The sequence below is a fragment of the Sus scrofa genome, chromosome X, assembly GCF_000003025.6.
Source record: "Sus scrofa isolate TJ Tabasco breed Duroc chromosome X, Sscrofa11.1, whole genome shotgun sequence".
NCBI lineage: Eukaryota > Metazoa > Chordata > Mammalia > Artiodactyla > Suidae > Sus > Sus scrofa.
In genome coordinates, this window is record NC_010461.5 from 11891010 (window position 1) to 12179367 (window position 288358).

The window sequence follows — 288358 nt, forward strand, 5'->3', positions numbered from 1 at the left end:
CTATTAGTATGACAAATATTCCTGTACCAGGACCAGTGAACTCTAAAAAGGCTATCAGCCAGTTCCCCCACCTCCACCCTGAGGACCAGCCCCAGCCCAGCCCAGACCCAGCCTCAGGGATCCAAGTGCAAATCTCTTGGTGGTTATTGAGGGTAAGCGAAGAAGCAGGGGGAGGGATTGTAGAAGTGGAAAGCCAGATCTCGTATAGTTTTGTCCAGAATTCCCTAGAGTAGCTCCATCTAAATGGCAATCAGGAAGCCAAAGCCACTAACCAAAATGTGGTTTGAGTTGGTTTTAGGGCAGATCCAGAAATCCAGTATGAGCCAAGAATTTTGCTCACAGTCATGCTTCTCTTTGAGGGATAATCCCTTTAATGTGTCAAGCACATGGTATTTTTTTTTTCAAACTGTTTTCATTTATGGCGTGAAATTAGCAACTCTGAGATACAGGGAGATGGGATTATCACTCACGCGTTTAGCAGGAGAGGCGAGCTGAGGCGCCGAGGGGTTGCTGGGCCTCATAATGCAAATAAGTAGCAGAGCCTGTCCTTCAGCTCAGGTCTTTTCTCCTTGTCCTGCATTCAGCCTCTCTTTTTACCAGTCACGATGAGCCAAGTGATGCCTTGAATGGTGCAGTGTCCCTTGGAGCATCTGCTGCCCCCGCTCCCAAGGGAACCTAACCAAATACTACTGAGGAGGAGAGAGCGGTAGAAACAAACGTTATGAAGGGAGAAAGAAGCAAGAAACTGAATACATTTAAGAAACTAAGTTACCCATGAGCCCTTTCAGAAGCCTGAGAAGCAAATAGTAAAATGAGAAGGAAGAAGGCCCCTGACATCAAGGTCATAAAGGGAGGACGAGAGGAAGAGTGATAGCAGAGAAGGGATGGGGCCAAGGCCGGTAACTGAAGAGATGACGGTGATGGCCCAGCTGTGGGGACTGGTCCCAGGCCAGCTCAAGATCAGCTGTGTCCCCAAGGCAGGGTCTGAGAACTAAGGCCAGGAAGGGAGCAGAGGGCCCAGAGTCACAGGCCACAGAGAGCTTCAGCAAAGGAGGGGAGAATTCAGGAAGTGCTTAGGAACCCTGGGAGAAGAAGGCCAGGCGTTCAGGCCAGGATCCAACAGTTCTTCCCTGCAGATTTGGGAGAAACAAAACTATTTTTTGCTGTATTTGTTTGCCATCATCTTTCTTCTTCTTCTTATCCCACTCTACATGGTCTGGCCTGAGAAACTTAGGTTACACAAGTTGGATCAGTTTCCAGTCATAAGGCGGTCACAGTGTAGTGGGGAGATAACAACGAACACAAATTTTTTTTCTTAAAGTAGAGTTGATTTACCATGTTGTGCCAATTTCTTTTGCACAGCAAAGTGACCCAGTCATATATATATATATTTCCTTCCTTATAGTATCTTCCATCGTGGTCTATCCCAAGAGATGGGATAGAGTTCCTTGCGCTGTACAGCAGGACCTCATTGCTTATTCATTCTAAATATAATAGCTTACATCTACCAACTCCAAACTCCCAGTCCATCCCGCTCCCTCCTTCCTCCCCCACTGGCAACCACAAGTCCGTTCCTTATATGTGTTTCCACATATAAGGAATACAAGTATTTACAAAAGTGTGATAAATGCTGCAATAGACTGTATATCTATCTATCATCTATCTATGCAAGATGCTGGGGAAGGCAACAATTTTTAAGTTATTTGCTGAATAACTTAGTTCTGCTAAATCCCCTCCATTATACCAAACTTTTCAGTAAAAGTTTGGGGGGAAAAGCAAAGAAAGAAGGCTTGTGCTCCCTTCCTGGGTAGCTGTTGGACAAAAAGAAGATCACATGACCCCCAGAACTGAGACGTGAATGAGAATGACAACTGAGTAAGCGCAGAAACGTGGAGCTGGAGGTGGCCAGAAGACATACACCCGCAAAGATGGCAGGGGTACCAGGGAGCTCTTTTCCACCCTGGGACGAGGGCCAAATCAAGTTCAGTTGGGCACCAAATCAAGGTAAACTGAATCTCAAAGGAAAGACTGAAGTCCAGCTGACTCTTGAGTCACACACAACCTCGTTTAGAATCCTAAACCTTCTGAGAGCTATTCCTTCAGTTTCCCAAAATGGGTGTCTAGTTTTATTTTGCTCCTGTCTCTCTCACACCTCCCACTTCTGACTTCCTTTCTCCCTTTTAAACATTTGTTTTTCGTTAATGTAAAATTTAAAGCAGTAGCATATTAAGTAATACAAAATTCTCTGGCTTGAATAATGTGTTTATTTTCTTTTAAATATGCTTAAATATGAAACAACAGACAGTAGTTTGGTAAACTCAAAACTACAAGCTGGACAGTAATCAGATAATCAGTGCTGATCGTACAAATCAAAATCTGCATAAGAAAGAATCAGAATAACTCACAAGAGAGTTGTGATTAGCCAAGGACTCGGCGACTATGCAAATTACCTCATCTGCTCTGAATAATGAATCACATGACACCTGTCATTCCGTGAGGATCCGACTTTTTCATTCACCAAAAAAAAGTGGGGGAGGGGTGGGTAACGCAGATTCCTTCTCCATTCCTTGGTGCACAGGGCATCATTAGTTACAAGACATCTGTCAGCGAGCTGGGGAACCCTCAGCTGGTGTTTAATGGAAGGTCAGTCTGGATTCACCAGGGGACTATGTAAAATGGATTTTTTTTCTAACACCTGGAACAGTGACAGCAACTTGGCAAAACAGCATGCTGTTTAAAATGACAGGGTTGGGGAAATGGAGATCAAGGCTGAATCAAGGATTTTCTTGATCGTGGCGCCCATGGGTGGCCCTTTTCTCCTTTGGAAAGCGGCAGTGCTTTGGGCATGCTGGTTTTCCGTTCGTACAGGTTCTGGTGTGAAAGGGGCATCTGTCTTCACAGCTGTTACAGAAGAGAATAAACAGGAGAATTCAGATACAAGAACTAAATTCAAAGGAAAAATTCTGTTCAAATTTGATTACCTTTTCAAAGGACATTTTCCAGATATGCATTTAAAATGTCAATATAAAACCATGAACGGTTAGCCCACATCGTTTCAAAATCTACTAAAGCACAACTGCCAACTTCTAAGTGCTCTAGTCATCAGCAAATTTCTTGCTATATAAATCCAGTGACATCTCCTTCCTCAAATAAAAAAGTAAACATATGTGGATATATATTGAGAGAGAGATTGAGCCAAAGAGTTTGCTGATCTGAAATAATAATGACTTAAATTTCATTAATTTTAGTGTTTGCTTAAGATCCATAAGCCAACAGTAGCAGGCAGGATTTCCTTGATTTCACAATTAGTCTTCATTCTATATACCTATTTCTTAGTTGCCAAACCTCTGTTTTACTTTCAAAAAGAGGGCCTGGCACTGAAAACAAAACTGTCTTAATAAGGAGTCTCACTGAATCTAAATGGCTTTTACACTAAATGTCAATGGGTTAACTTAAGGTGAAAGTGCCAAAGCCATCCACCTGCAGGTGTCTGGGTGAAATATCTTGTGCTTCTGACAGCAGCTCTCCACAGTCTCTCTGCATTCAATGCAGCTGCAGTTTTCTGGGTGCTGGATGAAATCTCTGGGACATGGCATTTTACAGACACACTCGCAACGATCTTCATCAAACTTCATGTGCGGCCCACAGAGAGCCAGTTCCTGGAGATGAGCATGATCTACACCGAAAGATAAAAGCATTGGTTGAACAGCTATTCCAGAGAGAACATGACCACCAAAGCTGGTTATATACTTTACATCATTCTAAAGTAACTTGGATTCACCTAATCTCCTTTCTTGTAGATTTCCACCCCTAATATTTTTACAGAGTGAAGGAGCTTCACCTTTGATTTCATAATACTAACACAGGATTCATGTGCTGTCTTAAGTTTGTGATAAAAATGGTATAAGCTGAATATTTTTGATAAGATTTTTTTAGAGATTTCCAGGTTGGTGACTTGTTCCAAAAAAGCAAACTTTCACAACCAAGTATTAGTCATAAAATAGAGGCTAAGGATTATAAGTCTAGTCCTTTCCAGTTTTTCTAGATGAAGATTAAAAGGAGAGAAGAACAGAAACACTAGTCTTATAGAAATATACCTCAGATCTTTCAGACTATGGGTAGTAACAGTGATGTATTCCCTCACCACAGACCACAACACAAATATAAAAGATACAACAGTGACAATGAACTTTGAGTACACAGATATCTATTGGAAGATATGATCAGCTGAGAGAGGAGGATCTGAGAGGTTTCTGACACAATTAGCTGAAAGATACTTCTAGAAAATGTACAAAATGGTTATTGGATAACTACTACTCCATATTCAGTTCTGACCATAAAATTGAAATCTATTTCAAAAAAAAAAAAAAAAAAAAACAGAAGAAAGGGAAACTTTGGAAGAACCTGACAATGTCACCTTAGCGTTCTTGAAAGGCCTGGAGGAAAGTTAAGCATTTTAGTTTCTTCCTCAAACCTGCTTCTCTCCCACTTTGCCTCATTTAGTGAATGGTGCCATCACTCTTGACTCATCTGCCATATTGAATCTAATGACCACGTTCACCTAGTTCTGCCTCAATTCACTCAGTACGGGCTGTCACTCACTTCACCACCACAAGTTTTACCCTTTCAATCTGTTCTCCACAATATCAAATGTAAATCTAATCATGCCATTCTATGGCTCTGATTATCTTACAATGTTCTCCTCTCTTTCACAATAAAAGCCAATTTCTCACCAGGACATAAGAGATCCTCCATGAACTGGACCCTATTAACCTCCCAGACTCTTCTTCTGTCTCTCTCTCTCTCTCTCTCTCATGTATCCTATGCTCATCCATACAAATTATAATACTTTTTGTTCCTATGATATGTCAAGGTCTCTCAAACCCATGCCTTTGGTCTTGTCTTTCCCCCTGAGAGATTTCTCCATTTCAAGTCAGTTAAGTGCTCTTACCCTGTGCATATTTCCATCCTATACTTTCTTGCACTGTTTACATTTGTCTGTTTGTGTTTCCTCCATTAATTAAAAAATCCTGAAGGTTATAGGGATTAGGTCTCATCGTTCTGGCATAAAATAGGCACTTAAAAAACATTTGTTGAGTTTATTTGCTGTCATAAAAGGGTCCTGAAGCAGGCCAATATATGGAGACTCTGAAGAATCCCATCCAGTATTCCAAGACATTGGGTTAAATCATATGGTCTTGCCAATGTCTGGCGATTGATGATACATCAACATGGCAATCTCATGTCATCAAATCTGTCTTAACAGCTCTGTGGTTGATGATCTTCGAGGGATCAGGTAGCATGGGTCCTGGAAGGCTAGATGTGGGGACAATCCATTCTGAATTGTGTGAAGAGGAAAAAGGTAAGCTTTGTAAGCCATGTGCCAGCGAAGCAGATGTCACTTTGGGGCAAGTTGAGACTAGATAGAAGCTCTTAAAAGATTTACATGGATCACTAGGTGGCAGTAGATATTCGCTTGGAACACTCCAGGCCAGCCCGAGTCCATTCTTGGGGAAACAGTCTACCAAGTGCTCGCTGCACTTCAGCAAGGTAGTTGGCAAAGGTTGACCTCAATCCTTATAGACAAGTTAAAAGTAACAGAGAATGGATGTAGGAGGGCTGAGGGAAGAAGGAGCTAGCTAAGGGTGATACCGGAAGTATTGTATATCAACATGTTAGATCCTCAGCCTTTGTTCTACTTATCATTTTTATCAATAAACTCATGGCATTTTTACAAGTGAACTCTTGATTTTGTAGGTATCTTGAGGAATTTAAAATGCGGAGTCAGGATTCCTCAATATTTTTTCTTTTTTTGTTTTTTGTTTTTTTTTTTTAACAGTTTAGAGCAATGATCTGAACTTAACAAGATGAAACTAAATTGGACTTGGATTCACTAACCCACATGTGCCCATTCAGGGAAGTCATTGCAGAAAGGGCAGTTGGCTTAATAGCGATATGTTGGCAGGGGTTGCTCAGTGAACAGTAAGTTCAGTATATGTCATCAGTTTGATGGGGCCACTGGAGAAGTGACTATGAACTTGGCCCTCATTAACTGAATTGTGGGACATGAAAATTAGAAGTGATTGTGATCCAGACTATTCCATACCTCTTATTTCCATCATTGCCACAACTTCCCTAAAAGTCCCCTTCCTCCTTGCCTGCTCCAGGCCAACCTATCTTCTTGTACACTGTCGCTGGGTTGATTTTGTGAAAGTTCTAATTGGTGCCGTCTCTCTCTGCTTGAACCAGTTAAGTTGTGTTTAGTATCACATCCAAGCTCTGGGACAAGGTTCACAAGGTCCCTGTGAACTGCTCTGCTTCCTCTCTCACATCCACCCAGCCCCCTTCCTTTATGTCCCCACCATGCTGACCATCACCCAGGGCCCTGACATGCTATAGTCTCTCACTTCCGGCCCTGAGTGCTCATTTTTCCCTGGCTCAGAGCACTCTTCTCTTTCTTCACTACTTTTCCTACCCTCAACACACTTGTGCACTGGTTAAGTCCCTCCCCAGGAATTATCTTCAGCAGGAGGAAGCTGCCTCACCCAAGGTTAGATCTCCTCCCACAGGCAGCCCATATCCAGTGACCAGTCCAAGGGCTGTCCCTACTTCAGCTCCATAGGCTTGGCTAGTACCTCTCAGCACCTGCAACACAGTTCAACTTCTCCTTCTGCCCAGTCCTGCTTCCCTCTCACTTTTTAATGTACTCCTTCATGCAAACCTCTGGAGCACAAACCTCTCCCAGGAGCTGTGTACCAATGAAACCTTGACTAGAACAGCCTCTAAGCTCTCTATGTACACAGCCTTCCACAATCACTCTCTAACACACTTTCAAAATGGGTCGCATGGAGAAAGAACTAGATTGGTTTTACATGGCTCTACAGGCTAAACCTGAATGAATGAGTTGATGCTCTAGAGCTAGGCTGTCCAACATGGAAGCTCCAGGCCACGTTGAGCACAAAATGGCAAATCTGAATTGAGATATACTGTAAGTGTAAAATATACACTGTATTTCAAAGACTTAGCACAAAGAATGAAGGCTAGATCACTGATAAATTTTATACTGCTTTCACAGTTTTTATATTTTGGATTAAGTAAAATACATTAAAATTAATTTCATCTGTTTCTCTTGACCTTTTTAAGGTGAATACTATAAAATGTAAGTTACATATGTGACTCTCACTGTAGCTGGACAGTACTGGGGGGGGGGAAGGAGGAAGGAAGACATATATTGGGGTTCAATATAGTTTACTAGCAACAAGAATGTGCCCAGTGCAACTGAGCCACCTCAGTGGGTTTGGCATTTCCCCATGACTGATATATTTTCTAGCAGAAGATGGCTGAAGGCTTGGTGGGAAGGATGTATGTGACATTTAAGAACTGAATGGGCATTTAACTACATGAACTTTAAGATTCCTTCAAACCCTGGGTTGAGTGTTAGTGGAAACACTTAGAACTTGAGAGGCAGAAACACAGGAAATAGGTTGTTAATTACAGTTTCTAGGACAGATTCCTTTGAGTTTAATCCTCACTAGCCCTGCTTGTTGACCATAGTTGCAAACAAGCAAGGTTCAAATTGCCTGAGTCCTTGCTATCTTTTCAGTGGAATCGTCAAGTTCTCTTGGGAGTAAATAAAAAGTGTGTTCAATTTTCAGCCAGATGTTCATGACCAAAACATCAGAGCATTACGACTTCTGTGCAGTGACAAAAGCCTAGTTTATCTGGTTCCCAACGTCCCCTTAGCCCAACATCTGTGTTTTCTTTTTACTTTGCCCTAGTTTCATAAGTTTTCTCTTATTCACCATTTGATCAAATTATTGGCATGTTTTCACATAACACTGTGAAAAGAAACCAAGTCCAAAATTACCTTATGTTCTTGTGAGACTTCTCTACAAATAAATTAGTAAAATGTGGTTGGCTTGTGTTAAATTCTGAAATGGCTTTCATTAAAGGTTGTACCTGTCAAAATCAGTGCTTTGGGATGTTCTAATGCCTTTGGGCTTTCCTTTAAGATCAAAGAGCAGACCTGGATTGTAAGAATCAATATTGTCAAAATGACCATGCTACCCAAGGCTATCTAACAGGTTCAGTGCAATCCCTATCAAATTACCAATGGCATTCTACATAGAACTAGAACAGAATTTTTTACATTCACATGTAAACAAAAAAGACTACACATAGCAAAGCAATCTTGAGAAAGAAAAGTGGAGCTGGAGGAATCAGGCTCCCTGACTTCAGAGTATACTACAAAGTTATAGTCATCAAAACTGTATGGTACTGGTGCAAAAACGGAAATATAGATCAGTGAGACAGGATAGAAAGCCCAGAAATAAACACAAGGACCTATGGTCAATTAATCTATGACAAAGGAGGCAAGAATGTAAAATGGAGAAAAGATCATATCTTCAATAAGTACTACTGGAAAAACTGGACAGCTATATGTAAAAGAATGAACTAGAACATTCTCTTATACCGTACACAAAAATATAAATTCAAAATGGATTAAAGAACTAAACATAAGGCCAGATACTATAAAACTCTTTGAGGAAAACACAGGCAGAATGCTTTTTTGACATAAATCACAGCAATACTTTTGGATCCACCTCTTAGAGTAATGAAAATAAAAACAAAAATAAACAAATGGGACTGAATTAAACTTAAAGCTTTTACACAGCAAAGGAAACCATAAAAAAAGACAACCCACAGAATGGGAGAAAATCTTTGCAAATGAAGCTACTGACAAGGGATTAATCTCTAAAATATACAAATATCTCATATAGCTTTATATTTTAAAAAATCCAATCAAAAAATGGTCAGAAGATCTAAACAGACATTTCTCCAAAGAGATAGCCAAAAAGCACATGAAAAGATGCTCAACATCACTAATTATTAGAGAAAAACAGATCAAAACTACAATGAGGTGTTACCTGATACCAGTCAGAATGAACATCACCAAAAAGTCTACTGGAGTTCCCATTTGGGTGCAATGGAAATGAATCCGACTAGTATCCATGAGGAAGTGGGTTCAATCTCTGGCTTAGCTCAGTGGGTTGGGGATCTGGCATTGCCATGAGCTGTGGTATAGGTTGCAGACACAGCATGGATCCCACATTGCTGTGGCTGTGGTGCAAGCTGGCAGCTGTAGCTCCAATTCGACCCCTAGCCTAGGAATTGCCATATACCATGGGTGTGGCCCTAAAAAGACCAAAAAAAAAAAGTCTACAAATAATAAATACTGGAGAAGGTGCAAAGAAAAGGGACCCCTTCTACACTGCTGGTGGGAATGTAAATTGATGCAACCACAATGGAAAACAGTAGGAAGCTTCCTTAAAACAACTAAATACAGAACTACCATGTAATCCAGCAATCCCAATCCTGGGCTCATATCTGGAGAAAATCACAATTCGAAAAGACACATGCACCCAGTGTTCATTGTAGCAGTATTTACAAGAGCCAAGACATGGAAGCAATCTAAATGTCCATGAACAAGAATGGATAAAGAAGATGTGGTGCATATATACAGTGGAATACTACCCAGTCACAAAAAAAGAATGAAATAATGCCATTTGGAGCAACATGGAGGGACGTAGAGATTATCATAATAAGTAAAGTAAGTCAGACAGAGAAAGACAAACATCATAGAAGATCACAAACATGGAATACAATAAAAATGATACAAAAGAATTTACTCGCAAAACAGAAACAGACTCAAAGATTTCAAAACTTATGGTTACCAAAGGGGAAACATTGGGAGAACAGATAAATTAAGAGTTTGGGATTGACATATACACACTACTATATACAAAATAGATAAGTAACAAGGACCTGCTGTATAGCACAGGGAAATTTACTCAATACTGTGTAATAAAAAAAAGGAATGGATATATGTATATATATAACTGATTCATTTTGCTGTACACTTGCAACTAATACAACAATGGAAGTCAACTATACTCCAATAAAATTTTTAAAAGCGATTGAGTAGAATGACGCACTGGTCTTGACTTGCTATATAATTATAGCACCAAGGGCTCTGGAATCTCACTGCTTCTATCACTCTTAGCTGTGCAACCTTGTGAAAACTGCTAGACATCTTAGTGTGTCCATTTTGTACTTGTAAAAAAAGGGGGAGGGGATACTAATCATACATCATAGGATTATCGGGAGGATTAAGTGAACTGATAGATGTAAAAGGCTTACAAGATTTCTTGGTCAATGAATATTAGTTGCTAATGCTGTTATTTTTTTACATTTATTTTTATCAGGGTATAGTTTATTTACAGTGTTGAGTCAATTTCTGCTGTATAGCATAGTGACCCGTTCCTACACATATATATTCTTTTCCTCATATTATCTTCCATCATGTTCTATCCCAAGAGACTGGATATACTCCCCTGCGCTATACAGTAGGACCTCATTGCTTATCCATCCTAAATGTAATAGTTTGCAGCTACTAACCCCAAACTCCCCGCCCATCCCACTCCCTCCTCCCTCTCCCTTGGCAACCACAAGTTTGCTCTCTATGTCTGTGAGTCTGTTTCTATTTTGTGGATAGGTTCATTTCTGCCATATTTGCTGTTATTTTTTTATTATCATTATGATTTCACTACTGCCATCATTACCTTCCATTCCAGCAAGGGGATTCTCCTCCTGTAAAACACATTTACATTTGTTGCTATCCCAGAGCATGTCAATAGGACAGAGTTTCTTGGAATGAGAACATCTAGGAAAAGAAAACAATAAATCAGATTTTAAAGCTTTCAAGGGTAATGATACCTTTGGAACACTTTTTTTAAATGATGAATACATTTCTGAGTGGAGAACAGTTAAGGAGCTTAATTCATACTTATGAATTGCATGTTATTAGACTGTAATTCTGTAATTACAAATAGTCTCAGTGGAAACCTTTGGAAACTTAAAACTGCAATTTTGGAAAGTGATAATCTCTTTAAGAGGACTGGTGTTAAAGCTATGCAAATTAGCTGTCAAAAGAGCTTATTTACCAAAAGGAAACAGTGTTCTAACACAGCTCCTAAGCATTATCTTCTTTAAGATGGAGATAAGAACGTTGGCTAGGACAGCAGAGGCAGGCTGAGGATAAATGTTCCTTTGACATGAGCTTTCTTTTCTGTTTGACTAACGTAAAACCACCAGCTCACTCTTTCACTCACTATTAACAAAGGGCGTTTCCTCCTTTCCTTTTGCAAGATCTAAGATCTTGCAAGATCTTACTTTCTATTTTTATTTAGTGATTGCACTTCGCCCTTTATTTGTTTCTCTATATTAACCCCCCCATAAACGGTTCTCACTGTTGATTTCCGAACACTTCAGGGCGTCATGATTTGTCTCATAAAGAACTACAAAATGCTCAAAAGAAAAACTCCGAGTCAAATTAATTTTAAGTCATTTTCATTTAAAGTAAGACCTCCCATTTGGTAATCATAGGAGGAGGGGTTAAAAAAATGCCCAAATCAGATGCTGATAGCTCTGCCACTCCCCAGTGACTCCAGCAACCATTCCCCTCTGCCTTCCCCAAATTTGGGGACTTTAATATACAAACAGCCTGAAATGAGTTTTACCTAATGCTTGTTCTGGAATGAGGGACCATATGCCAAATTTGAGACTGGAGTTTAACAACTGCATTGGGCTATGTGTATTAAGAAGGAAGGTGCCCACGAGTTGACATGCTGAGTTCATAAGTGCTGAGTTTTTTGGGGTTTTTTTGGCCCTATTGCAATACACCTGTCACACCTAATAAAACATATATTTGCCAAACAGTTATTACCCTTCGATCTGGGTTAGAAGCTAAAAGATGAAACGCTGGAAGAGAGAGTGATGACTCCGTGACTAATGAAGTCTTCTCCACACACAGCTTTAGCGAAGGCAAGAACAAGCATGATGAAGTATAGAAAAGGCTCACCCATCTTCTTCTGGGATCTGGATGGATCTTCTGATAATCGAGTAGGGATGATGAGGAGCTGTTGGCAAGCACTTACAACCTGTATGGTTGGCAACTTTAACAGGCACTAATTCAGGTACAGATGTCAAAGGCACTGATATCTCAAAGAGCTATAGCAGAGAGAGAGAGAGAACTGTCATGCATATACATATATTTTAAATTTCTACAGTGTATACATTTGCCCTTGTCCCTTACAGTAGTGACTTTAGCAAAGTTGTCCATTAAGAAGAGAATTAATAAGGATTGGGGCTGGCATGATGGAAAGAAGGCTGGGCTAACAGTCAGAGGACCAGAGTCTCAGTCAAGTTTATCGAGTATTTAAATTTGGTCAGATCTCTTAACTTCTTGGTGTCCCTAGCAGCCTTGTAAAATTGTCCTTTGCAAAGTGTAAGCTTGTAAAGGTGGTCCCTGCTCCTGCTTTAAGTCTGAGTGTAAGTTGTAAGGATTAAATGAAATTATAGCTATGAAGTTTCTTTGAGACCCTGGTGGACAGATGATTGTTCAAAGCTATTTACTTACCCATTCGCATACCATCTCCATTGAAGGGATAGAGTTTCCTATCTTTTGACCTTGGCCTTGGCCGTGTGATGCTTTGGTCGACAGGACATTAGCAGGCATGCCACAAGCACACACGTGAACTGTGCGTGCCTTCTGGGGCTTGTTTTCTCATGTGTTTGCTGTAGCCATGGAAAGATCGTACTCTGGGAGGTCTGCTGGTCTAGGGGGTGAGAGACACAGCACCAGACCTGGACTCGACCTGCAGCTTGTGTCAAGCCCAACTGAGCCCACTCTAAACGAACTGAATCTGCTACATGAATGTGGATAAATCCTTGCTGTCTGAAGCCACAATGTATCAGGCTGTTACTAGGCAGCATTACAGAGCAATAGCTGACTGATACAAGATCATCATGCCCAAACCAATGATTATGGGTAACGTGAATATCTTTCTATGGTTCCATATGTCAATCTTTTTATATTACTTCATTTACCCTTACAACAACATTATAGGGTGTTTTTAAATTACCTGCCCCCCTACCTCTATAGGTGAAGAAACAGATGTACAGAAAGTTTATATAACTTGCCTAAGGCAGGAGTTCCCGTCATGACTCAGCAAAAAGGAATCCGACTAGGAACCATGAGGTCGTGGGTTCGATCCCTGGTCTTGCTCAGTGCGTTAAGGATCCGGCGTTGCCATGAGCTGTGGTGATGCAGGTTGCAGACGTGGCTCGGATCTCGCGTTGCTGTGGCTGTGGTTGTGCTGTAGGCCCACAGCTGTAGCTCCAGTTCAACCCCTAGCCTGGGAACCTCCATACACTGCAGGTGCAGCCCTAAAAAGCAAAAACAAACAAACAAACAAAAACCAAACAAACTTGCCTAAGGCATATAACTATGGATTGGAAGAGTGGGGATTTGAACCCAATCAGTCCACTCTAGAGCCAGAAATATTTTGTTTGTTTTTGTTTTTTAGGGCTGCAGCCACGGCATACGGAGGTTCTCAGGCTAGGGGTCGAATTGGAGCTACAGCTGCCAGCCCACGTCACAGCCACAGCAACTCAGGATTCGAGCCACATCTTCGACCTACACCACAGCTCAAGGCAACGCCAGATCCATAACCCACTGAGCAAGGCCAGGGATTTGAACCTGTGTCCTCAAGGATCCTAATCGGGTTTGTTAACTGCTGAGCCAAGAAGGGAACTCCCAGAGAGAATATTCTTAATAATATGCTTTACTACTTTGGGGAATGAAATTGCTGTGACCAGAAGAAGATGGTATCTTGGCTAGTTAAATTTAGAAAAATATCAATTTCTTTCTTTCTAGAGTGGTTCCCTGATGGGTGGATAAATGTGAACTTGATTTTAATGTTCTGTCCATTCGATCACTATTCCATGTAGTCCTTCTACTACACAGAGTATTCATTGATTCGCTTAATTTCTAAGAGGTATTTCACTGAACAGTCCGTAACTTTGGGATGAGAGATAGTTTCTTTTTTTAAATGACTGAAATGTTCAAATATGCCCATTTGGAAGGAAAAACTGCTGCACACTTACACTTAAGCACATTCTTAAAAACTACTCATTTGTTGAGTACAGCAGTCAAAATAAAGTACTCAATTATCTAGTAATTGGAAACAATCCATTTAAGTTATGTTTATCCTGACCTTTCAATGTGTAATAGAACTTCCATGAGTCCAAGACAGTGTTTTTAGAATGTTTATTTTGCATGAACTTCATCGTCTTGCGAAATTTTTCAGCTATACTCTAGGGTATAACACGGTCGTGAACTAAAGCCTCTTACGTTATGCAAGCTCTGTTTCTATTGACAGTTGATGCGTGGTCATATTTATGTCGTTTTTTGTCCCCCAGATTGCCAAAAGGTAGAGGTCAGAATTTTTACAGTTCCAAGAGTCTCTTTCAAAAATTAGAAAAATAAACTACAGTTTAAGGGAATTTCTAGAGGTGGGGGGAAATTAAGGATACGTTAACCTAGTACGAAACATAGCAGCATTCCATCTTACCATTCAATTACGATAATTACCTAACGTGGGTATATCCAGTGCCTAAGTAATTTTATTGTAAGACTTCCTTGCATAATCATGAGACTAGATTGTGTAGGCAAATACAGACAATTAAATGAATATATCAACATGCATGAGAAATTTGCAACACAGAACCAAAAGGAATGTAGTTTGACTTACAGCTTTTTAATGCCTTTTCCTAAGTTTGTTATCACTGCTCTACACTGTGGCATTTATAATATTTTACAACAGTATGGTAGCGATAGAGAGAAGAGCTTATCTACTGAGCGAAAGGGGTTTTATAAGATGGAGAGGGAAGCATTATTCCTCTCGTGGGGACTGTAGGATGTTTTTCAAAGGTCTTTTATGCTAGATAGTCTCCAATTGCCCCTCCTGAGATCCCATCCTCTCTCCTTCCCTCCCCAAAGGGCTGTGTCCCACGACCCTGACCTTCATGGACCAGATCTATAGTCGCTCTTGCCTCGCCCACCCCCTTACTCCTTCTCCTCGGCCGGGTTAAAGGTTGGCAGTGGCTGCCACTCCTCCAGCCAGCCCAGCAGCCCTCTTCCCCACCTCCTTCTTGGGTTCCCCTAACCGCTCCATCCTCTTGCCTCTTCAGTCTAAGGGTGGGAACAGCTCCCCCTTCCGGCCAGCTCTGAGCACTTCACCAGCCCATCTGCCCGGACTCTGCTCACACCCTTCATGACACTCTTTTCAATCACTCCATTCGAACAACACAGAACCTAATGAGTCCATGAGTTAGAGCGGTTGTCTTTGGTCCTTTTAATGTCTGTTCTAGAAACTTCCACGTGATTTTTTGACCTTATATCATCAGAGAGACGGTAACTGACAAGGGATCAGACTCTGGAGTGACCCGGCTTTGAATCCCAGCTCTGCCACAAGTCCCCTCTCTGCGCCTCCATCTATCAGGGAAGACGATCAGCTACCCTTTTGGCTGGTTTCATGGGTTAAAGGCAATGACGCACATCAAGCATGGAGACAGCGCTGGGCAACAAGCTGAGCCGGAGCTGTCAGTGCGATCAGCGGCAGGGCTGATGTCCTCATACCTGTTTGGAAACATAGGAGGTGCTGGTGTTCACACACACAAGACTCTCTTCATTGCAGCAGCCGCCACACCGGAACACGTTCACGCAGGGAGGCTTGAAGAATGTGTCGGTGCTCCTGCCCACCTCGCTGGCCACCTCCACGCACGTCTCTCGAGGGCTGCACTGCGTCCTCTGCCATTCCTCATCTATAACTGCAGAGAGGAGCTCAGTGGGCCGGCAGAACCAACGGCCCTGACAGGCCCACGTGGGCCAGGGCGACACGGAACACCTTCTCATGTTTATCTCACTAGATGGGGGATTGGGGTCAGCCATTCAACCACATATTGTCTTCAGAACAATCCCGACCCAAATCTGTGTTCTTTTCTATTGATATGATACCTGCATAGACTAGAATTTTACTTTCCATTGGTGATGATCACCATGTCCTGTATAGAACTACATCGGTTGGAGATGATCTATGCACCTCAAGGTTCACTGCAGCTCATTTCACAATAGCCAAGACATGGAAGCCACCTAAATGTCTATCAGCAGGTGAAGAGATAAAGAAGATGTAGTGTATACATACAATGGAATATTACTCAGCCATAAACAGAATGAAATATTGTCATTTGTAGCAACACGGAAGGACCTAGAGATTACCATAATAAGCCAGACAAATATCATATGATATGACTTATCGGTGGAGTCTAATAAAAAAATGATACAAATGAACCTATTTACAAAACAGAAACAGACTCAAAGATTTTGCAATCAAACTTATGGTTTCCAAAGGGGAAACGTGGGAGTGGGGGGAGGGATACATTAGGCGGTGGGTCAGGAGTGACATATACACACTACTTTATATAAAATAGATAAGTAAAAGGACCTACTGTATAGCACAGGGAAATCTACTCAATACTGTGTGGTAACCTGTATGGGAAAATAATGTGAATAGGACTATGAATATGTATCTGTATAACTGAATCTCTTTGCTGTACACCTGAAACTAACACACTTTAAATCAACTACACTCAAAATTTTTAAAAATAACCACATCAGGTACATGCAGAGAGGCTGCCTAATAAGGAAGTAAATGGATGCACGTAAAGCAATAACATGTAAGCACTATTTACTAAGCAATTGACATAGCATTTCTTCTTGAAGCCAGCTGCAGGTAGGTTTCAGCACCATCAAGAAATCCGTTTCTGTTGGTTCCTTAAGTACCTACTGTAGGATTCAAACCTGGCAAATACATAAACGAAAATTTAAGTGGAACTAATCTTTCCTCGAGTCAGAATTTTCTCATTTGCAAATGCCTGATACCGATGTTTCTACAAAATGATGAAAGAAGGGGTTCATTTTGATGAAAGGAGCAATATTCTGGCCATTCTAGCTAACTTGTGAGAAACAAGAAAAAGAAGCCTCTGGGAATAAAAACAAGATTATATGCAATCTTGTTAAAATAGCACTTGCTTTTCTCTCATAGTTTATTGTTTTAATTAGATTTTTTTTGTGTGTGTGTCTCTTCTGGGACCGCTCCCACGGCATATGGAGATTCCCAGGCTAGGGGTCAAATTGGAGCTGTAGCCGCTGGCCTACGCCACAGCCACAGCAACGCAGGATCCGAGCTGCATTTGCGACCTACACCACAGTTCACAGCAACGCCGGATCTTTAACCCACTGAGCAAGGTCAGGGATCGAACCCGAAACCTCCTGGTTTCCAGTCGGCTTCGTTAACTACTGAGCCACGACGGGAACTCCTTAATTAGATCTTGATACTTTGATACTTAACAGTTGCACAGCCTTTCTGTGGATATTTTTGAGAAATGATTCAATTTTATGATAAAGACAACATTTCAAAGACTTAGTTTGCCATGGAATTGGAGACTTGATTATACGTGGGGCAGGGGTGGTGAAATTCCTTGGTGGTTGGCTGCTTCTAAACTGACCCTCTGTGTTGGCTGCCTCCTGGTGTTCACACCCTTGTGTAATCCCCTCCTCTCTGTGTGGGCTCGACCTAGTGACCTGATTCTTAGGAAGAGAATACAGCAAGAGTGATGGGATGTGACTTCCATGACTAGGTTAAGAGAGACTGTGATTTCCATCTTGCTAACAGTCTCCATCTGTTGCTGGCACCCTCTCTTGCCTCCTCGGCTTGCAAGCTTTGATGCTGCGAGCTGCCACGTTGGAAAGGCCCACATGGTAGGGAACTGAGGGTGGCCTCTATCCAACTGCCAGTGAGGAGCTGGGACCCTCAGTCCAACAGCCTGTGAACTGAATCCTGCTGACAACCTGTGAGTAAACTTGGAAGCACATCTGGCCCCAACTGAACCTTGAGATGATGCCTTCAGCCCTAGCTGATACTTTGCAGCCTCTGGAGAGACTCTGAAAGAAGGACATCAATTAAGGTCACACCTGCATTTCTGACCCAGGAGACCGTGAGATAAAAAGCGCTGTCTGGGGGAGTTCCCATTGTGGCGCAGCATTAGTGAACCCAACTAGTATCCGTGGGGAGGAAGGCTCAATCCCTGGCTTTGTTCGGCAGGTCAAAGGATCTGGTGTTGCCATGAGCTGTGGGTTAAGCTATGGATGGATCTGGTGTTGCCATGGCTGTGGTATAGGCTGACAGCTGTAGCTCTGATTCGACCGCTAGCCTGGGAACTTCCATATGCCATGGGGGTGGCCCTAAAAAGAAAAAAAAAAAACCACTATATGGGAGTTCCTGCTGTGGCACAGTGGGTTAAGAATCTGACTGCAGTGGCTTGGGTGGCTGCGGAGGCTGCGGGTTCAATCCCTGGCCCTGCGCAGTGGGTTAAAGGATCTGGCATTGATGTAGCTGTGGCACAAGCCACAGCTGAAGCTCGGGCTCAATCCCTAGCCCGGGAACTTCCATATGCCTCAGGTATGGCCATAAAAACAAACAAACAAACAAACAACACTGCTGTCTGAAGCAGCTAAGTTTTGGGGTAATGTGTTAAACCACAATAGATAACCTCCTCTCCATTTTTCGCCCGTCTTGAAAAATATGTAATTGGTTTCTGCCAAGATTCTGAATTCCTGTGTATATATAAACACATTTCCACTAGAAAAGACAGAACATTTTTCTGAAGTGTACAGATAAAATATCATTGTTGCCAAGGGGGAGGGGGAGGGCGTGGGATGGACCGGGAATCTGGGGTTCATAGATGCACACTATTGCAGGTGGAATGGATGAGCAATGAGATCCCGCTGTATAGCACTGGGAACTCTATCTAGTCAGTTATGATGGAGCAGGATGGAGGATAATGGGAGAAAAAGAATGTATATATGTATGTGTGACTGGGTCCCTTTGCTGTACAGCAGAAAATTTACAAAGCACTGTAAACCAACTACAGTGGAAGAAATAAAAATCATTATAAATGAAAAAAAATACTATTGTTACAGAGCTGATGTTAGTCTAAATTATTCCCTTAGAACATCTTTTCCACAGTCTTCTTCCTTCCCCCCTGCAAATCTCAAATTTCTTCATATATAGCTTCACTGATCACTGAAAACACAAAATATAAGATGGTTGGCCAGCTGAAAAGCCCTGCATACATTTTACAATTTACCAAAACTTTTTTTTCATATTAAAATCTTCCATCCTAAGAAACTCCTTACAACCTCTGATTATAAAAAATTGGAAAAAAAATCTGATGATGAGTATTTATTTAAAGACCCTGAAGGTTGTAAACATGAGAGAGAAATTACCCAAGTGGGTGTTAATAGGAGTATTCCTGAGTTCACTATATTAATCATAAATCCTGAAAAAAAAGTAATCAACTCAGAAAAACATTTCCTGTTTAAAATTCTACTTAAATGTTGCTTTCCCTTTGTTTTTTAATAAAACTAAGGTTTGAAAAATTGGAGTAGTAAGATTTTTATTTATTTATTTATTTTTTGGTCTTTTTCTAGGGCCGCTCCCACGGCATATGGAGGTCCCCAAGGCTAGGGGTCGAATCGGAGCTGTAGCCACTACACCACTGCCACAGCAACGCGGGATCCGAGCCGCGTCTGCAACCTACACCACAGGTCACAGCAATGCTGGATCCTTAACCCAATGCTGGATCCTTAACCCACTGAGCAAGTCCAGGGATCAAACCCGCAACCTCATGGTTCCTAGTCAGATTCGTTAACCACTGCGCCACGATAGGAACTCCTGGAGCAGTAAGATTTTAAGCAACACTGTAGCGAACAATGACCCAGGCCACTGATTAAACGCTTCCTAACTCTACTTTCTTTCCTTCTGCCCAGCAGGACTGCCCCGTCTCAGGGAATTACCATGAAATCCATGCGGGAGAGTTGATAACAAATTATAATTGGGATGGCACTGTCACCAAGCAGGTCCCTGTGGGACTCCTTGGCACAAAAGCCTAGGTTCCCCATTGCTTTTTAGGAAAGAGGCCTCTTTGAGTTTCCCTGAGTTCAAACAGCTGCTAATCAGGGAAGGGAGGGGATGCAGAGACCAGGGAGGAGCCGGCAAGAGATAATGGGGCAGCCCCTTGGGGCAGGGTCCTGGTTCCTCCTCAAGGAATATAGATACCACTATCTTTGAGTCTTTCTGCAGAACTAAACCCCCAATACATGGAAGATGTTAATGAAGCATTCTTCATTCCGGAAAGAAGACTGACAGACCACTAAACACCAGCTTTGAAAGCCAGTGCAAGCTTGCCTCTACCCTGATCCTTATCTGGGGCCCCCATTTTCCCCTCCCTAACTATAAAACCACCGCCCAAACTCTCCCAATGGGGGGGGGGGCACAGTCTTTAGGGCATCCGCCTGCTGCGACCCCTCTGCTTGGCAAAGCAATAAAGCTATCTTTTTCCTCCTTCACCCAAAACTCTGTCTCCACGTTTCTACTGGGCACTGGCGGACAGAAGCCGAGTTTTGGCAACAACGCCCCAATTTGATTATTGGCTGCTTCTAACTTAGTAAATAGCTTTAAACGTTTTTCCAGGTAATTAGGGTGGCAAATTCCACATTATTCATGGGTTTTGTTGTTACTGTTATTGTTTGGTTGCACCTGCAACCTGTGGAAGTTCCCAGACCCCCTGAACTCGCACCACAGCAGTGACAATGCCAGATCCTTAACCTGCTAGGCCACCAGGGAACTCTGATACTATTTACGTTTAAAAAAATAATTTTTAAAACTTTATGATTACCTCCTTAGAAAATGTCAATGTCAACATCACTGATTGATTTCTTTTTTTATCACCTTGTCTTGGTTTTCTGGTAATATATCTCCTTGTCCACAGAGTATGTCCAGGCTTGCCTTACACCTTCAGACAGGCCAGATGAGGTCTGATTCCTTCACTACCACGAAGGCCATGCTAACTCACCATATAGAAACAACTAGAGCTTCAAACCTCTGGCTAAACTGTGTTCTATGCCATGGTTGCGACCATCTCAAATCATTTAGTTGGACACATGCACACCAAACACCTTCATATGCGTGCCCCAGTGCTGCCGAGGGATTTAGCCCACACACCCTTCCCCGCGACAACAGAGCCTGTGCAGCAACTTCACCCTTTTACAAACGGAGGAAAATGGGAGGTCCCACTGTGGCACAGTGGAAACGTATCCAACTAGGAACCATGAAGTTGCAGGTTCGATCCCTGGCCTCACTCAGTGGGTTAAGGAACTGGCGTTGCAGTGAGCTGTGATGTAGGTCGCAGACTCAGCTTGGATCCCACATGGCTGTGGTGCAGGCTGGTGGCCGTAGCTCCAATGGGACCCCTAGCCTGGGAACCTCCATAGGCCTCGTGTGTGGCCCTAAAAAGCAAAAAAAAAAAAAAAAAAAAGGAAGAAAATGAAGATACCACTATAGAGAACGAAAAGAATGATTTTGGCTCAGCAGTCAATTTGAATTATGCAGTAGAAATAATCCGATACCAGGCAATCATATGTTAATTAAATATAAAATGCTAGATCATCAACACAATGGTAGCTTCTTATGCTGTTTTGATATGTAATCAAAAAAGCTAAATGCTGCAGAGTTCCCTGGTGGTCTAGTGGTTAAGAATCAGCGCTTTCACCACTGAGATGAACTGAGATCCCACATCAAGCCAAGTGCTGTGGCCAAAAAAAAAAAAAAAAAAAAAAAAACCCAATCAACCAAACAAAAAAAAGCTAAATGCCTAACTGGAGGCCACACAACCATATTTGGTAAGCATTTCATTCATTATGGCATAGAACACATCGATAATGCTTATCTTATAAAGAACTTCCAAAACAAACGACTAGGGAATAGTCATTCCTTTTATTTCAAATCATGGTATTTTCAAATCCAGAGTAGAGATTCTTTTGTCCAAAGAATTTCCCCCTCCATTACGCTCCTAGTAATACCAGTATGCATTATTCCGACTCTGCTTCTAACTTCTACTTTTCATTTTTACTTAAAAAAAAAAAATCTCAAGATTTTGAAGACAAAAAAGCTATACCTAATCTTTGGGTTTTTATCCATGTATGTATGGCCATACAATACTCCTTGTTAATGAATATTCTGATTGATTGATCGATTAATTGATTGGTGCCTGAGAGGTGAGGAAGTTCCTGGGGCCAGGGATCCAGGGATCGAACTTGCACCACAGCAGAGACCCAAGCCGCAGCAGCGACAATGCTGGATCCTTAATCACTAGACCTCCAGAGGACTCCCAGGCTGTTTTATTTTTTAAGTAAACTCAATTACTTTTTTTCTATTAAGAACAATCTGGGAGCTCCCACTGTGGTACAGCAGAGACGAATCCAATTAGAATTCACGAGGATGCAGGTTGGATCCCTGGCCTTGCTTAGTGGATGAGGGATTCGGCTTTGCCCCGAGCTGTGGTGTAGGTCGCAGATGCGGCTCTTATCCCACGTTGCTGTGGCTGTGGTATAGGCCGGCAGGTGTAGCTCTGATTCAACCCCTAGACTGTGAACCTCCATATGCCGTGGGTTTGGCCCTAAAAAGACAAAATCAATCATTTTGATTTTATTTCTTTGTGGCGTAAACACAGGAAACCAGGATGCTCCAGCAACACCAAAGCTATGAAATCAACGACCCCCTTTTCTTCTCCCTGACGAGTGCCCGTCCTACTCAAACTTTTAGAAGAAGCTGGTGCATTTGGTACGGACAAAGGGCAAGGATTGGCCTCCACACATACACACCTACCTTTCAGTGTCTCTATGTCATAGAAAGTGGCCGCAAACCTGGTGGCGCGGTGGGATGCTGAGCGAGAGTCTGCACTCGCCAGACTTTTGACCTTCAGTCGGCATCTCCACAGCTTCCAGTCCTCGAAGTGTGTGATCTGCAGCAGCTCCTCCAAACCCGAAGCCGCCCTAATCTGCTGCTCAGATCGTTCCAACATCGACCGCGATGCCCGCTTAAAGCCAAACAGAAATCCTGGTTTAAAAGCAAGTTACTCAAAAGAAGAGAATGTATATAGGTGTGTAAGCTACTTTCCTGTACAAAGGAAATTAGTACAACATTGCAAATCAACTATATTGTAATACAATATATATTAAAATTTTTTTAATTTAAAAAAGCAAGTTACTTAAGTTCTAGTTTGTCTTAATAATGTGCATTGCTAATGCTTACGACCGTAAGTAGAGCTAAAAAGAAATTAGATGATTCACATGGACATGGGTACCCAGGAAAAATAACATCCAGTGTTTTTTTTTTTTTTTTTAGTGGCTGAACCCAGGGCATATGGAGGTGCCCCGGCCAGGGACTGAATCTGAGCCACAGCTGTGACCTATGCCACAGCTGCAGCAATGCCAGATCCTTTAACCCAGGTGCCGGGCCAGGGATCAAGCCTGCACTTCTGCAACGACCCAAGCCACTGCAATTGGGTTTTTAACCCACTGTGCCACAGTGGGAACTCCTGAATGGCGAACTTTTAAATGATCCGTCCACATCCTAACCCCCAGAACCTGTAAATACAACGTTCTTTGGGAAAAGGATCTTTGCAGCTGTCATGAAGTTAACATCTTGAGATGAGGTCATCCTGGGTTACCTAAGTGGGTCTTAAATACAAAGACAAGCATCCTTATAAAAGATAGAAGAAGGGAAGACAGACACAGAGGAGAAGGATTTGTGAAGATGGAGATGGAGACTAAAATAATGCAGCCACAAGCCAGGGTCACCTGAAGCCACCAGAAGGTGGAAGACAAAGGAATGATTTGTTTCAAGAGCCGCTTGTGGGCAGATGGCTCTGCTGACACTTTGATTTTACAAGTGGATTCCAGAACTATGAGAAAATAAACTTCTGTTGTCTTATCCCACAGCAACAATTTCTGCTGGTAATTCAGTATGTCAGCCACTGGAAATTAATATAGATGTTTAAATCATACTATTTTGTGACAGGAGCCAATGACAATTGTTTCCATCTGTTATTTATTTGAGACACTGACCCACAAAGTCTTGGGGACCCTACCTACAGTCACACAGATTTTAAAACCCTGATAACCTGAACTTGCTGACTTTCAACCCTCTGAACTTTTTCTTTTTAAGCCAGTTTACTGTTTCAAAGACATGACTTTTTTTCCTGAGAAAATATACTTCTAGAGGTTTTTTTGTTTTTTGTTTTTTTCTATTTGCCTTTTTTTTTTTTTGGCCAGGGCATGTAGCTGCTTGATGTAGGATCTCAGCTCCCAGACCAGAGATTGAACTTGGGCCCCAGGGGTGAAAGTGCTAAATCCTAACTACTAGACCCCCAGGGAACGCCCCATTTCTAGAGTTTATGTTGAAAATTTGCTTTCCACACAGTGGCACAAACTGTACTGGCTGATATGCCACATGGATTTATGAGAAAAAAAATACCTGGCCATAAAAGATTTTCAGTATGTAGCCAAACTCTTCGAAATTAGGGGCTTGGTTATATAATGACATATGCATACTATGAATACTATGTGATCATCAAAACCAACAATATAGGTGTATATTGGGACAGAATGAATTGAGCTCCTCCCTGGAATATGCTGGAGAAATGAAAAGGTATGGCTAGGGACCTGGATTTTCTCCTGCTGGGCCTGCGGATACTGGGTTTAGGTTTTGCTGTGTGGTTTGCATCTGCGCACTGAGGATGGTTTTTTAGAGCTGGGGTGAGGGAGGGGAGGGAGGGAAGGGTCGGTATGGCTGCAGGATGGTGCTGGGAGAGGAAGGTGGAGGGAGAGGTGAAAGTCAGCTGCCTGCTATGGGGGAGGGGCAGTAGGGTCAAACAAGCTGAGCCTGGGACTTGCAGGAAGCTTGGACGTCCTCCTCCGCTGCCCCTCAAAAACTTTAGTTAAATCTGCATCAATCATCAGCGATTTGGAAGTGGGATTTTTTTTTTTTTAAGATATGATGATGGATACTGGGAGTTGTCCAGAAGTGGATGCTCAGAAAAGCAACTGTGGCCCTAGCCATGTGTGATAGCTATGCTACCTCTTAAAAATTATTTGTGTGTAATGTACATCATATATACATACATATAGGTAACCACTGTTTAAGCGTATGTACCAAATTTATATATATATATATGTAATATCTGGAGGAATATACAAACAATGGTTAATTCTCTAGATCAAGGGTTGTCATACTAAAGGCCCCTTGACCTAACTCAGTCTGCTGCCTGCCTGTTTTTTGCTTTTTTTTTTTTTTTTTTTTTTTTGCTTTTTAGGTCTGCAACCCCGGCATGTGGAAGTTCCCAGGCTAGTGGTTGAATCAGAGCTGCAGCTGCCGGCCTACACCACAGCCACAGCAACATAGGACTGAGCCGCGTCTTCAACCTACACCACAGCTCATGGCAATGCCGGATCCCTGACCCACTGAGCAAGGCCAGGGACCAAACCCACATCCTCATGGATGCTAGTTGGATTTGCTTCTGCTGTGCCACAGTGGGAACTCTGTGGCTGTCTGTTTTTATAAATTTTTATTGGAACACAGCCATGTCCATTCATTTACATATCGTCTATGACTGCCTTTATTCTATAATGGGAGAGTTGAGAAAATGCAATAGACACACCAGTTTCAATCTGAGGCCACTCATCTTTTTTTTTCTTTTCAAAAAAATTCTTTCTCAGTCACTGCAGTTTTCATTATTCCATGTATATATTGTTTCTATTCTTCCTGTCGAAGAGTTATATATATATTGGAGCCTTTTCATGATCTTACATGTGCTTTCCATATTTTTCCCCCTCCATCTGTTTTTAATGTGTGACAGATAAATTAATTGGTTCCTCTTCTCAATCACCATTTCTTCAGTTGTGTGAGTCTAGAGTTTAAGTTTTTAATTTTGGTTACCATATTTCTAATTTCAAATATGTCTGCTTCATTATCCTTCCCATCTGCTTTTTGTTTCATTTCCTCATTTTTCTTTCTTTTTTTTTTTTTTTTTTGGTCTTTTGAGGGCTGCATATGCTGGTTCCCAGGCGAGGGGTCGAATTAGAGCTGTAGTCACCAGCCTACGCCACAGCCACAGCAATACCAGATCCGAGCCGAGTCTGCGACCTACACCACAGCTCACGGCAACGTCAGATCCTTAACCCACTGAGCGAGGCCAGGGATTGAACCTGCGTCCTCATGGTTACTAGTCAGATTCATTTCTGCTGAGCCACAACAGGAACTCCTCATTTCTCATTTTTATTTTGTGCATATGATTCCTTTATCTCTTTAAAGGTCCTAAATACATGTCAGCATTTCTTCAAGTTGCTTTATATTTTAACTTCATATATATGATTTGTTTCCTGATTATTCTTTTTATTGGTTTTCTCAGTAATAACTGCCTCTATGTGCTTTCAAGTTTTGGTTAGTAGTTTTACCTTCATCAAGCAATTCATTTTTCTTTCTCACCATTTGAAGGTTTCTGGTTGCCCCCCCTGACTCCCAGGGCCCTGAATCCAGAATCCTGTTGAATATTTATGACTCAAGGATCAGCTTAGCTCAAGTCCTGGTTGCAAGGAAGTATCTGCCTTCTCCTCTGGCCCTAGGTAAGCAGTTTCATAGAAGACACAGCCCCGGCTCTTTCATGGCTCTGATGTGTTGCATTCACTGTGCTCATTACCCACGGGAGCTGAACTCTTGGTGGCCTCTACCTTCCAGACTCAATGTCCATCCGTTCTGCAACTTCAGCTTTGCAGGTTTTTTAAAAAATGTTTTTTGACATCTCACTGACATATAATGTGGTATAAGTCTAAGGTAGACAACATGTTCATTTCTCTCTCTTTTTTTTTTTGCCTTTTCTGGGGCTGCTCCCGCGGCATATGGAGGTTCCCAGGCTAGGGGTCAAATCGGAGCTGTAGCGACCAGCCTACACCAGAGCCACAGCAACGCAGGATCCGAGCCGCGTCTGCAACCTACACCACAGCTCACGGCAACGCCGGATCCTTAACCCACTGAGCAAGGCCAGGGATCGAACCCGCAACCTCATGGTTCCTAGTCGGATTCGTTAACCACTGCACCACGACGGGAACTCCAACATGTTCATTTCTTCAGCTTCATGTTTTTGGTAGCATTTCTGCAAATGTTTGCCATCTACAGATGTTTCCCACCCTTTGATCACTTTTCCATTTTATCCATCATTACGGACTATAAACCATTTCAAGATGTGAATTTAGAAGGTCATCTTGCTTGGAAGTCCGGCTGCGGTGGGGGGTGGGGTGTGTGTGCGTGTGTATGTTTTTAAGAAAGGTGGGAAAATCTTGAACGTGTTTACGAGCTGAAGGAAAGAACCATCAGAGAGGAACAAGTGGAACAGATGCAGGAGAGAAGGCAGGGACTGAGAGGGGTTGGGGTGATGTAAGTTTGAATCAAGGTAATTTTCCAGGAACACCAAGCACAGGAAGCTTGAAGAACATAGACAAGGTTTGTGGAACAGGCATCCAATTTAAGGATCATGCCACAGCTGCTTTGCCTAAGAAATCTGGGGCTGAAATGGAATAATTACCAATCTCTCTAGCAATGCTGACATTCAGTGATGCACCATCAAGGCTCATTTTTCAATCATTTCTCTTTTCATGATTATTCATGAATAATCTCTTCCAGTTGGATGGTATAACTACTTCCTAGTCAATCTGCTCTTCGGAATAAAATTTTGTTACAACACTGTTTCCCCATGAAAATAATGAAAACAATCAAATAACTTTTGGCAACATTTTAAAAATTGTACTTGACCGAGAGGATTTTTATTTACTGAGGCAAATTTCATTCAGTACCCTCTATAACTACAGAATGATAAGGCTTCCTAGCTCTTACAGGTTTCAATTCAATCTCAGAAATGATTTTAAACTATCCAACCATGAGAGCTCAGGAGGAAATATTCAAACCCATGGATTGAATTAAAGCCACTGAACGGCTCATATGACTTACCTCATCATACAAAATGAAGTGTTTACTCAAGTGCGAGTTATTTAAACATACTTAAAGCATCATAATTTAAAATCTAGTTTGAAACAACTGAGAAATTGCTGATACTTATTTTGCCTTTACAAGTGGAGGTACTGAAAATTCAGAATAGACAGAAACCTGACAACTAATTCATTAAGGGGGGGGCGGGATATGCTTATACATTTATAAAGGATCAAGAATGGGTGTTTATTTCCAAGAGACTTTCTGCACTGGTTGATTCTTGTATAATTAATTTTATCTTATCTGCTTGGGCAAGACAAACATTAAAATTAAAAAGCATAACTATAGCCCCCCCATACATATTTAAACCGTTGATTTCAATGGTTTTAACCACCAAACATTTGCCAAGTCAGTGGCTCATAATTTCTTCGTAGTTTCTAATAGAAATGCTAATCAAAACTAAAATAATTAGAAAGCAGTCAGCAAGAGGAAGGAAGGGGAGCAGGGCTTAGATCTCTGCTTTTTGTTTCAGCAACATCTTTTCGTGTGCCTGTGGTTATTAATCCAAGACTGTTAGCAACTGCACTCCTAAATAACAAATCACTCTCTGCTGTCCTGGCTATACCACAAGCCAGTTTCTAAATTGTGAGGCTTAAGGTCTTTTTAACAAGATTTTACCATTGTTTAAATGGATCCTGCTTTCTCCGGTACAATATGAAAGATAGCCACTTCTCCTTTTGTTCATTTCTAGGTTCACACGGGGAGAACTCCGTAGCTCAAGCCCAGGCAGTAATCTAGGCCAAGTGTGACTAAGATGGCAGGCGAGATATTTGGACAAGTATGGTGGCTGGGTTTGTAGGAGGAATTTGGAAGAGGCCACATCATGGGGAAATCAAAGACTCCTCACAATCTGAACTCTCAACTTCCATGCCCTCTTCCTCCAAAAAATATCTAGTCAAGTAACACATTCAAAGAATGAACCAAAGGCATCATTTGGAAATATCAAGGAGCTCTAGTGAAAAAAAAAACAAACAGACAACAGCAGGAGGTTCACTTTGGTGGGGCACAGAGCAGGTCTGAGAGTGAGAGAGCTGGCAAACAAAATTAGAAAGAGAGGCTGGTGCAATGAGGTACCACTTCACATTCACTGGGATGGCCGTAGTCAGGAAGACATCAAATGTGGGGTATGCCGAGCAATGGGGACCCTTATCCATTGTGGATGGGATTGTAAAATGGTGCTGTCACTTTGGACAAGGGTTTGGCAGATCCTTAAAAAGTTCCATATAATCTCACCATATGACCAACCAATTCCACTTCCAGTAATTACTCAAGAGATAGAAAACTGATTGATTATTGGGTGCCTGGGGCTGAGAGGGAGAATGAGGGTTAAATTGTAAAAGGACACAAGGATCTTGGATCATGGCTGCACCACTGAGTAAGTCTGCTAAACATCACCGACTTACCTAAAACAGGTGAATGGGTAACTTTTATAACATGTAACTTGTATATCGATACAGTTGTTTCAAACCAAAAGAGGAAGGATTGGAAGCTTAAAGGCCAGGTTACTTGTCTCCAGTTCAGGAGACAATGGAAAACATTGGCGAGTGCAAGAGTGGAATACCACTGGGCACCCATTTCATTGGTTTGCTCTTCTGTTCATTCCTTCTGGCTTTGGCCTTAGTCCATGCGGTTCCCTCTGCTAGGAAAACCCTCCACTCTGTCTACCTAAACCTTTTGCAGCCAGGTATTACCCTCTAAGGGAAACCTCCCCCACAACTCCCACCCCTGCCAATTCCAGTTCCTCAGGCACACGTGGATTCCTAGCACCCCATCCTCCTTCTCCCCAGGACTTAACACCACTGACACCAATGAGTTATTGACGTCATCATTTGCTTAATGCTTGTCTTTCCCAATGGGTCGCAAGGGCCACTGGAGACGTAATAATACATCTTATTTATGTAGCAACAGAAAGAGCTATAAATTAGGACTTTGGGATCAACACATACACACTACTAGATATAAAATAATCAACAAGGACCTACTGTATAGCACAGGGAACTCTACTCAATATTTTGTAATAATGATAAGGGAAAAGAATCTGAAAAAGATTATCTAGCTACGTATCTCTCTACATAGATATATACACTCACACACATATATGAGTCCCTGTGCTGTACACCTGAAACTAATGCATTACTATAATAAAATCAACTACAATAAAAAGAGTTAAGAGCTAAATCTTTATTAAATGTCTGAATAAATAAACTGATTCATCAGATGGAACGGAAAATTTAATCCTGAGCTTATGCATTTATTCAAACTGCATCACTTATTTTTCAAGGATCTTCCTTCTGAGCGACCGCCTTCCAGATCCAAATCAAATGCTTCTTCTTTCACCAAGCTTTCTACGATGTCCCTAACTTAGACTTTATTTTTAAGGAGCACATTGCATTTCTTTTACTAGACAGTGAACTCCTTAAAGGTAGAATATGTGTCAGGTTCATCTTGTTACATAATAAGCACTTAATCCATACCTTATGAAGGGTTTTTTTTTTTTTTTTGGCTTTTTAGGGCTCCACCCACGGCATATGCAGGTTCCCAGGCTAGGGGGTCTAATCGGAGCTGTTGCTGCCGGCCTACACCACAGCCACAGCAACTCGGGATCCTAGCCGCATCTGCGACCTACATCACAGCTCAGGGCACCGCCAGATCCTTAACCCACCAAGCAAGACCAGGGATCGAACTTGTGTCCTCATGGGTACTAGGCGGGTTCATTACAGCTGAGCCACTATGGGAACTCCTAGGACGGTGCCTTTCTAACAAGCGCCCAGGTGAGGGTGATCCTGTTGCTTGGTGGACCACACTTTAAGAAGTAAGGGTTTGTAGCAGAGCTTCTCAATCTTGGCTTCACCTTGAACCTGCCTGGGAAGAAGCCTCAAATAAACACTGATGCTTGGAACCCACCCTCAGAGATTCTCAGTTTACGGGTCTGGGCTACACCTCTGTCATCAGGATTGTTAAACACTTCTCAAGCGGTTGCTAGTTTTAGGGGATAATGGGGGAGAGATATACAGGAATTCTCTATGCTACCTTTGCTAATTTTCTGTAAATCTAAAATTACTTCAAGATAAAAAGTATCTTTTGGGCTTCCTGTTGTGGCTCAGTGGATTCAGAACCCGACTAGTATTCACGAGGTTGTGGGTTCAATCCCTGACCTCACTCAGTGGGTTAAAGGATCCAGCATTGCCACGAGTGGTGGCTCAGACACCATGTTGCTGTGGCTGTGGTGTAGGCTGGCAGCTGTAGCTCTGATTTGACCCCTAGCCTGGGAACTTTCCTATGCTGCAGGTGCGGCCCTAAAAAGATAAAAACTTAAAAAAAAAAAAAAGATAAAAAGTGTCTTTAAAAAGAATCTTCCCAAGCAATTTTCATGAGAAACACTGGTCTTGGGGGTGGTGCAGGCTGCTTTAAGTTCAAAGACCTGGGTGTACAAAGCCACCGAGTAGGGAATACATGGAATATGCATGCTGAGAAATAGTCTTATTCTTTAAACTCCTTGAGTTATATCTTGGATTCAAAACATTTGGATGAATATCATGCTGAACTAGATTTTTTTTTAGGGCCACACCACGGCATATGGATGTTCCCAGGCTAAGGGGCGAATCAGAGCTGCAGCTGCTGGCCGACACCACAGCCCACAGCAACGCCAGATCCTTAACCCACTGAGCAAGGCCAGGAATCGTATCCACATCCTCGAGGAGACTATGTCACGTTCTTAACCCACTGAGCCACAACTGGAACTCCTAAATTTTTTTTAGTATAGTTGATTTACAATGTTCTGTCAATTTCTGCTGTACAGCAAAATGACCCAGTTATACATACATATACATTCCTTTTCTCACATTATCTTCTATCATGTTCTATCACAAGTGATTGGATAGAGTTCCCTGTGCTGTACAGCAGGACCTCACTGCCTATCTATTTTAAAGGTAACAGTTTGCATGTACTAACCCCAAACTTCCAGTTCATCCCACCGCCTCAGATTCAAGACCAACATTGCTGTTCTGCAGGCTAAAGAGCACGAGGAACTCAGCTGCCTTATGTGAAGGCATCCTAGGTGACAGGAAAAAAACAACAACAACAAAAAACAACAACTGCTGCTCAGTTCTCAAGAAGCCAAAGCAACCCATCTGTCCAAAACAGAATTAAAAAGAACAGGTACTGCGTTCACTTACTGCAATTCAACATAGAACAAAAAATTCTAATCCTTTCACACGGCGGTCTAGAAAATATCTGAAGGAGAATAGAGATAAGACCATCAACACAGTGCCAAGGACAAGGAGCGTGGCTCCGGGGTACACAGCGGTTTCAGCCTGGCTCTGAGCTGTCAGAGCTGCAGCGAGGAATTTCTGAGTGGGGACCCTGACTACTTTCCTCAAAGAGTTGCAAGAAGCATTTCTGGGGCCATTCCAGTCCCAGGCTCTGAAGGATCCTCCTGGTGTAGATATGAAAAAGGAGACCAGCTTTGCAACATTCCCCACCAAACCTCGCGAGAACTGTGGGTCTAAGACTATGTTTCCAAGCCTTTTCGAAACTGTCGGTGCGATTTGGTCGGACTGCGTTGGCGAGTTGTCTTCAGGAAGGTTAGTGATAAGGGGGTGGGGCCAAGAGAATTTGCATATTTGGAAGAGCCAGAAGCTGCGGAGGAAACACAATTCACGCAGCTTTCCCTAGATTTGTTTCGGGATTTACAAGGGTTGCCTGGGGGGCCCAGTCCTCTTGTCACTGGGAACCAGTCAGTGATTTCCCCTGGCAGTGCATCTGGGGAGGTGGATCAGGTTGCAAAACAGAGGATCCCATCCTCCCCCACCTCTTAGCAACTTCTGTTTCACTGGAAGAGCACTTTGCATGTCATCTTTAGTTTGATGTTTAAAGGCTGAACCAAAAGCACCAAATGTTTCCTGGTGTGGGGGCCGAGCTGCACGGTCACGTTTTCAGCTGTACACAGATATTGCTGCCCCGCCCCTCCCTCTCCCTTTTGCACACTCCCGCCTGTCAAGGAAACCACCTCGGCCATGTTATAGACTCATGAAGCCCAACTGAACTTTTGTGACTTGGCCTCCTGAAACTCTGGTGGAAATTACATTTCTGCCTGATACCAAAAACCACTCTGTGGTCCAGACAGATGGCTGATGGGAGCGTGGAGGGCATGGATTAGAATTATTCAAAACTGGCTTTGAGTGGTAGAACATTCTGGAAAATGTGTTGGTGGTTTCTTATGACGTTCAACAGACATTCACCATACCACCCAGCAGTCCTACTCCTGGGAATTAAACCTTGAGCGGCGAGGACTTGGGTTCACCCAAAAACCCTGACATGAATGTTTATACTAGCTTTCTTCGCAATAGCTAAAAAACTGACAGCAACTTTTATGTCATTCAATCTGAGTGACTGGTTAGGCAAACCAGGCTACATCCATCTCATGGAATACCACTCAACCAGGAAAAAGAATGGACGGCTGGTAGGCACAGCAACTTGGGTGGTTCTCAAAGACACTGGGAATGAAAGAAGCCAGTCTCACTGTATGATTCCATCCATAACAGTCTCAAAAAACCAGAACGATAGTGTTGGAGAACAGCAGAGGTTGGGAAGAAGTGTGACTATAGAAGGGGAGCATAAGTGAATTTTCTGTGTATCCTGATTATGGCGGTGGTTACACAAATTTGTGTTAAAATTCATAGAACTGCACATCAGAAGGGAAAAATGTTGGCATTCTCTTGTGGCACGGCGGCTTAAGGATTTGGCGTTGTCACTGCAGTGGCTTGGGTCACTGCTGGGGCGTGGGTTCAATCCCTGGCCCGGGAACTTCTGCATGCTGTGGGTGCAGCCAATAAAAAAGAAGGGGAAAAATGTTAATTTTATTAATCTAAAAAAATAAAGTAAGCTCGTTTGAATCCAGGCACTGCTCCTTTTTAGCTCTCTGACTCAGGGTCAATTATCTGATTTCCTCAAGCCATAGTTTCCTCATTTAAGAAGGCAACGCTAATAACACTCACCTCACCAAGGTGAGGTGGAGGTGGCCCAAAGTCATGCGTGGGAAAGGGGCAGATACAGAGGAAGCACTCAATCATGTTCATTTCCTCTCTTCCCTCTCTCAGGGGTGGGGCATCTGGTCCTCTGTTGGGGTGTAGAGGTGTCTTATGGCCTTTGATTTCCTTTAGCAACCAGAGAAGAGAGTTTGCAAAGAACAAGATGCGGCAACTTCAACCATAGTAAATACAAATTAAAAAGAGAAAAACTTATCCAGGGGAAATCAAGGACAAACTTTTTTTTAAACATCCCTTGGAGGTATTTTCAGATGAAAGGTCAATTTTAAAGCACCTGCCCAGGCTTTACATATGTCTCTGAATGGGTGAAGAAAAAAAAAAAAAACCACTTTTAAAACTTTGTGTTTTGTCGTTAGGGTCCAGCCTTCCCCAGAGGCAGATGGTACCTAATAGGATGGGCCATGCCAACTGAGAGTAGGGAGGAGAATGCCTGTTTGCTGATAATGACCTACGGCGGGGCAGTGAGGGCCTGGTGCTGCAGCTCTGAAATCCAGAAACCTGGCCATTTGGGGGCCCCCATGAGACCGGTGGCTCTTTTACTCATGCAGTTATACATTTAAACGCATATATATGAGAAATCCAGGGTGTTTAATTGAACTTAGACAAAGGAAAGGAACTACAGATGCAGAGGAAATGTGTGTGTGTGTGTGTGTGTGCATTTGTGTGAGTGTGTGTGTATAGCTGTCTGGGTACCGTAGGGGATACTAGCGCACTAAGAGGCCTGGGAGCTCCACATCCTCCAAGTTAATAAATACCCTGGGTGAGTGTTTCCCCAGTCAAACTGTCTAGCATGCGGGAGATATCTATGCCCCCCTGTACATGTTTTAAATCCGTGCTCTCATCAAATGCTTCTGCTCCCATTTGATGCATCTCTGCTTAGTGAATATGGGGGGAAGATGAGTGTGGGATGGGCTTGAGTGGCAAAACTCTAAAAGGATGCTCTGGATAACCCCAAAGGGATACATTCTTAAGGTCTGTTACAGTCTCTTTATCAGTGATCTCGAAGATCAAGGTCCCAATGCCCAAGGAAACAACCCAAAGCCTTTATGGTAATTAGGTGATTGTTAAAAACAATTTCACTGCCTGCATCTGCCCAAGAGAGGAGTATATTTCTCAGCCACACTGATGTTGGGCCACATGACATACTTTGACCAATGGGATGTTACAAGACTTGGTGTCAGCACAGTACTGAAATGTACTGACGACTACACAGTTCTCCTAGGTTTCCACCATCATCCTCTTTTTTTTTTTTTTTTGTCTTTTTAGGGCTATACCCACAGCATATGGAGGTTCCCAGGCTAGGGGTGGAATCGGAGCTGTAGCCACCGGCCAATGCCAGAGCCACAGCAACGCAGAATCTGAGCAGCATCTGTGACCTACACCCCAGCTCATGGCAACAACAGATCCTTAACCCACGAGCAAAGCCAGGGCTTGAACCTGTGTCCTCATGGATGCTAGTCAGGTTCGTCAACTGCTGAGTCATGAAGGGAACTCCCTTTTTTTTTTTTTAAACAAGGCAGCCCTGCCATGCCACTGGCAGTGAACCTGGGATGCTCCTTTTCACTTTTCTCCTAAAGATGCAGTGGTCCTGTGTGAGCATCCACTGCTCTCCTCTCCTCTTCCTCATCTACAACCTCTGCACTGAGATGCCTGATGATCCCCGGTCCAGCTGTGACAGTATTGTCACGACCCAAGCAAAGGCTTTTACTTTTTGATCTATTCTTGTCAGAGAGTCTCTTATTTAGGCTGAACTCAGGGTGTTCCTTCAATCAAAATCACAGTCTTCCCCAACCCTCTCCAGAATGGAACAGTTAACAACAAAATCTTTGCCACAGCAATATTTGACAAGCATCATTTTCTTTCTCCAGAAATGATTTTAGGCAAACTTAGATTTCAAGCAAACAATATTTTTCTCAGAGATATGAGTGCTGTAATTATTTGGATGACAATGAATGACAAAAAGAGACTCATAAGCATTTACATTATTACTTAAAGTTTCAGGCATTACATGCATCCTTCTCACAGGCCAAGTTGAGCTCCTTGGCTGCCGGTTAAGACATGCAAATAACTAAGACATCTTTTTTAAATAAAAATGTCATTTCCACTCCTGTGCTTGGCACATGGTGGACATTCCAGGAATGTTCACTGAACCGAATGTCCAGCTCTCCTTTTTGCAGGAAAAAGGAGCCTTCTGAGCAGCAGAAATGAACCTGAGTGTCCTCTTTCAGTGATTCCACCCCAGTGTCCAACCACAGTCACATCCCATCTCAAGGGCAGGTTCAGAGAGATTTAGAAGTGACCAAAGTTGTATGTATTAGTCATCAATACAATTCACCAAATAGTTCCAGCTTTCTACCCTCTCGGCACATGGAAGGATTGCACTTCTGAGCCCCTGGTAGATGGCTGCAACAGGGGGTCAAGAGGCTGTGACTGGAAGTGATGGGTGTCACTTCCAAGCCAAAGCATTTAACTGCCAGGGTGAGAGTGTCCAGGGCTTTCCTTTCCTCTGTCATGGTGATTAATGGCATTCATGATGGGGATGCTCAGCCAACTTCACCCGGATGTGAACTTGACTCTGGACAAACCACGATGGTCACATGGTACAAGCAATATCTACACCTATGCTATTTATGAGCCACCAAGATTTGGGGGTTGTTTGTTATGGAAGCAGATGCTGGTCTAGCCTGACTAATCAAGTATCTGACCAGAGTTCTTTGCCATAATTTACTTCCTCACAAAGCACCTGGTGTAGGATGAAAACACAGCCCTGTGCCATGATATCAAAGATAAAGGAAATCATTAGTTGTCCAAATTTTATCCAGATCTACTGGGTAGCCAAGAGGCTACTTTACCTTGTCTATTTCTGTGACCACCAAGCTAGAAAAATGGGCTAAGGTGACTTGCTTCTATAACTGACTCTTTGAAGTAAACACCTTCTAGGACAGCTTATGGCTGAGAAAACACTGGAGGATTCTTTGATACCTCCACCCAAATCATCTCAAATCCCCACAGGAAGACCAGCACAGGGTGAATATACTACTTTATTAAAAATGCTTTCAAATAAAAAATGAAATCAGGCAAGCCATGATCAGAGTAGATGCTGGAGATTATTTGATGTAGTCATTCATAACCTGAGTATCCCAAATCCTAGAAGCCCCGTTCATCAGTCAGTAACAAGTACATTTTTAGTATCCACTCTATTACGCCCTTGCACTAGGTGACTGGGACACTGAAAGCGAGACAATGCAAAGTTCCTGTTCTAAACTCATTCTAGTGGAGGGTGACAAAACAATAAACCTATACACAAGAAAAAAAAAATGTCAGGCACTGATACATCCTATCAAGAGGATAAAATAGGGTAATGACATAGATCAGGGTTGGCCAACTATGATCTGTGGGCCAAATCCAGTCTGCAGCCTTTTTCCATGGCTGATGAGTCAAAAGTGCCTTCTTGCAATTTTAAATGACTGCAATACATGGAAAGACTATTTCATGACGCATGAAGAGGATACACAGTGCACATTTCAGTGTCTGTGGAGTTTTGTTGGAACACAGCGCCAGTCTACATGACCAGTCCTGGCTACTTCCCCAACTTCAAAAACTGCAGCTTTGGTTTCTACTCTCCCTACTCCAGTCCCACCAGCCCCCTGGCTAATATCCAAACACCCATGTCTCCTTCCTGCCCTCTCAGCCACGCACAAAGTTGCCTCTGCCTCCCTCACTATCCTCTAGGGCTCTGTATAAATGAAACAGAATCAGAGAAGTCTTCCCCCACGCATCCCTCTGTGTTTCTTCCCCCTCTTGATTTACTTTATGGCACTTATCACCCCTGACACGTTCTAGATCTGTGAATTGCCTGCCTTACTTGCTGCACTTGGAATATAAGTTGAGAGTTGAAACACTGCCTTACTTCCTGTTGCATTTGACATAGTAGGTGCTCAATAAATGAGCAAATGAGTTGTTGGATATTGGAAAGTTCTAAGGCAAGACAAGGGGGAGGCTTTAGGAGTAGAATATCACAATCAGTCAAGATGTTGATCATGCGGTGGGGCCTCAGAGTGTCTGCGCTTTATATCATCCTAGTATCTTGGTAGAGATGATAAGATCTAGAGGCAAGACAGAAAAGGGGACCCCCCCCCTCCAGCATAAAAGCACCCTAAAGACAAATGTCTCACCTCCCCTTATTTCAATCACATTCTTGACCATGTACAGTATCCTGCCCTCTCTGCTAATCTCAAATGGTGGGAGAGGGCTAAGCTTCGAAATGTGCTCAGAAACAATTTTACTGTCAATTGTGTCCCTCTTTCTCTAGTACCTCTAGCCCATTTTGATCACCATAAATATGCCTGGGAGTTCCATTCTCCCGGTTCTACATGGAAGCATCCAGATATCTAAATACTAGACTTTTATTCCATAAATTATCTTTATTAAGCCTGTCCCAAGAGGGGTTCTTTAATGAAACTCACTCAACATTCAGCTTTAATGCGATTTCTTCCTAAAGCTTGTAAGGGTCTAAAGTAAAGGTTAATTCACAAGTCCAAATCAGGATTTCTACATTAAAAATAAGTCATATAAGAAAATACTATAGTCAAGATACAAGATACAGGGTGTTTGTATCCTGAAGAAAAATAATAGGCTAGAGTGACAGAAAGGCTTCAACCACCAGTTAAGTGACTGACTTGGAGAGATCTGTGCATAGAAGTATGTAATTCAACACATTCACCTATAAAGTCATAAATGGCATAGAAATTAGTGGAAAACATTTTAAATGTCTTTTGTGTCAAGGACCGTGCCTGATAGGAAAGCAGACAAGAGCTCGTTGGACCATCTGACTAGCAAAGAAGTCAACGGACTTCCCTGTGCACAACCTGAGGGAGGGCAGTGGGGGCTGGACTGCTTCCTGCAGGTAAATATGGAAGGTGCACCTCAGTCCTTGTTATTCAATTTCCTTTAGAAACAATTTCAGGAGAAGGCAAGAGACACAAAGGTTATGAAGTCTTGTGAGCCATGTGGCTTCTCCTGAAAGTTAGAGGTGTCCCACATTCCTGGGGATCTTGGACTTATTCAAGTCTTAGGCAGACTCTGAATGACTCCAACACCCAGCAGTATTCCTCCACCAGTGAAGTTAAGAAAGAGGGAGTAAAAGGTAGGGTTGGGCAAACCTACCATGACCCAGAATAATTCCTTCATTACTCTACTGATACGTCTCCATGAGTGACTTTGAAAAGATTTATGGTGGATGGCTTCCCCTAGTGACCTAAGGGGGTGCCAAGATTTCTGGTGACAAGAAATGCTGATCAAATAAACCAGAAATAGGACTGGCTACAAGGTCAATGTGAATGATAGGATAGTGACATTGCAGGTATTTCTTTACCATATGCTCAGAGTATCTACGCTATTGTATTCAGGGCTGTCACATACAGATGTGAGTGTATGTGGATGGAGCGTCCTAGAATTGTGCAGCGCACACCCTGTGCAACTGTATATGACCACCCCTGTGTATACAAAAGCTGGAGAAAGCAGACACAGAAATAAATCTCATATCTAGTGAGACAGGAATAGGCACTGGGTTAACCTTCCTTCTAGAGGAAAACATGTTCTGTTTAGATGGAAAAACTTAGCAGCAAAACAATATATACAGTAGATATGAGTTGAGATTTTCAAAATAGAGTTATCTCAGTTTACAAATTCCATGCACAACTGACCCCAAACAGCTGCCCTAAGTACAAATGGCGAGACTAATAAAATGAGGATGGCCTACACTCAAATGGCATTTTGTGCAACTGTCCAGGGTATTGGTAGCCATTTGCATGGTTACTGCAGAACATACATTCACAGATTTGCACAGCTGTACTAGAGGCAACGCTAATCCAAGCTAAGCAAGCAGGAGAATGTCCAAGGCTAGAAAGTGAGGGCTGTGGGGGAAGGGTAACCTAGGGAGAGAAATGGCATCGTTGTCCTTTCCAGAAAAGTGGTGGTTAGAAGAACACGCTCATGGACATACCACTGAGGAGGACCCTGGACACGTCTGCTCATAATTGAAACATTTTTATCTCAAAAAGCACAAAACAAATTCATGGCCCAGTGGCCAAGCCATGACCGCCTTGAATATGCATTCATACTAAATTTTAATTTAAACAAGAGCATTAAGAAACATAGTGCTTCTTGAATTTTCTCTTAAGAGGAAGTTCCTGGGGGAAAAGAAAAAGTACAATAACCAACGTGATCTACCTCCTTATCCCTTACCTGGACCCACTTACATCTACGCCTGAACTTCCGATTAACTGTAGGCACGCCTTTCCTTTACATCAGAAAGAGTTAATTTAGCTACGAGTTGGGTGAGTAAGCTGAGCTCAGTGTATGGAGCTTCCCTTTTTATGTATGTATGTATGTATTTTTGTCTCTTTGCCATTTTCTTGGGTCGCTCCTGTGGCATATGGAGGTTCCCAGGCTAGGGGTCAAATCGGAGCTGTAGCCACCAGCCTACGCCAGAGCCACAGCAACGCGGGATCCGAGCCACATCTGTACCCTACACCACAGCTCACGGCAACACTGGATCTTCAACCCACTGAGCAAGGCCAGGGATCGAACCCGCAACCTCATGGTTCCTAGTTGGATTCGTTAACCACTGAGCCATGATGGGAACTTCCGGAGCTTCCCTTTTTAAAAGGATTTCTGACATGCATGAAAAACATGGCCAACAGTATCACTAAGCATATAATGCTGCATCTTCCATGTGTAAAGACACATTTTTTCTGTTACACGCAAATTCAAGTGCTTTCCGCCAATGCTCCATTAGATAAGCTTATGTATTCTCAGTAAATCTGAAGCATTTAAAACTTCACTGTGTCCAAAACAAGTAGAGAATTCTTGGTGTGTTCACTCTTTAAAAGAGGTGAACAACCTAAAGAATATTATTGCTTTCCAACAATTCAAAGTCGCCTCTTGTGTCATCAAAGACACTGATGTTTCATAGTAAAACAGAAACATTTTAAAACTCCATGCAATAGAAGAAAGGCAGGGCAGGTGGCGGTGGATTCCTGAGTTTTGCCGACTTAAACAAAAAAAAAAAAGCTGGACAGTCTAAAAAGCCTTACCAACTTCAAATATGTCTCATTTGTTTCTCCTGTCCCCTAGGCGCTTTTAAAAATGGGACTCCCTTTACCTGCAATCTGACATTGAGATCCCACACCCAGGCTGCTGGCAATGAAGTGCAGCTGAATGATTGTGACTCTGGCGTGTACATTTGGAATTTGCAAAGTCAGAAAGGTAGAGATGGCTGGACAAGACGACTCCCTGCCCCTAACACAGAATTCAACCTTCACAAAAATATGGTAGATCTGTTTCGGGGCTGCATGTATATGCGTGCTTTATATATAACAAGAGTTGAAACGTTTTCATCCCCAAGGATCACTTTTCCCCCGTTGGGGGTAATATCACCCCGCTGAAAATGCATGTCCTGACAACAGCTGCAAAAACTCAAGTCCACATTTGTCCATGGCCAGAAATTCCTAAATCAGTCATGACTTAGCACCACTTCCGTCGAAACAATTATATCTGAATCATTTTCAAAATAAAAAGCTGGAAAAAAAATATCATCTGTGAAATACACGCCACTGGGCGAAACAGTGCTCAGTCAGTAACATCCCAGTTAATTTTTTTTTTTTTTACATTACTCTCGATTCATTGGGCTCTATGTGATGCTTGCCCGGAAATGCAGAGATGCGGTTATGGTTGAATTTTACACACGTTTCAAAAAGCAAAGGACCAAAACAACTTCCGAGAAAAGTTTTCCAGGTGGTGGCCAGGGGTAATTTGGAAAACTAGATAGAAAACATCTGTAGAAAGCATGGTCGTTTTTGATTTCCAGGAGAAATTAAATAAACTAATTATTGCTACTTGCAGATGACATGAAAATAAACAGCTCACAAAGCATCTGTGTCATAAAAACAAATAAGGGCTTCATTAGAAAATCACTGCGCTATCTGTACATAGAGTTGAGGGAAAACTTTCCTATCTGAAAAGATTCCAAAATGCCCATTTATGTCCTAGGACATCTTCAAAAGCACCCCCGACCCCGTCACTTTGAAACACTCCTGGCAAGACTCTTAGTAAGCCTAAGGAACAGAATACTCATTAACAAGTGCAGGATACATCCTGTCCACTACTAGGAGAGCTCTGCATTTTCATATTGTCTCGAAAGAAAGAACATCCTTTGTAAAAGGCAACTAAAAAAAAAATCTGCATCACATTAAAAGTTGAGCTCACCTACCTTCACTGGTCCACGTTCATAACTGAAGCCCTGCACCAGATGCAGAGAAGACATCATAAAAATATTCACCACTGCCCACTGTCTGTACATTTTGAATATTTCAATATCCACTGATCACCAAGCAGTTGACATCAGGCAGCTAGAGCAAACTGTTTCCAAAGGCATTCTCCAGCAGGAAAGTTCGAAACCCCAAGAGTTCACAGGGAAAAACAAATAATCAGTTGTCATCAAAATCCAATGAAACTACTTCAATTAGTCAAGGTACGTTTGTTTTTGCAATCTTATGGGGGTGGGGGGAGAGAGAGATGAAAAAAGCTGTAAATGTTCTCCTGCTCCAAGAATAATCAGGAGGTGGACATGTCTTCCGACTTGAAATGAGAAAGCATTCTTAATCCATCTCATATCCAGCAAAATTTTTAAAAAGTCTCTCCACCCAATGCCTCAGGTTTGAGTCGCTTTGTAGGGAGGTGGCGCGGCCACCAATGTCTGCAGATGCAGAAGGCTGGGACCCGATTGTGGAATCCAGCTTTTTTTCACAACCCTCGTGGAAGCTTGCAGGAGCATGTGTCTTAAATCTGACACAGATTTTGGCAGAGAAAGCTGACAAGTCTTGGCCCTACTCCTGTTGCGTCCCTACCAATAGGAGGGCAGTTTTAAAAACTGAACTGCTCAGAACTGCTGTTACTTTAAGGCAGATAACTTGTAACGTGAAACCCAGAGGCATGGAATTGGCATCGCTCAGGAAGGGACCTCGGATGCCCACACATCTACTATCAGGGACACGCAGAAAGTAATCGAGCATGCTTTAAAAAACACCAGGCACAAAGATAACCAAATATCCCACATGCATTTGAAAAAGCAAAAATACACAAAATGATTTCTTTAAACAGAAGCTTAGTAATTTAGGTTGAAATGAAGAACGCTGATTTTTAAAGAAGCAACAATTAGGTTTATTTGCTTGTGCCAGGAAATAGCTCACATACATTGCTATAGAAATCATATCATCACTTTAGAGTGAAATTCTTGAGAAGCACTGGCGAAGCCAGCTTTGAAAATTGGACGTGTCGAATGGGTGGATGCCACAAATGGCAAAATTCTAGAAGGCAGCCAGACCTGCCCTCGTGCTTGTCACTGGTTTCCAATCTTTGATTTCCAGGTTTTGGCTCTTTCAAAGCCATTTTTCGCATTTCTGAAATCAAGAATGGCCTGAGAAATCTCTTCATCTGTGTTCATCACAAATGGACCTGGAGCAGAAAGAGACATTCAGAAAGTTCTGGGTGAGGAGAATGTTTTTTGTTTTGTTTTGTTTTCTACCACTAAAATGGTATGTATTTTTGCAGTTCTTAATTCGAAACAAACTCTGGCATATCTGCACAGCAAAAGGTTATTTTCGCAGCATCCGATCCCCAAGGACTGTAACACAAGTTTCTTGACTAGGATTGTGTATGATTATAAAGACCAAATGTCAGCCAAACGAATGCAATTATATCTCATTCATGCATTGCCGGCTGTCAGCAGCAGTGGCAATCTCTTTATTCAAAACGTTCTTAGGTTTCATTCAATTACAACCATTTTTGTACTTGTTAGTTCTTTTATCTTCTCTTTTTGTTGTTGTCGAGGGATAACTGATATACAGCACTATATTCGTTTCAGGTGTACAACGTAATGATTCAATACTGGTATAAACTGGGAAATGACCACCACAATAAGTCTGGTTAACATCTGTCACCATACATGGTTAGAGAATTTTTTTCCTTGCCATGAGAACGTTTACGATTCACTGTAGTTGCCCGGTGCTTAGCATTGGCTGCCGTCGAGAATTGAACCGATCTCATGAAAAACAATTGGCGAATCTCGTCTCCACAGGATATGAGGCTGTGTCCTGACAGGAGAGGTCTAAGTCATTTATGAAAATTAGCAGTCCCTCATTGACAACAAACAGGAGATGATAAAAAATTCAAGTTAGAAAAGCATCACCTTTGGGATTCTCTAGGGGTCATCACGCATCTCCTGGAGAGGGCCAGATGCTCCATATTTTACACTCTGTGGCGCAGAGTATCTGTCTCAACGACTCAGCTCTTCCGGTGAAGCACAAAAGCAGCCACAGATAATACAAAAGTGAAGACGGATGGCTGTGTTTGAATAAAACTTTATTTACAGAAACATGCAGTGGGCACGAGTGGCCCATGAATCACAGGCTGTCTAATTCCTAGGTTTGAACTTGGCTTTTGCTAAAAGTGTAGAAGGCCTCCCATAATTGACCAGGAAGCAAGACGTCTCTCTCTTCCCCCATCTTCACATGTGTAGGAGCAAAGGGGTACTGTCACTCCCAGCTGTTGGACCAACAAGGCCAGCTCATATATGCCACTGACAGTGTCTTGAAAGCAGGTGACAGACTTGACCATTTTGGTATATGTCCCCATCCCCACCCCCCATCTTCAGAGGGTCCCTTGGGCACCTTATGGAAATGCCTCTTCTAAGGGGCTGTCTCTGAGAGCCCTACATTAAAATATAACTGTAACACTTAGAGGGAATGACACAACCGTCTTAACTCCTGATAGCCTATCAGCACAGACTTGGCGCTCCCTTTAGTTCAGCACTTGAGAAGGAACAGCCAGGATAACGTGCTGTGAGGATGCTCAGGCCTTTGGGGAGACCGCAGGGAAGAGGACGGCGACAGAAAGGGAAACAGGCGGCAGGCATCTAAATCCACTCATTCATTCAATTACCTATCTATCACGTATTTAGTGTCTGCCTATCAAATGACCAACATGGTGCCAGGAGCTAGAGACATGAAGATGAAAGACAAATGAGTGACACTCTGTCCCTTCGAGGGCCTCAGATCTATCACACCAACGGATACAAAAGCAAATTATTACAAAACAGAGGGGTGCACGGAGTGACCCAAGTATGGAAAAATCCAAAGCATCGGCACAGAAAGGGGAGAAAGAAGGGCCCAGGACAGGACTTCCAAAGGCAGTGATGTCCAAACAGGCAGACATGAAGAAAGGCATTTTTGCGATCAGCAGCTGGAAGAAGTGAGGGTGGGGACGCCGTGCTGGAAGGAAGGATGGAAGGGGGAAAAGAAGCTGGAGGCGGGTGGATTTTATATGTAGGAAGAGGCAGAGCCCTCTGGGGTTGGCAGGCTATCTCTGGGGAGAAGACTGGACATGATTCTGCGGGTGACTGGGAATCACTGACAGGTTAGGCAGAGAGTCAAGTGATCTGATCTGCAGTTTGTAAAGACTCTAGCATCAGAGAGTTCCCATTGTGGCTCAGCGGTAATAAATCTGACTAGCATCCATGAGGACGTTAGTTCGATCCCTGGCCTCCATCAGCGGGTTAAGGATCCGCTGCTGCTGTGAGCTGTGGTGTAGGTTGCTGATGCGACTCAGATCCCACCTTGCTGTGGCTGTGGTGTAGGCCAGCAGCTACCGCTCTGATTCAACCCCTAGCCTGGGAACTTCTATATGCTGTGGGTGTGGCCCTAAAGAGACCAAAAAAAAAAAAAAAAAAGTTAACAAAACAAAATAAATAAAATGAACCATCAGAATGCCTTGCCTCTCAGTCACTGAGATTTCAGAGGCCATCTCTATCTTGTCTGGTTAATCCAGGTGTGTATGTACAAGCATAGCCAGTGGCCCCGAGTTCCAAGCCTCTGGGAGCAGATTCACGGGAGACAAATGGAGGGTGGGTGGCTTCAGGCAGTCCCACCCCTTCGGACTGTGGCCTATGGCACTGGGACTTTCAGTTTTCATTACTGGTGCAGGGGACATCACTTTAACTTAAAAGATTTTGATCCTATGGATCCTTTTCCCACCTAAATTCTAGGTGCTGTCAATAAAGACGTTGAGGCCATTCAATTTGACTACAGGCTTCTTCCAGAAGAACAAACTGTTTCAGGACTGTTCAATCAAGAACGTGAAAACCGGAGTTCCCGTCGTGGCGCAGTGGTTAACGAATCCAACTAGGAACCATGAGGTTGCGGGTTCGATCCCTGCCCTTGCTCAGTGGGTTAACGATCCGGCGTTGCCGTGAACTGTGGTGTAGGTCGCAGATGTGGCTCGGATCCCGCGTTGCTGTGGCTCTGGCGTAGGCCGGTGGCTGCAGCTCCGATTCGACCCCTAGCCTGGGAACCTCCATATGCTGCGGGAGCGGCCCAAAGAAACAGCAAAAAGACAAAAAAAAAAAAAAAAAAGAACGTGAAGAACGTGAAAACCAGGAACCTTTGGAGCAGCGTCCAAATCAGAAGCCTGCAAAATGGAGGTCAAACGCTCCAGGCTGGGGGAGGAGAACTAACCCTTAATTTAGTAATAGAACAAAAAAGAGGAATGTTTTAAAAATAATCGGTGTCCCTTAAATTTATGATCACCTGGGGTTTTTTGTTCTGAAGTCACTGTGTATACAACTTTCTGCAAGGTAGTGAAATGGGATTTTAAGGAATGTTCACAACATAAGGCATATGTCCAGGTATCAATAATTACATATGTGCACATCACTATGCTTTGTAGCATTTATCTAAGTAATAGGCTGGGTTCTAGGTGCTTTTAGATAGTCCTCATTTAATCAAACAACAACACTTTGAGCAAGTCAAGACGAAGAACTGAAGTGACTCTGATGAGTACTTATTCTAGGATTTTCTGCCTCGAAGGTACAGTCCTGTTTCTACTACACCCCAGTTACTTCTAGTTGTGTGTCTTGTTTTGTTGAAGTATAGTTGATTTGCGATTTTGTGTTCATTTCGGTTGTAGAGGAAATGACTCAGTGATACACACACATACACACACACACACACACACATATATTCTTTTTCATATTTTTTTCCATTACAGTTTACTACAGGATACTGAATATAGTTCCCTGCACTATACCATAGTGTTTATCACGTTTTTTTTTTTTTTGCTTTTTAGGGCTGCACCCACCGCATGTGGAGGTTCCCAGGCTAGGGGTCGAAGTATAGCTATAGCTGCCTGTCTACACCACAGCCACAGCAACACAGGACTCGAGCCACATCTGCAACCTATGCCACAGCTCATGGCAATGCCAGATCCTCAACCCACTGAGCGAGGCCAGGGATCAAACCTGCAACCTCACGGTTCCTCGTCGGATTCGTTTCCACTGCGCCACGACGGGCACTACCACCATACTGTTTATCTATTTTATATCTCCATTTGTTTTTAAATAAACTAAGAGTAACTCAGATATTTTAGAAACCTCCAAAGACATATTCCTAAGATGTTATTTTTCACTCAACACACAATCAATGCGAGGACAGTATTGAAATCACAGTTATTTTTGGTGAAGATAAAAATGACAGTCAAGTTCCCAGGAGACCACAAAATCTTTTTTTAAGGTGAAATTCCCTAGGACAAAACACACACATGTAGACACAAAAAATCCACTGTTTTTGGTCTCCCCACAGGCCCAACCTTAATGTGCTACACATGATAGGCAGGTACTCAAATGTTTCTTTAAAAGAAAAAATAAACATAGAAATGAACATCAAGTATATATTTTCCACTGACATTGGAGAAATGAAACAAAATCCTCACATCTGTAGATGGAGAGAGAGGACAAAAGCCCAGCTCTTCTTCCCACTGACACCATATATGTACACTCCTTTCCAAGACAAGGAAAAGCAACCAAGAAAATCACCATCATCTGGGGCTTACCATGTTGGACAACTGGTTCTTTTAATGGCTCTCCGGCAATCAGGACGAAGTGGCTTCTCTCAGGGTCCTAAAGTCAAGGAAGAAAACATCAGACAATGAACATGCTTATTTTTCAAAGTCTGATTAGGAATGATTTGACGTTGACATTCTGGTCAAATGAATGACTTGAATCCTTAATGATTTTAGTTCTTAATTTTAAATTCCAGAAACATTTTTCAATTCCAGAAATATTTTTCTGTGCAACATGCATGTGACAGAAGTGCTTATTCTTTAAGATGTTTGGTAGCAATCATTATTCAAGAATACATCCTGACCGGAGTTCCCATCATGGCGAAGCGGAAATGAATCCGACTAGGAACCACTACGTTTCGGGTCCGATCCCTGGCCTCACTCAGTGGGTTAAGGATCCGGCGTTGCCGTGAGCTGTGGTGTAGGTTGCAGACGCAGCTCAGATCCTGTGTTGCTGTGGCTCTGGCGTAGGCTGGTGGCTATGGCTCCGATTAGACCCCTAGCCTGGGAACCTCCATATGCTGCGGGTATGGCCCTAAAAAGACCAAAGACAAAAAAAAAAAAAAAAAAAAAAAAAGAAGAAGAATACCTCCTGACCATCAAAATAATAGCTTTCTCCAAGGAGAATTTAAATTAAGATTTTAATTAGAAACATCTTTAAGACAAACTATGTAAGTGCTTGGCTTGTTATAGGCCTTATAATTTCCTACCAAAAATTTAATTTTTAAAAGGGAAGATTATTTCTGCAAATCCAAAAGTAAGATTTTATTACTTTTGACATTTATTACCATTAATGTAAAATAGGCCCCAGAAATATTACGTTAAACGGAATCAAATAAAAACATCCACGGGACAGCTGCTCAGACAGATTTCTCTCCAAAAGAATCCTACTGTGCTGAAGTCTCTAGTTTTTGTTTAGAATTAGGATTAGGTTTTTTTCTCTGAAACAGAAAAAAAAAAATACTAACTGTAAAAATCCAGTGCTAGTGTAGCTGCAAGGAAAGATACACTTTTCTATACATCATTTGGGGGATTTAAAATTGGTACAGTGGCGTTCCCACTGCGGCACAACAGGTTTGGTGGCGACTCCGCAGTACCAGGACACAGCAGGTTCCATCCCTGCCCGGCACAGAGGTTACGGATCTGGCGTTGCCACAGCTGTAGCTTAGATTGCAACTGCAGCTCGGATCTGATCCCTGGCCCGGGAACTCCACATGCCACAGGGCAGCCAAAAAAGAAAAAAAGAAAATTGGTGCTGTAATCCTTCCGGGGAGCACCGTGACAATACAACTTCAAGCTCCCATGACCGCTATTGTCCTGTGACCCAGTAACGCCCGAGAAACGAGCCGAAGAACCTCCCAGCACTCTTGCGAGACATCATAACTGTTTTACGTCCCTAGATGCCAGGTGGTTTGTGATGAACAGATAACTGAACATTATGTATTTCTTTTGAGGTGTCTGTGAGGTGTCTCTGTGGCTTATCCGATTTCAGATAAAACAGTAACTAGGTCATAATGATTAGGCACTTGTTTTCCTTGCTTTTTAGAGCAGAATAAAAACAAAATAAAAAGAGACGTCATTAACTCCATAGGAGATTCGACCTTAGCACAGATCCCTACTCAGTCCCCACTTATTCTCACATTACACAAGATGTTAATAATTAAGCTTGACAGTTACCAGACCCCTGAGATTCAAAGCTACAAGACAGGAAAGCAGTACTAGATAGTAATACAAGAAAATGGTCGGCTGAACATCAATGATGGAAATTCAAAACAAACAAAGCAAACTGTGAACAACAGGCGCAGTGGAAATGAACCCAACTAGGAACCATGAGGTTGCGGGTTTGATCCCTGCCTCGCACAGTGGGTTAAAGATCCAGTGTTGCTGTGAGCTGTGGTGTAGGCCGGCAGCCTTAGCTCTGATTAGACCCCGAACCTGGGAACCTCCATATGCTGCGGGTGCGGCCCTAAAAAGACAAAAGACAAAAAAAAAAAAAAAGAAAGAAAAGAAAAACAGGTACAGAAGCTTAAAAATTAGTCTAGGACCACTTGCTGTAGAAGCTAGCAAGCCCAGAAGACGGCATCATACTAATTTATAGCTCAGGACAGTAATTCACTTACATGCTAATGACCCAATGTTATGAATTAGCTAAATTGTGTATAATAATACACAATAGCCCACAAGAAAGGGAGAGGTTTCTACTTGAAATTTTGTATTCAATATCATGTTTAAGAGCCTAAAAATTCAACTTGAAAAAAACCCACAGTTAACAGAAAAGATTTATGCTCTAAGGGCTTGGAGGGGAGAGACTGCAGTGGGAGTTATATGACATATTAAAGAAAAGTATCTTGGAAAAATAGTTGCGATCACTGGCACTACATCATTTCCAATTTAATCTCAGAGAAGACATTCCTAAAACGTGCTGTGAGGCGCTTGTTCCTTTGGGGGGCTACACACTGGAGTTCTAGGGTCAGGACGCAGACGAGAAAGGGTCAGGGTTCACGAGAGAAGAGGAGAGGCTGACCTTGGGTCGTGGGTGTGCCAACTCCTTGGAATGCAAGTTTCCTAATTAATTAAGAAGGCGCATCTTTGGTGAGTGACAAACGTGTCCTCCATCTTAACACAGTTTGGAATAGGAATCGAGTGTCGAAAGTTTTGCCCCTTTTTGCTATGACTCAAAGCAAATGATGACTTTCATTTATAATGCAGCCAGCAGGATGAAAGGACACTTGCATTTGGTCTGAAATGAAAAATGATTCAACTGCTGGGTGCTGAGTGGTTCAGGAGTTTGGCTTTCCACTTGAGAAAGCGGGAGGCTGGTCCGAGCTTCTCTGAATGACTTCTTCGTAGAATTAACCTCTGAGGGGCCTGATCTCCTCTAACCTAAGCCAGATGTTTGGGGTCTTTTTCTTTTGTCTTAAATGAGCCGTTTTTCTTCCCTAAACTAGCCTTCTTTGGTGAAAGCTGATAATCTTTCTGGATAGTCAGCAGAGCGCTGTTGGGGCCCAATGGCCCAATTGCTGCTACGCTGGAAAGTCCTCGTCTACGGCGACCTTGGGTACAGTGTCAAATGATGAAATTCAGGCCAAAGCAGAGAGAGGGATTGACCTGTTTAAGATCATAAGGCCCTGTGTGGATCTCAGTCAGTGCCCTGTTGCAGTTTGATAAAAACAATGAAAAGGCCTCCCTACAAAGGTGACAGAAGCCCACTTAATGCCTCATGTATAACTGTCCCAACTAAAACTCATGGTGTTTGGGGGCCCAGATCATGTCTTTCACTTTGGCACGCCTTCTCGAAGTTCCTAGTTCAGAGCCAGGCCTTTCTCGGTTGACTTAATAGTTTACTTGCATAAACTGCTCTTTGTTATTCCCTAAGTTTTACTGCCAAGACATGTCTTGAGTCTCACTGATACCAACATCAAATGATCGAAGCCCAGATGAAGGCCCCAGGAATCACTTAAGGTGTGGGTAACTTCTACACTGTGGGGATGTACTCAGTTTGCTTGATTGATTAGAAATATAAAGCTCGTGATGGCAGCAGGACTCAGAATGAATCTCGGGGCAGGCTGCTGCTTCAGCGACATTTATTATAGTGAAATATTACCCCAAAATATCACCAGAAAGAACATGAGCTTTAACAGGACTGAACTGCAGACAAGTGTTCATCGTTTATCCTTCTTAGGCCAACTGAAAGATAAAAACAATGAACTGTTACCAGTTTTTGAAAATTGATGGTTTATTATGAATTTTTACACATAAGCCAAGAGTTATCTCTAGCTTTAGCAGTGTTTTATCTATCTTTCGATTTTTATTTTAATCAAATGTTAATCTGTGTTACTGTAATAAATTCCCCAGGAATAGTGCCAGTGGAAGAGCGTCATTACTTTCAAGTTTGGTTCTGATGGCAGCCAATGAGGAACTGAGTGTCTCCCTCGGCAAACTACAAGCACGTTTGCTAATCCATGAGGCTGAAGACCTTCTCAACAGGACACTAGTATAAGCATGAGATTAAAGCTGAGATTAAGCCTTCATAGCAAGCCTATGAGCTTCTGATCATGGAGCCATCCTGGCAACCAGGGTACCGTGAGCCCAAGTGGCACAGGGAGCCCTAATGCTTGAACCAGAGACAGTTGCAGGATGACCATTGCAGTCCAGGCTTAAATGGCCACAGCAGCCTGGTGTTGGTCCCAATCTCTAAGAACTCTGAAAAAGTTAAGCCCACTTTAGAAGCCTTTGTTGGGGTTTGGGCGTCCTCTAAGTCAAAGTGTCTGGCTTAAAGACTTGTACGAAATCTAGCATAAACCAAGCCCCCCGTACTTGATACCCACCATGGAAGACTTCAGAGTAATAGTCACAAAAGGCAATCCACACGTGGAAAAAGGCAGGCGGTCCCTGCAGCCTAAAACATGCTGGCCTAAGACGAGCCAAACGCTGAAAGGGAGCGGGGACACCCAGGGACACCTCTTCCCTGCCCTCCTCTTCTGCCCCGGGGGACTGACCATTCCAGAGGCGGCTGCCCAGACTCCTGGGCCACCAGGAGGATAGGCATGATGCTAAAGAGATGAAATGAGAAAGGGCAAGGAGAGCAATGCCAGAGAGAAGCCGGGGAATATGTATCAACTTCTGACTCCTGACCACTTCCCCGCGCCCGTGGGAGTCGGGGAGAACCAGGAAGTCCCAACTTCCTTCTTTCTCTAACCCTCAGGCCAAGTCTAGTTCCAAGTAAAGATATCCCTGGCCTGGTGCCCAAGTGAATTAGGGCCCTTTAGGGCTTTTTTTCTAGCTGTGGAAACTGTTATGGGCTCTAAACCTTCGGGCCCAAGGTATGAATCCTTGTAACATGTATGTGGCATGACTCTCTGTAATACGAGATGTTCAGATCAGTGAATCTTCCAGCTACCATCACTGGGCAAGCCCTATGTGCCCAGAGCCAGGATTAGCAAACTTGCCCGTGGAAAGAGCCAGACAGTAAAGGTTTTAGGCTTTGTGGGCCCATCCAGTCTCTGCCCCAAACACTCACCTCTGCCACTGGCATGAAAGTATCCACAGACAAATGGAAATGAATGGATGCGGCTGGGCTTCAATAAAACTTTATTTATGCAGAGGTTCAAACGCAGCCTATGGAACATAAAGTACTGACCCGCGTGCTAGAGGTGGGCTAGACTCTTGACCTACATCATCTCAAATACTCTATCCCACAACCCCATGCAGTTGGCACTGGTATTTCAATTCTGCAAAGAAAGAGAACAAAGCTCAAGGGGGTTGAGAACTGTGTCCGAAGTCACATGGCTAATGAGTGGCGAAGCTAAGCCTCATACCTTCACAGGCTCCTATTATAATCTCAGGGGGACGGTCTACTCTTCGTGGATGTAAAAGTGATATGTGCCCATTTAAACACTAATTTTTTGGAATAAGTTTTTTCATAGGCCTCTTTCTAACGTCTTGGTGGCTCAGGCTCTGCCTATACACAGTCAGAAGGGCACGGAACAGAACCACGCCCCTGGGGTCAAGGAACTGATGGTTCAGCCTTTTCCATCCCGGTGCCTCCCATCTTCCCAGCTCCCCTCGTCACTTCTCTCTGGTGTTCTGCTTCGGCTCTCAAATCCTTATCATCTGCAAGGTGCCCTCTGCTATAAAACAGGAAGGATTGAGCTTGTCCAGCTAAACCAGATAATGTAGACTAATCCGCTGTCAGTAGGGTCTGGTCTACTTATAGCTTTTCTTTTCTGCCTTGAGTGGAAATAGATGAAATTGCCATTTGGGGAGGTCAAAAGGGGCAGTTTGGGGAGTTCCCATCGTGGCTCAGCAGTAATGAACCTGACTAGGATCTATGAGGACGCGGGTTCGATCCCTGGCCTTGCTCATTGGGTTAAGGACCTGGCGTTGCTCTGAACTGTGATGTAGGTCGTGGATATGGCTCGGATCCTGCCTTGTCCGTTGCTGTGGCTGTGGTGCAGGCTGGCAGCTCTAGCTCCAATTCAACCCCTCGCCTGGGAACCTCCATATGCAGCAGGGGGCAGTTTTGTACAGTTCAACCTAACAATAATACCCCAAGGTATGCATTTCCTCTGGAGCTCACGAGGTTTTGCTTCTATTGACTTGGCTGCTCCTGGAGGTGTTGCAGAGGATCAAAACAGCAGCAGGGGAACTGCTAGCAAAGGGGACTAAGATATCACCATTCCTCACCTCCACCACACTCTATAACACCAGGGCTGGAGGGCCAGTAGCCAGTCAGACGGCCTCTGGACCAGTCACCTGCACGCAGACACGGTTTTCATACTTATTTTTCAAAATTCCTCTTTGCAAGAGCTTCTACACAACTGTTCTCATTTCTCTTTATTAGAATGTCACAAAGCAGTGAGACCGGCTTCATAGGCTCCCAAGACAGTGAGTTAGTCATTCAAGGGAATAAAACAGATGCAGGGGAGAAACTTGACGACCTGGACAGGAAAAGCTCCTCAGACTCCTAAAGTTTCAGAAACTTTACTTAAAAAGCAAAGATTCAACAGAAAAAGACTATGAAATGTATCCTATGTTCCTCTCAGTTGGAAACGGGACTGACTTTCAAAGGGCTCCATGTGTGTAGATCTATGTTTATACCCCTTGAGGGCAGATACATTTTCACTTATGCTAATGATAAAAATCAATCAATTATATAAGGAAAGAAAAGTGAAAGGCAAAAAAAGATGGGCTGCCTTCAGATTCACATTTTCAGGGGTAAACAATGATGATTCTTAGAGATAAGCAATTAGATAAAACCTTAAAATAAACCAATAGAAATAAGAGTATGAGAGGGGTTGATAAACTTGGGGCACAGTTTCTTTCCCAAGGAAGAGGGAAGTTTCCAGCTACACAGGACATCTTGGCATTTGCGTGGAAACTAGCAGAAAAAGTATAAGTTAAGAAAATTAAAGCAACCTAAGGGTCCACCAACAGGTAAATGGATAAAGAAGATGTGGTACCTATATACAATGGAATATTACTCAGCCATAAAAAAGAACAAAATAATGCCATTTGCAGCAACATGGACGGACTTGGAGAGCATGATGCTAAGTGAAGTTAGAGAAAGACAAATGTGACATGATATCACTTATACGTGAAATATAAAAAAGTAAACCAAACTAGTGAATATAACAAAAAAGAAATAGACTCACAGATACAAAGAACAACATAGTGGTTACCAGTGGTAGGGGAGGAGAAATATAAGAGGAGGGGAGTAGGAGGTCAAAACTATTGGATACATGATAGACTCAGGATGTATCGTATAACACGTGGAAGCCAATATTCTGTAGTAAGTGCAAATGGAAAGTAACCTTCAAAAATCGTATTTAAAAAAATTTAAGTGCAAAAATTTTTTTCTCTTTTTTTTTTTATTAAACTATAGTTGATTTACAAGACTGTGTTAGTTTCAGGGGACAGCACAGTGCTTCATACACACCCACACACATACATACATACATCTATATATATAATATGTATACACACACATATATATCTGTTCTTTTTCAGATTCTTTTTCCTTATAGGTTGTTACAAACTATTAGAATTCCCTGTGCTGTAAGTATGTCCTTGTTGGTAAATATTTTTTAATTAGAAAAAAGAAAATTCACAATTTTTAATACTTACCTTGTTCTCCACCTGGACACTGTCACCTTCTCCCAGCACGGCTGTGTGATGAGGTTCTATTTTTTGCTGCGCATTATCAGGCCCTACGAAGAACATGATCCCCTAATTTAGTCTTCATGGTAGCACAGTTCTCATACAGTTACCAATCTGGTTAACTACACAGCACCATTATTTCAAGTTCAGAAATCACAAACTTAGAAATCTCCTTAAATATCTTTGCTGATGATATTTGCAATTACTGAAGTCAGAAACTGGCTGTTTTTTTCTTTTTCTTCTTCTTTTTAGGGCTGCACCTGCAGCATATGCAGGTTCCCAGGCTAGGGATCGAAGTGGAGCTGCAGCTGCCAGCCTACACCACAGCCACAGCAACACCAGCTCCAAGCCATGTCTGTGCCCTTACAGCACAGCTCACAGCAATGCCAGATCCTCAATCCACCAAGCGAGCCCAGGGATTGAACTCAAAGCCTCATGGTTACTAGTCGGATTATTTCTGTTGAGCCACTATGGGAATTCTGGAAAATGGCTGCTTTCTCATGTGGAAAAGAACAAGGAGGTGAATCCTGTATTATGCTTCCACTTACACTTTTAATGTCATGCCTAATAACTTAATTAAAAAGCCAAATCCTTGGCATTAGATTGTTTCCTTGGGTCAATTATAAACCTCACAAGAGTTAGCCATGCTTGGAGTTCTTCTGTGGTGCAGCACGTTAAGGTTCCAGCATCGCCAACGCAATGGCTTGGGTCGCTGCTGTGGTCCCAGTTCATTCCCTGGCCTAGGAACTTCCATACGCTGTGGATGCAGCCACAAAAACCCCAAGACAAAGAGAATGAAAATGAAACAAGAGGAATTTAGCTCAGCAGTAACGAACCCAACTAGTATCCATGAGGATGTGGGTTCGATCCCTGGCCTTGCTCAGTGGGTCAAGGATCTGGTGTTGCCATGAACTGTGGTGCAGGCTGGCATCTGTAGCTCTGATTTGACCCCTAGCCTGGGAACTTCCATATGCCACAGGTGTGGCCCTGAAAAGATTGAAAAAATTAAAAAAAAAACAAGAAAAGAATTAGGCATGCTTGGGAAAATTAGTAAATTTCATTATTAATTCATTTTAACAAGGATTTATTGAGCACCTACAATTGCCCCAGCACTGTGAGAAAACGCCAAAAAGTGCAAAGCCAATTCCTTGCATCCCAATAACTCAAAAGCTCATTGAAAGACACCAAATACACAGTCGTATCAGCGAATAACTCAATTGGAAAACAGGTAAGCTTGAGCTAGTGAACCAAAGCTACTGAACTCTGTACAGAGCCCTGTGCTAAATGCTGTAGGGAGCTTTCATGATGGATATATTGCCGTCCCTTCTATGTTGTGGCTCATAGATGAAATATAAAAAATTCATAAAATGAAACTGTATCTTTAAGGCAACAAGAAAGTAGTGAAAAAAGTTCAAAGAGAAAACAGGAGCTGTAGGGGTTAATTCAGGTCTAGGGACCCCAGGAATTTGCTGTGGGGGCAATCAGACTTGATCAGAGCTCTGCAGGATCAGGAAGACCTACCAAAGGCAGAGCTAGGATGAAGGGCACTCTAGACAACAGGACAGTGTGTGCAAAGGTGAGGTACTGGGAAGAAGCAGGGCATGCCTGAGGGAACAGGGAACCTTCTATCCCATTGCTGGAATATTCTTCTGGGAGGAATGATGGCAAGGTAGACTGGCTTCAGGTCAAGGAAAGACCTGAAGGCCATGCTTACCCATATAAAATGGAGCACCTCTGGGAAAGGGTGTGCGTGAAAAATGGTTAGTGCTGTGTCTCGGAGAAAGAACTGAAAGCAGAGCACAGGATAAACTGGAAGGGGCAGGACTGAAGGGAGGAGGATCAGTTAGGAGTTTACTGTAACAGTCTAAGTGGAAATGAATTACAGTCTGAAGTGGGAGAGTGGAAGCAGAAAGACAGGGATGGATGTGAGGGGTGGAGGTGAGAAAGACTCTGAAGGACCCGACAACAATGGGAGAGAGTAAGAGTCCAACACGGTTCTCCTGAGGAGCAGGATAATGCAATGGCCAAAAGATGACAACAGTGGCTTTGGAAGAAGAGGCTAGAGAATGGAAAAGCCAAGCAGGCTGGAACAGCCACAGGACGCTGCAGAGACATGGTGGGACATGGGCTGGGTCTTTCAGTTGGGTAAACAACCAGACATGTGAATGGACAACAGAGAGAAGATTCCAAGTAGGGTGAGAAGCCCATAAAGACATCTGGGGACCCACCTGTGTGACATTCTGAACTATACATTAGGACATTCACCTGACACAATAGAGCTAAAGCCAAATAATCAATACAGAAGTGCTCATTTCAGTGAAAACAACAGGTTAAGGAATTACCATATAAAGAGAAACATAATTTGTAAATTTTGTGAATAAGGACTGGAGTTCAACCATATGTTCTAGAGAAATCTTCCTTATCAGCTCCCACTTTGGAGACAACCTGTATCGAGCAACAGGGTTCATTTTGATGCTTGCAAACATGAAATGGGATTTTAATAGAACATTTCTTAACCTACAGTCAGTGTGTTCCCAAGGGACAGAATTCAGAGCAGTCATAGATTTGCATGGGAGACAAATGATATCTTGATTTTCACTAACACTGAACTGAAATGTGGCCTTTCTTTCAGTCATGAATGTAGCCAAGAAAGCACAGCAGTATTAAATGGACTGAAGATTTTGTCTCCAGTAGAAATCATAGGTGGTTTCTTATCACATGAGCATTTCAGGTATCTCAAAATAAGTTAATATTAATCACTACCTACAATTTAAAACAGACCTGCTTCTGGATTGTGTCATTTCAAATGTCATCAGAGTAGCACATACAAAACCACAGCATAAACTTGTTCTTTTAACATTTTAATGACTTCACTGAATTTAAAAACAAAACAAAACATTGTTCAGAGGTGGGGCCTTGGCCAAGGTCAAAAATGTTCATGGCACAAAAAAGTTTCAGAACCTCTATATCAGAGGCAGTCGTGTGCTAATTAATGTTTACCAACCAGCTTTTGGGGGCAAAGGGGAGAACGAACCTGATTTGTAGTGTGTGCCAATTTCCATGGTGTAAATGCTCCCGCTGTGGCCAATTTCAAGCTACCAATGTGAGGTCAGGGAAGAGGTGCACAACCAGCTGCCAAGAGTCAGCCCCAGCACATCATTAAAGGTCTTTTCTCCATCAAGGATTCAGGTTAGCAGATGTCATGACAGTGAATGATAGGACTTCATTGATTTTCCACTCACATAAGGAGGTGGCAATAAGAGAGAGGTCTCGGAGTCTAAGAAGAACCTCATTTAGAGCTGGGTAATATTTTTAACTGTAACATGGAGCAGCATAATATTAAGTGTGCTTCAATGAGGTTCCCTGGGAGCAATGAGCCAACTGTTTACCTTCCACTACTTCATATGGAACACTCATCACCCACACGGTCTACCCATGACCCCTAATGCTGTCATGTAGGATGTTTCATGATACACAGAGACCAACACAGTTGATAAAGCCCCTTTCACTATGTTTTAATGGAGTCAGCTGGTAAGAGACAGCTCTCAAAAATCATGCTGAACTGCGATTTCTTTGCATCTCCTATCAAGATAGCTTGCTTGACTGCCATGTTCAATGGTCTGTGAGGAAATCTTAATTTAGAAACAGAGAGTTCATGTTTGCCTAGGAGCTCTCAGTCTAATTTTATATGGAATGCAACTTCTGCCCATTCTACTTGCTGATCTAGGAGAGTAATCAGTATTGGTTCTGAAGAGGCCATTTGAAATGCTCCACCATAAGGCAGACCTTTTTTTATAGACACTGGAAAGTCGTGTTTTCAGATGAATCATTCTAAGTGTACCTTTAGCTCCTGTATTATTTTATGAAATGTTTAAAACAGGATCACAGAAAGCAAAGACTGATTCTATTTTATGTCATTTCTATGCTGGTTCACCCATCTGGTTATCTTCTGAACCCAAAATAAGTCTCAAAGAAAATACATTTTATTGTTTCTGACTACTTTCAATTATAAATCAAGCCAAATCAGATAATAAATAGTTTCCATTGGGAAGCTTTGCCAAGAATGTTAAATCTAATAGTGCAGTTAAGGAAAATTTAACTGAAAATAATTGAGCTGCAAATATTTTTGTTTGCCTAAACAATCACGAAAGGGCAAAATACTTTACAACATATTTTAAAGTTAGTGCTGCATCTCTGGTGTGTTATTAACTGCTGTGCAACTTTTCCTCACATGCCAGATTTCCTTTTTATCCTTCTCTTTACAAGAACGACTGTCCTACTTATTCTCTGTTTCATCCATTCTGGTACTTCTATCTAGATTTTTATATCAATTTTGTATGCACAGTTGAAGCCTTCTTACTAACGCAATCCAGATCATTAATTGAAAAAGACAATCAGGAAGTTCTCTGGTAGCACAGTGAGTTAAGGATCTGGCATTGTCACTGCTGTGGCTGGAGTTGCTACTGTGGCATGGGTTTGATCCCTAGCCTGGGTACTTCTGCATGCTGCAGGTGTGACGGAAAAAAAAAGGGAAAAGACACATTGCCTCCAGTATTTTACTCTAAAGTGTTAATATGCATCCACTTGCCAATTTTTAGAAATACTGTCAAGGTGAGCCTACTGACTGGACTGAAACACTTTCTTTATAAAGCATACCCATAATGCACCACCGAAACCCTTCGCAATTATCACAGCTCCCCCCATTCTCACACTGGCATCTCTGCCATACTAGTTCAAAGGGTTTTCTTTAGCAATTCACTTTTCCAAAGCATTTGACCTTAGTTCCGGAAATAGGAACTGCCTTTACATACTTATTTCATTCATTCAGATATTATCTAATTAAATCACATAATTGCGCTCACTGGTGCAACTGGCATGAACACATTTGAGAACAATCACCCCTGCCTTTAAGTCTGCTTTAGCTTGGCTAGAGGGAGCAGCGGGGGCCAGATGGAGCCAGGAAGCTGATCATGCTGGAAGTTAAGGCCCCTCATTCAAAGCATCCCACATGGAATGAAGTACACTGCTTGGTCCAGTTTGTTTTGGGTAAGTGGAGGTCAATTCTGAGGGCTTCGAGTGTTTCTCCACGTTAACTGAGATCCAGGGCCTGCGTCAAACTGTTTCATAACCTCCCAGAACCAGAAGCAAAGGGCAGAGCATAAACTGAGCCATGAGTAGTTACTTATTTAAATAAATTTGAAATATTTTATTACCCACATAAACTAGTTAGTTGTCATTTCAATAACCAGAGACATGTTTTTAGATTTCTAAATACATTTTCTAAGCCCCAACAGTATACATGACACTGGTTCTTCTCAGGGACTGGCCTCCAAGCTGATAAATGGCCCCAAGTGTCAAGGATACAGGATATAAACTCCTCTACCCTGGTGATCTCTGTATTAATGTGTAATGTCATTTTCATTTCAGCTACAAGGAGGGAGGTTCAGGCCTAGCATCCTTGGGACCTACTGGCTTTCTGACCATGTTAATTTTCTTCTTTTTTTAAAAAAATCATATACTACATAAGGTTTCATCTAAAGGCAAGAAAAAGGGCTTGTTGCCTCAATAAATGACTGTGGTTAAAGACCTCTCTCCTGGCAGCTCCCTGGCGGTGCAGTGGGTTAAGGATCTGGCATTGTCTCTGCAGCGGCTTGGGTGGCTGCTGGGGCTTGGGTTCAGTCCCTGGCTGGGACCTTCCACATGCTGCAGGTGTAGCCAAAAATTTTTTAAAAGCTCTCTCCTGTACAATTTTTAAAGCTACTATTTAACAATTAGCTTAGAAGGCTTTGAAAAAAAACAATGTATCCATAACTAAGATGATCCTGAAAAAGCATAAGACTCTTAAATAAGAGTGTAAATAAATACTCTTTTCAATAAGAGAGGACTAATTCTATTTGCCTTCTTTCAGTTCTGTTAATTCCCTCTCTCCTTCAGGGTGTCATTAGCAGGCAATTACAGAGCTTCACCATATTCACCATGAACTTTAATATATTTAACTTAGTCAACTAGTTAATGCCTAGAATTTTCTCACATTCAAACTTCCACCTGTCCTTACTCAAACTACATCTACTGATGTCCATCTTTTAAGCACTTCCTGCGTCAATTCATATTTTTAATACTCCTCCTAAATCTCCATTTACACAACTTCCCAGATGACTTTCTCAAGCCAAACTGCAGTCTATTTATTCCAACCCAATACATTAAGTATACATATTTATAATATCTATTTCAACAGAATAGAGGTACATGCCATTTTGAAAAAGACAATTACTTGCTTATCAGGTCCTGCCGTCTGTGATTGGCTAGCAAGCTATGCTGCTTTTACAGGCAAGGTAAAACTGAGGCAATCAAGTCAGAAAGCATTTTCTGGATTTTCTATAGATTTCATAGGTCAGTACACATTCAATAACTATTTTTTCACTTTGTTTCTTTTTCCCTGGTGATTTGTTCTTGCCCTTTTGTTTTTCTCATTAACGCCTCCATTAGAGGGTGGAGAGGAGGAAGGGAAGGAGATAAAATTCAAATGAGGTCATCTGGCCAGCCCCTCATTGGCTGAAGCAGATTCCCAAGAGGCCAGTTTTGGGAGCTGGATTGTCTCCGAGGTCCACTTTGCACTGAGCAGATGCAAGCTTGCTCCAGCGCTACAGACGGCGACCCTATTTCCTGCCAGATGTTTTGCACTTGTGGCTCATGGTCACGAGAGATGACCAGGCCAGTGAATAGAGATGACTCAGGAAAATCCTGCCTCACCTCGAGAAAAACAAGTGGATGTGGAAGTCATTCTTCGCCCTCCAGCTGCTGAGGCTTTCACTTGTTAAATTGTCAGACTAAAAGGTCTGTCAGCGAACAAGGCTGTAAGCCATGATTCAAACAGGTTTTGAAGATGTTCAGTTAATCTTCCTCCCCTTCATCCTCCATGATACCATTTAAACCCATTTAAACCGAAGAGGTTCGGAATGAGCCTCTCCCAAATGTGCCACTCTGGCATGTGGATTGTATTCAACTGAACATCATCAAGGCCTAAAAGACTCGAAAGAGCTTCTAACCACTCCCTTAACTGCCTAAAAGAATTTAGATCAGGGGTCTGGCTCAAAGAGAGCGCTAGTACCAGAGATAACTTTCATCTGAAGGGCTTAACTGTACGGCTGGGCAAACATCTAATTAGCAAACATCTGCTCTTCTTATCATCCCATGAATGATCCTCCTCCGCCTTGAACTTCAGGTTCCTATTCCATTCCTTAGCTCAGGAGGGCACACCTGCCTTACCTGTCCAACCTGCCCTTGGGGCTCATATTTTATGGGGGCTCCTGTAGGTACATAATTAAGTTTGTTTTTCTCCTGTCAATCTGTCATATGTCAATTGAATTCATAGACCAGGCTGTGACTGTTTTTGCACTAAGCAGGCAGGAATGAGTCATTGCAACAGAAACTGTATCGCCTGCCATGATGGAAATATTTGGTATCCAGCCCTTTAAAGAAGTGTATTCCCCCTGCTCTTTCTTACACTACACAACATTTCTGGTATCCTTACCGCCTCAGAATGTGCTTTCCTTATCACTTTCCATTTGTGCAGATTGTTTTATTTCTCTTTCTTAAGTCAGGGGTGATATCTCCATAAAAATGGCTTTTACTCTCCATTTAGAGAAAGTACTACGTGATAACTAAGATTTTCAAAAGATCATAAAAACAAATGATGCTTCCTCTCTTCCAGATGGTTAATAGAGTTTAATGTGTGTGCCCACAGGCTTATGATACTACTAGTAGTTTCGATACTTCTTCAAATGCTAAAATAAATGAATTTTGTTGCTGAACCATAGTTGAAACACTCTTCAGTGAAAGAGGAACTAAGCCCATGTCTCCCGTATAAAATCAAAATACATGAGACTGTGTTACCATTATGTTTCAGAAGATTAATTTCAGGCAATTGAACTCTCCTTTTGGAGAATATTAAGAATGGTTTAAATGGCTCTGGTGGGCCCTTCAAGCCCTGAGCAGACATTATCAGTAACCCAGCTGGTCTAGGGCTGGGCGTGTGTTGTCCAAGGAGGTAGCCATGCTAGGGCAGCAAGTTCACTGCTGAGGAAGCTTTCCTGCAGGTTGGGATGGAGAAGCCTCCAACCACAGAGGGGGTCTCAGGAATGGGATTCTTGGCCTGTGCCTTGAGGCAGTCATATACTCTGCTCCATCACCCTCACCCCATCCACACCGGCCATCGCTGGCCATGAGGGGCAGGGAAGGAGAGAAGGGAGGCTGGTTCTCTTACTTTAGGTTTTCCCAGAGTCACAGCCTAAGGTGTATATTTGAGTTGAAGGAGTTTATCTGGGAGGCAGTCCCAGGAAACACCAGTCCAGGAATTGGGAAAGTTAGGAAAGGGAAGGCAGATGAGGAAAGGTGTGTTATTAAGGTCACGTTCACATGGGGAGCTTGAACTTAATCCCTCCAGGGAACTCTAGGAAAAGGCATCACAGACAGGCCTCAGCATTATCCCATCTGAGGGGCAACATAGTTCCAGGTATGTGAATACCCCAGCACTTCCGTCCTGCCCTGATTGGAGCAAAATAGGCTTCCAAGCATTCAGAGAAAGCCTGAGGTCAAGAGATACAGATGCTACTGGCGGTTGAAAGTTGGTCAGCAGGCCCCATGGGTGTGGGTAGGGGACCAATGGCATCTGCTACAGCAGTTTTCTGATAATCCCACAGAGAGACTTTTCCTGGCACCCCTGCTGCTTCTAGGAGGATGGGGAGAGTGGGAGTAAATACTGGCGGAAGCCAGTCTACTCTACAATCTCCACTCTCCCACCCCTCCTGGCTCTTCGGCTGGGTTGGCTAAAGGGCTTAGACTGGAAAAGACAAGTTGGATGGTGTGTTCCTTGTGTTGTCATCATACAAAGGATATGGGGTGGGGTGGGAGGAGTGGAACTGACAAGCCCTTGGTTCTGGTCCCAGATCCACCAATGCATAATTCTGGCAAGTTAACTTTCTCTAGACTTTACTTTCCTCATCTATAAAATGGGGGTTGATTGGGTCTCAAACATCCCTTCTAGACTAGACTCAACAAGTGACACATACGCAACCCTTAGAATAAGAGAAAACCAACTTTCAGATTTCTCAGAGGCACTTGGGACAGTCCCTTTATCAGTATGGAGGATGCCAATGTCTTAGCCAGGTGTCAACCCCCATATCCATGCCTGGACTTTCCATCTGCTCATGGGCCACAGTAAAATGGCTGCTGTCATGACTGGTGTTTATATTCTCCTCGCTCAATGAACATGCTGGAAGCTGAGAGGTACCCTGCCCTGGGCAGACCAGGATATGCTATGAATGTAGATGCCAGGCAGCAAGAAGCACAGTTTTCAATTACACAAATGGTTTCATCTCATCTTTCCTTCGTGGCAGCAGCTTAAATTATACTGCAACTGAACCCAAAGCAACAGACTCATCACTTACCAATATATACATTTCCAGATATGGTATAAATGAAGCTTGTCCACCCTGAAAAGGAACCAGAAACATTAAAAGGTTAGTGTTCATAATGCCAAAAGGAACAGATAACATATTTAACAAATATCTCTGTATATGAAATATAAGTACATAAATTTATATAACACATGTCAAAGACAAGTTTGGAGAGGAAATCTTTTACATGTATGTTCAGAAATTTAAATTCCGTAAGCTATTTAAAACACACTCCAAAAAAAACCCCACATACACTCCCACATGCGTGAGTACACACAGAAATGAGCACACCCACACACATTCACACCTCAACCTAAATGACCTGGCCCCAAATGTTTAAAAGCCACCCAAGTAGGCAGTGTACGATTTACTGGCTAGATATCAATATGGCAATAGCTGTGCTAATAAACAAACTGTTCCTTCCAGGACAAATATCAGTGCTAATAACTACAACCCCCCAGTCTGGCTTATCATCACTTCCATGTGCCTCCAAGTAGTTTTAAGTGTGAAAAGAATGCTAGAAATATGCTCTGACATAGTTGCATTTTGGTTTCCAGTAAACTCACTCCTTTCTATCCTAAAATATAGCATCAGTGCCAGGGAGATGGGGAGGCATAACCTTTGACATATGAATGGGCTTCGGATAACCTGTACCCTTCCTGGAATTGTCCACACAATTTTTCAAGTGGGTAAGCTTTTCTACAAAGAGGGTACAGAGCATTCACCAGATTTCCACTGTGACCCATGGGCCAAGAGCTCAGAAACACAACCTATTCTCTGCCCTCTTGGCACCAACACTGGATTTCCATGGATATTTATGTATTGTCCCCATGGTCCCACAGAGACACTGTGCTGTCACTGAGGGATATGAACATAGGAGTGCCCAGCTCAAAATGAAATCAGGACATCACTCCGTGTGCCTTTGGTGGAAAAGAAGATCTGCGGAGCGAACGCAGGGACAAGTTCAAGGGGCAATAGCAGGACCCAGACTGGAGTCTGTGCTAGAGTCAACATGGTGCCAGAGTAAACAAAACTAAGGCAGGCATGGAAGAATCACAAAGGACAAAGCATACTCTAGGGACGTGGCTGTGCTGGCAGGTGGGCTGAAATGCTCAGGAAAGGCCCACGCGATAAGACACGACTGACCGAAGTTAAAAACTGAGTGGTTCGGAAAATCGAAGGATGGCAAATCAGAGACAGACACTCAGGTGGATGCCAGATGATATTTTTTCATCCTCCTATTTCACTGTTTTTCCTCCCCGAGGTTTCACTAGAATGAGTTTAAAGGTCTCATTCTATCTATCTGCTCAGAGCACACTCACACTTTTGCTGCATTACTGACCCACCAGCTCAGTCTTCCAAGCTCAGCCTCCCATTATCTAGTGACTGGCTATCATTCACATGCCTGTGCTGTGCGTGGACACGCAAAGACAAAGACACAGCCTGGGATGTTCACACTGTGCAGTTTAAGGGAGGGAAGTTTGTGGTAGATGCTGAAAACATGTGCCAAAGGTTCCCAGCCCATAAATAGCATTAGCAATTTGGTATTTGTGCTTTCAACTGCTTTTTTTTTTTTTAATGTACTACATACATTACTTGCTTAAAAACTAAAATCAGTGTTCTATTTGGGATATCTTTACCCGTCAAGACATAGAGAAATAATTCATCCTGGGAAAGACTGCAAAGCATTCTATTGTAAGGATGTGTTGTAACTGACATGATCAATCTCCTCCTCGTGGTGGAAAGGTATTAAAAAATTAATGGTTTCTGAGGTTCACAGAACCTTAAAGCTCTCAATTGCTCAAGGAGGTTTTTATTTGGAATAATTACGACTGTTCTAATCATGTTTTTCCTCTATCGCCTTTGCTTCTTCACTCACCCTCTAAGCAGAAAGCTAGTCCACACATAATGGCCTCAGTCTTTCTTTCGCGTTTTATCTTTTAAAATCTTTTACCCAGAAGGACCAAACATTCGCTTAAAGGAATGGCCAAATCGATGTATCCTGCGCATTAATGTATTTTCATTCCTTGCATAAGTCTTTTATTAGGTTGCCAAGTCCACCTTCACCACTAATAACACAACTCGTGTTATGGGTTACAAGGTGCAAAATGTTAGAGGGAATGAAATAGGAACAGAAGGCAATTTCCCTTTTTCCTTCTTTTGTCGATCTGTTCCTCCTTTTTGTCGATGTTGTCGATCTGTACTTGCTTCTATTAAATCTTGTTTAATTTCCACTGGGCATTTTTTCTTAAAGCTATAACAAAACAAGAGCCAAACTGTATGAATGCTTATGATATGTTAATGAACCACCAAGTTTCTTTAGAATTCCTTCTCTGCTAAGAGCATGACTGCATCTGCAAAGAGTTCTCCTGTGAGATTTTCAGGTCCCTCTCATCTTTCTTTCTTTCCCCATCTCTCCTCCCACTTTTCCTGACCAGTACCAGGAACAGATACCATCCTGACATTTTTTTTTTTTTTTTTTTGCTCTTTCAGAGGTCTCAGGCCCTGCAAATGTGGTCTCCAAGCTATTGGCTCTTCACACCTGGGAAGCTCTTCCCCTCCCTTGGGCAATGACAAAGAACAGGAGTTGGGATGAAGGTCACATTCTACCCCTGGCCCCAGGCTTGGGTTAATCAGCACCACGTTCTAGTCAGACCTCCTTCAAGTTCAACAGAAGACGTGTCAAACTTTTTTTTTTAATACGTAAATCATTTTCTGTGGCATTTGCCCTCATTTCCAGGGAGGTTCCCAATTCTTGCAAATGGCCCTAGTGAGAGCTTTTCTTGGCCTCTATTCCTTGCCTTGACACAGCTCATTTTTTTCCTGTCTCAGTCTTCATTATTTCAATGAACTCTGCAGTGGCTCACTATATATGTTATGTGTAGAGAAAACAGAAAAACACGACCTGGTGACATGCCACATCCATGACAAAGGTGAGCTGTGAGAAGGGGAGGTGAGAGGGGAATCTGGCTAAGGAGAGAAGGAACTCTCCCCAAACTCTGGGTCACAGAGGATGTCACACCCCAAAGCAGCACAGGTTCCTAAGGGCCCCCCCCGCCCCCCAAGATGTCTCTGCGTTCAGCCTGGGCAGGCAGCTGGCTCACCAAAGACCTCATGCCTATAGTCTCCTGGGACAGAAGGCAGACCCACCAGGTCTTTTCCTCCCCTTCCTCATTCCACCAATTTATTTGGTAGTTTTTTTAAATATATATAATGATTCTTATTTTTTTTCCATTATAGCTGGTTTACAGTGTTTTGTCAATTTTCTACTGCACAGCATGGTGAACCAGTTACTAGAGAAATGCAAATCAAAACTACCACGAGATACCACTTCACACCTGTCAGAATGGCCGTCATTAATAATTCCACAAATAACAAATGCTGGAGGGGGTGTGGAGAAAAGGGAACCCTCCTGCACTGTTGGTGGGAATGCAAGCTGGTACAACCACTGTGGAGAACAGTATGGAGGTACCTTAGAAAACTATACATAGAACTACCATATGACCCAGCAACCCCACCATTTGGAAGTTTTTACTTTGAAATAATTTCAGACATACAGAAAAGTTACAAGAATAGTACAGACAATTACCGTACAATACACTACTCATATAGATTCTCCAAAAGCTAAGCTGTTAACACATATATTTACATCATTCTTTTTTGCTGAAATACTTGACAGTAAACTTGGAGACATGATACCCCTTTACCACAAAATAATTTTCAGCACGTATTTCCTAAAAACAAGGATATTTTTAATTTAACCATAGTGCACTTATATATGTTATGAAATTGATACAATATCAGTGCAAAAAAATTATGACCATTAATACAGTACTATTAGCTATGTACAGATATTCCAATTGAGCCACCTGTTTCAGTAATGCTTTCTAGCACAAAAACAAAAAAGAAAAGAAACATGTCTAGGCCAGGATCGAATCCGGGTTCATATGTGGCATTTAGTTGTCATGACTAATCTCTGTTCCTCCAAAACACTTCCTCAAGTCTTTTTCTTCATTAAAAGTACAGACCCATTATTCTGTACACTGTCCCTCCGTTTGGGGTTGTCTGGTATGTCCTCATGCTTAGACCAGATTGTCTGGTAATCCCTTTCCCTATCAACTTCAGAGACAGTTTTCCATTTTCATGATTTTCATTTTTTTTTTTTTTAGTTCAGAAGAGCACAAAGATGAAGCAATGAACATATATTTTAGCATATTTATTTCCTACGTTTCTTTGATTTTACGGGTAAAATCATAAAGATGAGAGAAACAGCCCCTAACTGGGTGCCTCCAATCAATTTTCTGCACTCAGAGAAAGTGACCTTGTTGCAGGAGAAAGGGGAGTGAGAGAACAATCACATCCCAGGTCTTGGCCGAGTCCCTGGGATGGGCCGCCCAGTGAGGGTCTTTGGCTTTGCGCAGGAAAGAATTCAACAGGGAGCTGAAATAGGGTGAAAGCAGGTTTGACTGAAAGACAGCTGTGTAATCCCGTCTCTCTGAGTCTGGGCTGTACCTAGAGACCTGCTTCTAAGTGGCAGTAAGAGGTCAGCGTGATGGGATGCTGCATCTGGGATTAGGGGACATAAAGACTCTGCTTTCCATCATGCTCAGCTTCTGCTTGCTCACTTGCCCAGCTCTGAGGAAGTCAGCGGCCGCGGTAGGAGCCGCTCTATGGAGAGTTATACGTGGCAAGGGCCTGACGCTGGACTGCAGCGACCTCCCCTCAAGGACGTGAGCGCAGCCAAGAGCCATGTGGGTGTGAGCTTGGAAGTGCATCCTTCCCAATGGAGCCCTGGGGTGGCTGCCACCCCAGCTGCCACCTCCATCACCATCTTGTAGGAGTGCCCGGCCCGAGGACACAGCTAAACTGTGAGACACTGTGACACAACAAAGACTGTTTTAAGCCACCGAGTTTGGGGGCAATTTGCTGTGCAGCCAAACAGGTTAACACAAAAAGACTGATTTCAACATATCCTAATGTGATTTACTGAGGAGCTACTACTATATGCACGGCTTTAAAATCTACTTTTTTAAAAAGCATGCTGAGGCATTTTTTTCTTTTTCTCCTCTGGCTTTAGTGAGATATAATTCATGTGGCTCCTTTCTTTTTTGTCCCCTAGAAGGTAAACACAGAAGCAAAGATATACTGATAATTTTTAAGAGGGTCCTATTGCTGCTATAAGAAATTACTACAAACATGCTGACTTAACACACACCAAAAAACCTTACCACTATCTTACACATCTACAGGTCAGAAGTCTGAAAACAGGTCTCATGGGTCTAAAATCAAGGTGTGGGCAGGGCAGCGAACCTTCTGGAGGCTGCTGAGGAGAATTCATTTCCTTGCATTTTCTGGCTTGTAAGGTTGCCCCTATTTTTTGGCTTGTGGCCCCTTACATTTTCTTTCTTTCTTTTTCCTTTTATGGCTGTCCCATGGCATATGGAGTGCCCGGGCCAAGGATCAGATCCAAGCTATAGATGCAACCTACACCACAGCTGCGCAACGCCAGATCCTTTAACCCACTGTGCCCAGCCGGGGATCAAACCTGCGTCCTGGTGCTGCAAAGATACTGTCCATCCTGTTGCACCACAATGGGAACTCTGCCCCTTCCATTTTCAAAACCAGAAATTACATCACTCGGACCTCTGTTTCAATGGTCGCCTCTCTTTCTCTCACTGACTCTCAGCTCCCTCTTTCTTTTCTGGGTTACCCAGGCTAGTCACCCCACTGCAAGCTCCTTAATCACACCTGCAACACCCCCTTTACCGTGTAAGGTAACATATTCACAGCTGCCAGAATTAGACAGAACAATGGGCTAAGTGACATGCTCGCTAAATACATTTTGTGGATTACCGTACATATATGCTAAAGAAAAGCTGAGGGAAGCAAAAAAGGCTTACAAAATTACATCTTTCCATGCCCTGACAACCTGCCTCTTATAACATTCCAGATCGCCCTTTTAAATCCCAAGTAGCAGGGATGCTGGGAAGGAAGATGGAGAAAATAAACAGAGCAGGTGCTGAGGGCCCAACTTTGATGCAGTCAGTCAGAAGACCAAAGGGGACTTGAGGACCAAAAGGCACAAATTTCTTAGAAAAGATTGGTGTTTTCCTAGAAACACAGATTTATGTCTTTTTCAATGAGTGATCACAAACAGTCTTATCCGTATATCAGATGACAGCAAGGGAAATCGGATTGCTTTGCAAGAGATGTTAAAAGTCACAGCAAAAAAAGAAAGAAAGAAAGAAAGAAACCAACCAAACAAAACACATAACTACTTATTCTTCTTTTAGCCAAGAATTAACATGAAAAACGTGAGGCCAATGTGAAAGGACGCTGGTGCTGTCAGAGACTGGACAAATTGGATTCTTTGTAAGTGATGCACCGTCCAGCTCAATTCCTGATATCAACTGCCTTCCAAACCATCACTGCATGAAACATCTGTTTTCTGCAAGATTAGCACAACTCCACAGCAACATGCCTTGCCCGAAGGAAACTGAGATGGCAAAAATTGATTCCAATTCTATTTATGGGGAAGAAATTCAGATACACTCTAGTCCGATTCATGGAGAAATTCTAGTTGCCCTTAACTGGCTGTCCCTTGGGACATACGCATTTTCCTGGTCTCAGGAATGGGATGGTGGCAGTGTGGCCTCTATTCCTGTCTCTTTAGTATGCTACAATGGAGTCAACATTGAATGAGTTAGATTACAGAGCTTATGCCAAAAGCCAAACATAACCCAGACATCCGTGTCAAATCCCTTTACCGTGAGTAACAAAACCATCAAAATCTTATAAACAGAACATGTCGAGGACGCAGCCAAGGGGCTACACATTTCAAGGAATATGTGAGGCCACAAAGCACTCAAACCAAATGAGTTTATAGACAGTCCTTGGATTTTCTAATGGAAATTGACCAGGGAAGGTGGTTTAAAAAAAAAACAAAGACTTGATAATAAAACCTATACAGTATAATTTTCGCAGCCAACATGGCAGATTTCAGGCAGCAAGTACCATTGAGTTCATAAATAGTAAGTGCTTTATAATACCTGAATTGTTTATCTGGCATTGGACAGTAAACCCTGACTTTAGATCTGTCACCCAACACAATGCAAGCATGGATGGGGGAGCGGATGGGGAACACACTCTAACCGGAAGTGACACAGCAGAAAAGATGGATTCTTCTGCTTCATAAATGAGGTTGGTACCAGACTTGTTTAAAGTGGGTTTACAGGGACTCAACGATAAGCATGCATTTCTGAGCTACTTGTTTCTGTATGCCTCCAAAAGTGTTTTTTTATAGAATTTTTTTCATTATAGCTGGTTTACAGTGTTCTGTCAATTTTCTACTGGACAGTTTTTGAAAATCAATCTCAGGTTTAAAATCTGTTATGACAAAATAGTCTAGCAGTACTGCTTTGTAAACTGACAGACAGACATTCTCTTACGAGCCCACATATAGGGTGGTGGCGCAGTACGAGCCCAAATGAACAAGGACCATGCACTGAAGCTTTGGTGGGATGGAGGAGTTGGTGCCTCATACACTCCTGATGGAAAGCTTGACTGCCTTTTGCGGTTGCAACTCACCAGGCTTGTTTTTTTTTTGTTTTTGTTTTTTGTTTTTTGTTTTTTGTCTTTTTAGGGCTGCACCTATAGCATATGGAGGTTCCCAGGCTAGGGGGTCCAATCGGAGCTGTAGCTGCCAGCCTACACCACAGCCACAGCAACATGGGATCCGAGCCGCATCTGTGACCTACACCACAGCTCATAGCAAGATAGGATCCTTAACCCACTGAGCGAGGCCAGGGATCGAACCTGCATTCTCATGGATGCTAGCTGGGTTCGTTGACTGCTGAGCCACGACAGGAACTCCTCACCAGACTTTGAAAACTACACATGCATAAACCTTGCAATCATCCTTGGAAATCTGTCATAATAAAATAAGCCCCCATATGGAAGTAGATGAGTGCAAGGATGTTCACTGCAGACCAGTGAGCAGGAGCCCAGCACTAGGAACAAAAGGAGCGCCCATTGACAGGGAGGAGGTGAATGCACTGTAGTCAACCCATGGGGCAAGACGCTGCCGCCTAACAGAGCCACACAAGCAGATTGGGGGGACGTTCCGAGAGGTATTGTTTGGTCGCAAAAGCAAGATGCAAAAATATATTTATAACAGGATTCCGTCTTAGTGAAACCAGGAGAGAAAAGCCCTGAATACATGTATATTTACATGCGCATACACCTTAGTGTGGAAAAGGAAGTGACAGGAACAATACTGTAAGATCTGGCTGGGATATACTTCGTATCTGGGACACACAGAGAGGATGGTGCGAAGGGTGAATGAGGGTGGAAGAGGGTTTGGAGAGAAGCAAAGTCGAAAGTAAAAGAAAGCGCACAGCACTAAAGCCGCCAGCACACATGCTATCATACTTTTTGTTAGAAAAATGAGGTAGGAAGGCAGGCTTAAGTGCATTAATATAAAAAAACAAAAACAAAAACAAAAACAAAACCTTTCTGTGCTGTGAAACAGCCAGAATGAAAATAACCAGAGAAGAAAAGAATGGGTCTGAGGTTGATGCCTAATGACCTCAGGGGTGGCCATTTGTGAAAATAAAACTGGCCTTAAATCCTTGGGAGTTGTCTGACTGTTCTTTGGATTTAAACGTCAAACATAAACTCTCCAAATCAGCTGTATCTCAATCCAGAATGTGCCTGTTCACAGGAACACGGGTTGGGCTGCCTCCAGGAAACAGTGTGAGTCCAAAGTTGCCGGACACTCGGGACACCTGGGTACGTGTCCTGCTGTGTCCAAGAAGCCATTGTGTGACCTTGAGCAAGTAGCAAATGTTGGGTCTTAGTGGTCACACTATGAAATGAGGGGGTGGCCCCAATGGTCTATGAATTCTTCCTGATTTTTCTTCTTTTTTTTGTCTTTTTGCCATTTCTCGGGCTGCTCCAGAGGCATATGGAGGTTCCCAGGCTAGGGGTCTAATTGGAGCTGTAGCCGCCGGCCTACACCACAGCCACAGCAACACAGGATCTGAGCCGCATCTGCAACCCACACCACAGCTCACGGCAACGCCAGATCCTTAACCCACTGAGCAAGGGCAGGGATCGAACCCACAACCTCATGGTTCCTAGTTGGATTCCTTAACCACTGAGCCACGACGGGAACTCCCTCTTCCTGATTTTCTTAACTTGGACATCTCCAGCACTATTCACTAATTTAAATGTTAATTAAACATAAACAAGGTCCACAGAACTTTGTGTTGAGGTTTAGAAACAAACATATTCCAGAGAAAGCAGCCCCTGGATTTTTTTTTTTTTTTTCCTGAAATGATCATTAAACCCCAGAACCCACCATACCTTTAGGAATAGGCTGGGAATGCTTTGCTCCTTGGTCCAATTTGAAGTCCAAATATAAGGTTGGTGTGTGAGTGTAAATCTTGGACTGAAAAGAAAAAGGACATCATCAGCATCTTTCTGAGAATAAGGTTCACTTTTTTTTGTTTTTTTGTTTTAAGGCCGCACCTGCGGCATATGTAAGTTCTCAGGCTAGGGGTCGAATCTGAGATGCAGCTGCCAGCCTACACCACAGCCACAGCAATGCCAGATTCGAGCTGCATCTGTCTGCGACCTACGCCACAGCTCATGGCTATGCTGGATCCTTAATCCAATAAGCGAGGCCAGGGATCAAACTTGCATCCTGGACGCTATGTCGGGTTCTCAACCCACTGAGCCACAGTGGGAACTCCTAAGGTTCGTCTTTACTTCAGCTGGACCCTTCTGTCGTGGGCCTGGGGATTGGATCCATTCTATTTACAATTCCTTGCTGGGAAATACTGTGAAAGCAGGGAGGACGGGCTGCCAATACAGCTCCCTCTTATGGGTCTCAGTCTAAAAGTTAGCCCTGCTAGCTTTCCAATGTGGCTGACACACGAATTACAGAACGACAGCTATCTCCCTACAGCCATTTCTCAAATATGCTCTGATGTCAATACTCTTCCAGCTAATAACTGCCCCAACGTCTACCAACCTCCAGTTTTCTACTTAATATAGTAGGTTAATGCGTGCACATCAAATGTATGTTTCCTCTCCAGGTCTCAATAAAGCCAGGTCTATTCTGAAATTCAAAGAGAGTAGCCTATAAACATTTTTAGTTTTTCTAACTCAGCCCTCTTGCAAAAAAAGAAAGGTGGTCTCAAACTGCCGGCCTGAAAATGCCGTAATTCCAAATGTAACACAGGCAAACTTGCTGGATTTTCCATTGTAAACAGTGGCTTTGATTCCATCAACAGTTAAGCAGTTTGTAATTGGATATGATACCATTATGAACCACTGGCACAGACTGAAATCCAAGGGATTAGTGCTATTGCCATAAACTTTACGATGGTTCATTGTTTATCACAAAGTCCCGGGGGTTCTGTTCTACTTAAGGTTTTAACTTTAATAACTCACAAAAATGAAAAAGTGCATAATATCAAATTTGGCAATGATGGTAGAGTAACTGGAACTTTTGTTCAGCGCTGGTGGGACTTGATATAAACACTTTAGAAAATGGTTTGGCAGTAGGCAGTACAGATGAATATATATGTGATCTATGGCCCAGCATTCCAACTCAGTAAGTGTATCCCCAACAGAAATCTTCACCTAGGAGTTCCTGTTGTGGCGCAGTGGAAAAGAATCCGACCAGTAACCATAAGGACGCGGGTTCGATCCCTGGCTTCACTCAGTGGGTTAAGGATCCCACGTTGCCCGTGAGCTGAGGTGTAGGCCGCAGACTCGGCTCGGATCTCACGTTGCTTCGGCTTTGGTGTAGGCCGGCAGCTATAGCTCTGATTTGACTCCTAGCCTGGGAACCTCCATATGCTGCAAAAAAAAAAAAAAAAAAAAAAAAAAAAAAAAGAAAGAAAGAAAGAAAAAGAAAAGAAATATTCACCTAAAGATGTACTCAAATCGTGCTAGTGTCACAGTCACACAGTCAGTAATAGCCCTGACCTGGAAATATTGCAAATGTCTCTAATGACAGAATGGATAAATGAACTGTAATATACAAGAGAATATAATACAACCAGGAGAATGAATGAACCCAACTATACGCGACAAGCCACCGAGGCAGCAGTGGCGGATCCTTACCCACCGCACAACAGCAGCATCTCCCACACGAATGAGCTCACCCAGCCATGAGCTCACAAGCACAACAGTGAACAATCAAAGGCAGACATAGATCATACAACATGACTCCATCCGATAAAGTTCAAATCGAGGCAAAACTAATATATGGTATCAGAAGTCAGAAAAGTGCTACCTGGGGAAGGTTAGTAACTGCATGGAGTTTCAAAGGGAGCTTCTGAAGCCTGGCAATGTTCTGTTTCTTGGTTTCACAGATGAGTTTACTTGGTGAAAATCCTCTGAGCTGTACACATGATTTGTGTACCTTTCCCTGCATATATTTTCTGTGTATACGTTATATTTTAACAAAAAGCTTACATTCATCAAAAACATGCCTGTGGGGGAGTTCCCATCGTGGCGCAGTGGTTAACGAATCCGACTAGGAACCATGAGGTTGTGGGTTCGGTCCCTGCCCTTGCTCAGTGGGTTAACGATCCAGCGTTGCCGTGAGATGTGGTGTAGGTTGCAGACACGGCTCGGATCCAGCGTTGCTGTGGCTCTGGCATAGGCCGGCGGCTACAGCTCCGATTCAACCCCTAGCCTGGGAACCTCCATATGCCGCGGGAGCGGCCCAAAGAAATAGCAAAAAGACAAAAAAAAAAAAAAAAAAAAAAAAAACATGCCTGTGGGAGATCCTGCTGTTGTGCAGTGGGGTAAGGATCTGCCATCGCCCCCTTTCCGGTGTAGGTTGCAGCTGCGGCTCAGATTCGACCCCTGGCCAGGAAACTTCCGCAGGCCACGGGTGTGGCAAACCTGCCCCCCCACCCCCCGCAAAAAAAAACAAAAGAGAAACCTGAATGTGTAAATTGACCAAAAGAGAGACTCCAGAGCCCAGAATTATTTACCCTCCTTGATAAAGGCATCATTTTGCAGAGAGTAACGACGCAAACTCCATGCAGACATGGACATATCTATCCTTTTCACCTGGGGCCAACTCACAGGGCCTCTCACACAGCAGATGTTCAGTAAATACTTACTGAAGGATGTTTCATAATGGAAGTTCTCACATATGATAATAAATTTATTTCTAGAACACATAGTATATTCATCAATATCTTTACCACCATGTTGCAAAATACCTCTCTTCAGGAACAGGTGATTAGGGATGGTCAGAGTGCATGTTTCTACATTAAGTTTTGAAATAGAGAACTGTAAATAATGCTGTCAGAAGGTTGCTCCCTTTCCAGAACCTTCCTACACTGTTGGTAGGAATGTAAATTGGTGCAGCCACTATGGAAAACAGTATGGAGTTTCAAAAAAGTAAAAAATTGCGTTGCCATATGATCCTGCAATCCCACTCCCGGACATACATCAGGACAAAACTACCATTCAAAAAGATACATGCACCCCAATGTTCATAGCAGCACCATTCACAATAGCCAAGACATGGAAACAACTGCAGTGTCCATCAACAGAGGAATGAATAAAGAAGGTGTGGTAAATATACACAATGGAATATTACTCGGCCATAAAAAAGAATGAAATTATGCCATTTGCAGCAACATGGATGGGCACAGAGATTCTCACACTAAGTGAAGTAAGTCAGGGAAAGACCAATACCATATATCATTTACATGTGGAATCTGAAATATGACACAAATGAACCTATCGATGAAACAGAAACAAACTCACGGACATAGGGAACAGATTCGTGGCTGCCAAGGGGGAGGGATGATGGAGGAGGGAAGGATTAGGAGTTTGGGGTTAGCAGATGTAAACTAGTATATATAGGATGGTTAAGCAACAAGGTCCTGGTGTAGAGCACAGGGAACTAGATTCAATATCCCCTGATAAGCCATAATGGAAAAGACTATGAGAAAGGATATGCATATATATGTATAAATATCTCAATTACTTTGCTGTACAGCAGAAATTAACACAATATTGTAACCAAACTATACTTCAATCAATGTTTTAAAAACAAGAGAAAAAACATTGTTTCCTTTCCTACAAAATTCTCAAGTATTAAAGCTTTGGGCTTTAAGTGGTCTGACAGGCAGTATTAAGTGGCTTAGAAGCTGCAACTGTACAGCTTCAAAGACTGGAAAAGCAAATTCCCCTGTGCATACATAAATGAAACCAGAAAGACCTGTGACATCAAGTGCAACCTGAGGCCAAAGATTTCCAATCAATCTGAAGTGCCTGGAACACACATGAAGTGAGGGTGGCACCGGCAGGATGCGGGGTCCGACCCTTTATCATCATTAGGTGTGCGCAGCACCATCTGGAAAGGATCTGGTTTTGCCTGATGAAAACTTCTAAAATTACTGCTAAAAAGATCAAGGGGAAACTTTGCGTAGTATCAGATGACTCGTCTTCCTGGGCAATATTTCGCTGTCTTCCAGAAAAAGAATCCGTCTTTGGTTCAAGCATCTTTCCTCACTCTTTCTCCGTGGCTGATGCAGTAACCAGGCCTACAGCGAAGAAGTGAATCATAAAGAGGCCCTTGGTTTAACTTTTACTAGAATGTTCCCAGAACATAGTCATAAAAATCATCCTGATCTGGAAACCAGGAGTCTTTGATGTTGGCATTGCTTTTCCTGCTGACTTAGCAAGGCCTTTATCTATTTCTGAGCTTAGCTCACTCGTTTGAAAATCTGGTGTTGGGACGTCACTGATGTTGAAGTGTATTTCTGGTTCTGAAATTGAGTCAGAAAATTAATGTTTTCTTTGCATTCTTTTTTGTTTTGGTTTGGTTTGGTTTTTTTGGCTGTGCCCGCGGCATGTGGCAGTTCCCGAGTCGGGGATCAAACCCGCATCACAGTAGTGACCTGAGCCGAAGCAGCGCCAACAATGGATCCTTAACCCGCTGAGCCGCAAGGGAATGCCCACATTTTAAGTTTTAAAAATCCCTTCTGATTTCTCAAACTAGAGCCGTATAGAGGTGAGAATGTGGCCGAGGCGAGAGCCACTAGGGCTGTGGGGAGGGAGTGGGAAGTGCTGGTGAACTCATGCTATTCCTGCCCTCACCCTTGGCCATCATCCTGGCCCCCTTGGCTAACTCTGCTTTTCTACCTTCTCAACATAATTTGTATTGCGCCCCCCCCCCGCCCCCATACAGTAACCTTTCTCTCTAACACTGCAAGGACAGACATACACGGATGCAAACACAGACACAGAATTCTGTACTTATGTATTCGTTACCCGATTTTAAATAGAAACTAATTAAGAGACACAATAAAGCCAAAAAATACATCTTACTGCCTTATAGTGGGAAAAGGGCTCAAGGGAATTTTAAAATTCATTTTGAAGGCATTTTTCACATCTATAGCCTAAAATAGAATTTGGATTCTAGTATACTTTTTGAACTGAAAATCAGATCATTGAGGGCCTCAATAGAACACGTCTTAAATAATCAACTACTCCAAACCTAAATGTATATTATTCCATTTCAGTTAGTTCATACTAAGATAAAACTCAATTTGAAAGCTATTTCCATGAGTGTGTGTATAAGAATATGTATGCATACATACACACACATATTTTTTGAAAAGTAGGTAGGTTTTGTTTTTTTAAATTGTGATCTTCCACGGTAACTCTGTTGAACTACCAAATATAAATTATGTTTATTTAACTCCAGGATGATAACGCCAGCCTCAAATGTACTTTGGGCAAACCTGGACTTAATTTTTCCATTACACACTGTGCTGATTTGCAACCATAAAGAAATACCACCATTAGGCATATTCTCCTGCATTCTGTTTTTATTTTTATGTATAGCATTAAACTATCAATAGGGCCTAAGAGAATGAAAAGTTACAAAATTAAACAAATCATTCTTTCTTTTGTTAAAACTTAGCTATCAACCCTAAAATATTTCTCTACGAATGTTTCAGCAGGAATCAAACTGATGCACGTGAATTCCATCAGTGAAATTACTGATTTAAAGGTTTTAGTCTGTATTTTAAAAGCCCAATGCCTTAAAATATTCCAGGTTGAACACCATGTAGGCAAAGCTTCTAGAAGTAACATGACTCTTGATGAGACGGGAAGGGTAAATGCTGGTTAACCTACAGCAACGGGGGTGCTACCAAGTGCAGACAAGCCTGTCTCTCTTCCTCTATAAAAATGTCAGAATTAAACCCTAAATGAGCCTAAGACACCACTCCAATAATGACCGCAAATCAAGGCTACAAAACCACTTCCTTCCGAACCCAACTACCTTCATCTTGCATCTTTCAAAGCCCTCCCGCTTCCCCTGGCTTCTGGTATGATACCCATGTTTAGCTGGCTTCCTTCCTCTGCTTTTATTCATAAATGTGACCTTAATTAGGAGATGAAATCACTTCCATATGGAAGCCATGTGGCTTAAAAAGGTCTTCTCAAGAAAGAGAGTGTCTAGGTTGGCTGCCATACACGAGCATGGTAAAGAAAGTAAAACTTCTTTCATTCTGCCCCGGCTCCTTTCACAGATAACTGCCATCCATTTATCCCTGAATGCTGCTCATTTTGCCATCACGCTGGCCTTCTCCAAAAGCAAGTGGCAGCAATCAGTCACATGTCAGAGCTGGGATAAAGGCTTCCACTTTTTTTTTTTTTGAGAACTATTTAGAAAATCCTTTATGACTGATTTTTCAGGAGATGCACTCAAATCGTCCATCTTACTAGATGTTGTTTAAGCAAATTAAGTACCTGGAGTAAACAGTGTAATTCCTCGGCATTTCATAAAAGAAAGAAAGTGTATTCCCATTCCTGGACCCTCACTCTCATGCTGGATCATCCCCCTATTGTTGGACAGTCTGTTTTACAGTTGTTCCTTGGTTTGGGGGGGCATCATTGCTGACTTTTGATGACGATCTTTGCACATCTGTCTTTGACCACTTCTATGTTTTTTCATCACAGTGCAATTTTGGGTATAAAGATCTGGACATTTTTTTTTCTTTGTCTTTTAGCTATTTCTTGGGCCGCTCCAGCGGCATATGGAGGTTCCCAGGCTAGGGGTCGAATCGGAGCTGCAGCCCCCGGCCCACGCCAGAGCCACAGCAACGTAGGATCCGAGCCGCGTCTGCAACCTACACCACAGCTCACGGCAACGCCGGATCGTTAACCCACTGAGCAAGGGCAGGGACCGAACCCGCAACCTCATGGTTCCTAGTCGGATTCGTTAACCACTGCGCCACGACGAGAACGCCAAGATCTGGACATTTTAATGGCTCTTGATATATCTACAGGTTTACGGCCAAAGGCAACGTGGCCAAAAGCGAGCTGGTCAACATGATCACTTGACTGAAGAGCAATATTTTCCTGAACATGCCTGCCAGGAGTCATTGGCTTTTCTGGCCTCAGTAATTTTCCTACAGCACGGGGCAGTTTTCAAACTCATTAGGTACTCCAAATATTGGCTTTTTCCTTTCATCTAATCTCCTATTGTTAAAAAATTAACTCGTTTCCAGATATCTCCTAGGGTTACACATTTAGATTTTTTTCCCCAGTATAGCCTTGTCCAAACATAGCAGGGAAGGATGAATTGCTAGACAAAACAAACAAACAAACAAAAAAACAATCTTTGAAAAAATAGACAAAAAGAAAAAATAAGGAAAAGAGCTTGGCCTAAAAAAAGTTTAAAGACACCACCCCCACAGTCCAAGTACTAACATTTGAAAACTTGTCTCTAGCAGATTTTTTTGTTTTTGAATTATTCTGATCAGTTGTTAAACTAAATGGACTGTTTTCATCCAAATTGTTCTCGGTCAACTCACTGGGTAACTACCTATAAAAAGTACCCATCTCATCAAAAATGTTGACCATCTTATTTTTTTTAATCTTTGCTTATTTAAGAAACAGAAATGGATATCTCCTTACTCTTTTGACTATTAGTCTGGGTGATATTATTATTAACAAATACTACTAAATACTATTAACCTGAGAATAACAATAGCTCAATATATTGAGGGCTTAGTATACACCAGGCACTACACGAGAGGCTTCATATATATTCATTAGGCCACTTGTATCTCTCTTTTAATAAAACATCTGCTTATTAATCTATGTATGCTTTCATTCATTTTATTGACAGAGCATATGCTAGTCACTGCATATGTACATTGGTGAATAACAGATCTGTTCAGCCTTTGTGGTTTACTTTCTCGTAAGGAAGATAATTTAACAAATTAAATACAAAAGTACACATGCTACAAAAGAAAGGAATAGGGTACAGAGGGAGAAAATACAATGAGGGACGGAGTTCCTATTGTGGCTCAACGGTAGTGAACCCGACTAGTATCCATAAGGATGCAGGTTCGATCCCTGGCTCTGCTCAGTGGGTTCAGGATGCAGCGTTGCTGTGGCTGTGGTGTAGGCTGGCAGCTACAGCTCCAATTTGACCGCTAGCCTGGAAACTCCCATATGCTGAGGGTGTGGCCCTAAAAAGCAAAAAATAAAAATACAATACAATACAATACAACGAGGGAGAAACCAAAGGCCTGGAATCAGAAGAGCTGGGGGTAAAAGGTTCCTGCGCAGAGAAAGGAGCACAGCGGAGAGCTTGGAGGATCCGCACACGAAGAGGCCAGCCAAATGCAGACACAAAGAGAAGGCTGGAGAGGATGGCATGAGATGAGTTTACAGAGTTAGCAAAGACCCAGTCAGGATTTCTTTAAAGTACAATGGGTGTCTTGCGCTGCCTGCTGTGGAAGAGGCCGCTGCAGGGGGCCTGGCTCGCTCTGGGCAGGGCATGGGAGAGAAGCAGAGAGGCTTCAAATATATGTGAACACTGTAAATCAATCATAATTTTAAAAAATCTTAAATAAAATGTATTTGAGGAAGTTCCCCTGTGGCATGGTGGGCTAAAGATTTGGCTTGTGACACAGGCCACAACTGCAGTGCCGGTTCGGTTCCTGGCCCTGGAACTTCCACATGATGCAGTACAGGAAAAAAAAAAAAAAATATATATATATATATATATACACACACATATATATGTGTGTGTTTATATATGTGCATATTATATACATTTATTAATATTTCTTGGACATAGAATGGTTTTGAGAATGGACAGGATGAGGGTGGGAGGGAGGAGGAGTAAGGATGGTGCCACCAGGTCTCCGCTCCGTGCAGTGAGCGATGGTGCCATTCACTCACGCAGATGGAGAAGCAGGAAGGCAAAGTTTGTGTCTGTTTGCTCTCAGGGCAGGTGGTGGTAAGGGAACAAGACCTCAACTTTGCCATTTTAAATGTGCCATGCCTAGGACCCACGCAAATGGAGCCATCAAGGAGGCAGCTGAATATATGAGCTGACATAGGGCTCAGTGGTGAGGCTTGTGCTATGAACAGAAATGTGGGAGTTGTTTGAAAGTGGGAGACATGTGAAAGGTGCCAAGAGAGTCATTGTTTTTGACTTTTTTTTTTTTTAGGGCCACACACGTGGCATATGGAGGTTCCCAGGCTAGGGGTGGAATCAGAGCTGTGGCTGCGGGTCCACACCACCGCCACAGCCACTCGGGATCCAAGCCGCATCTGCGACCTACACCACAGCTGACGGCAAGGCCGGATGCTTAACCCACGGAGCGAGGCCAGGGATTGAAAACGCATCCTCATGGATGCTAGTCAGATTCGTTTCCACTGCACCATGACAGCAACTCCAAGAGTAAATCTTAAAAGCTCTCATCACAGACATGAGACATTCTGTAACTGTATGTGGTGATGGATGTTAACTGGGCTTTTTGTGTATTGTGGCAATTATTTCACAACATGTACAAATATTAAACCATTATGTTGTACACTCAAACTAATATAATGTTCTATAAATTATAACAATCAAGAATAAAATAAACGTGGGATCGTAAGACTACAAATGGTATCTAAATCCATGGGATGGATAAGATGACCTCGGGAGATGACGTTCAACGACCAGAAGAGGACTCAGGACTGAGATTCGGGGGAACCTGCGTGTTTAGGAGTCTGGTACAGGAAACGGTACCCACATGAGAAAAGAAACTGAGAAGGCGCAAAGAGCATCTGGGGACAGAAGAACGTATGGTCTCCGAGGCCAAAGAAAGGAGAGAGGGTGTAGAGAGGGAGGAAGCCTTCAACCCATGGAAAGGAAGGAAAGCAAAGACCGATGGGTTGGGCCACATGGAGCTGAGAAGCAACTCAATGCACTGCTGGAGGGGCTGCCAGGGTGAGAGCCTGGAGGGGGTGGGGAAGCGAGCAGGCAGATCTGGAGGGTGTGGAGCCAAGGGAGTTTGGTGCTTCCCTTATGAATTTCTATGAGAGGGTTTTTTAGATAAATAAATTTTCGTTTTTTACAATTTGTTGTAAAAATCTCCCAGTTTGTTTTTGGCCTTGAATTTTAATTTACGGCCTTTCTGACATGGGTCAGATCCATCTTTTCCTTCCAATGCTTTTAGACTTAGAAAGCCTTTCCCTCTGCAAAGACCACGTTAAAGGTCTGCCTGTATTTTTCTAGGTCAGAATTTTTAACATTTGAGTCATTGATCTCTGTCAAGGTTATTTCCCTATGAGGTGTGAGACCGTGAACTCAGCTGGTTTCTTTTTATGATTGGTTAACCAAATCCCAGTTGACTTGTTCTTCCCTTTTCCCCACGTGATGATAACCTTCTTCACCACAAAGTTCACACATATACTTGGGTCGACTTCAGGTAGGTTCTCTTTCTGCCAATCACAAAAGGAGCCTCAGTGGAGAAACCTTCACCAATGAGCTCAGGAGCCTCAACTAAGAGAAGAAGATCTACCCCAGAGGAGGTCTGGCCACCACCTAGGCCATCTCCCGCGGGGCTCCCCGACCCCGTGCACCTTCGCTCCACCGCTTCCCCACTCTGATAGTCTCCTGGGGACTTTGCACTGGAGAGAAAGAAAACCCCACCCGCACAGACCCAATCCTCTCCAGCGCTTACACCTGCAAACGCACTCAAGAAACTCACTGCCAGATCCCTGGTGTGAAGAACCCAACCTTCCCCTTTCTTCTGGGGCTTGTAAAGCTTTGAGGGAATGAAAAGGAGATTTAGGATCTTATTGAAAGCCAACGTCCAACTCTTGCTGCTTAGACAAGGCTGGTGCTCTTCCACCAAAGGCGAAGTCTTCTGTCTCCAATCCAAAGCACTCTGGACTTCTAAATTCTTGATTATTTGAAAGAATTCTGTTAAGGAGTGGGAGAGATTAGTTTGCATCCTCAGTGCCAAAGGTATTGGGGGAAGGATGAAAACCCCGTCATCACATTTTGACATATCTATGAAGTGCTTGCTACACAAAACGAAGACGAGGAACTCTTAGGCAAAATGCCAGCGAGTCGGTATAGGGTGAGAGTTAGAGAGGGCCAGACAACATTTTTAACATCTATCTACCACAAAGGAGTGTGGGAAATCTTGGCCATCAAGCTGTCCAGCTGACCAGGAATCATGGACAGAGCCAAGTTATCCTACAGTCCAGTCTCGAGAGGATCCTGTTTTCAAGCAGCATTTGAATCCGTAGTAACACTGGAGTCCCTCTCCTTCTCGCTCTGTATTTGAGGGAGGGGTCGTGGGAAGGGAAGAGCTAAGGCGGAAGGGAATCAAAATGCTGGCCCAGCTCACAGTCCTGAAATGTAATCAGAGACATGTTAATTGTGAAAGTGGACTTTGATTTCTTCACTCTCTGAGTCAGCATCCTTGCTCGAAACTGGGTTACAGATGTTCTGATTTTTTGGCAAATTAGAACCAGAGAAGGAATGCACGCCCATCTCTCATACGAATAACCCATCCATAATCCTACAAAGGCAACAGTACAATAAGACCACAAATAATACCAACGGGGAGGTTTCCTATCACTTATCTCCCATCCATGGGTAACGTTTTTCAACGTTGTCATCAAATCTATTAATTGATGCTAGAATGCTCACAGGGCTTTACAGCACTTTAAAAAATTGTATTAGAGTACAGTTGACTTACGATGTTGCGCTGGTTTCAGGTGTACAGCAAAGTGATTTAGTTATATATACATATATATTCTTTTTCATAGTCTTTTCTAAGTTACTACCCAGTATTGAGGACAACTTCCTCTACTGTACAGTAGGTCCTTGTTACGCATCCATTTTATATATAGTAGCGTGTATACATTAATCCCAATCTTTAATCTCTATTAGTCGCACTTGGAATTTACCTTCAGTTTTATGACTACAGGCACATGGCGTCTCCTATAGGATCAGTGGCTGTTGAGGTGACACAGTTGATCTGACACAGTTGAGGTGTCTGCCTGTACATGAAATTGAGCTAAGACATTCCCAAGCTGGAGAGAGACACACTCAGCAAGTTCGCGTACAAGGGCTGAATGATGTGATAAGACAGGGCCACGCTGCATATAAAACAGGGCAAAATTCAGGAGACCCGAGTTTGAGCCTGGGTTCCTTCCTCAACGAGTTGTGTGACCTTCCATCAAGTCGTGTTGCCATTGTCTCATCTGCAACATGGTGGAGCTGGAGAGCTCGTGTCTCATGTCTGCAGCTGCCGGACACTGTGATCCAAACAGAAATGCAGAAGAAGAAGGAAGAGCAGGTCCTGGCTGGCTCAGAAAAGCATCTCATACCATCAGGAGTTCTGGACTCTTGCTGCCCTCAGAATGTCATTCACATCCTAAGACCCCGTTACAGCAGTGGAAGAGGTGAATGAATGGAGAGCTTCCTGTCCAACTATCATATAAATGGGCTTGAGATGGCCCCTGTATTTGAGGAGAAAATGGTGCCATCTTGTTCACTTGTTCACAGCAAGAGAGGACCTTTAGGCCCAGGGTTGTTGGAACTCACCTCAAATTCTCACGCATCTGATCCCTTTAAATATATCCCAAATAAACATGCTTTTAGCCACTTAGAGACTACCTGCTTTGTGTACCCTGTGAGACAGCTCCCAACAGCTGTGATGCACAAATAAGGACAAACCCTGCAGCTATGAAAGACCCCAGGAGTTCCTGCTATGCTGCAGTGGGTTGGGAATTTGACTGTGGTGGTTCAGGTCACAGGGGAGGCATGGGTTCAATCCCCAGCCCAGCGCAGTAGACTGGGGGATCTGGCATTGCCATACCTGTAGTGTAGGTCACAGCTGTGGCGACAGAAAAAGTCTTCCTCTTTCTTCCTTTATTAAGAGGCTTGAGGCACAGTTTTGTGACCAGGCATATCCTATGCCACTAAGTGTGGGTCTGTCCTCCCCTCTCCCTCACTCTCTCTGTCCCAGAACTGCGCCCAAGCCCTGCCTTAGGCTCCGTCCCTGAGAGAAGCCAAGTTAAAGCAGGAGGAAAAGGACTGACGCAGGTCAAGCACTTGGGACCTCACTGTCCAATACAGCTGCCACTACTCACACGCAGCTACTGAGCACCCGAAGTGTGGCTAGCGTGAACGGAGATATGCTATAAGTGTAACAAAAATACACATTGGACTTCAAGGACTTGGTACAAAAAAAATATTAACCATCTCATTATAATTTTATATCGATTATATGCTGAAATGATAATCTTTTGGATCACTGGGCTAAAGTATACTAGCGAAACTCACTGCGGGAGTTCCTGCTGTGGCTCAGCAGGTTAAGGACCCCACAATGTCTCTGAGAGGATGTGGGTGTGACCCCTGGCCTCACGCAGTGGGTTAAGGATCCTGCATTGCCGTGAGCTGTGGCAGAGATCACAGATGTGGCTTACATCTGGCGTGGCTGTGGCGTAGGCCTCAGCTACAGCTCTGATTCGATCCCTAGCCTGGGATCTTCCATATGCCACAGGTGTGGCCTTAAAAATTTTTTTTTCATCTGTTTGTTTTTATGTTTTGAGTGTGTCTACTGAAAATTGTCGGTGACACGTGGCTTCCATTATATTACTACTGGACAGCTCTAACTCAGAATGTGGTTCCTTGTAAGCCTACAAACGATTTTTGTAGCCATTTTCCTTTCCCATCCCAAGACGTTCTAGAGATTTGCTGTCAGTAAAGTCTAATGATCCAAGAAAACAGGGAAACAGAAAGGGAGACAGTACCCTCCTTGTTGCTAGGCGCATTATATATCATGCAAATGATTCAAAGACTACGCATTATTATCCCCATTTGACAGATGAGAAATAAAGGCACAAAAATAAACTTCCCCCAAACCACAGAGGTATTAAACAACAGAGCCAAGACGTGCACGCAGCTCTGCATGACTCCACAGTCCCTGCTCTTTTCAATCTATCATTCCGTCAAAGGACTGACTCCCTAATGGTACAGTTTAGAGGACGTAACCGAGATTTCTTGGGCATGTGTGAGGTCATCCTAGAACCTCTTAAATCACCCCAGGGGAGATCACCTACGCTAAACAAGCTACAAGCTGCTGTTGGACACAATCGATCAATCGATCCATCTCTTTCTCTCTTTCACACACACAGAATTGTGTGCACGTGCCCTTGTCATAGGTCCTTGGAACCGAACTGGTCATACATCATACCATGGCACATGGTCACACACCCATGAAAGCCGCTCTTCTTTCGTATTTGTTCTCCATCTCATTCTCCCACTGATTCTCAGTCAAGCACACAAAATGAGTATTCTTCCAAACTAGCCTCTGTATGTTTATTTAGAAAGACAGGTGTCCTTGAAAAATAAAGCGGTTATCATGTTGCTGAATTGCTTTCGTGTTCTTATTTATTTCACATTATTTCCTGAGATCTAATAACACAGCTATGAGTAAATGTAATCCAGTGCTTCTGGAAGTTATACCGTATCGTACGGTAGGTGACCACGACCTTCTCCTTATCCACGCCCTCAATGGTCGCCACTTCCATCATCTCCGACTCCTTTCTACCACCCACGGCGCTGGGATGACCACCATCATATGGCTACTTGGTGAGGTTTTGCGGGAGTGTTAGCTTCACTAAGTAAGGCCAGCTTGCTGTCCACAATGGATCGAGTCATACTCGCCTACCAGGCATGAAGTTTCTATTTCCTCCCATCCTTGCCAGCACTTGGTAACACCCAACTTCCTAATTTTTGTCAACTTAGAGTGTCAAGTGGTGGATTATTAGAATCCACCTTTCTCTGTGTGTTGGTGAGAAGACCACCTCTGCTTATTCTTGGCCTTCAATAGTTGGGTGGAGGATGTTCTTAGGACCTGGAGCCTGCAGTTGCCACCAACACAAGCATCTAACTTGGCAAGAAGGCACAAATGTCTCACCTCAGAGGATGGAGAACTATGGATACATGGCTTTGTTCTTCCAACGATGTTAACACTCTGGCCTGACCACGTACATCAGTTTTCTGCAGATGGAACTGCTCTAGGGCTTGGAGATTTGCTTGTGCAACAAAATCTCATGGAACCACGGGGCGGAATTGCAATTTAAATCTGTCTCCCATTATCTCTGGGGATATTTTTAAAGTGAGGCAAATGATTTCAAGTCTGGCAATCTGGACGGAGCACATCCAGTCCAGGGGAGGCAACCCAGGTTACTGTGCTTATAAAGAAAAAGAAAATCCACCCTCTACCCAAGCAAAGCAGAATTTAAATTGGGTATGGACACTCTGGCACTTTATGTAGAATATCATTTTTAAGTATAGTTTCTTTTGCCTTGGTTTATAACGGCAGGGGGGTTTAGATCAGAACCTTACTTTCTTCTTAGAGATTTGATGATGGGCTATGTTCAAATGTGGGATATTTTAACATTTAGATATTTTTTAGGCTATCACTTAGGCTTCTTGCACACCTCTCAATGTGGCTGGATATAGTTTTGGCAGGGAAACATGATAGGGAGTCGATGTGAAGCCTAGAATATGGATTGCCTTGGCGTTAGTTTAATGAAAATATTCTCTGTACCCATTTCAGAATTTTCTGGTTAGTAAAATTTATCCCAGAGAGCAGAAGTTAGTTTTGGTGGGAGGAGGTCCGGGCTGATAAATTTCTCCTCTCCTTCCCTGAGGGGGGCAGTCGCTGCTAAGTGTAAAACCCAACAGGTCAATAGAACAAAACAGTGGGGAATATGGTGGGAGCCCCCTGGCCATCCCCACCCCCCCGGTGTCCCCACGAGGCAACACTGCCTTCCTGGCTCATCCCTAGGACTGGAGGGGAAAAGGAAGGATAAGATCCTGCTGCCGAGGGTAATTCGAGGAACATGCTCAGCTCATCCCCTTCTGGGCTTTCTCCTTTTCTCTCTCTCTCTTCTTCTACCATGACGTAATAAGCCCACCTCTGAAAAGGATGCTGACGACTGTCCATTCTGCCTAGACGTGTTTAAGGAAGTGGGCGAAGTAGTAAGAAGCGGCAACGGTCTCAGACCCAACTCATATGCTCTTATCCAGATTTTACTGGTAACACAGATGATACCTGGATCCCTATCTGCCAACCTCTCAGAGTCTATCTCTCCCTCCAACTTGGGAAGGGAAGGAGTATTATCTTCTGGTCTCCTCTTGCATCTCAACTCCCTTCATCTGACAGCTCCCCAATTCTTAGTTCTTTCTGCTTGTGTCTGGCCAACAGACCCTGTAGGTTAAAACCTATGAAAACATTTAATCACAGTCCCCAGGAACTCTTACTCAAAACTTCTTTTGGACTGATCAGTAACAGATGGCCTTAAATCAGTAACTGCTGCTGGGAAAACCCACCAGGCAAGTCTCAGGAGTTACTCAGAGACAGTCAGAGTCCCCAAGGCAGACAAAGACGTAGATGGCACTGACGCCTGAGCAGCAGAGCTGCTGCAGCCAGTGTGGAAGCTGCTGGGGAAAATGATCTGGCCAGGAGGACTCCACCGGCAGAGATTCTAACTGGTGGTGGTGGTGGTGGTGAGGCGATGGGCTGGCAGGAATGGGGGAGCAGGGCAGGCTATGAGGAAACACTCCCATGGACCACGGGTCGAGGCACAAAAACCAATGCTAAAGGAACCAAGATGGAGCAGGAATGGTGTTGGGCTGTTTTTCTTCTTCCTTTTCACAGCCCAGCTCTTCCTCTCTCTCATGGATGGGTTCCTGTAATCACAGAATGGCATAAGTGGGAGGTGACATCAGCATTGCTCTTAGAGCCTAGAGATGTGATGAAAACTGACCGTAGACAGGTGTTTGAGGGTGGTGGGAAAGAAGGACCCTGGCCTAGGTTTCAAAATGGTTTCCTTTAAAAGGAGGCATTTAAATGTCTCCAACTGCTACTTATAGTAGGACAAGGAAAGAAAATTGGGGGCCACCAGCTTTCCTTCCATAATGCTCAAAATGATCGTCTATAATGGAAGCCAAGAGAGCAAGGGGGTTCATGAGGGGCTTCAGGTTTCATGAAAAAGAGGCAAATTATCATTATTTAATCCTTCAATGAACCTAGACCTTAATCAATTCACGCTACCTTCCAAATGTAACCGCTCTAGCCTCAACATGGATGACTCCTACAGATGCTAAGTGAGAGCACTGTGTCTTTAAAACTCTGTACTGTTTGAGTTTTGATCACCCAAAGAGGGAAATAAAAGGCAGAGATGGCAGAAAACCAGTTACTCCAGGTAAAACATCACTGGCATATTCATGACTTTTCTAAAGACACAAGAGAATGAAAACACGAGGTGAGAATGAGAGAGAGAGAGAGATTATAAATGACCAGAAAAGCTGTACATGGTAAAGACGATAATTTTCCTGCTTAAAACCATGAACATATGTTTTGAAGGCCTCCTAAAGGCACTCACTTATTCAACCAGACCCTTTCGTACCTCCATGCAGAATCACTTCCACTCAAGCCATCTCCTCTGTGCTGTCTCGACTCCTTCCATCTTTCTTTGCCAGGCCAGTTGGTTCCTAGATTCAGGTCTGCTTTTCCTGACCCTTCCAGGTTGGGCTCAGCCTCCCAGCCAGGCTGCCCTCTCCTAAACCCACCATGTCTGCCAGTCGGGTGATACCAGAGCACACTCATGTTCGCTGGGAATGTGGCCGTTCTTTTGACTGTGCCTTTCCAGCTCCTTGATTTTGTTTTTCCTCTTTTTCCCCCACGCCTTCACAGGGCCTTGCTTATACGCTTGGCCCTCAGTACCTATCTGCTGAGCCCGACGGAACTATGGTGGCGTAAGTACCTTCCTGGAAAATCCTCCCAGAACCACAATGGCCAGCGCGGGAGTCCATTCAGGAACGGCAGGATCAGACAATGTCCTCCTGTCACTTACAAAGCCAAGGGTCTGCTCAATGGCCAGGGGTCTGCAACGGAGAGTGAAAAGGATTCGCTCAGGTCTGAAGACTACAACATGCTCCTCCTTCAATGGAATCACCCCATCAATGATTCAGAGGCCATGAGAGCTGATCTTTCAAAAATTCTTACCTCTTGAAATACCTATACCTGACCGCAGGAGGGTTCTTAATGAAACTTCAAGTAATCAGAAATCTGACACCAAATTAACTCATCACGTCTTAGGGTGAGTGTAGCCAAACTATTAAAAAACTGCATGATCCCAAGGATGTGTGCTTTAGGCAAAATAAAGTATGATGCTTGTAGCTCTTCAGAGCATACCTTTACATATGTGAGGGCCAGTTTTTAAAATACCAACATCTGCTTCATTTATTTCTAAAGGAGCTCAGCTTTGAATGCAACAGGCAAGCCTCTGAAGCTCTCTGAGGCTGTCGTGCTTTTTTTTTTTTTCCACTATGGTTAGAAAAAAATATGTAATGTGTTCCTGGGAAAAGACTTATTACAGCCTTGACAGCCAGAGAAGTGATTATAGTGATATAGAAAGTGTCTGCTCACTTTTACTGAAGGAGACACCTTGCTTTTTATAGCTCTCATTATGCTCTTAGTCTAAATCCCCTGCTAACTTGTAACCCTGATTAGTAACGGCCAACGATGGACGAACGGCACGGGATGTCACTTCGGGTTGAAACGCACACTTCTCCACTCTTGATTCACCGGCGGAAGAGGGCTTGTCGACACTAAAGGAATGTTCTTGCTAGGTGATTAGGTCGGCAGGGACATCTTGAAGGAGTGAGAACATCTGGCGCCCTTCGTGCGCACTAAGAATGGTATTTCTGGAGTGAGCGGGCTGCCCTGGGCAAGAGCAACCTTCTGTACAGCTGATGTGAGCAGATCCTGACCACTGTTTATCTGAACATTCCAAACCGCAAATGAAGTGCCAACAACAGCTGCCAACTCAGGACAAGTTCTCTGATGTCTTCCTACTGATGAAACAAGACTAACAGACCTAACTGTGTCTGGTCTCAGCAGTGCCTCAGAACTAAGACTGGCACTTGTCTCTGCCATGATGCTGATCACCTGCTCGGGCTACACGGCCTGGGACGGGCAGGTCCTATAGAGTGAACTGCGTGGTGACTTCGAGATGAGACCTGGTGGCACCCCAGCCCCAGCCGCCCTTACCCTCAAACGGTGCTACTGCAAAACCCTGGACAGAGGGATGCAGGGAATAAGAGACAGCCCAGCGCAGCCGTAGGTAAAACTCAGGCCTAGATACACTCGGTCCTGATTTTCCCTCCTCCTTGATATTTTGCATCAACTCCTTTGGCCTTGTCACAACGCCACCAGGATCTGGCTGCCTCTGCGGGCCCCCATCACGATCCGAAGTAGCTGGAGCACCCCAACTCTCCAAGTCTTGGACACAAGCCATTACAAGGCATGAGCCCTGCCCCCCCTTCTCTTCTCTTTCCTTCCCTCCCTCCACCCACACAAGCAGCAGTACTCCTCCACCCTCCAGACCGCCGCGGAAGTGACACACACGTGCTTTTAGCACGTCTTGTATCACAGGATACCTCTGATGTCAGCCCGCTTCTCCCCCCTGCTAGACCGAGACCTTAAGTGACAATGCACACTATATACCTGGCAGGTGCCTAACGATGGAATGAGCAGAGCTGATAGAGAAAAGGGACATGTGAACTAAATGATAACTGCCGGTCTAAAAATCTCATGGACGATGAAGACAGGAGGGCTGCATGGATCCGAGGCAGCTGAGAAGGCTTCAGGAAAGAGAGGGGACCGGGGTTGGACCCCCGTGACGACTAGCAAGGAGATGGTGAGATTTCTCCCCATCGCTATAGGACTTGGCATGTGACAATGACTTTTCCTCCAACTGCTCCGCTTCCCCCCCCCCGCCCCCCACCCTGGATCAAACGGACACCAGGAGGCGCTCTGCCTTGTGTAACATTTCCTTCTCCTCTCTCCCCATATCCCCCCATTATAAGACGTTTATATAAAGTCCGAAAAGGGAAATTTCAGCCTGGATTCATTTGGGTGATTGCGACTTTCTGAGGTGGGGCTTTTTATTTTTTTAAGCATTCCTCGTGGCATCTAATCAAACATGGACGGTAAAAGAAAAATCAATGGAAATAAAACCCAGGGGAAAATGATATTGTCAGGAACAAAGATAAAATTGCATCGTTAGGAATCTTGGATTCCTAAAATGACCACATCACATTAGGCTTCCAGAAACTGCCTCTTAGAGATAATGGCCATCCATTTCTTTAAAATATTTATTTAATATTTTTTATTATTATTTTTGGCTGCACCCATGGCACATGGAAGTTCCCGGGCCAGGGATGGAACCTGGGCTGCAGTTACAACCTACGCCACAGCTGTGGCAATGCCAAAGCATTAACCCACCGCACCACAAGGGAACTTTCTATTTAATAGCTAATGTAACATTGAATATTACACTATTTTACCTAGCTCTCTTCCCTTATATCTGAACCTATTTTTCTTACACTGAAGATCTTGATTCCTAAAAATGTTAAGAAATTTACGCATAAATGAGTTTAAAACTTTATGCTGTTCTTTTCGCCTTTAGAATATATCCCACTCAAAGGGTACCAGCAGAGAACTATGTTGAAAAGCCCTTCAAATAAATATTTTCTCTGTGTGCTTATGTTGCTGATATCTTTAAACAAATTGTGAGGTTCTTCATTTGTTTCCGTTTGGCTTTCATATTAAGATGTGGGTTTTTTCCCCTTTTCTGGTTTAACTCGATGTCTTAAATATGTAAACATTTACATCTTTCAAAATTAAAAATAAATAGACATACTGAGAGAAGTGTCAGGGCCATCCTTATTCCCCACCCTCGACCCCAAAGGGAATGTTTTTGTAAATATCCAGTTTTTAAGTCTATCACCAAGTACTCTGATTTATAAATAAAATCAATTAACAGAGAGGCCTTTGGCAGAGACACTTTCTCTCTGAGCCAGTGCTGTGTTCCCTCTGTTTGCTATCATCCTGAGCTCCCTTGGTCAGAAACCCACCATCATTCTTTTTTGAGCAAGACTCTTGAGCTTAGGGGTTCCCGCTGTGGCACAACAGGATCGGCAGCATCTCTACAACACCAGGACACGGGTTCAAGCCCCACCTGGCACAGTGGGTTAAGGATCCGGTGTTGCTTCAACTGCAGATCAGATTTTTTTTTTTTTTTTGTCTTTTGCCTTTTTAGGGCCGCATCCACGGCATATGGAGGTTCCCAGGCCATCAAATCAGAGCTACAGCTGCCAGCCTACACCACAGCTCACAGCAACGCCAGATCTTTAACCCACTGAGCGAGGCCAGGGGTCGAATCCGCAACCTCATGGTTCCTAGGCGGATTCATTTCCACTGCACCAAGACGGGAACTCCGGATCAGATCTTGATCGCTGGCCTGGCAACTCCATATGCCTAGGGGTGGCCCAAAAGGAAAAAACAAAACAGACTGACTCTCAAACTTGCTTGAATACTTCAAAGGGGAAAAAAAGCTCCCGTGCTACCTGTTTTCAGAATGTAATGGTTTTTTAAAATGCTACCTGGAGAAGTTGTTCTTCTGAACCTGGGAAGCCAAGAGAAACCTCCCGTTGGGGGGCGGTGGGGGGGGGGGCGGCCCTCCCCACCTCACCAGACAGAAGCAAGCTCAGAAAGGCGGGGCAGAGGACTGGAGAATTTGGGGTCAACTGGAAAGTCGGGCAAAATCCATGTAACACTGCCAAATCCAACTTAAGAAATTCAAATTTTCCCTGAAATAGAGAAATGGGTAGGTACAATGTTCAAATGTCCTGAGTCTACTGTCTGGTATTAGGATGGCCAAAAACCCACTGCCGTGTGGACATGCTATAAAAATATTTCCCTGCAGTTCACTCGTGGTGCAGCAGGTTAAAGAGCCAGCGTCGACACTGCAGTGGCTCGAGTCACTGCTGTGGTGCAGGTTCAATCCCTGGACCAGGAACTTCTGCACACCATGGGCACAGGCCAAAAAAAAGTTAAAATTAAAAAAAAAAAAATCCGGAGTTCCCATCATGGCTCCGTGATTAACAGAACTCACTGCACGCCAGTAAGTACGGCCAGTACAGCCGCTGCTGGAGATCAGGCCACGCCCTGAGACCCACAGGAAAGATGCTGACAAGGAGACACCCACCTGCGGACCCCTAAAGAGAACCAGGAACCTCCAAACCTCTGCTCCTCACTGAGTGCTGTCACTGCTGGCGTTTCAGAAACCTGCAGGGAACAATCTGGGTCTGGCAAAACAGCCTAGTAGCCACACTTCAAGAAGAAATAAAAATCAGAGTTCCCTGGTGGCTCAGAAGATGAAGGACTTGACATTGTCACTGCTGTGGCACGGGTTTGATCCCTGGCCTGGGAACTTCTACATGACTCATGTGTGCCCCCCCCACCCCACAAAAGATCGTTCTGTTTTTTATCTCCCTGCTTCCTAATCCCTTAAAAAGTTTATTGTATTTGAAAATAGAATTTGGCGAATTTTACTCCTCTCTCAACTTTTTAGTGAGCTCGAATTAAGCTTACTGCAGTTATGCCTAATCCTTCTATCACCTCTCTTCTTAGGACTTTTCCATAGTTTCTCTTATTCCAGCACTCATTTACATTTTGATGACTTCACTTGCACACCCAGAAAATATTTATCGATCACCTTGTGTGTATTAGACAGTTTCAGGTCTGGGCCCATTACAGGAGCTGCTTGGCTGACTCTCTTGGAAGTGAATCTGTACAATTTTGGCTGTCCTCCAATATAAGACTACACAGTCTGCCCATCAGAAGGACACTTCTTCGTGTGATATGTGTCGTCCACAGGAATCTTGCACAAGGCTTCTGCAAAGGAAAAGCAGCAACCACGTCGACAGGGCTCACCCTGTACCGGGGAGTGCGCTAAGCTCTTCATCCCCATGAACCAATCTCGTCTTCCCAATGACCCTCTGGGTCATCAGAATGATCTCCATTTTACAGGTGAGAAAACTGAGGCCCAGCAAGCGGACATGACTTCTCTAAAGGCAGTCAGCGGTGGGGCTGGCCTTGACCTCAGCAGTCTGGCTCCAGATTGCCGTTTTCTGACCCTGGGAGCGGGTGGCTGAGGCCTCCTTAGGCTTTGCTTCTGACATAATGGAATTTCAAACAGCAGGAGGCAAGAAGAGGCGTTTGTTGGGAAAAGAATCCTGTTCCAGAGACAACTGGCAATAAATATCCCTCATTGGCGGCCTGATAAGGATGGAATGGGGTTTAGAGAATTTCAGTCTCGTGAAATAAACATGTGAGTTTTGACCTTCCTGAAGTGACAGAAACTATTTGAAGTGTGTCCCGTTTTGCTCTTTTCCCCCTTGCAGCCTTCACTTTAGACTGTGCTGTCCTGGCAGAATCTTGCTCAAAACTGGCTGTGGTTTCTCAAGGGCTGAAGAAATGCTCAGACTCACAAAACCTGGGCAACACGGGGCACATCTACCTCCGGGAATTTTAAAAGATCGGCTGTGTTGCTCGCAAAAAAAAGCGTCTAGCATTTTGCACAAAACTCCCTCACGGTTTCTGTGGAGGTGGGAACCGAAGCCCAGAATGGTTGCGAACTTGCCAAAAGCCACAGAGCTGGACTTGACATCTTCTATAGACACCTACTCACACTGTTCCTCAGGAGAAGTGCACTCCCGCGTCTTGGATCCTGCGGATTTGATACATTTTACAAACCATGGGGCCTGGACCACAGCGTGAGCATCCCATGGGAGCCGGTGAGAAAGGCAGACTCTCTGGCCTTACCTGGCCCTGCTGAACCGGAATCTGCATTTCAACAAGAGCCCGGAGCCATCCACGTGAATATTAAAACTGGAGAAGAGCGCAAATGTTCTAGCTAGTTCAGTTGTGGGGAGGGGAGTTATTGGCGACTCTATGTTGGTTATAAATGCACCCGTCTCTTGAAAGGTATATGATCAGCCTCACCTCGCAATTTAACTTAAAATTATCCTCCTGATGCAAAACGATTTTCAGTTTGTCTTTATGGCGGACCGAGACTTTTAAGGATGCAATCGCTCCTTTGTGAGCAGATATTAAGGCTTCTGATGTGCAAACTTACCTTTCTTATGAGACCCAGCAAGAAACGGCCACCAGCCCCCAGGTTTACGATGACGCACAGTGGTGTCTTTTCTCGAGAGCACATCAATCACCTTTTCCCAGATCGCGGCGACATGGGCAGCAAACACAAATCTCGGCCCCGGTTCTTGCCCAAGTTAACACAAAGGCATCACAACAATAACAGCTACCATTTATGTGCTGTTTACAATGTGTCTGGCGCTGTGTTGATAACTTACAGTATAGAAAAAAATCACTTAAGCCTCAGAGTAACCGTATTTTACAGACAAGGACAATGAAGCACAGAGAGGTTTGGTGGTTTGCCCGAAGCCACACAGCTAGTTCATGGCGGGGCTCGTAATTCAGCCTGTCTGCCTCGAGTCCACGCTGGTAACCACAGCCCCATACTGCCGCTCAGAGTCCAAATAGATACTGTCTGGGGTTCCAGGAGTCCCTTTGCTCTCATACTAAAGACTGATCATGTACCTAGGAGAATGTAATTCACTTCAGACGTTTTACTTGACAAAAAGCAAAAGAGAGGCTGGCAGCGACTAGGACATTTCACAGAGTGAAGTAAGACACGGTCTCCAGCTCTCGGTGGCGACTGCAAGACCACGCAGTCTGATGCTTGGAAGTGCTTGAAAACGTCCCTCTGCCTGTCACGGAACCAACTCCTACATTAAAACTGCACTATAGTTTCTATAAATGAGAAGCAGCTGCAAAGGCTAAGGATTCGTGATACTGCTGGCTTTGATTATCCATCAAATCAGGGGTCTCATTTCTCTTTTTAGCAGCCGATGCTCACCTCTTTCTGTAAAAGAAATCTTAAGGATAATTCCAATATACGTGGACCAGGCACAGCCTTGTGCTTTGGGTGAAGTGGGGAGAGGGAATTCTCTCGACCTTCACCTCAGTAGCCCTGAGAGCCTGTCCCTAGAACCCTAGAGTCCTGAAAACACAGAATGAAAAACACCCCAGGAGATAGTGAGTGGCCTCTCCTGTGTGTGAACGCAGCTCTCCAGAGAGCCTCCCTGCCTGACAGTACACGCGGCCCAGTCCTCGGTCTTACACCTGGAAGACCTCCGACCCGAACTCTCCCCTGTGGAGCTGAAGAGAAGGACACTCTAGAAACAGTTGAAAAGGGCACTGCCAGAGTTCTCGGCGAAAATGAATCTGACTAGTTTCCAAGAGGTCGCAGGTTCGATCCCTGGCCTTGCTCAGTGGGTCAAGGATCTGGCGTTGCCGTGAGCTGTGGTGTAGTCACAGATGTGGCTCGGATCTGGTGTGGCTGTGGCTGTGGCCTAGGTCGGTGGCTTCAGCTCCGATTCAACCCCCAGCCTGGGAACTTCCATATGCCACAGGTGTGGCCCTAAAAGTACAAAAAGGGGCGGGGGGGCACTGCCCAATGCTTAGCAAAACAGACATGGGCCACAGAAACACTATGAGAGGTGACATTCCCAACGGCAAAGTCAGGCAGAGGCCTGCCAGGGGCAGAGCTGGCAGGCAGATATGTGCGCTTAATAGGGAGCGAATGCTGATAGTGTTTTCTTCAACCACTTCTGTTTGCACTGGAAACGCAAAGCAGAATCACGACGACGCCCAGGCACAGCCCAGGTCCAGAGCCATGGTTATAGCGCAGGGAAGATAAAAAGCGCTAACTCCTCACCAATCATTACGACCAACCCCCTGACCAGGAAATGCATCCCACTGCCCAGCCCTTAGCCCTGCGCCTACAGGAAAACAACACTGAAATTGACGTAACTTAGTCTTCCAAATGGTTTTAAGTGCTGGTGGGGGAGAGGTGGGCAAAGTGGTTCCCAGGAGGTTGATTTCTCAACAACAGGCGACAGACTGGCAGCACAGGTGGTACTAGAGTCAGAGCCCCTCCCAGATCCCCCCAACCCCCGCCCCAGGGCCCTGTTAACCATTTCTGTGCTGCCCACCCCAAACTCAATGGCTTGGGGGAAGGGAGCACGAAAGCCCAGCCCCTGTGTCAGGGTAGGTGGGGACAAGTGGGAGGCAGCCGATCCTCTTTGGGACTTTGCCTGAGATGACACCCCTGTGTGACGACTTTCTCCTCCTGGTCCGGGTTCCTTTTTCCCTTCCCCAGGGGACACTTCCTTTAGACATCTGCACATGAATGTTCTCTGGGTCTGCCTCTGGGAAATGCCACCTACAAGACCACCACGCCCCCCAGCTCACCACCCTGCAGGTGCAACCTAGGAACCCGGCCTCAGCAGCAGGTCTAGGGTGCAATGAACACTTTACTTGCCATACCCTTTTCCTACCAAAATCTGTCCATAAAATGTAGCCAAAATTGATCGTACTTGATTAAAAGGTGGGGCATGAAACCAAAATATGATAAAGTCTCTGTTAAGAAGAATGTACAGGGCATGGCATGGATGCGTTACATCAACGTTCGAGTTAATTGTTTAAAGAAACCTTTCTGGAGTTCCCATCATGGCTCAGTGGTTAACGAATCTGACTAGGAACCATGAGGTTGCAGGTTCGATCCCTGGCCTTGCTCAGTGGGTTAAGGATCCAGTGTTGCTGTGAGCTGTGGTGTAGGTTGCAGACGCAGCTTGGATCCCACGTTGCTGTGGCTCTGGCGTAGGCCGGTGGTTACAGCTCCGATTAGACACCTAGCCTGGGAACCTCCATATGCCGCAGAAGCGGCCCTAGAAATGGCAAAATGACAAAAAAAAATAAAAATAAAAATAAAAGAAACCTTTCTATGATGTAGTAGTGTGCTGTCCTTACCAATTTAAAAACATCTTCATAGAGTGGAGTTCAGTTTTTGTTTGTTTCTTAAACGGGGAGCTATAAAAGTGCACTATAAATAAAAGGAAATAGACTAAGTATGCGCACACATTAAGATGTATCTTGAAAATGGCTTTTTGTGCAGAATTATTAAATGAGCTTGCTTTCCTGTAATTTTCCTAGCTCGATGGATCTGCAGGCAGCCCCCCCCCAAAAAAAACCATCTGGGCTGCCTCCAGTTCCATTTATTCTGACACCTCTGCAGCAACTCCTTCACATGGGACACGAACTGTGACAGCTAACCCGAGGTGCGCTGCCAACCGGGATGGGGCCAGCCGCGTGTCACCGGGCACCTCGGCTTTCACGAACGCACGACAGCGCGATTACCTTGACTCCCAGGGCTTCTCCCGAAATGACGGCCACGGTCACACCATCCTGACTGGGTTTAGGGATTTCTTTACTTTTCAGTTCCTGGTAGCGTGGCTCCACCATCTTCTGAGAGCTCCTCAAATTCACCCACAGTTGTAGGCCATGGACTGGCTCCTCCGAGCAGGGCATCTCGGCGTGCACGATGCCCCGGCCGGCGGTCATCCACTGCAGACACCAGACCAAAGAGAGGAAGGTGTAACCCAGCTTCTAAGGAGGCCGCAGATGGGACGAGGATGCCCGGGTAACTAGGCAACCAAGCGAGGAGCCTCACAAAGCCCTGCTTTCCGAGTTACAGGGCAGCAGGAGGAGTAACAGAGCCACAGGGACAACTGCTGGGCCCTTTCTTTTTCCAAAGGCGTCCCGTGCTTCCGCATGCGAATTCAAAGCATCGGATCTGCAATTTGCACACAGGGAAGACTGCCCGCATTGGCCCCCGGAGTCTCAGGACGGCACTATGAGATGGGGTGGGGGGCTGGGCCGGGGAGGGGCAAGGTGAGCATCAGTGCAGTTAGAGTGAAGGCCCTAGCCCATCCGACAGGGAGCTCCGGAGAGGGATGAAGCTTCAGAACTGTCCCGAATTGAGGCGTGGTGGCCGAGCTTTTATATCCCGACAGGAGCAAACCGCCGGCTGTGGGCCAGCCGCCACTCCTTAGCCTCGGGTGGGGCGGTTCCGGTGCAGAGGGCAGCGCTGGGGTGGGGTGGGGATCTAAAGACACGGGCGGAGGCCCATGGCATCCTCCACACCAGAGGCAGCTGACCCGAGTCCGTGGGTACCGGAGCCCTCACTGCTGGGAGAAACTTACTGTCTCCACTGTTGTGCAGATTTTGCAAGCGTGCCTTGATTTCTTTATTAAGAGCCTGTCAGGGGCCAGCCCTAGGCGCCAACCTCAGAATCTGGGGAGGGAGGGAGGGAATGAGCCCGACAGGCAGGTTTCCTGCCTGCCTCGGCTTGGGTCCTCCCACAGGAGGTCCCGACACAAGGGCTCAAGTGCAAGGGGTTTATGTACTTGGAAAGTGAGGCAGAAAATACAAGTGGGGGAGAGGAGGAGGAATGAGCAAGGCAAGGGAGGAAGCTAAAAGAGGTGCTCATGGGCAGGTGGCATCTGTGGGCACCTGGGGCCCGATCCCACGGGGAACCAGGCACATTAGAACAACTGCATGGAGGGAGGAAAAATCCACTTTACGTTCTGCTCCTGGTGAGAAGTGACTGTTGACATTTGGCCATGCCTCTCTGCCCTTTTGCTTTTCTGCCTTTAAATTTTGTGATCACTGAAACACCACGATTCAAATATTTGCAGCTGGCATCCCACAAAATGTGTACATGATCCCAGAAGGTGTCTGAGACAGAGTCCAGGCTTTTAAACCCAGTGAAGATGACCCAAGCACTTCCTGGGGATTTTAATTTTAAAATCATCTCAGAGGGACCAGGATGGTGGCCGGGTTTGGGTCCTGATCTTACGTGACAACACTCGCCCCTGCAAACGTCCTGGAAGATACATAGTAAATTGTCTCAAAGTCAGCAGAGAGGTCTAGAAAGATGAGACGTGAAGCTAGTGCACTGAATGTGGCAACTGGGACATCATGAGCGACCGTGACCTGAATGGCTTCAAGAAAGGACTGGGGGGTGGTGCTGAGAGGCCAACCCTGATTTCAGTGAGTGGAGGATGGGATGGAAGATGTGGAAGGTGCGACAGGGACTCACGATTACTCTTTTGAGAAAAGCAAGGCAAAGACTAGGTGGAAGCTGAGCGATGATGCTGGGGTCAAGGGAAAGAGAAACGCAAGACACCTGAGCAGGTTTGCAGGTGAAGTGGAAGGAGCCATAGAACGGGGGAAGTCAAAGATGGAACAGAGAGCGCGGGGGTTGGGGGACAGGTGAAGGTACCGGAAGTGGGAGGGATCAAGCAAGCACAGCCACAGCCTAGGAAACCATCAGCCATAACTCGTCTTGGCCATACCTGCAGGTCTCCTGGGTTCAACTGACCAGCATGTCCACAGAAGTCTTCGTGGGCCATGCTACCCCCTTCCAGGAGGTAAGACACCTTTGAAAAAAAACAAAAGAGAAGCAAAAGTAGGTGTTGGGGAGCTGTGAAGTGTTACTCTCTGTTTGCACTGAACACGGGTTAAAGAAAAGCAGCAGGAGCAGCTCAGACAGTGGAGCGAGCTGCCGGAATGAGCCTCAGTGACAGGTCCACGCGCTCCATGCAATGTCCGAGCGAATTTCAGGTGGGAGCCCCTTCCTCTGGGCAGATGCAGCCCTGAGCAAGCAGCGCCCCCCAGGCGGGTGAGAGGGGCCCCCACCCATTCCCTCAGCCACAGTGGGCCCCGGAGCTCAGGGTGAAAGTGGCAGCTCCTGTTGAAACAGCAGGAGCCCTGTTACCAAGGCCAGGTTCACCCAGGAGGGTGGGACCGCAGACCTGAGGTCTCCACGCCGTCCTCTACAAGAGGACTGGGGAAACCCAAAGGGGGTGTCTTTCCCACACCAGGCACACAAACTCACCCGGCGCTCAAGAGATGTTGGTGCAATAGGTCAAATGAATGCATATAAAGTCAACTTTTCCAGAGGCGTGTCTGCACGAAATCTGAAAGCATCATCCGTGTAGAGATTCTGTGATGTCCCTTGGGGGAGCCACTAGCCACGTGTGGCTGAGTTTCAAGTAATTAAAATTAAACAAAATTAAAAATCAGCTCCTCAGGTGCACTCGTCACATTTCAAGTGCTCAAGAGCCCCCATGTGCCTAGTGGCCACCCGAGCGGACCGCGCAGATGGTAAGGCATCTTTACAGGAAGTTCTATGTGATGACACTGATCTTGATAAATAAATCTGAGTATCAGCAGCCATCTAAGGGAGGGATTTTGCAAGGATAGCCAAACCTTCCCGGGAGCCTCTATAAGCACAGTGCCTCTTGGCAGAACGAGATGCCACCGATTTTAAACAGCACAAGAAAATCTTATTTCATTATTTCCCTAAGAGGAAAAACCCAGCAACTCTAAAATTCTCATTTTGAAAGCTATCGTGATTATCTTAACAAAGATAAAAAGACACCCAAATACTGAGAAGCTATTTTAAACGACCCCAGGGACATGGCAACATTTGAAACACGCGATTTAATACTGAAAGCTTAAAATGCGTGTCTGCTGGGGTGGGAGCTCTCTCTGCACAACTCTGTTTTCCGCTCTCCATTTTGCTCGTTTTGTACACATTCATGAAATCATCTGTAAATGCCAACAAGAAATACCCATCAGCCTCAACAGTTCTGAAAGGTGTGTGCAAAACGACGTTTATCTGCAAACCACGAGCGGCTCCCCTTCTCAGGCTCATGGGCGACAGCTCTGATCATTTACACCACTGGATGAAGTTTTCATATTCTAGCGATTCCAAGGCTTTCTTTAAAGCTTAATGGGTATACCCTTTTTAATCTTGTAACTTTTACTTCAAAACTCTCACCATTATTAAATGAGCGAACCCAAAATGCAGTCTGCAGTTAAGGTCCCAACATCTCTTGTACTCATGCCAGCCCGATCTCATTTTCACCCAAAGACCCATTCTGCCAAATAGAGCAATTTAAATCAGTACTTTAAAATAACAACATTTGGAAGTTCCCGTCATGGTGTAGTAGAAACGAATCCGACTAGGAACCATGAGGTTGCAGGTTCGATCCCTGGCCTCACTCCGTGGGTTAAGGACCCAGCGTTGCCATGAGCTGTGGTGCAGGTCACAGATACGGCTCAGATCCCGCGTTGCTGTGGCTGTGGTGTAGGCCGGCAGCTGTAGCTCCGATTAGACCCCTAGCCTGGGAACCTCCATATGCTGAGAGTGTGGCCCTAAAAAGAAAAAAGAGTAAAATAATAATATTTTTACCAACAAATCACATCTGTCTAGAACCACAAAAAGAAACAGAGTAGAAACATGTCTCCGCACGGAAGAAAAAAATATAAATACTCAAGAGGTAAGAGAAGAGAAAATATTTACAAAGGTCGAAGCACACACATCAGATACTGCTGTTCTACACAAAGAACACTATTTCCTGCTCCATACAAGAACCCAGGACGTATGTCTAGGCCAGACTGCTTCCATGGTCTATGTTTTTGCTTTATTCTAAGGCATTAAAAAGTAGACCCAACTAATCTTTTTGTTTTGTTTGTCTTTTTGCCGTCTTTCTAGGGCCGCTCCCATGACACACAGAGGTTCCCAGGCTAGGGGTCTAATCAGAGCTGTAGCTGCTGGCCTACGCCACAGCCACAGCCACACGGGATCCGAGCCGCATCTGCGACCTACACCACAGCTCATGGCAACGCCAGATCCCTAACCCACGGAGCAAGGGCAGGGACCAAACCCACAACCTCGTGGTTCCTAGTCGGATTCGTTAACCACTGAGCCACGACGGGAACTCCCCAACTAATCTTTTTTAATATGAAAATTCCAAAAATTGTTTTATAACTTATAAGGGGCAGTGGGCTTTTGATCATTTTCCTATATATCTGTGTATTTAGGAACTAGCCAAATGATGATCAATTCCCAGATAGAGAACCTACAACAGAACAATTTTAAAATAATTAATAAGACGGTCAGTTCACCAAAAACATTCGTTCGTGAATTCACTGGATATCTCACTAAGGTCTTCTGACGGAGAAGACAGATAAGACAGCTGTGCTCAGGAAGCGCATCTTCTCACGCAGACGAGCAAGTGCTCGGCAGGCCCTGCTGGCTACGTACAGGGCACCGTGAGGGGCACAGGAAGGATTCGGCTCACGCTCAGGTCCAGGGTAAAGTGTCTCAGAGAAAAATGAGAAAGGGGCCGCAAAATCCCACCCAGCATAGCAATAACCCAAGACCCGGCCATGACCCTGGCCTCCCATCGCTGTGTCCTGACCTCTATCAGGGACCCCCGCTCCATCAGCGGGGCAGGGCCTGCCCCAAAGAGTTAGGGACAACCTCCACTGCCCTTTGTGATATTTCCCTCCCCACGGAGGGCACTCCATGAACACTTAACACCCCTGTGCTCCTCGCCCACCCCTCCCTGGTGGGAAGGGAACAGCGGAATCTGATTGGTGGACTTGAAAGAAGACCAAGCCCCATCGCTGAACCCTGCCTCTCCCCTCCCTGTGGGAGAATCGGCCTGTCCACAGAAGGTGGGGGTCCTCTTTTGCTCTTTGCCTCTGTGGGGAGGGCCAGTCCCCACAGCGGTGGCTGGCAGGGGGCCAGCAGAGCCAGTGAGATCTGCCAGTGAGTCTGCCTCAGTTGCAGTATTCAGAAGCCCAGCTGCCCACGGGTATAAGCCCCATTCTACAGTATCAGCTTCATTGGAAATAAAGGCATGTCTCTGTCTGCACTTCCACTCTTTCATCTCAACTCGTTCAGAATCCAGGCTGGGCCAACAGGCTGTGGTTTGCTCTGCCCCCTCATACCCCCAACTAAGGGCAATTTAAGAGCTGCTACAGTCAGCTGTTGCAATCTTACTTTGCAGCCTTACGATGAGCCCACCGCCTCCAGAGCTCACTTGATTGACTGCGGGTTCTTGAAACCAAGTGTTTGTTGAGCACTTAACTACAGTGCAAACCAAGGCTGGCGCCAGAGGATTCTCCATGCATCATCCTGCAGAACAATGCCACTGCGCTAGGTGGCCCTGGCAGCAACCTTTCTCTCAGCAGGTGACAAGGAGATGGCTAGAGTAACTGGAGGTTCTGGAATGCTTCTTTTTTTCTTTTGTGTCTTTTTTAGAGCTGCACCCGTGGCACAGGGAGGTTCCCAGGCTAGGGGTCAAATTAGAGCTGCAGCTGCCGGCCTGCACCACAGCCACAGCAACGCCAGATCCGAGTCACGTCCATGACCTACACCACAGCTCATGGCCACCCTGGATTCTTAACCCAGTGAGCGAGGCCAGGGATCGAACCTGCAACCTCATGGATACTAATGGGGTTCATTATGCTGAGCCACGACGGAAACTCCTCCTTGGAGGTCCTAGATGGTGATGGTTCATTTTATGTGTCAACTTGAATGGGCTAAGGGATGCTCGGAGAGCTGGTAAAATGTCACTTCTGGGTGTCTCTGTGAAGCCGTTTCTGGACGAGATGAGCATTTCCATCAGCAGACCGAGTGAAGAAGATCCACCAGCACCGGTGCAGGGGGCGCCGCCCCGTTGCACGAGGACTCAAACGCAGCAACATGGTGGAAGGTGAACGCCTGCTCTCTCTTCTTTGGCTGGACCATCTACCTTCTCCTGACCTCAGAGACCAAAACGTCGGGATTCTCCGCCTTTGTCTTCAGGGATTTACACCAGCGGTCTCTGGAGCCTCCGGCCTTGGTCTGAACTCGACCAGCCGGCTTCCCCAGTCTGCCAGCCTGCAGAGGTGAGGTTGAGATTTCCCACCTTCCTTAATCAAGGGAGCCACTTCCTACAACGAATCTCATCCTGCGTTGATCTCTATCTATCCTGTTGATTCTGTTTCTCTGGAGAACCCCAACTGGATTTTTATGTCCAGAACCATCTGGGAACTTATGACCGCAATGGCAATGGTGCAACGCTGGCACAGGGATGAAGGAGACCCGTTTGCAGAGGGAATTAACATAAAATGACAGCGACCTCAAATCAGTGCAGCAAGGATGCGTTTTTCCATTAAGCGGCATTGGAACGAGCGATGAACCAGATGAGAAAAAGAGAGCAAGCGACGTGTTCCAAATGGGTTAAGGATTTTAAAAATCCATTTCTAAGACTGAAATCTAAGGAGACAACAAGAATACAAAACGTCTGCACAAATCTATCTTGGCAATGTTTATTATAACAGCAAAAAGACAGGAACAATCTGGATGGTGAATTAAAAGGGAACGCTTAGCTAAATGACGGTACAGCCCTACCAGAGACTATTACGCAACTGTCAAAACGTGATACAGATCTCTATTTGCTGACACAGAAAAACGAAATATTAATTAAAAAAATAGGCTACAGAACAGTAATTGTATTTAAAGGGGTCAAATGCAATGATGCACGTAAATGGCTGCATTTAATAACACTGTATCCGGTCATGCTGCGTAGACATGTAAGTGCCCAGATGGACACGTGCTAAAATGTGAACAAAGGTCACGCCCAGAGGATGGACTTGCAGGTACATTTCATTATCTGCTTTCTTTTCTAATAGTTTGAGTTTTCTGCAATGAGTAGTTTACTCTTTCACAGGGCAAACTTTTTTTTTCTTTTTTTAAAAAAACATAAAGATGCTGCCGCTCATCAGTGAATGGAAAGAAGTGACAGGCTTTATTCTGCAGAGATGCTGGTGATTGTGGGTTCCTTGTGTAGGCGAACTGGGGCTGGACAAGAAGGCAGTGAGACCTACGGGAAAACACTGAGAATCAGGAGAATAACTCCCTATTACCTGTGAGGACAGCTTCGTCAGCTCTGACTTTAATGTCACTAGGTGGGACAGACCCGGAATTATTACAGAGGCCACTCGTGCCAAAATAAGAATCAAGCGCTTAGGACTCCATACAAAGCTTCAACATTTCAGAGGACAAATTTCAAACAACCAGCCAGTGTATATGGGGCAGTGTCTAGACGTGCTTTCCTTTTCCTGTTAGGCATGCATTTTTAATTAAAATAACTTGCATAATAATGGCAATTTTCATTCCGTTTGGGCTGAAGTTCCCCTTGGGGTTCTCAAAGGAGCCTCTTTCAAATCATGTTCTTTCCAGCCCCCAAGATTTTTCAATTAAGCAAGCCGAGGGGCTTTCAAGTTGTTCATCATCTGAAAATACGTCAGGCAACTTTCAAAAGTAAATTGCAGTGAGCGTGACTTATTTAAAGACGAAACTGTATGTGGATACCCAAAGAGATTGTTTTTGTTGGGTGGGTTGTTTTTTGGCAGCTTTTATTTTAGAGAGCAGTTCCAACACGGTTTCTAAAAGATTGCGAAGACCGTTCTCCCCTCTTTTCTTCTCCTTTTGCGCTGTGGATGGTCCTCTTTTCCCTGCTGATACGAAAGGAAACAGCACTGCCCCTGTTCTAAATTCTGTAAAATCTGAGTTAGAGAAGTCTGGTCAAAGAAGCTTTACTGAATCCGTCATACCTGCCCTTTACTACCTAAAGCGAAAAGACACACTGAGAGCCTTTGGGGAAAGAAAAATCAGAAACCAAGGAAACCAGCGACGCTGGATTTATTCTTTTCCTTCTTGTGTTTGTTGAGTGCTACACATGCTGCACTGAGACCTAAAGGATAAATGTCTACAGAGCATTACAAACAAACAAACAAAACACACTCGGGCAGGACGTTTAGGAGTCGACAGGATCCAGATGATTTTTCAGGACATGACATAATTGCAAACACCTGGAGAACTGGCGGGTGGCTACGGAACAGGGAGTATTGTGTTCAGACTTGAGAGCTGCATGTGTCTACGAAATCTGTGATTTGAAACAGGTGTTTGCTGAAAGGACTGGACATGCCTCTTTGGTCCTGCTGCGCCCTTTCCTCCTCCTGGTCCTAACCTTTCCACCCGTCTTTACAAAAGAGGTGTGCTTCCTTGTCCGTTCTCATCGGTGACTGCATTGGGAAGACGGACACGAACCCACAACAGTAGTGACAGACAAGGGTCACCTGCAAGGTGAAGCTGCGAGAAGGTGTTCCTCGAGGAGCTACACATTATTTCTGAGCAATTACAGCAGCAGACAGAGTCTGTTGTTTCTTTCTGGCTGGTATTCAGTAAGAAGAGTGTCATGACCTTAATGTTACAGATGCAAAATATACTATTTGAAGGAAAAAAGTTTTGTGCTAGATTAAACTCTATTTTCTTTTCCTTTCCATTTGCCCTGAAATGGGGGCTTTGTTTTTTTGTTTTTTTTCTATTGGTAGCTGAGTAGGAAAAAGAGAAAAACAAAACAAAAACACGGGTTGAGGTCATGGCTGATGAGAGAGGCCGGCAGGGAACATCTTGCGTAATCGAAGCGGGGAACTGGCCTTCAAGGACACAGAGGGAATGTGTGAATCCATATCATTCAGGACCCGAGCTATTTTACAAAAATGTTTTCATCTTTTGAGCAATCGCTGAGAAACCTGGAAAATGACCCCCCTTAGTCAGCTCATCCGATCCCAAGCCCACAAAAAACACCTTCACGAGGGCCACAAGGGAGTTTTCGCAAAAAGGGAAAAGATAACCAACAAGGTTTAGGTCTTCAGCCAAAGGTCAAACCCGCATCTTTTAAAGCTCTGCTGGCTCCTGCCTTGACCCCTTCTGCTACCAGCCCCGGAGGCGCAAGGCTTCAGGGATTCTTGTCAGCACTGCCCCCTGCTGGCACGGCCCTGCCTTGGGGGCCATGCGGGCCCTGGGGCCCTGGTTGGAACCTGAGGTTGCCACTTCTTGACCAGGTGTGAGGTGTGGGGTGAAGTCCTTAATGTCTCAGAGGCTCGGTTTCTTCACGTACCACAGGGACCTAGGTGACGAGCGGGGTGAGGGCTAACTCAGGTGACGTGTGCAAAGCACAGGGCCAAGTGTTCAGTGAGTTCTCGCATCGGCACACCCGCCACACGTCCTCCAGCAGAGAGCCCGTTCTGAGGTCCTCCCTCGAGCTTCTGGGAATGTGCTTCCCCCGATATTTTCATGGTTTCGTCCTCACTTCGTCCAGACCTCTGTTCAAATGTCACAGCCGAAGAGAGGCCGCCCCCAAACAGCCCCCCGAGTTGGTCAATCTGCTCTTAATCGTCCTAACTCTGGTTGTTTCTTCACCCTTGCTTTCTCAAGAAGGGACTCTGTGCTGTATCATTATTTGGTTATTCCTTTATTATCTGTCTCCTCTCAGAAAATGCAACTTCCCTGAAGACTGAGCACAAAGGTGGCAACAAAGCTTTTCGGAAGAGTGAAAGGCAGGGAGGAAAGAAGGCGGAAAGGAGGGAGGGAGAGGGAGGGCAGCAATTCCTATTCGCACAGCATTTCGGTGTTGAAAAGCATCTTATTCTGGGAATCTATCATTACCTACCTGTTACTGATGAAAACACTGTGGTTTAGGGTGACTAAGAATACACCATTATTTGGAGTTCCCGTCGTCGTGGCTCAGTGGTTGACGAATCCGACTAGGAACCATGAGGTTGCGGGTTCGATCCCTGGCTGCGCTCAGTGGGTTAAGGATCCGGCGTTGCCGTGAGCTGTGGTGTGGGTCCCAGACACGGTTTGGATCCCGGTTGCTGTGGCTCTGGCGGAGGCTGGCGGCTACAGCTCCGACGTGACCTCTAGCCTGGGAACCTCTACATGCCGCGGGAGCAGCCCAAGAAATAGCAAAAAGACAAAAAAAAAAAAAAAGAACGCACCATTTGTAGGAGCAGGACAAGGACTTCACATTTTCTGAGGATAAAATCATTCTCACTCGCCGAGGTCATCCCGCAAATGCTGGCGCCACCTTGGCAGTGATGCCTGTGGTGCGGTGGGTGCACCGGGCCTGCCCTCGAGGGGAGACGAAGGGAGCCCAAGAGGAGCCGGGCTTTAGGCCAACGCCACCTCGGGCAACCAAAGGGTCCTTGTGCTGTTTGTTGCACACGAAGCTGAAAACAGGCCTCAGGATTCCCAGGTGAAGCAGCTAAGAGGTGGCGGAAGGGGCAGGCAGCCGCGGGATCCTGAGATGAGGCGCCTGAGGGATCCTTCTTTGGTTTCGACGTTGCCGAGCTCTACGCAATGACGTCTGACTACAGAGACATGAACAACTGACTTAGACGCAATTTCCCTTTTCCATTTTTCTGTGGTTCCCATTCTCAAAAGTCTCCCAAATCTCCTAACTTTCCTTGCACTCTGGGTAAAAGTTCTGACACGCACAACCACATCCCCAAATCTAATGACTCAGGCGAGCGGAACTGCAACCTCCTTGAGAATCCTCCAGCTGCTTCTAGAACCTCAGGGTCAGAAATGGCCTTCTTCTTCAAACCCCACTCAGGAGTCAACCCTTTGGGGACTCTCTTCAGACAAACCATCCCTGGCTCCCCATGTCTTCATCAGGCCAGCTTCTTAAATGGTACCACCTACATCTCATTAAACTGTGGTCAAGGCGCTCAGGTCCACTGTTTTTTTTCTTTGTTTGGTTGGTTGGTTGGTTGGTTTTTTTTGGTCTTTTTTTAGGGCCACACCCGCAGTATATGGGGGTTCCCAGGCTAGAGGTCAAATCGGAGCTGTAGCTGCCGGCCTACACCACAGCCACAGCAGCAGTGGATCCAAGCCACAGCTCACGGCAATGCCAGATCCTTAAGCCACTGAGCGAGGCCAGGGATCGAACCTGCATCCTCATGGATACTAGTGGGTTCGTTAACCACTAAGCCACGATGGGAACTCATGTCCATTGTTTCATCCCCCATGTTATACTGAAAGGGCCTCAAGGGAATGGTTGGCCAGCTTCTAGGATTATCCCAGGTTCCCACACAAAAGCACTGTGTCTGCACCCAGTGGGCAAAGAGGGTGGTTCGAAGCATTGTTGTGTAAGAGTGCCCTCTGCTGGCCGTCATGAGGCATGCTCAATGTTTTCTAAAATCTGTTCTCAACAAACCAGGGGTTTTGCTGAAAGATCTGCTGCTAACTAGGTACCTCTTGCCTACTCACGTTGTCTCTGCTCGAAGACCAGTGTCCATGGGGCAGGCCGCCCTCCAGGCATCAGGGGAGGGGCTGTGTGCTGGTGCAGAAGGAGGTTTTTCTGCTCAGCAATCTCTAGTTAAAAGCTGTCAAGGCAGATAACCTAAGAAAGTGCCTGAAAGGCTCCTCCGCCTCAGGAGATCCTGAGGGGACCTGGGGCTCACAGGGCTCTGACAGAGAGACAGAGTTAAGGGAACCGTGTCCATTTCCCTCTTGTTTTAATATTTTGTTACAATTTCATTATAAAAATATTTAACTGAATTAAGCCGCTGACACCTTTGGATGGGTGATTTATTATTCCTGATTCAATTCATGGTAAGGATTTAATTTCTAAAACTTTCAGTGAATGTATTCATTGCACTTGATGATCCTGGGCCACAGTTCTGGGGATTTGGGACTTCAGGAAGCAAGAAAACATTTTCTTTCTTTCTTTTTTTTTTTTTTTTTTGTCTTTTCTAGGGTTTCACCTGTGGCATACGGAGGTTCCCAGGCTAGGGGTCGAATCGGAGCTATAGCCGCCGGCCTACAGCCACAGTCACGCAGGATCCGAGCCACATCTGCAACCTACACCACAGCTCAAGGCAACGCTGGATCCTTAACCCATTGAGCGAGGCCAGGGATCGAACCCGAGACCTCATGGTTCCTAGTCAGATTCATTAACCACTGAGCCATGATGGGAACTCCAAGAAAACATTCTCTAATAAGGGGTCTGAAAGAGGGATGTAAATTTTTTGGTCTTTCATCTTTTGAAAGAAACTGATTTTGGAATCGTTTTTAATCTCTTTTCCTTTGTCTTTCATTTTGGGCTGCACAAGAGAAACTGTCATCACAAAATCATTAACAGGAAGTTAGGAAGCACCCAAAGGAACACAGTGATCATTCCTTCTCTACCTTCTAGAAGCTACCAGTAACTCTAGCAGGAGAAACACTACTAAAATATGCAGGTAGGAGAAGCAAATGCTAAAGAGAAGTACAGTCAGTCTCGCTGGGAACACAGAGGAAAGATTAATCCTGATGAGGACGAATCTGGAGGAATCGGGGAGTAACTCATTGAGAACACAGCCCCCCACCTGGTCCTTAAAAGACCAAAATATTGGAGTTCCCGTTGTGGCACAGCAGAAACAAATCTGACTAGGAACGATGAGGTTGCGGGTTCGATCCCTGGCCTCGCTCAGTGGGTTGAGGATCCAGCGTTGCCGTGAGCTGTGCTGTAGGTCGCAGACGCGGCTTGGATCTGGCGTTGCTGTGGCTGTGGTGTAGGCTGGCTGGTAGCTGGAGCTCCGATTCGACCCCTGGCCTGGGAACCTCCATATGCGGCAAGCGCAGCCCTAAAAAGACAAAAATAAAATAAAATAAAATAAAATAAAATAAAATAAAATAAAATAAAATAAAATAAAATACCGAAATATTGGGGAAAAGCTAGGGGTAGGGTCAGGCCAAAAGGTATGTAGGAGGGGAAAGAAGCTTTAGGTTGTAGTAGAAAGTCACAAGCAACGAAAGCACAATTGTGTTCATTATCATGTTATCTCTACATCACGAATGGCTTCCTGTGGTGACAAGAATTTAAATGACTGTCCTTGGAGTTCCCGTCGTGGTGCAGTGGTTAACGAATCCGACTAGGAACCATGAGGTTGCGGGTTCGGTCCCTGCCCTTGCTCAGTGGGTTAACGATCCGGCGTTGCCGTGAGCTGTGGTGTAGGTTGCAGACGCGGCTCGGATCTTGCGTTGCTGTGGCTCTGGCGTAGGCCTGTGGCTACAGCTCCGATTCAACCCCTAGCCTGGGAACCTCCATATGCCGCGGGAGCGGCCCAAGAAATAGCAACAACAACAACAAAAAAAAGACAAAAGACCAAAAAAAAAAAAAATTAAAAATAAATAAATAAATAAATGACTGTCCTTGAATATCCACGCAGTCAACCGACTCCAATTCGTCATGATACAGGAAGCTCAGAGGAGATGCGGGAAAACCCGGACCCCTGCACCAGGAAAGCACTGGGTCCCACAGCGAGGGAGTCACACGAGAATGCGGTGTTCACAGTTTGGGGATCTGTGCCACCCGTGCAGTGTCACTTCTCTCGGTATCAACGTGTCGATGTTCCGACCCACTCTCCGCTGTCCGGAACGGGGCCTCTGTTCCAGGAGTGGGAGCTCAGAAGCGGGGACAGGTGTGGGCCTGGGCGAGGATGGGCGCACCTGCCCTGTAGGAGCCTCAAGAGGCCCCCCTTCACTGGTTTCGGGTTCCTCCTCCATACAGTGGGGGGGGGGGGAGGGACAGCTCCTACTTTGCATGGTTGCTGCGAAGTTTAGAGGTAGAGAAAGCAAGGGACGCTTGTCATAAAACCGGCAGCTGATATCACCTCGGGGCAAACCTCCTCTGGGTTTAAGCGTGTGCGCTCAGCCACCTCCGGTGAAGAGTCTATTGACGGATGACGCTGAAGAAGACCCGCTATCAGCAATGAAGATCTGCCAGAAGCTTTCCATCGTGCAATGAGCTACGTTGACTTGTCTCGGACTTATTTTTACTCTCACTTAAGAAGCATCATTTTACATCTGGTAACATAAAAGGGGGTTCAATGCCATGTTTATCGTCTTCAACACATCTTGCCACCAAGGTGTCTCCTTGAGAAAGCGGTCTCTCAGATACGAATGGTTTCTGTTTGTAACACGGTGGGGGTAGGGGAGATGGGGAAATTTCTTGGGAACTCCAACACATCCAATTTTTAAGTCCAACTCAACTCCTCGTCATTTCTAATCAATCTCCATCATCATCTCTATTTTCTTTTCCTCCACTGTCATATCCAAGTTACCCCCTAAGGTTTTTACTAATTGGCCAGGTTTTCCCTGAAACCCTCCCAGAAGTGCCAGCTTCTCCTTCACAACGTGAAACTTCACCAACTAGACCTCCCCTGTGCCTCCTGCATCATTTTCTAATTTTCTTGCAAACTACAAGTCCTCCTCCACCCCAGTTTCTAAACTCACATGCACACACACGATTTTTTTTTTTTTCTGTCTTTTTCTAGGGCCGCACCTGCGGCATATGAAGGTTCCCAGGCTAGAGGTCTAATCGGAGCTGTAGCCACCGGCCTATACCACAGCCACAGCAACACGGGATCCGAGCCACGTCTGCAACCTACACCACAGCTCACAGCAACACCAGATCCTTAACCCACTGAGGGAGACCAGGGATCGAACCCACAACCTCATGGTTCCTAGTTGGATTCGTTACCCATTGATCCCTGATGGGAACTCCACAATTTTAATTTCCTTTTGCAAAGGGGACATGCTGAAGAGGAGAAAGTTTGGCTTCTTCATTGGAAGCACTCTTTTCAGTTCTGTGGGCGCCTCAAGCATTCCCGAGCGGAAGCAGCCCCAAGGGCATCCTCCCCACTGCACGCTGGCACCTTGCATTGGTTTACCTGGTTGACCCACACAAAACACAAACCAGGTCGGATTTCATGTGCAGAGGGCAGACCCAACATGAAGGCCTCACTCAGCCAGAGTTCCTGGAGAACAAGTGAGCGTAGGCCCTTCCCCAACCACGAGAGCACTGTTTATCTTCAAATGCGCCGTGCAAAGAGGCAACTGTAAAAATAGCAGTTTTCTAAATCACCAGCGCACATGGTTCCAAATTCTAAAGGCACGAAGAGGGATAGGCTGAAAAGAAGCCCTCTTTCCCATGCTCCCTCATCACCTTCTCAGAAGGGTCACCAGTCGCCTGGCTGGCCTTTCAGAGATACTGCGGGCAGAACCCAAGAATCAGGTATAAGCGGAGATGATCCGAAGGTCTGCCAGCAGCTGACTGGACAAATGCAGACAACGGAGCGGCAGTCACAAAAGGGAATGAGGTCCTGACACGTGCAGAAATGTGGGCGAGCCCGGAAAACATGATGCTGAGTGAGAGAAGCCAGACACCAAAGACCACATCCGGTGGGATTCCTTTTACACAAAGTGTCCAGAATAGGCAAACCCCTAAAATCACAAAGTCTGGGTGCCGGAGGCTGGGCGAAGTGGTAACGGAGAGTGGCCGCCGCGGGACGTTCTTTGGCTGCCGAGGAGAATGTCTGCCACCGGTGGTGACAGTGGCCCAGTTGCATAAATATACCAAAAAAAAAAAAAAAAACCAATGCATTTTTTAAAAGCTGTGTCAATATGTATCTGTCATTACATGTTTGTTTCCTCTCTAAGCATGCTCTTCTTTGAATACTGTAACACGACTTGCGTGATTTTGTTTTCTTTGCCTCGGTGTAGGCTGCGGAAGCCAGACCCACAGTCCAGCTTCCCCCCAAGAAATAATCACCCATTTCTGAAAAAGAATAAAGGCATATAATAGCCTTTCTATTTTATACAAATCCTGCGCTGTGCTACAACAAGCTAGCACCTTGCCTCTGCCGCTTTCCAGCTATCATGGAGAAGAATCTTCTACATCAGGCCACAGCAAGCTGTGACTTTCTTCTTAGCAGCTGCGTGGTATGTGACTGTACGGACACATGTATGGAAACCACTAGTTCCCCACTGGGGGCCACGTGGTGGCCCTCCCCGCCCAGAGTGAACAGGTAACACTATCTGGAGACAGTTTTTGTCGTCCGCATTGGAGGTAGGGGGTGCCACTGGTAGCCAGTGAGAAGAGGGCAGGTATCCTGGCAAACATCCGAGAAAGCACGGCCCCCCACAGCGAAGACTTATCCACCCAAAGTGTCAACAGCGCCAAGGGTGAGAAACTTTGATTTAAACAGAACACGATCCATAAAAATTTTAATTATTTATAACAATTGCTTAATTAACGCATTATACGTCAACTATACTTCAAATTTTTAAATCTTTTAAAAAATATATTTGCTCTTACAAATGATGTTATATAGTATTCCATCTACCAGACATATAATAATCACCACATAAATAACCATCTCCATTTTATTTTGAATACTTCTTTTGTTCCCTTTTTCTGGCCACGCCCACAGCATACTGAAGTTTCCGGGCCAGGGATTGAACCTATGCCACAGCAATGACCCGAGCCACAGCAGTGACAATGCCAGATCCTTAGCCACTAGGCTACCAGGGAACTCCTGTTCCCTTTTTATTTATTTATTTATTTATTTATTTATTTTTGCTTTTTAGGGTTGCACCCGTGGCATGTGGAAGTTCCCAGGTGAGGGGTCTAATCAGAGCTACAGCTACCAGCCTACACCACAGCCACAGTAAGAGTAACACAGGACTCAAGCTGCATCTGCAATCTACACCACAGCTCACAGCAACGCCAGATCCTTAACCCACTGAGCGAGGCCAGGGATCAAACCTGTATCCTCATGGTTCCTAGTTGGGTTCGTTAACCACTGAGCCACGAAGGGAACTCCCCTGTTCCCTTTTTTACGTCTTTTTGTCTTTTGGCCTTTTCTAGGGCCGCTCCCGCGGCATATGGAGGTTCCCAGGCTAGGGGTCGAATCGGAGCTGTAGCCACCAGCCTACACCAGAGCCACAGCAACGCGGAATCCAAGCCACCTCTGCGACCTACACCACAGCTCACGGCAACGCCAGATCCTTAACCCACTGAGCAACCCAGGGATCGAACCCGAAACCTCATGGTTCCTAGTCAGATTCGTTAGCCCCTGAGCCACGACGGGAACTCCCCCATTCCCTTTTTTAAACTGACTTTTTAATATTGCGCTGGAATAAACATTTGTATAATAAGCCTGGGTTTCTTCTCAGGAAATTCTTAGATTCCTAGAAGTAGGATAAGTGGGTTAAAGGAGAACTTTCTTGCCTGGAATCCTATGGAGTTCTTCGTGCTATTACAAATGAGATTTGCCCCCTCATTAGATCTGGTTATTGCTTTTCTGCAGGAAAGCAGGTGACCTTTGCATAGTTATCTTCTACCCAGCCATTTACGAAGAGGGTTGGGTTGATATTTTTGGCGTGGTGGTGCCAAGGGGTGTCCTGGGGAGGGAGGGTGGCTTTAGTTTCCTTTAGCATCTGTTAGCCTCACCCCCAAATCATGCCAAATAGGCGTGTATGCTAAAATCCACACGCCGTCCGGTCACATCACTGCCCACAGCGGATGGGGCCACCTCGGGGTTTTGCTTTGATCTGCATGTTCCCTACAAATAAACAACCTGGCCTCCTCCCCCTTTCCTCTGGCTGTGAGTCTTCCTCAGGGCATCGAAGCTTCCCGAGCCCTATTCAATCATAACAATATGATAGACACTTGTCCTCTTTCTCACAGCGACAGGAACATGTCCATACGTCCACGTGAGAGACGTCACAGGATGTTCCTTGAACAATAGCGCCTTGATGGTGTTCAGAAACTATCCTTCCTTCCTCCTTCTCCTAGACTATTTTTCTTCTTTCCAAAATGGATTCTGAATTCCATCAAGCTTTTCTTTTGTAGCTTTGACTCCACAGTGATGTGGTTTGCGTTTGAAAGCACAATGCACGTTAGGGAAAAACAAGACAAAGCAAAACAGCCGTGTGAGAGACGGGTGGCTTGGATCCAGCTCTAAGTTTTAGGTGTGAATCACCAGGACCCTTCCCTTCCTCTCGGGACACTGTGCAGGCAGTTGCATGCAAACGCTGCTGGCCGCCAACCAGGAACCAGGAGGGTGGCTCTGCTGCGGGGCACACCCTTGGCAACAGAGCGGGTCTGTTCTCCTGAACAAAGTCAAAGAACCTGCCGAGGCTCGTAGTGAAAAACTTCATAGAGCATTTCTAAGCCCCGTGATGGACAAGACCACCCTAAAATGTCGCGGGCAAAGCAAGGCGCGCGGTTAATCCCAGCAGTTCACCTGACGCAGAAGTGACCGACTACACTGGTTTCCCCAGGAACACGCGATTTCGATGCGCACACCCGGAAAGTCCTGAGGCTGAAATGTAAAGGGTGAGTTTGAAAGGCACAAAATCTGCTTCTTCTCCGGGTAGGTGAAAGGTTCATCAGCGGGGTGTGACCTCGCAGGACTGCTTTTGCAGGCAAAAGTCAACTCGGGCAGGGCGTGGATGAGAACGGTCGAGGGGTGCGTGCATTTCTCAGATGGTTGTTTCGGAGCATTTGGAGCTGCCCTAAATAAATCACGCGATCAGGCCTGAGCTGACACCCCTGACTGCAAAAGCCTTCTGCCCTCAGATTTCCCAGGCAGGGAATCTGGCCACCAGCCAGGCCTCCTTCTCCAGGGCTTTCCTTCTTCCTTAACTTTCAGGCAAGTTGTTAACAGAAAAGAGCGAGCTATCATCCCAAGTGAAGGGTTAAGGTTTTAAAAAATGATTAGCCATCGACACAGGAGAATCAGGTTCTGGCTCTTAGCTCAGAGAATTACAGTATTTCTGGTTTGGAGGCTCATGTACACGAGAGCTTCTCAAACTGTGCCATTCACAGCAATCACTCGAGCATGGGGTTGGAATGCGGATTCTGATTCCTGGGTTGAGGTGGAACCTAAGAGTCCAGATGATATCACAGCTGGTTCCCAATCACACTTGAGGTAATGAGAATTTTGTAGACTAATATTCTCCACATTAATCTGATCATGTATTCCTATTAGTTTAAAAAAAATGTGAGCATGGACTTAAAAACGTAATTTATTTAAACTTTATATCCACGTGTTAGTCCAGCATAATTCCACTTTTAAAAATACAAATGTAAGCTCTATTATTTTACTCCAGCACAGCACTGACTCATCTCACACACAGCCTATTTTGAAGACCACTGATCTGAGAACTCACCCATTATGTTAACATTCAGTGCCTGCTTGTATTTCTCCAGACATTAAAAAAAAAATCTCTTTAATCCAATTATGAATATGGAGAACAGACTTGTGGCTGCCAAGGGGGAGGGGGAGGGAGTGGGAGGGACTGGGCATCTGGGGTTCATAGATGCAAACTATTGCCTTTGGAGTGGATGAGCAATGAGATCCTGCTGTACAGCACTGGGAACTCTATCTAGTCACTTGTGATGGAGCGTGACGGAGGATAATGTGAGAAAAAGAATGTAGACATGTATGGGTGACTGGGTCACCTTGCTGTACAGTAGAAAATTGACAGAACACTGTAAACCAGCTATAATAGAAAAAAAAATAAAAATCATTAAGTAAAAAAAAAAAGAAAATCTCTTTGATCCAGCAGTCGATTCATCATAAACTGTTGCAAAGTTCTTCCTTCTATTGGTTTGTATCTATGCTTTGTATCCAGAGATTTACATACGAAATAAGCCTAATCCGTCTTAACACTATTTCAACTCTTACCACTGAAAAGGCCCCAATTTCCTGAGTATATAAAAACCATTTATAAAAACATAATACCACCAGCCCGAGAGAACAAAATAGGCCAAGGACATACATATGTGTGGTAAAAAGATGTTTAAAAATGAAAAGACAACCAACTTGCTCAGATGAGAAAAATGAAATTTAAAACCATGGTGAGGTAGTATTTTTCACCAAAAGAGCAAAGATAAAGAAAAGGTGGGTAAAGATATCATGTTGGCAATGCTGAGAGAAAACAGGTACCCTCATACATTGCTGTGGTAAGAATGTCACCTGGTACAATTTCATGACAGATGCTTAATGAAGCCATCAAAGTTTAGTATTTTTTTAAATACTGGAAAAATGCTAATGGCATAATGGTTCTTTGTTGTTGTTGTTGTCTTTTGTCTTTTTAGGGCCGCACCCATGGCATATAGAGGTTCCCAGACTAGGGGCTGAATCAGAGCTACAGCTGCTGGCCTACGCCACAGCCACAGCAACGCCAGATCTGAGCCACATCTGCAACCTACACCACAGATCAGGGCACCACCGGATCCTTAACCCACTGAGCGAGGCCAGGGATCGAACCCACAACCTCATGGTTCCTAGTCCGATTTGTTTCTGCTGTGCCATGACAGGAACTCCTAATTTCCTTTCTAAATTACAATTTATAGATTGTGAGGCACTCAACTTGACTCTGGGAAGGGGTTCAGCTACAGAATTTTGGTATTTGGCTCTTCTAAGAATTTTCCTTAAATCTGTCATTGTTAACCTCAGCCAATCCTTATCATTTGTGGATCTGGTATTCCCACATTCACCTATTCACTCCATTAATTCGTACCCCCCAAATCAGTAGGTGTGGTGCTTGCACCCTCACTCGTGTGCGTGTGCAGAGCAGACCAGTGTGCACACGCTTCCAGCTGAGAGTGAACAAGACGATGCTCTGCCTTCTTGTTTCCGCTCTCATACTGCAAACACGTGTCCTTCTTGAGGTCTAATTAGTAACTGCATTTTGGTGCTTTTCGTTGGTTGGTGCTCTCGCTGTTTTAAATGTCTCCCAGGGATAGTGCCGCAGCGCTGTCCCGTGTTCCTAAGGGGCCAGAAGGCTGTGAGGTGCCTTGTGGATAAAATACGTGTGTTAGAGAAGCTTCAAAGTCTGCAATGCAAAACCAGGTCCACTTCTAGGCTCTCATCACTTCCTCCCTTTAGCATTTTCTACAGGCTGATAAATTTTGAAAATGTTAACTAGTATAAAGAACAGAGTTAGAATCACCTGTTATATTATCTTACTATTCAGAAATAGGTATTGCTATTGTTTTGATATATTTTCTTCCAGAATTTTTTTTTCTGGTGTCAGGCTGTATATGTTTTGTCTTAAAAAACAAAAAAAAAAAAAGGGAGTTCCTGTCGTGGCGCAGCGGAAACGAATCCTACGAGGAACCATGAGGTTGGGGGTTCGATCCCTGGCCTCGCTCAGTGGGTTAAGGATCCCACCTTGCTATGAGCTGTGGTGTAGGTCACAGATTCGGCTCGGATCTGGTGTTGCTCTGGCTGTGGTGTGGGCTGGCAGAAACAGCTCTGATTCAACCCCTAGCCTGGGAACCTCCATATGCCGTGGTACAGCCCTAAAAAGACAAAAAAAAAAAAAAGAAAAGAAAGAAAGGAAATGAAATTTTCTTTCCATAATGGAAAGCAATGTGTTTCATCATTCATTTTAACATATTCATCATCTTTGGCAAAAACCATCTCTTTCTTTTATTCAACTAAACTCAGCCAGGTGTTACCGAGACCCTCCACCTGCAGAACGCGGAGATGGCTGGGATGATCTGAGCCGAAGCAATTTACACTCCTCCTGGGCGTGGGAGGGGAGGTTGAGGCAACTCCTCGTTCTAACACGAGGCAAGAGAGCCACCAGAACAATCTAACGTGTAGGACCCTGGAAAAACCTAATGCCATGGGGGCCGAATGAAGAAGAAAGGGTATCCTCTTAGGACTGCGTCGAAAACGTGGCAGAGAGGGTAATAATTGAAAAGATCACGACAATTAGTGAAATGGTAGCTGAGCTGGGGGATGCGACGGTCAGGATGTCCTGATACCAGAGGCAGAGGAGCACGGGGGGCGGCCGCCCTGTTCCAGGAACCGGGTCAGAATCCAGCATGGGGGCAGGGGAGGTGAAAGGAATGGCTCCCACTGTTGCTGTGAAGCAAGGCACAGTGCCCTCAAAGTGGCAACAAAGAAGAGAACCAGAAGGCAAAAGGCTAAGAAGGAAGGGAAACCGGTCCAACGACCTTGAGCCTTGAGACTGTTTCCAGAAGCTTCTGGGCTTTTTCCATGTCCGTCTTTCACCTCCTTAACTCAGAGAGCATAGTGGAGGCAAGCAGGGGCCAGGCCTCATTCTTCATTCGTCTCCCTCCCTCCGCCCACACTCCCCAACACACAAACACACATCCCCCGACACACAAAAGATCACCTGACACCACGCCCTCAATGTCACCAGACATCAATAAATATTTACGCAGTCAGTAATGGGCTTGACACACACACTAGCCCTGGTCTGTTTCCTAACTTAACAGGCTTTCCTCATGCAGAAGATGATTCCACTCTGTTAGGAACTGTCCCTGCACTGTCCCACAATATACGTGTGTGCGAAGAACGGAAGTCCTTGAAAGTGCCCCAATATTCTATTATACGTTATTTCCTCATCCAACCAAAACTGAAAGCAAGGGTTCAGCAGAACCTCTATAAATGTTATGTTAAATCTATAAACAGGGAGTTCCCGTTGTGGCTCCGTGGTAATAAACTCGACTGGCATCCATGAGGACAGGGGTTGGATCCCTGGCCTCGCTCAGTGGGTTAAGAATCCCCAGTTGCCTTGAGCTGCGGTGTAGATCACAGATGCAGCTTGGATCTGGTGTGGCTGTGGCTGTGGCGTAGACCAGCAGCTGCAGCTCTGATTTCACCCCCAGCCTGGGAACTTGCATATGCTGTGTGGGTGTGGCCCTAAAAAAATCTGTAAACAAAATATGTATGTATAGCCTTGAAATCCTAATTTTTACACTACGTTCTGTTTTGGCCTCTTCATTCTATAATTCTTCAGAATTGAATTGAAATACTAATAGTGTCCTTGGATTGTCTTGAGGGGTTTAAAATATTTCACTGTAAGAGATGAAAACAGCTCTGAAAGTTCTTGAAGAGAAGGAAGTTTTTTGTTTGTTTTGTTTTGGGGTTTGTTTTTTTTTGGTTTTTTTTTTTTTTTTTTTGCTCTTTTTGCCTTTTCTAGGACTACTCCCATCGCATATGGAGGTTCCCAGGCTAGGGGTCGAATCACAGCTGCAGCTGCTGGCCTACACCACAGCCACAGCAACGCCAGATTCTTAACCCACTGAGAGAGGCCAGGGATGCTGCAACCTCATGGTTCCTAGTCGGATTCCTTAACCACTGTGCCACGACGGTAACTCCAAGAAGCAAGTTTTTTTGTTTGTTTTGTTTTTGTTTTTTTGTGGCCACATCTGCAACCCAAGCCACTGCAGTGACAATGCAGATCCTTAACTTGCTGAACCACAAGGGAACTCTCAAGAACCAAATTTTTATATAAAAGTATTTTAATCACATCTTAAATTGTTTCTTCTAAACAAATTATTTTAATTATTTATATACTTTTTTTTTTTTTTTTTGCTTTTTAGTCCCACACCTGCAGCATGTGGAGATCCCAGGCAATGGGTCAAATCAGAGTTACAGCTGCCAGCCTATGCCACAGCCACAGCAACTCCAGATCTGAGCCGTGTTTGTGACCTACACCACAGCTCATGGCAATGCTGGATCACCAACCCACTAAGCGAGGCCAGGGATCGAACCTGCAACCTCATGGTTACTAGTCAGATTCGTTCCCACCACAACAGGAACTCCTAACTATATAAATATTTGAAGAAGCCAATTCTTGCTCTTTATTAACTGCTCAGATAGGAATGTCTCTACTGGCACAAATTCGAGGAAGACTTAAATGAGTAAATATTTAAATCTGAATATATTTCATGTAAAACAGATATTACAATTCTATTAACAGCCAGGAACTTATAAATTAATCTTTGCCTATTATTAGTCATTGCTTCTAAACTTGAATTCTATTGGACAATTTTAAGAACAGAGGTAAACTGCAAAATACATACTGTGCAGTCAAGATGTTTTACTTACTGTTTCAAAGCCTCGGTGTGGGTGATCAGGAAATCCGCCTGGTCTACCACCTTTAAATTCATCAAACAGTAAAAACGGATCCAGGTTTTTTAACTGAAATAAAAATAAAATTCAGCAGATTAGATGTGCTTTTTAAAGCCATGAACAGACATAGCAAATGTCGCTGAAAATGATATGGTTCATGAGGGCAACTTTTTGGCAAAATGCAAGTTGCTTTCAGGCAAGAACTCCTTTCACACACACACACACACACACACACACACACACACACACACGCAGATTCACCAAGTTAAAGAATTAACATTTTACAAGGAGTGTGAAGAGTGGACAAACATTTCATGATCATCTAAGACCGACAGAGTCAAGCACAAACAAGCTACAGTCTATATCTTAAACAGACTGATAATCACAGAGGAGAACAGACTAGGAAATAGATTTTGGTGCCGTGATGATAAACGCTCTAGAGGAAGCGAACACAGAGGAGGGTGGGGCAGGGTCAGGAAAGGTTCTACCAGGGAGGTGTCACTTGAGCTGGGTCTTCAAGCCAACAGAGAAGTTATTTCAGGTAGACAGGAAGGAGGAAAAGTGTTCTCAATAAAAGAGCAGAGAAGCAGCTTGGCAAGCTTGAAGAACTACAAGGAAACTGCTCTATTAGAAAAAAAAAAAAAAAAAGATGCCCTAAGGCAATCCACAGATTCAATGCAATCCCTATCAAATTACCAAGGACATTTTTCATAGGACTCAAACAAAATATTTTACAGTTTGTTTGGAAGCACAAAAGACCCAGAATAGCCAAAGACATCCTGAAAAGGAAAAATGGAGCTGGAGGAATCAGGCTCCTGGACTTCAGACTATACTACAAAACAACAATCATCAAAACCATATGGTACTGGCACAAAGACAGAAATATAGATCAGTGGAACAGGAGAGAAAGCCCAGAATTAAACCCATGCACCTACAGCCAACTCATCTATGACAAAGGAGGCTAGGATATACAATGGAGAAAGGACAGCTTGTTCAATAAGTGCTGCTGGGAAAACTGGACAGCCACATGGAAAAGAATGAAATGAGAACACTCCCTAACACCACACACAAAAATAAACTCCAAATGGATTCAAGACCTAGATATAAGACCAGACACTATAAAACTCTTAGAGGAAAACATAGGCCAAACACTCTCTGACATAAACGACAGCAACATCTTCTCAGATCCACCTCTTAGAGTATTGACGGTAAAAACAAAAACAAATGGGACCTAATCAAACTTCAAAGTTTCTGCACAGCAAAGGAAACCCTAAACAAAATGAAAAGACAACCCACAGAATGGGAGAAAATCTTTGCAAGTGAATCAACTGACAAGGGATTCATCTCCAAAATTTACAAACACCTTCTGCAGCTCCATACCAAAAAAAAAAAAAAAAAAACAAGCAACCCCATCATAAAATGGGCAGAAGATCTAAACAGACAGTTCTCCAAAGAAGACATACGGATGGCCGAGAAACACATGAAAAGATGTTCAACGTCACTCATTATTAGAGAAATGCAAATCAAAACCACGATGAGGTACCACGTTACACCAGCCAGAATGGCCATCATCAAAAAGTCTACAAACAATAAGTGCTGGAGAGGGTGTGGAGAAAAAGGAACCCTGTTACACTGTTGGTGGGACTGTACATTGGTGTAACCACTGTGGAAAACAGTATGGAGATTCCTTAGAAAACTAAAAATCAAACTACCATTTGATTCAGCAATCCCACTCCCGGGCATTTATCTAGAGAAAACCATGACTCGCAAAGACACATGTACGCCGATGTTCATTACAGCACTCTTTTCAATAGCCAAGACATGGAAACAACCTAAATGTCCATCGACAGAGGAGTGGATCAAGAAGATGTGGTACAGAGACACAATGGAATATTACTCAGACATTAAAAGGAAGGAAATACCGGCATTTTTAGCAACAGGGATGGACCTAGAAATGATCATGCTAAGTGAAGTCAGCCAGACAATGAGACACCCCCATCAAATGCTTTCACTGACATGTGGAATCTGAAAAAAGGACAGACTGAACTTCTTTGCAGAACAGATACTGACACACAGACATTGAAAAACTTATGGTCTCCGGAGGAGACAGTTTGGGGGGTGGGGGGATGTGCGTGGGTTATGGGATGGAGATCCTGTGAAATTGGATTGTTATGATCATTATACAACTAGAGATGTGATAAATTCATTTGAGTAATAAAAAAAATAAAAATTAATATAAAAAAAGACGCATGTGGAATTATGATGAGAGATTGGCTGAGCACAGAGGCCAAATCTAAAGAGTGTGGGGGAGTTCCCACTGGCTTAGCAGATTAAGAACCCAACTAGTATCCATGAGGATGTGGATTGGAACCCTGGCCCTGCTCAGTAAGTCAAGGATCTGGCGTTGCTGTGAGCTGTGGTGCAGGTCGCAGATGTGGCTTGGATCTGGCGTTGCTGTGGCTGTGGTGTAGGCCAGCAGCTGCAGCTCTGATTCGACCCCTAGCCTGGGAACCTCCATATGCACGGGTGCAGCCCTAAAAAGAACTAAATAGTTTGGGTTTTAACGTGAAGGTGATAAGTTTTAATAAGAAGTTGAGATGACCAGATTTTGAAAGACCACCCTAGCATCCATGTGGAAGACAGTCTGGAAAAGGGAGAGACAGGGGGCAAAGAGTATTTAGAAGATTTCAACAGTCTAGGCAAGGACAAAGGCCAGGTCTCAGGCAATGGCAGGAGTGACGGAGAATGGAAAAAAGAGCATGAGGTCACTCCCAACCTCCTAGCTATGGACCACAAGACAGAAGCAGCAGCCTTGAAATAGCCATGGTGACTTCATTTCAGGTCACGGTGAGTTTGAGATATGTATGTAAATGATACCTGTATAAATAGAATATGAATATTCAGTGTCCAGTATATTATACAAAAGATGAAGATAAATCTTGAGCCCCAAAGAGTGGCAGAAACAGATCTGGCTGTCATCGGCATATCTTTATGGCTGTCTTGGGTTATTCTTGGCCATTTGTTCTTCGATACAAATTTTAGAAAGTGTAAAAATGTCTCCAAACAAAAATGTTAGACTTTTGATTGGAACTGCTTTGAATCTATGGATCAATTTGGGAAGAAATGACATTTATATAATATTGAATTTTCCTATTCCTCAACATGGTTATCTCCATTTATTTAGGTGTTTTTAAATGTCTTTCAATAGGATTTGTAGTTTTCTTTTCTCCAAAAAGGTTCTGCATATATTAAAACTTTTTTTCTAACATATTTTTTACAGTATTTATAGGTACAGTTTTTATTGAGGTATAACGGACATATAACATTAGTTTCAGATGTACAAGGTAACAATTTGATATTTGTAAACATTGCAAAATGATCATCATACTAAGTCTAGTTACTGTCACTATACAAAGGTATGAAAAAGTTTTTTTTCTTGTGACAAGAACTTTTAAGATTTACTCTTGGGAGTTGCCTGGTAGCCCAGTGGTTATGGGCTCAGTGTTTTCACTGCTGTGGCTTGGGTTACTGCTGTGGCTCAGGTTCAATGCCTGGCCCAAGAATATCTGTGTGCCTCAGGCACAGCACCCCAGCCCCCCCCCCCAAAGATTTACTCTCTTGGCAACTTTGAAATACACACTACAATAATCTAAGTTTCTATGCATTAACGACAAACTATCAGAAAGAGAAATTATACTTGCATCGAAAAGAGTAAAATTCCTAGGAATTAATTAACCAAGGAGGTGAATAACCCATACACTGAAAACTGTAAGACAGTGATGAAAGAAAGTGAAAATGACACAAATAAGGTATTCTGTGCTCATGTCCTGAAAGAATTAATTACTGTTAAAATGTGCATATGACCCAAAGCATTCAACACAACCCCTATGAATATCCCAATAGCATTTTTCACAGAAAGAGAATAATTCTAAAATATATATGGAACCACACAAGACCCCAAACAGAACCAAGCTGAAGGCACCACACTCCCTGATTTTAAACTACACTGCAAAGTGATGGTAACATAAACAGTACTTTTAAATGATGTTTTTGAACACTTTGCTGCTGGGAATTCAAAATGTGAATAGAAAGGCAATTCTGAACACTTCTAAGCTCTTATGAATTTTAATAATTCTTTTGTAGCTTCTTTTGGGTTTTCTTTGTAGACATCTTTTTAGACTGGTGAAGACACCAGTGTCTTCACCAATAAGTTTCTGCCCAGTCGTTCCCAAACACATTTTTTTTCCACTTGCATTAAAGTCACGGCAGGCTTCAGTTTCTCTGGGTTTTGCTGGGCGTGAATGACCTGTACGCGTCTTCTCGTTCTGGATCCCCCGCTGAAATGGTGGCCACTCTCTAAGACATGCTGGCCTCACAGCCACGGGCAGGAGCCAACGGTGCGCGATCACAGTAACACTTCCCATTGGTCAAAGCATGGAACAAGGTCAAGCCCAAAGGCAGAGAGGAAGGCACTTAAACCCTCCCTTTGGGATGCAAGGGCAATGTACCTAAAAGTGAGAGGAAGTGAACATGTGGGAATAATATTCCAACCGACACCTGTGAGCAAATAACTGGTTGTTCCCCTTCCGTTTCAACCCTTATACTTTCTTTTTGCAACCTAGCGCTTCTACAGCAATGTTGAGTGAAAGAGAAGGTAACAGACATCCTTGTCTAGTCCCTAGTGGTACGTACATTACTTTTTTAAATCTTAGAATGATTTTTATTTTTTCCATTACAGTTGGTTTACAAAATTTCTCTAAGCAGGTGAAACTAAGAGGGTTTCATCTACGTTTTCTGTAGATTCCCTTCGTAAAGTCAAGGAATTTCCCTTTTCTTTCTAGTTTACTAAATTTTGAGCATAGACGGATGCTGAATTCTACTGAATGCATTTTCTGCAGTGATAGACATATGCTTGTTCTCTTTTAATCTCTTAACATTGGTTAAGTTACATAAATAGATTTTCTAATATTACACCAAATTTGCTTTCTTCAGACAATCCAAACTTGGTCATGATATATTATCTTTTCTACACGCTGCTGTATTCGGTTGATTAATGCTCCGCTCATGATTTCTGCAAAAATGTTTACAAAGGTAATATAATTAACCCTTCATTTGCTGTCCTTGTCTGGTCTTGATAGGAAGGTAATGTCACTTCATAAAATCATTTGAGGACTCCTGGAGCTTCATCTGTGTATTATTGGAATTATCTGTACCTTAAATACTTGGTTAAATTTGTCTGTAAAATGTGGACCTATTGACTTTGTCATAAAGTTCTAAAATACTGACTCAAGGAGCTCCCTGGTGACCCAGCAGGTTAAGGATCCAGCATTGTCACTGCTATGGCTCTGATTACTGCTGTGGCATCCCTGGCCCGGGAGCTTTGGAATTCCACAGACACAGCAAAAAATTATAATATAATATATAATATATATAATACTGACTCAATGACCCTACTGGCTATGAAACTGTTCAGGTTTCCTATTGCTTCTTTCTTTTTCATTGTTTTTGGACTCTAAGAACGTCTCTAACTTCCTGTCAGCTCTGCTAATTATTTTTTTAGGTTGGTTATTTATTTCTTTGCTTGTTTGTTTCCGGCTATCTACTCTATGATATTGCGAGAAATGAAATTAGCAAACCCTTTGCTTCTATCTCTGGTTTTGACTTCCACTTTCTTTGGAAAAAAACACACATACACACCTGCACACACATATGTATGTATATATATTCATACGACATATACAGCATGCATACAAGCACACAAATTTCAACAAGTCACTGCAAGTTTTTTTAACCTAATCAAGTCTCAATTTCTTCACTGATATCAAGCTGGCCATTTTGTTAACACATCTCAGCCCAGTGTTCACTGGTCCAATATCAAAAAGTCATCAGGAGTTCCCACTGTAGCGCAGCAGAAATGAATCTGACTGGTGTCCATGAGGACCCAGTTCAATCCCTGGCCTCGATCAGTGGGTTAAAGGATCCAGCGTTGCCATGAGCTGTGGTGTAGATCACAGCTGTGGCTTGGATCTGGCGTCGCTGTGGCTGTGGCTGTGGTGTAGGCCGCCAGTTGCAGCCCCGATTCGACCCCTAGCCTGGGAACCTCCACAAGCGACGGGCGTGGCCCTAAAAAGCAAACGAAATAAAACAAAACAAAGTTAACAGAAAACAATCCAAATATTTATTGAATTCTCTCAAAAATGCTAAAGGGGGGGGGGCGGCTTCAACTTAAAGATGTGTTTCATAGACTCACAGACAGAGAAGAGACTTGTGGTTGCCAAGCGGGGGTGGGGGGGAACGGATGGTCGGGGAGTTTGGGGTTGACAGATGCAAACTATTACATTTAGAATGGATAAACGACTAGGTCCTACTGTGTAGCATAGGGAACTATATCCAGCCTCTTGGGATATGATGGAAGACAATATAAGAAAGAGAAGAGAAGAAATATATATACATATATTCTATATAGCAGAAATTGGCACATTGTAAATCAACTACACTTTGATTTAAAAAAAAAAACAAAAAAAAAAAACTAAAGATGTGTTTCAAATCTGCCAGTAGATGTCTCCAATATTTCCATCATCTCTCACCGTAACCTTTCAAATCTCCCACCACCATCTGGAGACGGTGTTTCCCTTTTCTCCTCCTCCCCCTCAGCTTCTGAATTCACTCTTTTCTCTTCCACCAGTGACCCTCCGCCCTTTCTGGCGAAACTCAGATGTTGGGTCCTTTCAATCTCATCCTGTCCCTCCGAACTCCATGTCAGCTCAAGGAAAGCCCAGGAAAGGCACGGGCGTTGGGAGGAGGAGAGGTCAAAAATTCTCCTATCTTCTTGTCTCTTGTTCTTCTCATAGGATAATGCCTAACTTGAAGAGCTGGAACAGTGAGTGGAGGGGACCTGGTCTAGGGCCCAGGGCACTGCAGGTTCTACAGAGATGGGTGGTATCTGTTATTTGGTGCCAGTTCTACAAATCTCTTGAGACACAACTTCCCTGCGTGCAAAGCCAAGGGTTTGGAACCTCAAGCTGGCTTTTCAGTTCTACATTATTGTGGTTCTATGGTTTTAAAAGGTGGGTAAAAGGTGAGATCAAGAGATATGTACTGTCTCTTGGGACCAGAGCGTTTCGTGTGAACAGATACATCCTGCTATTAGGCACATCGTGAAAAGAAGAGGTCTCCTCTTTCCAGTTCTACCCACACCACCACCCACCCAACAATAGTTACTCCATGTCTGCAAAGTCCTGTTTCTGCTATCCGGATGCCATAGTCTAGTGTTCTGGTCACCGATCCATAACTTAAGGACACACACAGGAGGAAAACTGGCACCAGGAAAAGACTACAGAAGCTAGGGGGCTGGTTGAGGCGAAAGCCAGAGGGATCCACTGTTTATCTGGCAAAGGATGGGGCACAGTCTTCCTCCAACAAGCATGTGTTACCCACAGGCTGGGGATCAGTGCACCTCAAAATGGCTTACGTCCTCCAGATGCTCAGCAAGTATTCAAGAACATGTCGGAGACACCTGTCCTCTGTAGACAAGGTCTGATTTATAGAAGAATTCGGATTTTCTAAAAGTTCTTGACCTGGTCCCCAACTCTTCCACATCAGCCTCTTTCTACACATTAAACTCATGCTCTTTCAAAGTTTTTGCATCATGTGAGAATTTCCTTTCCTTCAAACAGTTCCAGATTCTCTAGCTGCACCTCCAGTTGGCAGCTTCCAAGCGATCTCTTTTTGATCTCGAGAAGGCCAGTTGAAACCTGTGGCCGCCCTCATACAGCTCCAGCAGCCTGACATTTTATTTAAATCCAGCAACAATGGAAGCAGCTGCCAGGAAGATCAGTTCCTTGGGGATAAGGCCGATGTTATGCTTTTTCAGGACGCTCCACTGAATCTAGAATAATTCTGAGTACGCAGTACATCCAAGGTGCTCCTCCAACATCCCAGGCGGTACTTGCACTAGGTCCCTAGCCTCGCTCATAGCTAGGTGTGGCCATATGACCGAATCTGGTGAATGAGAGCCACAAAGAAGTTGCTGGGTGGGACTTTTAGGGAAATCTCTTATAAAAGGAGGCTGGACGGCTGGCATGTGTCCTTTTGCCTGTCCCCCCTCCCTCCTTTCTGCACCCAAGGGCAAACGGTGGCGAGGGCTACAACGCGCCTTGGGCCGTAAGGTTGAGACACGGACAATGGACTCAAAAGGATGAACTAAGAGAGACTGAGCCTGCAACTCGGATGTGTGGAGCTTCCAGGTCCACCCTGGACCACTTACTTTTTTGGGTTTTCAAAAGAGAAACACAAATCCTTACATATGTAAACCACTGGTTCTGGAGGATGCTTTCTGTTAAACACAACTGAGCCTGATCCAACTGACAGAAGGGCCACAATGCCTGTGACAGCAGCCCCGAATCAAGAGAGACCCCTCAAAGGTGGACTCTAATACTCAGACTACCCCTGAGCCTACGCAGCTGGGGCCCAAGGGGAACGATCAAGGGGTAGAAGGAAACTTCCAGCCCACAGCAGACCGAGGTCTAAATATGGCCTTGAGTGGACTTGAGCTGTGACTCTGCTCCTCCACCTTGACTCAATGTCTAGAGACGATGATAACGCAAAGTGTCATCCACAGCGGCTGTTACCACCCAGGACCAAGGCTGTCTGGTGACATTAAGAAACTCCTCGGAGTTCCCGTCGTGGCGCAGTGGTTAACGAATCCAACTAGGAACCATGAGGTTGCGGGTTCGATCCCTGGCCTCGCTCAGTGGGTTAAGGATCTGGCATTGCTGTGAGCTGGGGTGTAGGTTGCAGACACAGGTTGGATCCCAAGTGGCTGCGGCTGTGGTATAGACTGGCAGCTACAGCTCCCATTAGACCCCTAGCCTGGGAACCTCCATATGCCACGGGGGTGGCCCTAAAAAAAGACAAAAAAAAAAACTCCTCAGGTGATGATTAGCATTTTTGAACAATAAAGTATTTTTTAAATGAAGGCATATAATTGTTCTCTTAGACACAATGCTATTGCAGACTTAAGAGCTGACAGTATAGTATAAACATACATTTTATGTGCACCAAGAAACCAAAATTTTCCATGTGACCCGCTTTACTGCGACACTTTACTGCGGCGGTCTGGAACGGAAGGCATGACACCTCAGAGGTGGGACTGCCTAAGGGCCGTCGAAGGAAAATCACATCACCGAGGCCTGCCTGGTGGAAGGGGGCGTGGGGTGCGGAGGCAAATGCAGGTGGGCGGTGGGTTTCCCTCCCGCCGGGAGCACAGAGGAACTCCCGGCCAACCCCAGGCTCCAAGGTCACTGCAATTCCCACCTGGCTGCCGCACACACACCCGATGGTAGCAGAAGGTGCCAGTGAGAGCACTGCGAGTTCCGCCACCTCCCCCTTAATAGTCACAGGGAACGTGTCACCTAGGGCCACTAAAACTCAACATGGGTGTAAATTCTACACTAAAATAGCTCTGGGCTCCAGGATTTTTATGAGATTTTATTTTCCGCAGACAGAGCCTTGGTGCAAATGGTCTGAAAAGTAACTGCCTTTAAGTTAAAGTGATGCTTTGCTTCTTCTGCTGATGGGAACGTTGGGGTCCGTCTTTCTGGCAAGTTGGCAGCGTGCTAACAAATGTGCTAACAATCTCAATGGTCAAAAGCAGGGCCGGCAGCATCACCGAGTCTACAAATAAATTCTGGAGAGGGGAGTTCCCATCCTGGCATGGCGGAAATGCATCTGACTTGGAACCATGAGGTTGCAGGTTCGATCCCTGGCCTCGCTCTGTGGGTTAAGGATCCGGCGTCACCGTGAGCTGTGGTGTAGGTCGCAGACATGGCTTGGATCCTGTGTTGCTGTGGCTGTGGTGTAGGCCGGCACCTGTAGCTCCCATTTGACTGCTAGCCTGGGAACCTCCATGTGCTGCGGGTGCGGCCCTAAAAAGCCAAATAAATAAATAAATTCATTCTGGAGAAGGCAAGGAGAAAAGGGAAGCCTCCTACACTGTTGGAGGGAATGTAAATTGGTGCAGCCACTATGAAAACAATATGGAGGTCCCTAAAAAAAAAAAAAAACCTAAAAATAGAGTTGTTGTCATATGATCCAGAAATCCCACTCGCAGGCAAAACCTCTAGTTTGAAAAAATACATGCACCTCAACGTTCACAGAAACACTATGTACAATAACCAAGACACGGAAGCAATCTGAATGTCCATCGACAGGTGAATGGACAAAGGAGATGTGGTACATACATAAGACGGACTATTAGCCAAAAAAGAGAAGGAAACAGTGCCATTGGCAACAACCTGAATGGACTAGAGACTCATACTAAGTGAAGTAAGTCAAACGGAGAGAGACAGTATCAGACAATATCACTTATATATGGCATCTAAAATATGATACGAACGAACTTATTTACAAAACAAAACCAGTTAACAGGCACAGGAAAACAAACTTAGGGTTACCAAAGGGGAACATGGGATAGGCGTAAGTTAGAAATTTGGGCTCAACAGATAAACGGCACTATATATAAAATAAACAACAAGGACCTACTGCATAGCCCAGGAAACTATATTCCATGCCTTGTAATAACCTATAATGGAAAGGAGCTGAAAAAGAGCATTCGGGTAATATATACATGAAACTAATACAACGTTATAAATCAACTATACCAAAAATTTTTAAAGTAGGGTAAAGTAAGAGAATACAATGGAATATATCATAACTATTTAAATGGTGTTTCTGGAGAATTTGTAACAACATGAGAAGTGCTTAGGCTGCCATATTAAACGAAAGACACCAAATTATTTATTCTGTACAACTAAAATATGTAACTATAGAGAAACAAGAGGAAACACCCTCTGAATTAACTGTGATTAAACCAGGGTGTCGGCATTAGGAATGATTTCTATCCATTTATTTTTCTTCACGGTAGAGAGGCACACCTGGGACATGGGAGACCCTTTGCATTAGCAGAATGTGGAGGTCTTTATTTTTCTATTTTATTGGAATAGAGTTGACTGACAAGGCTGCATTCGTTTCAGGTGTACAGCAACGCGAACCCGTCATACACACACGCGGAGGTTTAAAACACAGGTGTTCGGCCAGGGATTCTTAACCAGGTACCATGGAGAGAACTCAGGGCCACTGTAAATGTGGCTGGGAAAAAAACCCCACATCTTTACTTTCACTAACTTCTAACTAGAAATTTCTTTTCTTCTGAATTTGTTTTGCAGTAAAACAAACCTAACATAAAATTTTCCACCTGATCGTTCTTTTGGTAATTAATGTCAGGTGGTGAAGAAGCACTTCTCTGAAGCGCAATATTCCTTAATTTCAAGGCAGTTTGTCATCCATGCCTTTGTTTAAATGTAATTAAATTTTATTCTAAAGAAGTGTAGCATTATACTGTGGTAACTATCTTTCTAAAAATAATTTGTATTTATTTACCTGTTCATTATTTGTCATTTAGACAGCTGTTTTTTCAGACAGATGTGCCTAAAATAATAGCTTCTAAATGTTGACAATGATTATTTCTGAGTGGGAAAATATTTAAAATATTTTCTTTGTGTGCTTTTGAATTGTCTGATTTTTAATAGTGCTTTTACAATACTTCACTCATTATATACAAAATCATCCTAAAATCACTTATGGAATAAAGTAAATGATATTTGATTAATAAATATCACAATCAAAATCACAATGGTCAAAGACATTTAAAAATATACTTATAGGAGTTCCTGTCATGACTCGGTGGTAATGAACCTGACTAGTGTCCACGAAGACATGAGTTCAATCCCTGGCCCCACTCAGTGGATTAAGGATCCGGTGTTGCCATGAGCTGTGGTGCAGGTTGCAGACACAGCTTGGATCTGGCATTGCTGCGGCTGTGGTGTAGTCCCATTCGATCCCTAGCCTGGGACTTCCATATGCCGCGGGTGGAGCCCTAAAAAGAAAAAACAAAACAAAACTATGTTTATTTAAATATATTTATAAATAATACTCTACTAGCCAAAGGATAAAAGACAAAAACACAAGATGAAATGTCATTGACCATTACATTAAAAATAAATAGTGCAGATTCTCTAGGGATCAAAAAAAAAAAAAGGAAATTTAAATTAAAATCAGCCTTTTAAAAAAATTTTTTTTTAATTTTTAAAATTTTCTTTTTAAATTTAAAATTTTTTTTAAAATTTACCATCTGAACCATTTTTAAGTACAACGGCATCTAGGACATTCACACTGGTGTGCGACAGACACCACTCACCAGCCCCAGACTGAAATGTGACATTTCCGCAAACTACGAATGTAGTCAGAGAACCGCAGTAAATGACCAGGACCTGTGCCTGTGTCACCAATAGAAATCAAAGCTCTATTCAGGTCACATTACAGCTGTTGCAGGCACGCCGAACTACTGCTCATGCCCCTGCAGCTTTGAAATGAGGGAGGGGACGAAGTGCCACCCAATCTCCTAATTTAATGTCACGGGAGTTATTATTTAAGGTACTAAATCGTGAATTTGTTTTGTAATATTTTGCTAACCGTCTTTCGATGGGAAGGTTTTCCTTTGTATGCAAACCTATGTATTTTATGTATTTAAAAAACATTCTCAGGAGGAATTGATAGGTTTCAGCGGACCACCAAAGGGGTTCACAAGACCAAAACAATCAGGAGCCTCTCGGTGGACGTGTTTCTGACGGATGGAGTTAATTAACGTATTAGCGACCCTCCACGTGCAATCGTGGGCTTACGGACAGGTGTTCAAACTCTTCTGTTGGTGACGTGGCCTTGTGGAAAATGATACCACCTCCACCTGCAGCTTCCCAACAGCCATTGTGCTGTGAGCCCTTAGAATGATGCTGTTGGCGTGTATCCCTCTGGAAAACAGTGTTTGACGGCCCTCAAAAGACATTCTCTGATGAACAGGAAGCTCATGTAGGAAGTGTGAGAACACCAGAGCAGATTTTAAGAAGAGGAACAAACCAATCTCACTTTCCAAAAGCATCCATTTCCCTAATACACTTCTTCCTTTATCCAAAAATATTTTGGGGGTGAGTTCCCGTCGTGGTTCAGTGGTAATGAACGAGACTAGTATCCATGAGGATGCGGGTTCCATCCCCGGCCTCCCTCAGTGGGTTAAGCATTTGGCCTTGCCATGAGCTGCAGCATAGGTCACAGAAGCGGCTTGGATCCCACGTTGCTGTGGCTGTGGTGTAGGCTGGCAGCTGCAGCTCCAACTCGACCCCTTGCCGGGGAACTTCCATAGGCCACAGGGGCATCCCTTAAAAAAAGAGCCAAAAAAATTTGGGGGGGAACATGCCCAACATCACTAATCAAAGACATGCAAATCCAAACCACAATGAGCTATCATCTCACACCTGTTAGGCTGGCTATTCTCAAAATGACAAGAAATAACAAGTGTTGGAGAGAATGTGGAGTAAAGGGGACCCGTGTGTCCTGCTGGTGGGAATGCAAACCAGTGCAGCCACTATGGAAAACAGGAGGGAGGTTCCTCAAAAAATTAAATGTAGAACTGGCATATGATCCAGCAAGTCCACTTCTGGGTACGTATCCAAAGAAAATGAAACCACTCACTTGAAAAAATATACGCACCCCCATGTTAACTGCAGCATCATCTCCAACGATCAAGACATGGAAGCAACCTAAGTGTCCACTGACAGATGAGTGAATAAAGAAAATGTGGCATATATACATATAAATGTGTGTGTGATGGAATATTATTCAACGATAAAAAAGACTGAAATCTTGCTGTTTGTAGCAACACGTATGGACCTTGAGGGTATTACGCTGAGGGAAAGAAGTCAGAGAGAGAAAGACGAATCCTGTATGATCTCACTTAAATGTGGAATCTAAAAACAGAAAAACAAGCTCGTGGATACAGAGAACAAACAGATTGTTGACAGATGCGGAGGGGGGATGAGCGCAATGGATAAAGGTAGTCAAACAGTAGAAACTCTCAGTTCTAAAATAAATGGGAATGGGATGTAGAGTGTGGTGACTGTAGTTAATACTTGCTGCATATTCAAAAGCTGCTAACAGAGTAGATCTTAAAAGTTCTCGTCACAAGAAAAACAATTCTCTGTGTATGGTGACAGATGTCAACTAGACTTGCGATCATTTTGTAATATAAACAAACACCAAGTCAGTGTTGCACGCCTGAACCTAATGTTGATTATACCTCAATAAGCAGAATTCTGTTTCTGGAATCTGGCATGGTGCTGGGCACCGTATTCCTTGGACTATAACCACCATTTGATTATCTTTCTGTGCATATAAGATTTTCCTGTCTGCAACACCATGTCGCCCATGATTTCCAAATACAAGTGCTTTCTAATGTTGAAAGGCCTCTATCTGACCTATGATCACCTTCTCTGAGAGAAGCCCCCACCTTCCCCCCACGAGAGGTCCAGAGCTGGGTCTCAGCAGCTTCTCTAAGAACTTGCATCCCTGGCAATGGCTGACCGGCCAAAGGGAGAGTCCTGACCCAAGCCAACAGGATTCTCTCTCATGGGAATTTGGAATTGGGCCCGAGTTTCTCCCTAGTGCTCTGACCGGTGGGCATGTAAATCTGGGGGTGTCAGGTGGGAGTGGCTGGTGACATGCATGCTGAGGCTGACAGATGAACCCAGGAGGGGTCGTGGGTGTGCGAGGGGCGGGGGGGGCTGGGGGGGAGGGCACAGACGTTTCAGCTGCACCTTCTGCTCAGAACTGCTGAATCCCTGTTGCAGAAAGCCTTGGGGCTGGGGCTGGTTCAAGGGGGACCCCAACTGCTAAGTCTAGAGCAGCCCCTCTGGCCTCCGGCCGCAGGGCAGCTCCTGATCACCTCATGCCCTCTCTTCCCAAGCTTCCCCTCAGTGTCCCACAGTCCCTTCCCCAAACCAGCAGGCAACAGCTGCCCAACAGCCTACCTCAGGTCGGCCGATGCTTCTGCGGACCCGGGCTCCGACCCCTTCCGCCTGCTCCCGGCTGAGCACCGAGAGCATAACCACCTTGGAGGCCGCCATGTGCACGGCTGAACAGAAAGTGGTGGGAGGCTGAGCTGTAGAGGCTGGAGGGCAGGGGGAGGGACAACCAACCAGAGATGTCATCCAAAAATGTAAGAAAAACACTTTAAGACACATTTTTCAAAAACAGAGACATTATCAAGGAGGGGCCACCCAAGGATTATAAAACACAGGCGATTAAATTCACACCTGCTCCAAATGCTCAAAGCTGCAATTTATTAATCACTACCCGGCACAAGACCTGGGCTAGGCGCTTTAAAACAATCAAGATGGGGAACACACTGGAGCACTAACTAGGTTCCCAGCGTGTTATTTTGCAATAGCAGCTCTGTCGCTGCCCATGAGGAGGGTTGTACCATAAACTCCAAGAGATTAGTGTGGCGACACAAGGCACGTGGGAAAAAAGCAAGAGCCTGTGACTCTCACCTGAACATGACAAAGATCTTGGTACTGAAAGGGATCTTGGCGGGTCATCAAATTCAAAGACCCATCTACCCCTGAAGTTCAGGCCCAAGTGAAATGGGAAGACATCTGAGCATTCTCATGAAGTCCCCTTGGAGAGCACAGGAAGCTCATGGAGGAGGTGTCTGTACTTCAGGACCCATCGAGACCCTGACTTCAAAAGTACTTCCTCTTCGTGGGTCTAAAGTCTGCTCAACAACAACAACAACAAATCACAAAACGAGTATCCCCTTTCCACTTCAAATGTGTGCAGACAGAACCTCCATCTCTAAAGCTGTTCTCCAAATGATATATAATCCATTCCTTGAAGGCATGTTTGAAATATTCCCACTCAAACCAAGAGAGATGCTTTTTTAGCAAGAAGCCTACACTTGGGAGCCACACAGCCTGGGTCTGCATCCCACGTTCACCACACACCAGCTGTGTGACCTGAAGCCAATGGCTAAGCCTCTCTGTGCCTCACTTTTTCCACCTGTGAAACAGGAAGACTGCCTACCTCGAAGGACTGCAGTCAGTGCACGGAGAATGGGAGCTGCGGCCACTCACTCTACTCCAGCCCACGCCCTCCAGCCAGCCAAGGCTCACTCGGAAGTGCCCCCCGCCCCCGGGGGGCGTGCAAGCAATCAGTACTTACTGGGTGCTGGCCTGTGGGGCACCAGAAATGAGCTCAATATTCCAAGCCCCACAGAACTCTCATCCCCTACCCACGGGCATCTACAAAGTAGTTTCCGTCCCCCGCCTCCCATGTGAACTATTTCTGGGTCTTTCCAGACTCGTACAACTCATTTTTATGCACGTGAAGCACTAAGGAGATACTTACCAGAACGCGAGGCTCTGCAGAAAGAAATGTCGTCTGCAAAGAGCCAAACGGGCAGAGGGCTATTTAAGCATCGCCGGTCGGCTCCCTAGGAGACTCCCCCGAGAGTCCGAAGCGGGCGGGGAGGGCGGCGTCCTGCCAACGGACCGCCTGCGCCGGCCTGGCCCGCCCGGCCCCGCGGGCGCCACCCGGGTCCTCCCTCCGGTCCCGGCGGCCGCGGGGGCGCGGCGAGGGCGGGCTCGCGGGGCGCCGCGCAGCTGCCTCACGGTGACTCAGCGCTTCGCCGCCGGCGGCCGCAGAGAGGCGAGAGCCTGTGGCTCTCGGGGGCCCGGGGCAGGGGCCACCCGCGTTGATTGACAGGCCGCCGCCGCGCCGATCCCTTCGCTCCGCCCCCCGCCGCTCCCTCGCCCCCCGCCGGCTCGGCTGCCCTGCCGCCCCGCGCCCTTCCGGCCCCCGCGGCGAGCGGCGTGCGGGGGCCCCGGGTGGGGTGGGTAGGACGGGCAGGCGTTCCGTTCAGGGCCAAGGGCCCAGCTCGACCTACTAGGAAATGTGTCTTTACCTGGAGTCCGCCGGGTAAGCAGCCCACGGAGCTTGGTTACAAGGGTTCCAATGCGCCCTCCACCACTTCCAGCTGCGTGACCTAGGGCAGGTGGCTTGGCCTCTCTGGGCCCCGGGTTCCTCCACTGTAAAATGGAGATGGCGATGATAATTCAATACAACCTGGTGGGGGCTGTGGTGAGAATTAAATGAGCTTGGCAGGTCCTGAGCGGTACACGATGGCTAGTTGCCCGCTGTTGGCCCCTTACAAAGGGGCGGGAGTTTAGAGAGTTTTCCCAGGGGCGCGTGGGGGGTGCAGAAGCCACTGCGCGGTTTCTGTTCTGTAAACACCCGAAAGCTCATTGCCTGGTTTTGAAAAAGGACCGAAAGTGCCTCCTCTAAAACAGGAGTCGGTAAAGGGCCAGATAGTAAACACCGCTTTGCAGGTGTTCTCTGTGGAGGCTGCTCCAGGGGCCTGGGCAGCAACCAAAGAGCCAGAGGCAACCTGTAAGTAAACGGGCGCAGCTGTTTCAGTACAACTTTCACTATGGTTACTGCAATTTGAATTTCACGTAACTTTTGCTTGTCATGAAGTGTTATTCTTCTTTTGATTTTTTTTTTTTTTTTAAGTTCAAGCACTTAAAAGCCTCAAAACCATTTTTGGCTCACAGGCACTACAAATTAGGTAGTGGGCCAGACTAACCCCTGCTCTGAGAGAACAGTTAGTAGAGGAATAAGGACTCCATTCCTTCTATGTGGGGCTCAAATCCCCCCTTTCCGCTTTACTTAAATGAGTCAAAGCTAAACGAGATAACACACATGAAATTGGTGCAACCGCTATGGAAAAGTATGGAGCATCCTCAAAAAACTACAAATAGAATTATCATTTGATCCAGCAATCCCACTCCTGCGCATCTATCCAGAGCAAACCATGCCTAGAAAAGACACATGTACCGGTGTGTTCACTGCAGCACTATATACAATACCCATGACATGGAAGCAACCTAAATGTCCATCGGCGGAGAAGTGGATAAAAAGATGTGGTCCATATATACAATGGAATACTAGTCAGCCATTAAAAGGAATGAACTAATGGCATTTGCAGCAACATGGATGGACCTAGAAAGTATCATGTGAAGCGCAGTCAGTCAGACAGTGGGACACAAAGTCACATGCCATCACCTATATGTGGAATCTAGAAAGGATACAATGCGCTCACTTGCAGAACAGAAACTGACTCCCAGGCTTTGAAAAACTTAGGGTTACCAAAGGAGACAGGTTGTGGAGGGAGGGATGGGCTAGGGGTTTGGGATGGAAATGTTGTAAAATTAGGTTGTGATGATAGCTGTACAACTATAAGTAAAATTCATTGAATTAAAAAAAGAAAAAAGAAAGCTGCCATGAATACAAAAAGTGCAATGAAATAATATTGCTATTTATCATCATTATACTTAGCTCTGCAGCTGTCTCCAAACAAAACAGAACCAAGGGCGCTCTGTCTGACAGGTTTTGGTTTTTAGTAAATGCTTCTGGAGTTCCCACTGTGGCACGGTGGGTTAAGAACTCAACTACAGTGGCACGGGTTCAATCTCTGGCCTGGCGCAGTGGGTTAAAGGCTCGGATTTGATTCCTGGCGCGGGAACTTCATATGCCACAGGTGCAGCCATAAAATCAAAAAAAAAAAAAAAAAAAAAAAAGCTGCTGCATCGCCTATCAAAAAGTTAACTCCTCTATCTTGAAAGTCTGTGGATTCCGCTCCTCTTCTCTCTTAAATATCTCTTAAACATATCCAGTGCTTCCCATTTTGATGGCCACCATCTATCTTCTCTGCTTAGCAGAGCATTCTCCAAGACACAGGGAAATGGCATAGCTGCCTCAAACCTTCATTGCCCTCAAGCCAAAGCCCTGCGATGTCTTGAACCCAGCCCCACACTCAGCAGGCTGACACTTGCTCAAGGACAAACACACACACACACACACACACCCTCTTTCCATTATGCTGAATTTTTTAAGCTCTAGAATGTGCATTCACCCTCTTACTGGCTTGCTGTGCCTAGAACTTTCTTTCTCCTTGATCTGGCTCATCCCCACTCCTCTTTCAGCTCTCAGTCTCCACATGACTCCCTCTAGGAAATCTGGCCTGTCTGTCCCCTCAGGTTTGGGTGAGATGTTTGATGTGGCGGTCATCCCACCTACAGGTCATTGTTTATCCTCCTTGGGGACACTGTGCCAATTCTGGGTGTGGCTCTGAAATGGCCTGGCAGCTTCTGGTTCCAGCGTCTGGGAAGCCGGCTGCTATGTAAGAAGAGCGAGGACTCTGAGAGCAGCACGCGACGTGGAAAGGTCCTGGAAGAAGAAACGCCGTGTGAGGAAGGGGCCAGAGGCCAAGGACACTGCAGTGCCAGCCATACAGACAAACAAGTCATCTGGGAAGTGGCTCCTCCTGCCACGGGTGCCCCAGCTGACGCCATGTGGACAAGGCACGAACATCCAACTTCTGGACCCAGAGGCTTGTGAGCAAATAAACACGATTGTTTTAAGCCCTTCACGTTCCAGGTTGTACATTTTGTGAAAAGAGATAACTGGAAAATATGCTTTCATGTGGGAAAAAGAAAAAAAGATGAGGAGTTCCCGTCGTGGCGCAGTGGTTAACGAATCTGACTAGGAACCATGAGGTTGCAGGTTCGATCCCTGGCCTCGCTCAGTGGGTTAAGGATCCGGTGTTGCCGTGTGCTGTGGTGTAGGTCGCAGATGCGGCTCGGATCCCGTGTTGCTGTGGCTCTGGCGTAGGCCGGTGGCTACAGCTCCGATTCAACCCCTGGCCTGGGAACCTCCATATGCCGCGGGAGCGGCCCAAGAAATGGCAAAAAGACAAAAAAAAAAAAAAAAAAGAAAGAAAGAAAAAAAGATGAGGTGGATTTTTCAAATCTCTCTGGGCTACAGGAAAACGCTTAAAAATATTTACCCTTTCAGAAAGTGGCTCCGTCCATCTAAATGTTATCACCGAGGCATGTGGCCAGCCAGTAAGATACGAATTGACTGAACTAGACTTGAGAGTTGAAATGCTGCATCCCACTGGCGATGGCAGAGCCTGTGAAGCGCAGGTGTCCCGAAAGTGTCCTCTGTCACATGTAGCATTTAGGACAGCTTCCCAATGCGAGAAAATGGGAGAGCGTGGCTTCCCAGTATGTTTTTACCCACTTCTACTGCTTCTATACTGGACTTGACATACTTTTGATGATGCTTTCGGTTTATCACTTTTTCCAAGCTTCCTTGGGAATCAGAATCTCCTCTGGCTCCAAAACTGAAACAGGCAGGAGAGCTTCCCTTTTTTCTTGAGACTATGGGAGGCCAGTCAGAGAGAGGAGCCAAGCGCAAGGGTGTGAATTGTCAGAACGAGGCCGCTGCGGGGAGCAGGCCTGAAAAGCTAGAAGACCTAAAATGAGAAAAAATCGGAGTTCCCGTTGTGGCTCAGTGGGTTAAGGACCCAGAGTTGTCTCTGTGAGGATGCACGTTCGATCCCTGGCCTCGCTCAGTGGGTTAACGATCGGGCGTTGCCGTGAGCTATGGTGTAGGTCGCAGACACGGCTCAGATCCCGCGTTGCTGTGGCTCTGGTGTAGGCCGCTGGCTACAGCTCCGATTGGTCCCTAGCCTGGGAACCTCCATATGCCACGGGTGCAGCCCTAAAAAGGAACAGAGAGGGAGAGAGAAAATGAGGGGAAAAAGAGGTAAGAAGGGGCAAATTCCAATGGAATATACTGCATGTACCTATAACAAGCATGATTTTGAGATGAGAAATGTGACCCTGCACATGGAGCTTTGAGCACTTTTCGTAACGTCATTTCCCATCCAGATGGAGATGCTGAACAGGCAGCTGGATATATAAGTGTGTAGATACTCTATCAGTTGCTAAGTGACTCCAAATAACACCATTATCTTTGAAGACACCCATGTTATCAACATATTCTATGTGACTTTTTTCCAGTTCTACTCAAACATGTTATTTTTTTCTTTCTGTATAACTTAACTTTCTTCTCAAAAGTATTTTTTTAAAAAATACATGGATATATATATATATTTTTTTTTTCTTTTTTTTTTTTTGCTTTTTAGGGCCGTATCTGCAGCATATGGAGGTTCCCAGGCTAGGGGTCGAATCAGAGCTACAGCTGCCAGCCTATATGCCACAGCTCACAGCAACCCCAGATCCCCAACCCATTGAGCAAGGTCAAGGATCAAACCCGCAACCTCATAGTTGGATTCGCTTCCACTGCACCACAACAGGAACTCCATACATGGATATCTTATACATTCATCATCTGCAATTTTGTTCTCCTTCAAGCAGTCAACTCAAAAACTCTTTTTTTTTCCCCACGCCAGGGATTGAATCCGAGCCTCAGCTGCGACCTACACCACAGCTGCAGCTATGCCAGATCCTTCACCCACTGTGCCAGGCCAGGGGTTGAACCTGCACTGCCAGAGAGAGAACGTTGGATCCTTAACCTTCTGTGCCACAGTGGGAACTCCCTCAAAAAGTCTCTCTTAAAAAAAATCTTGACGAAGGTAAACTGGTTAGCAGGCAGCCAATGGGATTTTTCGTACAGTGAAAAGTAAAAATAAAATAAAACTCTTTCTTACAGATTGGCCAGGATTGAGTAATTTGCTTCCCAGGGCACTCGAGCTGCTGTTCATTAAAGGACAAATCTTTCTAGAATATTCCATATTAGGGATTCAGATTCTCTGAACCCAGGAAATCCATTAGCTCCAAGTCGGGGACTAATCATTTTGTAAACATTCATGTAGGAAGGGCATTAATATGCTCGTGGCCAAGGACATCCAAAAACCGATCCAGAAGGGAGGTGCACACGTGACTTCCATGTCCAACCTCTTGAGAACAATCATGTGCATAGACTCGGTCTGGTCCATTGGTCACGGTGCTGACCCAGAAGCTACTCGTGATCAACTGTTGCATGACACTCACAACTGTGTTCCTCTCTTTCTTTCCCGGGGTTTGGGGGCAGCTTGCCAGAAGAGAATCGCGTACGACCCTCTCTTTTAAGCCACAGCGCCTCCCTAGAATCCATCCCAAGCAAAACATGCCTGGCCGTGAAAGGCCCATTCCTCTCTGAACCAGAGAAACGCAGACACTCAGGTGAGTGAGTCCCCTGCCGTTTCCCTCCGTTACCCTGAGAACCTGACTCAGTTTTCAGCTTTTATTTTATTTATTTATTTATTTTTAAATTTTTTTTTTTTTTTTTTTTTTTTTTTTTTTTTTTTTTTGCTATTTCTTGGGCCGCTCCCGTGGCATATGGAGGTTCCCAGGCTAGGGGTCCAATCGGAGCTGTAGTCGCCGGCCTACGCCAGAGCCACAGCAACGCGGGATCCGAGCCGAGTCTGCAACCTACACCACAGCTCATGGCAACGCCGGATCGTTAACCCACTGAGCAAGGCCAGGGACCGAACCCGCAGCCTCATGGTTCCTAGTCGGATTCGTCAACCACTGCGCCACAACGGGAACTCCAGTTTTCAGCTTTTAAAAGGCTGTGTCTCTGGCTGAATGAAGGCTGTTTTCAAGATCGCAGTGTTGGAGTGAATATTCAAAGGCTAACTTGAATTAACCTCCAGTCGATGGCTTGTACCTCGAGGTGTTTATGGATGAAGTCCACTGAAACCGGCCGCTTACTCTGAATGCACCGAGACTTAACAGTAATAGCGGTAGGAATAATATCAATAAGGTGGGTTGCCGGATGGCTAGAGGGTGGATGGACAGACGGCAAAGCAAAGAGCGGAAAATGGAATTGTAGAATCTAGTGAGGTACAGGTGCTCCCCGTACAATGTTTTCAACTGCTCTGTATTTTGAAACTATTCATGATAAAATTTTGGAAAAACTAATCTGAATCAAAATGGGAGTCAGGTGGAGTTCCCATCGTGGTGCAGTGGAAACAAATCTGACTAGGTAGGAACCATGAGGTTTCGGGTTCGATTCCTGGCTGCAGTTAAGGATCCGGCATTGCCGTGAGCTGTGGTGTAGGTCACAGATGCGGCTCGGATCTGGCATTGCTGTGGCTGTGGTGTAGGCCGGCAGTTACAGCTCTGATTCAACCCCTAGCCTGGAAACCTCCAGATGCCACAGGTGCAGCCCTCAAAAGGCAAAAAGACAAAAAAAAAAAAAAAAAAAGGGAGTCGGGGCTGGAAGGGTCCCTAAAGTTACCCCTTTGCTTACTTTCCTCACGTCCAACCCCAGCACCTTGTACACAAGACAGTTCAGCGAAGATCTGTGGACTCAGGCTGTTGAGCTAAATTTCAAGCTACTAGGTCTCTTCCACGACTGGCCGGATTCTTCCAGAGCATCAGTTGGCAAATTTCTCCTGCGAAGGCCAGAGAGCAAATATCTGAGACTCTGCGGGCACACGGCCTCTGCTGCAACCAGTCAACTCTGCCGCTGGAGAGCGAGCCTCAGCCAGTAGGTGAATGAATGATTCCGGCCGTGTTCTGAAAAATTTTATTTCTAGTCGTAGTGTGTCAACCCCATTTAGACCCCAAATCCTTATCTTCCACTAAAAAATAGAAGCACAAGTGATAAACTGCCAGCAGTCTACATACATCAAGATTTCGTGGCTGCCGGAAAGGGCGTAACCAAACGACACAACACACCTTCCCGTGTCCACCTGCACCCTCCACTCAGCCATCTCCTTTCACGAGAAACAAGGCTGTTGGTTCCGCCATCGAACCGAGGTTTACTATCGAAGCATCCTTAGCAGAGACGACACATGCATCTTCGATTCCAGCCAGTGTAAACCATTCACATCAGGTCCCAACCTCCAAGGAGGTTCTTTTAGCACCAGGAGGAATAAGTACAGGAGGTGATGGGGTGACGCCCCCGGTGAAGAGACCCCCGGCGAAATGCTCAGGCTGCAGAAAGAAGCCGTGGGAGCCCTTGTGGGCTCACTCTTCAGGGAAGAGAGACGGATATTAAAGGTAGTAAATAAGTAAATTTGTAGTCTGTTTTAAGGTGTTGGGTACTATGGAAAAAAAGAAAACATAGAGCAGAGGAAGGGAGACTGGGGGTGCTGGGTGCAGGGTTCAACACGGCGGTCTAGGCAGGGCTCACTAGGAAGATGTCATTTAAGGCAGAGCCTGGAGGTGAGGAAATGAACCAGGCAGATGTCTGGGACAGGTTGCCAAGTAGCGGAAACCGCCGATGCAAAGGCCCTGGGGCAGGTGGCGCTCGGACTATAGCACAAGTGGCAATGTGAGGTGGAAGAATCAGGAGATGATGTTAGAGACAGTCCCAGGGGACCCGAAGAGGCAGAGAGTGCAGACAGGAGGAGTGGCGGGCTTTGACTGACATTGAAAGCATCTCTCTGGCTGCGGGTGGAGACCAGAGGGCCGGCAGCAAGGGCAGGAAGCAGGGAGAGCGGGCAGGAGGTAAGGAGGTGAGCGGTGGTGGCAGCTTAGACCAGTAGGGAGCAGTAGAGGTGGTGACAAGTGGCCAGAGTTGGGATGTATTTTGAAGACACAGCCAGCCGTCTTGTCTTTCGCGATGCACTGGATGCTGAGTGGGAAGGAGGGGTCTGAAAAGTCCAGAGCGATGTTGTTTTGGCCTGAGCGACTGCAAGGCTAGCGTTGCTCTGAGCTGAGAAGGAAAGACAGTCGGAGGAGCTAGTCTGAGAGGTCAGGCGGGAGGTCAGCTCTGGACACGGTGTGGTTGACATGGTTATTAAATATTCCACACAGAGATGGACAAGCTGATGAGGACAAGTCCGGCCTTCAGAGGAGAGGACCTGGCTGAAATGTGGAATCGGAATCATAGAGACGGTTTAAAGTTGTGAATCAAATGAATTATTTTTTATTCATTCATTCGTTTATTTATTTATTTTGCTTTTCAGGGCTGCACCTGAGGCATATGGAGGTTCCCGGGCTAGGGGTCGAATCAGAGCTGCAGCCGCCAGCCTACATCACAGCCACAGCCACACCAGATCGGAGCTGCATCTGTGACGTACACCACGGCAACGCCGGATCCTTAACCCACTGAGCACAGCCAGGGATCGAACCCGCAACCTCATCGTTCCTAGTCAGGTTCGTTAACCACTGAGCCATGATGGGAACTCCCCTGAATTTTTTGCAACTGAGAGGAAAATAGCAGCCAGTCTGAAGCCAGAAAGACTCTCTCTCCCACCCGCCAACTCCCCACCCCCCCATGCACACACACTGGATCCTATGAGGTTCTTTCTTGTACTAAAAATATAAGCACCACTGCTCCCAACGGAACAAGCCTGTTTACATGGTGAAGTCAACCACCAACGCCGTGCCCCCCGCCCCCCGCCCCGCCACCTGCTCCACACAAGCTCGCCTGCTAAAGGCTCACGTGGACAAGCTGAGAGAAAATTCCCAAGGGTCTCCTGGGTAGAGGTGACAACGCAGAGCATAATGTGAGCAAGTTCAATCACATAATGGAAATAGCAGGTTCCCCCGAGCTGGAGTTGGACTAAAGACAGGGAAAATACAGGGCCAAGGAAAGGTTTGGTACAAGTAGCAGAGGAAGCGAGTGAATGGACCAAGTAAATAAACCCAGGACATTTTGACTCAGAGGAAACCACTCCTCCCAGCTGCCCTGGAGTGTTTCAAGTCCCAAGAAGGGATGGGAATCCCAGGAGACCGTGCCCAGGTGTTTCCAGGGTCCTGCCACCTCCTCCTCCCCTCCCGTAAATTGACTTTTTTTTTTTTTTTTTTTTTTTGTCTTTTCTAGGGCCGCACCCGCAGCATCTGGAGGTTCCCAGGCTAGGGGTCGAGTTGGAGCTGTAGCCACCGGCCTACACCACAGCCACAGCCACGCAGGATCCGAGCCGCGTCTGCGACCTATACCACAGCTCACGGCAACGCCAGATCCTTAACCCACTGAGTAAGGCCAGGGATCGAACCCGCAACCTCGTGGTTCCTAGTCGTATTTGTTAACCTCTGAGCCACGACAGGAACTCCTAAATTGACTTTTTATTCTAGAATTGATCTTCAGCCATGCTACCATGTTCAAACAGCAGGGTAAATACAAATCGCCCGGTGGCGAGGGAAGTTAATTAGCAGAGCCTAGAATTAATATATTTGGCCAGGTTGCTATGCCACTGTCGCTCTGCTTCACCCTCGATTTCTCAAAGGACTGCCGACTTTATTCCTGGAGGCTGGAGAGCTATCTGGAATCCAGCAGTGATGTATTTTCTATCAGGCGTCATTTCCCTCTTTTGAATCGTTCTGAAGGACTCTCTGCCATTCCCCAAATCCCAGTTTCTAAGGGAAATATTTCGTTTTCAGACACTCTCCTGTAATGAAACCTTGCCTTGTGGTTCTTCCTCCACTAGACTTTAGCTCCCTGAAGACCCGGGCTGCCTCTGTTCTGCTTCATGCTGGGTCTCTGGCTGCTCACAGGATGCTTGGCCCATGGTAGGTTCTCGATAAGACTGGACTGACTGAATGAATAAATGAATGAAAAGAAAGGAGGCTCGTCCTGTGTCCGCTCAAAAGCCCACCTCTTTGAAAGTCAGTGGCTTCACCCTCCTGCACCCGCCCAAGAGGTCAGCACACCACAGACGTTTGCAAATGACGTTGCCTACAATTTCGAAGCTAATACAGTGTGTCGGTGCACGCCAAAAGGGTCTGCAATTCGCTTCGCTGTCCAGAGCGGAGCCTAAAATAAGTCACTAGATTTATTACATATCACATAGTCAGTGAGCGCCGGAGAAGACGGTAGATAGACCGAGTAAAGCCAAAAGTTGTGATATTATAGACCTGTGGTTGCCAAGAGGGAGGGGGAGGGAGAGATTAGGAGGTGGGGATTGGCAGATACAAGCTGCCGTATATAAAATAGATAAACAATAAGGATCTACTGTCTAGCACAGGGAACGGTATTCAATACCTTGTAATAACCCATAATGGAAAAGAATCGGAAAAAGAATACGTATATATGTTTATATATAAACACACACATATATGTATGTATAAGCGAATCACTTTGCTGCATACCTGAAGCTAAAATATCATAAATCAGAGAGTTCCCGTCGTGGCTCAGTGGTTAATGAACCCGACTAGTATCCATGAGGATGTGGGTTTGATCCCTGGCCTCGCTCAGTGGGTTAAGGATCCAGCGTTGCCATGAGCTGTGGTGTAGGTCGCAGACGTGGCTCGGATCCCGCATGGCTGTGGCTCTGGTGTAGGCCGGCAGCTGTAGCTCCCATTCGACCCCAAGCCTGGGAACCTCCATATGCTGCGGGTGTGGCCCTCAAAAAGCAAAAGACAGGGAAAAAAATGTTGTAAGTCAATGCTACGTCCATTAAAACATCTTAATAAAAAATATCAATAAATTAAAAAGTCGTGATGTTGTCATAACTCATTTTACCGATGCCCGTCCATCAGTCAGGTGCCAATCACGCTGATCCAGTGCAAGCTGGGGGCAGGGCGCCTTAGCCAGACCCGTTCTTTCCCATTCCCACCGTTCTTAACAATCTAAGGTGCGGAAACGGGCTCCTTTCCCATCATTTTCAGAGTCCTCCTCTCTCGTGGTTGTCTGGCCTCCCTCTGCAGGGTTGAGGGGACGTTTTCAGGGCTTCTTCTCTGCAGCCTCTGGCGTCACCTCATGGTTTCCTGACTTAAGTTGAAAGAGGTCAGCTCACAAGCAGGATTTCGCCGAGAGATTTTCTCGTCCTTTCCAGCACAGAGCTCTCCAAACAAAGACAGGTTATCACATGGACCCGAGAACTGCCTGGGAAAAGCAGGAGCCGCAGTTATCAAAGTTGGACGCTTGATGAAATATGCTTTTGTCTCCGTTTCTGTTGCGCTCAATCAGGTCAACAAGTGTTGGCTAAGTGTTGAGTGCGGTTTCCTGTGGATTGTGTAAGGCCTTGCAGGACAATGAGTGTTCTGGGGCCACTGAGTAATGTGGCCGTTTCTGACCCAGCAGCCGGGAAAATGTGAGACTCTCTGCTGCGGCTGGAAGGAGGACAGCTGGGCCCACGTTCCCGCAGGAGCAGGACTGCACCGCCGGGCCCGGGTTAGCAGAACCAGCCAACATGGTGCGTGTCAGGGCAGGTGGCTATGCAGTGTCACGTCCTACAGGAAAAGAGGTTCAGGTCTGGGTGTTGCGGGCCCTGAAGTTCACAGAACTGGGGAAGGGGTGGGGGACGCTTTAAGGAAAAGGCTGCAAAATTATGAATGTGAAATTGCTGGGGCTCCTCTGGGGACCATGGACGGGACCACGTCATTAGGGGGCTGCGACAGGAGACTCACTAGAAATTCCCTCTGGCTCAAAATCTCCTTGGGGGAGCCGGCCGGTGATGCATGGGTCACCGTCGGCTTGGTCTAGTTCTGTGTCGTTTCCTCTGCTGATTTTTCTCTGGACTATTCTTTAGGCACTGCCCCTTCTATGACTTTTTCTTTTTTAACTTAATTTCTTTTCAGTGGAGTGTAGTTGATTTGCCATGTTGTGTTCGTTTCAGGTGTACAGCGTGGTGGTTCAGTTGTACCTACAAATATAAATCTCTTCTTTTCCAGATGCTTTTCCATTATAGGTCCTTCTGTGACTTTTCGTACTGACTTTGTAACTGCTTCCCCCAAACCACAGCAATGGGAGGCTGGCCTTCTTTTATTTCATCTGTGTTTTATGATGTTACTTTGGCTAGGCTATTTGTTCTTGGCTTCCTGAGGTCTCCCTACATTGGGGCCTGGAGGTCTTGTAGACGGACATAGAAAAATGGGAGGGAGCTGAACCACACAGTTCCAGCCGCATCCATTTAGGTTTGAAGGTTCTTGTGGACCGTGATGGTTTCATTGGAGTTAAGAAGTAGTACCAGCATCATGTGGTCTAGGTCAGTGCTTTCCAGACTCTGGTGTGCGTGTAAATCAGCTGGGGATCTAAAAGCAGCTCAGCTGCACTCGGGCCAGGGCGGGAACCGAGAGGGTGCGCTTCTAACCAGCTCCCAGGGGAGGCTGGTACTGCCTGTCCGTGGACGACACTGGGAGGAACATCCATGTACTGATTTGTTAGGAATCTGGTGGCACAGATACACAGTGAACCTGATTTCAAGGTACCCAGGCCCAGGATGAAAGCTGGTAACAGGCCCACGGAGCAGGTGCTTGTTGAGTCAAGAAGGCAGGGGGAGGCTCCCTGCTCCCATCAGTGCCTGTCCCCGGAGATGGGAAAGGGGCTGAGGTCTGAAATTTTATGTTGAGCGTCAGCCCGTTGTCTCCAGTTTTTCAACCCTGCTGTGGTCTTTTTGAAAACCTTTGCCTACAGAGTGATGAGGGGAAAAGGGTACAAGTTTCTGGAACATCTGCCATCTGCTAGGGTGCCAGGCATCGTACGGCCATCTTCTCCCGACTGTTGATGCCCCTTTGAGGTGGTTACTGTTTTACGCCCTTCACTGATGGGGAAGCTGAGGTTAGCAGGGTTAAGTAACATGCTGCGTTGCACAGAGACCAAGCAGGGATTTGAAGCCACCAAAGCCTGGTGCTTTTGTCCACACCAATCTGCATCACCTTAGCAGTGTCACGTGTTAAACTACTTGAGCATGAGCTATGAAGACGCGGATTGATCACTTTGTGCTTTTCTCCTAAGGGAGTTGCCCAGAGGGGTGCCCTGGGCAGAGGGGAGGGAGCAGAAGGAAAGAGCTTGCTAGAAAGAAGGAAGGGCTTAGCAAAGCTCTGAGAGGCACTGAAAATGAATTTCACGTCTAAAGCAAATTTTAGCTGCTACAGGAAAAGCACTGGCATTCTCACTTTCTTTGTGCAGGAAAAAACACACAAACAAACAAACAAAAAAAACGGCTTCCTAAAGTTTCTGGTTTTCGTTAATTCATTTTGGAAGAACCAAGGTATGGTGTTTCTAAATGCTGAATTCAAATATCCGTGTTAAAAGGATTTCTGTTTGTATCAGGCCAACGTCAACTGTAACCCTCTCTCTCCGACAAAATGTCACGTGCAATGGGGACCTGTCAGGTTCTGCAGAGCTAGTTTTTGTCTTTGGCTAGCATCTTTAGAGTTAGAGTTTTGAACCACTTTACCTGAGTCTGCGTTAAGTTTTTTGTTCCTGATGAACTTCCCATCATCGACTATTCAGTTATTTCGCAGGAAGATAAGCAGGCCTGGCCTTGAGCAAATATGTGAAGATCCAGGTTGTCACGGGTCTGATATTGTGGCTTTCGGATGCCCCATCTGGGTCGGCACTTGGAGCGGTGTCCCTTTCCTTCCCATCGTCCCCCTCTGCTGCCTTCCCTCCCACATGTATTATTTTAATATCTTGACACCTATCAAAATGTTTAGCTAAATGACATGTAAAGTAGGGGAGGATAACTAAAACCAACCAAGGAGCAAGGAATGGCTGCCCTCATCTCTCGATTTTAAAAAATAAAGCATTGAAGGGAGCATGGGTCTGGTAAGACTCAAATTCATGCCTCCCTCTACCAGACAGCGTGCTTTAGCAAGGCTATCATACACTTAGCCGAACGCCTAGATCTCTCTTAGGGCATTTATTGCCCTGATGGTGTGGGCAGTGTCCCCAGCAGGACACCAGTCATCTGGCTCCCAGGGCTGTGTCTCTCAGGTCACAGCGCTGCAATTCTCGCTAAGTGGCTGAGGCTGCTGGGGCTCAGCGTTGCATCTGTAAGATGAGGTCCGGGGGCTGCGGTGTCCTACCACCTCTGCCACCCTGTGGCTGCCCTCCACGCAAGGGACCTTTTATGGGAAATATCAGAAAGATGTGACCTGTAAATAATCTTTCAGCAGGAACCTCCAAAGCAGTGTTGATGCACAAAAATCTAGCCCACATTTTGAAAATAGGTAAGAATATACAACCCCAGAAGTTGAAATAAGTTCTAAGTGGTGCAGAAGGGCAGCAGGAGGCAGGAAAGGAAGAGAGAAAGGTATGTATAGTTCCCTCAACCAAAATGTATATCCCCTGACTGGCTCCCTTCAATGCTTTATTTTTTAAAATCGAGAGATGGGGGCAGCCATTCCTTGCCCCTTGGTTGGATTTAGTTATCCTCCCCTACTTTACAAGTCATTTAGCTAAACATTTTGATAGGTGTCGAGATATTAAAATAATACATTGGGGGGGAGGGCAGCGGAGGGGGACGATGGGCAGCTGGCCTATGTCCTTTTGCTTCGCTCTCATGACCCCGTTTCCTTCTAAGAGCTAACTAACCATGGAGAGTCCAAGTCTTGCAATTCTGCGTGCACCTGTTATGTGTTATAGGTCACACAATGGTGGTTGACTTCCTTGTAGAAAATACGATATTGATTTCTGCCGGCTTGTTTTTTTTTTTTTTTTTGCCTCCCCTGCACTTTAATCTCTTGCTAGTTGTATGGGCTTATGGAAATAGGCGGCCTGGGCTATTTGGTTAGCAAATCGAAGTGTCTCTTCTAGGTAGGTGGTGATATATGAGTGTCCGGCCAAATCCCACCAGCTTCTCTCTGGAAATAGAGTTCTGGTTTCTAGCTTGAAGATCTAATTTTCTTTTGTTTTGTGTTTAAAAAAGCCTCCCCAGCTGAACTTCCTTTAAATATGGGCAGGCAAAGCCGAGTGTGCTAGTCTTGGGCAGCTGAGTCAACAGTAGGCCCAAAGCCCTGTTGACTGAATGTCCTCACGCAAGGGGGGTGGGGTGGGGGAGGGACGTTACATTTCTACAAATCAGAAATTTAGAAATTAAAAGTGAGTTCCCACTGATGATCCCTTCTTATACCAAGGGAGGCCACAGACATGCCTTCAATTGAGAATCAAGGCTAATCTAGGAGAAGAGAGACGTCTGAGGAAGAGCCAGAAGCAAAGAGAAGGAGAAGGCCGGCCCCACTTGAGCAGGAAGCAGGCACTGTCTTAGAAAACACTGATCTGGAGGCGACAAAATCAGGAATCGTCCACACGGGGGTCCTTCCGGTTTGTTAGGAGGCTCTGGAGCCCAGCTTAAGGGGTGGGACTTTGAAGGGCCTCAAAGACAGGGGGCTCCCAGTGTTGGTTTCATGAGTACAACGGCTTACAGACGCATATGCACAGCAGGTGAAATCATTTTTGTGAAAATGAACACCTACACGTGTAACGTGAAAAAAAACCATCGAGGTATGTTCATCAAAAGTTAAGGTTGTTTTTTGTTTGTTTGTTTCCTTTTGCTTGTCCGCAGTTCTTGGTTTTGTGGAATCAACACGTTAGCACATATGATTTTTAAAACAAAAGCCAAAAAGTTCAGAAAGGGCAGGCTATGGAATGAGGGATGTTGTTGAAATTTGACAAATTGCATTTCCTCAGATGCAACATGTATAAACTCCCGGAGGTTTATTTAAAAATGTCCTCGAGGGCGCGGGACCCGCCTTTCTAGTCAGCGTCCTTCTTTCCTTCAATATACAGAAGTGACTTGGGGAATTGCATTTGTCAATGGTTTCCGTGGTTCATCATATTAATTTTTTATCTAAAAATTCCCCAGGCAACCATCTTTCTTGGGATGAATGTGAACTTCTATAAACAGAAAAGTATGTGTATTGGCAGGCGGGACCGGCAAGGGCGCTGCCTCGGATGTTGGGATTTGCATTTTTAAAACAATGCTCTTAATGTTACAAATTGATTCAGCATCTGAAGAAAACATTTGAAAAGTAAACTCTCTACTCAACTAGCCAGATCTATTTAACTACCCCTCTGCTTTGAGGTTTGAGCTGTGGATACAAAAGACATCTGACAAGAGTTTTCACAGTGTTCTCTTTTTGCTTTGTTAGTAAATTTGGGGGGGGGGGGGGCTGCACCCGTGGCATGTGGAAGTTCTCAGGCCAGGGACTGAACCCGCATTACAGCAGCGATCTGAGCTGCGGCAGTGACAAGGCCGGACCCTTAACCTGTTGTGCCACAAGGGAACTCCTGCTAGTAAATGTTTTTTAACAGAGACATTTAAAAGACAGAAGTTCCCCACACCTATGCTCAGCGTGATACAGCTCCTCCAAGGGAGCTTTTAACTCACAAAAAGTAGGTCTTCCATAGTTTCAATAAGACTTCGAGCAAATTCCCTTCCGGCCACAGGCTTTGGGTACAGAAAGTAGTCCTACCTGAACAGGTGTATGTCTAGAGTTTATAACGGAGGCAAAGGGCAAAGCGAGATGTGCTTCCTGCCTTCCCAGGTCCTGCTGGGTTTCCTGCACCCTGATCTCTGCCTTAGCTTTGTGTCCAGGGCAAAGAAAGCAGTGACCATGGAGAGCAGCCCTCATTGTGCTCAAAAAGAAACGCAGTCTCTTTTCACAAAAGATTATACTTTTTTTTTCCGGATGAAACAGTATTCAAAGTAAAAAGGGACCAAGACTTTATTATATTTGATGGATAAGATTCCTACTACTTCTGCCTGAGAGACATACACCACCCTTGGAGCACGTCTGAGGGATTGGTAAATAGTCACCTGATCTGTGTGAATAAATAATAACAGCTGATGTTCTGGATACTCATTTTTAGAGGGAAGCTGGCTGGGCCTGACCGTGGTTCAGTTGGTGCCAACTTGAGTTTCTCAGACTCCCTTTCTTCTGATCCCCTACCCTGAGGGGGCCCATCCCACTCCTGGGCTGGTGACAAGTGGCCATTAGGGATAGGACAGGTTCACTTGGCCTCCGCCTCCATCCAGACAGAGCAAGGCCTGTATGGCTGCTTCCTGATCAAGTGATAAATAGGATGCAAATATCTTCTTTTTAATGCCTGACCCTGGCATAGCCGGAGGGAGTATGAGTGACAGGGGCTCAGAGGCAGCAGTGAGTTTTTGCCTAGAGCTTGAGAGTTCAAGACCTACCAGCGCACTTCTTTGGCTCTATTGAAATTAAGGTGAGTAAAGTTAATTACCTTCGGATTATCTATAAGCAAAGAGAGACAGTATTTATTGGGCATCTGACTGCCGATAACCATGTGATTTCACAAAGCAAAAAAGAACGAGATGAAGCTTATTAAGCAGCCTACTGCTTAATACTCCTTTTCATTACCAGACCTGGTACCAGACAGAGGGTTGAGTAACATCCTTGGTAGAACCAGAAAATGAAAAACTTTCCATGTTTTATGCCATTTTGGAAGAAAAGGCAAGAGTGGTTTTTGTTGATGAAGGATCAGTGTTTTTCAGTTCTCTTAAGTCTCTGTTGATAGCTGTTGGAAAATGTTTTATTCTCGGACATACTGAAAATTACACCCGTGTCCTTTCTGTTAAAGATCGGATCGTGTTGAGCGGCTGTGGGTATCATTCAGAACAATATCAGGGTCGCACGGTGGTTTGGAACGTTTGGTCCAACAACTGGCCTCATTAATGGAGAGAAATTTCAGTTGATCGATTACTTCAGACAGGGTGAACTGTCTGGCATTCCAATTTCTTAAAGTTTGATGATATTCAATTCAACACATGTCGATAGAACTCTTTAGGCATAAGGAGAATTTTGATCGGGAGGGTAGCGCGAAGCTGGTAAACTGATGACCCTAAGTGGGAAGTGAGTATAATGCATAAAAAGCTATTTTAAAAAATCAACAGATGTATACGAGTCAAAGCCAAGAGAGTAGGGAAGAATGTGCAGGGGTCTGTGCATTTAAGAGTGTGTGTCTTTGCATTTTCCTCCTGTATTGCTAAATTTAATTTTTGAGAATTATTTGTATTATCCCTGAAGGAGAAATAGTTGAGTACAAATTCTGAAAGTTAACAGAGGACCTAGCTGGATGCTGCCAACACTCATTTTAATTATTTCATCTTATTTAGGATGACAACATGGACACAAAATCCATTCTAGAAGAACTTCTTCTCAAAAGGTCACAGCAAAAGAAGAAAATGTCGCCTAATAATTACAAAGAGCGGCTTTTCGTTTTGACTAAAACAAACCTCTCCTACTATGAATATGACAAAATGGTGAGCTCTAATTTACTCCGTTGTTTTTATTAGTACTTATTTTTCTTAAGTCTCCAGCAAGGGTTTAATATAATGAAGTAACAGGTTTCTTAGCTTAGACAGTAAAAATCAACTTGCATTTATCGCATTATCTTTTCTTAGCCAGGTTATAATTAATTCAAGATAAAGGATTTCAAAACATTGGTTAACTTTGCTGAGGAAAATTGTAACTTTAGAACAGCGGTTCTCAACTGAGGGTGATCTTGTCCTCCAAAGGACATCTGGCAACGGCTGGGGACATTTTCGGTCACCACCATTGGGGGAGAGGGATAGTTGACGAGTGGTATCCGATGGATGGAGGCCAGGGATTCGGCTAAATAGCCTACAGTGCACAGGACAGTCCCGCCACAAACAATTATCGGCCCCAAAGAGTGTTTAGGATAAGAAACCAACCCTGCTTTAACAGATGCTGGAAGTGAGACTATTTCTATACAGTTGAGACTTTTATCACAGTAGAAATATTGAAATACTGCCATGAGATTGAAACAAAATGAAGATGCTTGTGGAGTTAAATCTGGTTTTTTTGGGGGGGGGCACACCCTTGGCATATGGAGGCTCCCAGGCTAGAGGTCGAATCAGAGATACAGCTACCGGCCTACACCACAGCCACAGCAACTTGGGATCCGAGCCATGTCTGCAACCTACAGCACAGCTCGCAGCAATGCCAGATCCTTAACCCACTGAGTGAGGCCAGGGATAGAACCCGCATCCTCATGAACACTATGTCAAGTTCTTAACCGGCTGAGCCCCAACGGGAACTCCCAACTTAAATCTTGATTTTCCTGAGTTGATTAACCACATGGCAGGTGATTTGAAATGTGTTTCAAGATTACCCTCAAACAAAATTATTGCATTGCTAGAAGACTTGCTTTTGGAGGATTTAAAACCTGTGTCCACACTCGAAAAATATATTCGGTCTTCGCTGGACTTTGACTATTAGAGAATAATTAGAATGATTCTCATCTTCTCAGCCCATCTCCCAACCCCTCTCCTAAGCGGAACTGAACCTTTATGCTTTTCTTTGTGCATCACTGTGTATCACATAAGGCATCTTCTATTGGTTTTTAATTCAGAAAAGAGGCAGTAGAAAAGGATCAATTGAGATTAAGAAAATCCGATGTGTGGAGAAAGTAAATCTGGAGGAGCAGACCCCCGTGGGGAGACAGTACCCATTTCAGGTAAGGGGACAGACAACGTTTCATTGGATGGATGGCTCTTCTTTTAATATTTTCCATTCCCAGAGTTCCCATCACAGCTCAGTGGAGACGAATCTGACTAGCATCCAGAGAACGCAGGTTCGATCCCCAGCCTCGCTCAGTGGGTTAAGGATCTGGCGTTGCCATGAGCTGTGGTGGAGGTCGCAGACATGGCTTGGATCTGGCATTGACGTGGCTGTGGTGTAGGCTGGTAGCTGTAGCTCTGATTTGCCCCCTAACCTGGGAAACTCCACATGCCATGGGCGCGGCCCTAGGAAAGAAAAAATATATATATTTTCTATTACCAACTCAGCATTAGGGGGATAAATAAAGATGTTGCAAACTGAGTCATTGTGACAGTGGCAAATGCTTATACATGTGTAGTCACAGACAACATTCTCGGCCTCTCTTTGAATTTGGAACATTCCCAGATGGCATTTGGGTAGTTTGCTAAATAAAATCCTATCCATCAATCTGTCTCCCCTGGTGGGAGACAAAGATAGGTGTAAGCCTTAGTGGTCTGACCTGCTTTGGGGTCTGATGATCTGTTTCATCCAACACTGCAGCGCATCTCCTGTATGCTACAAAGCTCTAGGCACACTATCGGGAATAAATTGCCATCCCTGTCCCCAAGGCATTTACAGATCATTATAATGCAGGGAGGTGAATGTCAGGATGAAAGTGCCAGAGGAGTTCCCTTGTGTCTCAGTGGGTTAAGGATCTGGCATTGTCCCTGCAGCATCTCGGGTCACTGCTGTGGTGCAGGCTCAATCCCTGGCCCGGGAACTTTCACATGCCACAGGCGTGGCCAAAACACTAGTTAATTACATAAATACAATACCAGGAGTCTTTTTTTAAAAAAAAGACAAAGGTGGCTGAGTAGCCGCGGTAGCAGGAGCTTCTCTCCTCACTGCAAGAGGTCAGGGAGATTTGCTATTGGCGGTGACACTTGGGTTGGGAAGGACAGGTGGAGTTTAGCCCAACAGAATCAGGAAGGGCAGCAAAAGCAAGGAAACAGCAGATGGCAAGGATGGTACAGGAAGTTTGGAAAGATCCAGGTTGTCCTTAGAATTAAGCAGCCCAGTGAAAGAGTGAGAGATGAGCCTGGAGAGGTGGGCCAGACCACAGCATGAGCGGCACTGCACAGCACGCCAAGGAGTTAGAATTCGACCCTGAAGTGTTTCAAACAATGGTCTCCTTTGGAGAGCGTGCCTTCACTATACCATGGAAGTGGCCTGATCTAACACCTGCTCTACTTTTATTATGTCAGGGACACTTCTCTTTCTGCTTTAAAGATAGATGGACTGTCCCTCCAATGGTCAGGCTACCCCTGTGCTAGAATGAACGAACAGTAGCTAAAAATGAAATAAAACAATCCAGTCAGTGAACAATCCATCCTTCCCACTTAAAAGAAAAGAACATTAGCCAAGTGAGAAAAATCAGGGAAACGCGTGCTCATGGAAGATGCTTCCAATTAGTATTGCCGAGGCATGGAATAGTCCAAAGAACACAGGCTTTGGAGCCCCGCAGAGCTCCTAGCCCCAGTGCTGACAGCTGTGTAACCATAGACAGCAATCTCACCCTCTCTCTGAGCTTGCTTCTTCGTTTGCAAGGTAGGCGTGATCATGTACTTTTTGTAGCTTTGAAATACAACTAAAATGTTAAATTATCTAGAAAAAAAGCCCCCAACCTAGAAGATATGTCATAAATGATGTGTCCTGTTTACCCACAAAAGCTGAATAAACTAGTGAAGGATCTGGGCAAGACAGTGGAATGTCCAAACAGTTCACCAAGTGTCTTAAGGGACGGAAAGTGGTTTGTGCTAGGGATTCCCAGAGTGGGACATGGCCCAAGAGACTAAAGCAACAGGGAGACATGATTTTACTCAATCTAAGCATAAACCATAAAATGATCAGCATGAATGGAAACTGACAAGGATGGCATAGCAAAAGCAAAAGAAATTCCATCCCTGAAGATATTTGCAAGGATCGAGCCGACAGACGTTTTCCAATGGGCTACTAAGAGAGTCATACACTGGGTAGGTGGATGGACCAGAACACTCCTAAGACAGCTGTCATATTTAACATTTTATACTTTTATCATTCGCCATGGTCCAGGGCATTCCTGCTGAGACTCGGAATGCACTGTCACATGCATTGTTGCTGTGATTTTCCAAAGAGTAGAGGTGTCTGGGATAAAGGAAATAGGGAAGTAAAGGATAAGAATAAGTAGATTAAAAATGTCTAATTCCAGGAGTTCCCATCATGGCTCAGCAGAAATGAATGTGACTAGTATCTGTGAGGATGCAGGTTCAATCCCTGGCCTCACTCATTGAGTTAAGGATCTGGCGTTGCCTTGAGCTGTGGTGTAGATTGCAGATGTGGCTCGGATCCTGCATTGCTGTGGCTGTGGTGTAGGCTGGCAGCTGCAGTTCCCATTCAACCCCTCGCCTGGGAACTTCCGTATGCTGTGGGTGCTGCCCCAAATAGACAAAAAAAAAAAAAAACTAATTCCAGAGCCAATGCACATTATATAAGCAAACCTAACATTTGTTTTGATAACAGAAAATCTGTACTTGCACCAGAGTGCACTGTAACATAACGATATCTAAATGCGCCCAATCTTTTTCTTCCCAGATTGTCTATAAAGATGGGCTTCTCTATGTGTATGCATCGAATGAAGAGAGCCGAAGTCAATGGCTGAAAGCACTACAAAACGGTAATTTTTTAAAAAGTTCTAAAAGGGAGCCATCAACTGAGGTCCTTTGAGGCTGGGTGGAAGAAAGCTATGGCAATGCCAAGAGACACTGTTGATTTTCCTACCAACCGCAGAGAATGTGTTGCGAGCACTCTTGTTTTGCATTCTCATTGTTACCTCGAGGAAGCCTGGGAATCAGATCGCCTTTCCTGCCCTGCACAGAGCTGGCTATTGTGCCTTCTGTGCAGCTGGGAGGAGGAAGCCAGGCCACCTGCTCTCCACCCACTGCGCCTGCCTTTATCAGAGCAAAGTCTAGGACCTCAAGGGGTTGTGTCAGGTCCTCTAGCGACTGTACTTGGGATGTTGACAGAAAATGTTATCTAATACTTAGTAAGCACTTAGCATTTGCCAGCTACTATGTCAAGTAGTTATAAACCATTTTCTTAGGTAATCGTCTTGACAGTTCCAGTTTCCATGATTCAGATAAGTGAAGTTAAATAGACATGGCCCATGTCAGCTACATAATTATGGAGAACACAAAACTCAATTACCCGAACCCAACTTTTCAAACAGTACGGTAGGAATGCTAGGCAAAACTGGATTTACTGAAACATTTGTTCAGTGATTCTTAGGCTGCCCTGGGGACCACCTTTGGTAGAAAAGAGACAATTATTAGTAATTTGGCACTATGATGTTTCTCCCCACGATATTTTTATTTTAAAGATGAGTAAGGGGGTAAGGACGATATTTAACTCACACGAGTTACTCTGTGGGTGGAATTTCACATATTACGCTCCCAGGTAGGGGAAGATTTTATTTCATTTACGTTTTAGATGCGGGCTCTTTCTCACTACACCTCAAACTACACCACTTAGACAACCACCTGCTTTACTTTGAGGCGTAGGGCTTATTTTTCCCCTTGTATGAGAGGGTTTAGCAACCTATTCTGCAGGCTCGTCGGGTCAAGTGGTCCAGGAAGGAGGAAAGCCTCCCCCACGTGGTGCCAGCCTGTGTGAGTGAGAAGGGCATCCTGCTCAGCAGCAGCCAAACCTGCGTCCAAGTCTTCCTTCTTTGTGTCATCTCATAAAGCCATCTAATGTCCCTGGGCCTCAGTTCCCAACCTGTAAAAGGCGAGATCATATTTCTTTGTCCCTAGAGCGGTCACGGGCCACAAATGAGTGATTTGTAAATATATTAAAGTCTCCAGCACATGAACATGAACCTCTGTATTACACGGGGGCCTCCAGGAGGAGCTCGAAGAGGCTGCTTCCCATTCAGGCTCCTTTGGGGAGATTTGCCAGTGGCAGTCGCTGGGTAGATACCTCCTGTGTGCAGCTATTTGTCATGCACTAGGGTCCTTTGTGGGGCTTTCTGGAAGCGGACATGGTAGGCAAGTTTGGATGGGCCTGGGCAGTTCATGGGAAGGCCCGTGGCACAGAAAAGGAGAGCAGAGAGAGAAGCCCAAGTGAATCTCGTGGCCCCTCGGAAGCGACAGAGACCCTAGCAGCAGGGCTGCCGTGTGCACAGGAAGCCACTGGTATCACTGAGCATTGCTTTGGGGTGCAGGTAAAAAGACATCGAACAGTTGCCGAAACAAATACATGTTTGCAGCTCTTCCGAGTCCAAAGGTAAGCAAGCCCGGAACTGGCGAAGCCGCTCGGAGAAGTCAGTAGGAACGCTGGCGTCTAGATTTCTGCTCTGCCTCCCTTAGAGGCTCCCGGAAAGGCGCTGTGCTTTCCCACAAGCCCCTCTGCCCACTGCTGCTCACGTCTCCTTGGCCAGAACTGTGGCTCACGGCCATCTCTATATGCGAGGAAGGGGGAAGACAGTGTCTGGCTTTTCCAGCCTCTCTGCTGGAAGACAGCGATCAGCTGTCAGGTTGGCCAGCCAACCTGCCACAGGAGAACAAAAAGCTTCCCTCACTGAAATCCCCTCCCTGTGAGGTTTCACTGCACTATCATGCGCCCCCCCCCCAGCCCCCATGTTTGTGTGTCCATTATTTGGCTCTGGCAGTAGAAAGTGAGGTGGACAGTGGAGACGTAGAATTTTCCAGATGGTAACCTGCATTGGATTTGGGCAGATTCAGCGGGGACTTCTAAGGAGTGTCAGCTACCATGGCTCCGAGTTCAGCTGACCACATGTGAATACGGTGTGCTCTGCTTTCCAAAAATTAAAACCAAAGGGCGTTTGGCAGGACAGCTGGCATCCGTGCATTGGAATAGAGCAGAAAAGGCTCCGGGCTGGGTTGCAAATATGCTATGACTAGATGTGAGAACGTGAGCAAGTTACACCACCTTTCTGCACCTGTTTTCCTACCTCTGGACGAGCCATGATAATGATAGCTACCCCCGAGGTTGGGGAGCAGGTGAAATGAGACAGTGTAAGTGAAGCAAAAGATGTAGAAGTCGAGTCCTATACATACGTGAGTGTATGAGCTCCTCCTACGGTCATTATCAGACGGCGAGAGTGTTGCAATGTGGACTTTGGGACTTGGCTGGAAAACAATGAGTTAATCCTTGTAGTAGGAGCTTAGAGAGCAGGAATGCAAGTAATGTGTGCAAGGAACTGCAATGACCTTTTGGGACAAAGGTCAGAAACTAGTGTTTTACAATTTGTGTGTGTGTGTGTGTGTGTGTGTGTGTGTGTGTGTGTGTGTGTGGTCTTTTCAGGGCCGCACCGCGGCATATGGAGGTTCGCAGGCTAGGGGTCAAATCGGAGCTACTGCTGCCGGTCTACACCACAGCCACAGCAACACAGGATCCGAGCCGCATCTGAAACCTAGACCACAGCTCACAGCAACGCCGGATCCCTAACCCACTGAGCGAGGCCAGGATCAAACCCGCATCCTCATGGACCCTAGTCGGGTTTGTTAATCACCGAGCCACGACGGGAACTCTGTTTTACAATCTTTTTGTGACTTCTGTAACAGTTTCCCTTTAATTCTCACTAATATTCAGTACTTTTTTATGCCAGCATTTTCACCTAAGTTGAGTTGAGTTAAACTGAGGGAACACTATCACTAAAGCCCCCTGTTGACTGAGCACCTGCTCTGAGCCAAATACTGTGCCAGACGCTTTACACACATCACCTCATCTCCTCCCAGTGACCCCGCAAAGCTGTTATTACTATTCCCCAAACACTTCTTTGAGCCAGGGTTGTAGAGGAGGAGCAGAGTTTTCCTGGGATCAAAATAAGGAAACCTCAAAATGGACATGAAATCAAGGAAAGAGTTGGCATCACACGTAGCACCAACCCTCTCTGCCTGGAGATGCCTTTTGAACTATTCTCTTCTAGGACTACATGTAGGTTCCTCTGCTGTATTGAGAGAGAGGCTCACCGGCTGCAGACACAGTATTATACTCCAAGGTTAGAATGTCACTTCTGGGAGCTCCCGTCGTGGCTCAGTGGTTAACGAATCTGACTAGGAGCCATGAGGTTTCGGGTTCGATCCCTGGCCTTGCTCAGTGGGTTAAGGATCCGGCGTTGCTGTGGCTGTGGTGTAGGCCAGTGGCTACAGCTCCAATTTGACCCCTAGCCTGGGAACCTCCATATGTCGTGGGTGCAGCCCTAGAAAAGGCAAAAAGACAAGAAAGAAAGAAAGAAAGAAAGAAAGAAAGAAAGAAAGAAAGAAAGAAAGAAAGAAAGAAAGAAGAGAAAGAAAGTCACTTCTTTGGATTCAACATTGTTCTATTCCCCATGGTTTTTGAAAAGCCACGCATGTTCCTAGAAAAGTGGCCCATAAACCATTTATTCTTCAGTGTAACTGGGTCAAAAGTCATGAAAGACAAAGAAGGCATGATGAACTATTCTAGATGAAAAACTAGCTAACTAAATGCCGTATTTGATTCTAGATTGGATCCTCGATCAGAAAAAGTGAATAATAGCCAAGGGCACTATTGGAATAACTGGGAACTCTTGAATATAAAATATATATTAAGTAAGAGTATGATATCAGTGTTAAATTTCTTTTGTTATTGTTATTTTCCCAATACAATTCTTTTCCTACTGTACAGCATGGGGACCCAGTTACACATATACATTCTTTTTTCTCCCATTATCATGCTCCATCATAAGTGTCTAGACCTAGTTCTCAGTGCTACACAGCAGGATCTCATTGCTAATCGATTCCAAAAGCAATAGTTTGCATCTATTAACCCCAAGCTCCCAGTCCATCCCACTCCCTACCCCTAGGCAATCACAAGTCCATTCTCCAAGTCCATGATTTTCTTTTCTGTGGAAAGGTTCAGTTGTGCCATATACTAGATTCCAGATATCAGTGATATCATATGGTATTTGTCTTTCTGACTTATTTCACTCAGAATGAGAGTCTCTAGTTCCATCCATGTTGCTGCAAATGGCATTATTTTGTTCTTTTTTATGGCTGAGTAGTATTCCATGTGTATATATACCACATCTTCCTAATCCAATCATCTGTCTATGGACATTTAGGTCGTTTCCATGTCTTGGCTATTGTGAATAGAGCTGCAATGAACATGTGGGTGCATGTGTCTTTTTCAAGGAAAGTTTTGTCTGGATATATGCCCAAGAGTGGGATTGCTCGGTCATATGGTAGTTCTATTTATAGTTTTCTAAGGTACCGTCATACTGTTCTCCATAGTGGTTGTACCAGCTTCCATTCCCACCAACAGTGCAGGAGGGTTCCCTTTTCTCCACACCCGCTCCAGCACTTGTTATTTGTGGACTTATGAATGATGGCCATTCTGACTGGTGTGAGGTGGTATCTCATACTAGTTTTGAATTGCATTTCTTGAATTTGATCATCCTTTTATGATTATTCAACGAGATGTCCTTGTTAACAGAAGTTATATGCTCAAGTATTTATGGATGACATTATCCTGGTCATGATATTTGCAACTTACTCTCAAATGGTTAAGCAAAACATAACAATGATAAAAACGTTAATAAAATAATATGTGCTACAGAGAGAGAAAGAGATAAAGCAAATGTGGCAAACAGTTAAACGTTAGTGAATCAGGGTGAAGGGTATAGGGATATTCGGTGCACTATTCTCGCAACTTCTCTGCACGTTTTAAATGTTTCAAAATAAAAAGCAGAAGAGGAAGAGTATATGTTTATCAGAAACTTCTTTTTTTTTCTTGCTAAGATCGAGTCCTATCCTAAAATCCTAACAACAGGTTGACGTGTATACGCATTTTCTAGTGGCTTTTTTAAAGGCTGATATAAGTTCCTGTGTTGTTTTCACTACAAACATGGCTAGGCTTTTCCTTTTGGCTTTTGAACTTTGGAGTGAAAGACTTATACGCTTCGGGAACCACTGGCTCTCACCCTGGTTGCTGGCAAAATGGGGTTTTCATTGTTTTATGATAACAGCGCTTACTGAATGTGTTTCTTCTCTTGGGCCAACGTTTGCTCACGCTGCGTTTTCTTCCTGCCTGCTCCCCAGAGATAAGGGGCAACCCCCACCTGCTGATCAAGTACCACAGTGGGTTCTTCGTGGACGGCAAGTTCCTGTGCTGCCAGCAGAGCTGCAAAGCGGCCCCAGGATGTACTCTCTGGGAAGCATGTAATGTAACCCTTCTGTTGGGCTGGACCCCAGGGGGACAATGCCCATTAGCAAACCCACCACATGCCAGAACACAAGACGTGCCAGACTGGTTGGCATCATGAGTATCCAGCCTTGAACATGCTATCTGGCAAATGAAATCTTATTCTAGGATCAACTGAGTCATGTTCCTTAAAATAACAACTACATTAACATCAGCCATTCATTCATGTCACGAGAAATACTTTTTAAATTGAAATCATAAATCCGTCAAGGAGCCATTTCCTCCCATATTTCTTCCTAAGATAAACCCCAAATGGGTAGAGTCCGGTGAACATGTCACCATGGTTCAGAGACTAAAATCATAAACTAAAAAAACTCAACATTCTTTTAAAAAATATGTCAAGAAATAAAATTTAAGTACCACTTTTCATCACCATTTATACCAAATGATGGATGGCCAAGTTTTCAAAGCTCTTATTTAAAATGGTTTGCCATTCTGTACATGTTTGTTGATTTCTTAATAACATCAGGGAAGGTAGCGTAGCGTTTGCTTTCTGTGCAATCCCATTCTATCCAGAGTCGTATTCCTAAGGGAATCTGCCTGTGACTTTATCCAGGGCAGGGAAGAAAAAAGCCCACTGAGTGCCTTTGAAGGGCTAATGGAGGGAAAGAACTATGTTGTTTTCTGCTTGTGCCCTATGGGGGCCCATTCCATCACCAGGATACTGACAGGAAGCAGTCATATATTTTAGAAGTGTATCATCATTGAGCAATATGAAGTTGTTGATAAATAAAAAGGAAAACTTGTCTTGGTAACAGTTCTACCAGCCTGGACAAAATATGCTTGGATAATAATGACTTTAAAGAACTGAATGAGATCATCTGCACGAAAACACTCATGAACTGTAACACACATATGACATATTCAAATTCATCTCAACATAGTGTTGACACCTGACAGTCGTGGTAATGTCTCTACTGGTAATTTTACAACAAAATCGGTGACTAAGTATTCGTTGTGTTTTCCATCTCGATTAGACCACACAATTAATATTTATTCGTCTTAGATTACATTGCCCTTTATGAATTGTAATGATGCAAGGAACTATATAGAATGTTTTGTGTATGGACATTCCCTCCACTGTGAAGGGCCAAGGCTTAATGTCTCCTCACAGCATTAATCATTTACCTCCGTTATTCCCTCTATGGTTGGCATTATTGCTCAACCGCCCAAATTCCAGCTCTGACCTTGCCCTAACTCGCTGAGAAAGAGCAGGAAAAAAGGCCAGACAGAGCACTGCCTTATGATTGTCTTCATGGGCTCTGTCTGGATGGCACCTGCCATGTGTCCCGAGCACCACAGGCTCTTTGCCAGCCTCTGAAGACAAGGGCCGAACACAGGAGAGGTGTCATGGCTCACAGGCAGCTGTGGTGTCGTATATCTGCCTAAGTGTATTCAAGCATATGGTGAGCCCACTTATAAGGCATATGATGGCTTCACACTCAAAGTCCGCATATCCATCTACCTGTGTTAGTAGAAAGAAACAACAAAAATTATCATAAGAACTGGGAAAAAAGCGTGGGATAAGTTTGCTCATGTGTAAACCAGCTATTTATAAGCGTCTTGCATGAGCCAAAGAGGAATAAGACATGGACTCTGAATCCTAGGATCAGAGATACCCAATGAAACTAGATATCTCAAATACAAGGTAGAGATGTGGTATAAACTAAGAGTTCATAGAATTTAGAGGAGCTTGACTTTTTTATCCATTTGGGATGATATTGATAATCAGTGGTAAAGTAGTGTTTGCGTTGGGTATCACACAGGAAAAGAACAGAATCACTCCAGATGCTGTGTCTAAATTCGCGTAATCTGGAGTATTGCTTACACAAGCTAGTTCATTCATTTGATTCATGATGTTCAGTGTTTTGCTTTAAGTTTCTTCTGATATTACTTGGCTTTACTTTTCAGATGCTGATCTGCACGTTGCACCCAAAGAAGAAAAACACAGAGTTCCTCCCAACTTCCCAGACAGAGTGGTAAGTCAACACTGCAGTTTTTTTCATAGTCAGGATATATTGAATCAACCAAGAGCTGCCAAAGTGAAGACTAGAATCCCTGGGCTTTGTTCAAATGCTCAGCAAAGAGAGAGCAGACGTGAGCTATCACCAATAGTCACGGCAATATCAAATAATAAGTTCAAACAGAGAACCGTTTTACTGTTTCATGTTTTTCCACTTAATAACTGGGCCTTTTTCTAACCTGTAATCGCAAAAAAAAAAGGGGGGGCTGTATGTGGGAGAAGTCCTTAGGATGGCACCACGTGTAACAGGTAGCTATTACTGACCAACACTGCGCCCCTACCCCCAGCATGGCTAAGTCAGCCTCATGTAAGCATCTTGGTGAAGGAACAGGACCCATGGGGCAGAAGCAAAACATAATTCTTTTCCTTCACTGTCCCTTCAAAGCCACTCAGTGGGCTTTCTTCTCTGTCCCTGGATGGGATGCCATAGTTTTCCAGTCACCTCAGATGACATACATTTTCCCCCATTACTAGTAGTCATGAGAACAGCCTCTAAATTGTTCCATCCAACGTTATAAACACACGACTCCAAACGTCATTTCAAGCTAAAACTTTTCCCCTTCCTTTAGCTCAAGTCTGCATCAGAGGGCGGCCTGCTTTGAGGGAAAGGTCATGGGGAGGCTGAGATCTCTGACCCTTTCAGAGCTGAGGCCCAGGAAGCGGGGGAGGCGGGGAGAATCTCATGAAAAAGAGACAGTCATACAGGGCTGGTCCCATCATGATTTCGTGGTGGTGGCTTCTGGATGAGACAGTTTTCTGAGGCTGATTCTTTATTATACGGGAGACTTCTGTGCATTTCCCAATGGGGTGTGGATCCAAATGCAGTTTCATGACAGAGCAAATGTTTGACCCTTAGCTCTTGAGTTTCTAGCCCCCCATATTTCTGCTGGATCCATTCACTCATCTTGGGCAGAGTTCCTTTCAAAATGGCTCCCAGCCAACCCTCTCCCAAGGGCGGAGTTGGCCTATAGGAAAACAAACAAAACCTTGATTGCTCTTCTTAGTAAAACTGTATGTGGCTTGCTATCACGGTGCAGGCTATTTTTGTGTGCGGCTCTCTTGGGTTCCAAGCCATAACTTGCTTTTAGGTTTCCCAGGCTGGTGTCAGCCTCCTCGAATGCCAGGGGACACATAAAATGACCTCCCAGTATTTTCCTGAAGTTCACCTAAAAGTAAGGCAGCATCTCCATCTACCCATGGTGTCTTGGGTACTTATTTAACCTACACACATGCCCACGCACTTACTTCTCTCTATTCAAGTAAAAACCATATAATTTTTGTAGGCCAACATGAGAGACAAAAAGAAATCCATTACTGTAATAGGTTGAATCATGTCCTCCAAGACTTACGTCCACCCAGGACCTCAGAATGTGACCTTATTTGAAAACAGGGTCTTTGTTGATGTAATTAGATAAGGATCAAGATGAGGTCATCATGGATTAGCATGGATCATGAATTCAAGGACAGATGTCTTAGAAGAAGAGGCGGGAACACAGAGAGATACACAGAGGGGGCCATTTAAAGACCCAGGCAGAAACTAGAGTTATGATGCCACAAGCCAAGAATGCCTAGAACCACCAGAAGCTGGAAGAGGCAAGCAAAGACCCTCCCTGAGAGCTTTTATTTTATTTTATGATTTTTATTTTTTCCATTATAGTGGATTTACAGTGTTCTGTCCATTTCTACTGTACAGCAGTGTGTGTGTGTGTATACACACATTCGTTTTCTCACATTATTTTTTTCCAGTATAGTGGATTTAGTGTTCTGTCCATTTCTACTGTACAGCAGTGACCCAGAGATATATATATACAAATTCTTTTTCTCACATTATCCTCCATCCTGTTCTATCCTAAGTAACTGGATACAGTTCCCAGTGCTATACAGCAGGACCTCGTTGCTTATCCATTCCAAATGCAATAGTGTGCATCTATTAGCCTCAGACTCCCAGTCCATCCCACTCCTTCCCCACCCTCTTGGCAACCAAAATCTGTTCTCCAAGTCCATGAGTTTCTTTTCTGTGGAAAGGTTCATTTGTGCCGTATATCAGATTCCAGATAAAAGTGATATCATATGGTATTTGTCACCTTCGTGTTGGACTTTTCACCTCCAGAGCTGTGAGAGAACACATTTCTGTTGTTTTAACCATTGAATGTGTAGTAATTCATTCTGGTAGCTCTAGGAAAGTGACAGAATTATTTCATTTTGTCATCAGTGACATTGCTTTTGGGGGGCTTGGATATATGCTCCAGTCCTGAAGCTTGACAATTATAGCCCTATAAAGCACCTAAGAGCAATGTCTGGACTAAGCAAAGGTTGATAAGTGGTTATCTGGGGCCAGGATGGGAAGGGAGATTGACCACAAATGGGCACGAATGATCTTATAGGAGTGATGGAAAGGTACTGAGACTGGATTGTGTGATGATGGCTCAATCTGATAAATTTACTGAAACTCATTGAACTCTATACTTATAAAGGATGAATTTTATGGTATGTAAATTACACTCCAATAAAGTTTATTTTAAACAAATCTAAGAGTAGAGGATAATTTAGGAGCCCAAAACCACTGCATCTAGACCCTGGCCAGGGATTCCTTGAGAAATCAGTGGCCAAAAGTTCCTAAGTCTGTTCTGATTATAAGCTACCCTAAGGGATCAGGGATCAGAAAAGACTTTGTGAAAAGCATGTTTTCCTTTTTTTTTTTTCTTTTTTTTCTTTTTTTCATCAGAGTATTTAGTAGAGGACTTTACTGAGCTAAGGAAAATTAAAATCTCCACTCTGGTCATTCTGTTCAGATTTCTATTTAGGGAACTTTCTACTGCATTTATCTTTGGAAAGAACCACCTCACAGCTCATGAAGAGCAGTGCGCTACATAACTAAAAGGTCTAGAATGCTAATCTCTGGGAAAAAAAAGCAAAATACTGCATGAAAAAATTAAATTCAGATTATTTTATGTGAATTTTTAATGAAGTATAACATTCATTTAGAAAAGTATATACATCCATGGAGTTCCCCTCATGGCTCAGTGGTTAATGAACCTGACTAGTATCTATGAGGATGTGGGTTCAATCCCTGGCCTTGCTCAGGGGGTTAAGGATCCTGCATTGCCATGAGCTGTGGTGTAGGTCGCAGACGTGGCTCGGATCCCACATTGCTGTGGCTGTGGTGTAGGCCTGCAGCTACAGCTCCGATTTGACCCCTAGCCTGGGAACTTCCCTATGCCATGGGTGTGGCCCCAAAAAGATAAAAAAAGTACACATATCCTAAGTGTTCAATGCAATGAATTTTCCCAAAGTGACTACATTTATATAACCTACACTCAGATTAAGAAACAGAACCCACAGGGGCATCCTCCTCTTCCCGAAAGGTCACTAACATCCCAAGGGCAATCACTAGGCTGACCTATAACAGCATAGTTTATTTGGCTGGCTTTGACCTTAAGATAAATGGAATTATAAAATATAGAGTTGTTTATTGTCTGTTCTCTTACGATATTCACCCATATTTTAGTATGTGGTTGTAGTTTATTCTCACTGCCGTATAGAATTCCATTGTGTAAATATAACACTGTATTAGTCTCTAATTGCTGCTGTAACAAATTACCATAAATTTAGTGGCTTAAAGAAACACAAATTTGGAGTTCCTGTCATGGCTCAGTGGTTAGCGAATCTGACTAGGAACCATGATGTTGCGGGTTCGATCCCTGGCCTCGCTCAGTGGGTTAAGATCTGGCGCTGCCATGAGCTGTGGTGTAGGTCGTAGATTCAGCTCCGATCCCAAGTCACTGTGGCTCTGGTATAAGCCGGCGGCTACAGCTCCGATTTGGCCCCTAGCCTGGGAACCTCCATATGCCGAAGGTGCAGCCCTAGAAAAGACCAAATAAAAAGACAAAAAAATAAAAAGAAACACAAATTTATTCTCTCACAGTTCTAAGGTCAGAAGTTTAAAATGGGACTACACAGTGTGTTCCTTTAAGAAAGCTTTAGGGAAAAATCTATTTCCTTACCTTTTCCGGCTTCTGGAGGCTGCATACATTCCCTGGCTCCTGGCCCCTTTTCCCACCTTTAGAGCCAAAACAGTAGCATTCTCTTTCCTCTCTGATGTCTGCTTCCAGCTTTAGATCTGCTCTCTAATCTCTGACCTTCTTGCCTCCCTCTTATAAGCAGTCTTATGATTATATCTGGCTCACTCCAATACTATGGGGAAATCTCCCCATTTCAAGATCCTTAGCTTAATCTTATCTGCAGAGCCTCTTTTACCAGGTCAGGTGACATATTCACAGGTTCCAGGGACTGGGACATGAACAGCTTTGGGAGGACATTATTTAGCCCACCACAGGCACAATTATGTTTGTTATTCTATCCGCTTCGTGGGTATGTAGGTAGTTTCCAGTTTATATCCAAGTGAAATAATTCTGATATGAACATTCTTTTATGTCTTTTGGTTTCATTGTTGGGTGTGTATATTGCCTTTCTGGACCAGAGGGTATGGGCACATCCAACTTTAGAAGGTTCTACAAACACTGTTCCGATGTGCTCGTACTCCTTCCCACTCCCGCCGGCCAGTGTGAGAGTCCCACTTGCTCCATGTCTGTGTTAATACTTGGTACTCCTTCCTTCCTTCCTTCCTTCCTTCCTCCTTCCCACCCTCCCTTCAATTTTAAAAGCTAATATCTTTTAGTTGTTCGTTCCCAGTTCATGAATCCGTGCCTCGCTGTGAAACACTAAAATCTCTTGTCCTCCAAAGCTGAAGATTCCTCGAGCAGTTCCTATTTTCAAAATGGATGAACCATCTTCAAGTACCACTCTGGCCCAGTGTGACAGTGACTCCAAGAAAAACTCTGGCTCCCAGTCAAATGTCAACAGGCGATATATTCCAAGAGAAGACTGCCCTGACTGGTGGCAAGTAAGAAAGCTGAAAAGGTAAACCCCAGCTTTCAGTCCGGCCGCGCAGACGTGACCCCCTGCCTTGGAGCTGCGCCTCAACGCTGAGACAGGGCCACCCTCCCAGAAAACGGGCCCCGCCTGAGCCGGAAGCCTGGGTAGTGGTGGCCCAGCGGGGACTCAGCCGCGCAGAGTTTCCGTTTAGATGCTCCTATCTAATGATCTCAGTGATACCTGAGCATTTTATTCCCCTTCCTTTCTCTCCCCTCTTCCTCCAAATAACGCCACGCCCCAGAACATTGCATGCTGAAAGCACACCCTCCCTCTGAGAGCGCTCAGAGGGGCCCCCGCTTTGGTAAAACGCCCCGGCATCACCAGCCAGGCGACAGGTATTTCAAGCGAGGCCGTGGCCTGCCTTCGCGGGATGTACACCCTCGCCTACTGTCCCCTTCGCCACTTGCTCTTTTCACTTAAGGGGTGGGGCGTTTCCCCCACTTTAATACATGAGGATATACAAAATGTAAAAATGTGTTTGTCTTTTTAGGGCCACACCTGCAGCAGCATATGGAGGTTCCCAGGCTAGGGGTCGAATCGGAGCTGTAGCCGCCGGCCAACGCCACAACCACTGCAACGCGGGATCCAAGCCACATCTGCGACCTACACCACAGCTCACGGCAACGCCAGATCCTTAACCCACAGAGCAAGGCCAGGGATCAAATCCAAGTAATCATGGATACGATTCGAGTTCATTAACCGCTGAGCCACTACGGAAACTCCAGAAATTTTTAATTTTTTAAAGTTTTAGTTGTGGTTAAAACATAACATAAATGTTACCACCTGAGCCATTCTGAAGTGTCGAGTTCGATAGTGTGAGGACCGTTCAGGTCATTGTGCAAGCTACCCGACTCTTTGGAAGGTCTACACCATACCCCACTATGTGGATAAACCTAAGAGAGGCACGGTGGACGCACACGCTCCACGTGTTCTGCAAAACCACACACACAAAAACGCCCACTAAATTGCTTAGCCTGTTTAAGAAAGAGGTTTCTGATGGAGAGCTGAAGGAAAACGGCTGCCAGCGAGCGCGGCTCTTGGGCAGGGTTGGGAAGGCCTTCGCAGGCGGTCCCTGAGACGGAGCCAGAACAGCGCTTCCCCGATAAGGAAGCTTCTCGCTGTGAAATGTGGTTTTGATAACGGGCCTGGGCTCTGAAGGCAAACAGGAAATCGGTCCGACATTCCAAAGCGAACAGCCTCTGGACTCGGCCAAGTAGGCACTTCCTCATGCTCTACTTACCACCCAAAGCAAAAGAGAGAACATGACGGCTGGCAGAGGATGAAGAAACTCCTGCAGGTCTGTCTGCGCCCACGTGGCGTGACAAGTTCAGTAGTTTCAAGGCTTATTCTTCGCCAGCGCAACAACGAAGGAGAAAATGACTCCTCTTAAAATATACAGGAGCTCCCTGGTGGCCCAGTAGTTAAAGATCCAGCACTGTCATTGCTGTGGCGCGGGTCACTGAAGTGGCACAGGTTTGAGGCCTGGCCTGGGGAACTTCTGCAGCCCATCAGTGCAGCCGCCCGCCCGCCCACGTATGTATATGTATATACATAAGCGACAACGCTCGAATACGGAACATGAAAATCAGGGCAGACCCAGTCAAGCTGACTTACTAATCCAAGTTTTCTACAGTTTGGGGTTATCGTGAGCCTTTGTTAAAAGCTCTCTTGTGTTTAGGCAAACTGTCAAATGATTGCTTTTCATTGGGGTCCATGCAAGGATGAAAATGTGAAAATGGCTCATTAGCTTAAATTTCCAAGCCAAGTAAGATAAATGGGTCAAAACGCTAAATAAAGCTCAAACCTATCTAACATTACTTTTGTCATCTAACATTTATACACAAACATCAGTGTATCACCCGCATCTCTCTCCTCTTGTAGCAGTGAAGATCTTGCAGGCGGTAACCACAGAGAAAGAAATGTGGTAAATCACAGCACGTCAAAGATGTCATGGTAAATCAAATTCAGAGATTCTTTCCTTCCAGGATTTCTTCCATGTGCAAGAAAACCGATCACATTTACAATAATTTTGCAGCTAGATTTTATTCTTTAAGGTAAATAGAAAACAAACAAATCCATAGAGCTTGCTTCTCTGCACCTTGAAGGGGGTCTACAGTAATGGCTTCTAGGTCGCGCTGATTTTTTTGGGGGGGGGGGTCTTTTTGTCTTTTTAGGGCTGCACCTGCCGCATTCAGAGGTTCCCAGGCTAGGGGTCGAATAGGAACTGTGGCCGCCGGCCTACGCCGCAGCCACAGCAATGCAGGATCTGAGCCACGTCTGCAACTTACACCACAGCTCACAGCAACGCCAGATCCTTAACCCACTGAGCAAGGCCAGGGACCGAACCTGCAACCTCATGGATGCTAGTCGGGTTCACTAACCGCTGAGCCACAACAGTAACTCCAGGGTCACGCTGATTTTTGCTGCCCGTTATTCATGGTACACACTGGGGTGAGCGTGACCAACCACCGACATACCAGCTCAGGCCTCTGCCAGGAGAGCAAACTGCCTAGAGTTGAATAACTCTTCTCTGAGGACAGCTTTATTTTCTCTAACTTTGCACCACAGCTGTCTCATCGATTTCATGAGCCCGCTCTCCTGAGAGTCAGGAAATCTGCATTCCTGGGGGCCTCCTGTGTCAAGGAGCCAGTTTCTCATGAACTGGGCCTGAGCACACCTTCTCAGCCATTCTCTCTTCACGTGGCTGACACCCTACCCAGTGCAGAAAAGGGAAAATGAACAGTCCCGATTTTATTTATGTGGATGAAAACAGGGTGGGATTTGATAGGACACTGCTAGGCACCTGGATTGTTTCTGGATGGGTTTTTTTTTTTTTATTCATGTCATTTCCTTTCTTTTGAAGGGGTTCCCCTGAGTCAAGTTCATCTGAAGAAGAAGAAGAAGAAGAAGAAGAAAACCTTGAGGACTATGAGTGAGTTTTGAAAGTCCCCTGTGTTCCCCTGAAAGTAGACAGAGAGGTTTCTAGTCTCTTCTTCCCCGAGGCTCCATGCCGAGGACTCAGCCTTGCTCAGGAGGCTGTACTGACGTGAAACACTTGTGTGAGGTCCTGGGCCTTGTATCTGGAGGCTGGGTGACAATGAGCTGGGCTGTTGCTAACGAAAGTGTTTCCCCCAAATCTGGATTGTCTAAATTGGCCACAGCTACTCGTGGGGTTTTTCGCATCCCTGGCCTCCCTTTCATTTCCCTTTGTCTTTTTAATTCATTGTTTAAAGTGTTATTGAAGCGCAGCTGAGCTACAATGCTGTGATACTGTCTGCGTCAGTTATACGTGCACACACATCCGTTCTCACTTTGTCGTCCCAGACACAGCCTGTGACATTTCTGATGATTATTTCTTCCCTGGAGGCCCCTCGCCAGGATGAAGTTTGAAGGCTCTTACTATCATTGAGTCCCATTTTGAAGTTTGTCAGGATGCAGTAATTTTACAAGGGAGCATATTTGAGACGTGACTATCACAGCATCTATGTTGAGAGAGTCCTTTTCCTAGAGTGACCTTATCATGTAACAGCCAAATTAGGACACTTTAGAGAGAGAAAGAGTGCCCTGTTAAATGCTGCCTCTGGACATCAGGCAGAAACTCAGCTCCTCTGGGCAAATAAGAACATGTGATCACCCCAACTATACCGAGGTTGGTCTTAAGTGGCTGCTACGATCTTTTCCCAAAGCTAAGTTTCTATCATTCTACAACAAATAGGGATAAATATTCAACTCCTAGACTTCAAGTTTGGTATTAAGGGGTGGTGGGAGTAATAAGGCAGACGGCATCTCTCAGACACCTGTTACTCAACAGCAACCAATTCAGTTGGACACTCGAAGAAGGCATATTTCTCATGATTTTGTACGAGTGCTGTTACTGATCCCCTGGCTACAAGTACGGCGAGAGCCTTTACAAAGTGCCTGTCACTGTTCACCACCTTCTAGCTCCCCTTTAACCACAGCTTCTTCCCCAACGTCCCCCCCTCAGGAAAACACCTGCTGGAATCATTCACACGAAGATAGAAAAGACTGAGAAAGACCAGCACAAAGATAACTGTACTTTACCAGATGGCAAAGACTTAGGCCAATGGGAAGGACCTCGAGTCATGGATTTTAGTCTTTGGCATTTAGATGAATTGGAAGGCTTTTCTTGATTTGGAAAGCCCAGATCTGACCAGATAGAGTCTCTGTCTCCATCACTTCTAGAGTCCAATGGTGTGGGAGGGCATGCATTAGGGAAATGATCAGGAAAGACCTGCCCTCTTCAAAGTCAAAGAGATGCCAAGCAGTGATGAAAACTAGGCGGCTGTATGCCCCGGGGGCCCCCAGATACCTGCTCTACTGCAATTACAGAAGCAGCTGCTCTGTGGCCATAAGCTCATGAGCAACTCTCCTTCATGCCATCAAAGCATGAGGTGCTGAGGTTTAGATGGAAAATCAGGCCTTAGGACCAGGCCCAAGCCTCTGGTGTTGTGACACTGAGATGCTCCTTTTTTTTTAATTTTATTTTTGGCCATGGTGTGCAGTGGCTTAAAGTAGAATCTCAGTTCCCAGACCAGCGATTGAACCTGGGCTGCAACACTGAATGCACCAAATCCCAAGCACTGAACCACCAAGGAACTCCCAGAAATATTTTTAAAAACAAACAGCTAGGCCTTAGCAAAATTATGACACAGGCAAAATGTGTGCGTGCGTGTGTGCGTGTGTGTGCACGCGCGCACACGCGTGTGGAGGTTATGCACAATCTCACCTGGCCTCTCTAGGCCCTCTCTCTTTATTCCAGATCATTTCTTGCCTCTATCTCCCCAAGGCATATATCCTGGATCAAAGAAAGATGATCTTGAAGAATCTTTTCATTAGCTATAATTAGCTGAAAATGTTAAGTAGTAAAAATTAGTTAATACCTCAAATGTTAATTATACAATATCTCTAAGGGTAGACTTAGAAGAGCCTTTTAAGCTTATCAAGTTCAACTCTCATCCTAGTTTTATAAATGGGGAATTCTAAGGTCAAAAGAAGCCAAGTGGCTTGTCCAAAGCCACACGCCTACTTATTAGGAAGTTATGTCTAGAAAGCAAACCTCCAAGGTGGCTGGTCTAAGGTTCTTTCCACTTTACTGAACAGCCCATCCGCTGACACTCCTGCTGTCACCGAACACCTCTTCACCGCCTCATGGGCTCCTTGCCTCCTCAGGTGTTACCTTCTAGCCAGAGGGGTCTCCCAAGCCCCTAGATCCACACCCATCCCACTTCACAGCCTGTTCATTGCCCTGGTATGACATTTTAGCCAAAGCCAAAGACTACAGACATTGCTGATCTCACACAAGGAACAGATCTGTGGCCTGCGGAGCTCCACATCAGAAGGCGCGGTGTTTTGGGCTAACTTAGTACAAAGGGCAGGATATAAAGATTACCCCTGGCTGTCCCACCTCATCTTTTTCTCAGTTCAGTCCAAGCGCTCCTGCCTTAATATAACCTTAGATGCAATCAAGTTGCTATCCTGCAATTAAAAAATAATCTTAAGAGAGACATTTGCTTTAAGTTAGTTGGAAGATAGGAACTTTCATCCTTGGCAACCCTGACCTTCCCACTAGAATATTCCTCATTGCTCTAATCCCTGCCTCTCACTGAAAATGTAGGAGAATGCAGAAATCACCTAGAAGGAGCCCAAGGGTTCCTAAATACCAGCGCATTTAAAAACACAGATATGCAGGCCCCACCCGCAGAGTCATAACTGGGTAGTGGAGACTTCGGAGACTGGGTTTTTGAACAGCTTCTCAAGTGATTCTCTTGAGCAGCCAGGTATGGAAACCTCTGATCTTGGCCAGTATCTCATTTACCAGATGAGCACGGTGCATGACAAGTTATGCAATTAAAAACTATTAATTCTTAAAATGGAATTCTTTTCGATTGCAGCTGGTTTGCAGGTAACATCTCCAGGTCACAATCTGAGCAGTTACTGAGACAAAAGGTAAGCGGTCTAGTCTTTAAACCAGCCTCTAAGAATGAACTTCTAGTGTTGGGCCCAGAGGGTAACGGGAATCTCATAGAAACCTTGCTGCTAACTGTACAGTCAAGACATCAGAGTGTTAGTTGTCCAGCCTGTGGGCTACCAGGTCCTTCACATCTAGCCACTTCCTCTATTCCCATGATCGATTGCTCTATAATAAACCGCTCGAAAATCCAGAACACTTATGATTCTTCACCATTCTGTGAGTCAGCTGGGCCAGCAGTTCTTCTGCAGGGTTTGCTTAGGGTCACTCACGTGGCAGCATTTAGCTGGTGGATTGACTAGAGGTCGGGTTTAGCTGAGCTAGCCAACCAGGGTGCCATATTGCATGTCCATGTGGCTAACTTGGGCTTCCTCCCAGCACGGTGATTGATGTCAAGGCAGTGGTTGAAGAGGGCGAGCCCCACGATTTGGGGGCAGGCAGTTATGGAGTCTCTGTTTTTGTTGTGTTTGCTTATGTTCCATTGGCCAAAGCAAATCACATGGCCCAGCCCAAGAGTCACTGTGAGAAGGGACGACACAGGGCATGAATATCCAGAGAGATGATTTACTGGGGGCCATCTGTACCTCATACGTTGACTCTGTCACCAAAACCATTAGCACCTAAACCAAGAGTGCAGCAGATTAATGGGGACTAAATCTATCTGATTTTGTTACTAACTGGCATGGAATTACCAGCTGCAAACTCATGACCTACGCAAATGACATCTTGCTATAGTTCAACCTAATAAAACACGCCGGTTATTTCTTGCCGGGGTACTAGTGAGAATATAATGGCTACTCCCTCACTCGGTATTTTGTCGCCTTCCTGGTTTATGAACCACTCATGGTAAATCTAGATCTGCAGGCTATGAAAGACAAGCTGACCATAGAACTTTAACAAGTGATTTGTTCTGCATCTTTGGTTTTCTAAAATCTTCCGAGGGAATGATATGGAGATACGTGGTTTTAAATTTTCTCTCCGAAAGATTAAAACATTAGGCTTGCGCAAACACAAAGCAGAGAAAACTATCAGAGAAGGTTAAAAATTAACTGGAGAGGAAGAGTTGAAGCCCGCAGGGTAGATCTATAGAGACACTGAGAGAGGAGGAGGAGGACGAAAGCTAAAGCGTGGGGCCCTTCTGTGCCCAGTGGGGGATAAGCTGTGCCATCAGTGACAATTAAAGCGGATCTAAAAGACCTACTTTCCTGCCACCTACCACGAAAAACAGTTCTCAAGAATAATGAAAATGTTCTTCGTTCCCGCCACGCTTTTCTTCCTATTCAGGGAAAAGAAGGAGCATTTATGGTTAGAAATTCCAGCCAGGCGGGAATGTACACGGTGTCTCTCTTCAGTAAGGCTATGAAGTAAGTATGATGTGGGTTTCTTTCTTTTACCTTCTTAACGTATGTTCTTTGACCAGGCTGGTCATTCAGCTGCACGTTGGGTTAAGATGCCATTTGAAACTCTGGAATTTTGGATCAAAGTATTTCTGTAAAATGCTACCATTTGTAGCTGCCCCCTCCGGCTACTTTCAGGAGACTGTTCTCTGGGCCTTTCTCTCCTGGCCATCCCAGGCAGCAGCGGAGCGCCCCAGGCACAGCACGCCTCAGTAACTTAGCCAAATGAGTCCTGCATTATTATGCCTTGATTCATCCTAAGCCTAGAAGGAGAAAAAAAAAAATAGCGATGGACCCTCTACATAAGCCTTGGCCCTAGTCACCTGCTGAGCTAAGAAACCTACCCCAGAGTCTGGTTTTCAGTAGTCTTTCCAGTGAAGGTAGAAGCAGCGTGGCGGTGTTCCCCCAGTAGCTTCTTGCCACTGTGCTGCCCCAGGCGGGGGGTGGGTTAGGAGTTCTGGTTTGAAACTACACCTCTCAGTCCAAATCCTGACTCTGCCATTTCAAATCGTTATGCCCTTAAGCAAGTTTCTTAACGTCTGCGCCTCCGGCTCCTCATTTGAAAGGGGGACAGAGTAACAATTGTTAACATTCCCTGGTGAAGTGAGTTTAAGTCATCTATTGGATCAGAACAGTGCCTGGCACATAGTAAACACTTACTAAAGTAATAGTAATTACTTTTGTTGTTGGGGAAAAGGAACACAACCTGCCCCCCGACCCCCACGCTGACACTTGGGTATGGACGCAAGGCAGCCACAGTCATCTCGCACAAGTCACCATCACCACCTCGACAAGCCTCCTCCAGCGTTTTATAAGCCACTTTCCCATTCGTTGTTGGCCTTTTCGTCCCTTCTAATCACCCTGCGAAGCAAACAGGAAAGCTGTTTTTATGTGCACCATTTTACGTATGAGGGGCTTGAGGCTCAAAGAGAGCTTGCAAAGACCCAACCTCAAAACCACTAAGTGATGACTTGAAGCCAGGCCTTTTACACCTGAGTGCATGTTCCTTTAACCCTATGCCTGGATCTATGCTGAAAGCCCCAGTGTTTCAGAGTAAGGATCTGGTCAAATCTTGATTAGGCCCATCTGAAAAAAAAATGTCTATATGTGTAAGCCTTTTTTTTTTTTTCTTTTTTGACCACTCCGAGGTATATGGAGTTCCCAGGCCAGGGATCAGATCTGAGCCATTGCAACTGCGGCTATGCCAGATCCTTAACCCACTGTGCCAGGCGAGGGACCGAACCTGTGTCCCAGTGCTCCCAAGACACCGCCAATCCCGTTGCACCACAGCAGGAACTCCTATGTGTGACCCTTTTTTAATAGCTGGATTGAATGACCTTGAACGACTGAATGGCCTTGTTGTCTTTTCCATGTGTCCTGTCCTGTGGTCCTGTGTGTGTGTGTATGTGTGTGTATTTTAATAATTAAGTGATAAAAAAGTTATTTTATCAGGGAAATTTTTTTCAGGGTACCTACCTCCAATTTGAGATAACAGCAGGTACCAGAGGCATTCACATGGCATTTCCAGTGCCAAAAACCACACCCCATGTACTAGCCTGCATACTTGGATACTGACTGAAGCCAGCCCAGTACGAAGGGGAAGAGACTTGTTTCCCTGAGTGTCAAAAGCTCTGCACCCTCAGGCCCTTCAGTTTCAGCCAAACTTGATGTCAGAAGTCCTGTCAGTCAGGTTTCTTGATACCAGCTTCAGTTTGGAAGGTGGCCAGGTAGAGAAATGAGCAAAGAGATGAGGAATCAAAAGAAAAGAGTTACAGTCAGTGACTACGGAGGCCTTCTTTTGTGAAATACCATCAATGAGCTGGAGTGAATTTGATGCCGAGACCAAGAGCCAGTTAGCCATTTGCAGCAGGAAAGGACCCTTTCTCCTTTTTATAATTGCAATTCTAATGAGGTTGGCATTATAGCAACAATAATTTATTAATGGTTTCTTATGTGCCAAGCATCCTACAGACTGCTGTATACATAATCTCACCGGATCTTTGACACCCAAAGGAGGTAGCCAGCTAGCTAAGGAACTGTACTCCAGACTCACTTGTTGACCCCTCGGCCACACTCAGAAAGCTAAGACAGGCTATCATTCCTGATTAGCCTGAATCAATGGGCATCATTTCACCACTATTTCCTACCAGCAGAGCCAAAGCAAAAAAAATGTTTTCTGTGGAAAAGGTACCAGTTCACCTGAGGAAATAAAGGATATGCCCAGCCACGCCATCCTGTATACTCCCTCCCAAAAGGGCCTCCCACCCACCGCCTAATGACCTTTGCCCCCCCCATTTTAATCTCATTATCCAAAAAGAGAAGTGATGTTTAGGATGCTGATCCTGAAAACCGCAGGGCTCTCACTCACCAAAGGAAGATGCCAGGTTTAGGCTTACGAAGGGAAGAACGGTACAGAAAGGGGGGATTCTATTGTAGATGAAGAGTCTGTATGAGCACAAAGGATCCACTGAGTTCGGACGGGAGCCTCTCCCATAACGACAACTGTCATAGACGCCTCCAGAAAAAACATCAGATGTCAAGACTGAGAAACCTCTCTGCCTTCCCTCTCCAAAATTTGCAAATGCACCTAAAATGACGATTTAACCATTGTTTAATCAAACTTCAATTGTTTATTAAAAGCATTCTAACATTCTTTCTTCCTTACTAGTGATAAAAAAGGAACGGTCAAGCATTACCATGTGCATACCAATGCTGAGAACAAATTGTACCTGGCAGAAAACTACTGTTTTGATTCCATTCCCAAGCTTATTCATTATCATCAACACAATTCAGCAGGTAACTTGGTTCGGTTTTGCTTTTATGGGGCCTTGTTGATCCGTACCAATTTTCTTGGCTATTACTGATCCTCCTAATACTCTTTTAAAATTGAAGTTTAATTGATTTACAGTGTGGGAGATGTGCAGCAAAGTGATTCAGAGATAGATAGATGGATACACACACACACACATATATCTATATTACACACACACATATCTCTTTTTCTGATTCTTTTCCATTATAGGTTATTACAAGATACTGAATGTAATTCCTTGTGCTATAGAGTAGGTCCTTGTTGTTTATTTTATCTACAGTAGAGTGTATCTGTTAATCCCAAACTCCTAACGTACCCCCCCCCAGTACTCTTAATTATATAGGGGACGGTGAAAGTAGGGGGAAAAAACGCTCGCAAGCCCTGTGCCTGCTGTGATTTTCAACCTACATTTCCTGGAATATAAAATTATACACTTTATAATGCCAGAAAAAAAATGAAGCTGAGTTCAGTGACTGAGAAGCAGAGATTCTTTGTATAAAAACATTTGCAGGGTTGTTTTTGTTTATAGAAGTAACACAATTGCAATTGTCAAATGACATAGAAATGTGTATCCCCGGAGACATAACCTCCATGGACAAGTTGGTGTCTGTTCTGACAGAATTCTTTTCTATGCTGATACTAACACTTATACTCATTATATGTGTATTTATACAGACCATGTACGTATATATGCGTGTAACACATTATATGTTTACAGGGATGAGAACATGACTTTTCAGCTTGCTTTCTCTACTCAGCATGTGTTAGAGGTCTTTCCATTCAAATACATAGAGCTCACGCTGGTCTGTGTAACAAAACTCTATTGCAGAATTACTCCATAATTTATCCACCTAAACCTACACTGATTGGCAGGTGGAGCATATACAATATTTTCACCTAACAATGGCTGCTTCAGTGCACGGTCAGGCACACATAGCTTGATGCACCTGTATGAGTGTTTCTGTAGCCAACTTCCCTAAGAGCGGCATTTGGGACGATGGTTCAGCGCATTGAAAATTTAACTACATTTAAATAAATGCTTTTCAGGAATGTACACTCCCACCGACAGCAACACTTCATCCTCCCTGACCCTGGGTACTATCCATCATTCTTTTTAAAATGTGCCTCCTCAAATGCTGAAAAATATATCTAGAAATCCCTTGTAACGAAGGTGTTAACTAACCGCACTGTGGCAGTCACTTCACAGTATATACGGGTATCAAATCATCGCGGTTTTGTTCACCTAGTTACCCATATTACATGTCAGGAACACCTCAACAAACTTAAAAAAATGAAATCGAAAGAAAACAAATCTCCTCTAAGTGTCTTATCTAGACTAGCTCCACTTTCAGGAAGCGACCAGATGAATTTCCACCAGTGAGGGCAAACGAGCTGTGGGATTAGCATCAAACTTGTCACCTCTACCTGACCTGAATCCAGGCAGACAGGTGACTTGGCCTTACCCCTGGTATTCATTTTCGTTCTGATTTGTATTTTTCCATGCTCCCAATTTCTTAATTGTTTAACATGTAGCACCTCAAAAATACCCTTTGGAAAAGGTATTGTGGAAACAGGTATCTCCAAGTGAAATGATTCCACTCCAGCCAATGCACTAGAAACTCCACAGAGGATTGGAAGAAAATATTACAATGTTTATTTACCTTTGTTGTAAAAATCTTATCCTCTTAAGTTTTCTATTTGGGAGTATATTGTATGCGTCACATATCATATCAACACAGCAGCAACCGTATATATACATATTTTGGAGGCGTGTGCTCATTTGGGGGGCTGATTATAGGTGCAGGATTTAAAAGACACCATTCATATAAAAACTAAATAAATATGCAGAAAAAGGAAGGAGAGAAAACAAAACATGTATGATAGTTACCAGGACTTGGAAAACATCATACATTTAAAGCAAGAAACATTTTAGGAATTCCCCGTCGTGGCGTGGCGGAAACGAATACAACTAGGAACCATGAGGTTGCGGGTTCGATCCCTGGCCTCGCTCAGTGGGTTAAGGATCTGGTGTTGCCGTGAGCTGTGGTGTAGGTTGCAGACGCGGCTCGGATCAGGCGTTGCTATGGCTGTGGTGAATGCCGCGAACCTCCATATGCTGTGGGTGCGGCCCTAAAAAGACAAAAAAAAAAAAAAGAAACATTTTAGAATGAATTCTTTTGAGCCACTATAAATACTTTACTTTGATCCAGCTTTACCATAACCACATGTATATGATTAAAATGACTTGACCATTATGTACAATTTAGGAATAAGTTCATTTAAAAAAAAAATAGTTCAAGTGGTTTACCTCTTATATTGTACCCTTGTGTACGGTCCAGATTTTTTTAAAATAACTTTTATTTTTTTATAATTTTTATCAGATTTTTTTAACCAAATGTATGTGATGCATATGTACATACTTAAATACAGGAATATACAAAGATAGCAAAATTCTTGAATAGGCATTTTGTCCAAAGAAGACATACAGATGGCCAAAAGACACGTGAAAAGATGCTCAAGAGCACTACTCATCAGAGAAATGCAAATCAAAATCACAGTGGGCTGTCACCTCACACCTTTCAGAATGGCCGCCATCAAAAAAAGTCTACAAACTCTACATGCTGGAGAGGGTGTGGATAAAAGGGAACCCTTGTGCCCTATTGGTAGGAATGTAACTTGGTGCAGCCACTGTGGGAAAGAGTATGGCGGTTCCTCATAAAACTAAATATAGACATGCCATAGGATCCAACAATTCCATTCCTGGGCATATACCCAGAGAAAATGAAAACACTATATTTGAGAAGGTACATGCACCCCAACGTTGATAGCTACATTATTTACAATAGTCAGGATACGGAAGCAACCTAAGTTTCTGTCAACAGATGAATGCATAGAGAGATATGGTACATATATACAATGAAATATTACTCAGCCATATAAAAGAATGAAATTTTGCCATCTGCAGCAATGTGGATGGACCTAGAGAATATTACACTTAGTGAAATAAGTCAGACAGAGAAAGAAATACTCTATGTTATCATTCATAAGTGAAATCTAAAAAGTAAAACAAACAAATGAATGTAACTAAACAAACATATTCATGGATACAGAGAACAAATTAGTGGTTTCCAGAAAGGAAAGGGGAGGGCCAGATTGGGGTAAGGGATTAAAAGGTACAAACTATTATATATAAAAGAAATAAGCAATAAGGATACCTTGTACAGCACGGGGAAATATAGCCATTATTTTGTAGTAACTCTAAGTGGGGCATAATCTATAAATATATTGAATAACTATGTTGCACACCTGAAACTAACATAATATTGTAAATCAACTATACTTCAATTTTTTAATAGTTGATAGCTAGTTACAAATACAATAAAATAATTACAAAGAGAAAAAGTTGGCAAAATAAAAACGGGAAATTTTTTTAAATAAAAGATTCCATCAGGCAACTAATTTTGATGAGTTGTTTTTTTGTCTTTGTCTTTTTAGCGCCACGCTAGTGGCATATGGAGGTTCCCAGGCTAGGGGTCAAATCGGAGCTGTAGCTGCCGGCCTTCACCACAGCCACAGCAACGCCAGATCCGAGCCTCATCTGCGACCTACACCACAGCTCACGGCAACACCGGATCCTTAACCCACTGAGCGAGGCCAGGGGTCAAACCCACCACCTCATGGTTCCTAGTTGGATTCATTACCCACTGCGCCACAACGGGAACTCACATAAAGTAGTTATCCTCTTCATTTTTGCTTTACATAGAACTAATTCGTCCACGTCAAGCAAATTAATGTAACTCCAGGATGACTATGGTCAGAATGGATTCTCTCTCCGCATGACAACATCCTGAACTCTGTGCTTTTTCAGCTACTCTAGAGAGAGCATAAGCGACGTGATGTAATGTGATGTGATGTAATGTGATCATGTAATGACACGATGCTGATTCCATTACAGGCATGATCACACGACTCCGCCACCCTGTGTCGACCAAGGCCAACAAGGTTCCCATCTCCGTGTCCTTGGGAAGTGGTATGGACATACCCTTGGGCTCTTAAACCTAATTTCCCACCATTTTGGTATATATATATATATATATATATATATATATATTTGATTTACTGAAAAAAGAGGGAAGACAGGAAGGAGACTGCTATTCGGATTGTACCAGTGAGGCTTCAACTCGAATATATTTACTCATTTTCTTCAACCATCAAACAGCTGTCCTCCCAACCTAACTCTGTTCTCTCCCCAGCAATAGCAAAAAATAATGACCCAATCATCAGCCTCTAGGATCTTATTGCCTGTCCTTTCTCCTTTTGATTCTGTGCCTGCTCACAGTTTGTGACCTTGTGTGTTTCAGATAATGACATCCACCCGGATCACAGTCTCATTTGTTTCATAAGAAAACGTAAAGATATTTTGCCAAGCTAAGGGTACTGAGCACACTTTGACACTAAGTCTTTCCCAGACGCCTCTGGTTGGCAAAGGGTTTTTACTCTAAGCTTTCTTGTCAAGTACTGTAGCTGCTCCAGGAACAATATTGTTCTGGGGGCATCATTATGTGGTCTAATAGGTCATAAGACCACATCACTAAGGGTTTTCTTTTCCAGTGATGAACGTAAAAAGTCTTGCTGTTCTTTATATTGTCAATGTTAAACTCTCACTGGAGAGGAAATCACTTAGGAAGCTGTTAGGCCCCAAGCCTTCTATTCTCACTCTAAGGCCTGTCTGTCTTGCCTTACTAGGAATCTGGGAACTGAAAAGAGAAGAGATTACCCTGCTGAAGGAGCTGGGAAGTGGCCAGTTTGGAGTGGTCCATCTGGGCAAGTGGCAGGGCCAGTATGACGTTGCTGTTAAGATGATCAAGGAAGGCTCCATGTCGGAAGATGAGTTCTTCCAGGAGGCCCAGACCATGATGTAAGTTTCTTCTGAGGAGCAGCAATTTAGCCCTCTCCACGGGAGGACATTCATGCCAACAGGTCTGTCCCTCACATTTGCAAGGCCTGGATCACGAGTCCACATATAAATTTACAATGGCATATTCCTCAGCCATAAAAAAGAATGAAATGACGCCAATTGCAGCAACATGGGGGGACCTAGAGATTATCATACGAAGTAAAATCAGACAAACATCATGTGATATCGCCTATAGGTGGAATCTAAAAAAAAAAATGATACAAATGAACTTATCTGCAGAACAGATACAGACTCACAGAAGTAGAAAATAAACTTATGGTTACCAAAGAGGAAAGTGGGGAGGGATAAATTGGGAGTTTGGAATTAACAGGCACGCACTACTATATATAAAATAGATAAGCAACAAGGACTTACTGTATAGCACAGGAAACTATATTCAATATCTTGTAATAACCTACAACAGAAAAGAATCTGAAAAAGGATATACATATATATATATATGCATATATACGTGTGTGTGTATATATACGTGTGTGTGTGTGTGTGTATATATATATATAAAGCTGAATCACTCTGCTGTATACCTGAAACTAACACAACATTGTAAATCAACTATACTTTAATTTAAAATGCACCATTTCCCAACGGAAAAAAATAATCCACGTAGCACAGACAGAAATATTTAGAAGTTATAGATCAATTTAACACACCATTACATAAAATTGGTTCTACGTGCTTCCTTAGACAAATACATCTTCGCAACAACCTGAAAGGTCCCATTCGAATTTAGAACGCTCAAGGTTCTTTAGAGATACCAGCCTCTTGCCCATAGCCCCCCAAACCCCACCCCTCCCCTCTCTCTTCCCACCCCCAGCTCCACCCTGTCCTCAGTGCCTTGCGCAGCCCCCTCCGGGTTTCCCACAAGCAGCTCACTATCGGCTAATGATCAGAGGTGGGGACACCAATAGCATGGTTCACCCTTGGGAGACAGAAGCAGGAAGAGTCTGTACTGGTCCTGGAAGAGGCCTTAGGACTATGCGGACAGGGGGTTCCGGAGTCCTGGGACCCCGACAGTGAGACAGAGAAGGATGCATGGTTCCCAGTGGGCATGTCTCCTTGGCCCTCTGGCCTCTTTGCTTTCGGGCAGGTACATGGTAGAAGGAGGAAGAGAAGGGCCTGTAAAGCACATGCCCAAGGGCATGAGCCTCTAGTGGCCACTACTGAACAGTAAGGCCTCAAGGACAAGATCCCAGTGCAGTCTGGTAAAAATCCTTTTCTCACCCCACTGCTTTCCAGTTGTTCACCAAGCCAATGAAAGTGCGAAGCAGAGAGGCAAAGCCAGCAGACCTTGCAGGGTCCATTTCCTTAGTCGTTTCTTTATGAAGAGCAAAGGCATCCAGAGAGTCAGAATAACCAGTTTCATGACAAAAGCAGAATTGCTTGGAAGCAGAGGTACCATGTGAAAAGAAGCCTCTGGCTGGCACTGGCTTCATGGGCAAGCAACCTGCATACACTTGAGGGCTCCCACACTTAAAAAGGGCTCCGTGCTTGGTTTAATGCTCTGCTGTCACCATGTGGAAATTCCTAAACAAGGATCCTTGCATTTTCATGTTGCACTGTTCCCTGCCAATTATGTAGCTCATTCTGTCTTTGGCCCTTGTACTTTCATAGGACTGGACCAAAAAATCTGGCAGAAACTCCCTTAGGTTCAAGGTGTAACCCCCATGTCCCAGTGTAACTTTAAAACTGCTTTTTTTTTTGTTTGTTTTGGCTACTAGATAGCTAGTAATCCTACAGAATCCTAAAAAGTCATTAACGAATCATGTAGTTGTAAAGAGGTGAAACTGTCATTAGGGGAAAATGTTAAATCTCAAATGTAATGGTCAAACTGAGGCCTGTCACATGAGACATGGTGTTCCCACCATGTGCCCCTAAGCAGTAACTCAATTTGCTCAAAGAACAACTGTTATTGGGTGACGGACCCTGGTCCCATCACAAGCCTTCCCTTAGAAGGGAGCAATACAGGTCTCTCGAACCGCTCAAAGATGCATAACCAAGCCCATGACCTTGAGTCACGGGATAACGCATGTGCCTCTAGTTTAAGAAGAAAGAAAATAACTATTTAATACATCCTCATCTGCTAAAACATTGTTACTTTGCCATGTGAACTTTAATTTACTTTAGGCATCTGATCATTAAAGAACTGTCCATGAGAACAGATCAATTACATAAGGACTACTTGGTGAGCATCATTGCAGGTGTCATGACCCACTAGAAGCACTGTGTCATGTGCTTACCACTTCCTAAACTCATCACCGCAAAATCAGGCAGCAATAATGCACAGCGAAATGTTTTAAAAGAAAGAACAGTCACAACTCATCTCACTTCTCTAACATGGTAGCCATTTTTATTCTACCTATGCCCTTCAAATTCTGACATCATGTTTAATGAAATATTTATACATGAAAATCAGATGCTTTAACTGTTATATAGAGAAGGGATCAACAACAAGGTCCTGCTGAATAGCACAGGGAACTGTGCTGAATTCTGTGACAAACCATAATGGGAAGACCAGGAAAAAGAATATCTATATATACAGATATAGATATTATGTGAATATAGAATATATATACATACACATATATAGATTTATATAGAAAACCAAATCACTCTGCTGCACACCAGAAATTAGCAGAAAATATTATCCATCAGCTATACTTACAATGAGATAATTTTTTTTAGGTTAGCTGCTTTAAAATGGAAGTGATGGCTGTTAGGGTGTAGCTTCCTCCAAATCAGTCATGTACGTTTTCGGGATGCCCCAAGACTAAGAGACCCTTGCTTCCCTGATTCTCTGTAGGAAAGCTGAGTAAGTACCCACAGTGGCTTAATGGCTGCCGAGGCTGTCAGTGTCAAATAGGAGGCAGCATTTTTTGCCTCCAAGGGCTAATGCTCCCAGAATCAGATCCTACACCTTCCCCTCTCTTCCTAAGTTCAAATAGAAGGGGGAAAATAAACAAAAATCTGCGAGTGATTCTTTTTAAGGACATCTGGAAAATGGAGTACGGAAATTCAGTACTGAACTTTGAAAATCTGTTGTTTCCAGGAAACTCAACCATCCCAAGCTGGTGAAATTCTATGGAGTGTGTTCCAAGAGATACCCTATCTACATAGTGACTGAATATATAACCAATGGCTGCTTGCTGAGTTACTTGAAGAGTCATGGGAAAAGACTGGAACCCTCCCAGCTCTTAGAAATGTGCTATGATGTTTGTGAAGGCATGGCCTTCTTGGAGAGCCACCAGTTCATACATCGGGACTTGGTACGCTAAGCCACTGGCATCTCAAAGGAATGAAAGCTATTTACAGATCCTGCCTCCAGCGATGGCGCCATCGGGAGGGAGAGCCAGGAAGGCATCTTAGACTTTGCTCACTTGTGACTTGCTTGAGCCCATGACACTTTTGTAATAAAAATCACAAAACAAAATAATTGAAGCATAGAAACAACAGAAAGAGTAGAAATAGCCATCAAGATCTATGTAGTTGTACTATGTCACCTGAAGTCATTTAAAACAACCCAACATCACCTGACATGTAAATATGTGACGGAGACAACCCAAATCAGCAGAACTGCCTACCTAAGCCACAGGAGAACCTCCCTTCTGACCCAGAGATTCATGAAAAAAAATGCCCTTATTGTTTTAACCCACTACTTTCCTTTATATGATTTTTTTGTTTGTTTTTTAGGGCTGAATTCGCAGCATCTGGAGGTTCCCAGGCTAGGGGTCTAAATCAGAGCTGTAGCCGTCGGCCTACACCACAGCCACAGCAACGCCAGATCTGAGCCACATCTGTGACCTACACCACAGCTCAGGGCAACGCCGGATCCTTAACCCACTGAGCGAGGCCAGGGATCAAACCTGTGTCTTCATACGCTAGTCAGATTTGTTTCCACTGGGCCATGCCGGGAACTCCAGTATATGATTTTTTCAATGGCAATGGCTGATACAGATGTAAAATGTTTAAATAAACCTTTAGCAAGATTAAGCAAATTACGGCTATAGACCAAATCTGGTGCACAGCCTGTAGGCCATAGTGCAGCCTTTGAACCAAAAAACGTTTTTTACCTTTTCAAAAGGTTGCTGAAGAAAAAAGTAGAGATTGTATGTGGCCTATAAAGCCTATAAGGCTTAAAATAAATACTCTCTAGATCTTTACGGAATAAAGTTTGCCAATCCCTGAACCATAAAAAAAGGATCTATGTAGTTTGTGTTGTGGCATAAAGTCTTTGCTTTCCATCTGTTTTCCTTTATACCACACACACTAAGTTTGGTAGCCCATGGTGTCCAGGTGGTGGAGAGGAAACCCCTAGAAATGACCTTTCCCTTCTCGTTGACGAGCTAAGGTTCTGTGTTTAGTGTCTAATACCTTCCGTGCTGTCTGACAAGGATGGAGGCTTGAGGGAAAATACTTACGGGAGCACATTTTCATTTGAAAAAAATGAAAAGTGCAAAGGAAAAAAGACAACTTCCGTACTCGAGATATTATATTTGAAATACAGCACTTGGAGTTGTGATGAGCAATCTTAGATTGTGCAGAGAATTCTGCCAAAGAGAAGGGAGATGTCTGATTCTGATGTCAGGGGAGTCCCGGTCATTTTTACTCCTGGGTAATTTTGTTTTCCCTCCAAAGGCTGCTCGGAACTGCCTGGTGGACAGTGATCTCTCCGTGAAGGTGTCTGACTTTGGAATGACGAGGTAAGCCAGTTCCGAATGGGCAACCAGTGAAAGAGGGATTTCCAAATGGGGATACAGAACCTGATCTGAACTGGGGGCTCAGAAACCTGGATCCCCTCCCTCACAGTACCTGCGACCACCTCATCTGTCCCTCCATAAGATGGGAATGATCTTCAGAAATTATTCCGAGTCCCTTTTAGTTCTTTCAACGCCTTGATGAATCTTTTCTAAACTTACAAATACCACGAAAGAGCCTCAATATTCAAATATAACATGTTACAGCCAGAAAAAAAAAAAAACAAATAGAAAAGGCTAAAGAAGCCTTGATTACGTACGGGCATGTGTTTATGCAGTATCATTATATACAAATCAGACCGTTCCTCCCTGATTCCTAAGTATACTCAGTCATGTACACAAATATGTACATTTACTGTTTGTCCCCAGAAAAAATGGAATCACATTATCTACAGGTGCCTTTGCACATAACCATAAACCACGAGCATCTTTTTATTTCAGTCGATGTAGAGCTATCTTTTTGCTCATGGCTGCATACTATTCTACTAACGTGCCATATTATATTTAATCACTCCTCAGCATGTGAGCACTGAGGTTCATTGCATTTTTATCATTATTATAAACACATCCTTGAACGCACATTTGTATGGTCTTGATATCTCCATAGGATATTATTGTTGTCCATCATTATTTATGGCGGCAGCAGATTAGAAATAACTTACATGGTTAAACAAACGATGCTAATCCACAAGAAGGAAGACTATTCAGCCATTAAACATAAAGCCAAGAAGAAAATGTAGCCATGGGAAAATGTTCTTTGTTTTTTGGGGTTTTGGGGTCACATCCATGGCGTGCACAAGTTCCCAGGACAGGGATCAATCCTGAGCCACAGCAGTGACCACATCAGATCCCTAACCTGCTGAGCCACCAGGCAACTCCAGAAAATGTTCTTGATACACCATTAAAGGAGAAGTAACAGCAAACCTCAATACAACAGAAACCCAATTTTGTTCAAATTATATATAAGAAAAAACTTTGGAAAGCAAACATGTCTCTCGAGTGGTAGGATGATAAGTTATCTCTGACGTGGGATTCTGAATGATCTTACTTTGACATTTTTGTGTTTTCCTATATTTACCAAATAGTTTGCCTTCAGATTTGGGGATTTTCAAAGTTAGACATCATTTTTCGTAACACAATATTGCAAACCAACCATACTTCAACATAAGATAAAATGTTTAAACTGCAAAAAGTAAATAAATAAAGAGAACATGGAAACTCTTGATGCAGTGAAAAAAAAAGATAGCATTTTTTAAATGTTTACAAGTCATAAGCAGCCTCTACCCAAGCTCACACCGCAAAAGATCCAGAATCCTGGAGCACTTGGCTGAGACCCTGCATCGGCCTGGACCACCGCCGAGGCGACGGCGGCCAGCAGGGGGCTTCCACTTTGCCCAGCCAAGGGGCTTCAGGGCTGTGTTGCTGTTTTCCCCTGCAGGTATGTTCTTGATGACCAGTATGTCAGCTCGGTGGGAACCAAGTTTCCGGTCAAGTGGTCCGCCCCAGAGGTGTTTCACTACTTCAAATACAGCAGCAAGTCAGACGTATGGGCGTTCGGTAAGAATGTGGCCACTCGGGACCCAGCCCCATTGCATAAGCCGGCTTCCACAACAGGAAACCACAAGAGCAGCAACACGCATTCTTAGCAAAAGCTCTGAGCCCTTACAAAATTACCTGCATGGCCAGAGACCAGCAAGGGATTAAAAAAGAGGATGGGGACCCCTCCCTGTGTGGTCGTGAGGCTGCCTGCCACGTATTGTCTAATTTGCACCGCGCTAGCACCTTCTCATCGAATCCAAAGGGATACGCGCTTTTCCACAGATTTCTGGGTTTTTAGAAGGAGTTACTGAAAATGAAAACCGAGTTTGCGTGAGGTACAGAATGTCGAAGGGCTTAAAATGAAGTCACCAACGTTCTGTGTGAAGCGGCGTGATAACCTTTGCCTTCGGAATTGACTCATGTGGGGGGCCTGCCCGGTGCAAACACCAAACCCGACTCAGCACTTTCTTTGGCCCATCCCAGTTTGAGCCAGGGCCCTGGTTCAAATTCATCACTTACAGCAGGAGTCAGCACACCACGGCCCAGGACCAAAGCCAGTGGCCTGTGACTGTAAGGAGAGTTTTACTGGCACACAGCCCCGCTCTTTATACAAAGGGTCTAGGTACTGCCTGTGGTTGAGCCTGTGCTGCAACAGTAATTGCCAGAGTGACTGCATGACTTGTAAAGCCTAGAATACTTACTATGTGGCCCTTTGACAGAAAGTGTGTGCTGACTCGAATTTTATTAAAAGATCTATACTGACATTTACTAACGGTAATTAGAAAACAGAGAAAACTCTTAAATCGTGATTGCGGGGATTTTCTGGTATTGTTCTATATCAGGAGGAATGTCAGGCTTGTTTAAAATCACTGTCAGAAGGGCCAAGGATAAGTAATCCAAATTATCCTAAAGCTATGGAATATACTGAAATCAACTGAGAACTATTTCATGCCTGTCTCAGTCCATAAGCACAGTTTGATTTTCTACATGACATCTGACTGCCTGAAGAAAGGACAATTTAATTAGCCATTTATTTTTCTATGTGACAATTCTTAAAAGTACTCCTTTTTAATAAAAGCGGTATTGTTCATTGTAAAAAAAAAATTCAATATATACAGAAAAAGGAAAACACACAAAGAGCATTTTGGTGAATACTTGATGTCATTTCGTGCTGATGACCTTGTCAAAATTAGTTTCAGTATCTTTATATCAATTGATATGCTTTATGAAAGATTTTCATTTTTTAAATTTTTCTATTTTTTGCTTTTTTCTTAGGGCTGCACCCATGGCATATGGAAGTTCCCAGGCTAGGGGCTGAATCAGAGCTATAGCTGCCGGCCTACACCACAGCCACAGCAATGCAGGGTCCTTAACCCCCAGGGATCAAACCCGCAACCTCATGAATACTAGTTGGATTCGTTTTTGCTGTACCACAAAGGGAACTCCCAAAAGATTTTTACAAATCAATATCCTTACTCAAGAGTCACAGCTGGTTTTTGACCAAAAAAATTGCATCACCCAGGTTGATTACTTACCTTATGTGCCGGGATCTGGCTCCAAATATTTTTTAGCTGTTTCCAAAAACTAAATTCATGCTTAAATAAGTTGTCCCCAGTGAGGATATTCAAAATAAATCAAGACTGCTGAAAGCAAGTCTCAAAAAAAGCATCTCACAGATATTTTAAGCAACGATGTTATTCTTGAGATAAGTGGCCTTCCAAAGAAAATTGTGAAGGGGACCACACATTTTTGGATGGTTGTTTTACAATGTTTGTTTAAAAAAAAAGAAAAGAAAAGAAAAGAAAGAGCAAAGCATTACATTTCGAACGGAAGAGCAATGAGGTCCTACTGTACAGCACAGGGAACTATATCCCATCTCTTGGCACAGAGCATGATGGAAGATGACATAAGAAAAGGAATGTATACATATGTACGACTGGGTCACTGTACTGTATGGGAGAAAGTGGCACAAAGCTGTAAATCAGCTATACTTTAATTTCAAAATAAATATTTAAAAAAGAAAGAAGAAACAACAGTCACCACAATTTGTAATACTACCTTACTGCAAATATTTGACATAAAATCTGTAGCTCTAAAAGTCAAAGAAGTCTTGAAGTTAGGACTTCGGTTACGGTTCTACAACAAGTTTCTCCCGCCTTACATCGTTCTGGTTTTCCAAGATTTTAAAGCTGGCTGACTGCTGGAATTCTCTGGCTTGGCCTGTCTGACAGCGCAACGGCCACCATTTAAAGAGCCCTTAAAATGTCCCAGTGCCCTTTCAAATGCTCCCCGTGTTTCAGCCTAATCAATCCTCACAGCAACTCTCTGATGTGCCAATATCCACACAGTAGAGACAGAAAACCCGAGCTGAGAAGGACTACGAAACCTGCCCAGCCTGTAAGTGGCAAAGCTGGGCCTCAAAGGCCATGTCTGACTGGCCGCAGGTGCCACCCTGTCGACCACCCTGAGCAGAACTCAGTTTCTTAACCTGGACTCCACGCCGCCCTGGATGGGCTTTGGGGAAGTGCGGACTTCCAGAAAATGAGCACGAAAACGCTGTGCTTCGCCTGTGCCCAGGGAAAGCCCAGGGTTTTCATCAGACTCTCGGCAGGAGCCCTGGCCCCCAGGTATTGGAGCCCGCTGCGGCAGTAAGACAGGAAGGAGGAATGGTGTCAGTTTACCTTGAAATTCCACTGAAAGGTCATTTGATTGTACAGTGAACTGTTGCCAAGGCAGAGAGAAAGGAAGGGCGAGGACTTCCGTCGACCACTCCTGGGGGCAGGTGTCGGGTGGGGGGGGCTGTCCCTGTGGGTTGAAGGAAGCCCCGGCTGCCTCTCTGCAGCGGCCCCTGAGCCTTGCTCCAGTCCCTTTTGCTAAGACTCCTTCCCCAGGGATCCCGGCTCCCACCCAGAGCCTCCCCAACCCTGCCCAGGCGGGTACCTGCTGACCGTGGCTCTCTCTCCTCCTCCTCTGCCCGCGGCGCAGGGATCCTCATGTGGGAGGTGTTCAGCCTGGGGAAGCAGCCCTACGACTTGTACGACAACGCGCAGGTGGTCCTGAAGGTCTCCCAGGGCCACAGGCTCTACCGGCCCCAGCTGGCGTCGGACACCGTCTACCAGATCATGTACAGCTGCTGGCACGAGGCAAGTGCCCCCACGGGGCGGCAGGGGTGCCAGGCCATGGGGTGGGTGCCGCTCCCCGTGGAGGAAGCCCTGTGGGGGCAGGGCGCCTGCCGCGGAGCAGCGGGAAAGGGCCCGGGCCCCTGCCCGCAGGTGTCTGTGATCTGCAACCAGCACCGTAGGCGCCAGCAATCTAACAAGGTACGTGCCAGCGCTGGTCTAAGAACGCCATAAATATCAACTCATCTGTTCCTCAGGAAACATACTTTGAGGCACGTATTCGTCTCATGGCTAAACGAACAGAACAGGAAACAGAGACCCAGAGAGGTTGAGGGACTTGCCCGAGCTCACACAGCTAGTAAATAAGAGGCAGGCCGGCTGGCATCGGGGGCCCTGTTCTCAACCACAGTGCCAGAGGGGCTCTCCCCAAGGGGCAAATGCCTAACAGAGCACCGAGAAGCCGTGCAGAGGGCACGGGATGGACACCCCCCCTTCCCTTGCCTCCCGAGCGCTGAATCAAAGCCTTCCATGCAGGGGCAGAATAGGGGTTATCTTTTTTCATGAGACCAAAAACCCCCGAGCCGTTTCTAATTCTGGGTGTGAAAGAGAAAGACGGACAGGGGCAGGAAGAGCTCGGAGGAGACGGAGACCAGCTTCTGGAAGGCCTGTTACCTGAGTCAGGGGAGGACAGCTCTGCCCAGCGTGTCTGGCTGTGTGGGTGGAGACGGGGTTCAAGGGCACCCCGGGGAGAGCGACGAGCGCAGGCACAGGTGCAGAGGCGAGTGTGAGCACAACGTGTGAGCACGGCGTGCACGCCGGCGCTGTGCCTGGAAGGGCTGGAAATGAGTGTGGCAGAGGAGGTCGAGGCCAGAGCCTAGAGCCTGAACGACAAAAAGAGGAGTGCAAGTTTGGCTTTCTCCAGGCAATGGGGAGACACGGGCGGGAGATGCAGGAGAGTGATGCGCTAATCGGGGGCTTTTCCAAACGTTCATCTGGATAAACAACAAGGTCCTCCTGTTCCGCACAGGGAACTATATTCAATATCCTGTGATAAACCATCATGGAAAAGAATAGGAGACGGAACGTGTATATAACTGAATCACGTTGCTGTACAGCAGGAAGTAACACAACATTGTAAATCACTATACTTCAATAAATTTTTTGAATTTTTTGTTAAAGTAGATTTACATCATTGTGCCAATGTCTGCTGTACAGCAAAGTGACCCAGCCATACATACATACACATTCTTCTTCTCATATGATCTTCCATCCTGTTCTATCCCAAGAGATTGGATAGAGTTCCCTGTGCTGTACAGCAAGACCGGGTGGCTTATCCATTCTCCATGTAATAATTTGCATTCACCAACCCCAGACTCCCAGTCCCTCCCACTCCCTTCCCCCTCCCTCTCGGCAACCACAAGTCTGTTCTCTATGTCTGTGAGTCTGTCTGTGGAAAACAGTATGGAGGTGCCTCAGAAAACAAAATATAGAACTACCATGTGATCCAGCAATAACTTTTTTTTAAAAAGAAAACATTAATCTAGGCGCCCATAGCCATTATATGATGTTGCATTATTTTAATTACAGACTTCATACCCTGTTTTAATACTAGGTAGGCTAGCATCCCCCCCTTGCTCATTTTTCATCATGTTCTTAGCTATTCTGCATATTTAAAAATCCACAAACTAGAGAGCCAGTTTGTTCAGCTTGCAACAAGCTTGCACATATTTTGGAGGAGACTGTATTTGGTTTGTGTTTTAACTTGGGAAATCTGCCATCTTTATGGTATTTATGTGTTCCGGTTTACATTTGTATTTTTCAGCAACATTTTAAAGTTTTCCTCATTTGGGGGGTACATGTTCGTTAGTATTTTATTTGGGTGTTGTTGCTATTGTAAATGAGGGTTTCGCTTCCAGTATATCTTCTCATTGGTTACTGTACATATATGGGAAGGCTATTGAGTTTGTACGTTAATTTTACATACTGCTCTCCTGGTGAATTCCTTACTATTCGGGTTGGTTCTATCACCAATCCTCTCGGTTTTTCCAGGTATGAAATCACATCTTATGCACATGGATACTTTTTTCCAACTCTTAGGGCTCTGTCTTCTCTTTAGGAGAAATGTCAACAGTGTTTCCAGATTTTAAAAGTTGCTAGCTTTGGTACTGCGATATAAATATTTTACATAGTTTATTTTTAATCATAACCTTCATAAACTAAACCACTGGGTTTTTCTTTTATCTAGCTTCCAGAAAAGCGTCCCACATTTCAGCAACTCCTATCTTCCATTGAACCACTTCGGGAAAACGACAAGCCTTGAAGAAGAAATTAGGAGATCTGATGAGAATGATGATAAATATTGGCCAACATTTTCATTCTTTTTAAGGAAAGTAGCAAAACACAGACACTGTAATTTGGCTAGTCCTTCTCTCTGTGCTGTTTCTTCTATTTTCTAGAAATGAGCAAGGTAGGAAACAAAAAATTTCCTAGAAATGTAGGTCACATTAGTAATTTTGTTTATGCTGCTTTTAATATTACACTTCCCAGCCTTTAGCAAAAGCACATTTTCTGATTAAAAAATAGACAGGATGTGTACCATGTGTAAAGATTGAACAGAATTGAAAAATCATGTGTTGGATATTTGTTCTTTTCTCAGTATCATCACTATCATGATAATTAAATGTTATTAACAAGTATGGAAATGGCAACACTTGCCTTCATGTTTCAATGTTCTCAATCTGTAGCGTGCATGAGAATCAAACGGAGAGTTGATTTAAAACACAGGTTCCTTAGGAACTGGCCCAGAGATTCTGGTACAGCAGGTCTGAATGTAGCCTGAGAATTTGTTTTTGGTGGGTTTTTTTTTTTTTTTTTTTTTAGGGCCACAGCTGTGGCATATGGAGGTTCCCAGGCTAGGGGTCTAATTGGAGCTGCAGCTGCCGGCCTACACCACAGCCACAGCAATGCAGGATCCGAGCTGCGTCTGCGATCTACACCACAGCTCATGGCAACGCCGGATCCTTAACCCACTGAGCGAGGCCAGAGGTCAAACCTGCAACCTCATGGTTCCTAGTCAGATTCGTTTCTGCTGCGCCATGACAAGAATTTGTATTTTTAACAGGCTCTCAGATGTGCTGGTGTGGTCAGTCCAAACCGACCTAGGGGATCTCATTATGTGGTGGGCACCGTTAGGTGATCCATCATCCAATCCAGTGACACAATTCTCATCTGATACCCAGATTGGAACAATGATTTTATGTCATCATGTATATAAAACTAGTTAACTAATGTTATTCATTAATACATTAACACATAACATTGGATCACATAGAGACAGTTTTTAAAGATGCTAAGGTATAATGATGTCTTCTTCTTTATATTTAACCATCATCAATCGCAACCTGAGCATAACCATGATCTTGTATTCGACTGCTGCTTTCTACACTGGTTCCCCCCTGTCTGCAGGTAATAGGTTCCAGGACCCCCGGTGGATCCCTGAAACCGAGGATTATATCAAACCCTACACGCACCATGTTTTATCCTATACATGCATCCTATGATCAAGTTGAATTTAGGAGTTAGTCAGAGTAAGAGATTTAACAACAATAACTCATGATAAAATGGAACAGTTATAGCGATATAGTGCAATAAAAGTTATATGAATGTGCTCTCTGTCTCTGTCTCTCAAAATAACTTACTGTACAAATTTAATGCCTTTTCCATCTTAACGAAGCACTTATGCAGTATGTGGCTGTAACTTTTGTAGCAAAATTAGTATGAATTCAACTTTCTTCTTGACAGCTTCTCCAGGAGAAAATGTGTTCTTGCCATAGATTTTAGCCACCTCGGCATCTGATGTTTTGCTGTTGTGGTTCCTCATCATGTTAGGAGAACGGACGCCTTTCCACCAGGGAAGCACTTTACGGCTTCTCTCCGGCATTTCCGGATCACCACTAGCACTCCTCTGGCACTTTGGGGCCAGGAATGAGTAAAAGGAGGGTCACTTGAACCCAGCACTATGACACCCAACAGCGGATCTGATAACTGCGGCCACTAAGTGACGAATGGGTGGGACTCACTGGCCAAAAGGCCAATTCACATCCCGAGAGAGCATTACCGATGTTGCGAGATTTCATCCACTACTCAGAGCGGCTTGTGCTTTAATACTTATGAACTGTTTCTGGAATTTTCCATTCCCTCTTTTCAGATGGCAGTTGACCAAGGGTAACTGAAACCGCCAAAACTGCAACTGCGGATTTGGGGAGGGGATGGGGGTGAGGGTTCTGCAATCATTTAAAAATCTTTGAGGGAGTTCCCGTCATGGCTCAGTGGAAATGAACCCTACTAGTATCCATGAGGACGCAGGTTTGATCCCTGGCCTCACTCAGGGGGTTGGGGATCCAGCATTGCCGTGAGCTGTGGTGTAGCTTGCACATGCAGTTTGGATCCCGTGTTGCTGAGGTTGTGGTGTAGGCCAGCAGCTGTAGCTCCAATTCGACCCCTAGCCTGGGAACCTCCATATGCTGCAGGTGCAGCCCTAAAAAGACAAAAAAATTATATTAAAAAAAAATCTTTGGAGTTCCCGTCGTGGCGCAGTGGTTAATGAATCTGACTAGGAACCATGAGGTTGTGGGTTCAATCCCTGGCCTTGCTCAGTGGGTTAACGATCCGGCGTTGCCGTGAGCTGTGGTGTAGGTCACAGACGCGGCTCGGATCCTGCATTGCTGTGGCTGTGGTGGAGGCCGGCGGCTACAGCTCCGATTCGACCCCTAGCCTGGGAACCTCCATATTGCCATGGGAGAGGCCCAAAAAAAAAAATGGCAAAAAAAAAAAAATCTTTGAGTTTGGGGCCCTGGGGCTTCTGGTTAGTTTGACAACTGAACTATTTTGGTCTCCTATCCTGACACAGAGGTATAGGAGTCCTGGTTGAGCTTCTCATGGCTATTACTAAAAGGCACCTTAGCTTTAAATATGGTCCTGGGGAATGCCCACCTTCACGGCCTGCTGCTGAACCCCCAGATTCTCATGATTTGGGAGTGCTTCATCGTCACCTCTGTAAGAGCAAGAAGGGAAAAAGAAAGGTTATGTGAAGGGCACTATTACAGTGAAAAGACACTCTAATTAGGAGTTTCCACTGTGGCATAGTGAGTCAAGGATCTGGTGTTGTCACAGCTGTGGCATGGATAAGATCCCTGGCCTGGGAATTTGCATAAGCCACAGGAAATGAAGAGAAAAAAAAACCAGACACTCCCATTAAACCCTTAAGAGACATTCACGCCCTTCCTCATCCCACTCGGCCCTCACCCCCCAGCTATTGCAAATGACCCTTCTTGCTTATTTGTTTCTTGACACTTAAATAATGATTCCTTTATTTCTAGCAGAATGGACTTATGATAAAAGCCTTCTGGTTTTTTTTACAGAGGTACACAAATCTCAATATATAATGAAATGGAACTTTTGAAATAACCAGTAAGGCATTGATACAGTCAGCGAGCATTTGTGTAGCGTGAACTGTGTGCCAGGGGCCTCCCCCCGCCCACGGAAAAGAAGAAGGACCACACCCCTCCTCCTCCACGGGCCCGCAGTCAGGTGGGGTGCCGGCCTTTGCGGCTCTGGTCTGGACGCCAGAGATCTGCACACAGACTGTTAACGCCCCCCCACACACACCCCAGAAAGGCTCCTCATGCCCAAACTAGGTCCTTCTGCTCCCCCCTTAAACACTGTCTTCCTTTCTTCTTACGTCGATATATTTGATCTTCCAAAAGTGAAACTGAGTAGGACCCCATGGAACCTTCCCGGGGACAGGACCCCACCCCCTGCCCCTGCCACCCTGCCTCTTGTTTATAGAAAATCTTTAGCCTCCTCCGAGGCCTTTTCCAAGTTCCAAATAGCAAATTTAATCAGAGAATTGAGAATCAGCAGAAACAAAGAAAAACAGTCAAGCAAGACAAAATAATACTAGTTTAGCCAAAAAAAGGACCTTTAGTTCCTCCTCACTGGCGAGAGAGAATATCCTGGGCCACGTCCTTGAGCTGTTTTGCAGATACGAACACTCCCACCAGGTGGAAGACGTTAACGGCGTGCGGGCCACCAGCACACGGACCCCAGATGGGTTAGAACCATAAGGGCGATGATGTTAACTCAGGAAATGCTACCTGTAACCTCACCACCAACCAATCAGAAGAAGGTCCACGAATGATCACACACCCTACAATCTTCAAACTTAATGTTGCCTTTCAAAGCCCTTCCCTATTATTCAGAAAATAAAAAGCCATCAGGAAGTTTGGGTCTCATGAGCACGAGCTGCTAGTTCTCCTTGCTTGGCTCCACACTGGGTGTCTTCCAATAAACACTGTACTCTCCTTCACCATAACCCACCGTCAGTAGACGGGCTTCGCCTGCCCACTGGGAGAGGAGACCCAAGTTTGGTTCGGTAACAAAAATAACCTTCTTTATAACGAAAGTAATACATGTTTGTCACAAAAATTCAAACACGGGATTGTCTACTCTGAATAGAGGCAAAAGCTGTGCTTAGAAGCCTGGCTGCAAAATTCTAGTCAAGCAAGATTTTATGGTACCTTAGCGGTTGATCAGAAAATAAGTCCCGGAGTTCCAATCGAGACACAGTGGTTAACAAATCCAACTAGGAACCATGAGGTTGCGGGTTCGATCCCTGGCCTCGATCGGTGGGTTAAGGATCTGGTGTTTCCATGAGCTGTGGTGTAGGTCACAGACGTGGCTCTGGTGTAGGCCAGCGACTATAGCTCCAATTAGACCCCTGGCCTGGGAACCTCCATATGCCACAGAAGCGGCCCTAAAAAAGACAAAAAAAAGAGAGAGAGAGAGAGAAAATAAGTCCACTGATGCTAGGAGGAGTCAAGTAAAGGAACAATAGTCAAGCTATTTTAAAAATGCATAATAATTGTGAAGTAACTGAGTTTAGTGGTGATGTCTAGTGTTTATTGTTGTTGTTTAAACCCAGGGCCTGCCTATGCTCTCTCGAAAGTGAAGAAAAAGGTCACCCTCCCCTGACCCAGCTAATGAATCCACCAATGCCACCATCTCTATAGGATTTATTCAGCACACAGTTACTCTAACATTATGCTGGTCACCATATAAAGTGAATCGTTGGGTAGAGTTTGGATATTTTAGCCTATTTAATCCATTTTCAATCAGTTTTCAGGTCTGTAAAGATGCTGTGCTCAAAACTAGGCTGAGGGCTCTGAGATATGTAAAAGCATCACCAGGTTTGCTTCCTGACCCGATGGTGGCGACACTCAACGCAACGCTTTTTCAACTGATTTAATCATCACTTTATGTAATAAATACAAAGCAACTGAAGACGCTGGGATTCATTCCAAGACATTTAAGAGGTCAAGGGTCCTGGGCAGTCAGATGGCAACTTTGTCCCTGGAAGTGAAAAGCAGACCGAATCCATAGAAGCCCCAGCACATAAGTATGCACGAGACCACAGGACTGTGTAAATCATATTTATTGGATGTCTGCTTTGTGCTCAGCACTGCTCAGACTCTGAGGGCAAATACAAAAGATTTAGGAGGTTGGGTGCCCACTGCAAAGGGTTCCATTCAGTTGAGATCTCCATGCACTCGGAAGCGTGCTTCCACGACACGTGCTCTGGAGGGGGTTCACGGAGGGCCCTGGGGCTAGCTTTTCGTGGTCGGGAAGGTGGTGATTGAGCAGCTTGGAAGGGAGATGGCAATGTCCTCCAACAGCTCTCTGGATTCTCCTCTCTCCTGTCGTCAAGTCATGCTGAAGAAGGCAGGCTCCAGTCCAATCATCGCTGTGGGCAAATCGCTAGAGTACTTACATTAAGTTAACGAGAAGCGAGTGTGTCCTCCTTTACACTTGGATTAAGTCAAAGTCAACAGTGTGTGCCATTCCCAACCCCTGCAGCTCCATCAGGTCACAGGCACTGTCCTTAAAAGCCATCCGTCAGATGCCACACACAACCCAACACCTGCTCCCACTACCTTTCCTTTTTTTTTTTTCTTCCCCAACTCCAGCAACACGACAGACTTTTCCATTTCCATGACCCCCGAACAGCCTGCAAGGCCAAAGACACACGCTCTCCATTCTCAAGGAGAAGCATCTCTTTCAGCAAACAGAAAAGAATTCCAATCCTGAGGCAGAAACAAATTCTAAAAGCGATGCAAGAGAAGATACCCTCTCCTCGGGCAGGACTTCTTGGGACCACTTTTCCCAAACAGGACCACAGTCTGGCATTTATTGACATCCTATAATTTCCTATTTGCTCTACCATGAAATTAATATTTACATGCAATAACATCACCTCGCGAGGAAACAAAAGAGGTTTTTCTAAAACGAAGTCTGAATGTCATCGCCATTTTGGAATCCGGAATTACTTTCTCCTTTACTCAAGTCCATGGAGCCGTAAGGGTTTTCTTCGCTGCTTGCTTGCTTTTTCCTGTTAAAGAAAGTGAAGTCGCCCTAGTATCATGATCGCGAGAATGACATGGCCTCCCTTGGATGCCACTGGGCCCAAGCATCTTTTCCGTCTCAGCATCTAATCACCTGTACTCATATGTGCGTATCAGGCCCCTCTTGATGGACCATAAGCACCCAGAGTGCAGTGAATTCACTTCTTTAGCCCCAAGATCCGTTGGTGCGATGGCTGGCAGAGCAGGAGACCGGTTAGGGTACAAGCTCTGGAGTCAGAGAGAGGGGCCTCTGTGCCTCAGTTTTCCTCTTTGGAAAATGATGGCAATTGCGTGAAGTCAATGAAATAACGCTGGCAGGGTACTCATGGTACCTGGCATGCAATCCTCAACAAATAGTAACCATTATTACTATCTTTAGGGTCTCAGTGCCCACTTAGCCAATCACTCATTTTATTTGTTTGTTTGTTTGTTTGTTTATGGCCATGCCTGAAGCCTGTGGAAGTTTCTGGGCCAGAGATCAAACCTCTATCACAGCAGTGACCCAAGCCAGTGCAGTGACAATGTCAAGTCTCTAACCACTAGGCCACCAGGGAACTTCCTCCAATCACTTCATTTTAAAGAGTTTCCCTACTATATTACCCACTTCCAAAGTATAAAGATCAGGGGAGGAGGGCCAGCTTTTTGTACATCAACCAGCTTTACGAACTGAGCATCTATCCATATAAGTTACAGACTAGCTGTGCAAACTTGAGAGTTTCTTGGCCTCGCTGAATTTCAGTTTTATATACCCATGAAGATAATTACATATTTACAGCATAAATTTGCTAAGAACTTTAATGTACCTAAGTACTGAGCAAGGTAAACAGTCTTATTTTTCTATGTTCTTTTTATCAACATAATGCGTAGCACGAAGGAGGTGCCGCCAAAGACATTCTGTAAAGAATTACCTTTGGAATAGTAGCTCATGGGCAAATTCTTAGCATATAGAGGGGAGCTTCTTAAACTATAATATGCACATGAATCACCTGGGGGTCTTATTAAATTTTGATTCTCATGCATCAGGTCTCAAAAAAACTGATCGTTTTTGTTGACTTTGGGAGGAAATTTAGAAGCAAAGAGTGACACACAGACTCTATGTATCCTTTTGTATTAAAAAAAATGTGAACTATACGGATGTGTTCTATTCAATGCCTGATTGTTTATTTTTTATGTTTTGGCTGCACCCACAGCATATGGAAGTTCCCAGGCTAAGGACTGAATCCAAGGCTACAGCTGCAACCTACACCGCAGCTGTGGCAATGCTATCCTTAACTCACTGCACCAGGCCAGGGATCAAACCTGTGCCACCTGAGACAATGCTGGATCCTTATTCCGCTGTGCCACAGTGGGAACTTCATGTGCCTAATTTTTAAAATGAAGACCTTTGGGAGTTCCCGTTGTGGCTCAGTGGAAACACATCTGACTAGTATCCATGAGAATGCAGGTTCGATCCCGGGCCTCGCTGAGTGGGTTGGGGATCTGGTATTGCCATGAGCTGTGGTGAAGGCTGCAGACTCGGCTTGGGTTCCATGTTGCTGTGGCCGTGGCCAGCAGCTATAGCTCTGATTCGACCCCTAGCCTGGGTTGCACGGGTGTAGGACAATTGGATATGCCTCGGGTGAGGCTCTAAAAAGCAAAAAACAAAAACCAAAAAAAAAAAAAAAGAAGAAGATGAAGAAGATCTTTGGGGGAACAAAAATACAGTGAAGAAAATTGAGCAAAATAAACTAGTGCCTGTAAAAAATTAAAGAACACGTTTAAACAAAGTGTACAGAGCGTTTGTTAGGTCCTATAAAATAGTGTTAACCTCAATTACATCAGCCCAGCAAAAGGAAATTATTTTCTCAAAGTCAAAAAACAAATTTAGTGGCAGAGCCGGACTATAAATCAGGTCTCTGGGGATTTAAATCCCCAGTGACCTTGGATCTTCCACTCAAGAACAAATTCGAGGATGCCTGTCCCATGAACTGAGGGGACAGCAGGGCGTCCGAGAAGGAATGAAGATGATTCACGTGGAACAGTTGGAAGCAAATGTCAGAGGTCATCCTTGAATGATTTCACAGCTCAGACCCATCACGAACCCAGTCTCTAGGGTCCCTGCTGGACCAAGGAGGACCCATCAGTAAGGACAGTCCCTGAGCCCACCCATCCATGCTGCGCTTGGAGGGCCTCTGAGCAGTAGGGAAATGAGCTGCGGCCAGCTGTCCCCAGGCTGGACCTCTCCTGTCTGGTAGGGGTAGGGCTCGCTAGGAAGGCAAAGTGCTGATGAAATCTGATACATTTCTAGGGGGTGCACAGGAATCTTTAGGTGCAAAATGGTCCAAATAAGTAACTGGCTTGTCCAACCTCCCACTTACTGCAAATTTTCCAGTTATTTTCTTCCTAACCTTTCTGTTTTAGGACAGATAAGACAAGGAAAGGTCACTTACTTCCTTCGATCTCTGATCCCGGTGAAAATGAGCACGACGATACCGACCACTACCAATCCCATCACCACCCCAAAGATAATCAGCCATACGGTGACAGGTGGCTCATCGGGGGGTCCCAGCGTTGGCTGAATCCCCAGAAACTCCAGGGTGTTGTCATCCAGGCGGAAAGCATCGTTGATCCGGCTCCGAGACATACTATTCCCCAAAGCAAAACACGGAGGCAAAAGGGACACTTAGCAAAAGAGAATGGCCGGCACTTATTTACTCCTTCTAGCAACCTTCCCAGAAGATATGATAAGGCTTATCCTAAAAATGGACACCCCAAAGAGCAAAGACATCAAAGTGAACACCCAGTTCAGTGGAAGGTCTGAGTTTTGACAACTAGGCCTCTTGCAACCTGGATGAGGTTTGGAAACAGCTTCACTGGAAAACTGGGTTGCAAGTGTGGAGGCGGGCAAATGGTCAGCACGCATTCATTTGTGACTACTGTGCTGAAAAGGCAAGCCTGGCAGGTTGGCTAAGAATTTCCCTTCTGTCAGGGTATGTCTGCAATGCCTTTCTATCAAATAAGGGAAAAGCACAACTGGATACACCTCTTCCACGAATGAATCAGGCCCTGTACACAAGTCTCCACAGCTGTATTTTCCAAATAAAAGCTGTCGACATCCAAACAAAAGGCAGCACTGGGGAGAAACACAGGGAAGGCGCCTTTGCCAATTCCTCCAGTGCTAGGCTGGGATATGGCTGAATTGTCTAGAGGGGGAAAAGGGCGAAGATTCTCTCTTAAAAACAAAAAAGAGTGAAATGGGGAACATTGTGGATTGAAAACCAAAGGGCCTGGCACCCATCTTCCTGCTCCTGGGTCTAGCACAGGTCAGGAGGTTGGAGGGGGTGAGGAATGACCCCCTTGGCAACCTCAGCCTGAACGCCTGCTCATTCTGGAAGGAGAAACACGTTGAGGACCCCGGCAGCTTCCAGGAGGACTGGGATCTTTCATGATGCTCTCAGCTGGCGCTTTTCCCCAAGACAAGCCATGTGGGGGCAGCCACTGGGTCTCTGGGCGGGCTCGGTTTAGGTACACCCCACTGAATCACATTTTGAAGGCAACACTCCGCCCCGCAGCTCTGGCTCTGCTTCCGGAGGTGACTGGCAGCTCAGGAGCGCCACCTCGTGAGCAACTTGTGTACCACGGGGAGTGCAAGCTTTATTTTTTATTTTGAGTTTTGAGTTTTATTTTTTAAGACCAGGGGAAACCTCTACATCTATGCAGTCTTCAGTCTTGCTGTTTTGGGAAGCAGCTATGACACAGAAAACTGTTCCTTCTAAACAGTCAATGCCGACCGCAAGTCCCTCTGCTGGTGGGGAGGCTAACCAGGGTGTGAGGAATCCTAGGCTGGCCTACCTTGTCTTCAAAAGAAGCCTACGGCAAAGTCCCCAAAGCAAAGGATGAAAACACCTGTCCACGGCCCCTCTGCCCTTAGCGTTTTCCAGACGTGCTGGCCAGGCTTTCTTCAGCCGGGACCTGCCGCCTTTGCGCGAGAGCATTCTCAGGCCATGAGATGGGGCCCTGTGTGCAGGCCGGCGATGCTGGGGAATGACTGTCACCTGTAAGCACGTCTCAACCAGTGGCTGATGGGAGTTGGTGTATAAGCACCTAGCGCGGATGGCCCAGTTCAGGTGCCTTTTCTTACGCTGGCCTCTCAGAATCCCCAGGAGGATGGAACGCTGGTTGCCCAGTGTCACCTGCTCACTTACTGCCTTCCTTCTGCTCTCTGTCTCCTCCCCGCATTCCTCCATCAGCGCCTCTTTTTTTTTTTTTTTTGCCTTTTCTAGGGCCGCTCCCACGGCATATGTAGGTTCCCAGGCTAGGGGTCTAATCGGAGCTGTAGCCACCGGCCTATGCCAGAGCCACAGCAACGCCGGATCCTTAACCCACTGAGCAAGGCCAGGGATCAAACCCGCAACCCCAAGGTTCCTAGTCGGATTCGTTAACCACTGTGCCATGACAGGAACTCCCATCAGCGTCTCTTGAGATCAGCTCCCAAACAGACTTCCAACACTCCAACCCTTGTCTAAGGACCTGCACCTGGGGAAACTCAGTTAAGACAACCCCCCTGCTACGAGATCCTCCTGGAGTTCAGACCCGCGTTTTTAAGATGAAGGACAACATGTAAATGACCCGGGACACTGCCGGGCGCCTGGGGACACGCCAACTAGTAGTTCCTGCTGCTGCGCCCCCAGCTGAGCCCCTGGCCCTGGAAAGGACGTCATTACCTGATGGCCTTTTCGACGTCACTTCTGGGAATGATGTCAGACATGTTGGCAGGTGAGGTGACAAAGAAGTTGAAGGAGATTCTTGGCTTCAAGTCACTCACCCACACGTCCTCCGCCCTGTGGAGAAACAAAGGACACAGCTTCCCCGCTGGCACAGAGGACGCTGTCCAGAGCTCCTGCTGGGGAAAGCAGCGTGGGGGAGGACCCCGGGCTGAGGGAGAGGGACACGGGCAGGGCCGGCAATGGAAGGGCCCGCCGGTCCACTCAGCCTTAACACGGCCCAAAGCACAGGAACTCATCTATGCAGGTTGAGATGGCAAGTCTTGGCACTACTGGTTCTGCCATCACATAAGAACCATAGGTTTTTTTTATTCAAGGATAGAAATATTTCAAACGGGAAGCCGCAGCAGCATCAGCAAGGAGTCAGTGGCGACCAAGGACTGTGATCAACAGCATGGTGGGCGGCAAGGGCTCGGTTCCATGGGCAGGAGTGGTGCGTTTACATCTTCCAGCTCTGCCCCTCCCAGCAAAAGACCTCGTGCCACCCCCACGCGGAGGGGGAGGCGGGGGGTTCACAGTACAATGTGGCAGGACTGCGCTCTCACGCCACCAGATGCAGCCCAGTGAAACCCAAGGCAGATCATGGGGCGCAGAGGCTTCCTCACTCAGCAGCAAAGCCGATGGCCTTGGAAGGGCTTTGAGGTGCACAGGCACCTTCTCCTCGCCTTCCCACCCCCGTGGCCCAGTCCCCACTGTCTTCTATTCGCTCCCTCGGCTCCCGCCACGCTGGCCTCCTGGCAGCTCCTCCAGCAGGTCAAGGATATTTGCTCCTCGGGATCTTTCCACCTGCTATTTTCCCAACGGAAACACTGCCCTCATTTTCTGCACCTCTGGCTCTCTCTCCTGCTTCAGCTATTTGCTCAATTATTAACAGGCCTTCTCTGACCATTTTAGTTAAAATTGAACTCTACACACAACACACACACACCAGCAGTCTCCAGCCCCCTTTCTGTTGTTTTTCTCCCTCACCCTTGTCACCATCGAATTCTACTATATTTCACCTACATGTTTTGTTGATTGTCTACAACACACACACATAAAACACACACTTTAGAATATAAGCTCAATGAGAGGAGAGGTGGAAAGAATGGGAGAGGAAAAGAGGAGAGAGGAGGGAAGGGGAGGAGAAGAGGCCAGGAGAGGCCACTGAGTAACAATGCTCGTGCCATCTACAAGTCAACTAAGCCACAATCACCCCTAAACAGAGTGGTCCACGTTCCAGGAGAGCTAAGAGGTTTAAACGTTATTAGGAAGTTTTTCTTAATTTCACTTGAAGAAAAGTTGAAGCATAATATTTTCTCCAACCCACGGGTTACTGGCTGGGGTAACTTTTTTCTTTTTCTTTTCTTTCTTTAGGGCTGCACCCGAGGCATATGGCGATTCCCGGGCTAGGTGTCGAATCAGAGCTACAGCTGCCGGCCTACACCAACACCAGATCCGAGCCGCATCTGTGACCTACCCCACAGCTCACGGCAATGCCAGATCCTTAACCCACTGAGCGAGGCCAGGGGTCGAACCTGCATCCTCGTGGTTCCTAGTTGGATTTGTTTCCACTGAGCCACGACGGGAACTCCCTGGCTGGAGTAACTTGAGGGCACAGCAAATCCACTCACCCAAATGGAATGGTCTCATTTTTGGCACTTGAAAAATAATTTCTCATGGCGTAGGCAATAGATGACCGGAACAGATACATTTCATTGTCATTCCATTCATACTGCAAGTTCAAAAGAAAAACACTGCTCAGGAGAGACTGTGGGGCACATTACAACCTGGTACTCCACCCGCATTATTTTTAAATTGTCTAATATTCCAAAGATTCTTACTCTGCATTAGTACCTCAGCATCGCGTGGAGGGCTTGCTCAACCATGGCACACGGGGGGGCCTAGCCTCGGGGTCTCTGATTCAGAAGGTCAGGGACAAGACCCAGGGACCTGCAGCTCTAACAAGCTCCCAGGTGGTGCTAACACTGCTCGTTCAGCAACCTCGCTTTGAGAACCACTGGCTTCACTGGCCCTTTCAGTTTAGTTCGATGTCAGCTGAAATAAACACCCGAGGGCAGGTTTATAGGTGGGAGTCAGGTTTATAGGTGGGAGTCAGGTTTATAGGTGGGAGTCAGGTGAGCCCTTGGTTTGGGTTACAATGTCCATATACGCTGAGTTTTGACTATTTTTTTTTAGTAAGTTTGCAGATGTGTATAAATGTAAAAGAGATTTGAGTTTCAAAGGAAAAGGATAATGTTTTTAAAAGCAAGGTCACTTGTTCTTGATATTCAGCACTAAACCAATGGCTTGTGTATCTGCACGGTTCAGGAAAAAGTTGCTGAAAGAGAAAGGAGCAGTCGCTCCAGCAGGTGGAAGTAGAGATCAAGGAATAGCACGTACTACTGCTCTTATTAATATCATTACTAACGTTCGGGTTACTATTTCTATGCTCAAAAAAAATATGAAAAGCCAAGTTCTCAAAATAGTGGCAAAGATCCAGTTAGACTTTGCCACGAAATAGCTTGAATGGGGCAGCTATGCTGGCCCTGAAAGGTAGGTGGCTAAAAGTGGTTTCTGGTCTCCTCAAAGCAGCCTGTTGCTCAGTGGACAGGCCTCAAAATGTTACACCATGAACCCCTCTGAAGAGTGTGGACCAATCCCTCAGTGCATGGAAAGAAAACGCAGGGACAGGCATCAAGAAAAAAAAGACAATTGAAAAGGATCCTTATCTACTCAATATTTTAAATTCAAGTCGTTAAAATTTATTGTCCAAGGAAGAGCGAAAAAACACTATGACAGAGAAATAATCCCAGAAACACTTGATGATTGTTAAGAAATAGGAACTTGAACTTTTTTTTTTTCCCACTGTACAGCAAGGGGGTCAGGTTATCCTTACATGTATACATAGCAATTACAGTTTTTTCCCCCACCCTTTCTTCTGTTGGAACTTGAACTTTTAGTTTGGGAAGTGATGCACCTCCATTTTTATTATTTCTTTCTTAAGTTTTCATTTTTTACTTCTATGATTTTATTTATATTTAGATGTCTTATCTGTGAAAATTACACGACAGCTACTGTGGAGCCCTGGACAATACTGAACTTCCCAGGAAAAGTAAGCGGGTAGAAATGCAATCGTCGGGTCTGTCCAAGGCAAATAATACCTGGTCTAGCACCTTGGACTGTTTCATCCACCAGCACCAGGTTGCCCTCTAATCCTGCAAAGCCTTCAGGCTGCCACACGCCCACCCAAGCCTTGGATCCCCACCTGCCCGGGGTGACCCTCTCCTCTCCTAGTTCCCAGTCAAAGCCACCATGCCTTCTAACCGGATCACATGAAGCAGGTGCTCAGAAGTAAGCACGAGCTGATTCAAAGAATTCGCATGAAGGTGTAGGTAATAGGATTTCCTATAAAACCTTGTGTTGTCTTGAAATGAATCTCTCCATCGGTGGTGGTTTGCAAACCGTGCTGGAATTGGAATCCCCTGGGGAGCTTTTACGACTATGGGTGCCACACCCCAGGGCAATTTGGTCAGAATCTCGGGGCGTGGGACTCCATCCCACAGGACGCCGATGTGCAACCAGGCTTGAGCAACAGGGCTCTAAATCAGAGCTTCTCAGTCTACCACACCATCTGGGGACTTGTTCAAATGCAGGTTGTGATTAAGCAGGTCCAGGGCTGGGGGCCAAGCTTAAAACAAGCTTCCAGGATGCAGATGATTGACTAAAACAAAACAAAGCAAAACTGCCTACACTACGTCTAAAAAAGAATCTCGCAAAATATAACTGTGTCCTCTTTTTCAAATACAACTAATGGTGGGCAGAGTGAATTGGGAGGATGGGCATTTGATACTTTGGATGTTTTCTCACTGATCTTCAAAGTCACAAGGAAAGAAGGAGGCATTGTCAATCCAATAGGGAATGTGTTACTTTAAAAAAAAAAAAAAAAAAAAAAAAGATCCAAAAGCCAAAGGCCAGGAGTTCCCGTCATGGCACAGTGGAAACGAGTCCAACTAGGAACCATGAGGTTGCGGGTTTGATCCCTGGCCTCACTCAGTGGGTTAAGGATCGGGCGTTGCCAGGAGCTGTGGTATAGGTCACAGATGCGGCTTGGATCTGGCATTGCTGTGGCTGTGGTATAGGCCGGCAGCTGTAGCTCTGATTCGACCCCTAGCCTGGGAACCTCCATATGCCACAGGTGTGGCCCTAAAAAAAAAAAAAGAAAAAAAAGAAAAAAGCTGAAGGCCAGAATCTTGGGCTTTTTAAGAGAACCACATGCCCTCTCATCTTTTAGATCACACTGGAATGGGCTTGTTGTGTCCTATTCAAGAGAATGCACTGAAAAGTTACAGACAGGATGTCTAGAATACTCACTGCTTCTTTTCCAAGAGCTGATTTTAGGCTTATCCTCACTTTGATGCTTTGGTCAGCATCTGATTAAAAAGAAATAATAGACCATTGTTACATATGACAGATTGACCATGTGTGTTCATTTTCTTCCTCTCCCAATATCCCACTAAAGTGAGAGTAAAGGACTTTTTTAAAGGCATAAACACACTTTTGGAAAATGAGAAGTTATGGAGAAGTGGTTAAGTGCTTTCTCAAGGGTCAGGAAGCCATGGCTTAATGTGTACACAGAGGCAGTACGGAGCCCCAGAAAATCCCAGAGAGGTTTGGTATTAAGGTACAGCAAGAGGTAAGAAGATACGGGACTGAAAACAAGGGGAATGAAAGTCAAGGTTTGGTTAAAGGCACTTTGGGGGACAGGTGATGCTCCTACCCCTTGAGCTCTTGCTTAGAAAGTCACTTGGAGGCTGTGCTGCAGCAAAACAAGAGGTAGTCCACAAAAGGAGACATGGCATCCAGGAAGCAGTGGATTCAACCCAGGACAACAGCAAAGGGATGACTCAGGATGAAAACTGTGGTCCAGATTGAGATAGGAGAACCCTAAGAGGCAGTCCTTTAGAGAGAAAAATGAAACTGAAAAGAATAGATATGTTGGAAGAGTTGGAAAAGATGAATGCCACATAGATAGCAAATTAGGCATGCAAAAAAATTTGAGGCAATAGAAACTCCAGGACAAACAAAAAGCCACATAAGAAAGGATATAAAATAGTACATTACTCGGTTCTACAGGCATGATGCAAATACTGATAATTTCTTTACTAAAAAGTACATTAAACTTCATTGGGGAATTAGGAAAGGAGATGGAAGAGTAGGTAGAAGTGCATGCCTAAAACTGACCAATAGCGAGATGACAATATAAATAAATTGTGTAGAAATATGAATGTAACTGCCAGAAAGGAGAGGAAAGAGCATTAATATTGTTACGAGTGTTTTTCTTTTAAGAACAGGATTTGAGTATAGTGGGTTGAGGACTGCTAAACTCTTTGAAATACAGGGCTAGTCAAGCAGACTTGAAAAAAGCGAGTGAGGTCGTTTTTACCGTGCCAGGCACATAGTACGTGTTCAACAAATGTGTTTACTCCCAGAAAAAAATGGCAATGGCCACCATAGCACAGTCAGAAGCAGGGTCTAAGGAGAAGGAGGACATGCTTGTATATGTCACTGTCCCATGAGACTAGGGCCCGTGAGGACCAGGGGACGTAGAAAGGGGACAAACAGAAACACGTCAACTAGGCATACTCACATGGGGTCCAGTCCGTGTTCCATCCCACAGACGAATTCCCGTTCTGGGCTTTCAGCCAGGTCAACAAGGGCTCGAAGTAGCTGAGCAGTGGTTTTACATCCATTGTCTTTACTCCGACAATATTTTCCAATGCTAAGGTCCAGGGTTCGGATTTTCCAAGGCTCAGCATTTGTCTACATGTAAAAAGGGGAGGGTGGGTTCAGGGCCTTTTGAGGGATTCCAGAGGTACATCTATTTACATGTACAATCTATGGTTTCTCCTCTTTGGCTTAATTAAGTTTGCTCCTGGCAGATAAGAAAATAAGGCTTGTGTTATTGGATGTAGTCATCCTTCAATCTCTCTTCCCTTCCAGTTACTCCAAAAAGAGCTTTCTAGTTAGGACATGGACACAGGAGGTGGCCTGTCCAGCCATCACACAGTCCAGGTTCCTGTGTGATCACAAAACCAACATTTAATTTGTGCATGATGACATTTGGAGGCCCCACATTTTCTTTTTTGAGCAAAGAAATCAAAATCAAACCCAGACCCAGAAAGAGCATTATTAAAGAGTAGGAGATGTTCAATGTTTTGAGGTATCTCTTACAGCAGCTTCTGCCCAGCTTCAGTGGAATTTGAGATATCACATTTGTACAGGGGACCTTCATGTTTAGCTGTTCGACAAAGAGCTTCATGAAACTGGAACTGATAAATGGTCCTTGTGTAATATCTGTGAAAGAGACAATGAAACACAAAAGTTGTCCTGTGTTAAGTTTTGGTGGTAGAGTCAGAGATTGGGGCATATATTTAAATTTTGAGGCCCTAGTAACCTAGGAAGTACTACTTAAACCTCTTTTCCCTCCAGAAAGACCCCATCACAAACCCAACAGACTCATCACACATGCCTTGAAGTATCCGTTGATAACAAGGCAATATTGTTTTGTGAACTGTTGGCTCACTTTTGTATTGTGTTTTACCGACTTATATGCCTTTAATATAAGTGACGCCAATGGATCCTGATGGCAGGTCAATAATATGATTTTCACTTCACAAGTAAAGAAAGCCACAGCTAATTCAAGATTGGGGGCTAATGGGTGAAAAACGTAGGTTTTTAGACTTCAAGTTAAAAATACTCCATTACAAATCACTCTGAACTCTACAGTAACAAGAAGACAAACAAAAAATATCTGTATGTCTCCCAAAGATACTATAAGTTCCTTGATCCTAAAGAAAAGATCTCATACAGGTTTTATTTAACTCAACACATCCAACACATCATGTTGAGCTGAATTGAAACTGATCATCTATTTTGAGGTTGTAAGGGGAAGAGGGATGGAGAGAGGAAGAGAAATTAGTTGTCACCCTGTCCACAAATCCTAGAAGTTTCACAGTGAGAAGAAAACTGTCACTTACCGGATGAACGAGTAGTCTTCAGCAACATGGAACAGACATGCGGGGTCACAGTATGTTTCATCATGGGGCAGAGGTTCCACTACCCCAACTATCTCTCGCCTTGGAGGAAAAAAGAGGATCCATTAGCAGTGGGTCTCTCATCATGAGAAAGTGTCGATGGGAGCCGTTAGCGCAGTTTCATCAGCCAGTGGCGTTTCTACGGCATTGAAACTGAGACCAGTGTAAAGGATTACAGAATAAAGCCCAGCGTGTTGTCATCTCTGTTTGTTAACTCAGCCAGTCTAAACCACTGGAAAATAGCTGTACCTCCAGAACATTCATTGAATAAAGTGCTTGGCGTGGCCCAAAACACCGAAAGTCCTAATAATTCCTCTCTAGCACCAGCTCCTGGTGGAGAGAATTTTCTAAAAGGAGAATCTCACTTATTCCTGAAGGCTAGTGCAAGTGCCCCCTTTTGTGTGAGGCCTGCCCCGATCACAGCCACCCACCGGCATAGTGACCCCGCCAGCAACCTTGGCCTTCTCTAGCTGTGCCCCCTTTGTCATCTCTCTCTCCATTCTATAATTATTCACGTCCAGCTCCTTCTTGCCCTGGAGACTTATGCTCCTAGAGGGAGCGGTCTTGTCTTGGTCACCTCTGGAGTTCCAGTGCCAGACATGATGGTCATTGCGAAGAAAAGGCTTCGTGTGTATTTGTACAGCGAATGGAGTAATTAATGTACTAATGAATCATTTTAAGGGTCTGATTCCATGCACCTTTGGAAATAAACTAAAAGGGATCAAAAATTAATTCAATTAGAAAAAAAGTATGGGAGTTCCTATTGTGTGGCTCAGTGGTTCACGAACACGACCAGTATCCCTGAGGACGCAGGTTTGATCCCTGGCCTCGCTCAGGGGGTTAAGGATCCAGTGTTGCCGTGAGCTGTGGTGTAGGCGGGGAGCTGCAGCTCTGATTAGACCCCTAGCCTGGGAACCTCCAGATGCCGCGGCTACAGCCCTAAAAAGACGAAAGAAAGAAAGAAAGAAAGAAAGAAAGAAAGAAAGAAAGAAAGAAAGAAAGAAAGAGAAAGAAAGAAAAAGAAAGAAAGAAAGAAAGAAAGAAAGAGAAAGAAAGAAAGAGAAAGAGAAAAAGAAAAAGAAAGAAAGAGGGAAAAATACGGAAACTATGTATTTGGCATTGTTTAAACTGAATACATGTCTAGTTTGGGGCTCATGACAGACATAATTTCGGTAATACTCAACCGTTAGAAACAGCTATTAGAGATGCTGCCTTCTTTCTGCCAAGGAGGATTTGTGTCAACAGAGAGAATCTTGGCAGAAGAGTGGCACTGACTTAAACTTACGGATATGGGGCTGCATGTGACAATGGCAAATCTTCACTACAAAAAGGAAAAAGCAAGAAGAATAATTGACAGGAGTCTGACTAATAGGTGTGCGGCGATTTCTCCTTTCCGTCCTTGAATAAAGTGCTCGGCGTGGCCCCAAACACTTCCTCCCTCCCTTCCGCCTGCCATCTTCTATCGAAACACTTTCGTCGTTCACTTCCCGGCTGCATGGGCCAGGCACTGGGCCAGCACTTGGGACACAGTGATGAATCGTGAGGCACTGAACTACTGGACAGGCTCACCGTCTGTGCAGCAGGCTCTCTCTCACTAGCCTGGAACCCTCTATCTCCTCTGCACACATCTGGTCGGCTCTGGCGTCTCTCTCAAAGCTCAACTTGGATGCCACTCCTCGTCTGCCGCTCCAGACAGGGCTCTGGCTCTCCCCTTGAATGCTCATGGGTCCCCACAGCCTCCCACCACAACCCAGCATGCTGCGGTGGTTTCATTTTCTGCCTCCCTCCATGGCTGGCAAGTTAGCTGAAGTCGAGGAGAACATCAGAAAACGACGGGCATCGGATCCCTGGTGCTTTACCTAAGATGTGGGGTCAACAGCTTTGTGTCAAAGAATGGACGAAAGGAAAAAATTAAAAATGACTAAATCGAACACTTCCTAAATAATGTCACGGCGTAATGGGTGACTCAACACTGAAGAAGATAGAGCATGAGAAATTATGTCACCTGACCCTGCTTGTCGGGCGGCAGAGGGTGGGGGTGGAAGTGGCGGAGCCAAGCTAATGTTGTCAGAGGGAAAGGCACCCAAATAGAGACGTAAAAAAATAAAAAGGAGGCAGTTAATGTGTGTGTGTGTACACACCAACGAAATGCTTTTAAATAGACGGCAAACTCATGAGAAAACACTTAACCGATTGCATATTCATTGACTTACTTCATCTCCCACCACTTTTGCATCCACTGCTCTTTGGGAATTTCGCCCTTAAAGACCATCCACCGCCACTTTTCTAACATGTAAGTAAACGGTAGCGTCCCAACAATTGTAAGCGCTTGTTTGAGGAGGAAGTTTATTTCCGTTTCTGAAAGTAAAATAGGAAAAGATAAATATTAAGACGAGGATGACAGCGGACCGTTCATGTTTGATAATGTCCTAATCTCAAGGTAGTCTTCCTTCAGATACACTTCATATGAGGACAATCACGTGAGAAGTCCTGGCAGTGGACAGAGGTATATGTCTATATTCATTTTCTCAGCTGAGGGATGTGGAGTAGGGTGAAGCCTTGGATAAAACAGGTTAAATAAATCCACAAGTAACCCCTAATCCTCTTGTTTCTATTCGTTTCAGTTGCCTTCCTTAAGCGCCTCTTATCAGAGCTGATGAGGGCTCTTTATCCACTTTCCTAGTCAGACTGTTGGTTCCCGTAAGTTCCGTGAAGGCAGCGACTGTTCCTGTCGCATTCAAGACGGTGCACCTGGCCTGCTCTCTGCTCCGTGATGCTCTCTGGGAGCCTTTGCTAAATAAACAAACATTAAACAGATGTGGCCCAAAGCCAGTAAACCAGGGAGGGAAAACCAAATAGAAAAAGACCCTCCCTGGAGGAAACCATTCACTGGATAATCAAAAGTACAATAGAGTTTAAATGTATTGACATCTTCCTTACTCGAGTTGAACACGCTTTAACAAATTATGTTATTTCATTTCCCCTTTATTGGCGATGTAACAAGATGGCAGAGCTCATATCCAGTGTCTCAGAGAAGCTCACTGGAATGTAAGTGGGGGACAATTTTCTACCGGGCAGATCACTGGATCTCTAGCGTCCAAAAAAAAAATGCTTTACGCATAGTAAATGTTCAGTAAGTATTTCTAGAAGAAGGCAGGAAGAGAGGGAGCAGGAGAGAGGGGGAGAAGGAACGAAGGACCTTTTCTTGCTTAACATCATTTACGCATCAAGGACAGAGCCAAGGAAAGAAGCGGAAGTTTTTCAAACCGGTGGCTTAACCATGCTTAGTCCTGTCTTAGCAATTCAACCATCTTTACCTGTTGTCAAAGAATACTAAAAAATGGTGAAAAGAAATAATCGTTAATTGACTTGAGAATGCTACTTTAAAGTTAGGAAACAGGTGTGGTTGCCGGGAACCCCCTTTCCTCCCGTGCTCCCTTCGTGGGACGAGGCCGCTGCTCGTCTATCACCCACTGGGTCTGTGCTTTGCAGTAACTTTTTCAGACATGGTGATGGCTTTACACTGACCGACTCCCAGGTCCTTGTGAGATCATCAAGGTCTGGAGGCAGAAATCAAGGCAAAGGGAGTTGCCCACACAAGGAGGGACGCATGACCTCGACCTCCTCGACCCATGAGCTGATGCTTATGTCCCAAATCGCTCAAAGGACGGGAGAGAAATACATGGAAAAGAAGAACATATGTGGCTCTACATGTTCTCCTTTTACACGGAAAATCTGGATATCGTGAATACTTGCTGTGTCCCATCAAGTCCCTGCCATCCAAAGAGAAACAGGCTGCCCGAGGCAAAGACGCTAAAGGGTAGCCTGGGTCTGAGGGCTTGTCCCAAGGGCAAGCTCATGCTTCAGCTACATGAACTAAACATTTCAGTCTCTTCCAAGCCTGATATTCCACCACCTGTTCCTTAAGAACTCCCAAATGTCAAGTTAATGCTTTGCTTTGCATGATATTATGGGGAAAGTTGCGGATTCGCGTTCTGGTTCGGGTTCCGGTTCTGGTTCGCCACATGACTTTCTGACCTTGGGCTAGTTTCCCTCTCATCAAAATGGTTTTTAGAATCTGTCCCAGCTCCACCGTTTTGGTTTTTACCTAGAACCAGGGGGATAAAGTCAGAACTGTGACACTAATTAACCGGGTGACCTCAGATAAGCCATTTTAGTTCTGTGGGCTTATTTTAGCATCTATTCAAAAATCTTCAGTTAGATCATCCCAAGACCATTCGCTGAGTTACTGCTCATGCCCATTTCAAAGATACAAAATCAGAAGTTGGCCTGTTGTGATATAAATTTAAATGTTTTTATCTGTGGCAATTCCCAGTTACCCATAAATACCTTATACTTTATATGGCAAAGATGAAATACATCCTATGCATGACAATAAATACCTTTGCCCACATCAGACTAAAGAATCCCCCAAATAAGCCATGAAAACATATCCGTACCACTGTCTTCATAAAAATCAGGTGGCAGAAGACCAAGGGCTTTCAAATAGTGAGGAGTAGCTGCAGAAAGTGACATGATTTCCCCAACTGCCTCATGGAAACCTTCATTAGCTCCATTTCTGAGCAGGTAGGGCTGTATGGCATAAGCCATGTCATACTGGATGTGTCCCATCTCGTGATGCGCTGTCAGGAAGTCATCCATCGTCACTTTTGTGCACATCTTGATCCTGAACAAAAACGGGCCAGATCACAATGAATCTCCGTGAATTTTATTTAATCATCACAGTAGAGTTATGTGGGGCGTTGACAGCAAGATTTAGTCACCAATGACTCTTGAGGAACCACCTTATATATTCTGGAAACTGTACTAGGTGCTCAATACAAAGTCATGGGCAGGGCCGAATCCTGCTCTCCAGCTCACAGACTAAAGAGAGAAAGAGAGAAACAGTCTAATACGACAAAAACTCTAAGGCAAGTGCGCCGCACATGATCAGTACACGGGCCTTGGACGTCACAATGAGCAAATGCAGGCACAGACGTCTAGAAGCACCTGGAAGGGCACGACTCAGTATGCAATGGGAAATCTGGACCTTGATTAACATGCAGGGGGTTGCCAGGCAGATGGCAGGGAGGGACATGAGATGACATTCCCCAGAAGCGCTCAGTGAGGATGCCTTGAGGAAAGGATGTGGCATTCAGGACAGAGCCTGTAGCCTGGTACAACCAGGACAGAGAGGTAGGAGGAGAAGCGGCTAGAAGTTGCTATTTGGGAATCATTAGCACCTAAGTCAGTGGATGTAATGGCCCATGAAGCAGGTGGAGAATGGCAAGAAAAAGAGGGCCAAGGACAAAGCCCCAGGGGGTCCCTGGATGCACAGAGCAGAGCGAGGACAAGGAGACAGAGAGAGACGTCAAAGAGATTCAGAAGGGGTTTACAATGCAGACGCCACTGAAAACAGCACTTCAAAGACAGCTCGCAAACACTGTCTCATGCTGTGCGACCCAGTGAAATAAGGGCGGCATCTGGCAAGCAGATGGGGGTCCTTTCCATCTGGGAAAGACCACTTTCAAGCAGCTGAGTGTAGGAGTCACATTTCAGCGCGTTCAGTAATTTTCCCACCACTCTACCACATCATCCCCCTGATAAATACCCTTTAGGGACTCCCGCTGCTCAGAAATGAATTCAGCCTCCTCCATACACCCCTGTATTCCCTCCTTTTGTAACTTGCTTTTTCTCTGTTCTCTCTCTCTCTTTTCTAAGGGCCATGCCCGCAGCATGTGGAGGTTCCCAGGCTAGGGGTCGAATCGGAGCTACAGCTGCCAGCCTTCACCACAACCACAGCAACACTGGATTGGAGCTGCCTCTGGGGCCCACTCGGCAACTTGCAGCAACATCAGGTTCTTAACCCACGGAGCGAGGCCAGGGATAGAACCTGTATCCTCATGGATACTAGTTGGGTTCTTAACCCACTTAGCCACAAAAGGAACTCCCTCTACTCTTTTTGGAAGCAATTATAAGAATAGCTACCATTTATTTAATATCTACTCTGTGTAAGAGCCTGTGCTGGGAAGCTTCCATGTACTTACTCATTTTTAGACCTCACTCTAGTACTGAGTCAGCAAGCTGGGGCCTGCAGCTGGCCACCTGCTGTGATAAATGAGGCTTTCCTGGGACACAGCCACCACCATTGGTTCATGCATTGTCTGTGGCTGCCTTTGTGCCCCAACGGCAGAGATGAGCAGTTGCAACAGAGACCTGTGAAGCCCAGACAAACTATGGACTCTCTGAGTCTTTATAGCAAAGGACTGGCAGCCCTATTCTAAGGGAGGCTGCTGGGGCCCTGCCTAGATCTGCTTAACCAGAAAGATCCACCCATCACCCAGTTGCCTGGGTCATGGCTGTTAAAGGCCAACAGCTACTTCCTTCTTCATTGTTTTTGACCTCAACCACGAGGATATGTCCCCCGGCCCCGCCATTCTCTGGGGCAGTCCACAGCCAACGACTGACTAACATGGGGGTACGAGAGCCTGGTCCTCTTGTCTCAAGGTGTGGCCATCTCTGTGCTCCAGAAAGCCCCGTGGCATCAGACTGAGGCTAAGTCTTCAGCAGAGACCACGACCTCACTTAGCTCTTCCCCTGCTCCAACCTGCTTCCCTCTCGCCCCTTGGCCTGAGCGCTCTCTCTCAGTGAAACACCCATACAAGAATATCCATCTCAGAGTCCCCTGGCGGCTCAGTAGGTTAAGGATCCGGTGTTGTCACTGCTGTGGCTTGGGTTTGATCCCCGGCCCCAGAACTTCTGCATATCAAGGGCATGGCCAAAAAAAAAAAAAAGAATCTCCACCTCAAGCTAGGGAACCTAACCTAAGACCCTCACAAATCCGCACACTGGGAATTACCACTTCGTGGATAAGGCAGCTGAAACCCACGGTTCAACACCTTGCCCGGTTTGCCTAGTCATCAAGTGACAGCCCTGGGCTTGGAAAGCCCTGCTCATTCCGCCGCAGCCACAGACCCTTCTCCACATGCCCTTTCTTCGAGCCTAGCTGCCGACTCCAGTACACAACGCTGGGTCCCGCTTCTCCGCATGCGATCCTGCTCCCTCCCAGCTCGGTCTGTCCAACCCCCTCTTTCAAGCCCAATCTAAATGCCTCCTGAGGAGTTCTTGTTGTAGCACAGCGGAAACGAATCCGACTAGGAACCATGAGGTTACAGGTTCGATCCCTGGCCTCGCACAGTGGGTTAAGGATCCAGCGTTGCCGTGAGCTGTGGTGTAGGTCGCAGACGCGGCTCGGATCTGGCATGGCTGTGGCTGTGGTGTAGGCCGGCAGCTGTAGCTCTGATTAGACCCCTAGCTGTGAACCTCCATATGGCACAGGTGCAGCCCTAAAAAGCAAAAAAAAAAAAAAAAAAAAAAAAAAAAAAAAGCCTCTTAAAAAGGCCTGCCTGAGTCTAAGGCGTCACTTATCTTCCAGTTCTCCATGGAGTGTTCTCTGTGTTTCTTTTATGACACACGCCACGTGCTCTGTTGGATCTATTCACCTGTCCGAGCTCACTCGGGAGAGGGAAACAGGACAGGGAGGATCGATGCCCGATTCACACATCCCGTCTCTCACAAACTCTGCACCAAACCCTCCCTAATGGGGGCACCACCACACCCATGGCTACACAACTCTAGAGGGCGCATATTATCTCAGATGAGGCAAACTGTCTCAAGGTTCAAGTTAGGGCCTGCTGACAAGCCCCTTGGCCTTGGAAAGCCCAGGTGTGCTCTCACGGCTGCCCAGCCTTCGTTCAAGGAGAATTCCTTCCTCTCTTCTGTGCTCAGAGAGGCAGAGAAGGGAACTGAATCCATCCTCATCCATCCATTATTTCCCATTTTAGTACCAGCTGTGTAAACATCAGCCTCACTACCTGAAGTCACCCTTCCCCAGGTCCCAGGCGGTGGGGTGGCAGACCACTTTTCGACCATCGCCTGGCTCCGTTAGCATGGAGTTATTCCAGAATCCTTGAGTCATATTAGGGAGACCAATAGACACAAAGAACTTCTCAGCCTCCTCGAATATCCTTATTGCATCCCAGGACTGGAAAAAAAAAAAAAAAGAATAGCCTTTAATTCTAGCATTAAAATCACAGCATTCTTTCTGCTGAATGTGTACAAAGGGATAATCTTTCTGGAAGGCATTCTGGCAACATGTATGGACAGCTTCCACAGCGTTTATAGTCTCTGCTCCAGTAATCCTATCTCTAGGGAACTAATGTAGGAAATTCTCAAAAATTAGGCCAAAGAATTATTTTTAAAATGATTATTATTTTTCAGTTGAAATATATTTGGTATATTGTATACTTTTAAGGCAGACAACACATAAAATGATTTTTTTTCCTTTTTATGGCTGTAACCTGTGTCATATGGAAGTTCGTGGGCTAGGGATCGAATTGGAGCTGTGGCTGCAGAACTACGCCACAGCCACAGCAACGCCAGATCCGAGCCACATCTGCAACCTACACCACAGTTTGTGGCAATGCCTGATCCTTAACCCAATGAGTGAGGCCAGGGATCAAGCCTGCATCCTCATGGATACTATGTCAGATTCTTAACCTGCTGAACCACAATGGGAACTCCCTAAAAATGATTTTTAATAGGGTCAAAAAGTGGAAACAACCAGCAGAATGGTTAAATAAATAATGATGACTTTGTGGAGGAGAGATTCCAAGTAAATTAGATTTATAGGAATTTTTTTGATTTTTTAAATGATTTAATAGTAAGTGAAAAAGTAAAAGATATAAACTGCTTATATAGCATAATCTTAATGAGGAAATACATTAAAACGTTAACAGACTAGGTGAGAGTATATGTGATGTTTTTCATTTTTAATCTTTATGTTCCAAGTATAGACATAAATGATATGATCTTCTCTCTGCTGATAATTATTCAGCTCAAGCCAACGATCCTCAGTTGAGCTCTTTCAAGGGGCAAGGCCCCAGCATTAGGCTCAGGGGAAGACACAAACAATAAAGTGGACATGAAGTTGCATGCTTTTAGAACCAAAACGGCCCACATATGACCCAGCAGCCAATGAGCAGCTGGGCCTGGCTTCATAGTCTACATAAAAATCTAAACTTTCAGAATGTTCTGGAACTGGAGAGAGGCAGCAGTAGGTGTCTGCCAGCTAGCAAACTCTTCTGGGAAGCACTATCTCTGGAGCTGAAAAAGTTTTATTTGGAGATCAGTCCCTATCATTCAGATATTGGCAGATATTTAATGAACGACTTTTTTTTTTTTCCTGTCTTTTTGTCTTTTCTAGGGCCACAGCCGTGGCATATGGAGGTTCCCAGGCTAGGGGTCTCATTGGAGCTGTAGCCGCCGGCCTACACCAGAGCCACAGCAACGCTGGATCCAAGCTGCATCTGCAACCTACACCACAGCTCACGGCAACGTGGGATCCGTAACCCACTGAGCAAGGTCAGGGATCGAACCCGCAACCTCATGGTTCCTAGTCGGATTCGTTAACCACTGAGCCATGACGGGAACACCTAATGAATCACTTTTTAGTGACACAAAAAACTCTTCTGATCTTGAAGACCAGTCAAGATGGGTTTTTCTCCTCTATCAGCCTCGGGGATAAGAAACTGGATATAAGGGACACTATGGATTTGTTTTTTACCTTTAAAGGCTTAAATGCCAGGCAATACTGATGTGGAGGAATACGGAACTCTGAAGGAGAATGAATGTATACCAATACTGTGTAGACTGGTAAGCAAGTTAACATCTGCTGAACGAAGACTGAATGGCTAGAAAACCAGCCTAGAAATATTAAGAGGTCTGAGTTCCAACTTGCGTTGCCACTGACTGTCTTTGCGACTTTGGGCCAGTCATTTACTGGAGCCTCAGCTTCCTCACCGACCACATGGAACTATCACAATACCTGTCCTGACCAACCCATAGGTTTGTTGTAAACATAACATTAGGAGAGAGGGTGGGTGGAAAAGCACTGTAGACGGGCTCTGGAGCCACATAAAGATAGGCCTTTGCTGCTCTCAACACTACAGAGTGGGGCTAGAACAGCTGCAGGAGTTTGGGGGCCCTTTTGCGGCTTCACACTTTTATTTCACTGTGGACTTTTCCCAGGAGTCTGTTATGTAGATAAAGATGTTGGTTGCACTGCTGCTTACAGATTGAAAACTGTTAACAAGCACAAGTCCAGCAGTGCAGAGTCCAATAAATCATGGCGCAACTATCTAAAGAGGTTTTAACCTGCTAATAGATGGAGGTATAGTTATGGATTCTACCCAGAAATGTACTCTTAGCCAAAAAAAGAAGTCATTGATATGATTTCACCAATGGAAGGGAACACAGAGAATTTAAACAATTATACCAAGATGGTAACAGGAAGGTTATTTAAGAACAATTTCAGACCGTTGCAACACTTTTCACAGTAATGACTTTAATATGCAAAAATGTTCTAATGATATCCTTTTTATTACTACTCATAAAGATTATGACTTTATGAATTCAGCAATGACTAACTTCTGAAAGAGTTACGCCAACCAGTTGATAATAGCACATGTTATTGTTGAGGGGAAAACTCAGGTCATCTCCACTTTTAATATCTCTCAGCAAGATCAATACCATTCTTATTCAAGGTACCTGATGTCACTGACATCATAAACTATGTTTCCATGAAAACATAGCTACATAAGAAATACATTTAAATTATTTAAGTTTACATTTAATTTGAGATTTTTTTCTTATTTTCCTGGTTTCACATGCAAAAGAGAAGGATGGCGTAAAAAGAAATTAAGGTGAGGATTTAGATTGGTTTTCTTAAAAATTATAGTTGATAAAGACAGAATGAGAAAAAGAATGCACAGATTGGGTTTTTAAGGCCTCTTCTTCCTACCTGGTTCACCATTGCTTCAGTAACATCTATGCTCGGTTTCTCTCCGAAGGGGACTGTCAAAGGGTACAGATTTGTCCAAAATCTACCCCACATATCGCCTGTTTTTAAAAAAAGATTTCGTTAATCCAGGATAAAGACAGCAGAAGTATAGACTTGATTTTACATAGTGCATGAGGTGGGACCGGTAAACAGGTCACAGAGTATTCCAGAGTTAATCTCAAGTTTCTGGGCTTCCTTTTCACTACCTCTTTTTCCCTTCTCTTATTTTAAATTTTCAACACTCCCTCCTTTTCTCTCTCCTCTAAAAGGTTAAAATGGTAGGTGATGATGTGGTCAGGCAAAGCTTATTAGGGAATCATCCTTGTTTCTCACATTCCAAATTACATTTGGAAGGCACCCTTTTACTAAGTATATGAGCTATCACAGCTACTATACATTAGAAACAGATTTGAATAGGCCATTATCCATGGGACAAAATACTACAAATTAAACTATTAGTAGTCTCTAATACTGGATTCAAGAGAGATCATACAATATTCAGGATTCTCTGCTAACTAGTAACTAAATTCTACTTTTACTACGATACTATAATAATACACTCAACTGGGTGTTTTCAAACATCTTGAGCAAATGTTCAACTGGATTCCAAAGGCCAGAAACCCTAAAAGGGGAAATGGATCTAGGAAAAAAGTCAATCTAATAGCAGGATCAGAATCCTGGCACAAAGGGAATGGGTCGAAATAATGACAGAGGAACACACTGATGAACTCATGTTTTAAAACATCAAATTCGGTAGAAATCAATGCAAAGTCCTAGGCTTCAATTTTAAAGAAATATCTATCTATTATAGAAATATGCGGAATTCCCCCGTGACGCAGTGGGTTAAGGATGACGCAGGGGTGTTGTCACTGAAGCAGCTCAGGTCACCGCTATGGCGGGGGTTTGATCCCTGGCCTGAGAACTTCCACATGTAGCAGGCACGGCCAAAAATAAATAAATAAATATATATATATATATGTGTGTGTTACAGGTGACATCAGGCTGAAACATAGCCCACATGTAAAAGACTAAAAAGGACTCAACAAGCAGCATGACGTGGCTTCGAAAACACAAATGTGACCTTAAGGTAAATGAATAGAATCACAGCCTCTAGAACAGAGAAAGCCATGGCACCATCTTTACTCCCTGGTGGTCAAAACTCATCGGGAGTAACGGTTCGGTTGTGAGCATATTTGAAGAGGGACGTCAACAAAAGATAGCTTGTCCAAAGGAGACCAAGTAGAAGAAGGAGATTTTAAGGAACGACTGGAAATTTGTGTAGGCTATTTAACATGAAAGAAGACAATAGTGCGTACATGATGATAACACTAACACTCACCGAAGTACACTGCGTACCTAATCCCTTGCCAGGCAGGATGCGCTGCCTTGGCAGCATTTACTCACAGACCTCTGGAAGGCCACCTTGTAGAAGAAGAATGGACCTATTTTAGGTCACCTCATAGCATGGAATTGGGCAGAACGAATGGAAGAAATGAAAGAGGTGTGGACTCAGGTCCACAGAAGCTGGAACTTTCTTAAAATTGCTACAACGTAGTAATAAATTAGCCTACCTTGGAAGGAAGAAAGAGCCACATCACACCAGATGGGTTTAGACAGAAAATTAATTAGCAAAGAATGCCTGCCAAAGGCACTGTAGAGAGTATCTGCATATTGCTTTACAGGGAAGAGTCTCCACAGGTCCTTTGCCCATCGTCTCCCCTGCTAAGAAAGGCTTGGCTGTGGAGAAGAATTAGCCACCAGCAGCTTAGCTGGACTGCATTAGGCATGCTCTGTATGCGTGGCCTCAGCTCCTGGGGGGAGGGAGAGGGTGGGGGGGATGGCCACTCTGGGGGGAATAAGCAGGTTCAATAAAGGGTCCCAGGTCTTGAATGGTCTACAAAGGCCTCAAGGCAGGATCCAAAATTCTTGGAAGACTGATTCTCCTAAGCGAGGCATCTTCTTTCATGATGAAGATTCCATTCGTTGCTCATATGATTCCAAACCAAGTTCTTTCAGCAAAAGAAATTATTGTGGTTGAATAATGAACTTCTAAAGCCTTCGCTCAGGCCGTACCTTAATTCTAGAAGTCTTTCTCTCACCCCTGATCACTCCCAGCCAACCCAGTGGACAATGTGATACTAAAATCCCACCTCAGGGATTAGCCAACCACCCTGAACAATAAAACTTCTTTTCTCCATTTCCACTCTCGTTTCTCTAGTGATCTTAACCCCTCTATCCTTTGGACCGTGGCCAATATAATAACGCTTTATGTATAAGGTAATACAATAGAGAACAATTTTAAACGACTTTTCTATTCAAGAGAGTGCTTTCAAAGTGTGATTTCTCTGATGTTACTAACATCATTCATAGAATTTTTCAAAAGCTGGGCCTCAATCCAAAAAAGAGCAAAGTACACAAAGAATTCCTGGAGTTTCTTACCAAGCAAATGAGCAGGGAGGCAGCCAGTCGGACTGATCCGGGAAGGGTAGGCATCCATCAACTTTGCCCTCACGTAGGCATGAAGATGTTCATACAATGGTTTGATCTGAAAAACCCAGGAAGAAAGTTTAAGGCCACGAGTAGCCTACTCCAATTTCCAGTCCCCAACACTAAAAATAGGAGCTTCTTTACACAAGCAGAAGTTCCCTAAATTCTAATTTCTCTTCCTCTCAAATATTCTGGAGAGTTTGAGAGCATTCCTTCTTCCCAGACAGCAATGGTGACTAGCTCCATTACATAAAGCAATAAACACACCTGGGGGATCCAGATCCTGCAAGGAAGGTAGATGCAAAAATTATTCTTTTTGGAGTTGCTGTCGTGATGCAGTGGTGAATGAATCCGACTAGAAACCATGAGGTTGCGGGGGTTCGATCCCTGGCCTTGCTCAGTGGGTTAAGGATCCGGTGTTGCCGTGAGCTGTGGAGTAGGTTGTAGATGCAGCTCGGATCCCGCATTGCTGTGGCTCTGGCGTAGGCCGGTGGCTACAGCTCCGATTAGACTCCTAGCCTGGGAACCTCCATATGCTGTGGGAGCAGCCCTAGAAAAGGCAAAAAGGCCAAAAAAATTTTAAATTAAAAAAAATTATTCTATTTCTTTGGCCACGCCCACAGCACGCAGAAGTTACCAAGCCAGGGACTGAACCTGAGGCACGGCATTGATCTAAGCCACAGCAGTGACAGCCCCAGATCCCCAACCTCTAGGCCACCAGGGAACTCCAAAAAAATTATTTTTCAGACGCCACCTACTTCCTTTGTTTTTAAATTGAAGTCTCATGTACATATCATAAAATTTACCCCCTTTTTTTTTTTTTTTGGCCGCCCCTAGGCATATGGAGTTCCCGGGCCAGGGAGCAAACCTGTGCCGCAGATGTGACCTGCACCACAGTTGCAGCCACGCCAGATCCTTAACCTGCTGCACCACAGAGGAACTTCCTCTTTATAGCTTTGCCGGTTCTGCCCATTTCATATAAATGAAATCATACAATTTGTCACCTTTTGTGTCTGGCTTCTTTCACTTAACATTACATTTTTTAGGTTCCCTTGTGTTGTTGCACGCATCAGTAGTTCATTCCTTTTTATCATTAAGTGGCATTTTATTGTATAACTACATCAGAGTTTGCTTCATGTGGTATCTCTTGGATAAAATTCACCAGTTGAGGGGTGGCCAGGTTGTCTCCAGTTTGGGGCTGTTGTGAGTCATGTTTCTATAAGCATTTGTGTCTAAGTTTTTGTATGGCTATATGTTTTCATTTCTCTCACATAGATCGCTAAGAGGGAACGACACCTTTGTCCTATGGGAAGCATGTGTTTGACTTCTAAGAAACTGCCAAACCATCTTCCAAAGTGGCCGCACCATTTTTTATTTCTGTCAGCAGTGTACGAGAGCTTCAGTGTCCCCACAGCCTCATCAACACTTGGTATTGTCAGTTGGTTTAATCACAGCCATGCTGGTGGATGTAGAGTAAGGTGTTTGTTTTTTGTGTGTGTGTGTGTGAAGTGTTGTCGATTTACGATGTTGTGTTAGTTGCTGGTGTCAGCACAGTAATTCAGCTACATGGATCTGCTCTTTTTCAGATTCTTTTCCATCAGAGGTTATTACAAGATACTGAGTATAGTTCCCTGTGCTAGACAGCAGGTCCTTGTTGGTTATCTATTTCATAGGTGTGTGTGAATCTCAAACTCCTAACTTATCCCTTCTCCCCTTTCCTCTTTGGTAACCATGAGTTTGTTTTTAAAGTCTCTGAGTCTGTTCCTGTTTTGTAAGTAAGTTCATTTGTGTCCTATTTTTGATTCCACATCTAAGTGGTATCATTTGGTATTTGTCTTTCTCTGTCTGACTTACTTCACTTACTATAAGAATCTCTAGGTTGATCCGTGTTACTGCAAATGGCATTGTTTCATTTTTTATGCCTGAGTAGTATTCCATTGTATATATGCACCACCTCTTCTTTATTCAATCTTCTGTTAATGGACATTTAGGTTGTTTCCATGTCTTGGCTATTGTGAATAGTGCTGCTATGAACACTGGAGTGCAGGTATCTTTTCAAATTACGGTTTTCTCTAGATATATACCCAGCAGTGGGATGGCTGGGTCATACGGTAGTGCTATTTGTGGTGGTTTTAAATCATGGTTTTACTTGCTTATTTTCCATTTGCATAACTTATTTGATGATGTGCTTATTCAAATCTCTTACCCATTTCTTTTTGGGGGGGCTTGTTTGTCCACCTTCCATTTTTGATAGCTCTGCCCCCAACTATGGCTATGACAGAATAGCTTCACATAAAAAGTGTGAAGGCCCAACATAAGGGCTGGGGGATGTGGGGGTTAAAATGAGGGCAGAAGGAGACACTGAGAAGTGTCCACGGGTCATTTCTACTCACAGGTCTCCCCCTGCCCTAGAAAGTCTGCCTTAGTCAAGATAAGGAGACAACAGTATCAACTGTCCCAAGGAAGGAAGCAAACCCGTGGCTCTACTAAGAAAGGAAGACCACCCCTCCTTATAATCTAAAAGAAACCTATCTTACGGTTACCACAGGGGACATGGGGGGCAGTGTAGGAATTGGGAGGGTGAACAACATAAACACACCACGGTTTAAAATAGATAATTAACAAGAACCTACTGTAGAGCACAGGAAAATCTACTCAAGAGTCTGTAATAACCCATGTGGGGAAAAAAAACAATGGGTAAATGTGTATGTATAACCGAATCACTTTGCTGTACACCTGCAACGAATATAACATTTAAGTCAACTACATTCCAAGAAATTCTAAAATAAAATTTAAAAAAAAACCCATTCCTTCCTATAATCTTTCCTTCTCATAATCCTGTTAGTGGTAATTACTGGTCAGTGACTGAAAGGGGAAGAAAGCAGAGCAATTCTGATCATCTGCAGGAGTTGCCCTGCGATGCTTTTACAAGCTTTGCAAGCTCTAATATTCCAGAATTCTGAGGCCTGGAAGTGACCAGCTAGTGTGCTAAGAACAAGCCAGAATGCTTTTGGTCACTTTCCCTTTGTCCGGTGCGCTGCCCTACATTCGTCTCTGTGGGTGGTGCCTCGTTACCTCTGCGAAGGTTCGCTCCACATCTTCCATCAACTGGTTACGGCTGTAGTCATAGTCCCCTGTCCCTGTCACTTCATAATCCCCTCTCCAGTAGTCCCCGTAGTCCTCATAATCTGTTTTGTAAAAGAAGAAAGATGAGAACACCTGGAAAGAAGGAGGTAAAGCACAGAATGCCTACAATAGCCTTCCTGGGACTTCCAAAGATGTGTGACATTTCTCCTACCCTTTTAAATAGCAATTCAAAGGGATGCAAATGAATAATAAGCCTAGCTGATGTGTCTGAAATTTAATTCACTATCTCATCTAATAAGCACAAAAACTCCACAAGAAGGCCAGGATCATAATCCTCGTGGCGTGGGTGAACAGCCCTGCTCTGAGCTGGTTAAGTGGCCTGTCCGAGGTCACACAACTGGTGGGGCAGAGGCGCACTCCTCACCTCCTAGCCCTGGGTCTCTTCTCTCTGCATGGGTCAGTTCGTATCTTTAGCCTTTTCTTCTTCTTCTTTTTTTTTTATAAAATTGTACACTTATTAAAAATTTTGGCACATATTTTCTTGAACACATCATCTTTTAGAATACTCATTAAGTCACAATGAGTTCTTAATTCGTTGTAATGTCTTTGTTTTCTATTTTGTTAATTTCTGCTTTTGTTTCCTTCTGTCAAATTCCCTTGTGTTTATCCTGCTGTTTTTTTATTTTATTTTTAGTGAAGTAACATTGGTTTATAATGTTATTTTTTATTTTTAAAAATTTTATTCAAGTATAGTTGATTTACAATGTTGTGTTCATTTCTGCTGTACAGGAAAATGATTCAGCCACACGTACACACATAGCCGTTCTTTTTCAAATTCTTCTTTCATCCAGGTCATCCCAGAACACTGGGTAGAGTTCCCTGTACTGTACAGCAGGTCCCCGGTGACCATCCGGTCCACATACAATAGTGTTCATATGCCAACCCCAAGCCCGCAATCTATCCTTCCCTCACCCCAGCCCTTACGCTTTGGCAATCATAATTCTGTTTTCAAAGTTTATGAGTCTGTTTCTCTTTCGAAAATAAGTTCAGGGAGTTCCCATCATGGCTCAGTGGTTAACGAACCCGACTAGCATCCATGAGGATGTGGGCTGGATCCCTGGCCTCACTCAGTGGGTTAAGGATCCCACCTTGCCATGAGCTGTGGTGTAGGTCACAGACGAGGCTCGGATCCCGTGTTGCTGCGGCTGTGGTGTAGGCTGGCGGCTGTAGCTCCGATTAGACCCCTAGCCTGGGAGCCTCCGTGTGCTGCGGGTGCATCCCTAAAAAGAAAATATTTTAATTCTGCATATAAGTGATATATGGTATTTGTCTGACTTATTCTATTTAGTATGATAACTTCTAGGTTCATCCATATTGCTAAGAATGGCAATATTTCATTCCTTTTACGTCATCTTTATCCATTCCTCTGTCAATGGATATTTAGGTTTCTTTCATGTCTTGGCTATTGCAAATAGTGCTGCAAAGAACAACAGGATGCATGTATCTTTTCAAATTATGGTTCTCTCCGGACAGATACCCAGGAGTGGGATTCCTGGATCATATGGTAGTTCTATTTTTAGTTTTTTAGGGAATCTCCATATTGTTCTCCATAGTGTTTGCACCAGTTCACATTTCCAGCAACAGTGTAGGAGGACTCCCTTTTCTCCACACCCTCCCCAACATTTGTTATTTGTAGACTTTTTAATGATGGCCATTCTGACCAGTGTGAGGTGATACCTCACTGTGGTTCTGATTGACATTTCTCTAATAATTAGTGATGTCGAGCATCTTTGCCTGTGCCTGTTGGCCGTCTGTATGTTTTCTTCGGAGAAATGTCTATCTGGGTCTTTTGCTCATTTTTCGATTGGGATGTTTGGCTTTTTGTGGTTGAGTTGTATGCCCATGCATCTTTAGCTTTAAAACATGTTAGTGGATGTTTAAATTCTCATTTTGTTCAGGGCTTTATGTTTTCAAATCTAACCCAACGCATCTTGGACATGGCCATAGTGGGCCTGTGTTTGCTGGCAAATTCTATGTACACATCTCTGGGTGCTTTGTGTAGTGTCTCATCATCAGGAAACACGAACTTGTAGTAGGGTAATAACTAGCAATGTTTGTAAATGTATTTTAACAATTTTTATTTTTACATGCATATTGGCAGTGGATGATCTGGAAGAGGAGGAGAGAGGTAAATATTTGGACGGGAGGATGTGGCAACGGGCCACTGTCTCCAGATTGCCTATGGCTTGAGAATCTGAGTTTAAGAGGTGATGAAGGACATTTAGAAAGAACAGATGAAATGTTTTTGCCTTTCTCAACCCCAGGAGGCAGTGAATCACCCAAGTATAAAATTATTCATAATGCCTCAACTTCAGCTCACGTCTTGGGCAGGAGACTAATACATATGGAAATGCCCTCCCCCATTAAGACTTTGATGACCACATGATTTGAATTATAATTATAATTATAATTACAACTGCAAAAAATAATAGGTTTCCAGCCTAAACTAATTTGATTTGTTTCTTTCTGGGACACCAGCCTGAGGCAAACACACAAATAAATTTTGAAAATGAATGGCGGCCAGATGGGAGTTTAGGTGAGAGACGCTGTCTCTGTCTCTGATCCTCTCTGATAAATAGAATCCATCAATCCCCAAATGACCTCAGGAACCCTTGGGGGCCTGAGATCGTCCCAGACAACAGATCTGTTTGAAACTTGGTAACTGGGTCTCACTCCTGCACCGTGTAAACTATAGAATGTCAATACACGTTCTTTACTCCCCAGTGCTCTCCTCAAATTGTTCAGCAGATGAGTGTTACTTAAGGGATGCCCCTCAGGCTTGGGGTCCATGAGAAATAGCCCCACGGCCCTGCCGAGGGCTTCGGAACCTGCACAGCTGGGCACACTTACTGTTGGCTCTTGCCATCTCATTTTCCAGGACCACGTACTCTTCATACAACGGCCTCAGCTGCTTGCCGACCTCAGCCCTCCAGCTTTCCCAAGCCCAGAGCCTCCGACTGTAGTCCTTGCTGTTTTCCATGATCTCATCCAAACCTGTGATCACGAAGCACCCACAGGGAAACAAACATGCATTTGTAAAATGTCTATTTGTAAAGAATTATACGGAATTTAAAGAATTAAAAGGCTGGCAGACGCCAAGGTCATAAAGGTGCTCAATGAAACCTCGTGGTTCATTAATTTCCTCGTCCTCACTATGGTGCCAAGACATCCCTGCAGAGAAATAGGCCCTGAACAAAATGAGAATTTAAACATCCGATAACATGTTTTAGAGCTAAAGATGCATGGGCATACTACTCAACCATGGACGTCATTTAGCTACTCACTTAATTAAATTACTTGAGTGTCATGAGATTTACAGTGAAGTTTTGTTAAAACTTAAAAGAGCATCTGTGTGCTGAAATCCACACAAGTGGAATCTTCTCCTCTTTGGACTATCCATCTGAAAGGCACAAGGCCATCAGCGAATTAATCTCATTTTTAAAGCTTGGAAGAAAAAAGGGACACTTAGAATCACTGCTCAAAATTCAGAGCCTACCTGGTTCAAGTACTAAGCACTCCTGCGGATTATTTGGGTCCAAAACTTTCCCACTACTGTAGATGGTGCTCATTGTGTTTAGAATTGTATTCAACTGCAAGTGAAAGATAACACACAATGTTAAAATGGAAAATTTACTAAAGAGGATGCTAATGTAGAGACATGCTATCACTCATGTGATTTTTTTTAGGCCTCAAAACACAGCAGTTCACATCTTTTCTGCATAGTTTCTTCTTTTATGCAGGGTAGGAATATTGCAGCTAAACTTCCCCACCATCAACTAAATGTAGACTGGTCTTATAAGCACATGATGAATATATGTTAAGTAACTGAAGAAAAAAAAAAAACAACAACAACCAGATCTGGAGATCCCGTCATGGCTCAGTGGTTAACGAACCTGACTAGTATCCATGAGGACGCAGGTTCGATTCCTGGCCTTGCTTAGTGGGTCAAGGACCCGGCATTGCCGCGAGATGTGGTGTAAGTCACAGACACGGCTTGGATCTGGTGCTGCTGTGGCTGTGGTGTAGGCTGGCAGCTGCAGCTCCAATTCAAATCCTAGCCTGGGAACCTCCATATGCCTCGGGTGCGCCCCTAAAAAGACAAAACAGAAACAAAAACAGATCTACCAAAATCTCAAGAATGTTTCTTACCCACACATGCACAGAAAAGCACATTTCTTGTTCTATTCAGCCTTTAGTGACTGCACATTCACTGAACAACTACTCTGTCATACGTACACTATGACATGAACAAGTCACTGGTCCCCAGGGACTCTACGGTCATGTGACAATGAGACAGTCATGCAATCAATGATTATGTAACAGTGTGACAGGTGCTATAACTGTGGCCGAAAAGTGATGTGGCAATATGGGAGGAGTGGAAAAATTAATAACCCGAAGATTCAGAAATGGCTTCAAAGAGGGGGAACATGAGCGTTGTGTCTTGGAGGGAACTGGTCCAGGAGAGAAGGAAGGTAGAGGACAGAGCCTACAAGACGGAAGAAACTGAGACAGACGAGTCATTAACAGGGAGCAGGGACATGATTGAGAAAACTCGGGTAACGGTATTGACTGAGGGGCACAGAAGATGGGAGAAGAGAGAGGTAAGCAGGGGCCAGATCCTGAGAGGCCTTCTACGCCTTACTAAAGAGTTTAGATTTTACCCTGGTTTTTATTTATTTATTTATTTATTTATTTATTTATTTGCATTCATGCACACTTTTTTTTAATGATTTTTATTTTTTCCATTATAGTTGGTCATGTACAGATTTTTGATTAAATTCTCCCAAAAAATCCAGTAGGTGAATTAGAGATTCCCCAGAGACAACGTTCAACAGGGTAAAGGAGCAGAAAGGAAACAGAGCAAAGCAGTGCTATGGCACGGATGGTTCGCGGCCCGGGGCAAGTCAGCAAAGAGTGTGTTTCTAGTCTGTGAGAAGCACAGAATTGAGAGAACAGAGGTTTATAAACATTTATAAGCAATTTGATATTTCCCTGACATCTAAGCATGTGATCAATGAAATTAACCAAAACTTGATTTGTGATGGGTTAGAAATCAAGCAAGATCAGGAAAAGGGGGAGAGACTAAGGGAGGCACGGGGGAGGGAGGGAAGGAAGGAAGGAGAGAAGAAAGGAAGGAAGGAGGGAGGGAGGGAAGAAGGAAGAGAGGGAGGAGGGAGGCAGGGAAGAAGGAGGGAGGGAAGGAAGGCAGGAAGGAGGGAAAGAGGAAGGTAAGAGGGAGGGAGCTTCCATCAGCTCTCCGACAGCGGATTGAGGAAGCACTGGAGGAACAGCCGTGTTTGCCCTTCTCCTAGTTCTCCCTTCGTTATGCTTTCCCTCTGCCACAAGGGCCATTCGCCTAAAACATGCCATAGATCCCATGCTTAACACTTCAACAAGATCCCATAGTCCAAAGGAATAAACCCAAGTTCCTCACCATGGCTCGAAACCCCTCCTGGTCTTTTTCTCTACCTGCTTTTTCCACCTCCCATCTTCCTCTCCATTATATTTGTGCATCCTTGAGTCTCCCCTTCTTGCCACACACTTTAAGCTCTTACATGCATTTCAGTGATTTTTTTTTTTTTGTCTTTTTAGGGCCGCACCCATGACATATGGAGGTTCCCAGGCTAGGGGTCGAATCGGAGCTACAGCTGCCGGCCTACACCACAGCCACAGCCACACGGGATCCAAGCCGCATCTGTGACCTACACCACAGCTCACAGCAACGCTGGATCCTTAACCCACTGAGTGAGGCCAGAGATTGAACCCGAATCCTCACGGACACTAATCAGGTTCGTTTCCACTGAGCCATGACGGGAACTCCCTAGGCATTCTTGAATATAGACAAACCACCTACCTAAGAAGAGAGTTTTAAAAGGTATCAGGGAGTTCCCGTCGTGGCGCAGTGGTTAACGAATCCGACTAGGAACCATGAGGTTGCGGGTTCGGTCCCTGCCCTTGCTCAGTGGGTTAACGATCCGGCGTTGCCGTGAGCTGTGGTGTAGGTTGCAGACGCGGCTCGGATCCTGCGTTGCTGTGCCTCTGGCGTAGGCCGGTGGCTGCAGCTCCGATTCGACCCCTAGCCTGGGAACCTCCATATGCCGCGGGAGCGGCCCAAAGAAATAGCAAAAAGACCAAAAAAAAGAAAAAAAAATAAATAAATAAAAGGTATCATTTTCAGGGCCACTTTGCTGGAAGTTACTTGGAGACGTCCTTGACAGTGAGGTTGACTTGACTCAACCACGGAATTTGACCGTCAGAAAACCAAACCGAAAACCTCACATAGTCTTAGACTCTCTTAGCAGATGTAAAGCACAAGATGCAGGATGTCGTGTTCCTGCCCACCTCTGCGCAGATCAGAACCCGCTCAGAGGGAGGCGTTCAGTCCAAGGATCCTGACAAATGAAGCCAGCAACTAGGACTGGTTAGGGGACTTGAAACCAATGCATGAAAAAAAAAAAAAAAAAAAGACAGAGTGAAGGATGCTTAGCCTACACAAGAAAAGACTCAACTTGTTTTTAAAAATTATCTGCCTTCATGTATTTAAAATCTATTATTAGGAGAGAGCAATCTGGCTCCCGAAGGAGGGGCCAAGTGGAAGGAAGGCGCTTCACTCTCCGTGGAGGGAGTCTCTTGCCATCGGTTAGCGGGGCGCACGTGTGGAGCTGATGTCTCGGAAAGAGATGAACTGCCCACCACTGAAGTGGTTTGAGCTGGGCTGGTTCAGCCCCTTGCTAAAGAAGTTGTAGAGGAGCATCATGGACGGAGAGCTTAGGGTTTAAGATGGAAACTCTGCAATGAGGGCTACTGTAGAGCACAGGGAACTATCGCCAATCTCTTGATGGAGAACAGGGTGGAAGATGGGATGAGAAAGAGTGTGTACATATGTGTGACCGGGAGCAACGCTATGCAGCAGAAATGGACACGACACTGTAAGTCCACTACACGCTAATTTAAAAAAAAAGAGTTAAAAGTGGGGTGGGGGTGGCTGGATCTGACGACTCCCAGGGCTTCTCCAGCTTAACCCTTAGCGCTATTGACATTTTGGGGCATGGGATCAATGAAATTAACCGACACTTGATTTGTGATGGAGGCTTCCTTGCGCACTGTGGTGTTTAGCAGTATCCCTGCCCATCAGATGCCCACAGCAGCCCCCTCCAGTTCTGACAACCAAACATGTTGCAGCCATTGCCAAATGCCCCTGGCAGGCAAAAATCACTCCCAGTTGAGAAGCACTGACAAAGACTAAGTACCCTCAGAGTGCCTTGTCCTCGCGAAGGTGACCTCTGTCACTGTGTCCATATATACCACAGTGCCCTGACAGTCCCACTGTAACCACGTGTCCTAGCACACCGGCATCCTCCTTCACTCTGCAAGGATTCCGGCTTGGACGATACACTGTGTGGCCACCCTACCGAGGCACAGAGCTCTCTCTGTGGTGGGCACTGCTATTTTTGCAGATAAAGGAAGCAGCCATGGGTGATAAGCATGTTTACGATTTTCCGAATAGTTCACTTCTTGGGATCAGGGCTAGAATTTTCACATACTCGTTTGCTCTTGTCTGCTGAGAGCCCTGATGTTCCACTCTGCTGCAAGGCCTGCAACTGGCGCTTGAGTATGAGAGTCTGGATTTCATCTAGTGGATACGTTTTGGCAATCCGAGATTGTTCTTCGTAAAAGGCAGACCATTTGGCCCTGGCATCATTCTGAAATGACAGGAAAAAAAATAAATGAATAAAGTTAGAATGGGACCGCTTGAACAGATAGAACGGAAGATACAGTCCAAAGAACATCTGGTGGAACATCTAGTATTTCCTGAGTGACTGAGTGATTTAATTCGCTGCTTTGCTAAAGGTCAAGGCTTAGGTTAAGAGGGACCAAGCCACTCCTGGTCACTCTCTCCTTCTGGCCTAGTGCCTAGTTTTCCCAAGGGTCCTGTCCCCAGAACTAGAAGGGAATTCTCACAGATGATACATGTTGTGGGGCCCTGGAATTTCTGGCCTTAGCACCATGACGCGGGTGAGCTGCTCAAGGATCCAAGAATGGCTACGTGTCTATGTATGACTGGGTCACTCTGTTGTACAGCAGAAATGATCACAACCTTGTAAATTAACTTAAAAAAAAAAAGAATTCAAGGATGAATGCGCAAAAGGAGAGCCCAGCAGAGCTCAGAGCAAGCTTACTGGGAATACAGCTCCTCAAGGTGTTGAGAACCAGTTTGCAGTGAGCTCCATGGTGCCAGCATTTACCTGGGATTCTGATCTTAAGTTATGATCCTCAATCAAAGTTGCCCAGAACATGGCCATTTGATACCCAAGGTGATTTTTCTACCAGTGAAAGAAACTGATAAGCCGGTGATGGTGCCAGGATTCACCTGACCTCGATCTTGAACCTTAGGAGGCAAGTGGACCTGTCTAGACTTATCTAGTGAAGTTTTCTCTCGATGCGCCAAGCTCAAAATGAGCAGCAGCTTAGTAAACTGTACTTTTCTAGACCGTATACAAGAGGTAGCATATGAGGCAAGTAAGGACTGCATTCCTGGAGTCAGACATCTCTGAAAAGCTGTGTGACCCTGAGCAAATTGCTTAGCCTCTCTGAGTCACAAATTATATTGTTTGTACAATGAGAGTAATGGTAGAACTTATCTCAAAAGTTCGTTGGTAAGATAAGAAAATTTCACAAGTAACCAAATGCCTATCAGAGTACCTGATACATCCTAAGCATTAAAAAATGATAGCTATTTTATCACTTACAGGAAAAAAAGGTCCTTGTCCTTAATTTGCTTACAGTTTTCACAGACAGATAAGACATGCATCATGAATGTGTCATTAATGAAACCTAAGAACATATGATAATGTATAAACTATGGGTGGAGTCAAGCAGTTCCTCTTATAGGGATCGGATTTGGCAAATCCTCATGGAGGAGGTGGAACTTAAGACAGACCTTAAAGTAGGTAGGGAATAAACGGGTGCAGGGTACTTCGCAAAAGAATTGACTTCATTCCATCTATTTAACAACCCCATGAGATAGAAAATGATTCTATCTCCATTTTTCATATGTATAAAAAGGGGCTAAGAAAAATACATAGTGGAGCTGGCAACTCATTGCCAGAATCTGAGTTCTAGATCTTGTGGTGGGCAGACTCTGAGATGGGACCCACGATCCCTACTTCTTGGTGGGACACCCTTGTGTGCTTCCCTCCCCTTGAGCATGAGCAGGACCTGTGACTCACTTCTAACAAGCAGAATATACAGCAAAAGTGACAGGATGTACATGTTTATGTTACATAAGACTGTAATTTTTATCTTGCTAGAAGACTCTTCCTTGCGGATTTTGATGCCATAAGACACCCTGTTGTGAACTCTACTATGGAAAGGGCCACCTAGCAAGGAACTGAAGATGGCCTCTGAGGACATCCTAAAGACCTCGGTCCAGCAGCATACGAGCATCTGCACGCTACCACAAAGCACATTAGCTTGGAAGTGGATTCACCCAATTCAAGTCTCAGATAAGACCAAACATGAGGGAAATGAGGCACATAGCAGGTAACTGTCTAGCTCGCACAACTAGAACCAGGGTGTCAAGCTAGATAGGTTTACCTCCAAAGTTAGTGCCCTTAACCACTGACCATAGAATGTGTCCAACACACTCTGGTCCTCTCTATAACATGCCTCACTGAGAAGAAGTGAGCTATGGAAAGAGGAGTTTGGCCTACAGCACAGTCTCATCTATGCAACCTACCACTTCTTTTTTGTGTGTGTCATTTTAGGGCCTCACCTGTGGCATATGTAAGTTCCCAGGCTAGGGGTCGAATCGGAGCTGTAGCTGCTGGCCTACACCACAGCCACAGCCACAGCCACATGGGATCCAAGCTGCGTCTGCGACCTACACCACAGGTCACGGCAACACCGGATCCTTAACCCACTGAGCGAGGCCAGGGATCCAACCTGCAACCTCATGGTTCCTAGTGGGATTTGTTAACTTCCTACTTCTTAATCCCTACCCTTCTTCATCTAATCCAGGATAATTTACTGTCCAGCAAAATTTCTAGTAAAACTTTGATCCCAAATTAAGGGAATTCTTTCTTCTTTCTTCTTTCTTTTCTTTTTTTTTTTCTTTTTTTGCCTTTTTAAGGCCAAATGTGCAGCATATGGAAGTTCCCAGGCCAGGGGTTGATTAGGAGCTACAGTTGCCAACCTACACCACAGCCACAGCAACACGAGATCCAAGCCACAGCTGTGACCTACACCACAGCTCATGCCAACACCAGATTCTTAACCCACTGAGCAAGGCCAGGAATCGAACCCACATCCTCATGAATACTAGCTGGGTTCGTTACTGCTGAGCCACACTGAGAACTCCCAAGGGAACTCTTCTTTTCAATATAGTTTGGAAGCAACTCATAATCCCCAAAAAGCTGAGTCTTAATACATTTTTTATTACCCTGCATGTGGGAACTTTAAAGATATCTACTTTCTTTTATTTATCACTACCACACTCCAAGTATTTTACTTGATATCACCAAAAAATTGCTTTATGTTGCATTGAATTCGGGCCCCTAAGGACCTACTGTTCCATCTCAAACTATTCTTTTTTTTTTTTTTTTTTGCCTGTACAACAAACATTTATTGGACAAAAGTATTATCAAGCAGCACAAAAATAATTCATACAATCTGCTTGGTATCCTCAATGAAATCCCAGTTCTGTTTTCTCTTGATGCTTCAACTTTTGCATAAAAGGTTTCTTCAGGCAGATGGAACAATACTCTGAAGGCATAATTATTAACCTTATAGTTAGCATTAGGCTAAAATCCTCCAAAATCATTCCAGCTTTTATGCTAACCTAAATGCCATTCTAAAAAGTAGAGGATGTAGATAGAGTTCATCTGATCTATGCCCTGTTTCTGAGGGAGGGGAATATCCCCAAACTATTTGACAATTCCAATATATAACACATCACCCCATTATAAGGAAACCCCTATAATAAGGACAGGTCATTTCTGATGTCTGTTACATAATAGAGTAGCTGCTTTGGGAGTGTGACCTTTCTGATTAAACACTAGCTGATCACTCCTAGAATAACATTTAACATATTAATGATTCTGAAGACTTAGAGTAGCTGCTTTGGGAGTGTGACCTTTCTGATTACACACTAGCTGATCACTCCTAGAATAACATTTAACATATTAATGAATTTAGATAAAAAGTAAGAATGTAAGCTCCATGAAGGCAAGAATTTTTGTTGGTTTGGTTAACTGTTGTACCTGGTCCAAATATCTGCTCACATATCTGTTAATGAGTAAATATGCTGACTTTGCTGAAATAAGTTACAGACATTATTAAAAACTTGTTTTGGCCACAACCATTCTCAATGCAACCACAATAATAAAAATAGGTTTGAAACACACCAAAGCTTAAAAGCAAATGAGGGGAAGCATCCAGGTAAGAGGACATGCACTCTAGCTTTCCATTATTGCATGTTATATACTTGCTCTAAGACTGTACCAATCTGGCAACCATAACAAGGTTCACTTAATTTAAATCCTGGCTAACCCTTAAAATGTTAAAAACATTAATGTATTTCCTAATAAGCACAGTAAATCTTTATGTAGAAATACTTTTATATTCAGCTTCTGTAAAGACATCAGATATTTGAAAAGGTTTTAAACAGAAATCGGAGTCTAGTTTTCGGAACAGCTCTGAATGGATGAGATCATTACCAATTTAATATAGTGCCCCAAAAGAATAAGAGAATGTGTGAAATGAAAGGAAGGTCCCTTAGAATTTGAAATTCTTCTGCTGCACAATCTTCTTTGTTGTGTGTAGTCACTTTCAGGATCCACTCCAGGAGCCCAAAATCATTTAGCTATCAGGAGAACCATCATGGCAAAAAATACACGAAGAAAAACAATACCAGGTCGAAGAGGATGAAGAGCCAGAGATCCAACCAGTAGGAATGTTTGGGACAGCTGTTTGCTCCGGACTGAGGCTGCACTTCATGGTTCAGCTGCGGCCTCTCTGCTTCATCCAAGACTCGCCGCCCCCGGGGGCCGTTCAGACCACCTTCCCCGGCCGCGCCTGTCTCCATCTCGTCTCAAACTATTCTTTTGAACAGTATTTACAATTTATCCCATAGCCATACCATAATGCTCCCAAGCCCAAATAAAACTGACAGCTTAGCAGTTATACAAAGAGTCAAAGTCAGTTCATACATACCAACCTAGTAGCTTGGTGCTTGATAGCTACCTGTAATTTTTGGAATTGAATGATGAATATATGGGAGAATATCCAGTTATTTACATAACTGTAGGATTCAAAAAGGAACCATTACAGATCAAATAAGCCACATCCTATACTGCCTCTGTGCAAAGGCAGGAGAGCAGCAGCCAACAGAGCAAAAGTGTCAACAGCCACTGTTGGGGGCTTGGGGCCAAGATACACATTACTCAGTACAACCCCACAAAATCAAAACCCTCTCTGAACCACTACATATAACTATAGTGGATACCAGATTCTCATCTTAAGAGAGATCCTTTGTAATTTCGAGGACTGAAAATGTAAAATCCTAAATTATATTTTAAAATCTTCCAGGAGTTCCCGTCATGGCTCAGTGGTTAGCGAATCCGAATAGGAACCATGAGGTTTCGGGTTCCATCTCTGGCCTCACTCAATGGGTTAAGGATCCGGCATTGCCGTGAGCTGTGGTGTAGGTTGCAGACACGGCTTGGATCCCGCGTTGCTGTGGCTCTGGTGTAGGCCAGTGGCTACAGCTCTGATTCGACCCCTAGCCTGGGAACCTCCATATGCCGCGGGAATGGCCCAAAGAAATAGCAAAAAGACAAAAAAAAAAAAAAAAAAAGAAAGAAAGAAAAAGAAAAAAATATATTTTTTCTTTTCTCAGATGAGAAGAAGGGGTGTGGCTTTCAAACATTTCCATTTTTCGGAGTTCCCGTCGTGGTGCAGTGGTTGGTGAATCCGACTAGGAACCATGACGTTGAGGGTTCGATCCCTGGCCTTGCTCAGTGGGTTAAGGCTCCGGCGTCGCCATGAGCTGTGGTGTAGGTTGCAGATGTGGCTTGGATCTGGCATTGCTGTGGCTGTGGCATAGGCCGGTGGCTACAGATCCCATTAGACCCCTAGCCTGGGACCCTCCATATGCTGTGGGTGCGGCCCGAGAAATGACAAAACAAAACAAAAACAAACAGACAAAAAAACATTTCCACTTTTCTTAATTTTACCTCATAGGGAAGGAAAACACTCACTCCTGAAATTGGATCCCACGAGATATATATTTGCAATACTTTATAACAAAAAATAATAGTATAGGATAAGTAACACAGCAAATACCATGAAAACTTCTACTCGGATTTTTTTTCATGTTGACATTTTGCAATAGTTAGTTGCTTCAGACATTTTAAGATAGTGGTTATAGTCATTCATACCTTATTATATACCCAAAAGTTGCTAAGACAATAGATGGTAAATATTCTCACCACACACAAAAGAAATGGTAATTATGTGGCGTAATGCAGGTGTTAGCTAAGGCTACTGCCACCAGACTACCATGGCGATCATTTTGCAATATGTGTGCATCAGATCAACACTTTGCACACTTCAAATTTCCACTATGTTATATGTCAATTATATTTCAACGAAGTTGGAAAAAAGAAAACCCTTTTGCTTTTCTTCACTCAACATTATTTTGTTTCCAGTTTTTCAAGTATATATAATTTATTCATTTTAACTGCTCTGTAACATTTAAATACATAACCAAGTCTAAGTTTATCTAATAATTTCTCCTCTGTGGATGTTTATTGTGTTTCCTGTTTTTAAGTATTACTCTTTTTTTTTTACCATATACATCCTCATTTTAGGGTAAATCATACGAAATTGCCAACATTCTATTTTAACCTGCCATATGGAAATTCCATAAGATGCAAGAACCAAGTGAAAGTTTCTTACGCATACAGGGAAGCTCTCCAGGTGGAATTCTTAGAGGTGCAATGGAGGGGTTAAAGCAATTTTCAACTTCAATAGATACTGTCAAATTATGGTCAATCTGATTTTATGTCAACTCAGCATTTCATTGTTAATATAATGTTATCCACTTGATTATTAATGAGGTTAAACATATATATATTATATATACACAGATATACATGGTATGTAAACACATATATTCAAATTTCCTCCTCTATGAATTTGCTTTTCACATCTTCATTTTTCCAGCGGATTTTTGTCTTATCACTTAGTGGAATTCCTTTATATATTCAGGCTGTTAATCTTTTGTTAATTATCTGTATCATAAATGTTTTCTCAAGGTCTGCTTCTTGTCTTGTGTGTGTAGGGGTGTGTGTGTGTTTATGATGTCTTTTAATGAACGGAAGTTTGTTTTTAATCCTAATGCAACTGATTTGCTCAGCCTTTTCCTTTATAGATTGATCCTTTTGTCTCTTATTTAATAAACTATTCCCAACCAAAAGTCATTTAATAAGCCAATCCTAACCAAGAGTCATCTCTATTTTCCTATAACAGTTTAAGTGTTGTTTTTTCTATTTGATTTTTAGTCTATCTTAAATTTATTTGTCTACTGCATAAGGTAGGAACACCTTGAGCTTTGGTTATAAAAGGGTCCCTACAGACTTTTTAATTTGCTTCTTTACCCAGAGCTCCAGGAACTAGTTTTTTGTTAATTTCTTAACTCAATACTCCTGCACAGCGCTCCTAGTGTCAATTAAATTTCCACCTATTAAAAAAACTCACAAGTGAAACCTGATTTTGGTCAAGTCTCTGGATCAGGACTCTGCTCACCATCTGTTTCTGTAAAGAAAGTTTTACTGGAACATATTCACACCCATTTATGGACTGTCTATGGATGCTTTTGTGCTACAATGGTGGAGATGAATAGAGGTTGTAGGCCTCACAAAGCCTGAAAAAATGCCTATCTTGCTTTTTACAGAAAAAGTGTGCTGGAGTTCCTGTCGTGGTGCAGCAGAAACGAAACTGACTAGGAACCATGAGGTGGCGGGTTCCATCCCTGGCCTCGCTCAGTGGGTTAAGGATCTGGCATTGCCGTGAGCTGTGGTGTAGGTCGCAGATGTGTCTCGGATCCCACGTTGCTGTGGCTGTGGTGTAGGCTGGCAGGTGTAGCTCCAATTCGACCCCCTAGCCTGGGAACCTTCATATGCTGTGGGTGCGGCTCTAAACAGCAAAAAAAAAAGAAAAAGTATGCTGACCTCTGCCCTGGATCTATACCTTTACAGAAAATACAGGGGACAAAAGAGCATGTTAGGCAACATTATGGGGGCACCATCAGCCAATCCAGAAAGTGAGAGTTTATATAGGATCAACAATTCAATTCTTCTACAAATAAAAAGCAAAAAAAAAAATGAGGGAGGGACTCTATTGATTAAAAGAGACAAAGTACATCTGTCAAAACGATCAGGAAAGAACCTTGTTAGATCCTGATTCAAACAAACAGGTTGCAAAAATTTTTAATAATACATTAGGATGCACCTGAATATTGACTAGATATTTGATGATATTGAGGAATTATTAAGTTTTCAGCATGGTACTGTTATTATTGTTAAAATTCTTACTTTGAGAGCTACAACTTGAAATATTTACACATAACATATAATTATATGATGTTGGGGGTTTCCCACAAAATAATCCAATAAAGGTGGAATTGGGACGAAAAATCAAATCAAATTGGCCAAAGTATTGATAATTGCTGGGTGATGGATAAAAGGATTTTCAACATACTAGTCTTTCTTCTTTTCTATGTGTTTGAAAATTTTTACAATAAAAAGTAAAGAAAAATCCATATAATGGAACACTATTTGGCAATAATATGGAACGAAATAGTGATATGCTGCAACCTGCAAAGTGAAAGAAGCCAGTCACCAAAGATCACCAAGTGTATGAGTCCATTTATAGGAAATGTGCAGAACAGGCAAATTTATAGAGACAGAAGGTAGGTAAGTGGTCGCTTAGAGCTAGGGGTTGGGGGAGCGAAGGGTGAGTGCTACTGGGTATGTAGTTTCTTTTGGGGATGATAAAAATGTTCTAAAATGAGGAGTTCCCGTCATGGCTCAGCAGTTAACGAATCTGATTAGCATCCATGAGGATGCAGGTTTGATCCCTGGACTTGCTCAGTGGGTTAAGGATCTGGTGTTGCCATGAGCTGTGGTGTAGGTTGCAGATGCAGCTCGGATCCCGCATGGCTGTGGCTGTGGCTGTGGCTGTGGTGTAGGCCGGCAGCTGCAGCTCCGATTCGACCCCTAGCCTGGGAAACTCCATATGCAGCAGGTGCGGACCTAAAAAAATAAATAAATAAATAAGCAAAAAAAATGTTCTAAAATTAGATGGTGATGATGGTTGTACAATTCTGTAAGTATACTAGAAAGCATTGAAGTGTATCCTTTGATGAATTTTGTGGTGCATAATCGTATCTCAATAAAGCTGTTGTTAAAAGCCCTCAATAGTAAAATCAAAGAAAAATATCACCATATTCCCTAGGTCCTATAACTAGATCTAAAAACCCTATGGAATCGCTCCAAACCAAAGGATTTAGCCAAAATAAAATGAATTCTCTTTTGCCCAGTTAACTGCCACACTAAGAAACAGTGGTAGTTTCTGACCACCAGGCTGCCCACCCTGGGTGTAGCTGGTGGCCGCTGGTGTCCTGTCAAGGGTGCTCAGATCATTGAGTAATTGTGTCAAATTTGGATGTAAGAAAACATGTCATTTTGAGTTGCTCAAGTTCACTTTCACCAAATTACATCACTAAACTGGGACAGTATCAAGGTTTCATGACAAAGAAATACTAGTAAGCACAAGGCCTCCCATGCACTTGACGTGTCTTAATCCTCCTCGTGTGGAACTTAGCCATTCACCATGATCATCCACGGAAAACTCAGGGCTGGGCCCGTCTGCCCTCTTACGTTTCAAGAGACCAAAAATAAGTGACTTGTCCAAGTTACCACAGCCAGCTAGGGCAGGACAAGGCAGCGTCGGATATCCCGAATGTCCCTGCATTTGCACCACACTGACCTTCATCCTTGGACCTGTGTGCAGGTACTTGCATGTGTTGGAGAGTGTGGCCCAGACCCCTCAGAGATAGGGATGAGGTCTACATCCCTCCTTGGGGTACAGAATAGCACTTTTTTTTTGTTTTGTTTTGTTATTGCTTTTTAGGGCTGCACCTGCGGCATATGGAGGTTCCCAGGCTAGGGGCTGAATCGGACCTACAGCTGCCGGCCTACACCATAGCCACAGCAACACACGATCCGAGCCTCGTCTGTGAGCTACACCACAGCTCACAGCAATGCCAGATCCTTAACCCACTGAGTCAAGGCCAGGAATCGAACCCGCAACCTCATGGTTCCTAGTTGGATTTGGTTCCACTGTGCCACCATGGGAACTCCCAGAATAGCAGTTTAAAATGACCCTGCAGAGGTCCCGTCGGGGTGCAGCAGAATCGAATCCGACTAGTTTCCATGAGGACGCCGATTTGACCCATGGCCTTGCTCAGTGGGTTAAGGATCCGGTGCTGCTGAGAGCTGTGGCATAGGTCGCAGTCTCGGCTCAGATCCTGAGTTGCTGTGGCTGTGACGTAGGCTGGCAGCTGCAGCTCCAATTGGACCCCTAGCCTGGGAGTCTCCATATGCTACGGGTGTGGCCCTAAAAAGCAAAAAAACAAAACAAAAATGCTGCTCTGCATTCACTGTGCCCCCAGCCCTCAAGACAAGTCAGGGAAGCAGGTTGCCCAAGGACTTTAGGGGCCCCAGTCACCCAAAGGGCAAGTATGGGCCTCCTGCTCTCCAATCACAGCTTCTGCTAACTCACCAAGAACTTTTTTTTTTTTTTTTTTGCCAGCAAGCAAAGTCTTTATTATAGGAAAGCAAACATCTCCCAGGACAGCTGCGAGGGGGAAGAAGAGTTCTCCTCTCTATTGTCCTGTAGGGGTTTTTATTCCTTAAAGTCCTGGGTGGGTACCAACGTGGGGTCCAGAAAGATGCGGTCTTCTCCCATTGGCCTTGCCCAGTTACCGTTATCAGTCCTTGTCCCATAGGGTCTTAGGGGTGGAAATGTCCCGTAAGTCTCATGGTTTCTTTGCCCTTTTCGTCCCGTAGACTGAGTCACAGGGGGCTGGGGGTTACTGTCCATCTGCCTGTAGGCACCCTCCCTGGAGTAGACAAGGCCTGTGGGGATGTCACTCCCGGAGCCCTTCAGCCACACATGTTAATCAAAGGCCATATCGAAGACTGCATCAAGCCCATGCTCCTACACCGACCCCTGCGTTATTATTCTGCCCCAACCCCCCGCCCCAGAGTTGGAGACTTGAACTGCGGGGGGGGGGAAGGGGGCGACGACCCCTCTGACTGCTTCCTGCTGAAAAGGGCGTCGTTAGGGGAAAGCAGTTAGGTCTCCACTCATGGGACCGGCGAGGGGGCTTCGAAGCATGACACTGGGCACCCCTCCCATCACCATCTGAAGGTCCATAGCGTCGGATCGGCATGTAATGAAGCGAGACGTACAATTAATTACACAAGGTCCAAATAAAAGGCTCAAGAGCACAACGATGGCTATGGTGAGGAGATGTTTCCACCAGGAGGTCACCAAGGACTATTGATGAAGTGTTCCCGGAGACCCCCCCAGGCCTCCAGCAGGATAGTCTTCAACACCCCTTCAGCTGCGTGCACTGGGGTGTGGGGCAGCTGCAACAGTGAGCGCCCAATCCGGGAACAGTGAACCAGGACGCCCCTGGTTCACTGCAGCAACACAGATCCCTTAACCCTGCACTGGTTGGGGATCAAACCTGCATCTCCGCAGCGACCCGAGTTGCTGCAGTTGGATTCTTAACCCACCTCGCCGCAGCAGATACTCCCGCATCTCTCGTTCTTTGGCTGGCTAACCCAGGCATGTTCTCATGCAAAGGCAAAGGTGCAAAAGACAAGCCCCGTTATTCGGGTCCATTCCAAGCCCCCACTTGCATCATATCTCCTAACACCCCGCTGGCCAAAGTAAGCCCCACAGCAAAGGACACAGTCACATCACCTTCAGTGGGCTGGCACTACATAGTGACACAACCTTGGGCATGGATAGAGGGACGGGCAAAGAACTGGGTCCACAAACACACTGCACCATCCTTCCTGACCCGCAGCAGATCCACTATCCTTACATTTGCTAAAATACTTCAGAAACCCAGTGATAGTTTTCAATGCCTCACTTTTTAAAAACTTTTATTATTATTATTATTCTTGCTCTTTATGGCAGCACCCGCAGCACATGGAGGGTCCCAGGCTAGAGGTCTAATCGGAGCTACAGCTGCCAGCCTACACCACAGCCAGAGCAACACCAGATCGGAGCCGAGACTGCGACCCACACCACAGCTCACAGCAACGCCGGATCCTTAACCCACTGAGCAAGGTCAGGGATCGAACCTGAAACCTCATGGTTCCTAGTCGGATTCATTAGTGCCTCACTTTTTTAGATTAAAAAAAAAAAAAGGCCAGTTTTACAAGGCTTACCAGTTTCACCACCTATAACGTAAATTGCACCTCCTCCTATTTACTGTAAATTTATCTCTTTTGAGCTTTGAAAAGCATCACCTTTCTAGTACGAAGAGTTGGCCAGTACAACCGTGAACACTATCCTTGCTCGTTCCATCTCAGACTCATTTTTGTTTTTCGTTTTGAGTCAATTTTTTCCTAGCTAATTCTGCTTTCCCTCCCTACTGTCTCTGATTACCTTAGATCATTCTAGTTGTTCTTTCTTGGGGACATCCTCCATTCCTCGAATTCCTTCTTGAGCCTTGGCTACCAGCAACGGAGCTTATCTCAGCTTCCGGCATCCTGGTACCTCTTGTAGCACCAGCTGCAGTGCCCATTACATCAGGGGATCTCCATACATGTGATAAGAGACTAGAAGAGCTATTTTCCTCCCTGGGCACGGCCCGCCTCCGCAGGTAAACTCACACAGGCACTGATACACCCTTCGCCACTGCTGGAGGAAGGAGATACTGGGCCCCCTGCTTGCTTCCCGCATTCAGATATTTTCACTTTCCTCCAAAGGGCCCACACTTTGTGTACTTTGACCACACTTCGTGGATTTATGCCCTTTCGTTTCTGGCCTTTCCTCTAATCCACCAGTGTAATTTAGAAGCGATAGCACTTAATGATCCAGAGACGATTTCAACAAACATCACCTCATCTCACTCTGTAACTTGCCTTCTCAGCATCTGGGCCCTCATCAGAACTCTTACCTGTCCTTTCAGTGATTTTAACTCCCTCTCACACTCACAGCCATGAGACCTTACTGCTCTCCCATGCTTATAAGCATTGAGCGCTATACTGGTGGCTCTCTGTATTAATAGTCATCACAGCCACTCTGAGAGGCAAATATGAGGGTCACATTATAGTTGAGAGGAAAAAAAAAAAAACCCTACGGTGCAGAGGGGTTCATTAACCAGCTCAAGGGGACCCAGGTAGAAAGTAGTGGAGCCAGGATTTGGCCCTCAGCAGTTTGGCTCCAGAGCTCTTGGGCATGATGCTGGTAAGCCTTCACCACCACCTACAGGACCATTTGGCTGAGAATGAAAACAAACATACAATGCACTGCATGCACCTAGAGCAGCGATGAAATCAAAAGTGAGGAAAAAAAGCAACAGTGGAGAGACAAGAGCTAAGACCAAAATATGAGCAAAGAAAAAAAAGAAAACGCTTTCCTATGACAACAGTGGGCTATCAAAATCTCCTGGATTTCTCTGAGGTTTAGAAAAAGGAGTTCCTGTCATGGTGCAGCAGAAATGAAATCCGACTAGGAACCATGAGGTTTCAGGTTTGATCCCTGGCCTCGCTCAGTGGGTTAAGGATCCGGCATTGCCATGAGCTGTGGTGTAGGTTGGCAGCTGTAGCTCCAATTAGACCTCTAGCCTGGGAACCTCCATATGCCGCAGGTGCAGCCCTAAAAAGAAAAAAAAAAAAATCTCCTAATTGTGCTCAAATGAGGCAGCAGCTCTCAAATTTGATCTGTCCAGTGAATAACAATAATTTACTTTAAACATGCAACCTCCTATTTGAAAAAATAAGCTTCTGAACTACACTTTTTGAAGGAATGCATTGCTGGAACAAATGCCAAAAAACTTTGCTTAAATAATGCTGCTTCGTTTCCAGCACTGCTTTGGGATCTGCGAAGGAAGAAATTTCCTGAAAGCTTGCACTTGTCAAACAAAATATCTTGCTTTCCCAGAGCACTCTGAGATTTGTCAGCACTGGTTTAATTCCGGTTTTCCTTGGAGGGCTCTGTGGACTCCGTACCCCCTGGAAGTCCCTCGGAGCTCCATGACGGTGAAGTTCCATGACAATGAACTTCCCAGGGCCAACCTCACCCGACCCATGCGATCTTAATTACTAGCTAGCTCTTTCGCTAAAGCTCCAGTTGCATTTTTCAGTTAATACATCATTTGTAGAGCGTCTTTAGACATTCCTGTTGACATTGTGGGCTTGGGGAAATTATTAACACAATAACTTATGGCATTTCCATGAAATGCTTTGAAAGCCTGACTATGATGAGAATTATGGTGGCAACTTTCTAAAGCCTGTTCACTGGTTTCCAAGAATCTGGACTGAGACCAGCGAATTATTTTGTAACAATTTCCCAAATGAACCCAAAGGTCAATTGTTTAGCCATCTGGGACTCAGAATCAGAAATAGGGAGGCAGACATCCAATCTCACTGCTCAGAGCATTTCTTTGATTTCCCTTTTCATTTTCTGGGCAATAACCTGATTTTTAAGAAGCAACAAATACCCCTGTGTCGCCATGAGAACTCACCATCTTTTGGATATTCTCATCGGTAATATTGGTGTTATAGTTCCAAGAAGCAAGTGAACTTTGATAAGCCAGGTCTTCGGCTTCAAGGTTAAACTTCTCCAAAAATGTCTTGGCCAGTTCCTCAGTGGTGGACTGAGCAGCAGTTACAGGAATGAGGCTGAGAAGGAGCCAGAAAGAGCCTGACATCTTTCTCTGTGCGCCAAGATCCCATCCACTGAACAACTTCCCTAGAGTAAAACCTCCTCATGAGTTTTCCTCTCTCATCAGCCTTTGAACTTGGGTTGGGCACTGAGCAGGGAAGACGGAAAAAAAAAAAAAAAAAGGAAGAAGAAGATAAAACAGTAAACAATCTGCTGAACCAACATAAAATTCATCCCGGAGAGGACAGATATGTAAACAGATTTTAGAATGATTTCTTAAAGTAAATCAAATAAACAAATGTTATTCATTAATCCTAGAGAACCATAGCTTTCCTCGAACTTTATGGCCAAATCAAAACTTGTACATTTGGTTAATATGTTCCTTAAAATCTGTTAAAGATACACTGAAGGTGTCGCGATTTTCCAGTGAGCAACGAACTCTAGAATTAGGGATCATGGGGGTAAGGTTGAGACTTATACGTTTCACAGACAGTTGGGTTAATAGTTAGCCCTCTTTCCTTTTCATTTCAAACTCATATTCAAAGAAACTCTCTACTTGGGTAATCTTTTCCCTTCCTGAATAAACAACTTTGCCCTCATCCTTATGGAGATCATTTTTTGATGAATTTTAATTGCCACGGCCATTTTTTTTTTAATTATAAGACTACCTTCCACTGCAAAAGTTAACTCTCCTGACTTAACCTGGAAAAACGTAAAAAGGTTCATTTTCCATTTCTCAGATGCCCGTGTTAAACCCTGGCTCTGTGGCTGATTTCACTGTGTGCGTCTATCCCTTGCACTTACCTGCTCAGAACTCAGCCAAGGTCACAAGGAACTCAGAATGCCTCCCCATGGCCTGAAATTCAGAGCGTGCCCTTGTCAGGTTCTGGTCATCCAGAGCCATGGATCATGGCGTAGAATTCAAAGAGACGTCAGTGGTTTGACTCTCGGGAGCCGGACCAGTGTCCTCATTCCCAGGGTGTAGACAGGAATGTCATCGATAAAGAGTGGAGCCGCTTTAAACTGTAGGGCTCATGGGACGGCTACACTGTGATTATGAAACTTTCACACAGCGAAAACATTTCTTCACCCAGAAAAAACACGTCTTCCAGGTCCAGGTGAAATGGCAGTAGGCGAGCTTCTAAAAAAGTCTTTCCACTACTTGCCTTTACTCCAAAGTTGTGCATATTATTGTAGAAGAGGAAAAAAGAACTGTACTGAGTGCTTTGCATTACAATATCTCATTGAAACATTACAACAAACCTAGAGGCCAATATTTATTATTGCCATTATACAGATGCTGAGGCTCAGAGAACTTAAATAAATTGCCAAACCCCACTCAGGCAGTAAATGGAAGAGGCAGGATACGAAGGCACACAGTTTGAGTCTAGACTACAGGCTTGCAAGTTGCCATCAACGACCCAAGAACAATGATGGAGGGGCAGAGGGATGTGGGCCTTCAGGGAAGATGATGGATTTGGTTCCGCCACGTCAAACAGAGGGGGATTCTTACTACCCCTGATATGAATCAACATACACGGTCCTTCTAAGAAATAAAGTAATTGACACATTTAAGCAATTACGATAAAGAATGTTCCAAGAAAGTGAGATGGGAGGGGTCAGTGAAGTTCCAGTAAAGCTCCTCCCACATTCAAGGAAGCTGACATCCACTCACTTCTCACAGGCATTAGGGGAAAAAACCCATAAGAGAAAAGGGAGCAGTGTGTGAGGCTCTGAACAAAGAGTTGGAATGTCACTTTAATAAAAGCTGAAACAGGAGTTCCCGTCATGGTGCAGTGGTTAACGAATCCGACTAAGAACCATGAGGTGGCGGGTTCGGTCCCTGGCCTCGCTCAGTGGGTTAAGGATCCAGCGTTGCCGTGAGCTGTGGTGTAGGTTGCAGACGTGGCTTGGATTCCGCGTTGCTGTGGCTCTGGTGTAGGCCGGTGGCTATAGCTCCGATTCGACCCCTAGCCTGGGAACCTCCATATGCCGCGGGAGTGGCCCAAGAAATAGCAACAACAAAAAAAAAAAAAAAAAAAAAAAAAAAAAGCTGAAACAAAACTCCACTCAGGCCACTTCCTGAATGAAGCTCTGGGGTTCAGAAAAACAAAAACGGGAGTAGTCCAACTTCAATACATTGAGGCAGAAAATCATATTAATGTGATCAAATTCAAAGAGAGAAAGAATGATGTGAAATCTGAAAGCTAAAAATAGATGAACAAGGAGCCTGAGATAACAGTGAGGCAAGAAAATTCTGGAAGTCAAGACATTTTGAGGAGCCAGGGAAATGGGAGGATTGTCACAATAATTCTAAAGGAAAACTAGCTCATAACGGCAAACTGCCAGCAACAACTGGATTATTAGAATTTTTATGCGTAAAAAGCTCCTCAGAAGTGTTCTCTCTGAGCCCTCTCTGAGCACGGAAAGAATCCACTACAGACCCAGGGGATGGGGCCCAGTGAAACAACTGGCCTAAACAAACAGATTCTTTTGAAAAAATGGAGAATCAGAAAAAAAAAAAAATTAGAGGAGGGAGTTCCCTTCATGGCTCATCGGAAACAAATCTGAGTAGCATCCATGAGGATACAGGTTCAATCCCTGGCCTCGCTCAGTGGGTTAAGGATCTGGCGTTGCCGTGAGCTTCGGTGTAGGTCGCAGACGCGGCTCGGATCCTGAGTTGCTGTGGCTGTGGAATAGGCCAGAAGCTGGAGTTCCTATTCAACCCCTAGCCTGGGAACCTCCACATGCCGCAGGTGCGGCTCTAAAAAGACGAAAAAAAAAAAAAAATTAGGAGACTGGAGGTAGAGGAAACCTGTTCTACTTTTAGGATGAATTTCATAAGTGGGAGAGGGAAGGGTTTGATCTTGACACCTGAAAAAATGATAAACTATCATTTTTAGAATGTGGTTTGCTCTTGGAAAATACATATCTCTGGTCCCAAATATATATCTAGGGACTCGCTAGGAACAGATCAGATGCTGCCTTCCTCATTTCCTTCATATCTTCCATTTCAATAAGGGATTTAGCAGGATGTAAAGTTCTATAACTAGATCTAAATGTCCCCAAAAGAAGTACACGGTACAGAATTAAGCAGGCCTCTGATCAACGACAGTTCCTTTCCAAAACAACAAGAACCTCAATTCAACGATTATTTATTGGCTATCTACTATATGCCAAGCACTGTTCTAGATACTGGATATACACTAATGAATAAGACGGGAAAAGTTCCCGTGGCTATCCTCTGATACGACGTGGAGTAGCAGGAACAAACAAATAGCTGACAGTAAATGCTATGACTTAACAATAAGTAGGAAAGTAGATGGTGAATGATGGGGTGGGGATGAGAGGGTGACATCTGAGGAAAGACCTGAAGGAAGAGATGAAAGGCACAGGATATGTGAGGGGAGACCGTTCCGGGCAGAAGGAACAGCAAGGGCAAATGTCTCAAGGCCATCAGAGGCCTTTGTGGCTGGAGTATATGGGAAGGTAGTGGAGGGGTTCAATCAGAGAGTGATCTGGTAAACGTTTTAACAGAATCACTCTCACTGCTGGTTAGAGAACAGGCACTGAGGGGCAAGGGTAGTAAGGAGATCAGTCAGGGAGCAACCAAAGCAGCCCGGTCAAGCAGGGTTGAATAAAACCTTAATATGAGCTATAAATCCAACATGGCTGCCACCAAGAGGTAAATCCATCTTAGACTACCTTAGACTTTGTTAGTAGAAGTATCAGATACCAAACAATTTAGAGCATCATGCTAAGTTCTGGGGCCCACAATTTAAGAGAGACACAGGAGAATATCCAGAGGAAAATAGAGAGTAAATAGGTCTCAAGTAACGTCATTTGAAGCAAAGTTCAGACATAGAAGAGGAGACGCAGGGAAGAGAAGACCCATCACGGGACTGTCATTTAGAAGAAGACTTGGGTAGCTCAACGGATTTACTCTGCCACTTACTAGCTGTGACTTTAGGCAGGTAATATTCCCCCCACACCTAACTTCCTTATTTCAAAGCTGATAATCGTATTACACCCAGCTCACAAGCACACTGTAAGTATTCTATGGATGAATATATGAGAACACAGAGGAAAATGCCAGGAGCCTAGCAATAAAAGCCATGCAAAATGAGAGGAGCTGTGTAATCATTAGGGAACTTTGAGAAGAGAGGGAAATGGGAGAATCATCTATAAGAGTTCTGTAGGAAAACTGTCATATTGTGAGAATAAGCAGGCCCACATAAGCAAAAGGAAAATGCACTGCTTTGATTATACCAGTTTTGCATTTTTTTAACCACTTAAGGTAGAAAATGTTCTAAAATACATTCCATCCTAATCAGGATGTTGCCTGAACATTATTTTATGTGTCCTTTTTTTTTTCCCTTTGTCCAGATGATTCAGTGTCAACATCTTGGCCAGCATTTACTGACGAGCTTTAACGTGACATCTTTGGGGCTATACATTAAACGGCTCCAAAGAGCTTTATTGCTAATAACTCTGCTGTCTCTGCAGGTTCTGAATTCTGTGCCACTTCTTGAAGAATGCACCATTCGTAGCCCTGCCCACTGCAAATCCCCACCCTGTTTCTGATTTGCTGTCTGCTAAGAACAACGTGGAAAGCAGATAACCATGGAGTTCAGTCAGAAATCTCCCTCTTCGAAAGGCTCAGACCTGAGGGTGGGTCTTCACTCTGCTTGAGCAAAGTGCATAGACTTTGAAATCCATATTCCCCTTACTGCTCAACTTTTTATGCACTTCCAACTGAGTCATAAATTGTGCAGTTGCTAAATAGCTATAGCAAAATCTCCCTCTCAAGCGGAGAGGATCACTTTGGTCAACTTCAGAGCGACAAGGATGTTTTGTGTAATTTCTTATCTTAACATTGACAGAGTAATGCTTCCGACAGAAATAAGAAAGGGCATCAGGAATAGAAAGTGTAGAGACTTTTAAAATTTCCACGACCAAGAATTTAAAAATTTGCCTTTAGTCCAATCGGTTGTGACTACATATTTATCACACAAAGTGAATTCATAAGGACTTTACAGAAAATAAATAACAAGTTGACTCTTTAGCCCAAAGGAAAAGCTAAAGCTCTTTCCTGTTTACATTTCTAGTTACATAGCTGTCCCTTTTTCCTACAGATAGAGCAAAGATAATCTTCATTAAACAAATTGACAAATACTTTCAACAGACAGAGTTCAAGTTTGTGAGGCCAAACTGTGGATTCCAGGGAGGCTGTACTGATTACTACTGGCCTGAATTTATGACATTATAGAGCTTGCTATGTAACCCGAATTTATTCCCACACCCAGACTGTACAGAGTAGCAGGTAACACTAGAGTCATTAGTATAAATTTATATCTAGAGCCTTAGAAGCAAAGCTTGAGCCTTTAATCCTAAGTGAAATGGGAAGCCATGGTAGAGTTTGAATGGAAGGATGACACGGTCTCACTTATATTTGAAAAGAATCACTCTGGCTGCTGTATGGAGAACAGATGGCTGGAACTTCAATAAAATCTGAAAGTAAAACCAACAGGATTTTTCTGGTGAATTAGAGGTAGGCTGTGAAAGACAGAGAGAGTCAAGGATTAGTTCATGGTTTTTGGGTTCAACAGCCAGAAGGGTGAGATAGACATCAATTTAGATGAGAAAGGTTGCAGGTGAAACAGTTTGGAGGGAAGCAAGGAGTTTGTGGTATCTATTAGAAATCCAAATGAAGATACTGAAAAGGCAACTAGATATGCAAATCTGCAGTTTGGCAGCAAGGTCAGGGATGAAGATATAAATTTGAGACTGGTCATCTAGAGATGACTAGTCAATATGGTCTTTTTAGTTAAGACAAAGATGAAAGAAAGGATCTTACTTCTTCAGGATCCCAGTGTGCTGAAAAGTATTTCTTAGTCCAGACCTCAGGAGTAAAATGGGATGAAATAAGAAGGGAAAAAGTTACTTGAAACAACCCTCCCTAGAGGAGCCATCTCTGGGCTGTACAGAGAAGTTACAAAAGGGAGTTTCAGGAACTCGGGCAGAGTATCACATTTCTTCACTGGTTTATAGAAAAGTAGACATATCTCAGGAATGCTGGATGGTTGAGTTGAAGCAAAGTGCAGGTTCAGAGAAGGTGGCTGACATGAGACAGAGTTAAAGTCAAGTGACTTAGACCAAGTCCAGGTCAAGGCTGAAACACTGATGGGCATTCAAAGCACAGAAGACTCACTCCTTTTGGAGCCAGCTCCTGCCTGTCACCTGGAGCCTGCAGGTGACTGGTGACTTTTACACTTTGCATAATACTTCTTAGTTGGCTCTAAATATCTTAGAATAAGCCTCCATTCGTAGTGATCTCTACCTCAGTCTTCAGATTGAGCACAAGAGCAAACCAGAAATGTCCAACAGTAGTTATCTTCCTGAAGTCTAGCTGGTTCATTGTGGAGCCATTGTGCCCTTCCCTCCAGTATTCTAAGGGATTTGTCTGGTCTGGGTCATCAGTGGGACTTGGCTAAGGCTGGTTACTGACTCCATCCCCATCTTCCCTAGGCACTCAACGAGTCCCTCCTCCCAAGCCGGAAGAGGAAAGGGCTAATGGAACAATACCCAGATAGAGCCAAGGTTGGTCCTAGGAATGCTGATCAGGACTATAGCCTCTCGATTGTACTAAAACACTGCTTTGCCTCCTGCCAATCTGACAGCTCAGAATTTTTAAAAAATATCATGATTCTCGGAGGTCCCGTCACAGCTCAGTGGTTAACAAACCTGACTAGCAACCATGAGGATGTGGTTTCCATCCCTGGTCTCGTTCAGAGGGTTAAGGATCCAGCGTTGCTGTGAGCTGTGGTGCAGGTCGCAGACACAGCTCGGATCCTGTGTTGCTGTGGCTGTGGTGTAGGCCGGCGACTACAGCTCCGATTAGACCCCTAGCCAGGTAACCTCCATATGACGTGGGTGTGGTTCTGAAAAGACAAAAGATGAAAAAAAATTATGATTCTCTTCTTTTAATGAGTCAGGGAGTGGAGCTCAAGCTTACTGATCACCTTTTAAAAATTTATTCCCATCACAACCACTACTATGTAAACATATATTCACATAATTTGGACAACTTCCACCATTATTTTCCTCCAGGGCACTTACCACTATCTGCTACTCTATACTGGTTATGTGTTTTACTTACTTTTTCATTCCCCTTCCACTACAATATATGCTCTAAGAGAGCAGGGATTTTCCTCTGTTTTATTCACTACCATATCCCCCAGAAAAATGCTTAGAAAAATGCATGGCACATAATAGACACTCAATAAATATTTTTTAACGAAGATATTATATATAAACTCAATAGTAAGGAAGAGGAAGAGGGTATAATTTATTTTAATAAGGTATATGTTGTCTGTTTGTTTGCCCATCCACAGATGTGATGGATAGAAACTAGTATCAACTGAGAAAAGGTGGAGAAAAAATTCTGGAACAAGATGTGATTTGGAAGTTATGATTTGAGTTAATATGGTAGAAGGCATGGAAGAAAATAGGATGATTACTATAATCCAGGTACATGTATTAGGTCACTGAATCTACCAAATGACCATGGAAGAAAGGTAGAGTTACCACTTTTGTACAGATGAAGAAAATGAAGTTTGCCTCCATCAACCCATTTCTTCCAAAATCATGCTACTAATTAACAAGCAGAAAGGCAAGGGTTGAACACTGGTCAGTCTTTCCCCTGAGTCAGATGTCTCAGCCCACAATCAATGTTTCAGGCAACAAGAGAACTGAGGACCCTGTAGTATGTATGAGATGAACCATCTTTAAGTCACAACTACCATGATGACAAAGCTCATTAATGACTATGACATTGAGTGTCAGGGAGAGAGGTAAAAGTAATGGAAGCCCCACCAGTTGATTTCATTACCAATGTTTTCTTTTAAATTTATTATTGAATTAATTCACTTACTTTTACATTTTTTAATACTACATTCCTTGCTCTTGCACAGTGTTGCCTCATCTGTGGCCATAAATCATTTCCCCACAGCTGTGGTCATCAGATAACCAGATGGAAGATTTCGTTCCAATTAGGATATAAAAATGAAATGTCCCATAAAATAATAGTATTCTAGAAGATAAATATAAAATATTCTACAAAAACAAGTACTCCAGATCAAGTTAGGAGGTGTACCTACTCTTTAAACTGAATCAGCAAAACACGGGGCTAGTTATTCTAGTATTGCTAATTTATTCCACAATCTGAAGGTGCTCTGAACTCGAGAGATTAGACAGCTAGCAAAAGTTCATGCCATTCCGTGAGGAGTTTTTATTCTCTAAAGATGGCCCTCATAGCCAGACATTAACTTCGGCAAGAATGAGAGAGCACAGTGTCTACATAGACCAGAATACTCGCTAAACTGGAAAGCTTATCTGGCAGCCGTGCTGGATACATTTGCTGCCATGGTGATAATGTATCAGAAGTAGGATGAGAGCATTACGATCAGGAGTCCTCAGAGGTGCCATACGTCTTAGCCAGAAGTTTGGTACTGGAATGGGTGTGCTTATTTCGGAAGAAATTAGGCAACATCAGTTAGAGAAAAGACCTTGGGGATTCTCTGGCCAAGTAGGAACCAGAGCTCTGCTGATCTCTGTGCCCCATGTGAGGATAATGTCACCCCAGATGTCTATGTAACCTATTTGATTTATTACTGATGGTTGAGTGGCCAACTCAAAATAGAATATGTGATTAATGTCAGAGTGAGAAATCAGAAATAATCAAGATACTTTACTGTCATAGTTTAGTACATCACAAAACTAATATTCCAAAAGTCCAGAGAGAGAAAATGATTATTACAAACATGGAAGGTATGGCGGAGTGTATGATAACGACTCTACAATATAGAGAATCTCTTTTAATTTGTTCCCCTCCTAACACACGGTGTCCCAGATAAGAGCTTATTTACACCTGTGGTGCTGGAAGGATTATAAGCATCAAGTCTGGAGAAGCCTTCTTTGGAGACCATAGAGCTCTGGAGAGCTGAAAGGACCAGGGTGAGGTTCAGAAGTAAGCTTGCTAGTTTGGTCCATAAGACCAGAGAAGGGAGCTTAACTGGGGCTTTGAAGTTTTCTTCTAGGTTATCCTGGAAGAGTGGTACTCTGGCCAAGGATGCTAATGTTTAATTTGGTTGCAGGGCTCCTGTGTTGTCTCTCTCTAGAACCTAAGCAAGTGGGATACATGGAAGAAAGTATAAGAATTTATAGAGGGACTCCAGTTCCCCAAATCAGAGGTGGGGAGTGGATCCATACATCACACTGTAAATCCTCATGGGTCCAACATCTGAGCTTCAAGGAGAGTTGGTCTAGAAGTCAAGAGCCGAAGGGTAAAAACTTCAATCTCATGCCCACATGGACACATGCACTTGGAATTATAAGAACTTTTCTGAGACCTCAGGATCTACCATACTTTAAATCAAAATATCCTGGCTTTTCATTATGCAGGAGATGTAATGCCACCACAAATACATAAAAACCAGAAGCTCAGTTGGGTAAGAACCTTACTACTTACTACTTCATTCATTGCCATTAAAGACCCTCCTAAGGTTTGCCGGCCTGTCATCAATCTCATCAAGAATCTTCTTTGGCTGAGAAATATGGCAGTGCTGAGAAACTAGAAACTATACAACAGAAATCCCAGGGCAGCCTTGATCTCTTCTGGGACAGTTGGAATGTGGTAGAGATAAATAATACTAATTTGGATTCAAGCCTGAAAGAAATCAAGGCCTTATGACCTCGGAATCTGGATAATGCCATTGTGAGATAGATACTATTTTTGGATCTCAGTGATTCTCAATGTTTTGACATTTCTTTACATAAGGTTAGGCAAAGCCTCAGCAATCTCTGTAAGAATGAAGTCACTAAGCAACTGTGAACATTGAAAACTTGAGAATACACTTGGAGGAACTATTATACTGAGGGTCTTTCTCTGCTTAGCCTGTCCCCTAGATTTTGTGATTGGTATTGTCCAAAGCTTTTATCCCCCTCTCCTACTGTAACACTGGGATCTCCCTAAAATTATCTGGAGGGCAGGAGTCAGTCAGTTACAGCTCCTTGGGCAGCTTGATCATCTTTGGGAGCCGATTCAGAAACCTGTCTGAATCTATTTGGTCAAGAAGTCCTTAGGCCCAAGTTCCATACAAATTCAACAGGAACCTGAAATTCAGGGAGAGCTCCAACTCTTCCAGATGCTTCCACAAGATCTAGGATGCTTGGGAGCACAAGGTACTCTAGAGACACTTTTGGTAGTCTAGATCAGCTTGGATTTGATCCCTGGCCTGGTAACTTCCACATGCCATGAGCGAGGCAAAAAAAAAAAAAAAAAAAAAAGAGAGAGAGAGAGAGACCGAGAGAGAGGAGAAGAGAATGAGGAAAAGTGAAAGAGAGAATTTTAGGACATTAACTAGAGTGTATAGGCCTGTCTTTACAGATTACAAATCATGGTTAATATTTATATACCAGGGACGGTGGTAAGCACTTTACAAGCATTATCTTCTTGAATGCTCACTGTCACCTTATGAGTAAAGAACTATGATAATTTCCATTTAACAGGACTATAAATGAAGACTTAAAGAGGTTAACTAGGAGTTCTCTTGTGACTCAGTAGGTTAAGGATCCAGCATTGTCATTGCTGTGGCTCAGGTCGCTGCCGTGGCACAGGTTCAAACCCTGGCCCAGGAACTTCCACATGCTGTGGGCATGGCCAAAAACAAACAAACGAAAGAGGTTAACTTAAGAGTCCAAGTCTGGGAGTTCCCGTCGTGGCGCAGTGGTTGACGAATCCAACTGGGAACCATGAGGTTGCAGGTTCAATCCCTGCCCTTGCTCAGTGGGTTAACGATCCGGCGTTGCCATGAGCTGTGGTGTAGGTTGCAGACACGGCTCGGATCCCGCGTTGCTGTGGCCCTGGCGTAGGCTGGTGGCTACAGCTCCGATTCAACCCCTAGCCTGGGAACCTCCATATGCCGCAGGAGCGGCCCAAGAAATAGCAAAAAGACAAAAAAAAAAAAAAAAAAAAAAAAAAAAAAACGAGTCCAAGTCTGATTAACAAGTAGAGGTGCCAACATTTTTACCCATTTATTCACCATGATGCTCAACTAATTAGGGAAAGAGTTTTATAAATAGTCACTGTAAGATATTCGTAGTAGATGGCAAAACTACCTCTTCACTCCTTGTATCAACACCCTTTACAATTTGACTCTGCAGTTTCTCCCATCAGGATATACACTCTATTTCCCTTCTTCTTGAATCTGCTTTAGCCAATAGCACACAGTAGAAGTGATTGCGGGCCAGACCAGCCTCTTTCTCTCTCTCTGAAGGCTGAGCAGCTACCAAGTGAACAAACCTGCACTAAACTCCTTGAGAGTGAGGGACCACTGGAAGAGAGATGAGACCACCAAGCTGAGGCCATCCTAGACCGGCCAGACCCCATCCTCCCTAGCAACTGACTGCAGATGCATGGTTGAGAGCAGCTAAGACCAAAAGAACTTCTCATGTGAGCCCAGACCAAACTGTCAACCCATGCAATCATGAACTAAATGAATGGCTATTGTTTCAAGCCATGGAGTTTTAGGATGGCTTCTTGTGTAGCAAAAACTAACTGATACAATCTCTTAATAACTTCACCAAGGTCTTTCCAAATTACCTGTTCAGGAGTTCCCGTCATGGCGCAGTGGTTAACGAATCCGACTAGGAACCATGAGGTTGCGGGTTCGGTCCCTGCCCTTGCTCAGTGGGTTAATGATCCGGCGTTGCCGTGAGCTGTGGTGTAGGTTGCAGACGCGGCTCGGATCCCGCGTTGCTGTGGCTCTGGCGTAGGCCGGTGGCTACAGCTCCGATTCAACCCCTAGCCTGGGAACCTCCATATGCCGCAGGAGCGGCCCAAGAAATAGCAACAACAACAACAACAACAACAAAAGACAAAAAGACAAAAAAAAAACAAAAAAAAAAAACAAAAAAACAAATTACCTGTTCAGTTAGGATGCTCTTGGAGCGCAAGTAAGCAGACATTCAACTGGCTTAAACAACAAGGAAAACATATTAACTCATGCAAATAAAGATCAAGATATGTTAAATCCAGAGTTAATTTAGTGCCTTGATGCTATCACTGAAGACCCAGGTTTCTTTCACATTTCCACTGTGCCTCCCTCATCATGTTGGCTTCTGCTCTTATTAGAGCTCCCCTTGGGGTCCAAGATGGTTGCATTTATTTCAAGCATCACATCTAGAAATGCCAACATGTAAAAAGAGGACCACTTTCTTCCTGTGAATCTCTACTTTTTCATGACTTTTTTGAAGAATTAAGGTAAGCTTTCTCAGGGGACTAGCATAATTGGCTGAGAGTAATCAAGATTTACATGTGATTCATGTAGGAGAATGGCAGACCTCTAACTAAACCTGGCTTTACCTTAAGGGAGTAGGAGGGGATGCCTTTCATACAGCTAATACAGGTAGTGCTTATTCTACCAACTGTACAAGGGGCTATATCTGGGTACATTTTCTGTAGAGATTTCATTCCGACCATGAGTGTGGGTTCTTATGAATCTCAGGCACAGAAGACAGAGCTTTCAAGATCTCCCTGAACTGTGCCTTTGTGTGAAGGGAATTTCCATCTCTGTATCAATATTATGCAGATGCCTCTACCCACTGACTATATATGATATAACCAGATAAGAATGGGCATGAGGAGGAGAAAGTCATAATAGGAAAGACCAGATATTTTCCCAAACTACTACCCAATTTTTCCCAAGGATACAGATCCTTTCAACTGTGCTACAACTACTTATCTAAAAGATGAGATGGATGAAAGAATGCAAATCATGTAGAGTGCATAAGTTCTGGTTCATTACACCCTATGTTGTTGGGAAATTTTACTCAGATGATACAGATAAAAGACGATGGGAATAAACTCTGATTTGTAATATTATAAGACTTTTCATGATTTCAGGAAAATAGGAAGTCAGAGTGGGCCCAAGGATTCAGTCAGATAGGCTTTATGAAGGAGATGAGATTTCAATCTCACCGATGAATACTACTAATAATAGTGACAATAATAATAGTAATACCCCAATTCTGTTGAGTGCTTATTATTTGCCAGACAGAATGTAACTGCTTTACACATGACCCCACATTTAATCCTCACAGCAATCCTAGGAGGTAAGCAATGGCATCACCCTCATTTTCCAGATAAGGAAACTGAAGCAGGGAATCAAGATCGCAAAGCTGGAAAGCAATGGAAAGAGGGTTGGAGCCTCAGTGTCTAACTTCCCGCCCAGACTTTTTGTACTCAGAAAGGGCTTTTCAAAAGTCTTCTTGCTGCAGGCATGGAAGAGAGGAATGGTCAAGGCATAAAGAAGCATAACGGGTGTAGCCGGACAACTTGAGAAATGGTCCCAGGATGACATTCAACTTTCAAGAGTTGCAAACACAGTTTGTCCTTGTACTTCTTTTACTACATTCATCTTCACAATTTTCACTGAATGAAGACTATTGGTGCTCCACCCTCTTTTGGTGAAAAGCTATGTTTTTCTTCATAGGGCGAGGATGTTCAGGAATAGAGAGTAATTAGCCATCACAGGTTCGCAGATGACAACCTCAGATGGCATGGCAGTAATTTTGTTCTTTCCAAAGCAAATGTATATCAGTGATATAGAGCAGTGGTTCTCAACCAGGATATTTTTGCCTCCCAGGGGACAACTGACAATGTTTGGAGACATCTGGGGTTGTCACCACTTGGTGGAGTGTGCAAGTGCATCTAGTAAATAGAGGTCAAGGATGTTGCTAAACATTGTACAATGCGTAGGAAAGCTCCCCACAAAGGAGAATTATTTGGCCCCAAATGTCAACTGCTCAAGATGTAACACCTACGCATGATTCCACCTCCCTACATCTCAATCAGGCTAAGCAGAATAGTAAACTGCCTACTCCCAACAGCAAAGCTGCCAAGACATTTGAGCACAAAGTAGCTAATCCTGTTTAGACATGTATATGTGTGCATTTGCATTAGTCTCAATAACAAATAGGAGAAAGCATGAAGAAATATAACATAAAATCTCAGTACAGGAGTTCCCGTCATGGCTCAGCAGAAATGCATCTGACTAGTATCCATGAGGATGTAGGTTTGATCCCTGGCCTCAGTCAGTGGGCTAAAGGATCGGGTGTTGTCGTGAGCTATGGTGTAGGTCGCAGACTTGGCTCAGATTTGGTGTTGCTGTGGCTGTGGTTGTAGGTAGGCCAGCGGCTATGGCTCCAATTTGACCCCTAGCCTGGGAACCTCCATATGTCGTGGATGCAGCCCTAAAATAATAATAATAATAATAATAATTAATTAATTAAATAAAATAAATAAAAAATATATATCAGTACAAATAATTAGCCCTGACTTGAATATGACAGGGGAGAAAACTAACAACACTCAAAGCACTTACTGTGTACAATGCACCACTGTATATCACCTTGCTGAGTGTTCAAAACAGCCTTTATGAAAGTTGTTACTTTCCAAACACTCAGCAAGATCAGTAACTAGCTCTATATTACCCAGTAAGAGAACTGGGGTTTAACCTGTCAGTGTGTTTTCCATTTCAACTCCTGCCTTTTTTCTGTGGGATGTGGTAAAGTTCGCAAGAGCTAGTAAGATTGCTGAAGAAGAAAATTATGATATTTTTAAAAATGGGTTAAATGATGTAGTACTTCTGCCTTGAAATTTATTGACGTCAATATGTAGGAGATATTATCCAGACAGTGCTGTCTCTTCCAAGAAAAGAACAAGAGGAAATGGGCTGAAAGGACATGGCAAGAGTTCAAGTTTAATCCTAAGGGAGAATTGCTTGACAGTTGTGAACACTGATATAGATTATTGAAGAGTGTTGTGTAATCTTCCTCTCTGGAAGGTTTCAGAGGCCAAGGAAGGTTTGGGAGGGTTCGAATTTGGCCTTGACTGAGGGGGAGGACATGGATGGGCAGAGCTCCAGCCAAATGCTGCTCTGGGAAAAATAAAAAATAATGAAAGGGAATAAAGAAAGTCTATGGGACTAATAGAACACCATTAAGAGAAATAAAGTCTGTATCACTGGAATTCCAAAAGGAGAAGACAGAGAGAAAGAGGTGGAAAGCTTATTTAAAGAAATAACGGCTGAGAACTTCCAAACCTTGGGAGAGATTTGGACATCTAAATTCTTGAAGCTAATAGGTCACCCCAAAATTTCAATCCAAAACAATCTTCTCTGAGACATATTATATATAAAACTATCTAAATCAATGCCAAAGAGAGAATTTTTAAAAGAGTGAGATAAAAAAAATTTCCCTCATACAAAGGAACCCCCATAAGGCTATAGCCATTTTAGCAAAAATCTTGCAAGCTGGGAGAGAAAATGGGTTGGTATATTCAAAGTGCTGAAAGAAAAAAAAACTGTCAGTCAAGAATGTCTTACCTAGAAAAACTGTCCTTCAAAAAAGGAGGTGAGATAAAGACTCTCTAACAAACAAAAGTTGAGGGAGTTCTTTACCACTGGACCTGCCTTATAGGAAATGCTGAAATTGTTCAAGCTGAAATGTAAGAATGCTAATTAATAGAATGAAAACTTATGAAAATATTAACACACTAGTAAAGAATTCAGAATACTAAAAAAAAACCCCAAACCCAGAATACTCTAATGCTATAATATGGTGGTGTGTTAACCACTTAACTCTAGCATAAAGGTTAAAAGACAAAATTATTTAAAATAGTTATAGCTACAATAATTTGGTTATGCATACACAATATAAAAAATGTAAGTTCTGACATCAAAAACATAAAAGGAGAGAGTTTTTATATGTGATCAAAGTTAAATTTTTATCAGCATAAAATATTCTATTATAGACATAAGATGTTTTATGTAAGCCTCATGGTAACCACAAAACAAGAACATGCAGTAGATTCTCAAAAGATAAAGAGAAGGGACCACTCAAGGCATACCTCTCTGGAAAATTATCAATTCATTATGGAAGGCACCAAGAGTAGAAGAAAGGAAAAAGGGGACTACAAAAGAGCCAGAAAACAAAGCGTAAGATGGTATTAGGTAAGTCCTTAGCTATCAATAATTACTCTAAATGTAAATAAAATGAATTCTCCAATTAAAAGACTAAGTAACTAAGGAACAGACCCGACCATATGCTGCCTACAGAGACTAACTTCAGCTTTAAGGACACACAAAGTGAAGGGATGAAAAAAGATAATTCACATGAGTGGAAACCAAAATAGAGGAGGCTATACTTAGAAAGAACAGACAAAGTAAAAAATGGTAACTAGAGATGAATAAGGTCACTCTGTAATGATAAAAGCGTTGATTCATCACGAAGATATGTCAATTGTAAATATATGTGCAACCCAAACTGGAATGACTAAATATATTAAGCAAATACAGACCTAAAGAAAGAAATAGACAAAAATATAATGATAGTAGGGACTTCAACACTCCACTTTTAGCAATGGGTAGATCTTCCAGACAGAAAATCAATATGGAAACACTGGACTTGAATCATACTTTAGATCAAGAGAACCTGATAGACACATATAGGACATTCCAACCAACAGAAGCATAATACACATTCTTCTCAAGTACACATGGAACACCCCAGGATATATCATGCAATAGGTGACAAAAAAGTCTTGGCAAATTTTAGAAGACTGAAATCATACCAAGTATGTTTTCCAAGAACAATGGTATTAAACTAGAAATCAGTAACAAGAAGAAAGCTTGAAAATCATAAATGTGTGGGAATCAAACAACACACTCCCAACCAATAAGTCAAAGAAGAAATCAAAACTGAATAAAAATATCTTGAAATAAATGATAATAGAAACACAACATACCAATATCTTAAGACATTTTTCAAAAATAAATCCAAATGGCCAATAGGTACATGAAAAGATGCTCAACATCACTAACCATCAGGAAAATGCAAATCAAAACCACAGTGAGATATCACCTCACACCTGTTTAAATGGATATCATCAAAAAAGACAAAAGATAGGGTTGGTGAGGCTGGAGAAAAGGGAATGCTTGTTCACTGTTGGTGGGAATGTGAATTTTTCAGCCACTATGGAAAACAGTATGGAAGTTTCTCAAAAAATTAAAAAAAAATACAACTACTATATGATCCAGCAATCCCACTTCTGAGTATATATTGAAAGGAAAGGAAAACAGGATCTCAAAAAGGTATCTGCACTCGTGTGTTTAGTGCAACAATCACAATAATCACAATAATCAGGATATGGAAACAACCTAAGTGTCTATCAATGGATGAATGGATAAAGAAGTTCTGGAAATGTAGTGTACAGTATGGTGACTACTGTTAACAATACTGTATTATATATTTGAAAGTTGCTAGAGAAGAGAGTAGATTTTATAAGTTCTCACCACAAAAAGAAAAATTGTAACTATGTGAGGAGATGGATGTGTTAACTAACGTTACCAAGGTAATTATTTTGCAGTATATGCATTTAACAAATCATTATGTCGTACACCTTAAACTTACACAATGTTATACATCAATTACACCTCAATGAACCTGGAAAAAAAGATGTGGTGAAGATAGGTAGATAGATAGATAGATAGATAGATAGATAGATAGATAGATAGATAGATAGATAGATAGACAGACAGACAGACAGACAGACAGACAGACAGATAGATAGATAGATAGATAGATAGATAGAAAGAATTGATATCTATCTTATATGTACCTCTTATCAGCCCTGAGAAAAAAAGAAATTCTGCCATTCATGACAACAGGGATCGACCTTGAGGGCATTCTGCTAGGCGAAGTAAATCAGAGAAAGACGAATGCCATATAATCTCCCTTACATGTGGAATCTAAAAAAGCCAAACTCATAAAAATAGAGAGTAGAACGATGGTTACCAGAGGTTGGGGGTGGGGGAAATGGGAAGATGTTGGTCAGAGGGTACAAACGTTCAGTTATAAGACAAATAAGTTCTGGAGATTTAACGTCAAACATGCTGATTACAATTAATGATACCGTATTATATACTTGAAAGTTGCTAAGAGTAAATCTTAAATGTTCTCCCAACAAAAAAGGAGCTGGTAATGATGCGATAGGATGGAGGTGTTAGCTAACACTATGGCAGTCATCATTTTGCAAAATCTATGTTGAATTAACACTTGGTACACCTTAAATTTACACACTGTTATACATCAATTATATCTCTATAAAGCTGGGAAACAAACTAACAAAACCAAATGCTGCTCTGGGAATGAGCCTCAACCACAGCCCAAATGTGGCTTCTTCTCCCCTCCACTTCCCACCTCTACCTCCCACTCCCTGTGTAAGGACCTCAGCTTACTAGGCAGCCTTGCCCATCCTCCATTACATCTCTAGCAGACTAACCTGGTGGGTCCTCTTCCCTTTCGTTTTCAACCCTCTCAAGACTCCTCGCCTAGCCCTTTAGAATTTCAGTTTTGAATGGTTAGATCTAGGCGGTAGATAAGTGGGTGTTGATTATACTATTCCTCCAGCTCTCTTTATGCATGATAATGTTTACAATAAAAAATAGTGAGAGGTGTACAGGGACTGAGGGCAGATCATGTAGAGCCTTATCACATTTAGAGAGATTGGGTTCTATCCAGAAAAATTCGGGTAGGCATGGAGATGCTTAAGTAAAGGAACAATATGGTCTTCCTGTTTTAATAGAATATGTCAGGGTTTTCTTCCTCCATTTAAATTTCACTCAATATAGGATAAGGGAAGTTGAGTTCTGATTGCAGTTTTACCAGAGCCTCTAAAACATGCCCTTCATTACCCCCAAGCCAAGTATAAATAGCCAATGACCTAAACCAAGCACAGCACAAGAATGGCCAACAATCATCCAAAGAGCTATACAAATGCTGAAGCAAAAATATAACCTTCATTTAAAAATTTTTCCAGTTGTGAAACATGTTTGACGTGTCTAAGAATCTGATTTCTTTCTTTCTTTCTTTCTTTTTTTTTTTTTTGTATTTTGTCCTTTTAGGGCCGCACCCACGGCATATAGAGGTTTCCAGGCTAGGGGTCGAATTGGAGCTGTAGCCGCAGGCCTACACCACAGCCACAGCAATGCCAGATCTGAGCCACCTTTGCGACCTACACCACAGTTCACGGCAATGCCAGATCCTTAACCCACTGAGGGAGACCAGGGATTGAACCTGAAACCTCATGGTTACTAGTCATATTCATTTCTGCTGCGCCATGAAGGGAACTCCTAAGAATCTGATTTCTTAATGAAAAAAAATTATAAAAAAAAGACTGATTTCTCTCTATGCCCCTGCTCATGGTACTGTATTCGGTTTGGACCAAGAATAATCCTGGCAATCCCTGTGGACACTACCCAGTCATGGGGTCTCAGGCAGCCTAATCCCAGTTCTTGTCCTCCACTGAGGACATACCTGCATGACACAGATGCCATGTTCAAGTCATTCCAGGAAGAGGTACTGATGACAAAGTCCTTTTTAAATGGAAATAAGCTAAACATAGAACAATATAGTTAAAATATGGAAACTGAAAGAATCAGTTGTTACAAACCCTTTAAGAATATGTTGGAGTTCCCGTCACGGCGCAGTGGTTAATGAATCCAACTAGTAACCATGAGGTTGCGGGTTCGATCCCTGGCCTTGCTCAGTGGGTTAAGGATCCAGTGTTGCCATCGGCTGTGGTGTAGGTCACAGATGCAGCTTGGATCCCGAGTTGCTGTGGCTGTGGTGTAGGCTGGCAGCTACAGCTCCAATTGGACCCCTAGCCTGGGAACCTCGACATGCCATGGGAAGCGGCCCTAGAAAAGGCAAAAAGACCAAAAAAAAAAAAAAAAGTTAAAAAAAAAAAAGAATACGTGAGCATTATTAAATGCTATATGATTTGGGGCAAGATCAACCATTTCTTCTTTTGTTAAGTAGAATTAGTAACACTTGCTCTTGAATGAAATGAGAAGCAAAACATTGTGAATAGGAGTTCCCATCGTGGCGCAGCGGAAACGAATCCGACTAGGAACCATGAGGTTGCAGGTTCCATCTCTGGCCTTGCTCAGTGGGTTGAGGATCCAGCATTGCTGTGGCTGTGGGGTAGGTTGGCGGCTACAGCTCTGCTTAGACCCCTAGCCTGGGAACCTTCATATGCCTTGGGTGCGGCCCTAAAAAGACAAAAAAAGAAAAAGAAAAAAAGAAAAAAGAAAGACACAGATCTCTAATTCAGTCTCAAGGAGAAGATGGAAATGTATAAACTGGGACCCCCCCCAAAAAAATTGTGAATAAAATGAAACTTGTGAATAAAACTTTTATATTCTTTATTAAAAAAATGTTACTGAAACTACTCAACTTGAGTCCATAAAGAAAAGGGAAAAAAAAGATTGATTTGGGGAAAATATTCTACAATATGGATATTCATATCTACAATGATTAAATCTTAAGGAAGCTAACCTGTCTATATGGAAAGAAAGAGATCTGGCAGAGAGGTGATGAAATGGAAAACACAGTTATGTAAGGCATCTATTTGGATTCCCAACACAAAGTAAGAACTACAAAACTCTGAGAAAAACTGCCAGACACACTGATTTCTAGCCACCCGCCACACCGTCCATTCTCCCCAAAGGACTCATATAATCCTTGGGGAAGTTTTCTAAACGGCATTTTTTCCTTGATCTATTGGAATGTGCTGTGTCAGAGCACTATGTTTGAAACTAACCTGAGGCTTTGTGCAATCACTGTACTAGTCAAATGAACCTTGATATTCCCTTTATAGCTAAGCAGATGATAATCTAGCAGGCAAATACTCTAATATGTGATGGGAATTTAATATGAGCCTCAGTCACCCTTGGAATGATGGCAAAGATATCAACATTGGCAAGCCTCTGTTATTTCTGAGCAAGCAGATTTTAGTTTCTACATTCATTGACTTAAACATTCTTTGGTTCTTCAGAAAGCATGTTAGATCACCTGGAATTGTATTAAATAAAAGCCAAAAGGCTTATCATATGAGTGAACTGTTCTACTGCTGGCTTATGGCCCTGTTCTCCCAGAGACCTGTGAGTCTTTGCTTGTAAGAACCCAAAGTAATGAAGAAATTGGATGGGTGACTCATCACCACATACCTGGCAGACAAATCACGGGCACTAAACCTCAATATAGGAGAGTCTATGCCGGGAGCCGAGAAGACGCAAAGAGCCAAGGAAGGGAGCTTGCCTGAACAGTACAAAACCGAGGGCAGGCTCCTAATCAGAAAAAAGGAGCTGACGGCAGAAAAACCCAAAGGCAGGTTCCTAACCAAGGAAGGGAGCTCACTTGAATGGTACAAGCCGAAGGTGGGCCTCTGGGCAGGATAAAAAGCCTGCCTGAACGGTGCATGCCAAAGGTGGGCCTCTGGTCAGGATGAAAGCCTTGCCTGTAAGGTGCAAGCCGAGGGCAGGCCTCAGGTTACACAGCTCTCATTTTGATGTCGACGGGGAAGAATTGGGACTTTCCTGGGAAAACAATTTCCATGTTTGGCTGGAGAACATGGATTGTTTCTTGGGTGACCTAGTCTTTCCTGTTGTTTTATTTGTTATTCAGTTTTCCTCAGTCTTTCCCGATTATTTCCTTATTATTCTTATTTCCCATTCTTATTTTCCTGTGGTGATTTGTGATTTAACAAAATTACAATAATAATATAATAAAAATTTCATCCTGAAGGACTTTCCCATATTTAAATCCAACTTAATTAAAAACATAGTGTTTTTCTACTAACTAGTTATACAGTGAACTTTAGAACTAGGATTTTAATGAGGTCTATAGAAGTTAGATATATATTATTCTTGATCAAAAGAAACCAGCTGTGAGTTTTGTCCTTGATTTTAAAAACTTTTAGTGGTAGCTAGTTAAGTTGATTTGTATTTTCTCACACTGTCTCCCTGCCAAGGACACTGTGAAGATAGACATTAGTCTGAAAACGAGATTTTTTGTGTCTGTAACTTCTTCAGCTTGTGGGAATTGGCTGGCCATGAGATGGTTTGTGCTGGGTCTCCTCTTTCCCACATGATATGCTGTGCCTGTTTGTCCTTGAATTGTACTCACTAAATTCAGTTAAACTAAAGATTTTAGAACATGACGTATGGCTACTGTACCATGTGATCAAAAAACAAAGCCTAATAGTTAACCAATGTACTTTTAACACTATGATGTAATCTATAGTGAAAAACTGTCTATATAATTAACCACTTATGCCAATAAAGTTTGAGCAGTCCAACGCCCTGAAAGAAGGGACAAAGAGGCTGTCTTTGTTTATTTTGCTGACGCTGTCCATCTCCTATCGGGAAAGTGTACACTCCCTGGCCACCGGAGCTGGCCTCCGGCAAGTCTAACTATCATTAGAATGTCCCTGACTGCACAAAGTTCTGCCATATTGACTGGTTAATTCAACAAAACCATAGAATTCTTTAACTGAAGTGACTGGAAAGCTAGTTGATTTGACAAATGTCAACTGGTTCAATGATACTCAGAGTCAAAAAAAAAAGAATAATCATTTAAAAACATAATCCTTACCTAATTGAACTGAAGTCAATACTGGGATAATCAGCTGAGTTACCACAAGTTTTCCCCCCTAAGTCTGTCTCTTTAGGGATTATGTAAGATTATAGCCTCTGGGGGGAATGAAGGCATTGTAGGGGCTAGAAGTAATGTGTACATACTTGGAAGTTTCTTTCTTTGCAATCACACTAGTAGAGCTTTATAGGTTTTTAAAAGAAAAACTTAGGGGGCGTTGAAAATTCAAACGAATACTTCATCTATGTGTAGCTGTATCTTTCTAGATGGGTAGGTTATCTACTTCTGAGATTAAGCCATTATAGTTACGAATTATTCAACAGTAAAACATTTCCCTTAAATAAACATTTTATTCCTCTTTATTTATTCCTATGGCCTCAAGTTAAGACTTTTCACTATGAACTTAAATAAGTAAACATTTGAGGACTTCCCATCGTGGCTCAGCAGAAACGCATCGGACTACTATCCATGAGGAGGCAGGTTCAATCCCTGGCCTCGCTCAGTGGGTTAAGGATCCAGCGTTGCTGTGGGCTGTGGTGTAGGTTGCAGATGCAGCTTAGATCTGGTGTTGCTGTGGCTGTGGCATAGGCCAGCGGCTACAGCTCCAATTCAACCCCTAGCCTGGGACCCTCCATATGCCATCGGTGCAGCTCTAATAAAAAAAAGAAAAAAGAAATAAACATTTCATTCATAGTGCACATTTTCTTTATATTAATTTTGTGGTTTTATGACTTGTTTCATTCAATTCCCGTAATAACCGTTTGGGCAGATAGGGCAAGTATTCATTCCTTTTTAAAGCTAGTCTAGTTACAGCAAATGGAAATACATTATTTCACTGGGTTGCTTCCTCCCCACTCTTATGAATTCCTACTTACCTGGGGCCACCCACATAATGAATGGGGGTGTTAAGGTTAGAACTCAGGCATATATCATATATTAATCTACACCTTGGGAGATCTGGGTCAGCATCCTATCAGTAAACACTTGAATATGTCTGAACTCACTAACACTGAGTACAGTAAATGAAGACCATAAAAAGTACTATATCTGTTCAGGTGAGGGGTTGCTGCCAAATGATTTTTAGAGGGTTTTGGAGTTGCAGATAAGGGATGGTGGATGAGTATTCCCCTGGCTTGGCGCTCTCCACCACTGCGGGAAGCACTAATTATTTAATATACAATGACTGTTTACACACCTTTTCCCTCTTACTCCAAGGCTTCCTAAAAAGGAGCAACTAACCTGAGAAACAAAAATCAAGTAGGAGGCATAACTCTCCCAGACTTCAGGCACTATTACAAAGCTAAAGTAGTCAAGACAGTGTGGTACTAATACGAAAACAAACATAAAGACCAATGGAACAGAGTAGAGAACCCAGAAATAAACCCAGACACCTGTGGTCAAATTAATCTTCAACAAAGGAGGCAAGAATATAAAATAGGGGAGTTCCCGTCGTGGCACAGTGGAAACAAAGCCAACTAGGAACCACGAGATTGTGGGTTTGATCCCTGGCCTCAATCAGTGGGTTAAGGATTCAGCATTGCCGTGAGCTGTGGGGTAGGTCGCAGACACAGCTCAGATCTGGCGTTGCTGTGGCTGTGGGGTAGGCCAGCGGCTACAGCTCCAATTAGACCCCTAGCCTGGGAACCTCCATATGCCACAAGCACAGCCCTGGAAAAAAAAAAAAAGAAGAATATAAAATGGGAAAATGTCTCTTCAGCAAGTGGTGCTAGGAAAACTGAACAGCTGCATGTAAATCAATGAAACTAGAACACACCTGCAAATCACCTACAAAAATAAACTCAAAATGGCTTAAAGACTTAAACATAAGACAAGACACCATAAAACTCTTTAATAGAAGAGTTTAACTGAATTGCCTGACGAGAACATAGACAAAACATTCTCTGACATCAACCTTCCAAATGTTTTCCTAGGTGAGTTTCCCAAAGCAATAGAAATAAAAACAAAAATAAAACATTGGTACATAATTAAACTTAAAAGCTTTTGCACAGCAAAGGAAACCATAAAAAAGACAAAAAGACAACCTATGGAATCGGAGAAAATAGTTTCAAACGATGCAACTGACAAGGGCCTAATCTCCAAAATACATAAAAACAACTCATACAACTCAACAGCAAAAAAGCCAACAACCCAATTGAAAAATGGGCAGAAGACCTGAATAGACATTTCTCCAAAAAATACATATGGATGGCCAACAGGCACATGAAAAAATGCTCAACATCACTAATTATCAGAGAAATGCAAATCAAAACTGCTATGAGGTACCACCTCACACCTGTCCAAATGGCCGTCATTAGTAAATCTACAAATAACAAATGCTGGAGAGGGTGTGGAGAAAAGGGAACCCTCCTACACTGTTGGTAGGAATGTAAACTGGTACAACCTCTATGGAAAAGAGATTGAGGTACCTTAGAAAACTAAATATACAACTACTGTATGACCCAGTAATCCCACTCCTGGGCATATATTTGGCCAAAGCTTTCATTGAAAAAGATACATGCATCCCTATGTTTTTACGGCAGCACTATTCACAACAGCCAAGATATGGAAACAACCTAAATGTCCAATGACAGGTGAATGGATTAAGAAGATGTGGTATATATACACAATGGAATACTACTCAGCCATAAAAAAGGACAAAATAATGCCATTTGTAGCAACATGGATGGAACTAGAGACTCTCATCCTGAGTGAAGTCAGTCAAAAAGAGAAAGACAAATACCACACGATATCACTTATATCTGGAATCTAATATACAGCACAAATGACCCTTTCCACAGAAAAGAAACAAACTCATGGACTCAGAGAACAGACTTGTTGTCAAGAGGGAGTGGGAGGGAGTGGAATGGACTGGGAGTTTGGGGTTAGTAGATGCAAACTACTGCATTTGGAGTGGATAAGCAAATGAGATCCTGCTGTATGGCACAGGGAACTATATCTAGTCACTTGGGATGGAACATGATGGAGGATGCTGTGAAAAAAAGAATGTGTATATGGGTATAACTGGGTCATTTGCTATACAGCAGAAATTGACAGAACATTGTAAATCAACCATAATAAAAAAAAATTTTTTAAATGGCAACCAACCAGAATCTCTTATTTTTTCACCTCCCTCTTTCCCTTTCATTTTTTTGTTTGTTTGTTTGTTGTTGTTGTTGTTGTTGTTGTTTGTCTTTTTAGGGCTGCTCCCGCAGCATATGGAAGTTCCCAGACTAGGGGTCTAATCGGAGCTGTAGCCACCAGCCTACGCCACAGCCACAGCAATGCAGGATCCGAGCCGTGTCTGCAACCTGCACCAGAGCTCACAGCAATGCTGGATCCCCAACCCACTGAGCGAGGCCTGGGATCGAACCTGCAACCTCATGGTTCCTAGTCAGATTCATTAACCACTGTGCCACAACGGGAACACCTCCCTTTCAATTTCTTCTCTGTCTTCTTTTTTTTTAATTTATTTTTTATTTTTTTTTTCTGTCTTCTTTAAGAATGGTTAGAGACAGTTCCCATTGTGGTGCAGTGGAAACAAATCCGACTAGTATCCATGAGGATGAGGGTTCCATCCCTGGCCTCACTCAGTTGGTCGGGGATCCCTCATTTCTGAGGCTGTGGTGTAGGCCAGCAGCTGTAGCTCCTATTTGAGCCCTGGCCTGGGAACTTCCATATGTCAGGAGTGTGGGCCTAAAATGACAAATAAGTAAATGAATAAAGTTTAGAGAGGAGTGAAAGGATAGGAGAAAGCCGAGAAGGGAGAGTGCGTCAAAGCAGGGGCAGAGCGCCTCACGCTGTAAAATGAGTCAAAGAGACTCAGGCAAGTGAGGACAAAGATGCGTGACCTTGACAAGCAGAAATTCACTAGTGACCTTTGAGGGAACAGTTTCTTCAGGGTTGTGGGAGTAGAACCCAGAAAGCAAAGAGTTGGGGAGCAAGGGGTTGGTGGTGAAGCCAAGATAGTGAATATGGACCCAATTTTTCATTAGCCAGGATCAATGTCCTTTAAAGATCTTCAGAGTAAAATTCCTTTTACTAGTTCTTTGCACTCCCTTATTCTTCCATTAAAATCTGCTTTTCTTTAAGCACTGACGATCAAATACAATCAAAGCGGGTTCTTATTCATGTCTTCTTGTTTCCATTAAATTGCTGGCATCATAGCGGTTTGTCTTCTAATAATTTATATCATAAATATAGAATATTTCAGCTACATCAGTATGTTCCCATGAGCTGGCCTCAAGGCTGTCTTATCACATATTTATATGGTAAACATCTTTCCTAAACTGCAAAGAACTGATTAGCAAACTAAGAGCTTGAACCATAGGAAATTGCCTTTTTTCGTAGGTCAAAAATGATTGCATAGTAGCAATTTGATCTGGTTCAACTTTCTAAGTTTTCAAACGCAACCTTGATACAAACTGAATATTGCCATACTGCTTGACTGTTCACTAATTATGGTGAGCTAGGAATGAATAGTGTAGGAGGAGGAATGGAGTCCAGGAGTGATTAACATGAGTCTTAATTGAACTTTTGCTAAGTTTTGCAAAAGGAGCCATTTATTCAAGCCTGCAGCAAGGCTCCTGACAATGGAACCTTCTGCGCTTGCCTGCGCATGGTGGCTAGGGCTCACCTTTGTTCTAGGCCATGCCCAGGAGCTTGTGTTCCACTCTTTCCCATGGTCTTGGATTTAACCAAGCCTTGTTGTTCTGGGAACCTACTTTCAGACTGGGTAAAAAGATAGCAGATAGTAGGGGAAAAAACCTAGGATCACTTTCTTAGCATCTGATTAAAGATCTCCCTTCATCCAACACATCACACTCATATTACGTCATATGTTCACTAATTTTCAAAAATATAAGCAACATCAAGGAGTAACTATGGAAAATTACACATGGGGACACAGTTGTCATTTCTTTACTGGTTAACTCTCCCCTACTGCCCAGTACCATGATAAACACTTGCACCAGCTAACTAGGGAGACCCTACAATTGCCCCTACTGCTGTGCTACAATAAAGAGGAGACTGATACTGTGCTTTATAAGTTGGCTCACAGTCTCTGCCCACAACTAATGTAAAATTCTTTTTTGAAACAATGCTATGAAAATAAAGAGTAGGAGTTCCCATCGTGGCGCAGCGGTAACGGATCGGACTAGGAACCATGAGGTTGTGGGTTCGATCCCTGACCTTGCTCAGTGGGTTAAGGATCCAGCGTTGCCGTGAGCTGTGGTGTAGGTTGCAGACATGGCTCGGATCTGGCATTGCTGTGGCTGTAGTGTAGACTGGCAGCTGTAGCTCTGATTAGACCCCTAGCCTGGGAACCTCCATATGCTGTGAGTGCAGCCCTAAGAAGCAAAATAAATAAATAAATAAAGAGTAAAATCGCTCAATAAATATCAACTAGAAATTATTCATTCGTTCAAACCAAAATTTCCTTTTAAAAAAAAAGAATGGTATTCTTGGTAATAAATTTCATCTTCTTATAAATAATGAACAGGTCCCTTCTAGGAAATTCTCTGTTTATATTTCCTGAACCTAGCATCTTATCTTACACACAATGTCCACTCCATAAATTCTTGAGGCAGGGAGGGAGGCAGGAAAGAAAGAAGGAAAGGAAGGAAGGAAGCGA

General features: G+C 44.2%; 5 protein-coding genes and 1 long non-coding RNA gene across 17 annotated transcripts; 2 read left to right on the forward strand and 4 right to left on the reverse strand.

The window, feature by feature from the left end:
* Nucleotides 2245–42914, reverse strand: VEGFD (vascular endothelial growth factor D). Its single transcript, XM_001928382.5, has 7 exons — nt 42222–42914; nt 22689–22899; nt 15542–15732; nt 11921–12069; nt 10623–10723; nt 3481–3676; nt 2245–2901 (listed from the first exon to the last, which is right to left on the reverse strand). Exons 1-7 carry the CDS (start codon nt 42309–42311, stop codon nt 2775–2777), a joined length of 1065 nt encoding a protein of 354 aa, XP_001928417.1. The 5' UTR covers nt 42312–42914; the 3' UTR covers nt 2245–2774.
* Nucleotides 43148–143620, reverse strand: PIR (pirin). 5 transcript variants are annotated; one of them, XM_005673447.3, is made up of 11 exons: nt 142447–143620; nt 141035–141258; nt 140513–140652; nt 125571–125663; nt 103526–103609; nt 101526–101732; nt 74383–74467; nt 65008–65052; nt 55529–55611; nt 47894–47960; nt 43148–43465 (listed from the first exon to the last, which is right to left on the reverse strand). In XM_005673447.3, the coding sequence occupies exons 3-11, from the start codon at nt 140606–140608 to the stop codon at nt 43350–43352; spliced, it is 876 nt and encodes a 291-aa protein (XP_005673504.1). In that variant the 5' UTR covers nt 140609–140652; nt 141035–141258; nt 142447–143620; the 3' UTR covers nt 43148–43349. The 5 variants fall into 5 exon arrangements, with proteins under 5 accessions (XP_005673504.1, XP_013841373.1, XP_005673505.1 ...); XM_013985919.1 differs by lacking the exon at nt 142447–143620 and adding an exon at nt 141891–142093; XM_005673448.3 differs by lacking the exon at nt 141035–141258.
* BMX (BMX non-receptor tyrosine kinase) lies at nt 153101–205033 on the forward strand. Of its 4 annotated transcripts, none has more exons than XM_005673449.3 (19): nt 153102–153483; nt 160156–160302; nt 161415–161519; nt 164174–164255; nt 169660–169779; nt 171734–171801; nt 176590–176765; nt 178662–178733; nt 179644–179712; nt 182693–182747; nt 184054–184133; nt 186835–186962; nt 190934–191008; nt 191725–191896; nt 195003–195219; nt 196589–196653; nt 198146–198264; nt 201232–201389; nt 203611–205033. In XM_005673449.3, exons 1-19 carry the CDS (start codon nt 153481–153483, stop codon nt 203683–203685), a joined length of 1986 nt encoding a protein of 661 aa, XP_005673506.1. In that variant the 5' UTR covers nt 153102–153480; the 3' UTR covers nt 203686–205033. The 4 variants fall into 4 exon arrangements, with proteins under 4 accessions (XP_020935795.1, XP_005673506.1, XP_020935794.1 ...); XM_021080134.1 differs by lacking the exon at nt 153102–153483 and adding an exon at nt 159092–159245 and having other exon boundaries at nt 203611–204073; XM_021080136.1 differs by lacking the exon at nt 161415–161519 and having other exon boundaries at nt 153101–153483; nt 203611–204073.
* Nucleotides 208840–261195, reverse strand: ACE2 (angiotensin I converting enzyme 2). Of its 5 annotated transcripts, none has more exons than XM_021079374.1 (19): nt 260977–261190; nt 260033–260320; nt 245742–245900; nt 241694–241787; nt 241048–241191; nt 238126–238238; nt 235003–235108; nt 232525–232622; nt 229538–229707; nt 226124–226350; nt 223877–224021; nt 221607–221705; nt 220801–220923; nt 220217–220389; nt 218941–218999; nt 216201–216301; nt 214528–214644; nt 212254–212448; nt 208840–209811 (listed from the first exon to the last, which is right to left on the reverse strand). In XM_021079374.1, the coding sequence occupies exons 2-19, from the start codon at nt 260216–260218 to the stop codon at nt 209703–209705; spliced, it is 2418 nt and encodes an 805-aa protein (XP_020935033.1). In that variant the 5' UTR covers nt 260219–260320; nt 260977–261190; the 3' UTR covers nt 208840–209702.
* Nucleotides 243949–244663, forward strand: LOC110257732. Its single transcript, XR_002340662.1, has 2 exons — nt 243949–244072; nt 244363–244663. It is a non-coding gene; the product is annotated as an uncharacterized LOC110257732 (long non-coding RNA).
* CXH4orf3 (chromosome X C4orf3 homolog) lies at nt 248786–250306 on the reverse strand. Its single transcript, XM_021080137.1, has one exon. It carries the CDS (start codon nt 250280–250282, stop codon nt 250076–250078), a length of 207 nt encoding a protein of 68 aa, XP_020935796.1. The 5' UTR covers nt 250283–250306; the 3' UTR covers nt 248786–250075.

Coding starts and splice junctions, on each gene's coding strand:
- VEGFD (XM_001928382.5), bottom strand. CDS start 42,311: ATGTACAGACAGTGGGCAGTGGTGAATATTTTTATGATGTCTTCTCTG. Junction 15,733..22,688: donor TGACATAGAGACACTGAAAG/GTAGGTGTGTAT, acceptor TCCTCTCTGCAG/TTATAGATGAGGAATGGCAG. Junction 2,902..3,480: donor TTTCACCCAGACACCTGCAG/GTGGATGGCTTT, acceptor CTTCTGTAACAG/CTGTGAAGACAGATGCCCCT.
- PIR (XM_005673448.3), bottom strand. CDS start 140,608: ATGGCGGCCTCCAAGGTGGTTATGCTCTCGGTGCTCAGCCGGGAGCAG. Junction 101,733..103,525: donor TGAACCCAGGAGACCTGCAG/GTATGGCCAAGA, acceptor TGGTGTCTGCAG/TGGATGACCGCCGGCCGGGG. Junction 55,612..65,007: donor ATCTGGAAATGTATATATTG/GTAAGTGATGAG, acceptor TGTTCTTCGTAG/GGCCTGATAATGCGCAGCAA.
- BMX (XM_005673449.3), top strand. Junction 184,134..186,834: donor CTCTTCAGTAAGGCTATGAA/GTAAGTATGATG, acceptor CTTCCTTACTAG/TGATAAAAAAGGAACGGTCA. Junction 196,654..198,145: donor TCTGACTTTGGAATGACGAG/GTAAGCCAGTTC, acceptor TTTCCCCTGCAG/GTATGTTCTTGATGACCAGT.
- CXH4orf3 (XM_021080137.1), bottom strand. CDS start 250,282: ATGGAGACAGGCGCGGCCGGGGAAGGTGGTCTGAACGGCCCCCGGGGG.
- ACE2 (XM_021079374.1), bottom strand. CDS start 260,218: ATGTCAGGCTCTTTCTGGCTCCTTCTCAGCCTCATTCCTGTAACTGCT. Junction 241,788..245,741: donor CAGCAGACAAGAGCAAACGA/GTATGTGAAAAT, acceptor TTTCACTTGCAG/TTGAATACAATTCTAAACAC. Junction 212,449..214,527: donor GACGTCGAAAAGGCCATCAG/GTAATGACGTCC, acceptor TTTGGGGAATAG/TATGTCTCGGAGCCGGATCA.